Below are 288,358 nucleotides of genomic sequence, written 5' to 3' on the forward strand. Positions count from 1 at the left end.
TCTTGTTTGCTCACTCTGAGGGAAGCCAGCTGCCATGTTGTGAGCTGCTTTACAGAGAGGCACATATGGCAAGGAGATGATGTCTGTGGTCAACAAATAGAGAGGACCCAGGCCTGCCCACAACCACATGAGTGAACTTGGAGGCAGATCCTACCCCTGAGCCTTGGGATGACTGCAATCCCAGCCGGCAAACTGACTGCAGCCTTGTGAGAGATCCTGAACCAGAGATACCCAGCAAAGCGGTGCCCAGATTCCTGACGACAGAAACTGAGATAATAAATGCTGTTTTATCTTGCTAAGTTTTAGGGTAATCTGTTACACAGCAATCAATAACCAATAAACCTCCTAAACCCTTGTACCACCTTCGTGGGTAACTCAAACTGGGTGAACCCAATGTCCCACTTGGAAACCAGGTATCATTATGCAGGGAGATGAATGAGAGTTCAAAAGGAATGAATGGTGCTCAAGAGTAGGCAGAACCCTTTCCTTCTCATTAATTCAAGCCAGTTTGGGCGTCCCTTTGTCAGACTGGCTAATCTAGGCTGGCTAGTTGCCAGATAGTTGTATCTGATTCCTTCTAAGGCAGCTGAGTCAAGCTGTCCAAGTTCTCATGCAAATAATTTCCTAATCTTTCCAGCTGTGTGATAGAAGCTGACTGAGCAGTCTTCCTAATTTTAGACCCAAATGGGGAGACAGAGAGACAGTTAACAACCTTCCTCCCTTCCTCACTTCGACATGCGAGAGGATGATGCGGGGTTACTCACTGCAGAATGTAAGGTATCTGTGTCTCCAGTTCGTGTCAAGAGTATAGTCAGAGTGCAGTGGCATGTCCAGGAAGGTTGGGACAGGTGAGTTGTGGCTCTTGCTATGGGGTTTGCTCTGGAATAATGTTGTTCTTTCCACCCACTTTCAGGTGGTCAGCCTCTCTGGAATAAGACATCTAGGCAAACTGCTTAGCAGAACTGGTTCAGGGAAGGGCAAGAAGCCAAGGGGTGGTCTTAGTGGTAGAATAAAGATTGGACTGAGCTGCTCCTCATCTCTCGGGTCCAAGCACAGGCAGGGGAAGGCAGAAGATCCAGGTTCTCTAGAAGCACATAGACCCACACTCATGGTGGGGGTTCATCAGACCTTCAAGGTACCTGCCAGAGTCTCCTAGGAAGTTTGTAAAGCCTGAAAATAAGCTGGGATCTTGCCAAGATTACCACTGCCTAGCGTGTGTTCCAAGCTATACACATTTTCAAAACCACCTCCAAGGCCCAGCTACTTTGAATAGCCTGTCCTATTCCTTGGCAGCTACATCTGCCCTGCTGGGTTCCAGCACCTAACAAACTAAAGCTTGTAAGACTTCCCGAACAAGGGTGTGGTCAGGCATTTGGTTAAGTCATGGGAAATTTTCCCCTCTCTAGAAATGTCCAAACACAGGGCTGGCACCCAGGGGTCTTGTCTGTGTTTTTCCTCCCTGTTCCTGGCTGGGGCTGACTGATAGGAGATAACAGCTGGCCCAGCCTGGGACAGTCACATTCTCTTGCCTGTCGATCTGGAGCGTTCAATGAATCAATAACAACCAAGCCTGAGGGTCTTGGGAGCTGAATCCAGAGTATTGCCCTACAGAAAATGTCCATGAACCAGCTGCTGAGTTCCCTGCAGCTGTGCTAGTTCCTGTTTTTCCCGAGACTTCCTACTTAGCTCCTTTTTGTAAATTCTAGGAGTCCCCCAGAGAAGCTTCCTGCTAAGCTCTCAATAACGTTTTCTTGCAACTAAAAGAAACATAACTAACACAAACTTCAACGTGTATTTATTGGCAACATTTATGTATAGCTACTGTGCTAGGTTCTGGGGATTTAAGATGCAAAGGTGAAAATTTTTTTAAGATTTTATTTTTATGTAATCCCTACACCCAACATGGGGCTCGAACTCACAACCCCAAAATCAAGAGTCGCATGCTGTACCAACAGAGCCAGCCAGGTGCCCCCACAGAGATGAATTTTTAGGCAATCTTTATCCTAAAAGGATTCATCGTTCAATCTGTATTCCTTGAACTTGGCCTCAAATTTCTAAATGTGGGCTGACACAGGGTCTCTTCATACCTCCCCACTGCTGGAATCTGGACAAGGTGATGGCCCAGCTTCAGCCAAGGAGAGAAGACCATAGGAGACGAAGGAGCCATAAGAAGAATGAACCTAGGGCGCCTGGGTGGCTCAGTTGGTTAGGCGACTGCCTTCGGCTCAGGTCATAATCCTGGAGTCCTGGGATCGAGTCCCACATTGGGCTCCCTGCTCAGCAGGGAGTCTGCTTCTCCCTCTGACCCTCTTACTTCTCATGCTATCTCTCATTCTCTCTCACTCAAATAAATAAATAAATAAATAAATAAAAAAGAAGAATGAACCTAGCCCCTAAATAACCTCAAGAAGCAATGTTACCTATTGGCCTAGACACTCATCTCAGATGTTATGCAAGAGAGAAATCAGCTTCTTTGTTCTTTAAGTCACTGGATTTGGGGATTCTCTTTGGAACAGTAACTCAGAAACCACCTCTCCCCACAACGAATACAATCACCTCTCCAGAAGCAGGGACACTGTGTTATGGCCTGAGGTGGCCCTCCCAGAGTATCTCTTCAGCCAGGACGTGCTGACACTAATAAAGGTGACCATGGTCCTAGACTTGAAACTCTTCAAGCCATCAAAGACACAGAACAGTTCTTGGGGTTTGTGGGTCATTCCTGTAGTCTAATTCCGCTTTCCCTACAAGTCCCCTTTGGTTGGCCTCCTGAAAAAAAGCTTTATATTCACCTGAAATGGTTGCAGCCATTGTTGTGGAAAGTTTACAACCCTCTTCATCCCTGTAGCTGTCTTCACATACCCTGATCTAGATTTATGCTAGAGATGGATGTCTCCAATCTTTGGGTGGTGCTATCTTGTCTCAGAATCTGGAAGCACTAGGCCCTAAACACTTGTATTTTGTTGGGGAGGGGGGTGCCTGGGTGACTCAGTCAGTGAAGCCTCTGAATCTTGATTTTGGCTCAGGGTCATGAGATCAAGCCCCTCGTCAGGTTCCACGCTAAGCACAGAGTCTGCTTGTCCTTCACCCTCTCCTCTGCTCCCTCTTTCTCTTCCTCTCAAATAAATAAATAAAATCTTTAAAAAACAAAACAACTTGTATTTGGGCATTGGTGAAAGACAGAAATAAAATGTAAAATAAATTTTTTAAAGATTAAAAAAAAAAAAAGGCACCTGTGGTAAGGCCACCTTCCCGGCCTGAAGGCCAACTTGGGGAGAACCAATGCTGTATGACATCATACTGAGTTACCAAAGCCTGAAGCACCTGTGGGTCTCTTGAAGGTGAAGCATCATGGCTTCATCTAGTCCTGTTACTAATGCATTTCAATTTCAACCTCTCTTTTGCCACAGAGAAAGAACTGCCCTGTCACGGCTCTCCCAGGGAGCCAGGGTACTCAGGGACTCCAGTACCACCTAGGGTCCATAGCACCTCATCTAGACCTAGAAATCATTGCCCAGAACCAACACGAACACCAATCTGCTATCCAGGAGCTCTGTCACCCAGACACAGTCTCAGAGGAAAGCAGGTACAAGGGTGGCTATCTGCCTCTGAAGCTGGTTGTTTGCCCTCTCCTTGGATTTTTCTTTTTCTTTTTTTTTTTTTTTAAGATTTTATTTATTTATTTGAGAGAGAGAGAATGAGACAGAGAGCATGAGAGGGAGGAGGGTCAGAGGGAGAAGCAGACTCCCCACCGAGCAGGGAGCCCGATGCGGGACTCGATCCTGGGACTCCAGGATCATGACCTGAGCCGAAGGCAGTCGCTTAACCAACTGAGCCACCCAGGCGCCCCTCCTTGGATTTTTCAAATACTCCCTAAGACACTGTTCTTTTGAAGGTGAACCAACAGGCACATGGTTATGCTAATTGTGGGGCCTCGCTAAAACTGCACTGATTAAATAAATGATTGCAGGTGCCTGGATTAAAAAAAAAAAATCTTGGGGCTCCTGGCTGGCTCAGTTGGTAGAGCATGTGACTCTTGATCTCCTGGTCGAGAGTTCAAGCTCCACATTCAGTATAGACCTTATTCAGGTGTTTAGACTAAGCTATCTATCTTTTTTTTTTTAAGATATTTATTTATTTATTTGACAGAGAGAGACACAGCCAAAGAGGGAACACAAGCAGGGGGAGTGGGGGAGGGAGAAGCAGGCTTCCTGTGGAGCAGGGAGCCAGATGCGGGGCTCGATCCCAGGACCCTGTGATCATGACCTGAGCCGAAGGCAGACGCTTAACGACTGAGCCACCCAGGTGCTTACTTTAAAAAAAAAAATCTTGGGTGAGGCCACGATTCGTGGCTCTGCCTGTGTCCTGCACTTCCCTAGGCCTCCAGAGTCCTGCCAAGATGATTAATGCTTTCTTGGAACTTCTCTTGGCCCTGCCAACACTCAACTGTGCTCTGCCGTGTGAACCCAGACAAATGACAGGCACCCTGAGGGCAGCTGACTCACCCTCATCTCTGGACCCCTTGGAAGATGGTCTGTGTTTCTGAACAACCCCTAGGTCTGGACCATGATTTATTTTGTTATTCTTCCATTCAACATTTACTGAGAAATTCGTATGTGATAGGCATTGTTCTATTATCTGAGAGTATAGCAGTGAACAAAACTGAAGTCTCTGTGCTTTGGGAGCTTACATTTTAATGGGGAAATGGAAATGATACATAAAAAGTAAATATAGGGGTGCCTGGCTGGCTCAGTCGGTAGAGCATGCCACTCTTGATCTCAGGGTTGTGAGTTCAAGCCCCACATTGGGCAAGGAGCCTACTTAAAAAAAAAAAAGTAAATATAAACATTCTATACCTGACCAGTACTCCTCAAAACTGTGAAATAAAGTTTAATGATATATTTATATATTTTTTAAGTAGGTATATAATAAGGATGCCTAGTAAGCATCTGCCTTCTGCTCAGGTTATGATCCCAGGGTCCGGCAGGGAGTCCGCTTCTCCCTCTCCCTCTGCCCTCCCCCCCCATTCGTGCTCTCTGTCTCTCTGAGGTAAATAAATAAATAAGTAAATAAACGAGCAAACTTTAAGAAAAGTTAAAAAATGGGACACCTGGGTGGCTCAGTCTGTTGGACGTCTGCCTTCGCCTCAGGTCATGATCTCAGTGTCCTGGGATTGAGCCCAGTGTCACGGTCCCTGCTCAACGGGGTCCTGCTTCTCCCTCTGCCTGCCGCTCCTCCTGCTTGTGCTCTCTCTGACAAAATAAATAAATACTTTTAAAAGTTAAAAAAAAAAGTAGGTAAAATATATGTTGGGTGCCGAAGAATGCTATGAAGAGAAAGTAGGGTTGGAGTGCTCTTTTAGATAGGGTGGTCAAGGAAGCCCTCTGCATTCAACAGAGACCTCAGTGAAGGAAAGGGGTTAGGTGTGAGGATTTTGGAGACGAAGAAAAGAGGAGTGCAAAGGCCCTGAGGCAGCAACATGCTGAGTGTGTTGGAGGAACACTGAGGAGGCCTGAGTGTCTTTGTCACCTGTCAGACATTCCATTTCCTCCCTCCCTTCTTCTCTCTCTCCCTCCCTTTCTTCCTTCTCTTTTTTACTGAAAAAGTATGTTGAATGTTCAGTTTAGAAGAACAGCTGGAGGGTCGCCTGAGTGGCTCAGTCGTTAAGCATCTGCCTTCGGCTCAGGTCGTGATCCCAGGGTCCTGGGATCGAGCCCCGCGTCGGGCTCCCGGCTCTGTGAGAAGCCTGCTTCTTCCTCTCCCACTCCCTCTGCTTGTGTTCCTGCTCTCGCTATCTCTGTCTCTGTCAAATAAATAAATAAAATCTTTAAAAAAAAAAAAAAAAGAAGAACAGCTGGATGTGGTCCTGAGAATATGCTTATATGCAGCTATGAGCCCCCCCCCGTAAGGCGTAAGTCCTCTTGACCTCCATGGTGTTACAAATAGACAAAGATAATACACGCTTGAAGAGCCCAGGGAAGCCATGTTGACTCAAGCTTCAGTATTCTTACATATTTCAAACCTTTTTTTTTTTTTTTTAAGCGACAGAGAGCAGGAGGAGCAGGGGGAGGAGCAGAGGGAGAGAGAGAAAATCTTAAGCAGGCCCCACACCCAGCACAGAGCCCAACACAGGGCTTGATCTCACAACCCTGAGATCATAACCTGAGCTAAAGTCAAAAGAGTCAGACGCTTTTTTTTTTAAGATTTTTTATTTTTTTATTTGACAGAGACACAGAGGGAGAGGGAACACAAGCAGGGGGAGTGGGGGAGGGGGAAGCAGGCTTCCTGCGGAGCAGGGAGCCAGATGCGGGGCAGGGAGCCAGATGCGGGGCTCGATCCCAGGACCCTGGGATCATGACCTGAGCCGAAGGCAGACGCTTAACGACTGAGCCACCCAGGGGCCCCAAAAGAGTCAGACACTTAACCGACTGAGCCAGCCAGGGCCCTCCCCAATTTTTCTTTTCCATAAAAAAATATATATCTATATATTATTTCTTAATAAATAAACATGTCCGAATTCTGTAGAGTCCCAAGACTTCCTCTTCTTTGCTTGTTAGGGCACATTCTCAGCTGGAGTTCATTATGCCCTGGTCTCATCACTACATGTTAAAGATTCATTCTTCCTTGGCCTCATGATTTTCCAGGCAGCACATATCTTTGTACTAAGCCAAGGAAATTACCTATTTCTCTTGTAAAAGGAGCTTAGCTTTATGAGATAGACCTGGTCATTTGAATCTTGCTTTACCAGTGACTAACTGTGTGATCTTAGGAAAATCACCTACCCTCTCTGAGCATCAGTTTTTTTTATCATCTGTCATTTTCAGGTTTCTGGTTTTTTCTTTTTAAGTAGTGGAGCCATCTAAAAAATTAATTACTAGGCAAAATCTTAATGTAAGAATAGGTAAAAGAGGCCCTGCTCAGGTTGAGGGGGGCTTGAGGAGCATAGAGTTCTATCCACTAGGCATCCCGTCTACACCCCTTACATCCTAGTCCAGGCAGCCCCCTGATTATCTCCATAAACTAGGAGCTTCAGAGAGGGCTGTTTGAAAATCAGAGCTCTATCCACAGGAATTGGTACAACTGTACCAGCCCCGAGCCTCGATCCCTCCTGCTCCAGGTCCTTGTCTGTCCTTAGGTGCCAAGAGCCATATGATGACCTCATATACCCTTTGGGCAACTGAGAGCCAAGAGGGAAAGCTCTTCTGCACCTGATCTTACCCTGTGCTCCAGTTTTTATTTCCAAACTGAGGACTTGCCAGTTTCCCAAGTAATTAACATCAAGAGTAACCTCACTTATCAGGTGATTCTGCCTCCAACGCTTTCTGTTTCCTTTGCAAGATCTTAACTCTTGGCATCTGGGTAGTAGTGATGTGAGACTGCCAGTGTGAGGGATCAGCCATGTATCTGAGAAGCACTAGAGGAACTTCGTACATCTGAACCTCCCTTTCAGACTTCTGGGGGTTGTCAAGGCTAGGTACAGAAGAGAGATGGGGACGGACCATGATTATACGGACCAAGACGTAAAGATCTAAAAGATCCAAGAGCACTCCAAAAAAATGCATCAATCCAGGGGCGCCTGGGTGGCTCAGTCATTGGGCGTCTGCCTTCGGCTCAGGTCATGACCCCAGGTCCTGGGATCGAGCCCCACATCGGACTCCCTGCTCAGCGGGGAGTCTACTTCTCCCTCTCCCACTCCCCCTGCTTGTGTTCCCTCTCTTGCTGTGTCTCTCTCTGTCAAATAAACAAAATCTTAAAAAAAAAAAAAAAATGCATCAATCCAAAAGAGTCGGGCAGAGAGGCAAAAACCTCATGATGAGATTACAACCAGAGGCAGATTACAACCAGCAATTCCTGTCCAATTGCTCCATCCAATATGGTAGTCACTAGCCGTGTGGAACACTTAAATATAGCCAGCTCAAACTGAGATGCACTGTAAGTATAAAATATACACTGGATTTCAAAGACTTGGAACAAAAAAAGACTGTAAAATATCTTTTTAAAAATCTTTTTTTTTTTTAAGTAAACTCTTTGCCCGATGTGGGGCTCAAATTCATATGCCCAAGATCAAGAGTCACATGCTCTAATGACTGAGCCAGCCAGGTGCCCCAAGTATAAAGCATTTTATTAATAATTTTTATATTGATTACGTTTGATCAAATGCAATTTATAATGATTCTGTTTTTATTGGTTACATTGACTATGTTGAAAGTGATAATATTTTGTATATTTTGGGTTAAGTAAACTATATTATAAAAATTAACTTTACCAATCTCTTTTTACTTTATTTAATGTGGCTACTAGAAAATTTTAAATTGCATATGTGGGAGCGCCTGGGTGGCTCAGTCGTTAGGCATCTGCCTTCGGCTCAGGTCATGATCTCAGGGTCCTGGGATCGATCCCTGCATCAGGCTCCCTGCTCCACAGGGAGCCTGCTTCTCCCTCTCCCACTCCCCCTGCTTGTGTTCCCTCTCTCGCTGTGTCTCTGTCAAATAAATAAATAAAATCTTTAAAAATAAATAAATAAATAAATTGCATATGTGGCTCACATTATTGGATTGTGGTAGTCTAGACTCTAGGCCCTAGATGGGGCGCCTGGTGACTCAGTCATTAAGTGTCTGCCTTCGGCTCAGGTCATGATCCCAGGGTCCTGGGATTGAGCCCCGCATCAGGCTCCCCGCCCAGCGGGAAGCCTGCTTCTCCCTCTCCCACTCCCCCTGCTTGTGTTCCCTCTCTCGCTGTGTCTCTCTCTGTCAAATAAATAAATAAAATCTTTAAAAAAAAAAAAAAAAGACTCTAGGCCCTAGAGAGACCTCCTCAGGTGAGGAAACAAAGAAGCAGGGAACTTTCCATATGGAACCTGAAGTCTTGTCCTCAATGAAGAGGCAACAGTTAAGAGTAACACCCTCTCAGCCTCCCTCCTCTCAGAAGTAGCTCAGATAGAGTCACTCTACTAGTTTGCTTGGTGGAAGGCCCTAACAAGTTTGGGAAGATTCCGAAGGTGGGGAGCAGATTCCCATGAGAAAGTACCCTTTACTCACCATGGGCTGGAACTGGCCCCATCATTGACTCCTCCAATATACACCAGTGCCCACTCTATGTTAGTTGATAGATGATTAGGTTCAGTTGCATGTAAGACAAAAAACCCAAATAACAGTAGTATAAATAAGACAGAACTTTCTTTCTTTCTTAAGGAAAAAAAAAATTTTTTTTTAAGTTTATTTAAGTAATCTCTACACACAACCTGGGGATTGAACTCAAGACCCCAAGATCAAGAGTCCCATGCTCTCCTAACTGAGCCAACCAGGCACTGCAAAAACAAAAGTTTTTTGGGGAGACATAAACTTCTGGCTTGTTTTGCTACTTTTGGGGGGACTTAGTCTGTTATAGGTAACTGAACCTAATGAGAAGTGTTACATGGATTTCTAACAGCTCTCCTGGACCACAAGGCCATGAGCTAATGAAGATAGAGCAGCAAGATAAGAAGGAACCCAGGTCTTGAATGACAATGGAGTTATCTCTGGTTTATTGTCACGGGGTTCAAGAAGGCTCTTAGAATTCCAAGTTCCAGGCAGAAGAAAGGTGAAAAGGCGAGGGAATAAGATCTTTTCTTTCTTTTTAGGGAGATTCCTCAAAAGTACCATACAATACTTCTACCTGCATTTCATTAGTCAGACTGTCACATGGTACACCAACTTCAAAAGAGAATGGGAGGGGAGCCTGGGTGAGTCAGTCAGTTAAGCATCTGACTCTTGATCTCCATTCAGGTCTTGATCTCGGGGTCGTGGATTTGCCCCGCATTGGGCTCCACGCTGGGTGTGGAGCTTACTTAAAAAAGAGAGAGAATGGGAAATGCCCTTTGAGAAAGGTGACTTGCCTTGAATAAAATCAAGGTTCTGTCACTAAGAAGAGGAAAATGAATACTGGAGTAAGCAACACATTTGTACCCCTTGGGGACATGTTGATGAATTGCATCATCCTGAAGAGATCCACAGAATGGTCCTGCAGTTTCCAGCATGGGCACATAGATAAAAGGCCATATAGAGTCCCAACCCTCCAAAGATCTCCCCCTCTGCCTCCCCAGAATGGAGAGGGCATACCAGCAAATCAAGTCTATGCAGAGAGACAGGCCGAAGACCATCTATCTCAAAGGCAATCCTGCCTCACTGGCAATCGGATGATTCGTGTAGTGGTCCCTCGTGCCTCACATGTGAGCACAGCACAGGGATCCCACTCAGTGGCTTTATTGGCTCAGGTAACCAAACTGCAAGAAGGGCACGGGCAGCGGGCCTCAGGGACGGCCGGACTCAAGACACTCAAATGCCACCCTCTTTCTGCATCATCTGCATGCTGCCTGACTTGCTGCTCCGCTGCGGATTTGCCGGCCCAATCAGCCTCAGAGCTCACATCTACCGCTGGAAAAGAGCTACAACTTCCTCTCTCTGGCTGGCAATTTTAAAATGCCAGAGAAGGGGCGCCTGGGTGGCTCAGTCAGTTAAGTGTCTGCCTTCGGCTCAGCTCATGATCCCAGGGTCCTGGGATCAAGCCCACATCGGGCTCCCTGCTCCGCGGGAAGCCTGCTTCTCCCTCTCCTGCTCCCCCTGTTTGTGTTCCCTCTCACGCTCTGTCTCTCTCTGTCAAATAAATAAAATCTTTAAAAAAAAAAAAAGTGCCAGAGAAGGACTCAGGATGGTCCAGCGTGCATCACATGTCCTGTCCAGTCAGTCACAGGGATCGAGTGGGGTGAAGGAGGAGAAAGAGTTCAACTGGGGATGGACAAAAGAATGCCCATTACAGCCAATGGTGGGCATTACCATCGTAGAAGCTTTTGCCGAAATGAGAAGTGAAAATGATGTAAGCAGAACAAGTATTTTCCCTTCATTGTGAAATCTCCCCTGCCCAGTTTGGTGTGGGCATTTTAGTTTTAGCCATTTGATAAATACTACAAAGCACCCATTTTGTACTAAACTCCTGTACCCTTCAGTATCCTTTCTTCAGTCATTGTAACAGTTGGTAAATTTATAGTGTTCACTAAATCCATTTCAGTCCTCAGGATATACTTCAGCCTCTTGATAGGATTTAGGCATTCCCCAGTCTTCTCAGTAATACCTGTTCTAACCACTTCTCCCCTCCAGGCCCTTACCTGGATGGCTACTGTCGATCCCTCTGTGGTTGTAAATGACCCCAGCCTGCTCAGATTGGCTTAGGTAAAAAGGAAGACAGAAGCCAAAAAACAGACCTTGGGAGGGAAATCTGGAAACAGAGGGCTATGAGGAGCCAGGGCAGCCATTTTCTCCATTTTGGGGGGTATGTTTTCTCTCTATCTCTGTCTGTCTCTCTCTTTGGGGTTATGTTGATGTTCCCAGCTTTATTCCGCTTTCTCTGCAGATGAGCTTCCTCTCTGCTCGCAGGAGAGATAGCTGAACTCCCCCTGCCAAAATTCCAAAATGTGTGTGTGCTCCTAGATCAACTACAGACTCACAAGTACCTGTCATACTCCCACATTCTTGAGTAATTGAGTCAGGGGTCTTTCCCTTCTTCCCCTGTCAATGACAAACATGGCCCTGGTCCCAGCTCTCTCTGCAGGGCAGGGGGTGGGAGTGTGGGTGAATTCTTCGAAAATGTGGGTCATGGGCTTATGTTGTTAGAATTTTCTTGAGAACTTCTGTTACAGATTCTCAAATGTGAAGAGAGTGATACTGAACACCAAAGATCACCCTGTCTGTTTCTTGCCTGGCTACTTGGTAATAGCCCGTAGATGACAACCAACTGATATCTAACCTTGAGCAGCGCATCCTTTGATCAACATAATGGTTTGTTTAGGTCTCATGGACAGTAGAAGCCTCTAGCACCCCAGGTCGAGGTGATGATCACCGCAGAAAACAGCTTGGTCATGTGATCAAGAGTTTTAATTCCAAAGAGTTATCCTTAAGTGAATTCTCAAGTGGATTAACTAATGTCACTTGATTTATGGATTTGTGACATTGTAACAAGAAGAGACACATATGAAAAAATGCTAGATTCTTACCTCATTCTACAATATTCCCCTTAGTGATCCTCTCTACTTCTATAGTTTTAACTGTCACCTCTGTTGAAAAGACTCATAAATCTTTATTCAGCTCTCTCCGCTACACTCAGTTCTAGGTATCTATTTGCAGCCAAGCTAGATAGTGCCATAAATACTCCAAATTCATTAAGACCAAAAAAAACCATCTTCCCCTCCAAATTCATGTTTACCACACAACCAAACAAGCACTTAATGGCATTTTCCTCTAACTATTGCCCAGCTTCCGTGTATGCTCTCCTCTGGCCCGTATCTCTAACCCCACAAATGCCCCCTTTGGTTAAGCACTGTTATGTCTTGCCTGGACAATTGCAGTGGCCTCCTCACTAACTTCCTTCCTTGTTCTCTGTCCTCCAGTTCATTTTCCATGCTAGAATCAGACTACCTCATTAAAAACATAAACCCACTATTGCTCTCTGCATAAAAACTCCTACAGAGTAGGATCACCTACAGAGTAAAACCCAAAGTTTCTTGGCACTCAAGACTCTTGATTTTCTAGTTTTTGCTTGTCCAGCTTCATCTCCCATTAGGCACCAGGCATTACAACCTCATCTCCTTGCACGATATTAATGTCAATTTCTCACCATTCCCAGTACAAGTATTTGCCGACCTAGCTGCCAGAAGGTACATTCCAGAACCATGAACAGAAATGTAATGTGCAGTAATGAAGCTATGCGCACATGCCGAGGGAGCCCAGAGGAGTATCCATCAGCCTACGGCACTTGGGGAAGAGTCACTTCTAGCCCCAAGTAGGAATTGCCAGGTGGAGCCAAAGGGGTGAGGATCCGCAGATACAAAGGCTAGGAGATGGAAGGAACATGGGGGCAGCTTTGATGGTGTTTAGGATCGCACTGTGAGGTAGCAGAGCTTGCAGAGTTGAGGGAGGGAGACCAGGGACTGGGGGTTGTTCCAGCCCAGTTTACACTGTGGGGGTAGACAGCAGAGCATGTTAGGGGAGTGGCTCCCAAGAGATTTGCAGGACAAAGAGATCCATCCGGAAGGTAGAAAGAACCTAAGAAAATGCCAGGCTTTGTCACTAATTCAGGAGAGAAATACTCTGGGGGATAACCTGAGCAATGAAGGCCCTGCTCCTGGGATGGAGGGGAGGGCAGGGGATACCCAGACAGTCGACGTGTTGGGAGTTCATAAAGGGGAGGTGGGGACGTGTGCACACAGGGAGGGATGTCAAGGAGGATTCTTATGCGTAAAATTTCAGAGCATAATGCCTATTAGATAAAACACGTAAAGCTTTGTGTCTGGTGCCTGGCAGGTTTTTCAGAGGGTTTAAAGTTTACAAACCATTTTCAATAGACTGCATGTGATCCTCAGAAGTTTGGGACACAAGAGCAGATAGTTTACAGCTGTGAAGATGGAAGCCCTGGGGTTTCAGCTCCCCAAGTCAGCGAGGGGGGTGGAGTTGAGATTCCAGATCAGGCCTTGGGACCTGAGACCTTGCGTCTTCACTGTCTCACGGCAGTTGGGAGGACTTCCAACCAAAAATTCTGGTTATCAAAATTCTTTTTTTTTTTTTTTTAAGATTCTATTTATTTGACAGAGAAACACAGCGAGAAAGGGAACACAAGCAGGGGAAGTGAGAAAGGGAGAAGAAGGCTTCCCATGGAGCAGGGAGCCCGACGCGGGGCTCGATCCCAGGGCCCTGGGATCATGACCCGAGCTGAAGGCGGACGTTTAACGACTGAGCCACCCAGCCGTCCCTATCGAGATTCTTTTAAGCAGAGTGTCTAGACCTTGCCTCCCCAGAAAAATTCCAAGAAATGAGAGGAAGGGGTGAGTATCCTGCTAATCACAATGATTATCGTGCTACTTAAAAGAAGCTTCCCTGAGCCATTCCTGAGAAGGTGATTGGTGAATTCCGGAATTCATTCTGCAGAGAACCTGGTGGGGGGAGGGAAGCAGGGAGAGAAGGAAGGCCTTATAGTTTTCATAAAAAACCATTAAGTTCAGCTAATAGCAATGACAATTGAAGCGCCCGGTGATTGCGGGCACTTAAATTGTGAACGGAAATCAGGAGGACACCTTGGATGTCTCCATTGTTACATGCTAATGAAGGGGCTCCGCTCTCACAAAGGCAGCGGGGAGATTAGTGGAGGGTGTGGCCTGGTCCCACACTGGGGGAGAAGGCTGTGTGGGTTGCTGGCGGTGTAGGCCCTGCTTTAGAATGTCTTCCTCCCTCCTACTTGGCTTTGTGAAACCTGAAGCAAGACCCTGCACTTCCCTGGACCTCTGTGGGTTTTGTTTTGTTTTGTTTTGTTTTGTTTTGTTTTGTTTTGTTTTGTTTTTTAATAAAATGTATATAATCAAGTCTAGGGGTAGCAACCGCCTGCAGTCTAACCTGGCCACCAGACTTTGATTATCTGTTTTCCCAGTCAAACCAAAAAGAGACTCTGATTTTGTAGATCTAGGGTGGGGCCTGGAAGTCCAGTAAAAAAGAAAACCAACAAGAAAACAAATTGCCCCGTGGTTCTGATAATTAGCCAGGTTTGGAGACCTTTGGAACAGTGGAGGGACAGGCCAAAAAACCGTGGTAATACAATGGTGTGAGCTTCATGCCCTGCAGCGGAAGAGAGGGAAGGCCAAGTCCTGAGAACGTGGGCGTGGAGGTCAAGACTGAGTCAAAGCCCATGCCTTGCTCAAGGAGCTGGTGGGTTGGGTACATGAAGAAGTGTAGGCCATGAGATTGGGAAGGGGAAACTGGGTACAGATTTTATTTATTTATTTGTTTGTTTATTCTTAAAGATTTTTAATTTTTAAAAAGGATTTTTTTTTTTTTTAAGTAATCTCTATACCAATATGGGGCTGGAACTCAACAACCGCAAGATCAAGAGTCACATGCTCTACCAACTGAGCCAGCCAGGTGCCCCAGGGACTGATTTTAAAGGACTAGCGTTGAATATTGTGCTAAGGAATCTGGACCTCATTGCAGAGATACCGAAGAACTAATGAAGGTTTTTGGTTTTTAAGTAGGCTCCACGCCCAGTGTGGAGCCCAATGCAGGGCTTGAACTCACCACCCTGAGCTGAGATCAAGAGTCGGGCCCTTAACCAAATGAGCCACCCAAGCGCCCCTGGTGGTTATTTTTGATACCTTGATGGAATAGTGGATGAGAAGTTTGACTCACTCATTAAATCAATGAGTATTTCTAGATTATCTTGTGCCTGCCAGGTGCTATTTTGGGCCTTGAGGAGACATCAGTCGATTCAACAGACAGATGGACATACCTGTCCTCGAAGAGCTTACATTTTGGGGTGCCTGGGTGGCTCAGTCGTTAAGCATCTGCCTCCGACTCAGGTCATGATCCCAAGGTCCTGGGATCTAGCCTCACATCGGGCTCCCTACTCAGCGGGAAGCCTGCTTCTCCCTCTCCCACTCCCCCTGCTTGTGTTCCTGCTCTCGCTATCTCTCTCTGTCAAATGAACAAATAAACTCTTAAAAAAAAAAAGAGCTTACATTTTAAGGGAAGGAATGGATAATAAATAAGTGAAATATGTGGTATTTCAGATGACAACAAAGCAGGAGAAGGCAATATGGGGAGCTGGGGAGATGAGCAGAAGTTACAATTTTAATAGTATGGGCAGGGAAGGCTGAACCAAGAAGGTAGTATTTGAGCTAAGATGTTAGCAGGTGAGGGAGGAAGTTTGGGATGAGGCAGTGTTACAAAGGCCCTGAGGTTGGTGAGTGTCTGGAAAGGCCAGGGAATGACCAGGAGACCAGTGTGGCTGAGCTCCAGTGAGCTGGGAGAGAAGAAAAAAGAACATAGCAGAGAAAGAAGGCAGAGGTATAAATCAGAGGTATAGGATCCTGTACCATTGTAGGGATTCTGGGATTCGGTTATTCCTTCCTTCTCTCTCTTGGGTAAATTAATGAATAATTCAGAAAGCAAGTGAATCTAAGTCAATCAGCAAGTTTAGAGCAGAATAAGAAGAGGCTATCTTAAAACCATCTCTCACTTGGACTATTGAAAAAGCTTTCTGTGGGGCGCCTAGCTGGCTAAGTCAGCAGAGGATGAGACTCTTGATCTCAGGGTGGTGAGTTTGAACCCCACATTGGGTGTGGAGATCACTTAAAAATAAAATAAAATAAAATAAAAAAGCTTTCTGTAATAACTGGACTATTAAAAAAGCTTTCTGTAACTGGATGTAGGCAGGCCAGGTCCAAAGACCCATAGGAACCCCACAGGACCAGCCAAGAGAGTCCTTGGCTTTGCACAGGATAGAAATCAAACCTGAGCCAGGAGGAAGTGAAAGTTTATGGTAGAGTGTGAGTGATAAGAGTATAGCAGAGTGTCTCTGGGAGACTCAGAAAGGAGAAGAGAATGAATTTCTTCATCACTTGGGACTGGGGATTAATACTGGAAGGAGGTCCACTGTATGTGTTCCTTCAGGAATCCGGGGTAGGGTCTGATCAAGAGCAAGTGAACAGCAGGTGTTACTCTATAAATTACCAAAGGTGGGGGTTATTGATGCCAGCATCCACTGAGATTTGTTTGAGCCTATCGTCCTGGAACATGTCTGAGATTCAGTTCTTTTTTTTTTTTTTTTAATTTATTTATTTCTTTGACAGAGAGAGACATAGCGAGAGAGGGAACACAAGCACGGGGAGTGGGAGAGGGAGAAGCAGGCTTCCCGCAGAGCAGGGAGCCCGAGGTGGGGCTCGATCCCAGGGTCCTGGGATCCCAGGGTCCTGGGATCATGACCTGAGCTGAAGGCAGACGTTTAACGACTGAGCCACCCAGGCGCCCCAAGAGTCAGTTTTTGTTTGTGTTTTTTTTTTTAAAGATTTTATTTATTTGACAGAGAGAGACACAGCAAGAGAGGGAACACAAGCAGGGGGAGTGGGAGAGAGAGCAGCAGGCTTCCTGCTGAGCAGGGAGCCCGATGTGGGGCTCGATCCCAGGGTCCTGGGATCCCAGGGTCCTGGGATCATGACCTGAGCCGAAGGCAGATGTTTAACGACTGAGCCACTCAGGCGTCCCAAGTCAGTTTTTTTTTTTTTTAGATGTTGTCAGGTGTTTGGGGGCCTAGGTTGAAACTCAGAGAATGACTAACCTTCTTGCCTTCCCCTTGGAGTGGGAACATAGCTAATATGGTTTCTTCAGATGCAAGGTGAAATATAGAACATGAGTAAATGGGGCCTAGCAGAAAAACAATCGGGACGGAGCCTTTCTAAAAATGAAGTCCCAGGGCACCTGGACCACTCAGTCGGTTAAGCATCCGACCCTTGACTTCGGGTCAGGTCACGATCTCAGGGTCAGGTCAAGCCCCCCTCCATCCCCCCCACCCCCCCGCTTTGAGCTCCCTCTCAGCAGGTAGTCTGCTTGTCCTCCCTCCCCCCTGCTCTCTCTCTCTCTGAAATAAATAAATAAATAAATAAATAAATAAATAAATAAATAAAATCTTAAAAAATAAATAAATAAAAACAAAACCGGAGTCCCTTCAGCTTCCCTGTCTAGCTTGCATTAGTCTTTCTCAGATTTGTCCTCCTTGCTGCTCCTGAGAGGTATTTCTTTTTTTTTTTTTTTAACTTTTTTTTTTTTAAAGATTTTATTTATTTATTTGACAGAGAGAGACACAGCGAGAGAGGGAACACAAGCAGGGGGAGCAGGAGAGGGAGAAGCAGGCTTCCCACTGAGCAGGGAGCCCGATGCGGGGCTCGATCCCAGGACCCTGGGATCATGACCTGAGCCGAAGGCAGACGCTTAACCGACTGAGCCACCCAGGCACCCTCCTGAGAGGTATTTCTAACATGCTTGTCACACCCTTCCTTGCTTAAAACCCTTCAGAGACAGGGCGCCTGGCTGGCTCAGTCAGAAAAACATGAGACTCTTGATCTCAGGGTTTGAGTGTGAGTCCCACGCTAGGCGTAGAGATCACTTAAATAAATAAAACTTAAAGACAAAACAAAACAAAAAAACCTTCAGAGGCTCCCTGTGGTCTCCACAGAAAAAAGTTTTCATCTTAGGAGCACCTGGGTGGCTCAGTTGGTTAAGCATCTGCCTTCGGCTCAGGTCGTGATCCCAGGGTCCTGGGATCAGGTCCCGCATTGGGCTCTCTGATCAGTAGGCAGTCTGCTTCTCCCTCTCCCTCTGCCCCTCCACTCATGCTCTCTCTCAAATGAATAAAAAAATCTTTTAAAAAAGTTTCATCTTAGGGGCGCCTGGGTGGCTCAGTCGTTGAGCGTGTGCCTTCGGCTCAGGTCATGACCCCAGGGTTCTGGGATCGAGCCCCGCATTGGGCTCCCTGCTCTGTGGAAAGCCTGCTTCTTCCTCAGCCTGCTGCTCCCCCTGCTTGTGTTCCCTCTCTGTGTGTGTCTCTCTCTGTCAAATAAATAAATAAAATCTTAAAAAAAAATTTTCATCTTAGCCTGGTGTACACAGGCATTTGTGATCTGATATCTTCTTAGCTATATTACTTTTTTGTTTTGTTTGTTTATTTGATTTGGGTTTGCTTTGGTTTGGTTTGGTTTGGTTTCATTTTGGTTGTTTTTTTGTTTTTTGTTTTATGTAAGCTAATATAGTTACTTTAAGAGAAAAAAAAAAAAAGGAAATGTGTTATTAAGGAGAGGATTGTCTCACGAGCCCAGGGGTTGAATGAGGCTGTACCTCAGAAAGGCACAGGAATCTGGGGTGCCCTGGAAGGTTGGGGAGGTTTTCTGCCTTTCCCCTCTGGCTCAGTGTCTTCCCCCACCTCTCTGCCGAGCAGCCTGCTTGGCTCCTGGATGGACGCAAGGGAAAGGGGTGCAGTCCCCACACCCAAAAGAAGTGACAATTTCTGGACAGATAAACTTGACTTCAGAAGTTCTACTCTAACATTTTGTGTCTATGTTATTCATTTTTTTCTTTTCTCTTAATTAAAAAAAATTTTTTTATTATTTTTATTTATTTATCTTTTAAAGATTTTATTTATTCATTTGACAGAGAGAGACACAGCGAGAGAAGGAACACAAGCAGGGGGAGTGGGAGAGGGAGAAGCAGGCTTCCCGCTGGGCGGGGAGCCTGATGCGGGGCTCAATCCCAGGACCCTGGGATCATGACCTGAGCCGAAGGCAGATACCCAACGACTGAGCCACCCAGGCGCCCAAAAAAAATTTTTTTAAAGCTTTTATTTATTTATTTGACAGAGAGAGACAGCGAGAGAGGGAACACAAGCAGGGGGAGTGTGAGAGGGAGAAGCAGGGGGAGTGTGAGAGGGAGAAGCAGGCTTCCCGCTGAGCAAGGAGCCCGATGCGGGGGCTTGATCCCAGGACTCTGGGATCATGACTTGAGCTGAAGGCAGATACCCAACGACTGAGCCACCCAGGCACCCCTAAAAAATGTTTTTGATGAAAATGTATTACATTCCCATTGTAAAAAAAAAAACTTCGAGCAATATGGAAGTACACAGAAGAAAATTGAGTTATTTTTCACATGTCTCCCGCTCCCTGCCCCCAGAGCCAGAGGTAAGTACTGTTGGATGTCGATCTTCCCAGCCAATCTTGAATACATTTTTTTTGCATATATATTTACACTACATATATCTAATTTGGGGTTCTTTTTGTTTGTTTTTTAAGTAGGCTCCAACATGGGGCTTGAACTCGGGACCCTGATATCAAGACCTGAGCTAAGATCGAGCGTTGGACACCTAACTGACTGAGCCACCTAGGCACCCCCAATTTTGTTGTTCTTGGGGTTTTTTTTAATGCAGTTGTACCATATGCGTTTTAATCAGCTTGTTTTTTTCACTCATATTTTGTAGCTTTCTAGGGGGGAAGTCAGTATTTTCCTTAATTTCTTAGACACGTAAGGCCAGAGATAGATGGCAGAAGGAACAGAGGACCATATCTTTGGGAGTCTATAAATTTTGGTCAATTCTTAGCCAGCATTTCTTCTCAAGTTGCTTCTTTACGTTTTTAAATTTTACTTATTTATTTATTTAGTGATCTCTATACATAAGGCTTGAACTCATGACCCTGAGATCAAGAGTCACATGCTCTACCGACTAAGCCAGCCAGGTGCCCCTGTTTACCTTTTTAAAAAAATTGTTGTAGTTTGCCATTTGTAACTCTTCAGTTAATTTTTCAAAGGCCTGGGCAACCTCAGTCATCAGATCCTCAGATTTCTCAAGTTTGGATCATTCTAGGTCCTTAAAAATCTGCAAGTTCCCATCATCTGGAAGTCTCAGGCCTGAATAACCACCTCTTTCAAGTTCTTAAACTTATATAACCAGTTCTCCTAGGAGCCCCAAAATCTTTATTTGCTCTTCCCTGAAACGAGTTTTCTGAGGGGTCATGGGAGGAGCAGAGGGAGAAGCAGACTGCCCACAGAGCAGGGAGCCCAAGGCAGGGCTAGACCCCAGGGTCCTGGGATCATGACCTGAAGGCAGACATTTAAACAACTGAGCCACCCAGGCACCCCCTGAAAAGAATTTTCTAGGGCTGGGTGACCTCATCCTCCAAAACACATGAGGCCTTAGACAGCTGGGATTTCCTTCCTTCTTTCTTTTTCTTTCCTTCCTTCCTTCCTTCCTTCCTTCCTTCCTTCCTTCCTTCCTTCCTTCCTTCCTTCCTTTCTTTCTTTCTCTTTCCCTTCCTTCCTTCCTTCCTTCCTTCCTTCCTTCCTTCCTTCCTTCCTTCCTTCCTTCCTTCCTTCCTTCCTTCCTTCCGAGATTTATTTATTTTTACACAGAGAAAGAGAGAGAGAGCACAGGTACACAAGCAGGGGGAGGGCAGAGGGAGAGAATCTCAAGCAGACTCCTGCTGAACATGGGGCCTGGGGCTCAATCCCCCAGACCCATGAGAGCAGACTCCCCTGATGAGCCAGGAGCCCCATGCAGGGCTCCATCTCATGACCCTGAGATCACGACCTGAGCCAAAATCAAGAGTTGGATACTAGGGCACCTGAGTGGCTCAGTTGGTTAAACGTCTGCCTTCAGCTCAGGTCATGATCCCAGGGTCCTGGGATCGAAACCTGTGTTGGGCTCCCTGCTCAGGGGGGAGCCTGCTTCTCCCTCTCCCACTCCCCCTGCTTATGTTCTTTCTCTCTCTCTCTCAAATAATAAATAAAATCTTTAAGAAAAAAAAAAAGAGTCGACGCTAAACCCACTGGGCCACTCAGGTGCCCCAACAGCTGGGATTTTTGGAGGGTCCTCAGGCAGTAACACGGTCTTTCCTCATAATTGGGTCATTCTTGCCCTTCCCAAGTTCTGTTAGACCACTTGGGCTTCTGTGACACAATGCCACACACTGGAAGTTTATAACCAACTGGAATCTATTCCTCACAGTTCTGGACTCGCAGTTCTGTAGGCTGCAAGTCCAAGATCAAGGTGCCAGCATTGTCAGGTTGTGGTGAAGGCCCTCTTCCAGGCTAAGACTTCCTATTGTATCCTCACTTGGGGGAAGAGGCTAGAGTGCTCTCTTGGGTCTCTTTTATAAAAGCATGAATCCCTTTCCTGAAGGCTTCACCTTCCTGACCCAATTACCTCCCAAAGGCCCCACCTCCAAATACCATCACGCTGTGGGTGTTGGGATTTCAACATACATATTTTGTGAGACGCGAACATTCAGTCCCTAACAACAAGATAAAAGTTCTAATGCAACTTAAGCAATAAGCTCTGATTTATCCCTTGTCTTCTTAAATATTTCTGTCTGTTGAATTTAAAAATAAGTCTTACAGGGAGCCTGGCTACTTCATAGGGTGGCAATATTTTAGCCCACGCTCTATTGTCAGTACTGCAGGTCTAAAAACTTGATGTATTTATGCCAACCTAACTCACAGGAGACTGTTACATAACTCAAAATGCCAATTTATTAAATTTTAGCCACTACTATACTTCTTACTTAAACACAAACATAATCATGTTACCTCCCCCATTGCCTATAGGCACCATACGATTAGGTCAAACTCCCCAGCACCCTGGCCTTGAACCAACTTTGCAGCTGGTTCCCAAATGCCATGTGTATACTTTCTTTCTTTTTTTTTTAAGATTTTATTTACTTGAGAGAGAGAGAGTGGGGGAGAGAGCGCAAACAGGGGGAGTAGCAGAGGGAGAGGAAGAAGCAGACTCCTCCCCTCCCCCTTCCCCCTCACCCCATCCTACCCCTCCCCAAGCAGGGAGCTCAAGTCGGGGCTGCATTCCAGGACCTTGGGATCATGACCTGAGCCGAAGGCAGATGCTCAACCAACTGAGCCACCCAGGCATCCCCCATGTGTGTATTTTCTATATGTTGCTCCCTTTGTCTGGTATGTCTTTCCTCTTTACCAAGCAAAATCCTTATTTTAATTGAAGGTTGAGATCAAATATTAGCTTCTTTTAAAGCCTTCTCTGGCCAGCCCTGCCCCTACAGCAGGCCATCTTAATTGCTCCCAATTCTGGGCTAATATAGCCCTTATCTTATTAGATTATATCTCATCATATATTCACGACTGCCTCTTCCATTGGGTAGTGAACACCCTGAGGACCAGAATGCTATTTTATCCATCAAGGTAACCCATAATATAGAATGCTGGCTAAGCACAAGACTTTCAATAAATGTTGAACTGAACTTACTCATTTGTATTTTCTGCAATTATTTCTCTCTCTTTCCTAAATTCTTATAAAAGTTAATTTTGAAAGGGGCACCTGGGTGGCTCAGTCATTAAGCATCTGCCTTCAGCTCAGGTCATGATCCCAGGGTCCTGGGATCGAGCCCTGCGTTGGGCTCCCTGCTCTGTGGGAGGCCTGCTTCTCCCTCTCCCACTCCCCCTGCTTGTGTTCCCTCTCTCATTGTGTCTCTCTCTGTCAAATAAATAAAATCTTAAAAAAAAAAAAAGTTAATTTTGAAAATGTCAGCTTGTCTCAGCTGTAATGGGAGGATGGGAGGAAAAGGGGGCATGTTCATGCTGGGACTGAGAAAATCACATCCCTGGGGGCCACGGATGGTGACTGGTATGGAAATACAAGTGAGGGACCCCAGAGGGAGGAAACAACAGTAGGAAGAGCCAGACCAAATGACAAGTGTTTCTTTCCGCCGGGAAATTTCCTTTTCAGATCTCATCTTTGCTCAAATCTGGAGATTTCTGTGTGTTTGGGGTTTTTTTTAAGAAATATTTTATTTATTTGAGAGAGGGTGAGAGCTAGAGAGAGAGCACACACAGGGAGAGAGAGAAGCAGACTCCCCATTGAGCAGGGAGCTTGACGTGGGGCTCAATCCCAGGATACTGAGATCATGACCTGAGCGGAAGGTAGACACTTAACTGACTGAGCTACCCAGGTGCCCTGATTTCTGTATGTTGTAAATGGAGGGCCCAGCTCCCCTGCAGGCTCTCTGCGTAGGGTCTCCTCTGTGTTAGTGTGCAAGAGGGTAGAGGTTGGCTTCCTGACCCGGGACCTGTCTCTGGTGGGATAAGAAGAATCAAGATAAGAGCATTGGTTCATGATTGCCTGACACCCCACCGCTAATCAAAAGGTGAGTGCGATAATGTGGGAAAATGCAATAGAACAGATCTTGATGGACCAGGAAAGGAGGTGTCTGAGAAGGAAAAAGCACCCAGAGGCATGAAGCCAGCCTGACTTTGTCCTGGTGTCTCCTAATTTCATTCCCACAAGTGGCTCAAACCGTTCCCCGGCTTCTCCATCTCCCCTCCCCCTACTCGGACTCCCAAGGCCCTCCCCCTCACACACATGGTGTTTACGAAGTCCTCAGCCTTGAAGTCATTTGTGGTGCTCTCTGCCTCACTGAAAAAAAATGAATTTTGCTTCAATTCCTGATTCCTGTTTAAATATTTAGTTTAATCAGCCCAGGCCCAAGTGCCTTTTCCATTTCCCCTGGTGCCTGGGAGCCATGCTGAAACCAGCATCATAAATAATGCATCTGATCCCAGGAACATGCCACCCGCTGGGAATCATGCCATCCCTCAAGGCTCAGGGCCTGCCCTCTGTTGCAGCTGCTTTGGGAGAAGCTGGACTAGAACAGAGAAATGAGCCTTGAGCCTGAGGACTTCTTCTCAAAGCTACTCCTGGACGGAGTCATCGTGTTGTCCCCACTGCAGCCCCGATCTGAGGGACTATGTGGGGGTGCAAGGGTGTGTGTGTTGGTGGGGAGAGTGGGAGGAGCAGGAAGAGGCAGGAACACTTAGGGCCCAGAGTCTTCCGACTCCACCTTCGAGGTTGCTCCGACCTGGTGGAGAGACTTCAGGGCCACTTAGAACAGGTCTGACCTAGATTCCGTGTGAATGCCGAGCAGAGGATCGGGACACCAAGTACAAGGAGGCAGCTGGGTTCCAGGACAGAGGAATATGGAGACTCCATGAAATGCTGGAACCTTCTATTCCCCCTCCAGAATTCTGGCTCGTAACATGGGCTCCACCTTCTCTTCCAAGAACACAGTCCAAATTTCACCCCATTATACCAGAAGCCTGGGGGCTGAAAGTCAGGGCTTCCAAGGGATGCACACTTTGTCTCCTCTCAAAGAAAGGAACCCATGATGGGATTTGGCTGGACAAGTCCTGGGTATCCTTTGCCAAAACCTCAAAAAGATTAAACTGCCCCATGTGCCCTCTTTTTGGAGTTAGCCCCTCAGCGCTCTGATCTGTGCAATTAGATGGGAAGCATTGGGTTAGTCGCCATTAATGACAGGGTCCTGGCCCGGCTTCGGCTTCGTAGAAGAAGGTCCTCGAGGCAGCTCTGTAACACTTATGCTTTTTTCCTCCAAAACTCTGCAGAGATAAAAGGAAACATAAACAACGATTTATTTATCCAGAAGTTCAAAGTATAGCTTTGAGCCCTTCAACATCTTCTGTGCTTTTTGAAATCAAGAGTGCAAATAAACTTCCCTCGGTCTCTTTTAGAAAGGGCAGTGGCTATAAACCTGCAGATAAAGATAAAAGGAGCTGATGAAAAGAACAAACTCTAGGGCGCCTGGGTGGCTCAGATGGTTAAGCGACTGCCTTCGGCTCAGATCATGATCCCAGCGTCCTGGGATCGAGTCCCGCATCGGGCTCCCTGCTCCGCGGGGAGCCTGCTTCTCCCTCTGCCTCTCTCTCAATCTCTCTGTCTCTCATGAATAAATAAATAAAATCTTTAAAAAAAAAAAAAGAACAAACTCTAGTCTCCATCTCGCAGTCTGAGGGGTTCGTAAGCCCCGCTCTCCGCCCTTGGAGTCATCCCCTCAGTAGAATATCTAGGGCCAGAATTCTGCTAATTCATTTGGAGCTGCCCAAGTGTTTGCAGAGTCAGGAGCCGTCAAAGGAAGGATGGCCAGGGAGGTGGTCCCTGCTGACAGGCACCTTGTCAAATCCAGTGGTCATCTCTGGCTGTGGCTTGTCACAGTGGAACTCCTCCCTTATTCACTTGGTTTCCAGGACCCGTGGACTCTGGTTTTTCTCCTACCTCCCTCACTGCTCCCGCAGGGCCCCTCTGTGCCTCTCCTCTTCCTGGTTTACTACATGAGGAAGTTCTCAATCTTGACTATATAGTAAAATAACCAAAGTTTTTTTTTTTTAACTGAAAATCAGGATCCACTCTGCACTAATTAAATCTCGATTTCTAAGGGTGGGGCTTGGTATTGTAGCAGTTCTTCTGGTGCAGCCTGGGTATAGAACCTGCCAGCAATGCTGGCTTGCCCCAGGGCTCAGGCTTCTGCCGGCTTCTCCATCTACACGCTCTCTCAGCTGATCTGACCAGTCCCCAGCTTCATGGACTGCCTACACAGATTTGCATTTTTGGCCTGGGTCTCGGTGCTGAGTTCCAGAGCCCATATCCACTTGTCTATTTAACACCTCCGAGCAGATAACTACAAGCATTCGGATGTACTAATGTCCATTGGTTTTGTCCTCTTATCCCCTACATCCAATCCTTCAGCAAGAACTGTTGTCTCTGCCTTAAAAATGCATCTCCGGGGCGCCTGGGTGGCTCAGTCGTTGGGCGTCTGCCTTCGGCTCAGGTCGTGGTCCCGGGGTCCTGGGATCGAGCCCCACATCAGGCTCCCTGCTCTGCGGGAAGCCTGCTTCTCCCTCTCCCACTCCCCCTGCTTGTGTTCCCTCTCTCGCTGTGTCTCTCTCTGTCAAATAAATAAATTTAAAAAAATCTTTAAATCAATTAATCAATTTAATTAAATTAAATCATCCAAAGTCTTTCCATTATATTTAGAATAAAATCCCAACTCTTTACCATAGCCTACCATGCCTTACGTGTTCGGGACCCCGCTCACCTCCCTGATCTCATCTATTCACGGTGTCTTTCCTGGGTCATGATCAGGTCAAGCTGAGTCTTGATTTGGGGAATTTGTGCTTGCTATTTCCTTTACCTGGAATGTTGCTCCACAGATGGCCCATTTGTTCATTCCATTCCATTATTTAGGTCTCTTTTCAGTTCTTACTACATCTGAGAGGTCCTCCCTGATTACCACCATCATTTTTTCTTCCCTTATCCCGATTTACTTTCTCTAGAACACTTATCATTCTATATTAGCATATCTATTGATTTCTTTACTTGCTCATTGTCTGTCTTGTCTGCAGAATATAAGCTCCAGGGGGACAAGTGTTTTGTCTATCTTAGTCACTGGTATATCCTCAATGTCTTCAACAGTGCTTAATACATATTTGTTGAATGAAAAGTGCACTTCTGTAGGTAAGCCTTCTATTTTTGGTAGGCTCCACCATACTACCCACCATAGAAGTATGGATTGAGATCTCAGGGGCCAGAGTGCTTTCTGACAAAGGAACCCAATTAAGAGGTTAATTGGTACACCACCATGTCGGTAATCCACTGCTGCTACTGGGAATGTGTGACATCCTTCAGGTGTGCTAGTGAATAAAAAATGTTGGGATACCTCCACTGGTTCTTAGCTGGGGGTCATAGCATCGGGATGTTCTTTTCTCTTAGTACTAAGCCAACCATGACAGCTAGGAGGAGAGACAGACAAAGATGGGATAAGCCAAGCTTTGTCTCAAGGGCTTGGACAGGACTTAGATTAAGTGGTATTGGATCTCCTTCTTTCTCTGTGTGTCTCTGTTTTCTTCTCTTATTCTATGTCCTTTAGTCTCTGCATATAGTGTTCAGTGTTTTCTGGCCGAATCTATGTTTACTTAAAACTGAGTTGTGGATACCCTCTGTATTAGTTGCCTAGGGCTGCCATAAAATAATTACCACAAATTGGCTGGCTTCAAACAATATTTCCACACAGTTCTGGAGGCCAGAACCCGGAAATTAAGGTGTCAGCAGGGTTGATTCCTTCCGAGGGCTCTAAGGGAGAATCCATTCCATACCTCCTCCCCAGTATCTGGTGGTTGCTGGCAACCTGGCATTCCTTGGCTGATGACCGAGTAACTCCAGTCTCTGCCTCCACTGTCCCATGGGCTTTTTCTCTTCACTCTGTGTCTTCTGTCTCTCATAAGAACATTTGTCATTGGACTTAGAGCCCATTCTAATCCAGGATGATCTCATCTCTAGATCCTTAACTTAATTTCATCTGAAAATACGCTTTATCTAAATAAGATCCATTCACAAGTTCTAGGACATCACATCTTTTGGGAGACCACCATTCAACCCACTACACCATCTTAGAGGCAAGAAGGTAAGGTAGGAAATAGTCAGGTTTGCTTTTTCAGACTGCATCCCTTCCCTTTTGCTGTTCCTTCTGGCTTTCCTCTTTCCTTCTTCCCAACCCTGGCTGCTTTTCCAGAGCTGAGAGCAGAACTCTATCTCTGAGAATTTTGCTCACTGACCCTTGTAAGATGGGCATTCTTCTTTGTCTTCACGGTCTGTCTTGGTCAGTGACTTGTGTGGCTCTCTGCCCATGCTCTGCCTATTTGCACATTTGGACCTGGACTCTGATCTCCTGAATCTTGACCTGTTAAACCTGTTTTTACCCAAGCTGAAGGACTCAGGGAACCTGCTTCTTCCCCTGGGGCCAGGGTTGGGTTTATTTCTTAGACAAGACAGGCTGGGCTCTGTGCAGATGGTAACACAGAAGAGGGTATTTCCAGCCTGGATCTCTCTCCTAAGCTCTAGGCCTACTCATCCATCTCTGTCTAAAGAGGAAACATCTATCTGGATGTTTCCAAAAGCACCTTGAACATAATCCATTTAACACTGAAACTGCCAACTATCCTTCCTCCCCCAAAGTGCTTCCCCTACAGTATTTTATTTTATTTGAAGATTTTATTTTCTTTTTTAAAGTAATTGCTATACCCAATGTGGGGCTTGAGCTCACAACCGCGAGATCAAGCACTCCTTCAACTGAGCCAGCTGGGTGCCCCAGTATTTTTTTTAATTAATTAATTTATATTTTAAAGTTTATTTATTTTTTAGTAATCTCTACACCCAATGGGGTTTGAACTCACGACCCTCAGATCAAGAGTCTCATGCTCTTCCTACTGAGCCAGCCAGGCACTCCCTCCTCTGTAGTATTTTAAACTCACTGCATCATACTTCTTCCCACCCAGTTACTCATAACATGGTGCTACCTTTTCATTCCCTGCCTCCCCAAAGTCACCAGATCCCATAGCCCCTACCTCCAAAGTCTTTCTCAAATCCCTCTACTTTTCTCACATCCCACTGCCTCTACCCTAGGTCAGGCCATCATCCCTTCTTACCAACCTGCCAACTGATCTCCTGTCTAGACTCTCTGCCTTGTCTAATCCTCTTTCCTACAGCCTGAGTCATTCCTATAAACACTCCCTGTTATATCCCTTAGACCTTCCCATGGTCCCTTAGAATTCTTTTTCCTGGCTCCACACCCTATACTGTCTAGCCATCAAATTCATAGCACTAGGCAGGCTCAAAAAGGGAAGCTCTGAGATCAATTAGTTCAACCTTCCAGGGGTTCATGCTTGTCCCCACTGTGACATCTGGTCCTTTTTCTGCTACCTGGAAGCAGTGTTGTCACCAGAGTAGATGCCACCCAATGGCTGAGCCAGTTCCCCCTTGTGGGCATGAGAGAACCATGGAATCCTAAAATGCACACTTCCAAAGCCAAGACCTTCTGGGATTGGCCCTGAGTTTCCTGTTTTCAGCACAAGGATGGATGGAAGAAACTCCCTGATTAGAGAAAAACTCCTGACTCTGGTTTCCTTTCCCTTGGGGGCTCCCTTGCTTTGATTCTTGCTGTTATACGCTTACCTTTCTCCTAGGATATGCTCATCCACCTTTAAAACCCAGGACCTCCTTAGAATATCTGAGACAGGGGCGCCTGGGTGGCTCAGTCGTTAAGCGTCTGCCTTCGGCTCAGGTCGTGATCCCAGGGTCCTGGGATCGAGCCCCGCATCGGGCTCCCTGCTCAGCGGGAAGCCTGCTTCTCCCTCTCCTGCTCCCCCTGCTTGTGTTCCCTCTCTCACTGTGTCTCTCTCTGTCAAATAAATAAATAAAATCTTAAAAAAAAAAAAAAAAGAATATCTGAGACATGCTGGCCTTTTTCCAAAAGAATTTTACTACATAAGTTAATGAAAGAAAAGGAACGAGAGAGAGAGAAAGACTCATGGAAAAGACGAACAATAGGGACGCCTGGGTGGCTCAGTTGGTTGGGTGTCTGCCTTCAGCTCAGGTCAGGATCCCAGAGTCCTGGGATTGAGCCCCGTGTTGGGCTCCCTGCTCAGCGGGAAGCCTGCTTCTCCCTCTCCCTCTGCCACTCCCCCTGCTTATATTCACTCTCTCTCTCTCAAATAAATAAAATCTTAAAAAAGGAAAAAGAAAGAAAGAAGAAAGAAAGGAAGGAAGAAAGAAAGAAAAAAAGAAAGAACAAACAAGCACAAGCAATAAGATACAGACCTTTATCCAAAGCCTGGGGTCTACTTTCAGATTAATTACATTCTACACCCCACCCAAGTTCCTTTCCTGAGTTCAATTATCACGAAGCTTCCAGACTCTGGCTAGTTCCATAGAGCCTGTATGAAAACTCCATCCTTAGGTTGTGACAAAAACCAACTCTGTCTCATCTACTGCTGTCTTGAACATCCATTTCTCTTCAGCTAAGTGGTGGGATGCTAGAAACTGACACAGGAATGACCTGGGTTTTAGGTAATCCCTTATCATGATTCTTTAATCACAACAGCCATGCCAGGAAATTTTACCCACAGGAGGCTGGATTTGCCCTGGGATTTCTGGCAAGGTCTGAGAGACACCTCTTCCTTAGTAGCAAGTATGGCTGGAATAGAGAGAGGGACCTAATATGCAAGAAGTTCTTGACATGTGCCAAACACTTTATATATTTAAATTTTTAGCATAAGCCTTGGCTATAGGTGTTAATCCCTAATCATAGCTTGAAGAATTTGAGGCTCAGAGGGGTTAAGTGTCTTGTTCAAGGTCTTAAAGCTAAACAGTCAAACTAGGAGTGAAGTTTGGGCTGGTTGATGACACGGTTATGATCCGAACCGTGCAGCCTATGGAAGGAGAGGTAACTTTGCTGTCTTTGAAGGTTAAGACTTTTCCACCCTTTGTCTTGTTCTAGGGTTTCTTTTAATGTCCAAACATTTGCCAAACTCCCACATGGCAGTATCTCTTTGATATTAGGAGGTACATAAGTTTCACAGACAAAGTACCTTGCATTCAACTCAGTACCTTGTTCTCTAACTATATCGAGCCCGTCATTCGTTGGTATTTACACTTGCAGATACTGAGCATGTACTATGTAGAAGTCACTGGCCCAGGAGCTAGAGGTAGGAGAGGTTGAATATACAGAATCTGGTGGAAGGAAAGGCCCTGGGTTCTGGTGCCATGATTACTTCCTGTTCTCACCCCAAGCGTCTGAGGCCTTTCATGGGGGGCTTCTGGATTAAGGCGGCTCCCAAGGGGAGGAGGTGGGTATGGATGGAGGGAGTTTTCTTGGCACGTTATGCCCATTTATTATGGTTAGTACAGTCACCACAAACACCTGCTAAGGTGCACAAAGCTGGGGAAATGAGACAGAAATACAAAACTAATAGAAATACAGAAATATTTTGAAGGGGAGAAATTGCTCATTTACTTAAAAATAATGGACAAACCCTTTAAAGCTTGTGATGCATTCCTTTGTACTTTATGGTTATCAGGAGGCCTTTTCACTTGGAGAAAGTCTTCCTGGTTTAGAGAATTCTATGCCAGAGGAAAGCGCAGGATTATAATCCTAATACTGCTACCAGTTTGCTGGATGATTCCAGGTGAATTATTCAACCTATTTATGTGTCACAATATGTTTTCTGGGGATCGCCAGCAAATGGATTGTGATAAACAACAGCTATTCAGTGTGCATAACAGAACACTTCTGCTTTTTTTCTCTGGGTCAGAAGAGCTGACACAGGCTCACATTGTACACATGGCATAAAACCCTTGGGAATCTGGGGACGCCTGGGTGGCTCAGTTGGTTAAGCGACTCCCTTCAGCTCAGGTCATGATCCTGGAGTTCCTGGAGTCCCTCGATCGAGTCCCGCATCGGGCTCCCTGCTCAGCGAGGAGCATGCTTCTCCCTCGAACCCTCCCCCCTCTCATGTACTTTCTCTCTCTCTCTCATTCTCGCTCTCTCAAATAAATAAATAAATCTTTGGAAAAAAAACCCCAAAAAACCCCTTGGGAATCTGAAACTTTATGGAGTTAATAAAAAGCAACAGACACCTGTTATTTGCATAGTGCTCTATGCTGAATGGTTTATAAAGCAGTTTCATATATCATCACAACTGATCCTCACCCACCTGTGAAATGGAATTAATGTTCCCATTTCATACCTGAAGAAACTTGGGTCACGCAGATCGTCAAGGTAATTCAGGCAAAGATGATTTATTTTCATTTTATTTTTACTTTGCCTCAGCTATGTAGAAAATTACTTTTGTCACCTTAATAATTTGTGATAATGGACCATCACAAATGCCATCACCATACAAACAAAACATAGTCTTCTTTTCTAGGGACACTGCCCATCCCTGCCCAGACCCCACACCCAGAGTCACCAACATGTAGCTGTAAATCACCAGAAACTCCAAACAACCCACAACAGTGAGGGATCATCTTCACGTTGATGATGCAACAATGCCTGGGAGTGTTTTGGAACGGATTGGCTTTTTATTTTTTTATTAAAACAAAAAAAAATTTAAAGATTTTATTTATTTATTTGAGAGAGAGAGAGAGCAGGCACATAAGAGCATGCAGGGGGTGTGGGGGGGCAGGGGTAGGGGGAGAGAGAATCCCAGACTCTCCACTGAGCATGGAGCCCACCAGCCCCCTGAGATCATGACCTGAGCCAAAATCAAGAGTCAGATGCTCAACTGACTGAGCCACCCAGGCGCCCTGGGTTGGCTTTTTAAAAAAGTTGTTTGCGTTCATTTGGGGGATTGCCAGCTAAGATTCAACTCAATTTGGTTTTTTGTTTGTTTGCTTCTGTGAGGGAATCGAGGCTGAGAACACAGGGATTGCCTAGAGAATTAGCATGGGAAAATGATGTAAAAGCTTTAGGCACATTAACTACTTAGCAGTCCATCAACAGCAAGGTGACTGAAACTATCTCCCCCTTTGTGTGTGCTTTGGGGTGTGGTAATGGTGAACAGGTAGGGTCCTGTTCCCCTACAGGCAAAGAGGGTCTCTTGGCAGGGCAGCACTGTATATAGGGCCTGTCCGGAGGCAAGTCCACGTGTGGGGGAATGTGTTGTGTTCAGCCCAGTTTTGGGGTGAACGCTGATAGACCTGGCAATGCAGTTGGGGTGAACTTGGGAGGGGGTCAGTTTTTCTAGACTTGTCCCCCAGCTGGGACTCTCCCTGGTGAAGCTGGCAGCACTTGGGGTCCTCCTGGCCCCAGGGTATGCAGGTTCCAGGCCTTCTGCATTAACATCACGAGGAAGGTGCTCTGCTGCGAGCACTTATTTGTCTCCAAGTGTTTGCCCCAAGGCAGTCACCCACGTGCTGAAGGTCTCGCATACAAGGGCTCCCCAGGGACAGGGCAGGGAGGAAGACCTGTCTGGGGGTGGCCAGGTGACAAGGTTCGCTGGCTGGGGTGGTATGGGCTCGGGAGAGACTGAGCCCCTGCCCCCACCCCAATTCTCCAACAGCTCCTGGTCCGCATTTGCCAGTACAGGCCTCCGCTTCGGCCACGACCCTTGCCCTAGGGTCCTCCACTTCCAGCAAGGGCCCCCAAGCCGCCGCCCTCCCCAGGTCCCTGCTGGCCCCGCAGCGACCTCCCCCGGCCCGGCCCGGCCCACTCGGCCTCGCAGGCCCGTCGCTGGGGGCGGGAACCTGCCCCCACCCCGCGGCGTCCCCTCCCCTTCACTTCCCCCTCCCCTCGGTCCCTCCCTCCCCTCCCCCCCGTGGCGAGGCGGCGGCGGCGGCGGCGGCGGCGGCCGAGGCTGAGGCGGCGGCGGCGGCGGCGGCGGCGGGCGGGGCTCGGCTCGGGCTCCGCGGGCGGGCGGGCGGACATGGCGGCCAACATGTACCGGGTCGGAGGTAGGAAGGCTCGGCCCGACCCGGCCCGTCTGGGAGCGGGCTCCGGGAGTGGGGGATCGGGGCGAGTTCACCCTAACCGCCGGGAGCTGTGGGCGCCCGGGCGGAGGGCGCAGGGGGCGGGGGGGGCCGGGGCCCGCAGAGGGGGCCGGGGCTCCCCACCCCCGCCACCCGCCCCTCCCCCGACCGTGGCCCACTGGGGGCCGGCGCCCACCCTCCCCCTCCGCTCCCACCCCCGCTCAGTTTTCTAGGGCCAGGCCTGTACTTGGGGGTGTGAATTCTCAGACGCCCCCCTCCAGGACGCCCCCATTGAGTATCGGCCGTCGAGCCCCCTAATAGGGGGGTTTCTCCCCGCGTGGCTTCCAGGCAGTGGGGGTTGGAGAGGATGGGGGGACATCCCCCCCGGCTCTACTCCTCCCCTTCAGTGGGAGTGTGGGGTGAGGGGCGTGGGGGCGATGGGGGCAAAGCCAGGGGCACAGCTGGACAGGCCTGTTTGCGGGGACAGGGCCCTGCACCTCGCCTTCCTCAGTCCCCCCTCCCGTTTCTTGCCCAGCCCCCCAAGATGGGGCATAGGGGAGCCGGGGCACCGCAGCCAGAGGTGGGGAGTTGAGCTCTGCCTGGACGTTTGCTCTGGTGACTGCCTCCTTCCCAGCCTTCTGCAGAAGAGAGAAATAAGGTCAAACAAACTTTCTCCCTACTCACGACGCCCTCCTCCCTCTTTCTTGGTAAAATAATAATTCAGATAAGTGGCGTGTTTGTGTGTGAGACTTGCTCTTCTCTGCTCATTAGCTGAGCTCCTGATGGATGGTGTTGGGAATGGCGTGGCCAAATGAGGCCACTTTGCAGAAGAGAGACGGGAAAGAGCCCCTAAGATAGACAATAACAATGCAGCCCAGCCTTTCAAATAAACACACAGTGGGAAGTTTCCAGTGAGCCTATTACAGGAGAGGAAAAGTCACTTGAAAATTTTTATCTTTTTTATTGAAAGCCTGCAGGGATTTCTTTATAACAAGACCCGAAATGAATCTGGATTAAATATGGCAAAGAGCATATCAAAATCCTGATAACTCCAGAGAGCTCTGTCTTTCGGAAAGGGAACCCCTTTTCATGCCCCTCCCCCATCATCCCAGCTAGAGCTGTGGAAAAGTTTGTCAGTGTGTTTCCTCTTACCTACTCTGCTCACCTGATTTTTTTTTTTTTTTTTTAAGTTGGTGATTGAAATGTACTTTGGGCTGCTAAGCTTTTCAAGATGCTCTGAATTTGTCTTAGGTCAATAGTTTTATGTGAGGAGCATACTCCAGGGTAAATTGGATTGGAGGGAAAAGATGTGGAAGCAGTTATAGCTTGAAAGACACATGTTTAGTCAGCCCTGACTACTCGGTGATGAGAAGAGTCTTTTTGTTTATTAGTAAAGAAGTGATGTGTGGCCCGAAAGACTAGGAGAACTTGATAAAACATTAATGGAAATGAAAATGCCAGGAAAATAAGGGTCTGTGAATAGTAGGCATATGAGAAAATGTATTAAGGTTGTATTGCTTTTACCCAGGAATGAATTATGTGCTTCATTTTGAATGTGCATTGCCTAATACAGAAGTCATAGATTGACAAACGTGAATGCTGTTGAAAAGATTAAGCTCTTTACTTCCTTTAATTACAGATTATGTCTACTTTGAGAACTCCTCCAGTAACCCGTACCTAATCAGAAGGATAGAAGAACTCAACAAGGTATAAATACACTGAGTATTCTTGATTTTAATATTAAAAAATAATTGTTTTCCATTGAAGGGTAATTAGGTAAAAGGCATAAGAGGTGATTTTACTTTTATTCCTAGACTCTTTGAAAGTAGAGATTGCAGGGGCGCCTGGGTGGCTCAGTTGGTTAAGCGACTGCCTTCGGCTCAGGTCATGATCCTGGAGTCCTGGGATCGAGTCCCACATTGGGCTCCCTGCTCAGCAGGGAGTCTGCTTCTCCCTCTGACCCTCCCCCCTCTCATGCTCTCTCTATCTCATTCTCTCTCTCAAATAAATAAATAAAATCTTAAAAAAAAAAAAAGTAGAGATTAGAGAGTTATGCAGGATTCTGAATATTCTTTTGCTTTGTATAATTACCTGTGATATTAAATGTTACTGAAGTATTTAACATCTGCAGATTTCTTCAGATTGCTCAGAGCTTCTCAGAGCAGGGCACTCCTGTAACTCAGTCCTTTTTTATATTTAGAGTCATAATTGTATTTCTCCCTTTTCGGTGAATTATTTTTTTCCTCTTCCAGCTTTAGAAGGAGGAAGCTAGGAAATAAAGTATTGAAGGGAATTTGTAAAATTTTGGACTAGACTGACTAATAAGAATACAGTTTTGGTATAATGTAGATTAACTTACTACTTTAGGCCTTAAGTAAATAAAATTTTTATATTAAGGTTTGTCTCTGATCGCTTGTGTCCAGGACATCAGAAGCATTGTGACTGCAGTAGGTGAGCTTTTATAATGGTGACATATGAAAAGTCATGAACTATATGAGCCATGGATTACTAATGGTGCTCTGGTTTCCTCCAAACCAACTTTGAAGGTTATTTATATAGCTTATGAGAATTCATAGCGTTAAAATGTTGGGGGCTCTCTAGCTAATGCCTTTCCCCCAAAGTACCATCTAGAGACTGGGCCAGTTCTGGGTCCCAGGAAGCAAAGTGTGGTTTATGAACCCTGAGATCTTGATTTGCTTCTGGAGATATCCCCATGGACCTTGCATTTATAAAAATTCTGTTGTATTTGAGACCACCACCACCAAATGAAGAGAATGGCCTCAGGATTAGATCAGTCTGTGGGTGGGAACTATCAGGGCGTCATTCTGATCTCTTTTGTGTTATTGATGTATAAGAGTGTAGGCAACGTGAAACTGTTTATCAGTTTATTTAGAAAATTAATTAGGAAACAAAGAAAAATGTTGGCCTATATGAGACATATTCTCTGGCTGCTCCCTGTCCCTCTGACCTCCACTCTTAACTGCTCTCTGCCTTGCTCATTTGGCTCCAAGCACAGTAGACTCTTGGCTGTTTCCACATGCATGTACCTTAGGACTACCAGGTGTTTTAATTCCCTATACCTTCCTCGGCCTTGCTCTTTTCTCTGTATCATTTATCACCTTCCAATATACTTAATTATTGTGTTTATTTTCATTGCCTGTTTTCCCAGACTAGAATGTAAGCTCTGTGTGTATCTTTTCTGTTCACTAATTCATCCCAACTGCCTTAGAATAAGTGACTGGCACATACTTAAGGCATTCAGTAAATATTTATTGAATTAATGAATTTCTCAAATGTCTGACTTTAATGCTTGCACATAGCTTTACTGTTTACAAAGTATTTTGATTCATTCATTTTACAGGTATTTCTGAGGACCTGCTACCTGCCAGGCATTTTTAGATATGTGCTTTTAGGGATTCAGGGGTGAACAAAAATAGGTCCAGTAGTGGAGACAAGCATCAGCCAAATAATCCCACAAGTAGAAGGAAAATCGCAGCTGTGCTAAATTTGCAAACATCAGAGCATGGTGTTCTGGAAGCATATGATCTGGGGATTCACATTTTTACTTTTTTTGAGCCTCAAAATAACCTTAAACCTTAAAGGCAGATGCATCATGGAGTTGTTGTGCGGGACACAGTGGTTATGTGACTGGGTTGCACATCTAGCTTGAACCTGGCTCATTTCATACTCCTTTATCATTATATTACTGTTCACTCTAAAAGTATCCCTTGCTCTTCATCCTCACCTTCCTGGCCCTCTGCTTTCAGCAGAGAGTCCTTAATATAATAATGGTTTTTTTCATTCTGGGGATGACTGAATTGTGAGAGATGAGTCTGTAATTTCAGACAGTGGCAGTTTGAATGGATGGATTATTTTTAAATAAGTCAGATTGGCTAAATACGAAATATTTATATAGGGCCTTTTTTCTTTTTTGAAAATATTTTATTTATTTGAGAGCAAGAGAGTGAGAGAACATGAGGGGGAGGGGAGGGGCAGAGGGAGAAGCAGACTCCCCGCTGAGAAGGGAGCCTGATGCAGGGCTGGATCCCAGGACCCTGGGATCATGACCTGAGCTGGAGGCAGATGTTCAATTGACTGAGCCACCCAGGTGTCCAATAGGGCCTTTATTTCTGAAAGGATGTGGAAAAGATACCTCATTTTATATTTATTTATTTAAAGATTTTATTTATTTGACAGAGAGAGACACAGCAAGAAAGGGAACACAAGCAGGGGGAGTGGGAGAGGGAGAAGCAGGCTTCCCGCCGAGCAGGGAGCCTGATGCGGGGCTTGATCCCAGGACCCTGGGATCATGAGCTGAGCCGAAGGCAGACGCTTAACTGACTGAGCCACCCAGGTGTCCCAAGATACCTCATTTTAAATAATTCATTAAACAAATGTTTTTTTTAGTACCTGTTATGTACCAGGCACTAGGCTAGGCTCAGATATACAACAGTGAACAATATGGATGTGTTTTCTGCCCACACAGGGTCTACATTCTCTTGAGGGGGGCACATGAAAAGGCAAGTTAGTAGGCATAAAGAAAATAGCAAAAATGGTAACTTTTTTTTTTAAGATTTATTTACTTATTTGAGAGAGAAAAAAAGTACGAGTGGGGGAGGGGCAAAAGGAGAGGGAGAGAGAATCTCAAGGAGATGCTGCGCTGAGCAGGGAGCCTGAATTGGGCTTGATCTCCCAACCTGAACCAAAACCGAGAGTCAGAGGCTTAACAGGCGTCCTGATGATACCTGTTAAGAAGGAAATAAACAAGAGCCTTGACCTAGGGGATAACAGAGGTTACTTCTTTTGGATAGAAAGGGAAAGGATTTTAAGGACATTGAAGTTGAGGCCTAAAGGTTGAGGAAGAAGTAGCCAGGGAAGAGAGGCCACATGAGTTTTCCAGATAAAAGGCCCTGAGAAGATCAGAGGTCACTTTGGCAAAGTGGGGAAAGTTAACATGATGGAAAATCCAAATAATGAATTTAAGAGCACTTGATATATTCTAATTGATAAGCCAGGATAGGAAAGGACATTAACCTAAGAGGCTCCTGGCTGGGTCAGTCGGTAGAGTATGTGACTCTTGATCTTGAGGTCCTGAGTTTGAGCCCTACGTTGGGTGTAGAGATTACTTAAATAAAAAAAATTTGGGGGCGCCTGGGTGGCTCAGTCGTTAAGCGTCTGCCTTCGGCTCAGGTCATGATCCCAGGGTCCTGGGATCGAGCCCCGCATCGGGCTCCCTGTTCCACGGGAGGCCTGCTTCTCCCTCTCCCAGTCCCCCTGCTTGTGTTCCCTCTCTCACTGTCAAATAAATTTAAAAAAAAAAAAAAATTTTTTTTAAAAAGAAAGGACATTAACCTATTTTTTTTTAAGATTTTATTTATTTATTTGACAGAGAGAGACAGCAAGAGAAGGAACACAAGCAGGAGGAGTGGGAGAGGGAGAAGCACGCCTCCCGTGGAACAGGGAGCCCGATGCGGGGCTCGATCCCAGGACCCTGGTATCAAAGGCAGACGCTTAACGACTGAGCCACCCAGGCGCCCTGATATTAACCTATTTTATTAACTATCTTCTTGAAGTTTGTTTATTTATTTATTTTTAGAAATTTCTACACCCAAAGCGGGGCTCCAGCTCACTACCGTGAGATCAAAAGTCAAATGCTCTGCTCACTGAGCCAGCCAGGAGCCAGGTGGCCCCTATTAATTATCTTCTGAATAGAATGTGTTTTTGGAACAAAATTCCTAGGATAAGCTGTCAATCACCATTGTTATAGACAATTCACTTTTTTTTTTTTTTTTAAGATTTTATTTATTCATTTGACAGAGAGAGAGCACAAGCAGGGGGAAAGGTAGGCAGAGGGAAAGGGAGAAGCAGGCTCCCCGCTGATCAGGGAACCTGATGACACACGGGGTTCCGGGGCTTGGGGGCTCCAGGGCTCGATCCCAGGACCCTGGGAACATGACTTACGCTGAAGGCAGACAGTCAACTGACTGAGCCACCCAGGTACCCCAAAAATTCACTCTTATAGAATGGATTCTGGTTTTTTAAAAAATCCTATTTGAAATGTTACTTGTTCAGTTTGAAAGCTGGGCTACAGTATTTCATTTTTTTTTAATTACAGTAGTAGATTTTTTTTAAGATACTATTTTTAAGTAATCTCTACACCCATTATGGGGCTCAGACTCACAACCCCGAGGTCAAGAGTCGCATACTCCACCAACTGAGTCAGCTAGATGTCCTTGGTAATAGAATTTTGTCTCAATTTTTTTCCCTAAAAGTTTTGGAAAAACCAGTAATTATCAGTTGATAAACACAGTTCAACATTGATTATCTTATATTCCCTTTTTCCCTCTCTCCTAACTTGTACTCAGATATCACGAAGATGATCTTTTGGAGGACGAATATAAGATTAAAATTATGAAAACAACTTTTGGTAAATTTTATTTAGTCACTATCTAGGTTGGGTGGTGTTCTTCTAAAGACTGTGTCTGCATGCATGTCAAGAGAAAGCTATATGGGCGCCTGGGTGGCTCAGTTGGTTAAGCGACTGCCTTCGGCTCAGGTCATGATCCTGGAGTCCTGGGATCGAGTCCCACATTGGGCTCCCTGCTCAGCAGGGAGTCTGCTTCTCCCTCTGACCCTCCCCCTTCTCATGCTCTCTCTCTCTCTCATTCTCTCTCTCAAATAAATAAATAAAATCTTAAAAAAAAAAAAGAGAAAGCTATGTACACATAGTAACAGTATAGTCTCAGGAAGTTTTGGAAGTTAAACTTGTGGAAAGATTAGCATGTTACTTGCTATTTTTGTTTTGTTTTTGGTGTATATGTTGTATAATTTGTGTGTACCTTCATATTCTATATAATTTATTAGCCATCTGACTTGTTCTGAGATTCATTTTACTGTTTCGTGTCTTCCATCTTTTTGGTGGGGAGAGGGGAGTCACTAATTTCTTTGAGTGTCTGATGATTCCCTCTGCCTCCATCTACATTTGCACATATAGGAATTTGCACATAGTTTCAGGAGATTCCCTCATGAAACCTAAGGTAAGACCCCCCTCCAGTTTGGGATCTCTTGGGAATAAGGACAGAAATTGGGAAAGGAAAGTGGATTTTCACTTGTTCTTTACTGTAGGCAAACCACAGACTTTCTGAAATGGAAAGTGTGTGTGTGGTGGGTTTTTTTGTTTTGTTTTTGTTTTAATAATGTACTTCCTGGGGCGCCTGGGTGGCTCAGTCGTTGGGCGTCTGCCTTCGGCTTGGGTCATGATCCCAGAGTTCTGGGATCGAGCCCCACATCGGGCTCCCTGCTCCGCGGGAAGCCTGCTTCTCCCTCTCCCACTCCCCCTGCTTGTGTTCCCTCTTTCGCTGTCTCTCTCTCTGTCAAATAAATAAAAATTAAATAATGTACTTCCTAAGTCTGAGATAGAAACAGACATGAGTATGAGGTTGACTAAAATGATTTTAGAGCTTATGAAAAGCCCCTTATCATTAGAGGATATTTTAGTAAATGTGCTTGATAGAATAGGGACTTAAGAGGCTGCAACCTAAATGGAGAAAAGAACATAGCAAAGAAATTGATGTGATGAAACACAAGGCTTTTTTATTTTTTTTAAGGATTTATTTATTTATTTGAGAGAGAAAGCTCGCGCCCTCTGTCAGTGGTGGGGAGGGACAAAGGGAGAGGAAAAGAGAATCTCTAGCGGACTCCCTGCTAAGTATGGAGCTTGACACTGGGGCTCGATCTCCCCACCAGCCAGCCAGCCGATCTCCCCACCAACGGACCAACCAGTTAGCCAACTGCCCCGCGCAAGCACTGCTTTAAAAATTTTTAAGTAATCTTTCCATCCAATGTAGGGCTCAAACTCACAACCTTGAGATCAAGAGTCACATGCTGTACCGACTGAGCCAGCCAGGAAGGAGCTCCTTTTTTTTTTTTTTTTTTTAAGATTTTATTTATTTATTTGACGGAGAGACAGCGAGAGAGGGAACACAAGCAGGGGGAGCAGGAGAGGGAGAAGCAGGCTTCCCACTGAGCAAGGAGCCTGATGCTGGGCTCGATCCCAGGATGTTGGGATCATGACCTGAGCTGAAGGCAGAAGCTTAACGACTGAGCCACCCAGGCGCCCCCAGGAAGGAACTCCTAACCTAGGTCTTTAGAGCAGTGCTTGGCAAACTATTTGTGGTGTAAGATTTTTAAGAAGGTTCACTATCTCAGACTGCTTTTATTTTTATTTATTTTTTATTTATTTTTTTATAGATTATATTTATTCATTTGACAGAGATACAGCGAGAGAGAGAGCACAAGCAGGGGGAGTGGGAGAGGGAGAAGTAGACTCCCCGCTGAGCAGGGAGCCCGATGCGGAGCTCGATCCCAGGACCCTGGGATGATGACCTGAGCCGAAGGCAGACGCTTAACGACTAAGCCACCCAGGCGCCCTCAGACTGCTTTTATAAAATTAAAGGAAAATAGTAGAAAAATGAAGTTTAAAATAGGCTTATAAAAACACAAGCCTTCATTTTTCTTTTTTTTAAATTTTATTTTATTATGATAGTCACCATACAATACATCATTAGTTTTTGATGTAGTGGTCCACGATTCATTGTTTTCATATAACACCCAGTGCTCCATGCAGTACATGCCCTCCTTAATACCCATCACTGGGCTAACTCATCCCCCCACCCTTCATTTTTCATTATTAGGTTCAATAGATTAAAATTAACTACCAAATGCTCTAACACACACTCTCAGTCTCTGTTCTCATTTCAGTACACCGCAGGAGTTGTAGACCGGGCCTTGGACCACAGTTTGAGTAGCTTAACTCAGAGGCATGCTTGAAAGTGTGTGTGTGTGTGTGTATTTGTAGAGGGGAAGAGGAATACTGTAGTTATAAAATACCTAATAGCCAAGTGTGTGCATCATTCAGAAGAGACTGCTTATTTTGAACTATGTCCCTCTACCTCAAGCAGGTTTAAATAAGAATTTAATTAGTTTTGTAGAGTATTCCTGGTTGAGGAACTCACTAGAGAGGCAGAAAAAAATATGCCTTTAAATGGTTGCTTTGGGTTTTGAAAATGCTTTTGTCTTAAAACTGATAAAGAGCTTGTAATTGTAGTCCTTGATAGATTTTATTTACAAGAAATATCAGCCTGTTCATTTATTAGATTGCTGGATCATTACTTCTGGAGGATGTATTTGATCACAATATTGTGAAATATAGAAGCACTTTGGTTAGGATTTAATATGATTTCAATTCAAAGGGGCAATATTTTTTCACGACTATTTCTCACTCTAAAATACTGCTGCTGAACTTCCTAAAATGGACAGTTTACTGCAGCATATATATATATTCTTATTTCTTTATGTCTGAATATATTTGTAAGCCCAGAGAAATTCTGAAAAGTTGTTCTCAATTTTTTTTTGAAATTGGAAATCACAGTAGGATTTTATTGTAATCTGTGTGTTTTTACAAGGAACTTTGTAATGAATGATTGACCTTGAAAGTTCTCAGAATTCATAAGGAATGGGAGAGTAGGAGCCTGGGCCCCAGCTGCAGTAAATTACAACCTAACTGAATATTGGTTATATTCTAGACTGTAGTCAAAAATAAATGAGAGCTTCAGTGTTCATAACTCATTTTTAATACTTTCATATGTGAAGGTAAACTAAGTGCTACTGAGAATATTGACTACTACGGATTCGTAGATTTACCTGGGCTAGAGAATGCTTTTCCAGGTCATCTGCTTCATTCTAAGTGATGGCTTCCCACACTCACAGAGCTTCACCATCAGTCAAACATGGTTGTTTAGGAGAGGGCTGCATGATTTTACTCTTAGTCTATACTTCTGGGAGTGGGTTTGGAGGAGATAAGTTTAACTGTCTTAAATAAGTTACAGTTGTGGGGCGCCTGGGTGGCTCAGTTGGTTAAGCAACTGCCTTCGGCTCAGGTCATGATCCTGGAGTCCCGGGATGGAGTCCCGCATCGGGCTCCCTGCTCAGCGGGGGGTCTGCTTCTCCCTCTACCCTCTTCCCTCTTGTGCTCTCTGTCTCTCATTCTCTCTCTCAAATAAATAAAATCTTTAAAAAAAAAAGTTACAGTTGTGGCTTTTAAAATTTGGGGGATTAGTTTCTCAAGGCTAATCAGATTTCACTCTCTGGCTCATTAAAGCGATCTGATCACTTTAGTTTAATTGATGCCAGTAAGTTATTGTATGTTTGACATTTCAGTTTCACTTGGAACTTTTACAAGTGCTGCTCATCCTCATTTGAGTTTTTTAGCTCTCTGATTATCCCCCAGTTGAGGTTGGCACAGTATAAATGAGAGTGTTCTTATAATTATATTGTATCTAGTTTTGTTTTATAAACTATTTGAGTCTACTATTCAGTACAGATAACTTTTATTTTTCTTATTTCTTAGACTGCAACTGGCAACGTGGAAGCAAAAGTAGTGTGCTTTTATAGACGACGAGATATTTCCAACACGCTTATAATGCTTGCAGACAAGCATGCTAGTAAGTTGTCTTTTTTTTTTTAATTAAAAAATGTTTTAAGGTTTTTGTTTTCCATGATAGGAGGAAAAACACTTTTTTTGTTACCTGTAGCCTTTTGCTTTCCCATTTGTGTTCCTCTTAGAGTTTAGATGGGAGTAATTTTTTGGATGGTGCTTGGTTTTAGTATATATTTTCTTAGGTTGCATCACATGTATATTAGTCAATACATTGAAATAGAATTCTGTGCTTCCGCAGACAATCAGGGTAGTGTTTTACCATCTGCAGTTTTCAGTGGTGGTTTTGAAAGGCTTAAATATGAGCACATTTATACTTTATTGGTATTTTGGAAGGATATTTTTTTCCCTTCTAAGGCAACTGGGTAATATTTACATTTTAAAAAATTCTGATTATTTATTATATGCATATAGAATTAGGTATGTATGAAAAAAAGGTTTGCCAGAAAAAGAAGTGCAAAGTGATATTTTTATATGGTGAACTCCTGTAGATAGCAACTTTGAGCCCTACTTTGTAGATTAACCTTTATTGTGTGTTTTCCCCCCCAATCAACAGCTTTTTTTTTTTTAAAAGATTTTATTTATTTATTTGACAGAGACAGTGATAGTGAGAGCGGGAACACAAGCAGCGGGAGTGGGAGAGGGAGAAGCAGGCTTCCTGCTGAGCAGGGAGCCCCATGTGGGACTCGATCCCAGGACTCTGGGATCATGACCCGAGCCGAAGGCAGACACTTAACGACTGAGCCACCCAGGCGCCCCCAATCAACAGCTTTGACATATTTTAGCTCCTTTTATAATTTTTTATTTTAAAATTTTTAAAATTTATTTTTCATTTTATCTTTTAAAACATTTTATTTTATTTTTTTATTTTTTAAAGATTTTATTTATGTATTTGACAGAAAGAGTCACAGCGAGAGAGGGAACACAAGCAGGGAGGGTGGGAGAGGGAGAAGCAGGCTTCCTGCTGAGCAGGGAGCCCGATGCAGGGCTCCATCCCAGGACCCTGAGATCATGACCTGAGCCAAAGGCAGATACCCAACGACTGAGCCACCCAGGCACCCCTAAAAGATTTTATTTTTAAGAAATCTCTACACCCAACATGGGGCCTGAACTCACAACCCTGAGATCAAAAGTCAAGTGCTCTACCAACTGAGCCAGCAGGTGCCCTACCCCTATTTTTTTTTTTTTTTTTTAAAGATTTTAATCATTTATTTGACATTGAGAGAGCGAGAAAGGGAACACAAACGGGGAGTGGGAGAGGGGAGAGGCAGGCCTCCTGCTGAGCAGGGAGCCCAACGTGGGACTCGATCCTAGGACCCTGGGACCATGACCTGAGCCGAAGGCAGATGCTTAACAACTGAGCCACCCAGGCGCCCCTACCCCTTTGATTTTTAAAACAACAAACACAATCATAAAAAAAAGTGATTTAAACTTTAAGAAAGATGGGGCGCCTGGGTGGCTCCGTTGGTTAAGTGACTGCCTTCGGCTCAGGTCATGATCCTGGAGTCCCTGGATCGAGTCCCGCATCGGGCTCCCTGCTCGGCGGGGAGTCTGCTTCTCCCCCTGACCCTTCCTCCTCTCATGTGCTCTCTCATTCTCTCTCTCTCAAATAAATAAATAAAAATCTTTAAAAAAAAAAAAAACTTAAAGAAGAAATATGTGGAATATAAATATTTTATTTTGAAGCCATTTTCATCCTACAAAATATATGAGACTAGGACATATGTATGTGTGTTTTTCAGTTTAACACTGATCTGTGATGCTCTGGTCTTGGGGATCCTGAAGCTTTTGAAGTGTTTTGGTAAGGGAGGCTATTGTGTGCACAGGTTTGTTCTGTGTCTGTTTGATAATCATTTCCCCACTGGGTCACTGGTTTGATCAGGCAGATTGGTGGTTGTATAAGTTAAATTCCTACTTTATTTTCTGCTGTAGTTCATAATGGTTTTGTATTTTTTTTTTAAGATTTTATTTATTTAGAGATAGATATTTATTTAGAGAGTGCGGGGGCGGGGCAGGGGCAGAGGGAGAGGGAGAGAGAATCCCAAGCCCACTCCGAGCTGAGTGCGGAGCTTGATCCCAGAACCCTGAGACCATGACCTGAGCTGAAATCACGAGTCGGACGCTTAACCAACAGCCACACAGGCGCCCCTGTAGTTAATAGTGTTTTTAAATTTTTCCATTTTTTTCTTTAGAAAGAATGGCATGAGTTCTATAATATTTATAAATTATGTATTGACAGATTTAGGGAATTCATATTTGTCCTTCCTGTATGAGACCAAAATACTACTTTTTACTTTTTATTTTTTAAAAGATTTTATTTACATATTTGACAGAGAGAGACACAGTGGGAGAGGGAACCCAAGAAGGGGGAGTGGGAGAGGGAGAAGAAGGCTGCCCGTGGAGCAGGGAGCCCGATGTGGGGCTCGATCCCAGGACTCCAGGATCATGACTTGAGCTGAAGGCAGACGCTTAACGACTGAGCCACACAGGCACCCCCAAAATACTACCTTTTAAAATGACATACTAACCAGTTATTTTAGCTGTAGCTAAAATCTATGAATTCAGTGTGTTACTAGAGTGGCTCTGCAAAATTATTTGGATTTCATTTACCATTTACAACATAAGCTTAAGAAAGGTGAAATGTCTTATTAATATTCATATACTTCTGGATTTAATTTAGCTTCTAATGTAGCTTCTAAAGTTGCTGCGGCAAAGGTAGTCTGGTATAAAGATTGTTAGGGGGTCTGCTGACTGCTCATGGAGAGTCTCAGCATGGCCGCATTTTGGTGCTGTTGTAGGCTTGTAGATGTAGAAAATCAGAATTGAGTAGGCTCTTGGTATTAACTCTTTGAGACCAAATTTAAGTGATTTAAAAGTCAATCAAATTATGTAATGGCAATCATGTAGTTTAGAGAAAGACCGGGGTTCAGATTCTGCTTTGCTAGTTGCTGCTTGTCTTGGGAAAATTTCTCAATTTCTTATTTCCATTTTCCTCATGTGTAAGATGAGATTGAAAAAAAAAAAAATCACCTCATTTTGTATTATATATATTTTACCACAATTAGAAAAGATTAAGGGAAAAAATTATACCAGTATTGATGTGAAGATTAAAGGACCTAAGGTCGGGCGCCTGGGTGGCTCAGTTGGTTAAGCGACTGACTGCCTTCGGCTCAGGTCATGATCCCGGAGTACCGGGATCGAGTCCCGCATCGGGCTCCCTGCTCAGCGAGGAGCCTGCTTCTCCCTCTGACCCTCCCCCACTCATGTACACTCTCTCTCTCTCTCTCATTCTCGCTCTCTCAAATAAATAAACAAATCTTAAAAAAAAAAAAAGGACCTAAGATCATAAATAAGTGCTTAATAAATGTCAGTTGGTTTTTCTACCTCCTCAGCAATTTTTTAGATCACCTCTTTGTGTGGATTACTTCTTCTTTTTTTTTTTTAAGATTTTATTTATTTACCTGAGAGAGAGACCGAGATAGTGAGAGAGAGCACAAGTGGGAAGGAGAGGGAGAAGCGGGCTCCCTGCAGAGCAAGGAGCCCGATGCGGGACTCGATCCCAGGACTCCGGGATCATGATCCAAGCCGAAGGCAGTCGCTCAACTGACTGAGCCACCCACGCGCCCTGGGTGGATTACTTCTATCTACATTTGCCAGTTTCTTCCATCATTTATTGAGTTTACTCTCAAAGGTGGCCTCAGAAGTATCTTACTGTATTTCTGTTTGGTATTGACCAAAATTTCAGGTGGGGAGAATAAAATTGCCTGGATAGTTCTTGCTATATAAAAAGGTTTTAAAGGAGGATTATTGGAGAGAGAATCATACATTGGAAAGGTTTCAAAACTGGATTCCTGGGTGTGGTTGCCACTTAATTTTCCTGAGCCTCAGTTTCTCCACTTTTTTGTTTTTAAAGATTTTATTTGTTGATTTGACACAGAGAGAGAGACAGCGAGAGAGGGAACAGAAGCAGGGGGAGTGGGAGAGGGAGAAGAGGCTCCCCACCAAGCAGGGAGCCCGATGCAGGGCTCGATCCCAGGACCCCAGGATCATGACCTGAGCTGAAGTAAGACGCTTAACGACTGAGCCACCCAGGCACCCCATCAGTTTCTCCACTTAAAAACCTTTCCATTATGGACTCCTTTAAACTTTTTTATTATAGAAAATTTCAAACATTCAGAAGTACAGAGAATAGTATAATCCACCTGATGTTTCGACTACTTTGCATTAATAGTTATCAATAAATGACCAATCAATTCATCTGTACCCCTCCTCATCCCCTTATATGGAAGCTCATCAGAGAATCTTACCATTTCATCTGTAAATATTGCAGTGTGTATTTCTAAAAGATACGGCCTCATTCAAACGTAAAGAAAGTGCCAAGAATATACAGGGAACTCCCGTATAAGCTTTACCCAGATTCAGCAATTAACATTTTGTTCTCTTGACTTTATCATTCTTTTTATATGTATAAATTGAGTCATTTGAGAGTAAGTTGGAGACATCGGTGTGTTTTTCTAAATGCAAGGAAATTGTTTTCAGTAATCACAGTAGAGTAAACAAGTCAGGAAACCTAATATTCACACAAAACCATTATTCATAGTCCTTAATCAAATTTCATGGACCAGTGGTGTTCGTTATAGCTATATATAATTTTTCTTAGTTTAGAATAAAATTCAGATTCATTGTATTTTATTGTTCCTTTTCCTTGTTTTGGAACCAGTTCCTCAGTCTTTGTGTTTTCTGACCTTAACATTTTTTGAAGAAAACAGGCCATTTATTTTGTAGAATATGGCTCAATTTGTGTCCGTCTGATGTTTCCTCATGATTAGAGTCAGGATATGTTATGGGTTTTTTTGCAGATTATGTTTTTTTTTTTTTTTGTAGGGTTGCCATGGAAGTCCTATTGTGTCCCTCTCAGTGCATTGTATTAAGAGGCAAATAATTGGTTTTGTCCTAATATTGGTTATGTTAGGTTTGGTGACTTGGTCAAGGTGGTGTCCCTTTGTATTTAGTAAGTTATTTTGGAGGAGATACCTGGCAACTATGTGAATAGTTTGTTCTTGGTCAATCTTTAAGCTACTCATTTTAGCATTCTTTGATCATTTAGGAATCTGTAAACAGTATTATCAAATATCTACTTAGTTTTCATGTTTTTTCTCTTATGAATTTTTTCTTTTTTATAGTTTGTTTAAATCAAGATCCAAATAAGGTTAATAGATTATGATTGGTTGATAGTACTCTTAAGTCTCTCTTTTTTTCCTTGTCTATCCATTTTTTTTAATTGATATATCATCCACATAGCATAAAACCCATTCTTTTGAAGTGCACAATTGAGTGGTTTTTAGTATACCTACAGAGTTGTATAAGTATTACCACTATCTAATTTCAAAATGTTTTCACCACCCAAAAGGCAACCACTTCTTTTTTTTTTTTTTTTTAAAGATTTTATTTATTTATTTGACAGAGAGAGAGATAGCGAGAGCAGGAACACAAGCAGGGGGAGTGGGAGAGGGAGAAGCAGGCTTCCCGCCGAGCAGGGAGCCCGATGTGGGGCTCGATCCCAGGACCCCAAGATCATGACCTGAGCCGAAGGCAGACGCTTAACGACTGAGCCACCCAGGCACCCTCAACCACTAACTTCTTATTCCCCCTTCCTCTCAGCCTCTGGAAGCCACCATACACTTTCTGTCTCTATGGATTGGCCTCTTCTGGACATTTCACATCAAGGAATCATATAATATGTGTGCGGGGTTTTTTCTTGTTGTTTTTTTAAGTAAGTTCTATGCCCTACTGGGGCTTGAACTCAGGAGATCAAGAGTTGCATGCTCTACCAACTGAACCAGCCAGGTGCTGCTAATAATAATAATTTGTGTCTGGATTTTCAAATTTAGCATAATGTTTTCAAGTTTTTTCCTTGTTATTGCCTGAATTCCTTCATTAGTTTTTATAGCTGAATGATGTTCCATTGGATGGATAAATGTTTATTCTTCAATTGATGGACAATTTGGGTTGTTTCAGTTTTTAGTTATTTTGAAAAACTAGCTACTGTGAACATTCATGTCCAAATTTTTGTGTGGATATTGATTCATATTTTCTCTATATATCCCTTAGTATTTTGTTGAAGATAACTGGTTGTTCATCCTATAATTTCCTTTGGTCTGAGGTTGTTTATTGCATCTCTTGTGTCCTTTACCATGTTTTTTCTGTAGATGGATAGTTAGGTTCAGATTCTAGAGGATCGAAAGCCACATGGTTTTTTGGGGGGAGAGGTGAGGTAGTGGGTGCAAGATTAGTTCCTGAGGTAGTATTGTGCACTTCTCCCATGAGGTCCATAATGTATTGTTTTGTTTTTTTTCCTTAACATTTTACTTAGAAATAATTATTTTATTTTTATTTATTTATTTATTTATTTTTTAAAGATTTTATTTATTTGAGAGAGAGAGCGCATGAGAAGGGGGGAGGTTCAGAGGGAGAAGCAGACTCCCCGCTGAGCAGGGAGCCCGATGCGGGGTTTGATGCCAGGACTCCAGGATCATGACCTGAGCTTAAGGCAGATGCTTAACGACTGAGCCACCCAGGCGCCCAATAATTCTTAGATATACAGAAAAATTATTAAAAACATTACCAAGAAATCCCATATGCTCTTCATCCAAAACATTCACATTTTACTCTACTTTACTCACATTTTACTCTATTTGCTCTATTATATTTACTGTTTGCTCTATTATGTATTTATTACTGTTTTGAGCCATTTGAGAGTAAGTTCAAGACAGTTCCCCTAATTCCTAAAGATACTTCAGTGTATATCTTTTTTAAAAAAGCAGAGTTTCTGGGGTGCCTGGGTGGCTCAGTCTTTAAGCAGACGCTTAAAGGGTCTGGGATCAGGGTCCTGGGATCAAGCCCCACATCAGGCTCCCTGCTTGGCAGGAGGCCTGCTTCTCCCTCTCCTACTCCCCCTGCTTGTGTTCCTTCTCTGGCTGTGTCTCTGTCAAATAAATAAAATCTAAAAAAAAAAAAACAACCGAATTTCTTATCTAACCAAGGATGATGGTACACTAATCTATAGATTTATTCAGATTTTGCAAAATTTCCTATGAATGCCTTTAATAGGAAAGAATAAAAACAGATTTTTTTTTATTTTTTTTTTATTTATTTTTATTTATTTTTTATTTTTTTTAAAGATTTTATTTATTTATTCATGAGAGACAGAGAGAGAGAGAGGCAGAGGGAGAAGCAGGCTCCCAAGGAGCAGAGAGCCCGATGCGGGACTCGATCCCAGGACCCTGGGATCATGACCTGAGCCGAAGGCAGACGCTTAACCATCTGAGCCACCCAGGCGCCCAAAACAGATTTTTTTTTAAAAGATTTTATTTTTTAGTAATCTCTACACCCAATGTGGGGCTTGAACTTAGAACCCTGAGATCAAGAGTCACATGCTCTACTGACTGTGCCAGGCAGGTGCTCCTAAAAACAGAATTTTTAAGCTATCTTTTTGTAATGTTCTCATTGTTGAATGATGATTGCCTTGATTAATTCATTAAAGTTGTGAAAATTATGCTTTTAGTTCTACCATCCCCTCACTGGGTAGACTATCTCTGTGAAGGGAATATTCCCTATGTCAGCTATCAGGTTAATCTTCAGGTTCAGGCAGGTTAAATTAAAGGCTTGGACGTGGGGCACCTGGGTGGCTCAGTCCTTAAGGGTCTGCCTTCAGATCCAGGTCATGATCCTGGAGTCCTGGGATCGAGTCCCGCGTCAGGATCTCTGCTCAGCGGGAAGCCTGCTTCTCCGTCTCCCACTCCCCCTGCTTATGTTTCCTGTTCCGCTGTGTCTCTCTCTGTCAAAAAAAAAAAAAAAAAAAAGGCTTGGACATGATTTTTTCTTTTTTTAGTCATTACCATTTTTATTTTTATTTATTTTTTATTTTTTTAAAGATTTTATTTATTTGACAGAGAGAGACACAGCGAGAGAGGAAACACAAGCAGGGGGAGTGGGAGAGGGAGAAGCAGGCTTCCCATGGAGCAGGGAGCCCGATGTGTGGGGCTCGATCCCAGGACCACGGGATCATGACCTGAGCTGAAGGCAGATGCGCAACAACTGAGCCACCCAGGCACCCCTCTTATCCTTTTTTTAAAGATTTTATTTATTAGAGAGAGAGAGTGTGCGTGTGAGAGAGAGACTGCAAGCAGGGTGACGGGCTCCCCACTGAGCAGGGAGCCTCTCCTCAGGATCATGATCTGCGCTGAAGGTAGACCCTTAATGGACTGAGCCACCCAGGCGCCCTTCAATTATAATCCTTACTGATACTCAAAAGTTGTCCTACCTTCAGCCAGAGGGCTTATTTATGTTGGTTCTTCAGTTATTTAGACATGATCTTAGTAGTCTTTATTATCTTACTTGCTTTTTTGATATGACAAGATGTTCCAGGCTCATCTTTTACACTTCTTGCCTCAAACCTAATCTCTGTGGAGTCCTGGCTCCTTTTACTGGGAAATGGTCTTGGAGACCACAGTCTAACCACAGGGGAGAGACTTTCTTTTGAGACAGACTGGTGCAATACCTAGTTGCCATGTACTTTTAACATATTGGATATTTCATGGTGTTATATATACACATATATTTAAAGATTTTATTTATTGCTTTGAGAGAGTGAGAGAGCAGAGTGGGGGCGGTGGGGTGGGGGGAGGGGTAGAGGGAGAAGCAGACTCCCCACTAAGCAGGACCCTGGGATCATGACTTGAGCAGAAGGCAGACACTTAACTGACTGAGCCACCCAGGAGCCTCTCATGGTATATTTTTATAAAAGAAATCTGATTTTAGTAAGGTAATTTCACGGAATGCCAGAGTATGTACTTTGTTTTTATTTATTTATTTATTTATTTATTTTTAAAGATTTTATTTATTTTTTGACAGAGAGGGAACCAAGCAGGGGGAGTGGGAGAGGGAGAAGCAGGCTTCCCATGGAGCAGAGAGCCCCATGCGGGGCTCGACCCCAGGACCCTGGGATCATGACCTGAGCCAAAGGCAGACGCTTAACGACTGAGCCACCCAGGCGCCCCTGTACTTTGTTTTTAAAAGCATCTTGATTCTCTTAATCTATTAGAAACAGAATTTTGGTTTAAAGAAAAGATGGCAGTTTCAAATGGACATGGTTCTCAGAATGGAGTTTGAAAAATGAATTTCATCAGTATTCTTTATGGCCTGCTTCACATGTTTTAGATGTTTTTTGACATATTGTATACTTTTATATTGTGATTCCTAAAATGTAAAGCTTTATTTTTTATTTATTAATTTTTTTTAAAGATTTTATTTATTTGAGAGAGAATGAGATAGAGAGAGAGCATGAGAGGGGGAGGGTCAGAGGGAGAAGCAGACTCCCCACCGAGCAGGGAGCCCGATGCGGGACTCGATCCTGGGACTCCAGGATCATGACCTGAGCCGAAGGCAGTTGCTTAACCAACTGAGCCACCCAGGTGTCCCTTATTTATTAATTTTTATTTTTAATTGTTAATTTTTTAAAAAAGATTTTATTTATTTATTTGACAGAGCGAGACATAGCGAGAGAGGGAACACAAGCAGGGGGAGTGGGAGAGGGAGAAGCAGGCTTCCCGCTGAACAGGGAGCCTGATGTGGGGCTCGATCCCAGGACCCTGGGATCATGACCTGAGCTGAAGGCAGACGCTTAACGACTGAGCCACCCAGGTGCCCCTTGTTTATTAATTTTTAAAAAGATTTTTTTTTTAAAAGATTTTGTATTTATTTATTTGACAGAGAGAGACACAGCAAGAGAGGGAACACAAGCAGGGGGAGTGAGATAGGGAGAAGCAGGCTTCCTGCTGAACAGGGAGCCCGATGTGGGGCTCTATCCCAGGACCCTGAGATCATGACCTGAGCCGAAGGCAGACGCTTAACGACTGAGCCACCCAGGTGCCCCCTAAAAAGATTTTTTAAAAAAGATTTATTGAGGGCACCTGGGTGGCTCAGTCGGTTAAGTGTCTGCCTTCAGCTTGGGTCATCGTCCCAGGGTCCTGGGATCGAGTCCCGAATCGGGCTCCCTGCTCTGCGTGGAGTCAGCTTCTCCCTCTCCCTCTGTCTGCTGCTCCCCCTGCTTGTGCTCTCTCTCTGTAAAATAAATAAATAAAATCTTTTTAAAAAGATAGATTTATTGATTTATATGAGAGAGAGAGAGAACGAGAGAGCCCGCGCGCACAGAGGAAGAGGGAGAAGCAGACTCCCCACTGACCAGGGAGCTGGTTGCAGGGCTCCATCCCAGGACCCCCGGATCATGACCTGAGCTGAAGGCAGACGCTCAACTGACTGAGCCACCCAGGCCCCCCCTAAGTTCTTATTTTTAAGGGGCACCTGGGTGGCTCAGTCATTTAAGCACCCAACTCTTGATTTCAGCTCAGGTCATGATCTCAGGGTCTTGTGATCGAGCCCTGATCAAGCTCAGCATGGAGCCTGCTTAAGATTCTCTCTTTCCCTCTCTCTCTGCCCCTCCTTCCCCACTAGCATGGGCACGCTCTCTTTTTCTCTCTCTCTCACACACACAAAAAAAAGATTTTATTTTTAAGTAGTCTCTATATCCAATGTGGGGCTTGAGATCACAACCCCGAGATCAAGAGTTGAATGCTTTTCGGACTGAGCCAGCCAGGCTTCCCCCCTTTTTTCTTTTTTAAGATTTTATTTTATTTATTATTATATATTTTTTAAAGATTATTTATTTATTTATTTGACAGAGACAAAGCGAGAGAGGGAACACAAGCAAGGGGAGTGGGAGAGGGAGAAGCAGGCTTCCCACGGAGCAGGGATCCCGATGCGGGGCTCAATCCCACTGGGATCATGACCTGAGCCGAAGGCAGATGCTTAACGACTGAGCCACCCAGGTGCCCCTAAGATTTTATTTTTAAGTAAAAAATGTAAAGCTTTAGTAAATTAAATTTTGTGTCATCTTCTGCTGTATTTAACCAGTCAGGCAAAAAGTGAAGTTATATCACTTACTGGGGGCTGAAGTTGGGATGTAGGGAAAATGAGATGAGTAAGAATAGTTATTTTCTGATGAATGTTCATTCTGTTTGCCCCTGTGTTTCCACTACAACACGCACACACTTGGAGCTTTGTTGAAGAAGAAAAGGAAGGAAGATGGGAAGATTTATTTATTCCTACTAAGAATTATAAAACCAGAATTAGCTCTTGGAGAGAATTGGGGAGAGACTGATCTTTCCTACCTTAAATCCTGTTCATATTGTTTACCAAGTTATTGATGATTCTGGCATTTTTTAAAAAAATATTTATTTATTTGACAGAGGGAGACACAGCGAGAGAGGGAACACAAGCAGGGGGAGTGGGAGAGGGAGAAGCAGGCTTCCCGCCGAGCAGGGAGCCCGATGTGGGGCTCGATCCCAGGACCCCGGGATCATGACCTGAGCCGAAGGCAGACGCTTAATGACTGAGCCACCCAGGCGCCCCTGATTCTGGCATTTTTGTGTTATTATTTTGAGTAGAATCAGAAAGTACTGTTGACATCTTTTTTAAAAAATAAATAATTAATTAATTAATTATGGTTTTTAGTAATCTCTACACCCAGTGTGGGGCTTGAACTCACAGCCCTGACACCAAGAGTCACATGCTCTTCTGACAGAGCCAGCCAGATGTCCTTGATCTTAAAATTTTAAATAAGACATTTCAGGATGTGGTAATATTATGAATCAGTAAGGTTATGATTTGTTACAGGTAAAAGGTGAAGTGACTTCTATACCCAGTTCTTATCACATCCCGGTCTGAGTCATTATGTTCTTACAAAATTTCTTGGTGTCAAAGGGCATATTGGGAACTTTATTTTTTTAATATTTAGGTAGTAAGTAATTTATGATTATTAAAAAGATACAGAAAGTTTATTGTATTTTGTAGGAATTTTGGACTTAAATGGGATTTTAGAAAATAATTCATACCTTTATTTATTTATTTATTTTAAAGATTTTATTTATTTGAGGGAGACAGCAGGGGGTGGGGAGGGGCAGAGGGAGAAGAAGAGGGAGAAGCAGGCTCTACACTGGGCAGGGAGCCCAGCTTGGAGCTCAATCCCAGGACCCTGAGATTATGACCTGAACCGAAGGCAGAGGCTTAAGCAACTGAGCCATCCAGGTGCCCCTTTTATTTATTTATTTTTAAAGATTGATTTATTTAATTTGGCGCGAGAGCGTGGCAGGGATGCGCAGAGGGAGAGGCAGAGAGGGGATCTGGAGCACATTCCCCACTGAGCATGGAGCCCGATTCTGGGCTCGATCCCACGGCTCAAATATCGTGACCTGAGCTGAAATCAAGAGTAGAAGGCTCAACTGACTGAGCCACCCAGATGCCCCTTGGCACCTCTTTTTAAAAAATTTGTAACCAGTAATCGTAATTGTTACTTTGAAGTACTGAAATTGATTGTTTTGAATACATCTGTTCTGTTCTCTCCAGCTTTCTTTCTTGGCCTTAGCACACAGTTTGTATATTCTGAGTGCTCACTCTGAGGTTCTTTAATGTTGGGGACCTGGTCGTCTGCGTGTGTTTTGTTCATTATATTTGCTTATACAAATGTTTGCAGCTTTACATTTAGCAGGGGAACAAATCTGAAGAACAGCCAGGCTACCAGTTATTTGTCTTAGCATCTTGGTTGGCTGAAAAACTGCGGTGGTTTTAAAATACGGTCCCCAAATTCTTTGCCATTCCTTCCATTGTTAGATGGGGTCCATATTGTTGTGAACAGTACAATATAGTGGAAGGAATGCAGTGTGACTCCCAAGGCTGGGTCATAAAAGGCCATGCAGCTTCTGCCTGTTCTCTTGGAATGTTTGCTGTCAGGATGTTCCTGCTGGGAATTTAGCCACCATACTGTGAGAAGGCCAAGCCATATGGAGAGGCCATATATAGGTGCCATGGTTGACTGCCCTAGCTGAGAGCCCAGGTGCCAGACACGTGGCTGAAGGAACCACCAGCTGATCCAGTCTCAGCCATTTGAGTTCCAGTTCAAGCACTGTTCATTGGGAAGCAAAGGCAGGATTGCTGTGCTGTGTCTGAATTCCTTACCCACTGAACCTGTGAACAAAGTATAATAGTTGTTGTTTGTGCCATTAAGTTTTGGGGTGATTCCTAACTCAGCAATAGTTAACTGGAACAGGATCATAATAGATTTTCTGGTTTTGTGTAATTTCAATGATATTTTAAGATCAATATCAAAGCTTATCGCTGCCTACTAAAAGTATTTAATGAACTCTTCTTTATTTTTTATATTTTTTAAAGATTTTATTTATTTATTTGACAGAGAGAGACACAGCGAGAGAGGGAACACAAGCAAGGGATGTGGGAGAGGGAGAAGCAGGCTTCCTGCAGAGCAGGGAGTCCGATGCGGGACTTGATCCCAGGACCCTGGGATCATGACCTGAGCCAAAGGCAGATGCTTGATGACTGGGCCACCCAGGTGCCCCTTGAACTCTTCTTTAAATAAGCCTCATTTTCTTTTCTTTTTTCTTAAAGCTTTTAATTTTTTTTAAGATTTTATTTATTTATTTGAGAAAGAGCGTGAGAGAGAGTACTAGACGGGGGAGGGTCAGAGGGAGAAGCAGATTCCCCGCCAAGCAGGGATCCCAACGTGGGGCTCAGATCCCGGGATTCCAGGATCACGACCTGAGCTGAAGGCAGAAGCTTAAGCCACCCAGGTGCCCCTAAACTTCATTTTCTTTCTTTTTTTTTTTTTTTAAAGATTTTATTTATTTATTTGAGAGAGAGAATGAGAGACAGAGAGCATGAGAGGGAGGAGGGTCAGAGGGAGAAGCAGACCCCCCGCCGAGCAGGGAGCCCGATGCGGGACTCGATCCCGGGACTCCAGGATCATGACCTGAGCCGAAGGCAGTCGCTTAACCAACTGAGCCACCCAGGCGCCCCTAAACTTCATTTTCTTTTGATAGATTGACTAAATGATATTGCACTGATGCCTTATGCTGAATATTTTCCTCATACTTAATTTTTGGCCACAGTGAGAATAAGTCAGGAAAAATGCCTTCTTTATTATTCTGTAGTGAAATTCATCGATAGTGTAACTTATGTAAAAAACAAAACTAAAACTCGATATTTCATGTTCTAACTGAAATATAATATAAAACCATTCATAATAGACTATATAATACAGTGCATAATATAATCATATGTACTGTATTTCAATATGTGTAAATTTGGGGGCATGACTATAGTGGAAGACATAATGAAGTTGTGAAATATCAGCGTCGTTCTGCCTGGGTGGCTCAGTCGGTTAAGCATCTGCCTGTGTCTGAGGTCATGATTTCAGGGTCCTGGGATCGAGCCCCATGTCGGGTTCCCTGATTAGCGGGCAGTCTGCTTCTCCCTCTGCCCCTCCCCTACTCGTACTTGCTTGCTCCCTGTCAAATAAATAAATAAAATCTTAAAAAAAAAAAGAAATGTCTGTGTGTATGCATGGAATTGCTAGCAATGCAGCAGTTACAGATTAGACTGAAATGTTATATTAGGAACACTAATATTTGTCATGACTTTTTGGAATGGTGCTCTTGGTAAGCTCTGAACAAAACAAAATAGGCTTTTCTCTTTTTATATGATGGCTGCATTCCTGGAAAAGTCAGTTATATTAAAACCACATCCAAAGTATTTCTGCTCCTACATAGAATGGAATTAATTTTAGTTTCCAGTAACAGAGTCATGTTTTTCACCTATATAAATGTTCAGAGGGACATTGAAAAATCATGTGAATCAAATTTCTCTGGTACCGGACTGCCTTCTGCTATGTATAGTATTTCTATACGTTGTCTAGAGGTTTTTTTTCTTTTTTTTAGTTTCATATGTACAACATAGTGATTTGATTATTCTATATATTATGTAATGCTACCAGGATAAGTGTAGTTATCATCGCTCACCATACAGTGTTATTACAGTATTATTGACTATGCTGTACTTTTCAGCCCTGTGACTTATTTATTTTATTTATTTTTAAAGATTTTATTAATTTATTTGAGAGAGAGAGCATGAGAGGGGGGAGGGTCAGAGGGAGAAACAGACTCCCCGCTGAGCAGGGAGCCCGATGCGGGACTCGATCCCAGGACCCTGGGATCATGACCTGAGCCGAAGGCAGACGTTTAACCATCTGAGCCACCCAGGTGCCCGGATTATTTGTTTTTTTGGTGTTGAATTTGATGTCTAACATTCTTTTATATATGAAATAGTGGTACTACTCCCATTGTGGTACCTCCCCCTTACCCCCACAGACCCACCGTTTCAAAGGACTCCTTAGGTTGTAGACTAGAATCCATTGAAAAACCACTGCACTAAACTCAGTATCATAGAACAACAAAAGCTAGGTTTTTCTTGTTGACTTAATGTATGTGCTAACATTAACCATAATGCTGGGAACATGGAAGTTACTTGGTATGTACAAATAAAAATATTCTTGGAGCCTTGCTGGCTTAGTGGGTAGAGCATGTGATTCTTGATATCAGAGTTGTGAGTTCAGGCCTCATGTTGGGCATAGAGCTTACTTAAAAAAAATTTTTTTTTTAAAATATTTTTATTTATTTGCGAGAAAGAGAGCAAGCATGAACGAGGGGGAGACAGAGGGAGAAGGAGAAGCATATTCCCCACTGAGCAGGTACCCCGATGTGGGGCTTGATCCCAGGACCCTGAGATCATGACCTGAGCTGAAGGCAGATGCTTAACCAACTGAGTCACCCAGGTGCCCCTCCTCTAAAAAAAAATATATATATATATATATATATTTTTTTAAAGATTTTATTTATTTATTTGACAGAGAGAGACATAGTGAGAGAGCAAACACAAGCAGCGGAAGTGGGAGAGGGAGAAGCAGGCTGCCCGTGGAGCAGGAAGCCCGATGCAGGACTTGATCCCAGGACCTGGGATCATGACCTGAGCCGAAGGCATCTGCTTAATGACTGAGCCACCCAGGCGCCCCTAAAAAAAAATTCTTAATATTTCCTTAGTTCCCCCAAAATTAGAGATTAAAGTTTTAAGTAATAAAAAAGTTAAAATTATTTATATTCAGCTAAGATTGATACGTCTTGACCTGGAATTTAAAGGAGAATTTTTGAATACCTAGAAAAACTGAGGATGCTTTAAAGTTTTTAGAAAGTTACCAATAAAAGAATGAGGATCATATTTCTTAGATAGTAGAAGAGCAAATTATTTTGAGAGTTCAGTAACAGTCTGAGCGGTCAAATAAAGGTATTTTTCAATATACAAAGGTCTGATACAAATAATTTAGGAATAAAAGTTCATATTATCGGGGCGCCTGGGTGGCTCAGTCAGCTGAGTGTCTGACTCTTGGTTTTGGCTCAGGTCATGATCTCATGGGTCATGGGATCGAGCCCTGCGTAGGGCTCTGCGCTCAGCAGGTCATCTGCTTGAAGATTCTTTCCATCTGCCCCTTCCCCCACTCGCTCACACTCTCTAAAATAAATAAATAAATCTTAAAAAAAAAATTCATATTATTAGAGCATTAGAAATAGGGCAGGTAATGGGTGCCTGGGTGGCTCAATTGGTTAAGTGACTGCCTTTGGCTCAGGTCATGATCCTGGAGTCCCGGGATCAAGTTCCGCATTGGGCTCCCTGCTCAGCAGGGAGTCTGCTTCTCCCTCTGACCTTCGCCCCTCTCATGCTCTCTCTCTATCTCATTCTCTCTCTCAAATAAATAAATAAAATCTTAAAAAAAAAAAAAGAAATAGGGCAGGTAAGTGTAAGTCTTTTAAAAGTCTGATATTTGAGGGAAGGGAAAGCTTATAGGTTTTGTTCAATTATGTTTGATAGTTCACCATATTAACTATTTCTCAATTTAAGGATAACCAATGGAAGGATACAGATAAATTAACTTGATTTTACTTCACTTGTGTTATTACATTAATAGATAAATTAAAAATGGTCCCAAATAGACCCCAACTCAAGGGAAGAGGGAAAAAGAACAATAAGGTAAATATAAGATGGCCAGAATGAGGCCAAACATATCAAATGATAAAAAATGTGAGTGGGATAAACTCTCCTTTTAAAGGACAGACTGTTATTCATAACATTCATTTTTAAATGAGACACAAAGAAAACCTTTAACAAGTACCAAAAGCAGGAATGCACAAGTAACATTCTGTCTACAAGGCAACAAAGTAATTAACAATAAAAGAGTAACAAGCCATGTTAGTATCCAATTTAGAAATTTAAAAAATGCTTATAAGCAACTTTTGTGCTAAAAGAGAACTGAAGTCTTCAATTGCAGGGTGCCTGGATGGCTCGGTCGGTTAAGTGTCTGTTTGATTTTAGCTCAAATCATGATCTTAGGGTCCTGGGATCAAGTCCCATGTCTGGCTCTGCTCTCAGCAGGGAGTCATCTTGAGATTTTCTCTCTCCCTCTTCCTCTGCCCCTCCCCCCACTTGCATACTCGTTCACTCTCTCTCTAAAATAAAGAAATCTTAAAATATAATCTTCAATGGGCGCCTGGGTGGCTCAGATGGTTAAGCGTCTGCCTTCGGCTCAGGTCATGATCTCAGGGTCCTGGGATCGAGTCCCGCATCGGGCTTCCTGCTCCTTGGGAGTCTGCTTCTCCCTCTGCCTCTCTCTCTGTCTCTCTCTCTGTCTCTCATGAATAAATAAATAAAATCTTTAAAAAATATATATATAATCTTCAATTGCAAATGATTGAAAAAATGAATGACGGTGAAAGTTCTACATCTGAAAAACCTGTAGGTTGAGGCTACAGTGACACTCAAAAGAAAATTTAAAGACTTCAAAGCAAACCTTAAAAAAATGACTTCAAGTAATTATTAAAGCTGGGCATTCAAGATAGAAGAGAATCCAAAAGAAGGAAGGAATTAAAAATAAAAGCAACAGGTACTGAAATAGGGGAAAATGTAAATGAAAGGTAAATGAAATCCCAGTCTAAATCGTAATAGGAGTTTTATTTGGACCTTGGCAAAGTGATTCTGACATATATTCATGTCATAGGAAGAAAATGAATGAGAAGAAAAAAAGTTGGGTTCATTTGTTTTCTAGTTTCTAGTAAATCCTTTTTTGTTTAAATTGAGATATATATATATATTTTAAGATTTTATTTATTTGACAGAGAGAGACACAGCGAGAGAGGGAACACAAGCAGGGGGAGTGGGAGAGGGAGAAGCAGGCTTCCCGCGGAGCAGGGAGCCTGATGCGGGGCTCGACCCCAGGACCCTGAGATCATGACCTGAGTCGAAGGCAGACGCCTAATGACTGAGCCACCCAGTGGCCCCAATCTTTAGTCTTTTAGGTTGTTTTCTAGAGTGTCCTGTCTCTTTAAACCACACACGTATAGCTGGAAAATTTTTTTGTTTCCGTTGTTTGGTCTTTTTAAACCCATTTTGAGGATCTTTAACTTCAATAAGGATATTTAATTCTTTTATATTTAATCCTATTTTATTTTAAATCCTGGGTGTGTATTTTCTTCCTTCCTTTATTTTTTTTGGTTTTATCAGATTTTCTATTTTTCAGTAAGGCGTTCATCCTATTTGTAGTCTTATAATAGTTATCTTCACATTTTTTGTATATTTTAGTTAATTCTTAAAAATTTTTGGTTTTGGAAAGGTAATTATTTGGGGCACCTGGGTGGCTCAGTCCTTAAGCGTCTGCCTTCGGCTCAGGTCATGATCTCAGGGTCCTGGGATCGAGCCCCGTGTTGGGCTCCCTGTTCCTTGGGAAGCCTGCTTCTCCCTCTCCCACTCCCCCTGCTTGTGTTCCCTCTCTCGCTGTGTCTCTCTGTCAAATAAATAAATAAAATCTTTAAAAAAAAAGTAATTATTTGAATATGGGTCAACATTTAAAAGGTACAAAAGTATACTCATTGTATAAGCTCCCCACATCAGGTCTCTAAAAACCGACTTCTCCCCCACAGATCACCATTGTTAACTAGTATCTGCTGTCTTTTCTAGAGAAAAGCAGTGTATATAGATCAAATCATACATATGTGTTTATGTGCATTTCCCCAGCTTTTTTTTTTTTAAGAAAAATGATATCATAGTATAGTGATTTTTATATTTTGTGCTCTTGAAATTCCCTTAATAATTTAAAAAACATTTACTCTCTTATACATGTAAAGTTGACATCTAACCATGGTACACTGTTGGTGGGAATATAAATTGGTGCAGCCACTGTGGAAAACGTTATGGAGGTTCCTCAAAAATTAAAAATAGAAATACCATATTATCTGATGATTCTACTATTGCCTATTTACCCAAATAAGACAAAAACACTAATTGAAAAAGATATAGGCACCCCTATGTTTCTTGCAACATTATTTATAATAGCCAAGATTTGGAAGCAACCCACTGTCCATCAATAAATGAATGGGTAGGGGTGCCTGGGTGGCTCAACCGGTTAAGCGGCTGCCTTCGGCTCAGGTCATGATCCCAGGGTCCTGGGATCCAGCCCCGTATCGGGCTCCCTGCTCCGCGGGGAGCCTGCTTCTCCCTCTCCCTCTGCCTGCCTCTCTGCCTACTTGTTCTCTCTCTCTCTCTGTCAAATAAATAAATAAAATCTTAAAAAAAAAATAAATGAATGGATAAGGAAGATGTAGTGTACACACATGCACTGGAATGTTATGCAGCCATTAAAAAGGATGAGGCCATGCCATTTGTGATGACATGGATGGAGCTAGAGAGAATTATGCTAAGTGAAATATCAGAGAAGGACAAATACCATATATGACTTCACTCATATGGAATCTAAAGAACAAATGAATAAACAAACAAAAGCAGAATCAGACCTCTAAGTACAGAGAACAGACTGATGGGTGCCAGAAAGGGTTTGGGTGGAGGAATGTGTAAAATGGATGGAGGGGAGTGGGAGATACAGGTGTCTAGTTATGGAATGAATATGTCATAGGAATGCATAAGGAATATAGTCAGTGATACTATAATAGATTGTATGGGGATGGATGATAACTACACTTGTGTTGAGCACATCATAATGTATAAACTTCTTGAATCACTCAATTGTCAACCTGAAACTAATGTATCGTGTGTCAACTATACTCAAAAAAGTTAAAAAAAAAAAAGATAAAGTTGACATCTAAAGTTTTTCATCAAAAATTAAAATAGTTGTGGGAGCACCTGGCTGGCTCAGTCAGTAGAGCATGCAACTCTTGATCTCGACTCTTGATCTCCTGGTTTTGAGTTCAAGCCCCACATTGGGCGTACTGCTTACTTAACAAAAATTAAAATAGTTGCAAAGATGTAGTATTTGGTATGTTGTAAATAGTGACATTTAAAAATAAATTGTTATATCACACTTTAAAGTATTCTGGTAGAAACGAAATATTGTAACAATTTGCCCACCATCACAGGTTAAAAAAAGGAAGAACAAGTTCTACTCTACAATTTGAAATTTTATGGGATTTTTTTTTCTCCTTGAGCTTCATTCCATTTTGTTTTCTCCACAGAATTTCAGCCTAATGTATTTTATGCCTGAAAGTTTTGTTTTGTTTTGTTTTCTAGAGAGAGTGTGAATGGGGGTGGGGGGGGCAGGGAAAGGGAGAGAGAGTCTTAAGCTGGCTCCACGCCCAGCATGGAGCCCAACCCAGGGGTCAGTCTTACAACGCTGAGATCATGACCTGAGCTGAAATCAAGAGTCGGGCACTTAACTGACTGAGCCACCCAGGTGCCCCATGTCTGCAAGTTTTATTCATCATTGTATCATTCCCTGCAACAAAAATGTATAAATACATTAAAATTAAAAACATTTTGTATTTCCTGAGTCCAAAAAGCTCAGAGTCTTTTTTTGTTTTTAAAGATTTTATTTATTTATTTGAGAGAGAGAGAGCACAAGTGGGGGAAAGGAACAGAGGGAGAATCAGACTCCCTGCTGAGCAGGGAGCCCAACTCTGGGCTTGATCCCAGGACCCTGGGATCATGACCTGAGCCGAAGGCAGATGCTTAACCAATTGAGCCACCCAGGTGCCTCTGAAAGGCTCAGAGTCTTATTTATTAAAGTTCAAGTATAAAAAAATGGGATAATTATTGGGGCGCCTGGGTGGCTCAGTCGGTTAAGCATCAGACTCTTGATTTTGGCTCGGGTCATGATCTCAGGGTTGTGGGATCCAGCCCCACATTGGGCTCTGCTCAGCAGGTAGTCTGCTTGGGATGCTCTCTTTCCTTCTCCCTCTGCCCCTTCCCACCATGCTTTCTCTCAAATAAATAAATGAATCTTTAAAAATATGATAATTAGTAAACATAAAAATACATTTTTACTGGAAATCATCTCTTAGAGATAGATGAGGCTTCCTCTTACTCCTGATTAGTTAATGAATCCTTGTATTAGTGTAACTCATTGTAGAATGAGGCAGGGTTTGGCATTTTCTCTTTCTTTTTTTTTTTAAGATTTTTAAAATTTATTTATTTGACAGAGAGAGAGAGACAGCGAGAGGGAACACAAGCAGGGGGAGAGGGAGAGTGAGAAGCAGGCTTCCCGCCAAGCAGGGAGCCCGATGCGGGGCTCGATCCCAGAACCCTGGGATCATGACCTGAGCTGAAGGCAAAAATGCTCAACGACTGAGCCACCCAGGGGCCCCGGCATTTTCTCTTTCTGATACTTGGGTTTATAGATGAAACTTCTGACAAAATGTTTTCATCTAAGTAAGTAGATGAGAATGGTGGAGGTTTGCTCATTCATTTATCAAATGTATTTTGATCTCCTGCTATGTTCCAGGCAGTCTTCTAATCTCTGGTGATAAGCAGTGAACAAAGCAACAGAAATCTCTGCCCTCAGAGCTTACAAGTGTCTCTTTGTTCTTCGGAGTTGTATGTGGAAAATCGTATAGCCGTTTTTCATCAAAAGTGCTTTTTAATGATTTAGCGGGTGACAATTCAATTAGGCCTCCTTCAGTTTTGTTGAAAACAGAATCTGAAACCACCACACTTGGAAGAGGTTTGTTAACCAGTCATTAAAGTCCTTCATGGTCTCATTTTCTGAGATGCACAGTTAAAAAGCTTTACTGACACCTAACAAGGGACTGTTAATTATGCATCTTACTCTTTCACCTATGGGGATTGTATCATTTAGTGTTCTACCAGAGAAACAGAAGCAGTTGGGGATTTTAAATATATACATTCATATATATACATATATATATATGCATACATATAGTCTCCTATGTACATGCTCACACATATATAATCCAACTGGTTTAAAGAAAAATATGAAGAGATGTATTGCAAGTAATTGGTTTATATGATTGTGGCGGCTGGTCAGGCAAGCCTGAAATCCTCACTGGTAGGCTGGTTGGTGGAATCTCTTCTTCAGAGCAATACAATTATGCTCATGAAGGCTTTCAACTGATTAAATGAGGCCCACCCAGATATTGAGGATAATCTCCTTTACTTAGAGTCAGCTGATGTTAATCACATCTACAAAATACTTTCATAGCAACACCTAGATTAGATTTTGAGTAAGAGGAACTGTAGTCTTGCCAATTTGAGACACAAAACTAACCATCAGAGGGACCTTATTTAACCTGATATCCTCAGAAATGTTTGGGGAAGTTGAGATAATGTTCATTTAAATACACCTTTGCATTTTAAATTTATGTTTGAGAAAATGTTTGAATTTTATACTGCGTATGTACTTAAAATGTATTTAAATATAAGTTATGTAAATATGAACTGTATTTAAGTATATTTTCATCAGATTGTTGGAACAACAGATTTCATTTATTCAGTCATGGAAAATGATCACCAGTAAACATTAATGGTGAAACCAGTCCTTATTGACAAACCAGGTAGCTAAATCACAGTGACTTTGTTGGAAAGTCTCTTTTTTTCAGTTTTAGTTAGTAAGTGAGGGACGCCTGGGTGGCTCAGTCTGTTAAGCATCTGCCTTCCAGTCAGGTCATGATCCCAGGGTCCTGGGATCGAGCCCCTCATCGGGCTCCCTGCTTGGCGGGAAGCCTGCTTCTCCCTCTCCCTCTGCCTGTCTGCCTACTTGTGATCTCTCTCTCTCTCTCTCTCTCTGAAATAAACAAAATCTTAAAAAAAATTTTTTTTTTAGTAAGTGAGTACTATGCATCCCCAAGGCAACTATCTCCTTCTGAATTTTTTTTTTTTAAGATTTTATTTATTTATTTTCAAGAGAGAGAGATAGCACAAATGGGGGGAAGGGTAGAGGGGGAGGAAGAAAGATAATCCCCAGCAGACTCCGGACTGAGCAAGGGGGCTGAGCAAGGAGCCAGACGCAGGGCTTGATCTCACAACCCTGAGACCATGACCTGAGCTGCAACCAAGAGTGGGAGACTTAACTGACTGAGCCACCTAGGCGCCCCTCCTTCTGAGTTCTAAGATGGACTCCTGGATAATGCTTGGAGCCTTGCTGTAATGGACTGAGGCCTTCAGTATTTTTTACAGACTCTGCTTCTTTTTCTTTTCTTTCTCTCTTTCTGTGTGTCTGTCTGTCTTTGTAGTTTTTTTGTTTTGTTTTCTTGGAACTGTTTTCTCAGGAGTGATTTTTTTTTTTTTAAATCTTTAAATTTTTTATTTTTTATTTTTATTAGCGAGGGAGAGAGAATCTTCAGCAGGCTCCAGGCTCCAAGCATGGCTTGATCTCACATTGCTCAGATCATGATCTGAGCTGAAATCAAGAGTTGGATGATTAATCGACTGAGCCACCCAGGCGCACCTAAAAAAAAATGTTTTTAAGTATAGTGAACATATAATGTTATAAGGAGTGATGGTATTTTTTTGGTCACCATTCACGGGTTGGAAAAAGTGAAATCTTCAAATGAAAATTGTTCATTATCTGTCAGTTTGATAGGTAGACAGACATCTGATGCCATAGTCTCAAATCTTTTTGAATTTATAACATCCTAATACCAAACACCCCAATTTTAATACCACGCTTCTTTGTAACTGAAGTATATATAAGACAGAAAACCCTACTGTGTGTGTTTCTAATATTTTGGTTAAAGAGTCTTCTTAGAGATTATATTGTGTTTCTGTTTTGTCACCAATGGTCTCTTTGTTTTGTGCCCTGGAGGTTTTTACTCCCCTGGGTTGTGCTTCACTATAAGACTTAGGGGGGTGGAGGGATAAGAAAAGAAGGGTTAGCCAGATACCTCTACCCTGTGCTAGTTCTCAGATGGGTCAGAAACTAGTGTCTGAGGAAGTTGATCTAGACATTGATCTCTTTTGGGGCCCCTGGTTGGCTCAATCAGTAGAGCATGTGACTCTTGATCTTGGGGTTTTGGGTTCAAGCCCTATGTTGGATGTAGAGCTTACTAGGTAGACAGACAGATAGATCAGTCTGTCTCCTTAAACCTGTGTTTCTGTATTCCCTTTGGGTGTCTTCATGTACTCACAAAGGGGTTCAGGTTCACCTTTTGAAGACTTCTGATAACTAGATCACTTTTTCTGGCCCTTGCTTTTTTCTTTTTGTCTTGGAGATCCTTCCATGTTAGTGCTTTCTTTTACTGACTGCATTGTATTCCACAGTTTGATATATTATTATTTAACCACTCTGTACTGGTGGAGGACTGGGTTTTTCTTTTTTCTTTTTTTTTTAAGATTTATTTATTCATTTGAGAGAGCGAGAATGAGAGAGAGTACATGAGAGGGGGGAGGGTCAGAGGGAGAAGCAGGCTCCTCGCTGAGCAGGGAGCCCGATGCGGGACTCGATCCCGGGACTCCAGGATCATGACCTGAGCCGAAGGCAGTCGCCTAACCAACTGAGCCACCCAGGCGCCCAGGACTGGGTTTTTCATCCTTTCCTGTCACACAGTTCTACAGAGTTTATATCATTTTTTAAGAAGATTTTATTTATTTATTTGAGAGAGAGCAAGAATGAGAGAGATCACAGAGGGAGAGGGACAAGCAGACTCCCTGCTGGGCAGAGCCTGATACGGGGCTCCATCCCAGGACCCTGAGATCATGACCTCGCCGAAGGGAGATGCTTAACTGACTGAGCCACCCAGGCGCCCCTGCCTGTTTTATTTTGAGTTTAACTTTTGCTAAAATAATTTGTAGGGGGAAAATCTTTAGTTAACTCAGTCAAGGGGAAAAAAAGCAGATACCCTTCCATTTAAACAGACATGTTTAACCTTATGTTTTCCCACTGTTCTCCCCTTATAATAAGGAAATACATTTAGCTCACATTTTCTTCCTTCCTTGTCCTCTACCTTCCAATGTTGAAAGTATACAGCATTTAGTTCTAGAATTTACTAAATAGTAGTAATGGTTTAATAAAATCAAAAGCACATCACAGCAGATGCTGTTCTCTGCATGGAAGTATTCTCTGCATGGAAGTCCATCTTACATTACATAGGTGCTTCTTAAAGTTCATATCTCAGGTTTACTCATTCGATTTGTTCCCTCGCTACTGTTTTTTTTAAGATTTTATTTATTTATTTGACAGAGAGAGACACAGCAAGAGAGGGAACACAAGCAGGGGGAGTGAGAGAGGGAGAAGCAGGCTTCCCGCTGAGCAGGGAGCCCAATGCGGGGCTCGATCCCAGGACCCTGGGATCCTGACCTGAGCCGAAGGCAGACGCTTAACGACTGAGCCACCCAGGCGCCCCCCCTCGCTACTGTTTCTTGTATCTAAGTCATCTTTATTTTTGAATTACATTTGTGTTTTGCTTTGCTGAAATATGTCGCTATCAAAGTTTTTTTCAGAAAGCATCTGTGGGTGGTGAACTTTCTAAATCTTTGCCTGCCTTAAAATATCTCTATTTTACCATCACACTTGAGTGCTAGTTTGGCTTTTTATAGACTTCTAGGTTCAAAATAGTTTTCTCTCATAACTTTGGAGCAACTGCCTCATTGTCTTCTGGAATCCAGTGTTGTTGATAAGAAGTCTGATGTCAGTCTGATTCTTACTCTTTTGTAGGTAACATGTTTTGTCCTCTGGAAGCTTTTCTCTTTTAGAATTGGTGTTCTGAAATTTTACCGGAATATGTCTACATGTTGGACTTATTTCAGTAACCAGTTTTTAATAAAGTTTTATTTATTTATTTGAATGAGAGAGTGAGCGAGAGAGAGAGGATGAGCGGGGGAGGAAGAGGGAGAAGCAGACTTCTCAACAATCAGGGAGCCCGACATGGGGCTCAATCCCAGGACCCCCGGGATCAGGACCTGAGCCGAAGACAGACACTTAACCGACTGAGCCACCCAGGTGCTCCTTAAGATTTTATTTTTAAGCAATCTCTACATATAACCTAGGGCTCGAACTCACAACCCTCAGATCAGGAGTTGCTTGCTCTTCCGACTGAGCCAGCCATGTGCCCCCTGCCCCTCCCCCGCACCCTCAGTATAACTTTTGACTCTCCAAAAACTTAACTACTAATAGCCTGCTCTTGGCTGGAAACCTTACTGAGAACATAGACAGCCTATTAACACATATTTTGTATGCTATGTGTATCATATATTATATTCTTACCATAAAGTAACCTAGAGAAAAGAAAATGTTATTAAGAATATCATAAGAGAAAATACACTTCCGTGCTGTTCTTATTGAAAGAAATGCACATATAAGTGGACCCCTGCAAGTCAAGCCATGATGTTCAAGAGCCAGCTGTGCTTTGTACCTGCGAGAGGAATACTAAAGACAGAAGGGGAAATACAATAGAAGGTTGGCCTGGCATTTGAAGAACTCTTTCTTCATTCCAGTTTTTGTAGTTTGACCACAAATTTTATCAGCAGGGACAAGGCTAAACATACTCGATTTCTAGATGTGTGTTGTAATTTCTTAGGAAGTTTGACATTATGAGAGTGTATAGCCCATATGTCTGTTGTTTCTTAGTGTAGTCTGTTAAGAGATGTCAGCCTGACACTCTCCTTTTCTGGATCCAGGGCCAAATCTCGCTAAGCTGAGACTAACTCTGTCCCTAGAGACCCTTCTCAGTCCTTTCCAGGCATCTGCTACCAGTTGATTGGAGGTGGCACAACAATCTTATTTTTTGTTGCAGCATTAAAAGTAGTAAATGTTCATTTATAAGGATATTTTTCTCTTGCTGCTTTATAATGTTTTTATTTTTGGGGAATGGCATTTTATAATTAGCAGCTATGGTAAGTTTGTGTCTCATTAACCAGATTATTATCAACTGTAAATATTACAGAGGCTTATTATTTGACAAGTTAATTATGTTTTATGATACACATTTTCTTATTGATCTGTTACTTTGAATGTTAATGGTTGTTACTATCTTTTAAACAAAGCTAGTACTATATTAATACTTTAAAACTGATGTCACATTGCTTATTGGTTATTAAATGAGGCATTCCAATAATTAGATATTCTTAAGTTTCTTTAAAGGTTTTTGTGTTAGCTTTAACTTAATTTGTGGACTCATGTTTTGTATTTTCATATTACTAGTTGAATGAAAATCATTTTTTATAGTCAGAGTAGCTAATCTAAAATTTTCCACAGATAATCTTTTTTTTTTTTTTTAAAGATTTTATTTATTTATTTGAGAGAGAGAATGAGAGAGAGAGAGCACAAGAGGGGGGAGTGGGAGAGGGAGAAGCAGACTCCCCGCTGAGCAGGGAGCCCGACGCGGGACTCGATCCCGGGACTCCAGGATCATGACCTGAGCCGAAGGCAGTCGCTTAACCAACTGAACCACCCAGGCGCCCCCCACAGATAATCTTTTAAAAAATGTGTTTCATTGAAGTATAGTACTGTACACACTGAATTCTATAGCTTCCTGCTTGTAAGGACCTTATACATAATCTGTTTAAACCCTCTGTATTTAATTTAATTTAATTTAATTTATTTTTTTAAAACTTTTTTTAAAATTTTTTATTTATTTATTTGACAGAGAGAGACACAGTGAGAGAGGGAACACAAGCAGGAGAGGGAGAGGGAGAAGCAGGATTCCCGCCGAGCAGGGAGCCCGATGTGGGGCTCGGTCCCAGGACCCTGGGATCATGACCCGAGCTGAAGGCAGACGCTTAACGACGGAGTCACCCAGGCGCCCTTAAATTATTTTTTTAAAGAGGGAGAGAGGGAGCGGGCAGAGGGAGAGGGAGAGAGAGAATCTTAAGCAGGCTGTACGCCCAACATGGAGCCCTGCGTGGGACTAGATCCCACGACCTGAGATCATGACCTGAGCTGAAATCAAGAGTTGGGTGCTTAACCAGCTGAGCCACCCAGGCGCCCCTAAACCCTCTGTATTTTATAGCTGAGTCCTTGACCCAAGGTTATGTAGCTGGATGAATATTTTATCCTGATTGCTGCTTTTCTGTTTTATTTATCTCTTTAAAATTTATTTTGGAGAAGGTAAATATGGCTATATCCTATTTTATGTTTGTCCAATTTGGCATTGTAGAAAAACAGGTTTTGGAGTCAGACACCATCCTGGTGTTAATGTTGACTCCATCCTGTGCCTTGGTTAAAGTAATTTACCCTTTTGAGCCGTAGGGTCTTCATCTTAATAGGGGCTTGTTAATACTTTCTACCTTGTTACCCTCCCTGTCTTGAGAGTTGGTGTAGGAATTAAATGAATAAACTGCCTGGCAAATCATGAGGTATGCAGCAAACGGTAGCTTTTCATATCAGTCAGAGTCAGTGAGAGAAACAGAAACCAGCCTGGATATGATCTATTACTGGGAATTAGGTGCTTACGAAATGATGGAACAATTGAAGGTCAGATCCTAGGCTGGCCCCCAGGAGGACTCCCACCACAGCACAGAGAAGTGAGCCACATGGGAAGCTGCTCCCTCTGAAGCCTTGTCCAGAGCACGCTTTTCCAGTTGTCCCGCAGAGGCAGGAACTGGAAGGTTGGCAGTGCTCACCTGAAGCCTCAGGCAAAGGTTTTAGAAGTCATATCCAGAAGCTGTTGACGCCCAGTCCTTTCGTGACACCTTGGGAAGTTGGAGAATGGACACTGCTGCATAAAAGCCTCACCTTTTCATCCTTGCTGGCTAATGGCTAAAACCCTCATCAGGCTCATAGCCTCTCAATACCTTTTATGCCACTTCCCATGCAGAACTTGGGGTACATGGGAAGCTAAGAACTCTTTTTAAGCTTTTAGATCTCTCCAAAGGGAAGGAAGGAGATTAAGAAATCCAAATATTTACTGTAGTGGTATTATGATGGATGGTAGTGATGCTGGTAGATAAGGATTATTATTGCTGCGTTTAATATACCTTCTTCAGAACTATACATCACGTGGGTGACATTCTAGAACCAGAACTGGAAATCTCAAATCCATTTCTTTTCAGTGGGTCATGTTCCTTCCAATATCTTAATTTTATTCATTCAATAAATAATTCATTGAGCATCTCAGTATGAGCAGGTGTCTGTTTTCGGTGCTAGGTATGTTAACCGTGACCAGACACTGTCCCTGCTCTCAGAAAGCCTTTAGTCCTGAGCTCATAGGCACAGGTTGCTTCACTATGGTATAGTAAGTGCTGTGGGAGAGGTGAAACACCCAGGCAGGACACCTGACCCCTGTTAGGGGGACTTCTAAAGTGACACCAAATGCATTTAGGAAATGATCATTCACAGGTTTGAATATCCTAGTCGTCTATACATTTTACAAAAGAGTAAAGAGAATTGTATCGTGACAATTTTTGTTAAAAACAGGATGATACAGATGGGAGAGTCTTATTGCAAAGAGATGGAGAGAATACTTAAGAGGAGATCATTCTTTCAGATCTGGCCAGTTCTGTTGCTGAGCTGAGGTGGGAGGCATTTTGGCCGGCAGCTTCTGCTTTCACCCATTTTATCATTTTCACCTGTAAGGCTTCCAGGGGCCATATTCCTTCCCTAAAGAGCAAAGCAAGCATCTTGGCATAACAAATTCTAGACCTAGGGTCCAGATACTCTCTATCCTTTTCCTCTGCTACCTTGTTTTTTTCATCCAAGGTATAAGAAGGGGCTCTTTGTTTTTATTCCATGTGTGTAATAAACAACATTTTAAGGTATTGTAGAGAGCTGGTGGGCTTAAAACATTTTCCCTTTTCATACTTAAGTTCCCCCTTTCAGGGCCGTAGTATGTAGGTCCTGTTATGTCAGAAAAAGTTAAGACAAATAGAAGTCTGTGGGAGGGGGTACTGTGAGGGCAGCAGTGTGCTCCTTTAGCCAACTAGTTGTCGGCACTGACTGGGGCTTCTCCCTTCTATGGGGCAGTGAGTCCTCACCATGTGTCTTTCCCGGAGCATGTTGCTATTTTACCCCCCCCCCACCACCATCACCATCCACCATCCACAGATAGGCAAGGGCAAGGGTAAAGAGCTATGGGTTGGTTGGAAGAGGTACTTTACTTAATATGTACAGCAGGTATTGGCAGAGATTAGTATGTAGCAATATGTGTTAACATTTTTCCTATTGAGGATGCTTATATTTAAGGGAAAGTGGTGGTCATTCAGAAGCCCTCCTAGTGTCCTCTTTCGCTCAGAGAGCTTCCCCTCTACACAAAAAACCTTCTAAACTGATGCCAGGGCTCTCTGCTGCACCCTTTAAAAGGCCCTTTGTAAATTCCTTTGGCATAACTTTATTAGTATTTTTTTTAAGTTTATTTAAGTTATCTCTATAGTCAGCACAGGCCTCAAGCTCACAACCCCAAGATCAAGAGCCACATGCTTCCAACTGAGCCAGCTAGGCACCCCTATTAGTATTTATTAACTTTTAACATTTCTTAGATGTAAACTTTGTTTTGTAGTTTGAGTCTTTTTTGGAGGAGGGAAAGACAGAAGTACCTAAATTCTAAGAATGTATATTTTCAAGTTGTTTTTAGTGAAAAGACTTTATCCTGCCCTACTTTTGTCCTTTAATTGGTAAAAAGAATGGGGAATAAAATCATTCCTGCTCTCACACTACTTTGGTAGAATAGGAATGTTGTATTATCAGCTCTCATTGTAAAATAGAAATAGAATGATGAAAGATCATTACAAGTTCACTCTAATCAGCCATTGTTTTGAATCCACATTGGAATTTGCATTAGTTTTTGAAACTTCCAAAGGATGTATCATATTTTCACTGGTCAAAGACCTTGAACTGTTAAGGGCTAGGTTGGTATATGATGTTGAAGGGAGGCTTACTGTTTATGTTATGTTTTCTGTGTCCTGCGTTTGATGCTGCATGTCACGTTGGCTCTTGAATTTTTTTTTTTTTAAATTCCCTTTAGTGAAAGATAGAGTGGAAACTGCATCTTACCCATATAGGGTAAATAAGAATAGTTTGGGGTTCTTGCCTTGATTAAAGTCTTTTCCAGCCATAACCACTATGAGCCTGATAATCCTCCCCTTTCTGCCCATAATAGTTTAGTGGAATAATTCATTTTCTTCACAGCCAAATTAAACCTTCCTGTTGGCCAGTATTTATAGATCTTGGAATAAAGTATAGCTTTAGACACCATCTGATACAATATCTTTGTTCTATCTAGCTTCGTTGCATAAGTAAAGATTTTTATAAATTCATTCTTCTTAGCACAATTTTTTTCCCATGATCTCTTGCTTTTGTTTTGTGTTTTTTCCCCCTCCTGACCCAGTATATAAAACTTCCATTAGTCTTTAAAGCTGCATGATTATTTTCATATTGTGGGGACTTGTGAGTCTTTGTGGCAAGGTTATAAAAATAGCTGGTTAGCCAAACTTGCTTTACATTTAAGAGTCGGTAATTCATATGGGTGAAACTATGAGTCCTGGCAGGATTAATTTCAGCCTGGTAGAAAACTTATTAAAGGCTAGGGATTGGAAAGATACCCCTAGAGATAACAAAAATAAAATATTTTATTTCCTGTATTTTATAATTCTTTTTGCCTTTAAGATGTAATATGGTTGACTCCTTTGTTGTGTTTTTGTAGTTTAAGCAGCAAATCCATTTCTTTTGTTGAGGTGGGTTTCAGATTACTCAGTACTCCATACATTTGGGGAAACGTTTTTTATATTTTCACTTGAAAAGACTTCTTAAGAACTTATGATTGTGTATCTTTTCATATAAATAACTATAAATAGGACAGGAAAGGATGACAGGATTAGAAGAAATTTTTAGAAATTATGAAGCTCATTAGTGAAAGGCTCCCAGAAGGAAATATACTGCAGAAAATGTAAAAATGTTGTAATCCTTTACCCTATGATTGATTCTTGTTTCCATTTTGTCCCTGGTAAACTATAAATTTTCTGAGCTTTGGTTTCCATATTGCTTAAATCTTTGAAAAAGGTTATATTCTATAGTATGAGATGGCTCATATTTCTTATATTAATAATTCCTACATCATGTAATTCACAACTTTAGAGTGTAGCATTGTAGAATTATTTTTGATTATTTAGTAGTTTACAGAGAAAAAGGAATAGAAAAATGTTTCAGTGACTGTCCTAATAAATGCTTTTTCGTGAACTTACCTTATTTTGGTCTTTTTTGATTGTCCCCCCCCCCCTTTTTTTTTGAATGATTTGATCAGAGAAATGTATATACAGTTTTTTGTTTTTTTTTTTAAGATTTATTTATTCTAGAGAGAGAGTACAAGCGGGAGGGAGAGAGAATCTCAAGCAGACTCCTGGCTGGGCTGAGCGCGGAGTCCGACGTGGGGCTCGATCCCAGTACCGAGATCATGGCCTGAGCTGAAAAACCAAGAAGCGCTTAATTGGCTGCACCACCCAGGCGCCCCTGTATATACAGTTTATAAGGTTTTTTGTTTTTGTTTTTTTTTAAAGATTTTACTTACTTATTTGACAGAGAGACACAGCCAGAGAGGGAACACAAGCAGGGGAAGTGGGAGAGGGAGAAGCAGGCTTCCCGCCGAGCAGGGAGCCTGATGGTGGGGCTTGATCCCAGGACCCTGGGATTATGACCTGCGCCGAAGGCAGACGCTTAACGACTGAGCCACCCAGGCGCCCCCAGTTTATAAGGTTTTTAATACATGTTCCTAAAGAGGCTTCCAGAAAGTATGAATCAATTTTACTTTCATGCTTTGCTGTCATACAGTCTTCTCCTGTATTGTAGAAGTTTTACAGTTTTAGATTTAACATTTAAGTTATGACCCATTTTTAGTTAATTTTTATATCTAGGGCAAGGTATGGATCCTAAGTTCCTTTCTTTGTGGGGCGTATGCATATCTAATTGCTCCAGCACCGTTAGTTGAAAGGCTGTCCTTTCTCCATTGCACTGCTTTTGTGCCTTTGTCGAAGTGGTTGGTCATATATGCTCTATTTCTGGCCTTTCTCTTCTGTTCCATTGATCCGTTTATTGCTTTTTGCCTATAACCAGCTTTTGATTATTGTAGCTTTCTAATACTTCTTGAAATCTAGTAATGTTAGCCCTCCAACTTTGATTTCTTTTTTTTTGGAGTTTTTTTTTTGACTCTTGTATATTCTAGATCCTTTGCATTTCCATCTGAATTTTAGTACCAGCTTGACAACTTGTACAAAAAAAGCCTGCTGGGATTTAGATTGGGATTGTGTTAAAGCCATTGATCATTTTGAGGAGAATTGACATTTTAACAGTATAGAATCTTCTAATCCATGAACATAGTATGTCTCTCAGCATTGATGATTTGTTTCTTTTTATTGTTGAGTAGCTTTCCATTGTATGGATGTTCCACCATTTGTTTATTCACTCATCTGTTGGTGGACATTTCACTTGTTTTCAGTTTTTGGCAATTACAGATAAAGTTGCTGTGAATATTCGTCAGAAGGTTTTTGGTTTTTTGTTTTTTAAGATTTTATTTATTTATTTGACAGACAACGAGAGAGGGAACACAAGCAGAGGGGGTGGGAGAGGGAGAAGCAGGCTTCCTGCTCAGCAGGGATCCCAATGTGGGGCTCGATCCCTGGACTCCAGGATCATGACCTGAGCTGAAGGCAGATGCTTAACAACTGAGCCACCCAGGCGCTCCTCGTTACAATTTTTTGTACAGATATACATTTTCTTTGGTTGGAGTAGAATGGCTTTACCCATATGGTAGGGGTATTTTAGCTTTTTAAGAAACCATGAACTGTTTGCCATTGTGATTGTACCATTTTACATTCCCTTAAGTAGTGTAAGAGCATTTGGGTTTCTTCACTCTGCCTACAGTTGGTATGGTCAGTCTTTAATTTAGGCCTACTAGGTATGTAGCAGGCATGGTAAATTTTATTTTTTTGCATCCTGGATATTTTCATATTCCTATAAATCTTCTTGAGTTGATTTCTGGGATGCACTCAGGTTACTTGGAAACAGTTTGATCCTTTTGGTTGTTACATTTATGACCTTACATATGTTTGTTAAGTGGATATGGAGCTCTGTCTAGGGCCTAATTGTTCCCCATTACTTAGGCAAGACATTTCTGTGTATTCTACCCAATAAACCATGAATTATGAGTTTTTCCAGGGTAGCTATTTGGGAACAAATCTGTTCATGGCCCCGTGTAAGCACTGGGTACCGTTCCCTCTGATTCTTTTCCAATGATCCTTTTCCTTGGCTTCTGGTAGTTTCCTCATGTGCTTTCACTGGTGGGTACTGTGCTCGAAGATCACCCCCTGCAGTCTCCAGTCTCTGTTCTCTGGTACTCTGTCTTCTGTACTCTTGTTGCTTTGTTCTTCCTGGTCTTTCAGCTCTGCCTCCCTAACTCTGGGACCATGCCAGGCTTTGCCTCAGTTTCTCCTCCTTGCACCATTGCCTGGAAATTCTCTCCGCAGTATGTAGGTAATGTTAGGGCTCATCTCGTTTGCGTCCTGTCTCTCAAGAATCACTGTTCGTCGTCATCTGATATCCAGTGGTCCAGTGTTAAGAAAACTGGTGTTTCATGTATATTGTCTACTGTCCACTTTTTAAATTATTAGTTTTTAATTGTTTTGGTTGTTTCAGGTGGGAGGATAGATCTGGTCCCTGTTAATTCATTTGTTTGGAAGCAGAAATCTTAGTTCTTTAAAAAAAATTTTAAGTCAAGGTATAAAATACAATGGGCTGGGTAAAATGTGCAGGTCAGTAAATTTTCTACAGGTGTATGCATTTCTATTACTACCACTCCGATCAAGGTAGAGAAACTTTCTGATACCCTAGTATAAGTTCTTTATGCCCATTCCTGGTCATTACTGTTCTCTTCCTCCCTACGTAATCACTATTTGTATGTCTGTCTACTATCTGTTAGTTTTGCCAAGTTTTTAACTTCATCTAAATGGAGTACCTACAGTATTTGCCCTCTCTGCGTGACTTTTTCCCTCAGCATCCTGTCTGTAGGATCCATTGGTGTTACTGCTTGTTCCTACTTATTTTTTCCTCCGGCCCGGTAGTATTCCTTCTCCTACTGATGGACATCTGGGTGGTTTCCAGTTTTTGGCTCCTGTGACAAAGCTCCTAGGAACATCTTGTACAAGTCTTCTGGTGTACTTACACTCTAATTCCTCTTGTGGATAAATACCCAGGAGTGGAATTGTTGGTTTATTGGGTGGGTATCAGTTTACTTCAGTAGATATCGCCAAAAAAATTTCCCATAGTGGTCAAACCAACTTTTACTTTGTTTGTGAATGTATGAGAATTCCATTGGGTGTATGTTCTTATGAGTTTTGCTATTTTCTGTCTTTTAAATTTTCACCATTGTGGGACCATAAATTTTCTTTCAGTAGGCCAGAGCATCATAGTGGGTTTAGTAATATGAAGGCTGGGGTCACCAACTGTCTTGAGGGGTTCTCTGAGCAGAAGACTTTCAGTTTTAAAACCAGGACAGTTCAGTCACTGGAATGAGGCTCTCTGCTGATATAGTCAGCCCGATGTGAAGGTAGGAGCAGGAAATTCCCATGGTCTAGCGAGGCTCAAGTAGAGGTAAGGCCTGGGCCAGCCTGTGTTTCCTAGTTTAAAAAGACAGGGACCCACCCACCCCAACCTCCTTTCTCCTTCAGGTTTCAGGTAAGCTATGTTTCCTCACAGAAGCCTTTGCTGGCCCTTCAGGCTATGTTAGTTAACTCTGTCATATTTCTGGCGCACCCTACAGAATTTTAGAATGCTTACCACACTTGAAGTAATGCATTCTTATCTGTAATCCTGGATCATCTGTAATCTATCAGGGCAGGACTTCTATGTCTTCCTTTTTTTTTAATTTTATTTTTAAAGATTTTATTTATTTATTTGACAGAGAGAGACATAGCGAGAGGAGGGAACACAAGCAGGGGGAGTGGGAGAGGGAGAAGCAGGCTTCCTGCTGAGCAGGGAGCCCAATGCGGGGCTCGATCCCAGGACCCTGGGATCATGACCTGAGCCAGCAGCCGCTTAACGACTGACCTACCCAGGTGCCCCTATGTCTTCCTAACAGATATCCCTAGAACACATTGGTAGGCATATCAATAAATTTCCTTTCTTTCTTTCTTTCTTTCTCTTTCTTTCTTTCTTTCTTTCTTTCTTTCTTTTTCTTTCTTTCTTTCTTTCTTTCTTTCTTTCTTTCTTTCTTCCTTCCTTCCTTCCTTCCTTCCTTCCTTCCTTCCTTCCTTCCTTCCTTCCTTTCTTTCTCTTTCTCTTTCTCTTTCTCTTTCTCTTTCTCTTTCTCTCTCTCTTTCTTCCCTCCCTCCCTCCCTTCCTTTCTTCCATCTGTCCTGTGGAGTTGGGAGGGGAATAGGTGAAACATAGGGCAGGGCTGATCATTACGAGATTTTTCAGCCGTGAAAGTTTAGATTTGATTCCAGTGGTGGTTGCATGCTATTGAGGGTTTTGTTTTTTGTTTTTTTAATCAAAGCACAGGAGAAATGTGAGTTGTGTTGTAGTACTGCTATGTCCGTCATGATTTGCAGAGAATGGTGGTCTGGTGGTGCTGGAAAATTTCGTTACTTCTAATCCTTTTATTTTGTTTCTTAATTTTAAAAATTGATAGCAAGTGGAAAAATGCATGGTGGCATGTTAAGGCTGTATAAAATTCCAGATGGACTTTGAATATATTATAAGATTGGGCAGCCTTTGCCAGATGCAGTGTTCTTTGAATAAATAAATGTAAAGCAGAAATAGCTTAAATTTCTGATGGGATCCTAACTTGCTGTAGAACAACTTATGAGTCATTATATCATACAGTGAGGATAAAATTTGTGACAGGTTTCTTAAACCCAATAAAGTAAAAAAACTCTTGGGCAGTTTTTATTTTTCTTTTCAGGTTAGACTTCAGTTAATATTTCTTTTGCAAAGGTCAGTCATTCCTGAATACCTTTCAGGGAGGTCTGGAAGACAGCACAATTTTCATAATAATTCTAAGCTATCATTTAATTGTTCTGCTGATTCCCTCATGAGTATATAGCAGAGTTTTTCCAGAGATTGTATGACACGTGATGGCACCGTCACTCTTATGATAATGGATTGTGTGCTTGTTAATTTGTGTTTTAAAGATTTCTTCATTTTTGGGGCGCCTGGGTGGCTCAGTTGGTTAAGCGACTGCCTTCGGCTCAGGTCATGATCCTGGAGTCCCTGGATCGAGTCCCGCATCGGGCTCCCTGCTCAGCAAGGAGCCTGCTTCTCCCTCTAACCCTCCCCCCTCTCATATACTCTTTCTCTCTCATTCTCGCTCTCTCAAATAAATCTTTAAAAAAAAAAAAAGATTTCTTCATTTTAATTTTTAATACAGTATTGGTAGGTACAACCCATATAAACAAAAGCTCTTTGTGGTCTTTGATAGGATTTAAGAGTATAAGGGATCCTGAGACTAAAAAGCTGTCATAGATGTTCTTTCAGAATAACATTTTCAAATTAGTATTGTATAATAATGATTTTTTTTAAGAATTTTATTTATTTATTTGACAGAGAGAGGCACAGAGAGGGAACACAAGCAGGGGGGTGGGAGAGGGAGAAGCAGGCTTCCCGCTAAGCAGGGAGCCCGATGCGGGGCTCCATTCCAGGACCCTGAGATCATGACCTGAGCCGAAGGCAGATGCTTAACGACTGAGCCACCCAGGCACCCTTATAATAATGATTCTTGGGCGCCTGGGTGGCTCAGATGGTTAAGCGTCTGCCTTCGGCTCAGGTCATGATCCCAGGGTCCTGGGATCAAGTCCCACATCAGTCTCCCTGCTCCTTGGGAGCCTGCTTCTCCCTCTGCCTCTCTCTCTCTGTCTCTGTCTCTCATGAATAAATAAATAAAATCTTAAAAAAAAAAAAAATAATGATTCTTAACTGAGGCTCAACTGGCACGACTCACGCCCAGTTTCTCAATCAGGGTCTCCAAGGAGTCTAGATATGTTTTTGTTTGTTTATAAAATAAAAATCGATGCCCGGCTGGCTCAGTTGGTGGAGCATATGACTTGATTTTGGGGTTATGAGTTTGAGCCCCATGTTGAGTGTAGAGATGACAAAAAATCCTAAAAAAGAAAAAAATTTTTTTTTTTTAAAGATTTTTATTTATTTATTTATTTGACAGAGAGAGAGAGAGACACAGCGAGAGAGGGAACACAAGCAGAGGGAGTGGGAGAGGGAGAAGCAGGCTCCCCGCAGAGCAGGGAGCCCGATGCGGGACTCGATCCCAGGACCCTGGGATCATGACCTGAGCCGAAGGCAGTTGCTTAACCAACTGAGCCACCCAGGCGCCCCCCAAAAAATTTTTTTAATTTGTTTTAATTTTGATATGATTTGCCTTCTTTTTTTTTTAAAGATTTTATTTTTTAGAGAGCGAGCGAGAGAGAAACAGCATGAGAGGGGAGAGGGTCAGAGGGAGAAGCAGGCTCCCCACTGAGCTGGGAGCCCCAATGTGGGACTCGATCCCAGGATCCCGGGCTCATGACCTGAGCCGAAGGCAGACGCTTAACCATCTGAGCCACCCAGGCACCCTGATTTGCCTTCTTAAGTAGGAACCTTTGTTTTAGGAGATAGGAATTGTTTTCCAAATATCAAAGATCATATTAAAATTCATTTAAAAATAATAATGGCAGTTTTTTATCTAATGCTGTGTTAGGCACTGTGCTAAGCAATTTATGTGCATTATTTTAATCCTCACAGTAAACTTAAGAGGGAAGAATTGTGTACACATTTTACAGATGAAGAAATTGAGAATTACAAAGAGTAAATAATTTGCCCAAGGTCACATAACTCAGAACACGTGTTACTAGAATTTGAATTCAGGTGTGACTCTGAAGCCTGGGTGGGCCACCCTGTTAGATCTTGAAAGAATTGTGAAAAGTGGAGCCCCTTGAACAGTAACTTTTTGATAGCTACTCTATGCAGTCATAACTTTGTGCGTCTATCCTTGTAGCCACTAACTTGAGTGTTACCCAATAATTCTTACGTGGTCTATTACGAACATTTCTTAAGTCCCATCTTTTTTACCCTACAAGTAAGACAGTGTGGATACAAAGATAAATGACCCATCTTTGTTCTCAAGGGACTCTGAATCAGATGACTGTGGTGTAAGGCATTCTGTGACAAGTATCTTAAGCTTATATGGGTGTTGCTTTTTGGCAGTGAGTAGGGGACTCTGCCATGTGGAGGTTGGTGAAAGTCTAAATGGATCAGGTACCAACATCTCAGAGGCTTCTTCAACTTTTTTTTTTTTTTTAAAGATTTTATTTATTTATTTGAGACAGAGAGAGAGAATGAGAGACAGAGAGCATGAGAGGGAGGAGGGTCAGAGGGAGAAGCAGACTCCCTGCCGAGCAGGGAGCCCGATGCGGGACTCGATCCAGGGACTCCAGGATCATGACCTGAGCCGAAGGCAGTCGCTTAACCAACTGAGCCACCCAGGCGCCCGCGGCTTCTTCAACTTTACATTTGATCTTCTTCTGCTAACTTTTCATTCACTCCAACATTTTCTCTTATTTATCTCATGCATTTCTTTTTTTAAGATTTATTTATTTACTTTAGAGAGAGAGCAGCACCACAAGCAGGGGAAGGGCAAAGGAAGAGGGGGAGAATCTCAAGCAGACTCCCTGCTGAACAGGCGCCTGACATGGGACTCGATCTCAAGACCCTGAGATCATGACCTGAGCCAAAATCAAGAGTTGGCCGCTTAACTGACTGAGCCACCTAGGCTCCCCTCATGCATTTCTCTATAGAAGCGTTGGACACTTAGTTCTTCCTTGATTTTGATCTCCCAAGCTGGCCCACTTTTCTGTTTTGCTCTCCTCCTTTTTTAATCTTCAAAACCAAAATTTATTTGTATATTTATACTATGTATATTTATTCTCATATATTTAAGCATTTGATTAATGCTAGAATGCCAGTAGAAATTTATATTTTTGCAAGATGATAGAGATGAAGACAACGAAGATACAAGTTAAAGAAATGATTATCAACTGTAATGATTGTTGCCATGAGGGAAAAAAACAGTTTAACATGGATTAGAGTTTAGGTACAGGCGAAAGAAAGAAGTGTTTCCCTTCTGTTGGGTCCTATTCATTTTTATTTGAAGTATTTTTAGGAGGCAGAAAAGAGGCAATAATGTAGTGTAATTATGAACCTACCAGCCAGCTTTGTCTTCTCTTTATATTTTCACATATTTGCTTCAGATTTTTAAAGTGCCATGTAGATCCCCATTCCCTTCCTACTTTCTCCATGGGTGAATTGATGTCTTAACTCTGGTGTGTTTTTTCCATTCATGTTTTTATATTTTGTTATACATGTGTGTATTTTTATAGAACACTTTTTGCGTTTTAAAAAATGTTATTGTACATATGTATCTTTCTACAGATTGCTTTTTTGCTTAACGTCAAGTTTTTGAGATCTGTCCATCTTGGTACTTGGATTTACTTATGCATTTTTAGCTACTGAATAGAATTTCATTACATGACCATACTGAAATTTATCTATTTTTCTTTTGCATTGTGTTTGTTTCTTTTTCTCTTTTCTTTCTTTCTTTCTTTCTTTCTTTCTTTCTTTCTTTCTTTCTTTCTTTCTTTCTTTCTTTCTTTCTTTCTTTTCTTTTCTTTCTTTCTTTTTTTTTTTTTTTTACAGCCCAGAGCAAGGTCTTTTATTTGTTGTTGTAACTATCATGCCATGACTTCTTAGGGAATGGGTTCCAGCAGCTCAGCCTCCTTTCCACTGGTTCTCACAAAGTGTGCTTGTCTGGGTGCTGCAGGCTGGTGCTTCAGTTGAACCCAAGTACGTTTCTCTTTGGCTTCCTTCTTTTCCTGATCATTTTCCTTCATGTGGCTCTTACTATGCTCAAAATGTACCTTAATTCACTTGATAAGAATCTTGCCCTGACCTTGGCTGGTTTCAGTAATGCCGACAGCATGCTGGGCCACACTGTCGACTCTTCAGTTTTGCTGTGGTAGCATTTGTGGGGCACTGCTTTTGAACAGTGCCCATTCCCTTGATGTCCACAATATCACCTTTCCTGTAGGTGGGCATATGTGTGGCAGAAGGAGCAATACCCTGTGTTCTAAAAGGCCTGGAGAACTTACAGCAGGCACCTCTCTTCTCCCTTTGTGTTGGGCATTTTGGCGCATTACCAGGAGATGGCGAGTCCGCTGACCTTTTGCATTTTGACATTTTTTTTCAGGTTTAGCTTTTTTTCTTTCTGATATAGTTCACATACCATATAATTCTGTTTTTTTTTTTTTCCAAAAAAATGTATATAACTTAGTACTTTTTAGTATGTTCACAAATTTGTTTAACCATAACCATTATTTAATTCCAGGACATTTTTATCACTCTGCAAAGAAACCCATACCCATTAGCAGTCACTCCCCTGCGCCCCACTCCACCCATCCTCTAGCAACTACTTATCCATTTCCTGTCTCTATGGGTTTGCTTATTCTGGGTGTTTCATATAAACGGAATCATACAATATATGGCCCTTTTTGTCTTTCACTTTCAGAATGTTTCATTTGGTGTAATGCCTCAAGGTTTATCTATATTGTAGAATGAATCATCAGCACTTCATTCCTTTTTAGGGCTGAATAATGCTAGTCTTTGGTAACTATGTTTAGCCATCTGAGGAGCTGCCAAACTGTAACAATGCGGCGGCACCATTTTACACCAGCAGTGTACAAAGATTCCGACTTTTCCACATTTTTGCCAATGCTTGTTATGTCTTTTTGACTGCAGTCATCCTAGTTGGTATGAAATATCTCACTGTAATTTTGATTTGCATTTCTCTAGTGACTAATGATGTAGAACATCTTTTCATATACCTATGGGCCATTTGTATTTCTTCTTTGAGAAATGTCTACTGAAATCCTCTGCCCATTATTTAATTGGGTTTTTTTTATTGTTGAATTGTACAAGTTCTTTATATATTCTGGATACTAGACCCTTATCAGATACACGATTTGCAAATATTTTCTCCCATTCTGTGGATTGTCTCTACTTTCTTTTTTTTCTTTTTTTTTTCTGTTTAAGTAAGCTCTGTGCCCAACGGGGGGCTTGAACTCACAACCCCAGCATCAAGAGTCACATGCTGTACCGACTGAGCTGGCCAGGTGCCCCATCTCTACTTTCTTTCTTTTTTTTTTTTTTAAGATTTTATTTATTTATTTGACAGAGACACACTGAGAGAGGGAACATAAGGAGGGGGAGTGGGGGAGGAAGAAACAGGCTTCCCACTGAGCAGGGACCCCGATGCGGGTCTCGATCCCAGGGACCCAGGACCATGACGTGAGGTGAAGGCAGATGCTCAACGACTGAGCCACCCAGGCACCCCCATCTCTACTTTGTTAGTGTCCTTTTAAGTACAATTTTTTTTTTTTAAGATTTTATTTATTTATTTGAGAGAGAGAATGAGAGAGAGCACATGAGAGGGGGGAGGGTCAGAGGGAGAAGCAGACTCCCTGCTGAGCAGGGAGCCCGATGCGGGACTCGATCCAGGGACTCCAGGATCATGACCTGAGCCGAAGGCAGTCGCTCAACCAACTGAGCCACCCAGGCGCCCAAGTACAAATATTTTAATATTCAAATTTTTTTTTTTAAAGATTTTTTTTTTTTAATTTATTTGACAGAGAGAGATACAGCGAGAGAGGGAACACAAGCAGCGGGAGTGGGAGAGGGAGAAGCAGGCTTCCCGCCAAGCAGGGAGCCCGATGTGGGGCTCGATCCCAGGATCCTGGGACCATGACCTGAGCCAAAGGCAGATGCTTAACGACTGAGCCACCCAGGCGCCCCTTAATATTCAAATTTATATACATATACATACATATATGATGTATATATATGTATATATCTATATGTATATATTTATTTTATGTTTTGGTTGCTTAGGCTTTAGGGTGCCATAGTGAAGAAACCATTACCTAGTCTAAGGTCATGAAAAGCTACACCTGTGTTTTATCTAAGAGTTTTGTAGTTTTAGCTCTCTATCTTTTTTTTTGAGAGAGAGAGTGCATGAGCACAGGATGCAGGGCAGAGAGAGAGGGAGAGAGAATCTTAAGCAGACTCCACGCCTAGTGCAGAGCGTGATGCGGGACTTGATCTCACAACCCTGGGATCATGACCTGAACTGAAACCAAGAGTCGGTCGCTTAACTGACTGAGCCACCCAGGCACCCCTAGTTTTAGCTCTTAAATTTAGGACTGATTCAGTTTGCGTTAATTTTTATATATGGTGTGAGGGTGAAACTTTATTCTTTGCATGTGGATATCCAGCTGTTCTCAGCATCATTTGTAGAAAAAATTTCATTCCGGGCGCCTGGGTGGCTCAGTTGGTTAAGCGACTGCCTTCGGCTCAGGTCATGATCCTGGAGTCCCTGGATCGAGTCCCGCATCGGGCTCCCTGCTCAGCGGGGAGTCTGCTGATCCCTCTGGCCCTCCCCCTCTCGTGTGCTCTCTCTCTCTCTCAAATAAATAAATAAAATCTTTAAAAAAAAAAAAAAGAAAATTTCATTCCTCCAGTGAATTGTCTTGATACCCTTGTCCAAAATCAATTAACCATAAATGTATGGGCTTATTTCTGGACTCATTTATATGTCTATCCTTATGCCAATACCACGTAGTTTTGGTTATTTTAGCTTTAAAATCTGAAGTAGAAAAGTCCTCTTAAATGTGTTCTTTTTCAAAACGATTTTGGCTATTCTGGGTCACTTATATGCCCATATGAGTTTTAGGGTTAGTTGATTAATATTTGTGAAAAGGCAGTTGGAATTTTGATAGAGGTTACATTGAATCTGTAGATAAATTTAGGGAGAATTGCCACATTAACCATAGTAAGTCATTCAATCCGTGAACATAGTTTTTCCATTTATTTAGGTCTTTAATTTCCTTTAACAGTGTTCATAGTTTTTAGTTTACAAGATTTGTCCTTTGTTAAATATTTTTCTAAGTATTTTTTTCCCTATTGGTGCCATTGTAAATGAAATTGTTCTCTTAATTTCCATTTTGGATTATTCATTGCTAATGATGGAAATATAACTGATTTTTCTTTTATTATTTGCCTCTAAACTGCCAAACTGTTTCTCTTCATTCAGATAGTTCCCTGAAATCTCCATTGTCATAAAAATCCTTCTAATTTTATTCAACTTCCTTATTCCTTTTTTTGAGGATTTTTTTTCTTACTAGACAAACTTGAGTTCCATCAATACTGAGCTATTTTCAATCCAATAATATGCCTTCTAACATTTGGGTACTTGTTAAATGCATCTACAGACAAATGTTTAACTGCCTGCTTTTCTGTCTGGTCTGTACCAGCTAACATCATCACGGGCTGATGCTCCATTAAAATACAGACCAAAGGAACCTTGAGAATAACCTGTGGAGGACTCTCCTCCTGTCTGCTTTCCCCTCCATCCCTCCCAACTAATATGGAAGAATGAGAATTCTGAACTATTCAGAAAAACACCCAGTTTTGAGTCAAGGAACTAGAATCAGGAATGGTTGCTCCTTCCCTTCATTCTGTCCCTTATTGTTCAGGTACCTAAATTCATCAGCCGACGGCTCTGGTCTTGTACATGTCACATGCCCATTCTCTAAAGCTTTGCCTGAGTCCCTGATTGTAACCTACCGCTGAACACTAATCTCCCATATCCCATGGCTGGATGCTCTGGTGCTCTAGACAGTTCGGCTAGTTTGATTTGTTCTCTGCTGCCCGCTTCTTGGATACTGTTTGTGCTGGCCTTACCTCATCCCCTGTCAGCCTGCATGTGCAATTAGCCTTGCTGAGATTTTTAGCTATGGCTTCTTTCTCATACTGCAGTCGAAAACCTTGAAATTTGCAGGAGCCTTGGTGGGCCATGCGTTGTACAGCACATACTACTAAAACAGAAGATACCAGTATTTTTTAAATTAAAGATTTTTATTTATTTGTGTGTGAGAGAGAGAGCATGAGAAGGGGGAGGGTCAGAGGGAGAAGGAGGCTCCTCACTGAGCAGGGAGCCTGATGTGGGGCTTGATCCCAGCATCCTGGGATCATGACCTGAGCCAAAGGCAGATGCTTAACTAACTGAGCCACCCAGGCTCCCCAGAAGATATCAGTATAAAGTATAGTGACATTTATATTGCTCCTTAAAACTTCATACAATCCTCTTGTACAGTTTCCTTCTGCAGTCTTTTTCCCCCTCCATATCTCCAGTACCTTCTTGCTAATAAACTGGTGAAACTTTGCTAGCTATAAAGAAAGTACAATAAATAATTTAGTATCTATCTTTCCTATCACTGTATAGGATATGGGAATTTAATAACTTTTGGAAGGTAGCAAATTTGATGTTCCATCAAGCTTGGTAAAATGGTTTTTAAAAGTTATAAATATATTACCATGTACCCAATTTCTGATGATGATAATCATCTGAAGTCTTTTAAATTTTTCATTGTCTAAATGCCAGCTTTGCCACTGTGGTCATTTAATGTTTTTAGGATGTTAATGGCATGGGAATCATTCCTATTCGGAAGCCACTGTAAATTTATGAAAATATGTAAATGAAATTTAACACTGGTAAATTTTGGAAGGTGAGTTTTAGGTGCTGTTTGGTGATTTCTGTGTTTGGCTCCATTGCACGTCAGAGATTCTAGTCCTTTTCACGCTGTACCAAGAGGTTGTATAAGACAGTAAGTTTTGCTGCTATTATTTGTAGAGCTTGTTGCAGTTTTAGCTCTGTAGGGTACACATTAGAATTCAGTTAGTTGTGTTTTACAGGACAGCAATTTATCAAATCCTCATTAAGTAAAGAGTATGATTTTGTATGTGATATTTGCTGGTGCTAATAGAGCTAATGCACCAATAACTTCATTGATTTCCACTGGTGAAATGTCTCTGGAAGTAACTGTTTTAGTGTTGGATTTCTCTTTGGGTATGTCATTAAGAGAGAGTTCAAAGAACTTTAAGTTGCTTTAGTTTGTTTGTTTTTTTAACCTACGTCAGTCTTTCTAAATCAGTTTTTCAGGTTCATTTTCAATCAAGAGTTTTAAGAATTTGAAAGTATTATAGAAAAGATCTGATGACTTAGCCCCATTCATTGCCCTTGTGCAGTTCAAAAACACTGTTATAATTAGAAAATTATGTATGTGAGGGCGCCTGGGTGGCTCAGTTGGTTAAGCGACTGCCTTCGGCTCAGGTCATGATCCCGGAGTCCCGGGATCGAGTCCCTCATCGGGCTCCCTGCTCAGTGGGGAGTCTGCTTCTCCCTCTAACCCTTCCCCCTCTTGCGCTCTCTCACTCTCTCTCTCTAATAAATAAATTTTTAAAAAAAATATCTTTTAAAAAAAAAAGAAAAGAAAATTATGTATGTGATAAAATCTCATTTGTGGTTCTGGGCCCATAACTGAGAACTTATAAGAATAGCGAGGAGCAGAAATACACACACATGTATATCTGTGTGTGTGTTGCCTATCAGTATCCCAAAATTAAGTCCTCTGAGTCCTAAATTTAAGCTCTTCCTACATGGGGAGCACTGCCCCTTCCAGTAGTCTCACCATCTGAGTCCTCAGTGCCCCTGCTGTTCCCACACAGTCTGGCCCAGGTAAGGCTGCAGAGGATCTGTGAACCCTTAGAGGTATTAAGAAATTTTCGTATATAAAATTATTTGGAATTGTATTTGTAAATGACACTATTTTTTTTTTCTGGAAAAAGATTATTAAATGCAGTGGGGTTTTTTGTTTTTTTTTTTTTACTTTCATGCAACGTTGCTGTCTCCTCTCCCTTGTTTCCAACCCTGTTTCTCAAAGGCAAATACTTTGAATTGTTTCTTCCTAATAACTTTTGCTCACTGCTTATCTCCAACACCTCGAATAGTGCCTGTTTGGGCACCTAATAAATCTTGGTTGAATGAATAAAATCTTATTCTTACTGTGTTTCCAGACTTGATAAATAGTTTACAAGTACAATTCTAGGTTGACTATCATTTTTCCTCTTGGATAACATTGCTCCACCATCTTAGGATAGAATAGTTGCTATTCATATAGAATTCCACTCTGACTCTAGTTTCTTTGCATGTGACCTAATTTTTCTTTCTGTAAACTTTTGTGATCTCATGTTAGCACTTAAAAAAAAAATTAAGTATGCCAGAAATTCAGTCTGGACGTCCCTCTCCCTCAATAAGGGGAAATGTTCTTGAATCATTCTTTGATAGGTCTTTCCTCACCCCCTCTCCCCACCAAAAGAGATGAAGAAATGTGTTTTCTCTGTTGTTTCTTTCTGGAACTTTTATTCTTGGGATGTTGGACTTCATGAATTATTTATTTTATTTATTTTAGCTTTTGGTTTTCGCTTATTTATCTCTTTGTCTTAGTATTGAAATTTCTGGGAGATTTCCTTAGCAGTAACTTCTAATCCTTCTATCAGCTTTTTGTTTGTGTTATCAAATTTAAAAAGTGTTATCCTATTTCTTGTTTTCAAATTATTCTCTTTAATTTTTAATTTTTTTCCTGATTTTTCTCTTTTTTAAATAGAGTATTCTGGGATTTAGTTACAGTGTTGTAGATAGACTTTCACCCTTTCCTGCTGTCTTTTTCTCTCGCCCACTCCTCTTTCTCACAGTACTTGGTATCTTTGAGGGCTAAGTCACTTCAAGCTTTGTGCTTGCCTTCTCCTTGCGTCTGTCTGTACATATATAGATTGTCACTTCCTTCTCTTGGCTAAGTTTGTCTTTTTTTTTTTTTTGCATCTGCTTTCCATCTTCTAAAACCTTTTTTTTGGCTGAGAGTTTTTCTTCTGTCGTTGTTTCCACTTTCATTGTCATTGAAATGTGTGTGCATTTTAATTGCTATTTGGTGTAGTTTTATGGGGGAAGAGGAGATAAATGCATATGTTCCATCTGCCATTTTAAAATTGGAGTTCTTCCTCTTTGTTTGTGGCCCCAATTCATGTCATTTTATGGTTGTAACACAAATGACAAGTTAAATAAATGTAAATTTGAAATAAAATAGTAAAAGTTGGTTTGAAGAAGATTTTGAATGACAGGTTGATCTGTCTTAATGTCCAGATAGATAATGTGCCCTGTAATAATGCATTTTTTAAATTTTATTTGTGTAGAAGAAATTGAGGAAGAATCGGAAACAACAATTGAGGCAGACTTGACTGATAAACAGAAGCATCAGCTGAAACATAGGGAGCTCTTTTTGTCGCGCCAGTATGAATCTCTACCTGCAACTCATATCAGGTAAGAGCATCTTAGAAGCTGATACGAAGTATTCAGTAATATTGTGGCAATTAGAAAAAACACAAAACAGCCTTCTTTGAAGGATTTCCAAACTTGCCTCATGATCTTGCTCAACTTAGTTTACTAAAGGCTTCATAATGGGATTTTATCTTGGAGATTTATACTGTGATTACCATATTAAAGCTTTGCACATGTACTGCAGTCAAGTAACCATTAATCCAGATTTTCCCAATGGATGTGCATACCTGTTAGCATCCTGCAGAACAGTGTCCTGCAAACACTGTTTTAGGAAATGCTGGTCTTCTCCAGATTCCTAGAATGTTACAGAGTCAGACATTAGAACCCTAGAACTAAAACACAAGATCATTTTCCCAGGCAGGTGATTCTAGACCTTGTAGAATATACGGCCTTTTAGTTTCTTTTGAGGAACTCTGGGATGAAAACTTTATATTTTGTATTAATTAACTCGTATGTGCTCTGCACATTGATGGGAAGCCAAAGTGAAAAAATTCTGTCCCTGATTTGTAGTTTTGGGGTTTGTGGAGGAATGGTGGTGGTCTTTTATGATATGCTCGTGGTAACATTTAAGCATATATATTTTGGAGGTCTAACAAAATGTTTGAACTCAAAAGGTAGCATTTACTGACCGTCAAGGTCAGATAAACTTCAGAAAGTAGTTGGCATTTACTTAACCTCAGAGAGACGGCGGGGCATGTTTCACATAGCGGCAGCGAGTGAGCGTGGCCGTGTGCAGGCGGCTGCATAGGGGCGGGGTGTGCAAGGGAGGGCCGTGTGGGTGTTCGCCTCATGTTACAGCAAGTTTTTCAGCTTTTGTTCACAATCGTTACGTAATTCACCTCTCTACTAGTCATGATTGCCTTAAAAACTGTTTTTCTAAGGGAAATACAATCTATTAATTTTATTTCAAAAATTGGCCCCTCTTCTTTAGCCCCCAGTGTGGGTATTGAATCTGTCTTTTTTGGCCTGAGACAGGTTTGGAGACTTACTTAAGCTGTGATTTGGTCCTTGTATTACACACACACACACACACCCACCCACCCACCTAGCTCCCAGGACTTTGTACATATTTTTATTTTCAGAAATGGATCCAGAGTTTCTAAAGCAGAAATTGTGTGACAAAGATACTGGAATTCCTCGTGCTCCAGATCTTTTCAGAAATAATTTGATCTCAGTAGTAACATGACAGCATTGCTATAAAGTTTTTAATTTTTTTTAAATTTAAAAACATTTTTAAATTTTTATTTATTTTTTATTTAAATTAAATTTAGTTAACATATAGTATATTATTAGTTTCAGGGGTAGAATTTAGTGATTCATCAGTTGCACATAACACCCAGTGCTCATTACATCAAGTGTCCTCCTAAATGCCCATCACCCAGTTACCCCATCCTCCCACCAGCCTCCCCTCCAGCAACCCTCAGTTTGTTTCCTATAGTTAAGAGTCTCTTATGGCTTCTCTCCCTCTCTGTTTTTATCTTATTTTATTTTTCCTTCCCTTCTCCTATGTTCACCTGTTTTGTTTCTTAAATTCCACGTATGAGTGAAGTCATATGGTATTGTCTTACTCTGGCTGACTTATTTCACTTAGCTGATACCCTCTAGTTCTAAAAAGATTTCATTCTTTTTGATGGCTGAGTAATATTTCATTATATATGTATATACCACATCTTTATCCATTCATCTGTTGATGGACACCTGGGCTCTTTCCATACTTTGGCTATTGTGGACATTGCTGCTATAAACACTGGGGTGCATGTGCCCCCTTCGAATCACTATGTTTGTATCCTTTGGATAAATACCTAGTACTGCAGTTGCTGGGTTTTACGGTAGTTCTATTTTTAACTTTTTGAGCAACCTCTGTACTGTTTTCCAAAGTGGCTGCACCAGTTTGCATTCCCACCAACAATGCAAAAGTGTTCCCCTTTCTCTGCATCCTCGCCAATATCTGTCTTTTCCTGAGTTGTTCATTTTAGCCATTCTGACTGGTGTGAGGTGGTATCTCACTGTGATTTCGATTCGTATTACTCTGATGCTGAGTGATGTTGAACATTTTCTCATGTGTCTGTTAGCCATTTGGCTTTATTAGGTTTTTTAGGGGACACTATGTTTAGATTGGCTAGAGTTAGTATATTCTGTGTGATTTGGGTCCTTTGATGGAAAAAATAATCACACAGGTAATGTAGAAACAGTCATTTTATCTAATGTAGAAACAGTCATTTTATCTACCCCCATTTTAACAGAAATGGGGGTATTTCAAGAAGTAGGAAAGTAAGCTAATTTTTGTTCAAATAAATGGAACATGAAAACATATTTCATAGTTTTCTTAAAGATGTATATAACTAATAAATGCTGAAGAGCCATACACATTTTATTACTTAATTGGATGAAGCTAGAATATAAAGATTCATTTTAAGCTCAAGAAGTAATGTGGCTAGTCGTAAGAATCTTGCCAGAACGAGAATCTGACAAATGGTTTTAAAAATGTATCCAAAACATGCAAGTACATTTTTAATTTACCATCCTGATAGCTTAGAATCTGTTCATAAGTAATGTTTCCTTTAACAAATTGCTTGGAATGGAAAAATTAGTAATGTGTTTTTCATCATCCATAAGAAGTAAGGTAGCATATTGATATATAATTATCAAGACACCCCTGTGTTGAACATAGAAATTACATAGAATAAATGATCATTCATTCAGTCACTGTTGAACATATTTTCTGAGTATATTCTAGATTAAGGCGTATACTAAGTGCTTGATAAATTAAGATGAGGTCCCCATCTTATAAATTTAAGGAGTTTACCTGGTGAATTTACTGACAATTCTTTTGAATTATGATGAAGCGTTATAAACATTTGAGGCTTTTAATTTTTGTTGTTTTGTTCTCCAAGTCGAGAGGGAGTAATACAGAGCCACATTTTCTCATCTGTGGCTCTCATTTTCCCAACAGCTGAATGGGGCTAGGGGCAGTCTCTGGCCAAAGCACAGAGCCATGCTAGCCAGCCCTCATGCTGATGTAAACAACTGCACACTGGAGTGATCTTCACATTTTGCTAATGTTGAAGTCATGCCCTATCTATTTCTGCTGTAACAGGAGAAAATTACTGAAGCCCCATTGTTCTTTGGCAGCAAAGAGGGGTAATTTGGTGAATACTGGCTTTTTATTCTCCAGGGACATTATCAAGTGCCCAGAATTTCCTCAGTGCCGTATGGCATGCAGGAGAAAACCTGACTGGGGCATTCCTGAGGTCCTTTGTAGTTTGTGAGCCACAATACTCATTGGATATTATAAGCTTTTCAAAGTGGCATGGAGGCAACTCTGTTCCTTCTGATTCCACTGGCAGAGAGAGAGAATCAACCAGGACCAGGACAGTTCTGGATAGTTAGTGGTTTACTTCGTGTTCGTGAGCTAGGTAGGACTTGAGCAATGAAAATATCTTTGGAACACTTTTTGGGGGGGCAAGGAGAGAGGCGGCTTGCTTCCTGCACAGTGCCTGAAGTCATTAGTAATAGATTATATGCTGCATACACTCTGAAGCACTATAAAATTGTTATGTCAGATGCTAGACCTGTTATGGATATACCGTACTGTATTCAGTCTCATAGACAGACTGTGTTTATCAAACTTGGCTTTTAAAAATTCTAACATTCATTGAACCTTTGTGACAGATGTTATTCCAGTTGCTTTATATGTATTTTATTTGATCCTCACAATGACTTTATAAAGTAGGTCCTGTTATTATCCCCATTTTACAGAAGAGACTGAAGCACAAAAAGGTTAAGTAACTTTTCAGTTTCACGACTTTTACATGGCAGATTGGGAAATTGAACCCAGACCACTTGGCTGCAGATAGACAGAATTATGATGTGTACACGACTGGAGGTCTTTAAAAAGTGTCAGAGATAAAAGGAAAGCTATTGAGTTACTTGTTGGATGGGTAGGTTCTTTGATATTTTTATTTTTTCACTTAATTTTTCCATTTAGATGTTCAAGTCAAATGGACAGAACTAAATTAAAAATTAAGTTAAACATATAAACTGTACTATTATACTAGAAGGTGATGTTAGTGTGCTAGATACATAGTAGCAGCTGGGAACTACCTACTTGATTGGGTGCGTAAGTTTATGGGTGTGTCTTGTATATGGTCCGATGTCAGTTTTTCTACATCTTGAACACAAAAAGCTTGGCTTTTTAAAAGCTGCTAATTACAGCATTCTGCATGTAATGATTAATGCCTCTTCCCAGCCTCTGGTGCAGGTAGTCATTTAAAAAGAGCCATTCCTTTCCTGTTTGCCAACCTTGGGATCTGGATCACAGCCTTTGAAGTTATGCTTCATTGTGTCTTTTTTTTTTAAGATTTTATTCATTTATTTGACAGAGAGATGCAGCGAGAGAGGGAACACAAGCAGAGGGAGTGGGAGAGGGAGAAGCAGGCTTCCCGCGGAGCAGGGAGCCCAACGCGGGGCTCGATCCCAGGACCCCTGGATCATGACCTGAGCCGAAGGCAGCCGCTTAACGACTGAGCCACCCAGGCGCCCTTTTTTTTTTTTTTTTTTTTGCTTCATTGTGTCTTAAAAGCATTTTCTTAGGTACCTGTTGATTATTAGCCTCAGCTATTTCCTGCAGTAAGGGCTTTTGGACCTGATGATTCGTCCTCTTAGTCTGCCTTATTATGAAGAGAGAGTGGTGGTAGAGAAATCATTATATCCATGTTGTTAGACCCGACCCTCATTCAGAGCATCACTGGTAAGGATCCTGTCTACCTCATTGCTTAATCTTGTCTGTGTGTTTTAAGAAGTCCAGAGAAGCTGTTCCAGAACCTGAATGTGATGTCAGCAGTCGGGTAAGTCTCAAAGACATAAGTGCACCTTAGTGTTCAAGTAGTCCCTTCATGGCAGGGTGCCTCAGAGAAATCCTTACATTCTTATCCCTTTAAACAAAGTTTAGGGGCGCCTGGGTGGCTCAGATGGTTGAGCATCTGCCTTCGGCTCGGGTCATGATCCCAGGGTCCTGGGATCGAGTCCCTCATCGGGCTCCCTGCTCAGCAGGGGGCCTGCTTCTCCCTCTGCCTCTCTCTCTCGCTCTGTCTCTCATGAATTAAAAAAAAAAAAAAAATCTTTAAAAGACAAAAACAAAGTTTAGGCTAGGATTCCAGAATATGAACATCACCATCTCATCATAATCACTGTTCTTGCTCTGTGGAAGACGGGCTGCAACCGCAGTCAGGGAGCTTTCCTTGGTTTCAGCTGTGTCGTGCTGCCTCTGCATGGTCTCCTCACCTCCGAAATGAGGAGCTTTCTTAATTCAATTGAAAAAGTATCGTGAGCAGCTGATAAAACTCGTGGGGTTTATGTATAATTTGTCGAGATGGTTCTAGTCAGACATCATCTTAGAGTGTAAGGTTCTTGAAGGTTGGTGTCTTTATTTTTCTTTTTCCTGCCTACTGGGGAACACGGCACAAAATAGCCAGTCAGAATTGGAAGCTTGCACCGTTTTCAGTTAACTTTCTGTTCTTGAAGGAAATAAAAGTCATCAACGGATAATAGAATTATCTCTTCTCAATTATTACTGACCATAAATGAAATTTTAGATTGTGTGCCTCTCTCCTTTCATGACAATTAAAGATTGGATGTCTGGAATCACAGGTTACTCAGGACTCTCAGGGAGAGTGAGTTATCAGAGTCAACGTCAGGCTTTTACCTGGAGGCCTAGGCAGAAGATAGGAAATCGTTTCCGTGCACCTACTCTCTGTCACTGAATAAGGTGAGTTTATAGCAACCATGAGAAAGGGAGAAATGGAAGTTTCTAGCAAGCAAGCAGGAGTTACTTGAGGGATGGAGGACCATAGATCTTTTCTTAATCCCCAAGATTAAGGGGATTACGGGTAAGGAAATAAATAACTCTTCTACATTCAAGTGTTAGTGTAATTAGAAACATCAGATTGTAATATGTGCATATCCTTTGATCTAACAGTTCCATTTTTTGGATTTTATTTAACCGAAGTTCTTGATGCAAGTTTGTAGAGAGATATATACTGATTTGTGTATTGAAGAATTGTTTTATTTTAGTCAGTAATTTTTACTTTGTGAATAAATGAGATCATTTTCATTAGTAAGCATGTGTCTGCACATGAATATAAATAGGAATTTGGTATTTGATAGGTTTCAGATTTGTTTTAATATCAGAAGATGTAAGCATCTTTTTTTTTTTTTTTAAGATTTTATTTATTCACTTGAGAGAGAGAGAGCACAGAGTGAGAGTGAGAGGGAGATGCCAAATTCCCGCTGAGCAGAGAGCCTGATGTGGGGCTCATCCCAGGACCCTGAGATCATGACTATCCGCTTAACCTACTGAGCCACCCAGGTGCCCTGCAAGCAACTTTCATCTTTATGGTTTTCTATATTTCAGGTTTTTTTCCTGAAATGAAGACACATTAGACATAGAATGGGAAGAAGTTTAAGATTTGTAGATTTGGACCTAAGACATAGAGGGAAAATACCATTTTGATTTCACTTTTAACCCTTTCCTTGCTGACAACATGGCTGGTTCTGACGAAGACAGAATAGATGGAAATCCATTGAGAACTCCTCTTTATCCTCCTTTCCCCAGTAGCAGTAAACTAGTATCATTAACTGTTGTTACCATGTAATAGCAGACCTGTTTCTAATTTAAGGGTACATTTTTCTCGCAAAATGCTGTTTCTTTCAAGAATCATTGTCGGGGCGCCTGGGTGGCTCAGTTGGTTAAGCGACTGCCTTCGGCTCAGGTCATGATCCTGGAGTCCCAGGATCGAGTCCCGCATCAGGCTCCCTGCTCGGCAGGGAGTCTGCTTCTCCCTCTGACCCTCCCCCCTCTCATGTGCTCTCTCTCATTCTCTCTCTCTCAAATAAATAAATAAAATCTTTAAAAAGAATCATTGTCAGTTCAGAGGTGCTTGGGTGGCACAGTCAGTCAAGTGTCTGACTCTTGGTTTCGGCACGGGTAGTGATCTCAGGGCATGAGATTGAGCCCCACGTCTGGCTCTGTGCTCAGCGTGGAGTCTGCTTCAGACTCCCCCGCTCCCCCTCCCAGAAGGTTCTCTCTCACTCTCCCTCTGCTCCTCCCCCCTGCAGGCACACGCTCCCTCTCTTTCAAATAAATCTTTTAAAAAAGAATTATTGTCAGTTTATATTCCCACCACAGTATATTAAAACTATGTCCATTTTGTTGTTCCCTCAATTATTATTGCATATTAAAATTTTAAAGATTTTATTTGAGAGAGAGTGTGCAAGAGAGCACAAGCAGGGGGAGGGGCAGAAGGAGAGGGAGAAGCAGGCTTCCCGCTGAGCAGGGAGCCCAATGCGGAACTCGATCCCAGGACCCTGGGATCATGACCTGAGCCGAAGGTAGACGCTTAATTGACTGAGCCACCCAGGCGCCCCTACATATTAAAATTTTAAAATAAACTCGTTTATTTTCTGATAATGAAAGAATTATAATTTATTGTTGAAATGTTGAAAATACAGAAACAGGCACACATACAAGCATACACTCTTGTCGTTCCTGCATTCAGCGCCACTGACATTTGGGTGTATCGTTCATGCATTTCTCTTTCCTAATCTTACGTGTGTTGTTGGATTTGGGCTGCGTGTTGCTGGTATGCAGAGGCTCTGCATTACCTGTGTGTGCCTTCCTCTCTCAATAAGTAGTGCTTGTTCTTCTGCACCACTCGTGTCATCTTTGCTCTTTCTAGTTTGGTTGGTTTGTTTTTAAATATTTGAGAAATGTGGTTGGAAAAGGAACAATGGAACAGCAGGAGGAGGGGAGGACAATTAAATAAAGGCTGGAAAAATTCCATTCTTGAGAAGCTGACAGACATGCCTGATAAGTTTGATATATGTGAGGGAGCAGAATAAAACTAGAGTGAGAATACTTTGTCACTCAGAAAGAGTGCTCATTCAGAAACAAATCCAAGTGTCACCCCCCTGGAATAGGCAAGGATTTCCTGTGATCATGAAGTTACTGCTCTCCTATGTTTTCTTGAAGTTTTACTGACCTTTTGTATTTTTTAACCCTCCTCCCCTTTTTTTTAAAGTAAGTTCTGTACCCAATGTGGGGCTCAAACTCACGACCTGGAGATCAAGAGTCTCATGCTCCACAGACTGAGCCAGCCAGGTGCCCCACCTTTTGTGTTTAAGTCTGTTTTATGTATATGGTGTGAAGAGGGGTCAGTCAGAAAACTAAGGTTAAAAAGATACCTTTGGGGCTTCTGGGTGACTCAGTCGGTTAAGCCTCCAACTCTTGATTTCAGCTCAGGTCATGATCTCAGGGTCGTGAGATCGAGCCCTGCAGGGTTCCTTACTGGGCGTGGAGCCTGCTTAAGATTCTCTCTCTCCCTCTCCCCCCTCCCAGAAAAGATATATCATTTACAATGTCATCAAAAAGTATCAGACACCTAGAATAAATCTAAAGAAAGATGTATGAGAAGAAGGGAAAGATATGTAAAAACTACATAGAAACTAAAAAGGATTGCTGAAGGAATTAGACTTAAATAAATATAGGATAAGTAAATGCATGACAGTATGTCAGTTTTCCCCAAATTGATTCAAAGATTCAGTGCTGTCCCAAGGAAAAGCTCAGCAGGTTTGTGTGTGTTTAAGTGTGTGTAAATTGACAAGCTGATTCCAAAATTTATGAGAATGGAAAAGACCAAGAACATTGAAAGCAAAGTGTTTTCAGAGCATAGTTTGTGGACTCCTGAGTGTCACTTAGACCTTTTCAGGGGCTTTGTGAGATGAGAACTATTTCATAACAACAGTAAGATGCTACTCGCCTTTTCCCTGTGTTGATTTTGCAAAAGCAGTTGTGGGTAAACTCAACATGAACCAAGTCAGTGGCACTAAATTGTGCTAGAGTTGTCACTGTATTCACCTCTGTGCATTTGCAGGAAAACAGACAAAAAACTAAAATGACAAGTTCCACTTGAGAATGTTCTTGACAAAATAGTACAGTTTATTATTTTAATAAAGCTCAATCCCTCCTTTCTGTTTTATTTTTATTTTTATTTTTTGGGGGTGGGGCAGAGGGAGAGGGAGAGAGAAACTCAAGCAGACTCTGCCCTGAGTGTGGAGCTGGACGCAGGGCTCGATCTCACCACCCTGAGATCGTGACCTGAGCTGAAACCAAGAGTTGGAGGCTTAATCGACTGAGCCACCCCGGCACCAGTGATTTCTTAATTTTAGTTTTATGGGTTTTTTGTTTGTTTGTTTGTTTGTTTAAAGATTTTATTTATTTATTTGACAGAGAGAGAGACAGTGAGAGAGGGAACACAAGCAGGGGGAGTGGGAGAGGGAGAAGCAGGCTTCCCGCGTAGTAGGGAGCCCAATGCGGGGCTCGATCCCAGGACACTGGGATCATGACCTGAGCTGAAGGCAGCCGCTTAATGACTGAGCCACTCAAGCGCCCCTAGTTTTATGTTTTAATGTGTAATACCTTACAGCAGAAGTTCTCAGCTCTATCAGACTCAACCTCTCTTTTACATATTTTGTAATGCTTCCTATATTATTCTAGAATGAAATTTCTAGATAACTTATTACTATATACATGATACATAATTAGTTTGGTATTGAATTTCAGTTTGAAAATGATTTTCCATCAAAACTCTGAAGGAATTACCCTATTGGACTCAAATGTCTATTGTCATTGAATAGTTGTTTTATATCACATAGATTTTCCATACTTTGCATTATTACCAATTTTTCCCCCTCTCTTAAATCTTGTTAGAATTCTCTTACCAATAAGTAAGAGATACATTCTCTTAATGTATCCTGAAATTTCAGTGATGCCTCAATGGTGAGGATATTTGGTAGGCCATTTTAATTAGAAGAACCAGTCTTCTTTTATAGCTAGGAGTTCTTTTTCTAATATTTCTTTGAATTTTTTTTTCTCTTTCCAGTACTTATATTACTTGTTTGTTAGCTCTCCTGGGTTGTCTTTGTTTCCTGTCTTTTATCATATTTTCTGGTTTGGGTTCTGAGCTTCTGAGCTAACTCTTTGACTTTTATCTCCTAGCACGTTGGATATTTTAATTTCGCCAACTATATTTTAGAATTTCAGAAGCTCTTTCTTTTGGTCTTCTGAATAATCTTTTTCAGTGGATCCCTTTTTTTAAGTGTTTGATTCATGAATTATTTAAGTTTATTGGTTAATATCCAGACCTGTGGAGGATTTTCCAGTTCTTTCTGTTATTGATTTCTGGTTTAATTTTACTACTATGACTAGTGAGTCCACTCTGTGTAATTTCAGTTTTTAAAGATTTGTTGAGCCATGTTTTCTGGCCCAGCATGTGGCCAGTTGTTTTAAATATTCTATTTACTCCTGAAAACGTTGCATATTGTACAGTTCTTGTGTATAGTGTTCAAGAGTGTTGATGGTAGGGGCACCCGGGTGACTTAATTGGTTAAGTGTCTGCCTTCGGCTCAGGTCATGATCCCAGGGTCCTGGGATCGAGCCCCACATCGGGCTCCCTGCTCGGCGGGAGGCCTGCTTCTCCCTCTCCCGCTCCCCTGCTTGTGCTTTGTCAAATAGATAAATAAAATCTTCATTAAAAAAAGGGGGGGGGCACCTTGGTGGCTCAGTCGTTAAGCGTCTGCTTCCGGCTCAGGTCATGATCCCAGGGTGCTGGGATGGAGCCCCTCGCCCCCTCCTCCTGCTCAGTGGGGAGTCTGCTTCTCCTTCAGCTTCTTCTCCTCCCCCTGCTCATGCTCTCTCTCTCTTGCTCACTCTCTCAAAGAAATCTTTAAAAAAGAAGTGTTGATAGTATTGTTTAATAAAAAAAATGTGTCATCTACACTTATTGTGGTGAGCATGGCACAGCATATAGAATGTTGAATCACTACGCTGTACTTTTTTTTTTAAGATTTTATTTGTTTGAGAGAGAGAGCACGAGCAGGATGAGGGGCAGAGGGAGAATTAGACTCCCTGCTGAGCAAGGAGCCAAATGCAGGGCTTCATCCTGGGACTCCAGGATTATGACCTGAGCCAAAGGCAGACACCCAACCGACTAAGCCACCCAGGTGCCTCTATGCTACTTTTCGAAACCAACACATTATATGGCAACTGCTCAATGCAGCCTATTTTTGTTATGAATGCAGTATTGCACAAATCTTTTTTAAAAATTCTAATTTGTGTCTTCAAAGTTCTCTTTTGTTGCTTAAACCACCTCTTTCCTCCAGATTCAGTTTTTGACTTTTTGTATTCATCTTTTGTGCTGTAGTCTTTCCTCAAGTATTAGGTGATTCATACCTGTCTGTTTTTTAAAACTAAGGGAATAACGGCAAAGCCAATCAGGAGTTCTGTTCATGTAGTCCAACTTTATTAGTAAGTTTCCTGTTAGGATGTGTAGTTGGTTTTACTAGGACCTTTACTTAAAGAAGACTAGAATTTTTTTATGGCTCTGCCAGGTAGATCAGTTCCATCTTTCCTAGCATCAGCTATTTTTAAGCATATTTTGGGCTTTGTCTGGTTGTATTAGGTCAAACCACCAATGGCATGTTTAATAGTAATGTGTAGGGTGGGCATTTGTGCCTTGTTCCTAATTTTAGTGTTTCCCTGTTAAATGAAATGCTCATCCTGAACTTTGGTTTACACTGCTCAGTCTCTTTTATCTGTCATTGTCTTCCAGAATTTTCATGAAATCTTTGAAACCATCATGGGTGATGGCGTTTTTTTGAGTGATTTTAGGTTCTTTTATTTCTAACTCTCTTACTTTCATTTTAAAGGCATCTCAGAAAAGAGGAGATAAACATTTGAGCTTTGCCTGTCATTTAATTCATTATTCTGTTGAGACCCTAAAAATACTACTCTCCCCCCTCATTAGAATGCTGTTAAACTTCTCTCAATTAGGTCACTAAAAAATACAGTTTACAGTATTAGGACTCGTCTCTTTGTGTCTTTGTCAAGTAGAGTTATCAAACTGTTTGGGAAATGCATTGTGACTCTGGTAAGTTTATTCACCATTGAAAAAACATTTCTATCCATTTTCAAAAGTTGGAATTTGAAAAAACTTTTGATTGATGTTTTACCTAGAGCAAATAATATTTGAAGGTAAAATTTTTCTTTAGGTGGTCATACATATCAGAAACTAATTAATGAACAGAAAATGTATATCTATAAGCAGTTGTTTTTTTTTTAAGATTTTATTTATTCATTTGAGACACAGATATATATAGAGAGCACGAGCAGTGGGAGAAGCAGAGGGAGAGGGAGAAACGGACTCCCCGCTGAGCCAGGAGCCCGACGTGGGGCTCGATCCCAGGACCCTGGGATCCTGACCTGAGCTGAAGGCAGACTCCCAACCATCTAAGCCACCCAGGCACCCTAAGCAGTTGTTTTTTTAAGTAAAAAATGCCCTAGAGACTGCAAAGCTATAGTTAATAGATGAGAGTTGGTGGGAATAGATTGCCATAGTGAGTTTATGAATTGGCATGGTTGGGGATAGTATATCCATATATGGCTTGAAGTAAACTGGTATCCAAAGGCAGTGGATAATATAGCAAATTTTTTTTTGTTGTCTATATCACAGAAAACTGATCTGCCCCCCTTCTTTAAAAATATAAAACATTTGGTTGGAAGGACAAACATTGTTAAAATGTCTATACTGCCCAAAATAATCTACAGATTTAATGCAGTCCCTATCAAAATACCAACAGTATTTTTCACAGAACTAGAACAAACATCCTAAAATTTGTATGGAACCACCAAAAGACCTCAAATAGGCAAAGCAATCTTGAAAAAGAAAACTGGAAGTATCACAATTCCAGACTTCAAGTTATATTACAAAGCAGTAGTACTTAAAACAGTATGGTACTGGCATAAAAGTAGACACATAGATCAGTGGAATAGACTAGAAAACCCAGAAATAACCCCCTAATTACATGGTCAGTTAATCTTCGACAAAGGAAGAATATATATGCAATGGGAAAAAGTCTCTTCAACAAATGGTATTGGGAAAACTGGACCGCTAGCTATGTGCAAAAGAACAAAACTGGACCATGTTCTCTTGCCAGATACAAAAAAATAAAATCAAAATGGATTAAAGACCTAAATGTGAGACCAGAAACCATAAAAATCCTGAAGAGAGCACAGGCAGTAATTTCTCTGACATCAGTCATAGCACAATTTTCCTAGATGTGTCTCCTGAGGCAAGGGTAATAAAAGCAAAAATAAACTAATTAGGACTAAATCAAAATAAAAGATTTTTGCACAGTGAAGGAAAAAATCAACAAAACTAAAAGGCAGCCTGCTGAATGGGAGAAGATATTTACACATGACATATCCAATAAAGGATTAATATCTAAAATATATGAAGAACTTGTATAGCTCAACACCCCAAAAATAGATAATCTGATTAAAAATGAGTAGAAGATATAAACAGACATTTCTCCAAAGAAGACATGTAGGTGACCAACAGACACATGAAAAGATGTTCAGGGATGCCTGGGTGGCTCAGTCGGCTGGGTGTCTGCCTTCGGCTCAGGTCATGATCTCGGAGTCCTGGGATGAGTCCTGCACTGGGCTCCTTGCTCAGCAGGGAGCCCACTTCTCCCTCTGCCTGCTGCTCCCCCTGCTTCTGTGCTCTCTCTCTCTCTCACAAATAAATAAAATCTTAAAAAAAAAAAAAAAAGAAAGAAAAGATGTTCAACATCAGTTATCAGCAGAGAAACGCAAATTGAAACTGTACCTGTCAGAATGGCTAAAATTAAAAACTGAAGAAACAAGTGTTGGTGAGGATGTGAATAAAAAAGGAACCCTCTTGGGATGCCTGGGCGGCTCAGTTGGTTAGGTGTCTGCCTTCGGCTCAGGTCGTGATCCCAGGATCCTGGGATGGAGTTCCACGTTGGTCTCCTTGCTTGGCGGGCACCCTGTTTCTTCCTCTGTCTGCCTCCCCCCTTGCTTGTGTGCTCTCTCTCTCTCTGATAAATAAATAAAATCTTAAAAAATAAAAAACAACAACAAAAAACACTTCTCTCAAAAAAAAGGGAAAAAAAGGAACCCTCTTGCACTGCTGGTGGGAATGTGACTGGTGCAGCCACTTTGGAAAACAGTATGGAGGTTCCTCAAACAATTAAAAAGAGAATTACCCTATGGTCCAGTAATCTCACTACTGGGTATTTACCTAAAAAATAGAAAAACACTAATTCAAAGGGATACATGTACCCCTATGTTTATTGCAGCATTATTCACAATAGCCAAACTATGGAAGCAACCCAAGATAGATGAATGGATAAAGAAGATGTGATGTGTGTTAACCACACGCACACACACACACACACACAGGAATATTACTCAACCATAAAAAAGAATGAAATCTTGTCGTTTGCAACAACATGGAGCTGGAGAATATTATGCTAACTGAAATAAGCCAGAGAAAGACAAATACCATATGATCTCACTCATATGTGGAATTTAAGAAACAAAACAAAAGAGCAAAGGAAAAAAAGACAAACCAAGAAAGAGACTCTTTATATGGAGAACAAACTGATAGTTACCAGAGTGGGGTGGGTGGGGGGATGGGTGAAATAGGTGAGGGGATTATAGCACATACTTGATCATGATGAAAAAAATAAAATTAAAAAATATAAACATTTGGGGAGGATGTGTAATATATTGACATGGCTCCAAATCAAAATACGGGGTTCAAAATCAAAATATGTGGTACACAGTAAAATTTCTCACTCTTTATACAGTCTCCCAGCCCATCACTGTTTCGAGAATCTTACGTATACTTCCGGAAACATTTCATGCACAAAGAAGCAATGAGGTGTGTATATTTGTGTTTGTAGTAAGTCATGGAGTAAATTACAACACTATTAGGTTGTATGTTGTGAACACACTATAAAGGCACTTACATGAGTTGTGTCTTTCCACAGTAAGCTTTATTCAGTCAGAGTAAGGTTAACACACTTGGAAAGCATGTTTGGGATTCCAGACTCAGTGACATTTCACTACGCGTTCAACTTGCCTTCGTACAGGGCACATAAAGCAAAGCATAATACAAAGTCACACAGCAGACAAGATACAGTAAGGGGTAAGAAGTTAACGAACCAGACGCCAAGTCAGTCTGTGAGCGCACAGTTGAGATGAGGCCTTGGTCCCATCCAGATCAGCTCTTGGTGCTTACTGCTTATTATGTTCAACCAGTGGAGGATCTCTGTTGTGGTCAGAGATCAACTGGGCAGAGCTTTCAGGGTCAGTGGCCTTTTTAATGCTGTCAGACGTGGAAGCGTCAACATCTGGAGAGCCTGTTTGCTGCAAAAGGCCTTCCTTTTTAAAGGAGTGTAGTCAGTCTTGGGCCTTTGCAGGCCCCTTCTAGTTGTACTGATTATCAGCTCTCAGTTCTTCCAGGCTCTCTTGGCTTTGCTGGTTATCAGTTTTGGATGCCATCAACCCATACTGGTTTTGGTGATACCTGGTCTTAGCTGGAATGCCCTTGGCTGCTTACATCATTACTTGACATGAGTCACTGCCTGACATGAGTGACTCCACCTTACTCTCTACATTGTGCTTTTTAAATGAAATTATTTTGGTCATAATTCCATATCTGATAGTAAAGATCTGCTTCATTCTTTTCTGTAGCTCTTTTATATGTCTAATTTACTTAATCCTAACTGATAAATACTTGGTTCATTTTAGTCTTTTGCTGTTAAAACTAATCCTGCAAAGAATAAACTTGTTCATGTGTCACGTCACACGTGTGATTGTGAGAGATGTACAAAATAAATTATACCAAGTAAAATAGATGAAAATGTCCTAATTATGTTTTCTGGATTTTGTATTTATTCATATTTCTGTGTTGGTCAAAGCAGGGAGATTCAAGTGAAAAAGGATTTGTGATTTGTTTTTTTGTTTTTTGGGTTGTTTTACTTTTTAGGGATTTGTAATTTGTAAATTTAGGTCTGTTGAGGCCTTTTTTGCCATCTTCAGGGAAAACAACAACAAAAGATGTTAAGTAAGTTAAGTTTGAACTCACAACCCCGCATGCTTTACTGACTCAGCCAGCCAGGCGACCTGAGAAAACAGTTTTTAAAAGACTTAATGTTTATTGAAAAATAGGTAGTGTTGCTAACATAGCACTCCACTTAAATTGGCAGACTCTTCAGTTTAGCTATTAATGTTAAAGGAACTTATTTGGAATCTAAAAAAAGATTCTAATAAAGGCGGTTTTCTTCCTGTACAAATTTTTATTATGCCAATGTTTTTATTTTAAGGTGTTAGATTTTTGCAATTTTATTGCTATTTGTAAACAAAATTTGAATTAGCCAAAAGGGTACTGTTGATGACTACAAGTAGTGCTGCTTAAGAAACTAACATAAGAGGGGTGCCTGGTAGCTCAGTTGGTTAAGTATCTAGCTCTCGGTTTCAACTCAGGGCATGATCTCATGGGTCATGGGATTGAACCCCACATTGGGTTCCGCTCTCAGTGGGGAGTCTGCTTGAAGATTCTCTCCCTCTGCCCATCCCCCTGCTCACACTCTCGTCCTCGCTTTCTCTCTAAAATAAAATAAATCTAGGGCGCCTGGGTGGCTCAGTTGGTTGAGCGACTGCCTTCGGCTCAGGTCATGATCCTGGAGTCCCTGGATCGAGTCCCGCATCGGGCTCCCTGCTCGGTGAGGAGCCTGCTTCTCCCTCTAACCCTCCCCCCGCTCATGTACTCTCTCTCTCTCTCATTCTCGCTCTCTCAAATAAATAAATAAATCTTTAAAAAAAAATAAATCTAATAAAAAGAGGAAACTAACATAAGGAAATTACTTAGTGTGCTTAAGCTCATAGAATTGCTTAGTAGAAGAATGTGAGGAAAAATACAGTGAAGAGAAAAATCGTATCACAATTTAGCATTTTAAAGTCTACATGTTTAGCACACTTTTTCTTGAATGTTGTCTTTGTATGGTATAATCTTTACTTTGAAATGATTTATCCTCTATGGGTTGAAGTGTTTCCTTCTCTGACCAGAGTCGCAATGCAGAGAAGCACTGAGCTGGATGAAAGTATATTCTATTCTACATGTTGTCCTAAGCTCTTGTGTTCCACAGAGTTGTGGAAATGCCTGTGAGATTTTTCTGGTAATCAGAACGATTTGTCATACTGTGCTAGGAAAGAGGATCTTCCTAATACCTACTGCCTTCTTTTGGACATCCCACTTTCTCCTAGCTATAAAAGGGAAAAGTGGCGGGCGCCTGGGTGGCTCAGTTGGTTAAGCGACTGCCTTCGGCTCGGGTCATGATCCTGGAGTCCCAGGATCGAGTCCCGCATCGGGCTCCCTGCTCAGCAGGGAGTCTGCTTCTCCCTCTCTCACTCCCCGTTTGTGTTCCCTCTCTCGCTGTGTCTCTCTCTGTCAAATAAATAAATAAAATCTTAAAAAAAAAAAAAGGGAAAAGTGGCACCAAGAGAAGGATTTCTCTCCCCCCTTGAATTCCTCTTTTACAGTTTGATTCATATTTGTTATCAAATCTCCAGAATCGGATTAAAGTTTTGTTGCTTTGGTTTTCTCCACATGCCACAGACAGAATGAGCTTTCCAGAACACGACTTGTCATTTTTCTTTGCAGAATCCACTGATCTATTACATTAAACCCAGACTTCTATTCTTGGCTTTTTATTCCTTTACCTTACCTACTCAAACAGCTGTTCCAGGTTTTGTTTTGTTTGTTTTTGTCTTCTTTAATTTTTATTTCTTAACATCTGTTAAAGCAGTATTAACAGAAAATATATCTTTGAATAGAAATGTTTAACGTCCAGATTTCTTTCTCTTTTTTGGTTCCTTTTTATGAAGATCTATAAGATCGTATTCTTTAACTTATGTAGAGAGTCCTCCAGTGTTTGTTTCTTTTTTTTTTTTTTTTAAGATTTTATTTCTTTATTTGAGAGAGAGAGAGAATGAGAGAGAGCACATGAGACGGGGGAGGGTCAGAGGGAGAAGCAGACTCCCCGCCGAGCAGGGAGCCGGATGCGGGACTCGATCCCGGGACTCCAGGATCATGACCTGAGCCGAAGGCAGCCGCTTAACCAACTGAGCCACCCAGGCGCCCCAAATAGGTAACATCTTTAAATAAAAGAAATATATAACCCGTGTGCACATTTTTACATGTGGTGTTTGAGTCTGTAGGATGATACTGAACATCCTATTAAGCAGATAGCAAGCCGATCAGCACCTGGCGTTAAACATGGGAGTGTGTTGTGTCATAATTATTTATTCACATGTCTCTCTGTCCTAGCACCCGGCGCAATCTCTGAAGCAGACAGAGTATGATCTTTTTCAGTGATCTGTGGGGAAGTATGTTGTCTCTATGGAAATTCTGTGTTGCTGTATAGTTCCTTGTAGAAAAGCAGTATGAATAATTATATAGGCCTGCAGTGATCTTTCTTTGTGTTAAGGTCTTTAATGTATTTTATATTTATATCCTCATGTTTGGATATCTTTCTTCCTTAAGGATTCAAGTGTGGTGGAAGAGAACATTTAGGATCATTGCTTGAGATTCAGCATCAACCAATTGGGTTGTCTATATTACAGTTTGATAATAGTTCCTTTGGTTTGGGGTTAGCTTAAAATTTATCATATTTTTTTTCTGTGAGCCAGGATTTGTTCAGCATAAAGGAAACCAGCACTTTAAGTATCTTTTTAAGCTACTTTTATCAACAATTCTTGGCGTGGTAGTACATGTGTTAATTATATATTCATATTTACTTCATAAAATAATTCTGACTCAACCTCCTGCTTTATTAGCTGTTAGTATATGTACTTGAATATTTTAAGTGTCAGTTTTCATTTTTAATTTGGGAGCAAATTCATAGCTACAGTAAAGGAAATTTAAAAATGAAATCACCTATTATTTTTTTCATCTTTGCATAAAAGCTACATTCCCCCAAATAATTTATATTTTAGATTGGCTGGGTATCCTCTTGATTTTGTAATCATGTTGTATCTCTAAAACAGTATATAATCAGCATTTTGTTATCTCCTAATGTAATTATGAAAATAATGGTTTGATGATTCCGTTTAAATCCTCTTGTCATTTCAGGCAGTATGGAGGAGACTAATGCTGTATTGTTTGTATGAATTTTCAATGTCTATTAACCCTTAGCATCCAAATGGCTCTTAAAGAAAGTGGTGTCTATTAAAATAACATTCAGCTTTTGCTCCTTTTCATTAAAAAAAAAAAAAAAAAACCCAACTTTAGAGAACTTTAAAAACCAAGACTTTATTTCTTCTAGGTGATTAAGTATTAAATGTTAGAAATACTGCTCTGTCAGCTGTTAGGCAAAAAAAGTAACTGAAGCCTATTTTTGGGAAGCCCATTTGGTCCGTAAGCGCGCTGCACGTGTGAGGAGCACACAGGTCACAGAAGCTTTTCCGTGGCAGCTGTAGATGTGCAAACCTCAGCAGAGCAGTTTCCCCACCCGTAATTCTGTCCTTCCTAAGAGCCTGTCAGGTAATTGTTGACTGTGAGTGGTGTTATATGCTCTGAAGTAATCATGTTAATTTTTCTGCTTCAGTAATATGCACGACTAAAATTAGTAAAACCAAAAACCCTTATAACTCTCCCTAAGCAAGTTAGAGACTTGACAGGATAATATGGAAAGAACACATGCTCTCAGAAGTCTTTTGAAGTGATATTAACTAGAGCTGATTCCCAGAAAAAGATATTTTTATGAGGGGAAATTTTTTTTCAAATATAAGGAATGTACATTTGCAAAATGTTGAGTAAAGTGTAATTTTTGACCTATGTGTTAGCATTTTACATTTTATTTTGCTTTTGGTAATTTTTTCCTTTGAATTGTTTTCCACTCTGCTATTCCAACAGCCTGCTCTTTTAGCTTCCCATTCAATGTATATGTGATGTTTTTGTTTTTTGCTTGTCATTTTTGTGGGGAGCAAGCAGTGACTTTTGTTTACAAAATCAAATGACATTATGACATTTAAAAAATATTTTGTGAGTCCTGACCAATTATCTATAACTTGAAACATCTGTCAAAACTCTCCTGTCAAATTTGTGGCTCTACAGAATTTTTCAAGCTAGTGAGAATAAATTATAAATGTGTTTGTAATAAATGCCTCTACCTGGATAACCTTAATTTTTCTCAAGTCTAGACAAGCCTTTTTTTTTTTTTTTTTTTTTTTAATAGACCTTCATTTTCAAACTCACACCCAGGGCTATGATCAAAGGTAAATGCCATCAGACTTCAGGGTCTGTAAATCTGTAGATCTTTATTTTGCCCTTTACTTTATAGCAGTGCATTTAAATTTTAACTAGGCTTTAGAGCAGTGTCAATAAAGGTAAGTCAGTTAATCTTGATATGAATGTGTATTATTTTTAGGTTCTTATATGCATTGGCTACTTAAAAAAATCCAAAGATTATTTTAGGTACTGGTTTGTACAGTGAAGTCTATCTAAAGTCTCTTTTTATAAAATCGCCTCATATTAACTCTTTATAGATTCAGAAACTCACTTCTGATCTGAAGGTTTCATTGTAATCCTTTTTTTTTTTTCTGTAATAGTTAGGAAATACCTATCAAGTGTTTATGTTTTAAAGATTTACTGCCTAACACAGTTCCTTCCACAGGTTAGCCTCGCAGTAAATATCTACAGACAGTCCTATGTTTTTAGGTTATGCAACACCAGGATTGTAAAGCAAGTATAAGTATATACGTTTATGTATATTCCTAATTGCCATCTGGTTTCTTAATATCAACTTTACATTCTGCATATTCCTAACTTTGTATATGTCATCACTGTGAAGGTGAGGTGGCCTTTCTTACATTTATTCACTTTTTCCCTCTTTCAACAGGGGAAAATGCAGTGTTGCCCTTCTGAATGAGACAGAGTCAGTATTGTCATATCTTGATAAAGAGGTAATTCACAATTACACTTGTTTTGTGTCCCTCCCCCTCCGAGCCCCCCGATTTCACATGAAGCCCATACCTTTGAGTTTATTTCTTCTTGCACCAAATTATTGCACTGGGAGAGCAGCATTATATAAAAGCATAATGACTAGAATACATTTAGATAATTTTATTTTTCTGGTTAACTGAGAACATTTGGCAAAAACTTCTGTCTGTTTTTTTTTTTCAGTTGGTAATGAAAGGCTTTATACAGTATGATGATTTAGCTGGTAGTAGAAGAACTATTTTTGGCTTTATGAAACAAGTGACTTTCGTATACTCGGTACTCCTCCCTGTTTTTTCGTTTTTGTTGTTTTTCAAATAAACAGTTTTTCTTTTAGACTTTTTCCAGATGAGATCTTAAATGGTGGTCTGCTTTCTTTCCTAAAATCCCAATAAACTTTGTCAACTAAAAATGTTTCTTTCTGTAAACTTCAACAAGAAACATTTTAAACATTTTTTAACAAGTTGAATGAGAGCATATGCTTCATTGGAGGGAGGAAATTCCTCTAAAGAGAATATTCCACAACGGGAAAATTTCTACTGTTGATGTTTTAGTATTTAACCTTTATAGTTTCATGGTATTTTTGTTTTCCCAAATCTTTATTTTTTGTATGTATGTATGTGTATATGTACTTTATATATGTGTGTGTATGTTTTTAAGGAATTAAAGGGATATATTTTTTTTGAAAAAAACTTTATTATACTTAAAAGTGTCCCCTCATCTCAAATGAAGAAAGTATAACTACAAAAGATTGATGCAGACAAGTGAAACGATTGTACATTAGAAAATATAATAGAGAAAATTAAGAGGAAGTAAATATTCAAGGCAGAAAAAATGTTGATAGTCTTTATAACTTACACGTATGAAATTTAGAAAAGAACATAGTGTTTGTCAGGCAGCATATGGATAATAATATGCATAAAGATAATGCTCAGAAATTAGCATTAGTTCACAGAAGCAGAAATAAAAGGAGGAAACATTGAGTATGTTTCAGTGTATTTTACTGGTGTATTTGTTAAGACAGTGTAAGTTTTTAATTTTTAATTTTTTTTTTAAGATTTTATTTATTTATTTGACAGAGAGACAGAGAGCATAAGCAGGGGGAGTTGGCAGGCAGAGGGAGAGGGAGAAGCAGGCTCCCTGCTGAGCAGGGAGCCCGATGCAGGGCTCCATCCCAGGACCCCGGGATCCTGACCTGAGCTGAAGGCAGACGCTTAACAGACCGAGCCACCCAGGTGCCTCTTAATTTTTAATTTTAAAAAAGATTTTATTTTTAAGTAATCTCTGCACCCAATGTGGGGCTTGAACCTACAACCCTAGGATCAAGAGTCACATGTTCCACCGACTGAGCCAACGAGGTCCCCCAACAGTGTGATTTTTTAAAAAGTAGTATTTTTGCCTTCTAATTTGTTATTAGCAATTTCTATATGCTAAGGATGGTAGGAGATGAAAATTTGCAAAGGTCTTTAGGATTTTTTTCCTGTCCACTGATTTTTAAGCACTTGGTCCTGCATCAGTCTTTGGGAGAGGAACTGACGTCTCTGGCAGTGTATTTGAGGAAACTTTTTTTTATTCAGAGGGAGTTTAGTAAAAATAAAACTGCTTATGTTATATTCTTTTTTCAATTTAAAAAACACTTTTTTTTTTTTTTAACTTTTTACTGCTTTATCTGTTATAAGACCATCCTTGAGAAAGTCTGGTTTTTAAAATACTGAGATTGGCATATTTGAAGATGGTAACTCAAAGGACAACTTTCTAATCACGATTTTTTACTTCTTGAAAAATTATATTTACATTTTAAACAATTTCCCATATCAGGCAGCACATACAAATTTAGAGAGAGCGCATGTGAGCGAGTGCAAGCAGGGGGAGGGGCAGAGGAAGAGAGAGGGGGAGAGAATCTTAAACAGACTCCACACTCAGCACAGAGCTTGATGTGAGACTCAATCTCATGACCCTGAAATTGTGATCTGAGCTGAAATTAGGAGTCAGTTGCTTAACTGATGGAGCCACCCAGGCACCCCAAATTTAAGGAGTCTTAAGCAACCTATGTGACCCTAAATAATAATTTCATCTCATTTTACTGTCAAGTATGGCAAAATCCTATTTTTATAGAACACTCTGCTAACATATTTTTCAGAATAAAAGTGACCAGAAGTGTGCCTTCTTTTAAAGCCGATGCCGTGGCAGTGGCTCTAATTACCTACTAACATTCTTTGTTGCTCCTCTCTTCAGAAACACATAATTCTGATTACATATTGATCACCCCCATCAACCTGTTAAGCAGGTTGATTTATATATTCTGCAGATTTTTCTTTTCCCTGGGTAGCATTTTTTATATGCATGAATTGCAACATTGTTGTGTCTTCTTAGCAGTTTTATTGTTTAAGCTTTTCTTCTGACAGTGACCCATGATTAAAACACAGCTCAGTTTCTGGTGGGATGGTATTACCTTGTCCAGTTCTCTCCTTTCCCTTTGTCACAGTGGGTAACATCCTGAAAGGAGAAAGCTTTACCATCAGGCAGGTTATCTCTTAATTTGCAGTTGCTTACCAGGGTCTTGGTAAAGTGCTGATGGCAGAAACAGGCCCCTCCAAGATAAAATGCAGAGAGTTGGGCAGTAGAGGACCCTCAGAGTCATAGCAGGAAGCAGGGACAAGACTTTATAAGACATCCAGTGGTTTTGGGGCGCCTGGGTGGCTCAGTTGGTTGAGCGACTGCCTTCGGCTCAGGTCATGATCCTGGAGTCCCTGGATTGAGTCCCGCATCGGGCTCCCTGCTCTGCAGGGAGTCTGCTTCTCCCTCCGACCCTCCCCCCTCTCATGTGTTCTCTCTCTCTCAAATAAATAAATAAAAAATCTTAAAAAAAAAAAAAAAAAAAAAGACATCCAGTGGTTTTGCAGAATTCAGCAAAGCCCTGGTGGCCTGGCCATTTTATCCTTAAGGCTCAGTAACTAGGGCCTTTTTGCATTTTAAAGGACCTTGAAAAGTTAGTGGGTGTACTGGTAGTGGTAAGTATAGTTATGTATATATACCTATTTATATATAAATATGAGTGCTTCAGGATTTAAAAGAGAACTGCAGACTTAGAATTAATAAATGTTTAAATAATACAATGTGACATTTTAATTTAAGTAAACTGCGTGTAAGCTCAACTCTTCTAAACTTTATTTAATGTGAGATGTGTATGCATTCTATCATTTTGATAAAATGTGGATGGACACTTTAAAAGTAACAGTGCCTGGTGTCCTCATTATTTGTTTGGTGTGGGCTTTAGAGATTGAAATGATTGCTCGATTTCAGGTGTCTTACTTTGACTTACAACTTAGCTTTGCTAGCTTTTCAGAATCTTGTTTTAGAGCAGTTAAATGGTTTTCTTTTAGACTAAAATGAACAGCAAAACTTTATAGTCTACCTTTATTGTAAGCTATTTATTTTTGCTTGATTTAATTTTATGCTGTTCTACATGATGACAGTAACAGTTTTTCTTCAAGATCTATGAATTTATTCACCAAAATAAAATCTTACATACTTTCTGAAGTTTATGGTTTCATTATCATGATACTGGCCTTATTGCTTTATAAAAAGTAGAAGGAATTAAGTTTACCTAAATATTTTCTGTCATTTTTTTTTTCAGGACACCTTTTTCTACTCATTGGTCTATGACCCTTCAGTGAAAACACTGTTAGCTGACAAAGGTGAAATCAGAGTGGGGCCTAGATATCAAGCAGACATTCCAGAGATGCTCTTAGAAGGTATGTTTTCCTTTGGGTTTCAAGTGCTGTGAAAACAGATGTGTCTTGAAACTCAAATATTCTTTTTTTTTTTTTTAAGATTTTATTTATTTATTTGAGAGAGAGAATGAGAGAGAGCAGGGTCAGAGGGAGAAGCAGACTCCCTGCAGAGCAGGGAGCCTGATGCAGGACTCGATCCAGGGACTCCAGGATCATGACCTGAGCTGAAGGCAGTCACCCAGCCAACTGAGCCACCCAGGCGCCCGAAACTCAAATATTCTTTTCCTCATCTGGGAAAGGAAACTTTTAGGCTGAAGTTTAAAAGTTATAAGTTCTTCCACTTACAGAAATACAACAAATAGCAACAGAAAATAATTTGAGCAGTTGTTTATTTATTTTACATTTTAAGGAGTTCTCTGGCTGTGTTTTCCTTTAATTTAATTTAATTTAATTATATTATTATTTTTTTAAGTAGGCTCCAGGCCCAGCACGGAGCCCAACGTGGGTCTTGAACTCACAACCCTGAGATCAAGAGTCTGATACTTAACCAACTGAGCTACCCGGGTGCCCCCGTCCTTTGAAATGCAACTTTAAGAATGTTCATATTGTTGAACTTACCTCTTAATGTGACATGTACATGCCTTGAGGTCCTGAATGTGCCCCTAAGTCATCTTTTTGAGGTGGCCTGGAATCTAGTGAACACTTACATTTTGGTGGGGATTTGGGCTAATCTGGGTAGTGTATGTACTGGAGAGATTCAGAGCTTTACATTTTAAAAACATCTTCTTAGGACATAACTTTCCTTTCTCCTATTATAACTGTACACTCAAAACCTTTATTTTCTGATTTTAAAAGTAAAACATTCTTTTTTTTTTTTTTTTTTAAGATTTTTATTTATTTATTTAACAGAGATAGAGAGCACAAGTAGGTAGAGCGGCAGACAGAGGTAGAGGGAGAAGCAGGCTCTCCGCCAAGCAGGGAGCCCGATGCGGGGCTCGATCCCAGGACCCCAGGATCATGACCTGAGCCGAAGGCAGCCGCTTAACTGACTGAGCCACCCAGGCGCCCCAAAGTAAAACATTGCTAACAATAAAAAATAAAACGTAGCAATGTATAATGTAGGAAACGAACACCATTCCCTTTCCTTCATTGCAAACCCCTATTTCATGCCTGTGGTGTTTTGGGTATGTTCACACTGGCCTGCCCCCCCCCCCCCCCAGGACTGGTCCACATGCAGCGCCCGCCATGTTGCACATGATCTTCTGCAACTGCTCTTCTCAGTTAACAGTGTATCTTTCTTTAGCACCTTTGCACAGGAGTAGAGTGACTTTTACTCTTTTCGGTGACCCTGCAGGTCTTAGGGATGTACTGTCATTCCCTCTTCCAGTTCCCTATTGATAGATTGTTAGGTGTTTACATTTTTTGATGCTACAAATTGATGCTGCTAGAAAACTTGTATTTGTGCTGCATAAATATCTTTTCAAGTATGACTTCTTGGAAGTGAAATGGTATATACATTTTACATACTAAAAATGCTCCTTTGCTCTTCAAAAAGGCTGTGTCACTCGGCGTACAAAAGAACCAGGTGCTTTCACCAACGCTGATTGTGAGGGATTTTTTTCACCTTCCATTTTTTCCCCACATTTTGATGTGTCATTGTCTTAGGGGTTTTATTTTGAAGTTGAGATTATTGCTTGCCTTAGTTATCTTTAGCCCTCCTTCTTTAAAGTCCTTGTGCTTTTTCTACATGGCTATTTATCTTTTTATGTATTGGCAAGAATTCTTTGACTATTAAAGGTAAACAAACACAGAAGTATTTACCCTTTGTCTATAAATATTACAAACATCCCCCCACATACACTTAATTATTTCATTAAAAAATTTTAATAGTGATTTTATTTATTTTTTATTATTTTTTAAAAAGATTTTATTTATTTATTTGACAGAGAGAGAGAGACAGTAAGAGGGAACACAAGCGGGGGAGTGGGAGAGGGAGAAGCAGGCTTCCCGCTGAGCAGGGAGCCCGATGCGGGACTTGATCCCAGGACCCTTGGATCATGACCTGAGCCGAAGGCAGACGCTTAATGACTGAGCCACCCAGGCGCTCCCCACCAAAATGTAATAATAGTGATTTTAAGTTTAAATGTTTTATCTTTTTGTCATACAGAAATTTCGAATTTATTAGTCTTTTCCTTTAAGGCCTTTCATGATTTGCATTATTTATAGAAAGGCCTCCACTTTTACTTTTGCCCTCTGATTATTAAAACATATGAGTTCTTCCAGGAGCACCTGGCTGGCTCAGTCAGAGGAGTGTGTGACTCTTGATCTCAGGGTCGTGAGTTTGAGCCCCATGTTGGATGTAGAGAGTTCTTCCATTGGTTCTTCTCTCTCTACCTTGCCCACTTCTAAGAAAATGTGTGCAGAAGAGTCAAATCAACAGATACTCAAGAAGGAGTCTGTGAACTGTAGTACACATGGGTGTCAGTGGTGGTTGTCGGTAATGCCAGGCTACAGACATCTTTGTTTTCATGAACTTAAATACCAGGAAAGGTCAGTCAGTAAAGATTAAGCTTGAAGAAAAGAACGCTGTGTCTTTGCTCACCTGTGTTTGGAAATGATTTTGAACAGACTGGGAGTAATGAACCAGTTTTTTATAGGCTGAGAAATTACATTTACTGGTATTCTTCTCTGTACAAATCAACTTATCTTCCAGAAGTAATTTTTATGTTTTTAGTCCTTAATGTGATGTTAGACTTACATCACTGTACCTAAGTACTTGTTCACTAAATATTATTTTATTTTTAAAAAACTTGATTTTTAAATTTTACAAACAATGCTGTAATGTGAATAATGGATAATTTGGTGCTCCGGATATAACTGGCAAATAAAGTAGAATTGCTGAGTCATAGGGTATGTGTGTTTGAAATTTTATATAAAATGCCGAATTAATTGTCTTCCAGGTAGTCATTTACAGGTGGGTTTTTTTCCTTGTTTTAATTAAGGTATAATTTATATAAAGTACATCCCACCCTTTTTAGTGTGCAGTTCTGTGAGTTTTGAACAGAGGTATATGTTCCTAGTGAGATAGTTCAGCAAGTCCATCTGTGCACAAGCCAAAGCCAGGAAGGTCCGTTGTGTCCATGTGTGCATAAGGCACCTAGCCCAAGTCCTGCATCCCCTAAGCAGTCTTTGTCACTCCTCCCTGAATTCTCATCCCCCCCATCTTAGAACTGTGCAGATAGGTCGTTCATGTTATCTTTTATACTATTTTTATTATTTGACCTCAGAAATTTAAAAATCAACATCTGAGCTTTTGATTGTGTGGTTCTCCCTTAAGCACTGAGCATAAGCCTTGGTGTATAGAAAGCCTGGAAATTTTTGTGTATTGCTCATGGATAAATGTTGAACCCAGGTAATGAAGTGGGATGTTTCAAGTAACAGTGGGCAGAAGAATCAGATCATAGAATCTCACAAGATCCTGTTTATCTGAAAGACTCTTTAAATATGGTATTTACCCCTGAAAGGCATAAAAGCTGGTTAAAGTTACATAATTTAGAAAGCATATCTACCTAGATTAGTATTTTAAAAAATGATTTTAGGAAACAAAATGATACAGAAAATGCAATAATTTATTCTACAGTTCTTCTCAAAATGGACTTGAAGTTCTTCTGGGTGAGAGGAATGTTTCTTTTTTTTTTTTTTTTTTTGAAGAGAGGAGTGATTTTTTAAATAAAGATTTTATTTATTTATTTGACAGAGAGAGACGCAGCGAGAGAGAGGGAACACAAGCGGGGGAGTGGGAGAGGGAGAAGCGGGCTTCCCGCCGAGCAGGGAGCCTGATGTGGGACTCAGTCCCAGGACCCTGAGATCATGACCTGAGCCAAAGGCAGACGCTTAACGACTGAGCCACCCAAGTGCCCCGAGAGGAATGATTCTTAACAGCTTGTGACATTTGGGGAGTTATCTGAGAAAGGCATACTTTGTATTTAGAAAATGTGATTAAATGTTCATTAATGTAATAGATCTTTTATAGTTCTTTAACAAGTATTAATTACCTTTAACATAGTGTTTCTACTGGCAGTCTTCTGGGTGGGTGGTTTATAAACTTTACTTAGGTAATAGAACGGTTTCCCCTAATGAAACACTACACAGTATGACCTTAAATAAAATACGAAAAGCCAGGTTGTTGTCGGTGAGGTAGGAGAGAAGGCCTCTTGGATCTCTCGAGATACCCCAGTGAACCTTCGGATTGAGAGAAGGACACGCTGAAGGCCGCTGTTCGGTACTCCCCTTCTAGAGTCCTGTCTCTTTACCCAGAATCGCCAGAGAAGCCACACAGTTAGAAGTGCATAGGACAAAGTCCCTTTGCTACATAGCCTAACAATGGGGCTCGAGTATATTCTTTTTGCTTCTTCCCATTTTTTAGATTTTAAAATTACTTTATTGAAAATAATAGGAATTGTGGTAGAAAGTGCAATTATGCTGAAGCCAAAAAGTAGTAGTCCCTCAGATCATCCCTCCTTGCTCACTGTCAAACACTGTTACTAATTTAATACATTCTCCCTGTTTGTTACATAACTGTATTATATTGAGATCCATGAAATTATGTTCAGTGTTTTATTGTGTGATAGATCCAAGTTTATCTATCTCTTATTATATGTTTTATGGTAGGGTAAGTTTCCCCTCATTGTTCTTTAAAATTTCCTGTGTGTTGGTGGGGGCAGGGTGCGGAGGTATCTCATCTCAGAGATTTTTTTCTGACTGTTGAATTTTTTTTAACAGTCAGATTCTTCTTCCCCGATTTCATTAGAATTCTGATTGTAATTTTTTTAATATTTTCTATTACTTTGGGAGGTGACTGGTCATTTCATAATATTGAGTCTATTCCTATGGGTCTACATGGGTCTGTCTTGAGGTTTTTATTCTGTCTCACTGGTTTGTTAATATTCTAGTAACTCACTGTTTTAATTATAGCGACTTTGTAGTGTGTGGTAATAATCTGGTGAGGCTAATTCCCCTCTTATTTTTCCAAATAAACTTTATTATCAGCTTGGATCTTCCTTACTATGTTTATTGGAGTTTCAGTTCATTTTTAAGTTAATTTAGGGAGAACAGACTTTTGATGGTTTTGAAAAATCTTAATTAGAAATAAGGGATGTGTTTTTCTCTGTTCAAGTCTACTTTTTTGGGTCTTGTGGTTTTGTTTTATTTTTCTTGATATAGTCATATAGATTTTATACATTTCTTGTTAAGTTTATTTTTAAGTTTATAATTTGTTAGCTGTAAGTATTCATCTTTAACAAAGAAAAACACCATATTTTTCATCATAAATGAAGAAGTGACTTTGGATTCTTATTTCAGCTTAAAGCATTTGGCATATCCAGCATGTTTCATTTCACTTGTAATCAGGCAACTCACTAGATGCAAGATTAAAAGGACCCCCTTCTTTTTTGTAATTAATATATTTTCAGGGGAGAAGGGTGTAGGGTGGCAAATAGGTCATCAGCAGTTAAACCAGTCTTGGAAAACATGGACATTACCATCATAGAAACTCCTATCGTAGCTAGTACCTGTTTGCAGGGAAATTAAATAGCAGAAATATCATACTCAGGAACAGATATTTAGGACTTGCTGCAGTCTGGGTTTACTAACCCTTTTGATACTCTTGAGTGGGTACGTTTTGACCAGTGGCCAGATTCTGATTTGCACTGGCATGGGATATAGAACTTGAATTAATATCCTGAGTAGGTGGCAGCACCAGCACCATGCCGGAATATATTCCAGGCTTGCTTTGTTTGTGAATGTGTCTTGATGGATTCTAAGACATTGTTGTGGCATTTGTCTTGCTAGTGAATAAATCTTTTTGTAGCTTCAGAATTTTTAAATTCACTTATGGCTACCCACCACCTAATAAATTCTTGAGATCTAGAAAGATCGGTATGTAGTTTGCAAAGGAAGGTAAAAGTTTCTTTGAGATTTTAAATCTTTTATTGACTTTGAATAAATCACCTAGCGAAACTTGCATTGAAAAAAGATGTGCTGGTGGGGAGTTTTGATTGATTTCTTCACTGTATTATTTCACTGTAATACCGAAATTTTAAGAAAAATCTGTTTACGTATTAAAATTTGTAACTGCTAAAAAGTATTATAACATTAAATTAATAAACTCGAATGACTGGATTTACAGATTTGGGTAAAACCTGGCAGTAATCAGTTTAGCTGAGTAACCTGGGGAAAACTAACCCCTTGAAGTTCCCATTTTCTCCTCTTTAATAATAGTGTATGTGCACACATCCTGGTACTGTGATGATCCGATGAAGTAATTCCTGTAAAGCATTTCTCAAAGCACCTGACTCTCCTTGTTCGCTGCTGCAGTTGCTTCTCGCCTGGCCCCCACTGCCTACTGCTACTAATTAAATAACTCTTGTGGATACTTGGGGATTTCGGGCGGTATCTATCTTTGAGAATTAAAGAATTAAATTAGTATAGTCTCTTCTGCTACAATACATGCTTTTGAAATTTGAATTAGTTCATATGCAGTTGATAAATAGGGAAATATGAATGTAGTGTGGAAGTTGGGTCAATTTATAGGAGACTTTCCCCAGCAATCAGGGAAGCAAGTGTTCTTTTTTTTTTTTTTTTTTTTAAAGATTTTATTTATTTGACAGAGAGAGACACAGCGAGAGAAGGAACACAAGCAGGGGGAGAGGGAGAGGGAGAAGCAGGCTTCCTGCTGAGCAGGGAGCCCCATGTGGGGCTCGATCCCAGGACCCTGGGATCATGACCTGAGCCAAAGGTAGACGCTTAACGACTGAGCCACCCAGGAGCCCTGGGGAAGCAAGTATTCTTACAGATAAAGAGAGTTGAAGAGAAAAAAGATGGAAATTCTACAAGAAGGGCTTTCCTCTAGTACAAGTAGTGGCTGGTTTAGTGGCCTCAAAATCTGTGGCACTTTTCACTATGGTAAAACTACATGGGGAAGCGTAAGAGTCCCAGATGAAGGGGGGCTTGCAGATTTTTCACCCAGTGTTTAAGAAGAAACCCTGTTTTTTTTAATTTTGTAGAAACTGTATACACTGACCTACGTCGTGGTGGAAGAAGTGTGAGTCCGGGGTTTAAGGAGATAAAGGGTCAACCAACCTTTAGTTTTGTTGCAAATGGTGGTAGAGACTTAACTGTGCTAGTATTTTTATTAATGACTATTACTTTTTTTTTTAAATACCCTGGTTACCAAGTATAATAGGTTTTCAGAGTTTTGTTTTAAAACAGTTTTATTTGTTTTTTTTTTCCCCCCATAAACCCTAGTTTTCTAGTGTGTAATTTTGCAGGATGTGCTTTTCAACAATGTGGTGGCTGTTAACTAAAGAACACCAGCCTGTTGACTGCAACCATGTAGAACAGTAATTCTCCACCCAGGGGCAGGAGACATTAGACAGTGTCTATGGACATTTTTGGCTGTCAGAGCTGGTGGAGGGAGTGGGGCATGGGGCACAGATGCTAGTGGCATCTAGCGAGTAGAGAGGCCAGGGATGCTGCTGATCATCCTGTAATACGCAGGACAGACCCCCACAAAGAGAGTTACTCATCCCTAAGCATCGGTAGTGCTGAGGCTGAGAAACCCTGCGGTAAGGGCTCTTGGCAAATAGTCAACAGCAAATGCTATTTTTGTGTTAATATTTATGTCATTATAATAATACTTAATTCTGAAATACAAGTGATTGTGTGATCTAGTCCATTTCTATGCTTTTGATTATTTTTGTGCCAGGACAACATTGTTTAATTACCGTTGCTATATATTATAATCCCATCCAGTGTAGTCAATTCTTTTATTATTCTTTTCATAATAATATTGTTTGATTTGCAGATATTAATATTCAAATAGTTTTATTGGCTTCCAGAATTAAATTTTGTGAAATTTAACCTATTGGGGTACTTGTACAAAAAAGATAGCCTTAGGATTTTAAATCTTTAGTCTTTTTGTCCTCAAGTTATCTTTGAAAGTTTTGTAATTTCTTTATATAAACATAACTCCCAATTTTATTTCTTAGTGTTTTATATTTTTGTTGCTGTAATAAAAAAATATATTTTTACATTATATTTTCTTTGGAATGGCACTTGAGTTTTTTATATTCTACTTTTATTGTGCCTTTCTGGTTACTTATTCTTTCATAATTTATTGAGATATAATTGACATATGACATTGTGTAAGTTTGTGTACAATTTATATATATATTGAATTTATATAATTTTTATATTACTGCCATAGCTTAGCTAACACTGCTATCATATCACATAATTATTTCTTTTTTGTTGTGGGAAGAATTAAGTCTCTTACCAACTTTGAAGTTTATAGTATTGTTGACTTATAATCACCATGCTATGTATTGAATCTCCAGGACTTACTTAACTACTAGTTGGAAGTTTCTACCCCTAAACAACATCTTCCCAATATCCCCATCCTCTAGCCTCTGGTAACCACCGTTGCACTCTCTGCTTTTTGTTTTTTTAGATCCCACGTATTTGTCTTTTTAACTCATTATTCCTTTGATTCATAACTTAAAACATTGGCCAGAACTTTCAGAACAATATTAAATAAAAATGGTGACAAATGGCGTCCTTGTGAGGTTCTGAATTAAATATAACATAAAAAGTATAGTACTCTGATGATTGGTACAAAGGAAGTGAAAATGAATTGTGTTTAGAACAAAGAATATTTCCAGTTTTCTAGGAAAGGTCCTATAGGATGAATTCCATACAGCTTTAGTTCTTCAGGGTCTTTGAACAACATCATGTGCTCTTAGATGGTAATACTGAAGAAGTATTTTGTCCATATTTCCTTCCTTCCTTCCTTCCTTGTCCATATTTTCTAGAAATCTTAAAATATAGCTGGAGGGTTAGGGCTATCACAGTTAAAATCATTGCTGAATCTTTTTTTTTTTTTTTTAAAGATTTTATTTATTTATTTGACAGAGAGACAGAGACTGCAAGAGAGGGAACACAGCAGGGGGAGTGGGAGAGGGAGAAGCAGGCATCCCGCCAAGCAGGGTGCCCGGTGCAGGGCTCGATCCCAGGACCCTGGGATCATGACCTGAGCCGAAGGCAGACGCTTAACGACTGAGCCACCCAGGTGCCTCTGAATCTCCTTTTTTTTTTAAATTATGAAGAATTTATGAAGCAAAAACAAGGTGCTGTATACACTCATGCAATTAGTTGGTAAATACATTTTTTTTAAGAACTCAGAGATTAGGGAGATCGTCATGGGCTGGTGTGGGACTAGATTGGAATTGTGCAGATTATCATAAATGGAGATGGGAAGTGAGATTATTACATTGACTACAATGAACATGACCAGATCATGAAATTAATCTTGGTCCTGTCTCTGGCTCATACCACAGTTAACTAAGAGCATTCCAAAGATTATTGCTAGCTTGGCTGAGAATTTAGTTTTATAGATTCTAAATAGGTTTATAAAAGAGGTTCTTAAGTTTTTCCCCTGTGAAGAAGTGATCACACTGTGATATGAATGTAATTAATTATATGGTGAACCCAAAATGGGAAATTCTCATTAGCTGAGAGTGACTGTTTGATATGGAACATTTCTGCATTTATTCTTTTGTTGTTGTTGCTGCTGCTGTTCTCATCCCATGGCATTGTCTGCATTTTAAGTATTAGTATGAATGCATCCAGGAGTGTTTTATTCTTGTTTGCAGCAATTTTATTTAGAATTCTTATACTGAATTATCTTTCTTTTTTTTAAAAAAAGATTTTTATTTATTTATTTGAGAAAGAGAGCGTGAAAGAGAGAGAGCCTGAGAAGGGGGAGGGGCAGAGGGAGAAGCAGACCCCCTGCTGAGCAGGGAGCCCGACAGCAGAGGACTCGATCCTCAGACTCCAGGATCATGACCTGAGCCGAAGGCAGTCGCTTAACCAACTGAGCCACGCAGGTGCCCCCTGAATTATCTTTCTGCTGTATGCTGCAGAATATATGCATGAGACTGAAATGTATCAACTTAACTAACCTGAATTTGAAAGTAAAGTTCAGTTTTACCATGACATTCTGGAGTATATAGTGTAACTTATACTTAATACTGAATAGTATCGTCATTTAATCATCTTGATTTCATTTTATCATTATTATCTTTTTTTTTTTTTTTACCATTTTACTATTAGGATTTATCTTGTTTTATTATTCAGAGATTACAGGGAAGTGTAAGTGTGTCATTCTACTTTCTCAGGTTTCATGCAGGTTGCAAATTTTTTGGGTTTTAACTGAGCTAATGTTGAATGTCTTGGCTTAGATTGCTGAGAATTGTAATCAAAAACAATAAAAAATGAAATCCTTTCAAACACTTTAGATCTCCTTGGCCTCGTACTCGCTCTGTTCTGCTTGTGCTTCTTTATGTTGGGGGTGGAGATTGGCTCTGTGGTTGAACAAGGGGCAAACTGGGCAAGCCCCACCCTGACAGTGGTGGCTGACTTCGGAGACTGCAGGTGGAAAGGCTGGGTCTGCCGCCCTCCCCTGCCCCCTTTCTCCTGCTGAGCCACTGATACCTGCTTGCTCCTTTACTAGGACTGAGCACAGTAGAGCCTCATAACCAGGCTTTGTCAGTCACCAGGGATGTTTAGCTTTAGAGTGTATCATCAGTGCCAAGCGCTCTGCCTCATGTTATAGATGCAGTGATCAAAAGTAAAACAAAGGCAGCCCCAGCCCCCAGCCTAATGAGAAATCCATGGCTATAAATCAAACTCCCAGTTGCCTCCCAAGTCTCTTTTCCTTTATTATCCTTTCTCTGGACATTAGATCCTGCCTGACGGTTACATTTCCTTGAGAGAGATTCCTAAAACAAAGCATCCTGCATTATTGTCAGTCTTTTCCTCAGCCCTCACTGCGTTAGCATTCCTGCTTTCTCTTCATGCCTGCACTACCAGTTCTCAAGACTTGAAATCTACCCGCCAGATAGATCTCTTCTTTGCTCTCCTTCGGCACTGTGACGTATTTTGTCTTTGTCAGGTAGCTCTGTAGAGCAGATCACATACCATTGCTAACTGTGAGATATGAAGTTTGGTTCTGGTCTTGTCACTCTCCTACTGAAAAGGCTAGTGCTTCTCATTACCTCGCCATAAAATCTGTCTAGAATCTTCAGTAGTATGTTCATAACCCTCTTCGTTATCTCCTCCCATTCCTCTTAATGTGCTCTGGACAAAAAGAGCTGCTTTTCTCGATATCACATTTTATTTTATTTTATTTTTTTAAAGATTTCATTTATCTTTTGACAGAGAGAGTGACAGCGAGAGAGGGAACACAAGCGGGGGGAGTCGGAGAGGGAGAAGCAGGCTTCCCGCCAAGCAGGGAGCCGGATATGTGGCTTGATCCCAGGACCCTGAGATCATGACCTGAGCCGAAGGCAGACACTTAACGACTGAGCCACACAGGCGCCCCTTTCTATCACATTTTAAAGCCACATGATTTTGCTCACGTTCTCATTTCTTTAAGTCCTTCTCCTTGCCAGTGCACTCAGATCCTTCAGTTCTTTTTTTTATTTCCCCAAGATTTATTTGTTTATTTGAGAGAGAGAGAAAGTGCGAGCAGGGGGAGGAACAGAGGGAGAGAATATCCAAACAGACTTGTGCTGAGTGTGGAGCCCAATGCAGGCTCGGTCTCATGACCCTGAGATCATGACCTGAGCCGAACCAAGAGTCAGATGCTTAACCAACTGAGCCACCTAGGTGCCCCTCAGATTCTTCACTTCTTAGCAGATATGCCACCCCCTTTATGACATAATTCCCTAACTAGTCTGAAGTGGTTTCTCTAATCCTCAGAATCTTACAGCCGTTTCTTTCTTTTTTCTTTCTCCTTTCCTTTCCTTTCATTTCCTGCCCTCCGTCCCTCCCTCCGTCCCTCCCTCTCTTCCTTCCTTCCTCTCTTTCTCTCTCTCCCTCTCCCTCTCTCTCAGAGAGAGGGAAGGAGAGGAGGGGCAGAGGGGGAGAGAGGGTCTCAAGCAGACTCCCCGCTAGTACGGAGCCTGACATGGGGCTTCATCTCACAATCCTGAGATCAAGACCTGAGCCAAAACCAAGAGTCAGACGCTTAACTGAGCCACCCAGGCACCCCACTTAACAGCCATTCCTGTATGTCCCTTATGACATCTCTTTCTTTTTGTTTGTTTCATAGTTACTTATGCGTTAGTTTTACCGTAGTGAAAGTGTCTCATGGGAGGAGTGTTTCCTTTTTTGTCTTTATATCCCTCTGCATGAGGCTTTGTGCCTCACACATGCAGCAGGTACTCAGGAAATAAAGGTTACTGATTAAATGAAGATCTCATGTGGTTGGTTTGGTTGCATTATTATCAGTTCACTTACAAAGTGTTGTCCATCTGCTGTCTGAAAGAATGTACCAGAACCACAAACATTAACCTTCCATTGTGAATGCTCTGGTGACCACAACACCGTATGTGACAGTTGCTTTGTTAAGTAACAAGACTCCATTTCCTTTTTTCTCGGACAGGAGAATCAGATGAGAGGGAACAGTCCAAATTGGAAGTTAAAGTTTGGGATCCAAATAGCCCACTTACAGATCGACAGATTGACCAGTTTTTAGTTGTAGCACGGTAAGTATGGCACTGTTGACTCAAAAGATATCTTTTCTTTTAGAAAAGAATTTATAGGTGTATGTATATTCCTTTCCTTGTATTCTACCTTTTCCACTGGTTGTGTTCTTTTTCTAGTTATGTAAGAAGACCTAATTATGTATCACACCACTTCCTAAATATGATGAACCATTAGTTTTTGTTTGAGAATAGATTTATTAATTTACTGATTAAGAAAAATAATGAATGCTTCTTGTAAAAATTTGAGCACTAAGGAAGAGTTATAAATGAAAATGAACAGTATAAATTTCTTCCTGTGTAAAGAAAAGTATTACCCAAGATGAGCCCTAGCCCTGAAATCCCTTCTCTTTAATTAGAGCAGTTATCTCTTTTATTCTAGACCAGGATTATCAGGTGTCAGTAATAATGTGCACCTCGAATTCCACTTATGGCACTTGCATATGAGTAGGGCCTATTGCTAAGCATATGGCTTTCCTTTGAGAGCTTTAAGCCTGGCTGCCTGACTGGCTTGCCACCACCCCCACCCTTCCACCCCCTTTAAGAAAATGAGTGGGACAAAAATTTATTTTTATTTTTCAATTATAAAAGTTAAAGATGCTCATGGGAGAATTACTGTAAAGCAGAAGGTAAATGAGTTTATCATAGCATTGTAAATAGTGGAAAAATTGATAAATAAATTGAGTCATATTCCGTGGTGGAATATTACTTTACAACAGTGAAAATGAATGAATTAGAGGGATATATAGCGAATAGGTGAATCTCAAAAATAATGTTGAATGAGGATACACACGGTATGATCACTTATAAAAAGTTTTACAATGTAAAAACAACGTCTGATTTCATGAACGGGCATATAGATACACATGCTTATTATATGTATGTATGAGTTCTGGCGATGTGTATAGGAGGCTTTAAAATTTCTAATATTTATTTCCTTAAAAAATGAACGAAACGTGGCAAAATTTTAGAATCAGGTAGATATAGACATGATAGAAGGGTCTTCATTATGTTCTCTAATATTCTGGTGAGCTTTTATCATAACACAAAGGAAAAAAGGGCCTGAGTCCACCTTAGCACTGTCCATAGTGCCTGTCTCCGTGGAAGTCACACATCATGTTGGCGGCTGGGCATTCAGACTCCAGCGCCCACACTCGTAGCCACTGGTGATCGGATGGGGGCCTGAAGTACACTGTTGGGGAAGCCAGTCCAGTGGATAGATGGGATTGAAGATTTGGGAGTGGCAATGAATCATTGGTGGAACCACTGGCCTGGAGACTCCAGACAGGTTACCCAGATCTGGGGTTATTTAGTAGACCTTGCAGTTTCAGATTTGATTTTCATTGTTTTTTCCCTTTCCTGATTGCCATGGACCATAACATTCCCTTTTTCCTTGAAGCCAGCATGAGAGGCACCAAAGAGATGCATCTGGTGCCTTTTTCAATTTTTGTCTTAAAAAAGATCTTCTAAATACAAATTACGGCCATAGCCAGATACCATTACACGTCCCACCAGAATGGTTAAAATTTAAAAGGCAGTGCATGAGCTGTCGTGCGGGTGGGCGTGTAAGTTGGTATAGCTGCTTTGCTGTCAGAGACATACACATCCTTTACGTTTCACTCCTGAGTGTATACTCCGCACTGTGCACCAAAGGATACATACGCAGATGGCATCAATGGCGCTACCCAGGTAGCCCCACCTGGACACAGATGTCCATCAGCAGCAGAGTGGGGGTGGGGATGGGGCATCGTACAAAGAAACGCTCCATGGCACGGAAGATGAAGGAACGCAGCTATAACCAGGAGCACGCACGAGTCCACAAACGTATTTTGAACAGAAGAAGCTAGATGTGAAAAGAGTACGTAGTCTGCACTTTTATGAAGTTCTCAGATGAGCAAAACTAACCCATGTGATTAGAATCCATTATGATCGTTCTCCTTTGGGAAGAGGAAGGGAGTACAGATCGGGAAGGAGCACGAGGAGTCTTCCGGGTGCTGTTGCATTCTGTTCTTTCCCTGGGTGTTAGTGACATGAATGGGTTCACTTTGCAATTACTGCATAGCTGTGCAGTGTGTGCTTTTGTGCACCTGTGTTATATGTTAATTAGAACATTTGAAAAATTTCTCCCTCAGCTGACATGCCTAAAATACAGACAACAAGGGAAGGGGAATAAAACGAAACAAGCAGCAACAGCGAGTCTTATGTTTATTTCATGCTTTATCTGTGGGAAGGCCTTCTGAACATTAAGTGAAAAGAAGTGTTGTAATTGTGTTTTGTTTTGTTTTAATGGAAATCTGTTCTATCTTGAGCCCTCATAGGAAGAGGTTGCTACAATTGATGATACTTCATTTCAAGGAAAGAATGTTATTGGGATTTCACAATTTGGGCTAAAAAAAGTGGTCAGAGCTTGTTTTGCAGTAATTGTCAAACTCTGCAGCTTATTTACTTCTCATTTTTTTTGAGCACAGTTCAGCACCAAATTGTTTACTCCGTGGCATTTCATAATGGGTCTTTCCCTTCTTTATGGCACATAAATCTCTTCTTTTCCATTTCCTTATAATGACCCATATATAGTAAATTGGCTTGTCAATGGTTAAATCTTATAGGAAATCCTTTTTATTTGATATTTGATTCTCAAACATCCAATAACTGGTTTGACTTTTTTTTCTTCTCCCTTTCCTTTATTTTTCTCCATAGGATGTATCCACCTGACAGCCATGTTTGTTATTTACCTGTGTAAATTTACCTGTCTTCCTGTTTAAAGAAAAATATTGCCCAAGATGAGCCCTAGCCCTAAAGACCATGGGAAATAATCCTCTGCAGCCTGTTTAGAGGATTACCTCTTGGAGGCTGGTATACTTAGGGATGACAAATTTCTGAGATTGCTAGATGCAGGCAGAGGTTGATTTCATCAGTGTGCCGTCCCCTGTCTCTGAAGTGGCCAAGGCAAATTGCCTCGTGCGGTCCACTCGAGATCATCCCTGAATGACCGCACCAAGAGCAAGAAGGAAACGAGTCCGCTGCCCCAGAAGGGAGGTGTAGTGGAGACAAATATAGAGCTCTTCTTGGCCAACACTGTTCTTTGCACAGGAGGAAACTGTGCTGTCTCCCAGCATGCATTGGAGACAAGGCTGAGACTCACACTCAGACCTCAGCTTCTGGCCCCTGGATCCTCACCGCCAACGTTTCTTTTACAGTTTGCATGCACTACCCAAATGCGTGTTTTCTGTGTTGTTGTTTTTTTTTTTAAACATAAAAAAAATAACAGAGCCTTAATTTTTCCTCTTTGTTTTTGTGGATTATTCAGTGCTGTGGGGACATTCGCTCGAGCCCTTGATTGCAGCAGTTCGGTGAGGCAGCCGAGTCTGCATATGAGCGCAGCTGCAGCGTCTCGGGATATCACCCTGGTAAGATGCTTTTTGAAAGTTAGGGGTTATTATTTCCTCTGCTACTTCAATTTTAAAGTCAGTATTGCATGTTGTAGATGGGAGAGCTTTCTGGTGAAAGAGCTTTCTGGCTCTTAGCCCTGCTAACTGCTAGGTTGATTTGGCTCGCCTGATTGGTTAACTGGGGTTAGGGGGTCCCATTCCTAAGTCCCTTCTTGTGTTTGTGAGCTGAGACAAATAAGAATGACTGTTGATGGAGTAGCTATGAGATGGTAGAAGAATATTCGGGGGAAAACAGTTTAACATTCTGACCCATCTCTTTTCACTTGTATGCTGCTTTTCTTGTAGTCTCTCTATGGACTTAAATCGTTGTACATCGTATATAATGCTTTACAGGTTTTTTTTTTTACCTGAACGTGACCACCTCTTGTTGCTATAGGAGTTATTCAGTTATCATGTCATTATTCATTATCAATATTTAAGTTTTCGTGCCTGTTCATTAGAAAGAGGTTCTGTTTTTGTGCATTTTTCATTACATTATGGTTGCTTCTAAGACTGTTTCCTTTTTTCCTTTCATGATCAAGTGAAACTTCTCCTGTTCAGTTAATAGCACAATGCCTGCTGTGGCCAGGCATTGAGCGTGGCTCTTGGCTTCTTTCTCTGCACCCTCCAGCAAAGTGGACCTGCAGGTTTTTGCCAATTGAAGTTACTCTGTATTTGAGACAATAACAGATGAGAAAACTGAGGTTTGGCGAGGTTAAATTATTTGACCAATATCCATTACTGTAATAAAGGTTTCCATTTTTTTTTTTTTTTCACAATACCATGGCTCTTTACAACTAGCTTATTAATGTAGGTCTTCTTGCCTCTGCAGTTCCCTGAGACCATTTATTAATGCTGGTTACACCATCACTCATGACACTACATTATCCATCCTGCCTCTTCTGAATACTAGTTTCTGGTGACTCTCTTTAAAGTCATCACTGTGCTCTGTTGATGATGACCACAAATGCAAGTCTTGCCCAGGATATGCAGAAACATGTGAGCAATAATTTGTTTTCTGGTTCTGTTAAATTTATCATTCAGAATTTTATAGTATAAACTTAAATACATCTTCCAATCCTGTCTTCCTTTCAATTCTTCAGGCCATAATCACTACCAAATAAAATGCACCAAGAGTCCTAAAAATGTCTCCCCTCAAAATATATCCAAAACCTGACCACTCCTCTCTGTCTCAAGTTCTTCAGTGTTAACCCAAACCGTCTCACTTAGGGTACTGATATTCAGTACCCCATAACAGGTTTTCCCAAGTCTACTCCTACAAGTTTCAATTTTGTTTTCTGATGGAATGGAATACAGTGATAGGTTTTACTACTTTCTGGTTCTATTCCAATTTGAAATGCTACAATAATATAAAAACAACAGTAATATAAAAACTCATACTGGAATGCACATCAAATTCATTTCTTACAAGGCTTTCTTATACTATAGATGATGGTGAAAGCATGAATACTCTGTAGCCATTATGGAGCTCCTTTCTTTATGCTTTCTCAGAGACTAGACTGTTGTTTATAGAAGCACGTTTTGTTCTCTCCACTGGTACATTAATATTTTATGTAAAAGTTTAGGGGTTTCGAATTAGGTTTATATTTTGTTTTTTAGAACTTGTAGAGTACTTTACTAAAGGAGAGAGAGTACAAGTGTCACGTTGGTAAAAACCTTCAAAATCCTGTCACTAGATATTTCTGTGAACCAGAACTATATGGAATCTAATCACCACTTGTATTTTTTTTTCCTGTTCAAGGAGATTTTTTCCCCAATTCTAAAATCAATGTATGCTTTTTTGAAAAATTGACAAAGTTAAGTACAGCAGCAGCCAAAAAGAAAAGTCTTATTCTCATTACCCAGAGTAGAATATTCTTACCATTTTGTAATATTTCCTTTCAGCATTATAAACAGTAATACCAGCAAATTACGGAATAGTACAGAGGATAACATAATAAAACTCCACATAATGCCACCTAAAACAAATGTTAGTATTTTAGTTCTTTGGATTAAAGAAAATTTCAACCATTATACTGTTGTCTCTAATGTTCTCTCCCCAGTTCTGTGCCGCACCCTCCCTCCATACCTCTGACGCCCATCACCCCTGCCTCCTGTCAAGAGGTCTGCTATGTATCTAGTGTGTGTTTTCCTAGTTTCACTATGTATTTGTGTGTCTGAAAACAACATAAAGATTGTTTTGTGTGTGTTTCGGTTTACTCTATGACATTTTGCTATTTGCCTGTTAACTGACATCTAGCTATGTTAATAAACATACCCAGTTCACTCATTTTAACCACTGGGTAGTATTTGTAGTACTCCTTCCTGGAATACTGCACTACATTATTTATGTATTCTCTTAACGATGAACATCTGGAGTGCTTTAAAAACATTTTTCATTTGCTACTACCCATAATGCTGCATTGAAAATTCTAACATATCCTTTGTGAGCATGTATGCGAGCTTTCTGCCATAACAAGAATTGGAATAGTTATTCATAGTGATTCATAGGGCTGTGCTCACTTTGAATTTGACCAAATGCAACCAAGTTATTCTGCATACCAAGGTAGAAATTTCTAATCCCACAAGCAATCAGTGAATATTTTCCTTTCCTCATCCATTTTCTTATTTTGTCTTCAACCTTGTGTATTTTCAGACTAAAATTTTTACTAACCTGATGCTTATCTCATTTTAATGTGTTTCTTACTTAATGAGGTTAAGCAGGTTTTCATATATTTATTGGCTCTTCAGGGTTTTTCTTCTTTGTATTTTAGATTCATATCCTTTGTCCATTCTTCACTTGTATTATTTTTTTCTAATAGTTTTAAAATGTTATTCATACTCAAGACTATAAATATACCTGGAGTTTATTTTTTAACACTGGAATGAGGTGTAGGAGTGTCATTGTGTTTTTTTCCCATATGGAAAATAAACATTCCAACACCTTTTATTGAATTGGTTGTTTCCGTATGATTTTGTATTGCTTCCTCTCTCTTATTTCAAGGCTTTAGATATGGTCAGGTCTGCTTCCGGATAGGTAACCTATTCTCTTCTGTTTTGTTGATCTGTCTGTCCCTGCGCAAGCACCACATTATAAAAAAGCTGCTAAGTCCCGCATGAACTTTCTTGTTAACACATAGTGGAAGTCATTTAAATGGGAGCATTGTACTTTGCCTCCTCCCACCATGTTTTCCCTAACAATATAAAATGAACACTTTTTCATATCATTGTAAGAATCGGAAAGTTGTTTTTTTTTTTTTTTAATAATGTTGCATGACCATGCTTGTATAGATAAACTTGTTACTTACATAGCCAGTCTCTTGTTTAACACTGTTCTTCTGAGAAGGCTTCCCAGATCATGGCTGCAGATGCTCACCCTGTCGCCCTGTCACCCTGTCGTAATGCTGCAGATTCCCTCCACCCCGTCGGAGGAGTAAGGGGGGAAAGCCTGTTCTTGAGAAGCTACAGAGCCCTGGGACCTTAGGGACTGTTGCTGATTTGCCTGGAGATAGGTGTGACCAGGTGAAGAGCAGGTGTGTGGGCTTTTAGTCCCCGCTTCAACAACTCTCTGCTGCCCACTCGTGGTGCCTGGTGGGACAGCGGGCGAATTTTTTTTTTTTTTTGAGGGCAGTTTTTTAGATTCAGTATTTGTTTTCTGTCCGTGAAGGCTGTTTGTAAAAGAAGCATTTTAAAGAGAACACAACCGATGTACGTTAATTAGTCTACACATCATTTTGTGTGTATCTTTTGCAGTCCTGGCCTGTGTACTCCTAGGCAGGGGCTTTCACATGCTCCAGTGTTGGCATTTCTTCTGTTTTGTTTCCTTTCGTATTTAGCAGTTGGGAAGCCACTTTTGTATTACATCTATTATCTTAAATTATTTATTACTCTGTTACTTTTTAAAACGGAAATGTACTCAGAGGCCCAGGAAATTGTGTTTTGTCATGTTTGTACAGCTAGTTTCAGAGACAGGATTTGATCTGTTCTTGACTCTGACTGAGGAATTCTGTCTCCCGGATTACCTCTTCTCTCTCACTCTCGTTAAAATGGTTTGGGCTTAAAAATCTGTACTGTTGTCTGACTTGGATTAGGCAACACCGAAGATCTGCTCTTTTGTCTGCAACATTGAAATGCTTTGGTTTCCTGCTCTAACTACTCTAGGTTCAGCTTTACCTGGACTTTTTCTATATGTTGTTCTTGGGTTGAGATTATTATTATTATTATTTTAAGATTTTATTTATTTGAGAGAGAGAGAGACAGTGATGAGATAGTGAGAGAGAATGCACAGGTGGGGAGGAGAGGGAGAAGCAAGCTCCCCACTGAGCAGGGAGCCCATTGTGGGGCTCGATCCCAGGACCCTGAGATCATGATCCCAGCCGAAGGCAGACGCTTAATTGACTGAGCCACCCAGGTGCCCCTTGGGTTCAGATTATTTTCAGTGCCATAAAATTGACATCTTTCAGAAGTCACAAAAGCAGGAAGAAATAGATGCCCTTTGTTATTTCAGATGCCATGACCTGCACCTTTAATCCTGTTTGGCCAGTGGTATCATACCTTCTACTTTGATGTTAACATATAAGATCCTGGGGCATTACTATAGAAGTGAGAGGGAGTGGCTAAATATTGATTAATTGTATGTTGATAACATGAATTTCACAAATTGTTTTCCCAAAAGGTCATATGAAAAGCTGCTAAGTTGTTTTGTGCCATTAAATGAACATTAGATTCATCATTCAGTTGAATTTGGAGAGTCAAGTTCTTATTTTTTCTGTCAGTGTTTTCAGTTCTGTATAGATCAGGTTAGTACCTATCTCTGTCAGGTGACCAGACTGTATCTAAAGACCTCCCACTGCAGGGAGGGCAGAGTTCTAGAACTGCAGGACCTCAGGGGGCCTGTTCTAGGTGATTTTCTTTGTGGTTTTTCCTGTAAGGACTGCATCTGGCTTTCAGCATTCCTAATCCGAAGCATCTGTTTGTCCTAAACTCTATGCTACTTGTCGAATCACCAGTAATGTTTTGGGAGCAGGTGATTAACCTAGGTCCGACGTCCTTGTTTTGAGATCTGTTAAAATCATAGCTAGACTGAATTTCAAACACTGCTTTAAGATACATGATAAGATTTATAATTGTTAAAAAATTGAAGTTGTCGTGGAGGCTTTATAGATTTCACCCTCATTTCATTAAAATCTAAAGTGTACTTTGTACAATATGCAAAGAAATGAAATCAGTTTACAACCTACATTGACCTCTCTTCTCCCCTTTGTGGAAACAGAATTCCTTAGAACAAAGTAAACCCAGAGGTGGTCAGTAAGTGGTAGTTGGTGGAAGGCCTAGCCTGATACTTCCTGTTTGTTGTCTGCACCCTGTGGGTGGAGGGGCAGAATGCCATGTGCATTGGTAGGGAGCCTCAGTCTCGAAGAACAGGGAATTATATAGGTACTAGATTTCTCTTTTCCTTGGACCCTAAGGACTAAAGCAAGTTGGAGGACAGGATCTTAGAAAAAGAGTTTTTTGAGTTGTTCAGGGCCTTAGAAATCTTCAAGGATAGATTATATTAGAGATAATAGTGAAGTAACTTGTATAAAGATTCATATTTAATTAGTGACAGAATGAGTACTAGAGACAGGTTTTGTGGTGCTGAGTCTGGTAATGAGAAAGGTCAGACTGTGTTGATTTTATAGGGAGGAGACTGCATCCTGGAACATCTCTAATTCTCCTATCTGATCTTTTTAAAATGCAGTTCTGATTCTGCTCTCTCCTATCTTACATCCTTTTAGTGGCTTTTAATTGCTTTCAGGGTAAAAACCCAGATCCTTAAAACAGTCAAAAAAAAACCTGTTTTGCCTGGTCCCTCTCTCCAGTCTCTTGCCCTGACACTTTCCTCTGTGTCCTCTGGGACTAGCCAGGCTGTAGCATTCCTTTGGTCCGTGGTCTGCCTCCTGCCACAGGACCACTGCAATTTCACTTCCCGTTGCCTGGATGCTCTCACAGCCCCACCTTAACTCTTCATCTATCTTCCTGTCTTGCCTAATCTGTCCATCTAAGGCCGGTTACTTTGTGATGTGCTCATGTAGAGAACCAACTACAGTCCTCCATGTTAGTTGTTTGTAATTAAACCCTTGTTTTTGTGATTATCTCATTAATGTGTGTCTATCGCTCTCTTCTTCCCATTCCTTACATACCAGCTTGTAGCATTCATTAGTATAGTGACTGTATCCTCATTATCCTCACTGTTGAATTCCCAGCACCAAGAATAGTTCTTGGTATATATCCTAGTGTTCAGTAACTATCTGAGAATGAATAAATTAGTTTTTATCTCTGGGACATAAGACAATAGGTTTTATTAAAATAGGTCATTGGAGTATGTTATTTCTATTAAAATGTTACTTAGTATTTTAATGAATCTTTTACTGAATGCATCTCATCACTAAGAGTGATTATATATTTGAATTCTAGCTTCATTGTGTCACCGGAGCTGAACATACACAGTCTAAAGACCAGGAATTATAGAAAGTTTTAGGCATTGGATATACTGGTTTAAAACCTGTGGTCAAGTAGGCAGGACATAAAATTTGCCATTTTAACCATGGTGTTTTTTGTTTTTTGTTTTTAAGATTTTTATTTATTTATTGAGAGAGATAGTGATAGAGAGAGAGCATGAGAGGGGGAGAGTCAGAGGGAGAGGCAGACTCCCAGCTGAGCAGGGAGCCCGATGCGGGACTCGATCCCGGGACTCCAGGATCATGACCTGAGCCGAAGGCAGTCGCTTAAACAACTGAGCCACCCGGGCGCCCCGTTTTTAACCATGTTTAAATGTACTGTTCTCTGGCCTTAAAGCAGTCACATTGTCGCACGGTCATCACTGGCATCCATCTCCAGAATGTTTTCATCTTCCCCAACCGAAATTCTGTACTCATTAAAGAATAGCTCCCTATTCCCCAGCCCTTGGCAACCACCATTCTACTTTCTGTTGCTGTGATTTTGAGTATTCTAGGTACTTCATTAAGGTGGAACTGTACGGGGCACCTGGGTGGCTCAGTTGGTTAAGTGGCTGCCTTCAGCTCAGGTCATGATCCCAGAGTCCTGGGATCGAGCCCCACGTCAGCTCCCTGCTCAGTGGAGAGCCTGCTTCTCCCTCTCCCTCTGCCTGCCTCTCTGCCTACTTGTGCTCTCTCTCTCTGTCAAATAAATAAATAAAATTAAAAAAAAAAAAAAAGTGGAACTGTACAGTATTTGCCCTTAGGTAACTTGCTTATTTCACTTAGCATAATGTCTTCAGGTTCTTCCGAATTGTAATGTCTGTCATCATTTCCTTCCCTTTTTTTTTTTTTTTTAAAGATTTATTTATTTGACAGAGGCACAGCGAGAGAGGGAACACAAGCAGGGGGAGTGGGAGAGGGAGAAGCAGGCTTCCCGCCGAGCAGGGAGCCCGATGCGGGGCTCGATCCCAGGACTCTGGGATCATGACCTGAGCCGAAGGCAGACGCGTAACGACTGAGCCACCCAGGCGCCCCATTTCCTTCCAAGACTGCAAAATATTTTATCATATTCATTCATCTGTCAGTAGAAACTTGGGTTGCTTCTACCTTTTGGCTATTGTGAATAATACTGCTATGAACATGGGGGTACAAATAGATACACTTTTATGATTCTATGGGCTTTTCCCCTGGATCTATAGCTTATGATCCGTTTAGCCTTATGCAAGTTACTTAACCTACCCATGCCTCTGCAATGGGAATAATAGTAATGTAAAACCTACCTGTCCTGCTTTAGGGGGCTATCTATTGACAAGAAGAGGGTATACAGACACACCTCTATAAATTGCAGACGTATGTGTCCGAGCATAGAGAACTTGATGGATCTGCAGTGGCTCCCCAGAGCATGCCTCGGAGCAGTTTCTCCTGGGCCCCTGGATTCTCTGAGGGGCATAGAATTCTGAAATTGGCTGCCCAGATTGGGTGAAGGATAAGTGATTTATTGCTGTGGTACAAGTCTTTCTGAGCTTCCATCAACATTGCAGAAGAAATTACATTGAACAGTTTATGCACCTTTGTTTAAGGTAATATTCACAAATACTGGGCTCTTCTGGCTCTTGAGGCTGTGTCCTCCTGGGAGAGAGTATATGATGTTTCGGTGTCCTGAACAAGATCTCTGGCACCCTCTTTCTAGCCTCTGGAAAAGTCTATCTCTGAGTTGCCATATGGCATCAATTTGGGAATTAAATGAGGTAATACTTGTAAATCATTTAGAACAGTGTCTGGCACAGTGAGGGCTCAGTAATACTAGTTGTTTGTTGAGATGATGATAACAATGATACATTCCCACCCCCCCACCCCCAGTTTTGTTGAGTCTCATTTACTTTCTTCTGATTATGGCATTATTGATTGTCTAAAAGGGCTTTTGTCATATATTTACTGTCATTGTAGTAGTATCAAGTTTGAATATGGTCATTAGGTTATGATTGATCATACATTTTAATATAATTTTTTTTCTTTTTTCTCGAGAGAGAACGCGCGCGCGTGTGTGTGTGTGTGTGCACGAGGGCGGGGGTGGAAGGGGCAGAAGGAGAGGTATAAGCAGATTCCTCGCTGAGCAGGAAGCCCAATGCGGGGCTCAGTCCCAGGACCCTAGGATCATGACCTGAGCCGAAGGCAGCCACAAAACCGACCGAGCCACCCAGGCGCCCCATTTTAATGTAATTGTTACAAGGAAATTAGACGATTTTAAAGATCTTTCCCCTAAAACAAGCTATAATTTTTTACAGTAAAAATTTTTCCATCAAGAAAAACATGGAAAAAGTGATTAACTTACTTTTCTGAAAAGAGAACGTTGACTTTAACCAATAGTAATTTTATTCTTCAGATATTAACTCTAAAAAAATGCTAGCCATTAATCATGTACTTTGTTTTCTTCATTTTTGAGTCCTGTTGTGAAGTCACATATTCACTTAGGGCCTTTGAGGGTACTGGGAATTTGGGGATGGTTTGCAAATCACAGTCATTACAACATTTAAAGGAACTGGACTCAGCAGAATATATAAATCTTTATTTTAATTTTTAAAAGTTATTTATTTTAGAGAGAGAGAGCATGGGGGAGGGTTAGAGCTAGAGGGGGAGAGAGTCCCAAGCGGACTCCATCTCACGACGCTGAGATCACAACCTAAACTGAAACCAGGAGTCAGTTGCTTAACTAACTGAGCCACCCAGGTGCCCCTAGAATATATAAATCTTAGATTAACATTTTAGGTATTAGTTTACATCAGAAATGTAGTCTTCAAATGAATATAAAATTCGTATAATTTTTTTTTAGACTCAGTTTCCTAAAACTTAAGAGTACTGTCCATGTTTCTAAGGCTGTAAATTAGAATTAAAACTAATAAGACTACCACTGCAGTAAAAAATATGAAATATGAAATTATTCTTCCTTTTAAATATATCATTAAGGCAGGAAATGAACTTTATTATAGTACTGTTATCTAATCTAGAGGCTTTAGTGAGATTTTCTGGTTGTTCCAGTTATGGTCTTTATAACAAAAGAAAAAAATTTTCCTGGTCCAAAATCTACTTGAGAATCATTTATTGCTTTTAGTTGTCACATCGCTTTAATTTCCTTCAGTCCTGAACAGTTCCTCATTCTTTGTCTTTTAGGACCATGGCATTTTGAAAGTACAGGCCATTTATTTTGCAGAATGTCCCTTAGTTTGGGTTGTGGTTATAATTAGATATAATTAGAATAAGTTTTTATTCTACTTAAGTCCATTTTGATCAGTTAAGTCAGGAGATTTTTAATTTTACCCTAAATTTTCAAATTTATCATGTAATTTTTCATAGTATTCTTTAATTAGGATAATTTGGTAAGTCTCCAGTTATAACTAGTTTTTCATCCTGTTGTTTATATGTGTCATTTCCCATTTTTTTCCTTGATAGTTGTACCAGATTTTTCTTTTTTATTGTCTAAAAGAATGAGATTTTAGTTTAGTTGATTTTTTTTTTGTATGTTTTCTATTTAGGTTTTTTTTTTTCCTGTTTATTATTTTCTTCCTTCTACTTTTCTTTGGGTTTACTCTGATATTCCTATTCCAGCTTTTTAAGACTGACTTTAGCCCATCAACTTTGTCTACTTTTTCATCATCAGTATTTAAGAATGTAAATGTACCTCTATATCCCCTGTACTTTGATATGTAGTATTTTTATTATCATCTGGTTCTAAGTATTTCTTAAGTTTACTTTATAATTTTGCATTTAATTGTGAGTTAATTTCCGAGGAAATGAGGTTCATAAATTTAATTGCCTTGGGGGTTGTGGTTGGAGAACACATATGATACCAATTCTTTTAATATGTTGTGATTTCTTTTAGGGCCTGGAACATAATCCTCTGTAGGATTTTGCTCCCCAGGTCTTACCCAATTTTACCTCAGCCTAGTAAAAAGGAAGCTTTCTGTTTTTGTCCATTCTGCCATGTAGCAGTCTAGAAAATGCCTTCAAGGTAAAAGCTCAAGTCAGTGTGGGAGCTTACCTGTCATACTTCTTCCTGAATTATTTTAGCCTCCCCTTGCCTGCATTGGTTGTTCTTCAGTGTCCTCACACAGTTGTTAGATATCTGTCTGGTTTGTGTCTAAAATCACAGCCGGGGAGGGGAGCGGGAGAATTCCTAGTTCTGCTCATGCAAATGACACTTAGGGCCATGGGGTTGCTGTGGCCTGCCACCCTGTAGCTTTCTTGGGATAATATCAAAAGGTACGACTGCACATAAGGACATGACTCAGGGTGTCTTGTAGATTGATTGGAGTGAATGACAACTAAGTCTTAACACCTTTGATGATGAATGAGGGATTTTGATTTGAGTACTACGCACTGAAGCAAAAATTGAGAATGGATGGCATACTTCTCTTTTATATATAAAATGTTTTGCCTTGATCATAGTTTACAGTTTACTCATAAGAGTTTATATTCACCTTCTGCTAGGAAAAACCATATGCTCATTAATTTTTAAATAGGTTTAGTGTTCTGAATGCTATAATTTGTGCTGGAGGTATACATGTAAAGTTTTTGTAAAATGCTAACTGAGCAAATCAATAGTTAGGATTGAATATATATGTGTATCAGTTACCTATTGCCAAAATAATGCTGCATGTTACAGGCTGGGTTTCTGAGAAACAGACTCGAAGATGGAGATTTGTATGTAGGAAATTTATTAGGAGTCAACACCTGTGGAAGAGAAGGGAAGGAGGCAAGATTGAACAGAGGAATAAGGTGGGCTATGGTACAGTATGAATGAAGGCCTCAGCCAACTCCCTGGGACACTTGCAAGGGTTGTCCCAAATCAGGGTAACAGGTGGGACCTTTATATTCCTATATCATTGGGTGAAGGCTTCCACAGGAAGAGGGCATGACCGTGAGTGATGAATCTTTCTTAAATTGAGATCATTCCAAGGGGGACAGCTGAGGGCTGTCTGCTCACCGCACATCTAGCACGGAGTGAATAAGTTCTTTATTCTCAAAAGGGAAAACACAGGATTTATTACACTGCCCAGTATTTCAGTGGCTTATAAAAACAAGCATTAATTCTTATATACTCCTGTGCAGATTGTCTAGGATTCTGCTGAACTAGACTGGGCCACTTTAGGTGCCCAGCTGCAGGATGAGTCGAGATCTGCTCCATGTAGATCTCATCCTCTGGTGAAAAAAGCCAGTAGCTCAAGAGGGCAAGTCCAGGCATGGAAACACATGCCAAGGCTCTATTATGTCACATATCCTGAGCATCTTACTTGCCAGTCAAGTCACATGGCCAGACACAGTATCCGTAGAGTAGAAGTATACTCTCCTATGGAGGTCCAGGGGAGGGAGTGAATATTTGCTGAATAATAATCTAGTCTACCATAGTGTGAGTCTACCTAATGAACAAAAGATGAGAATTTCACTGCCAAGATTTCATTGTCAGTCTTTCTCCTAAAATACTTGTTTGTCATCTCCATCTGTTATGAATGAGATGAAATGTGACAACACCTTCACCACTATTTGGCAGAGAGAACAGCTTGTGCTGAGTTCTTAGGATTTGTTAAATTTAGATTTGAATGGATCTTGTCGTGTGTATCTGTATCTCTATTGAAAACATGGTGTCTTTGCAAAGTATTTATCTAAGAGGGAAGACTTCCAGTTTTTTTACATTTAGTCTTTAAATTCTTTGTCTTTAAATTGAGGTATACATAAAGTGTATTAAGTATACTTAGGTGCATAGCTTATAAACTTTTATATACATATACATTCATGTAATCACCACCCAGATCTAGATAAAGAACACTACCAGAATCCCAAAAGGTTCCCTCATGCCTCTCTTCAGTCAGTGATCACCCCCTTACCCCCTGCTTCTGAGGTAATCATTATTTTGACTTCTCTTACCAATGAGTGTTACTTTTCTCAAAATTCATCTAAATGGAATCAGCCAGGGGCTCCTGGGTGGCTCATTCAGTTAAGCGACCCGACTCTTGATTTCTGCTCAGGTCGTGATCTCAGGGTCCGGGAATCAAGTCCCGTGTAGGGCTCCATGTTCAGTGAGGAGTCAACATGAGATTCTCTCCCTCTGCCTCTGCCCCTCCTCCTGCTCACACGCATGTATTCACTCTCTCTAGAATAAATAAATCTTAAAAAAAAAAAAAATGGAATCAGCCAGTGTGTTCTTTTACATGTGTAGCTCTTGGGAGTTTTATTATCTTACTGATAAACCACATGTCATATGTAAAACTCCCGTGTCTTAGCCTAATTTTGAGAGTCTTCACTTGATGTCTCAGTCTGTGTTTTACTTACAGCTCTTTAGGGTAAGATCAAACTGTATAAAAGTCCATTCAGAAGGATCCACCTATGTGTGTCAGAAAGATGGAATTAATATGGACTCCTAGCACATACTGTGATCCTCTGGTTGCCTTTGTGAAGTTGGTCATCACTGTCAATAAAATTATTCCCTAGGAATTCCACAGTGCATACGTCTGATGGGATGTTTATTTTCTACACATACTGATCACGACGACACTCTCCTCTGAGCTATGTTTCAAAAGTGGGCTTTGGGGGTTTCATAGCCTCCAGTCAGCTGTAAGTTGGACCCATTCTTTCCGTTTGATTTGTGACAGAGCAGGACTTAGCCTTCTGAATGCAAATGCTCATTACTTCAGTGTTCAGTAACACTCTGTAAAGAAAGAAACCTTTAAGGGCGCCTGGGTGGCTCGGTTGGTTGAGCAACTGCCTTCGGCTCAGGTCATGATCCTGGAGTCCTAGGATCGAGTCCCGCATCGGGCTCCCTGCTCAGTGGGGAGTCTGCTTCTCCCTCTGACCCTCCCCCCTCATGTGCTCGCTCGCTCTCTCTCTCAAATAAATAAATAAAATCTTTAAAAAAAAAAAAAAAAAGAAAGAAACCTTTAAAACAATCCAATCAACAATCTTATCACTTCACATTTTGGTCATAATCACTTATAAAGGGTATGATATTACTTTGGTTCTTTGAAACCTTATTAGATAATAGCCTATCGTTTTTAAAAGTGCCTGTAAGTAAAGCCTTTTCATTCATCTCACATGAACAAAAGACTGAAAATCCTTTCATGCTTTGAGTGGCTGGAATAATATCAGCTGAGAAAAACTCATTTAATTTTGTGACTTGGTTTCAGAGCACCTGTTAATTATAAAAATTACTTCTCCCTCCTGAGGAATCTCAGCAGCACAGTTAATTTGTGTAATTATTGATTTGGAATACCATTGAATCTTTTTCAGTTTTATTACCCATCGTAAATGTAGTTTCAAAAAGAATTGTTTATAGTTAATATATTATTAATTGAAGGGATCCCTAAATGCTGTTGGACTTTATTTTCACTTTCATAGATCAGTTATCTAGAAACAGTAATTTCAGGGACGATGTAAACGTGTTTAGCATTGTACAGTAAGTACAGTTAAACGAATCTGTCAAGTGAGAATGTTAGCTAGAAAAGTGGAGTTCAGTTGATTCTGAAGTTTGCAGAGCACAGGCAAAGAACAAAGATCAATTCTAACATTTTTGTAACCCTTGCTGCAGAAGGGTGGTAAGAAATTCTCTTGAAAATTGAAGTTATTATTCCATGATTGTGACACATACAGCAAAAGACTATACACGGTCAGTGGTCTTAGCTGTGATTGTAACTAGGGAATAGGTAATGAAATTCCTACTTGCTTTTGTTTTGTGGAATCCAGCGATTTATTTAAGAGAGATGTTAATCCTTGTTAAAGCAGTTAGTTACTATACCTTAAACATGTCTGTATGTCCTAAATCCCATCTTTAGCTCTGTCAGCAAATTCCTATTCTAGACCCTTTTCAGTGTCTTAATGTATCACAGTGTAAATGTGTCTTTTTAAAAAAAAGATTTTATTTATTTATTTGAGAGAGAGAGAGCCAGCATGAGTCTGGGGGAAGGACAGAGGGAGATGCAGAGGGAGAAAAGGACTCCCCACTGAGCAGGGAACCTGACGTTCGGCTCCATCCCAGGACCCTGGGATCATCACCTGAGCCGAAGGCAGACCTCCAACCGACTGAGCCACACAGGAGCCCTAAATATGTCTTTTTAATGCATACTGTACAATAACTCTTTCTTCTTAGTAGATGTTAGTTGATATTTGAGCTATTTTTATATTCTTGTATGAATAGGGAACTCGCAAGCTAAATTGTGAAAGCCGTGTTGTAGTGTAGATGTGACGCTCTCCCCATTTTGTGAAAATTTCATAAGATACTTTGTGTACAAGGTGCAGTCTTGGCTTTCATGCGTTAGAAAGTTTAAATAGAACTAGTTCTCACTTGGAAAGAATTTGGTCACCTTGCCAAACAAACCTGGGCCACACCTGTATGCTTATGCAGATACAGCAGAGCCAGTCATCCCGTTTTGCAGTTTTCCTGCTGCGCATACAAATGTGCATACATGTTATGAATGAATCTCTTTCTCTCTGGTAGAAAAACCATCTCAAGTTTTTCAAAGCTTAAAGTTTTGGAACCTAGGGGCGCCTGGGTGGCTCAGTTGGTTAAGTGACTGCCTTCGGCTCAGGTCATGATCCTGGAGTCCAGGGATCAAGTCCCGCATCGGGCTCCCTGCTCGGTGGGGAGTCTGCTTCTCCCTCTGACCCTCCCCCCCTCATGTGCTCTCTCTCTCTCATTCTCTCTCTCAAATAAATAAAATCTTTAAAAAAAAAAAAAAAGTTTTGGAACCTGAGTTTATTCACTGCTTCTAGGAAGCAGTGGGAAGAAGAATGTTTTTTAAGTAAGCTAGACTCAAGGTACTTTTGCAGAAAGCCAGATATATTATCCTCATCTGCCTTTCTTCCTTTCAAATTACTCTTCCTGTCACTGTCTCTTGAAATATATAGGAAACCCATGCCAGCCTAGCTGATTCAAGCAAGGCTGGTCATCTCTTCTTGGTCTTACAAAATCCTAACCAAGTTACTGTTTTTACATGGATATGTACTTTTGTTTTGCTTAAGATGGATGTGTAGTTTTCTTTTGTGTCACCTTCGTTCTCAGTTCTGTTTTCTGTGTCTCTCGTTCTTAGGACATCATTCTCTTAATCCAGCCTGAGAATATTTTTTCTCTGTCTGGTACATAATCTGTTTTTTCCTTGTCAAAGAAGTCTGTGTCAACCCTGTACAATAGCTGAAGTGATTTTGGCACTTTTAACCAAGAGGATGGTGAAACTTACTGGCTTCCCAGTGTAACACCGAGAGGCCCTGGCTCTTCACAGTTAGGTTACTATAACGAATGCATTTTAAAAAATACACATCTTATAAGGTACGAATCAGCATTTTTTATTTGACAGCAATAAATGATACTTTATTTTTATTTTATTTTTTTTAAAAGATTTTATTCATTTATTTGACAGAGAGGGAGAGAGCACAAGCAGGGGGAGCAGCAGACAGAGGGAGAAGCAGACTCCCCGCTGAGCAGGGAGCCCAATGCGGGGCTCGATCCCAAGACCCTGGGATCATTACCTGAACTGAAGGCAGAACCAGCTGAGCCACCCAGGTGTCCCAAAGCAATAAATGATATTTTAAATAAGTAATCTGATGTTTAAATTTTTCTTAATTTTGTTACTTAAAAAATAAACACCTAAGGGGGCGCCTGGGTGGCTCAGTCATTCAGCGGGTGCCTTGGGCTCAGGTCATGATCCCAGGATCCTGGGATCGAGCTCCCTGCCCAGCAGGGAGTCTGCTTCTCCCTCCCCCACTCCTCCTGCTTGTGTTCCCTCTCTCGCTGTCAAATAAATAAATAAAATCTTTAATAAAAAATAAACACCTAAGTATATTAGTGTTAATTTTAAGTGCGTCATTTTATTTATTTATTTTTTTAAAGATTTTATTTGTGAGAGAGAGAGAGAGAACACAATCAGGGGGAGCAGCAGGCAGAGGGAGAAACAGGCTCCCTGCTGAGCAAGGAGCCCGATAGGGGACTCCATCCCAGGACTCTGGGATCATGACCTGGGCGGAAGGCAGATACTTAACCGACTGAGCCACCCAGGCGTCCCGCATCATTCACTTTAGTATGTCTGTTCTTAAATAACCTAGTAAGTTTGCATTTCTAGCTGATCTTTTTTCTCCATTTTGTTTTCTTTAGTTTCATGCTATGGATACGTTGTATCGGCACAGCTATGATTTGAGCAGCGCGATTAGTGTCTTAGTACCGCTTGGAGGACCTGTTTTATGCAGAGATGAAATGGAAGAGTGGTCAGCCTCCGAAGCTAGTTTATTTGAAGAGGCACTGGAAAAATACGGCAAAGACTTCAATGACATACGTCAAGACTTCGTAAGTAGAAAATTGCAAATAAAATGTTGGGATGGGAATATTTTTGTCTTTATTAAGAATCTGATAAACCGTTTAGCAAGCGCATGACTTAGGAATTTGTATCTGCTCCACATGGAATGAAGGCTCTTAGAGCCTAGAGGGAGAAATTGACATTTGTTTTGGGAAGTAATTATAAGACCCAAGGTCAGGAAGCTCTAAGTTCCAAGGTTAAAATATGGATAGCTTTTCTGACCTTTTGCACTAAATATTTCTGAGCTCTGCTTTTTAGGTTTGTTGCTCTCCCTTAGACCTTTTACATTTTTCTAGTTATTTTATTAATTGTTGAGCCTGAATTTGATGTGGACCTTTAATACGGAAACAACCTGTACCAAGCAGAGTAGGAAAGTACGCTTTATAGGTTTTCAATCCTTGACTCCTCTTAATGATATGTGGTATCTTACTTGGATTTTAAATACTAGATAATCTTATCTACTATTATGTGCTTCTTTTGTCTTTGTATTTATGGAATCGCTCTTTAATTAAGCTTATAATCTCTTTGAAATGGGGGAAATTTCTATTTGAGTAGTCCACAGATAGCTTTCTGTGGCAGTCATGCTTTCTAGATTATGCAATTTGTTGGTATATAATTGTTCATAGTAGTCTCTTGTGATCTTTTGTATTCTTGCAGTATGAGTTGTAATGTCTACTCTAGTTTTCATTCCTGATTTTATTTATTTCAGTCTTCTCACTTTTTTTCTTAGCCTAGTTAAAGTTTGTCAATTTTGTTTATCTTTCCAGAAGAGCAACTCTTAGTTTCATTGATCTTTTCTATTGTTTTTCTAGTTTATACTTCATTTATCTCTCCTCTGACCTTTGTTGCTTCCTTCCGTCTGCTAACTGGATACACTCTCTTTCATTGATTCTTCCTTTTTTTTCACTCTAACCAGATAATTTCTAATGACGTGTCTTTGAGTTCACAGATTCTTTTCTCATCTTGGTCATGTCTGTTATTGATGTTCTGTATTGCATTTTGCATTTAATTCATTGTATTCTTTAGCTTTAGAATTTTTGTTTTTATGATGTCTTTCTCTATTGAGCTTATTTTGTTTATTGTTTTCCTGATTTTGGAGTCTTATCTCCTGATTTCAGTTCTATCTGTATTTTCTTTTTTTAAAGATTTTATTTATTTATTTATTTGACAGAGAAAGAGAACACAAGTAGGCAGAGGGAGAGGGAGAAGCAGGCTCCCCACTGAGCAAGGAGCCCAATGCGGGGCTCCATCCCAGGACCACGGGAACATGACCTGAGCTGGAGGCAGATGCTTAACCGACTGAGCCATCCAGGCGCCCCTCTATCTGTATTTTCTTTTTTTTTTTTTTTAAAGATTTTATTTTATTTATTTATTTGAGACAGAGAGAATGAGAGAGACAGAGAGCACATGAGAGGGGGGAAGGTCAGAGGGAGGAGCAGACTCCCTGCAGAGCAGGGAGCCCGATGTGGGACTCGATCCCGGGACTCCAGGATCATGACCTGAGCCGAAGGCAGTCGCTTAACCAACTGAGCCACCCAGGCGCCCTATCTGTATTTTCTTGTAGCTCACTGAGCTTCCTTAAAACCTTTATTTTGAAATCATTATCAGGAAATCATAGATTTCTATTTCTTTGGGGTCAGTTACTGGAAAATCACTGTATTTCTTTGGTGATGTCATGTTTCCTTAATTTTTCATATTTCTTATAGCCTTGTGTTAATGTTTGTGCATTTGATTGAGTAGGCACCTCTACCAGACTTTACCAACTGGTTTTAGTGGGGAGAGACCTGTCACCTGCAGTAGGTACAAGGGTGTTGGAAGGGTGGGTATGATGGTTCCAGCTCTTGGGAAGGCCCATCAGCTTCATCAGCTGAGGTCAGTGTCAGTTAAATTGCAGGGGTCTTCAACAGCCAGCACTCCGGGTATCTGCAGCGGCAGTGAAGGCCTTGGGGTCTCTGGTGGCAAAGGCTGCTGGGGACCTCCTGATCTCTTTCTCTCCCATGGGATATATCATTGCCAGAGGGATCCCTGTTGGCATTGGACCTGGCTTTGGAGGACCCTTGCCGTGGCAGTGAGCATGAGGCATGAGCGTGCGTGGATCAGCTACAGAGGCAGGTGTGGAGCATGGAGGCTTGCAGAATGACAGCAGTCTGGGGTCTGGTGTGCCGGCCAGCAGTGTCAGTGCTGGAGATGTGAGCACATGGGGAGCAGCCGTGGAATCCAAGTCTGAAGTGTGGGTGCGTGTGGAGCAGCTGGGGTCCTGGGGTCCTGGGTGTGCACAGGGTTGGAGGTTGGGGCTGGCAGCCCTGTTCCTGGGGTGGGGACGCAGCAGTGTCTTCTGGGAGGGGTGCAGCAGTGTGCCCCTCTCTAGGAGGTCAGTATCAGCAATGGCTGCTGGTTACCTCGGTGGCAGAAGCTGTCCGTTTCCTCTACAGAGCAGGCTGTTGGAGTCCACGCCAACAAACGCTGCAGAGTCCTCTGCTGTGAACATGGCAGGGACTCTGAAGCTGTCCTGAGGGCTGTTGGGTTCCTCTGCACAGCAGGCTACTGGGGACCACAGTGGCACCCACTACGTGGTTTATACCGATAGCCTTTCCCCTTCTTTTTTCGTGCTTAGCCATTTCCAGATGTCTCAGCTAAGCCTGCCTCTGCAGTGATCCTTTCTATGTGCTTGTTCTTCGTTTTTTGCTCCACTGTGTTGCCATAGCTTCTTACTTGACTCTTATTACATCCATCCTCCCAGAGCTATTTTCATTTGTCCATAGCTGTCAGATACAAAGACAGGTATCTCCTACTCCTGTGTCTTGCTGACCACTTTCTCCTTGTTCATTTTATCTTGAGTTGTCTAGTTTATTGTCATAAAGTGGATCATAATCTCCTATTATCCTTTGAAGGTCTTTGGGATGGAGCTGTAGTGATGCCCCCTCTCACATTCCTGATACTGGTAATTTAGCTCTTCTTTCTCTTTTCCTCATCAGTCCAGCTAGGAATTTGTCAGTTGTATTATCTTTGCAAAGAACCAGTTTTTTTTGTTTGATTGATTTTTTGTTTGTTTGTTTCATCAATTTCTGCCTTTATTGTGTCATTTCCTTTCTTCAGCTTGCTTTAGGCTTAAGTACTTTGTCTTTTCCTAGTATCTTTTTAAGGTAGAAGCTTAAGGTTGAAACTTCCTTGTAATGTCATTTGTTGGTAGTATATGTTTGGCTGACGGTGATTTTAGCTTTTTCTCAAAATCATCTTACTGTCTTCTTTAACAAAAATGTTATTCTTGGGGCACCTGGGTGGCTCAGTCATTAAGCGTCTGCCTTTGGCTCAGGTCATGATCCCAGGGTCCTGGGATCCTGCCCCACATCGGGCTCCCTGCTCCGTGGGGAAGCCTGCTTCTCCCTCTCCCACTCCCCCTGCTTGTGTTCCCTCTCTCGCTGTGTCTCTCTCTGTCAAATAAATAAAGTCTCTAAAAAAAAAAAATGTAATTCTTTATGGAACTCATTTTTTTCTTTTTCAGTACTCTAAAGATGTCTCTCTGGCTTACATAGTTTCTGACGAGAAGTTCCTGTGTATGTAAATGTTTCTGTGTGCTCAAGATTTTCTCTTTATTATTACTATTTTTATTTTGTTGTTTTTTTGGCAGTTTTACTACTACAGTGCTTCTGGGTATGTTTTTCTTTGTAATTATTCTACTTAGTTTCCAAGAGCCAGGATCTGCTGTTTGTGTGTTAGTTTGTATGATTTATATATTGATCTGTCTTCCAGTACACTAATTCTTTTCTTTGCCATGTCCAGTATACCGATAAACTTGTTAAAGGAAGTATTCAAATATGATAGTATATTTTGCTAACATTTATATTTTATTTTTTATATTTTTAATCTGTTTAAATTCCCCATCTATTCACGTGTGCTGTCTTACCTTTTAAGATCCTTTAATATAGGCGCGCCTGGGTGGCTCAGTCGTTACGCGTCTGCCTTCGGCTCAGGTCATGATCCCAGGGTCCTGGGATCGAGCCCCGTATCGGGCTCCCTGCTCCGCGGGAAGCCTGCTTCTCCCTCTCCCATTCCCCCTGCTTGTGTTCCCTCTCTCGCTGTGTCTCTCTCTGTCAAATATATAAATAAAATCTTTAAAAAAAAAAAAAAGATCCTTTAATATATTAATCTAATCTGTAGGTGGGCCAGGTTTGGATTTGGTTGTTGTTCTGTTTACCTTCAGGGTACCCACTGTATTGGAAGGCCTGACATTTCATGTACTGCCTTGACATCTTTGAGCCTCACTGGGCCCCAAAAACTTAACTGTGAGTTCCACTGCTCTTGCCAGATATGTCCCCCACCCCCCGCCCCCCGCCAGCGGGAAAGGCTCCCCATCTGCCTAGTTCTGGCATCTCCCTCCTTCAGCCTTTTGGGTTTCACTTCCCTGCTAGCCCACAGAATTACTCAGAGAAGCCAGTCACATCCTCCCATGGGAACCCTCTTCAGAACAAGGGCATACCTCACCCTCTTGTTACACAAAACCTCACTTTCACAGCCTAGTGACTCACTGTGGCCCTACAGGGTGTCGTCTTCCCCTGGGCTGTGAGTAGCTGTGACCAATAAACCACTGTCAGTCTCTTCTCTTTTGTCTTCAGTGTTGTGTGTTGTCCATCTGGCCACCTGATACTGTTTTGAGGGGCGGGTCCCTCCCTCCATGAAGGGGTGAATAGGAGGTGATCTGAACATCCACAGACTTCAGATTCTTACCTGTGCTTGTTGTGAGGCCTGGGATGTGGGAGGGCTTCTTCAGTATTCCTGTCTCAACCTCAGCAGGCCCTGTGATCCAGGGCCTCTCTCCACATTTTGATAAGTTGTGTTTTCATTTTTGTTCCTTCAAAGTATTTTCATTTTTTGTTCTGATTTTCTTTTTGACTCATGGATGATTGAGAGGTAAGTTCCACATATTTGTGATTTTTTTCCCCATATATTTTTGTTACTGAAGTCTAGTTTAATTCTGTTGTGATCAGAAAACATACTTTGTAAAAAAAATCAAAATTGTACATTTTTGACATGTGATTGATTCTGATCATAGTATATGTTCCATTATGGTGAATGGTCCATGTGCTCTTGAAAAGAAGAGATATTTTGCTATTTGGTGGAATGTACTATAAATGCTATTGGGTCAAATTTATTGATGGTGTTATTCAAGTCTTCTGGAGCCTTACTGATTTTCTTTCTACCTGTTCTATTGTTGAGAGAGCAGTATTAAAAGTTTCTAGCTATGATTGTGAATTTTTCTGTTTTTCTTTTTCAGTTATAATAGGTTTTTGCTTTAATTATGTTGAATCTGTCTTACTGGGTACATACATTTAGCATTGTTATCTTCTACTAATGAATTGACCCTTTTATCTTTACATCATGCCTCTTTATGGTAATATTTCTTGTGGTGAAGTCTACTTTTTCTCCTATTAATATAACCACTCCAGTTTTATTTTATTGATTACATGATATATCTTGTTTCCATCCCTTCATTTGTATCTTATTTATATCCAGAGTAGGCTTTTGTAGACTGAATATAGTTGGATCTTTTGTTAAAAACCAGTCCAACAATCTCTACCTTTTATTGAATTGTTAGACCATTTACCTTTTTTTTTTTTTAAGATTTTTTTTAATTTATTTATTTGACAGAGAGAGACACAGCGAGAGAGGGAACACAAGCAGGGGGAGTGGGAGAGGGAGAAGCAGGCTTCCCGCGGAGCAGGGAGCCCGATGCGGGGCTCGATCCCAGGACGCTGGGATCATGACCTGAGCCGAAGGCAGACGCTTAACGACTGAGCCACCCAGGCGCCCCGACCATTTACCTTTAATATCATTATCAGTAATGTAATTTTTGGTTTAAAACCAATCATGTTACCATTAATTTTCCATTTGTCCTATTCTGTTCTTTCCCCCTTTTCAAAATTATTTAATTAGCTAAAAAGATTTTATTTTACTTTAGAGAGAGAGTAAGGGGAGGGGCAGAGGAAGAGAGAGAGAGGCAGAGAATCCCAAGAAGACTCCATGCTGGGCGCCTGGGTGGCTCAGTCATTAAGTGTCTGCCTTTGGCTCAGGTCATGATCCCAGGATCCTGGGATCGGGCCCCGCATCGGGCTCCTTGCTCCGCGGGAAGCCTGCTTCTCCCTCTCCCAGTCCCCCTGCTTGTGTTCCCTCTCTCACTGTGTCTCTCTCTGTCAAATACATAAGTAAAATCTTTAAAAAAAAAGAAGACTCCATGCTGAGTGCGGAGCCAGATGGGGTGCTCGATCTCACGACCCTGAGATCACAACCTGAGCCGAAACCAAGAGTTGGACGCTTAACCAACTGAGCCACCGAGGTGCGTGCCCCTTTAATTATTTTTTTATTCCAGTTTTATCTCTACTAGTGGCTTACTAATTAAACTTTTATTTGTTCGGTGGTTTACAATATGCATCTTTTTTTTTTTTTTTAAAGATTTTATTTATTTGAGAGAGAGAGAACGAGAGACAGAGAGCTTGAGAGGGAGGAGGGTTAGAGGGAGAAGCAGACTCCCTGCCGAGCAGGGAGTCCGATGCGGGACCGATCCAGGGACTCCAGGATCATGGCCTGAGCCGAAGGCAGTCGCTTAATCAACTGAACCACCCAGGCGCCCTACAATATGCATCTTTAATGTTGTACAATCTACCTTCAGTCAGATCCACTTAGATCACATAGATTATAAGAACCATGTGACCGGGGCACCTGGCTGACTCAGTTGGCAGAGCATGTGACTCTTGATCTCTGGGTCATGAGTTCAAACTCCATGTTGGGCGTAGCGCTTACTTAAAGAATGAGAGAGAGAGAAAGAACGAACCATGTGATAATACACTTCTAGTTCCTCCTTCCCCTTCTTGCACTTTTTTTGTCATACATTTTACTTCTGCCTATGTTCTAAATCTCACAGTGAATTATTACTGTTTTTTCCTTTAGACAATCAGTGATCTTTTTAAAGAGATTTTTAAAAATATCTTTTTTCCCCATATTTACTTATGTATTGTTATTTATTTTTAAAAATGTTACCATTTCAGGGCGCCTGGGTGGCTCAGTTGGTTAGGCGACTGCCTTCGGCTCAGGTCATGATCCTGGAGTCCCGGGATCGAGTCCCGCATTGGGCTCCCTGCTCGGCAGGGAGTCTGCTTCTCCCTCTGACCCTCCTCCCTCTCATGCTCTCTGTCTCTCATTCTCTCTCTCTCAAATAAATAAAAATAAAATCTTTAAAAAAAAAAAATGTTACCATTTCTGCCCCTCTTCATTTCTTTTTTTTTTTTTTTTTAAGATTTTATTTATTTGAGACAGAGAGAATGAGAGAGAGAGAGAGTGCACATGAGAGGGGGGAGGGTCAGAGGGAGAAGCAGGCTCCCTGAGCCCGATGCGGGACTCGATCCAAGGACTCCAGGATCATGACCTGAGCCGAAGGCAGTCGCTTAACCAACTGAGCCACCCAGGAGCCCTGCCCCTCTTCATTTCTTAGTGTAGATTCGAATTCCATCACCACCAGCAAGGGCTTTCTTAGGTTTCCTGCTCTGGGCCAGTTCTTTCTGATGAACACCTGTTGGAGATCTATGGCAAACATGGATGGATTGCCCTGGTGTCTAGAGCTCCCATAGATGCTAAACAGTTGCCCTAGCTCACTGTTGACCTTTAATAATTTGGTAAATTTTTGACTGTTTTCTTCTTTGTTTTAATTTGTTATCTCTCTCTCTCTTTTTGTTTTTGTTTTGTTTTGTTTTGTGCTTTTCCAAAGTAAAAATAGTTTGAGTCTAGTCTTTACTCAGTGACTTTGGAGTTCAGTTCAGTTGATTGTCTTGTAACTTTAGCTCTGTGATGGGCTCAAGAATTGGTGTGGTTTTGTAGATTATCTGTTTTTTTTTTTTTTTCTTCTCATTTTTAGGGTGGGAATGACATTCTTTTATGGATTTTATATCCTAAGGAGAAGCAGGACCTGAAATATGCAAAGGAACCTGATAAATTCAAAGTGCAGAATAGTAAAGTCTGTGTTCCTTATGCATTTAGGTCTCTTGCTATAGAAACTCCTTTCAGCAGAGGATATTTCCTAGCTGTTTTATCACTTAAGCTTCAATTGCAGATAACAAAATTATATAAGCTATTTTAAACAGAATTGGATTTCATTTTGGATAATTACTTTTTATAGTTATAAATATTATATATTTATTATGTAATTTTGGATAATTGATAGGGTTGGAGACGTAGGCTCCAGGATGGACCTCAGAATGTTCCACAGGAATGGTCCAGCAGGGGAGTTCCTACCTCTGCCCCACCCGGGAAGAGGGAAGCTGCTGGGTTAACCTCTGTTCCAAGACTAAACTACTTTAAACATGGTCTTGGGATCCTCTGGTGGAGCTGATAGCTCTAGAACAATTTTGTGCCTCTTAGCTCTGCTGCAGCTGAACAGATAACCTGTGCACCATTCCCTCTGTCCTGCTTAATGCGCTTCTGAATGTAGGTCTTCTACATCTGTTTGGAAGAAATAAATCACAAGGGAGCCTCAGAAATACAGTATTTCCATTCTAGCCTTCCAGGATAGGAAAGTGAACTTGAAGGAAGTTGGAAAGCCATAATTGGAAACAACAGAACCCATTTGAGTGAGCTAGTTTAAGGAGAGAGAGATTGATTACAGGGTGTGTTACGGGCTAACAGAACCTCCAGGCAGGCCAGGTTCCAAGTTTACATGCCTCACAGCCAAGACTTTTGAAGCCAAGAACTAACTAACCAACCCTGCAATGGCAGCATCCTAGCAGAAACTCTACTACATATATTGCCTCTACCACCAGTCTTGCTTGATTTCTGCTCCAACTTGATTCTGTCAATAAATGCCACACATTGGGGCGCCTGGCTGGCTCAATCAGAAGAGCGTGCAACTCCTGATCTCAGGGTCATGAGTTCGAGCCCCACGTTGGATGTGGAGATTACTTAAATAAATAAAACAAAAGAAAAATAAATGCCATATGTCTAGGGCTATTCTTTGAACATTTCCTACCTTTGTACAAGCTAGAGTGCTTTTGATTATGGATAAGAGAAACTCAGCCTCACCCAGTTTAGTATAAAGAGTAAATGTATTGGTTATATTAGTCAGGGTTCTTAGTTGCTAAGTACGAAATTCACTATATCTAATTTAATCAGAAATGAATATAGGATAGTAAGTTCTCACAGAATCTCTGGGAAGACTAGAGAACCAAGGTGGGACACTACACTTCCAGGAACAGTGGAAATACCCATGCCCTCTGCTGCTTGGCATCCGTGATGTTAAGCGTGGATGGCAGAAAGGTCAACACGGATGCCCCAGAAGAACATGATATTTCAACCATCATTCCTTTTTTTTTTTTTTTAAGATTTATTTATTTATTTTAAGAGAGAGAGAGAAAGAGAGCAGGGGGCAGGGCAGAGGGAGAGGGAGAGAATACTCAAGCAGACTCCCCACTGAGTACGGAACCCGATGCAGGGCTTGATCCCAGGACCCTGAGATCAAGAGTCGGACTTCAACTGACTGAGCCACCCAGGTGCCCCTCAACCATCAGTCTTGCCAAACAGTTCATTCTCCCTGCATGCAGCCTCATCCTTACGTTGCTCACTTCTCTATCTGGATGTCATCTTGTCAGCTTGCCTAAACGTGGCCCATATGTCTGCATCCTTGGTCCAGGGTATCTGGGGAAAATGTAGTTTAGAGCTTTTAGGAAGGTAAGCTAGAAGTGGATTGGAAGTGGGTATATAGGATCTGTCATCACCCACCTCTTTGGTAACTCAGCATCATCCTTGCCTTCCATACATGCTTCCTTTCCATATATCAACTTTTAAACAATTGTAATTATCCCTGAATCATTAGAAAATGTGGTATCTTTTCCTCAAATTTAATGTCACAGCATCCTTCTCTGGTTTATTCCTACTCTGGTTTTAGTCACAACCCTGTCTTTATTGCTTGTAACTTCTGCATTCAATTATAAAGGTAAAAATACCTGACAGACCTTATATAAAAATAGAAAGGGAATTGGGCTGCTGAAGGAAAACCATTATACCAAGCAAGGAAGGAAATATAGCTTCTTTAGTCTTCTTTTCCCTGTTTCTGAAACTCATCCTGAGGTCTTCACTGGTATTCAAAATCAAATTCCTCCACTGTTCTCCCCTTAGTCCCTTAGATGACCAATGTTCTTAACCTGGTCGGGTGACCCAAACCTTTATTCCTAAGGGTTCTGAGCCCTGGGTTAGAAGCAGTGTTCTGTGAGGACAAGTCATTCATAAGTCTGTGGTTGGTATTGCTGGTCAATGCATTATAGGCAGAAAAGGCTAGTCATATTTAGAATAATTGTCTATTCAACAAGAACAAGATGTCTGTTCATTCCAGGATGCTGAGAGTCTAATGTAACTGACATGTTACCAGGAATGGTGCCATGTTGGAAGCCCAGTGTACTCTGTTCCTTGCAGATTGGACACCTGGAGTAATCAGATCAGATTTGGTGAGAGGACATCCATGTGGTGGTACCCATGTGTAATCTCTGTCTGCTTGCCTCTGTGTCCATTTTGTTTATGTGTCCTTTGAGCAGTCATTGTTCTGCCTAGGGAAGGAGGCTGGCTGAAAGCCCTAGAGGAGATCATCTTGTCCTCCTGATATTAATGAGAACCTCCTCTCCAGAGGGAGCCTTTGATAAGCATGGAGACACAAATATCCTCACACTTGGTCCCATCCAGAGGTATCCGTCCCACAAACCTCTTTCCTAAGCCTCATTGTTACCAGCCTTCTAATCTGACTCCTTTCAAGTCCCCGATCACTGTGACAGGTAAATAACCACTCTCAGCGAGTGGGTATGGATGAGTACCTCTGGCCAGCTTTCCTTCAGCTCAAAGTAGAAAACCCGATGGTGCCTAATGTCCTGCGCTTCCAAAGGATCTCCCTTCTTCACTGTACTTCAGAGCCACTCCTGCTTGGGGCTGAGATGCTGCCGCAGTAGAATTCTGGTCAGTGCCAGTATATCATGCAAAGCCATCAGCCACATTCAGATTTTTTCCTCCTCACTTGCCATGTCCTAGGGAACTCCTATGAAGCCGTGAGGGTTGAGGGAGAAATGATACTGCAACAGTAGACACACTGGGATGTGTTACTTGTACTTTCAAGACGTGTACTTCTTGAGAGCGCGGTGTTCTGAGCACAGCTGAGTAGGACTTTATGGCTTAGATAAAATCTGGCTGATGATGAAGCTCAGGTTCCATAGTCACCTGGTTTCCTTTTCTCAGCCTTCCAGGTAATTGCACGCCAGGGGCTGTTTCTCCGAAGAAGACTAGTGGGGGGACGAAGAGGTCTTAGCTTGCTTGAAGCCCTGGGGGACTGTGCCCATGACTATCCTCTGAGGTCTTCCCCTGTGAGGTCTTGCGGGGGGCTCCTTACACCATCCCTCAGGCACTTTCAACTCCGTTAGATTGCCCGTTGGGTCGTGGAAAACGGTATTTGCCTTAGCTGCAATGCAGACACCAGGGGCTGTGCAATTTGGTCCTTTAAGGAGGCCACATTTGTAACTGCTGTTGCAGTTGCCACCCTGTTAAGCTGAAAATAATGTCCTTTCTCAAAACTCCATCTGTTTTCTCTTCAGAGCAAACAGGTGAGTGAAACGTGGAAGTGATAAGAATGGTGTGGATATTGTACCCGTGGGTTTCAAGCAGACCCCTTGCTGCAGGGCGGTGTGGGAAGTACTGTTGTGACTCCCCAATCCCCATGGTGCATTAGGGCAAGCTAGCTAGGAGTCGGAGAGAGCACTGAGTCACCTATCCGTAACATCTGGCACGACAGCTAAAGATTGTGACTATCACATCATTTGTTTGAAGGTTTGATCTGTTCCGATTTACATTTCGGACGACTGACAGATTTCCCTTTACAGAGGGTCTCGTTAGTAGGAGCTCATTTGGCCAGTTTTGAGTCATTACAGGAAAATAGCAAAGGTAAGCTTCCTATTTCTCAAATACAAGCCACACTCAGCTACATAGTCTCCCAGAGATTTAGGGGTTTTTTTTGTTTGTTTGTTTGTTTTAAAGATTTTATTTATTTATTTGAGAGAGAGAGAATGAGAGAGAGCACATGAGAGGGGGGAGGGTCAGAGGGAGAAGCAGACTCCCTGCCGAGCAGGGAGCCCGATGTGGGACTCGATCCCAGGACTCCAGGATCATGACCTGAGCCAAAGGCAGTCGCTTAACCAACTGAGCCACCCAGGCGCCCGAGATTTAGGTTTTTATTTTATTTACAAAATAGGTCAAAATAAAGCAGTTTTTATAGAGATGAGAACCTTTATGCCAGAGACCAAATGACAACCAGGTGTAGCTGCATCTTTGGAAGTGTGAAGTAACTTAGGCTAAATCTATTTAAATATCATTTCTAAAAATTGTACTTCAATCCCACCTGCAGCCCAGGAATAACTTTCCTGAATAGGTCATGAAATATTATCAGTCATAATGTTTATAATCTTTAATAAAATGGGAGGTGAGAAATGGAATGTGTTGTATTAGAGTCTCTGACTGAATATAACTTGTTTGGGGTATCCTTTGCTAAGAATTAATTTTAGTTTTCTCAAACACTTCTCCTGGAATGAATCTTCCATGTGGATATTTGCCTCATTATTTTTAAAAAGTGATTTTAAAAAGAAAGCAGTTTCTACAGTAGCTTGTTTTCCATTATCATATTAAATATTTTTTCAGCTCCCTTGGAAATCATTGACTAGCATCATTGAATATTATTACATGTGGAAAACTACTGACAGATACGTGCAACAGGTAATTTTCTTCATATTGCAACCAATACAATTGCATTAAAGTGAGCTTTCTGTTCATATCTTAATATTTCTTAGCAATATACTTAATTCTAAATTTGCTTTATCTTTTCTGTACTATTTTAAACTATATGATTTCATGTCCTTAAGATATTAAGATTTTAGTCCTAATATTTTCTTTACTTCAGAAGTCATTATGATAAATATTTTGGAAAGACGACAGGGAAAGATACTACTAGAGAGGTATTATTTTCCTTGCAGGTGCTCGGTGCTTCATCTCTTTGTGAGTGTAGTTGAGTGGAATGACCTAAGATGTGAACAGGTTATTTTTATGGATTATTAGAAATTTAGACCAATGCCATCAACCATACAGTTTGAGATATTTTGAAAGATCTTCTGAAACCTCCTTAGATGACATTTGTGTCATATATATATCCTCTAAGTCTTTGACCTTAACTGTAGTAGTTAGTATTACTAATTCGATGTTTTGGTACTGTACATAAATTTTTCTCCAGAGATATTTCTAAAAGCAGGGAATCCTTTAATTTTGAGTCCTTCCTAAATGTTCCAGCTTGAGATAATTCTCTCACTTACTTAATTTGAGTACTATTACTTTTGGGGAAAGGTACTTCTTCCTTAGTGACTTCAGTCAATACTTGTTTTTATATTCTTCTAGTCACAGTTTAGAGCTGGTAAAGAAAGGAGCAAATATATTTAACACAGACATGAGTTTCCCTAAGTTATGTGATCATACAGTGGCAAGTGTTGGGTGCCATAAAAATACATTTTAAGGGTCACTTCTATTTTTTTAATTTTTTTTAAAGATTTATTTATTTATTTGAGAGAGAAAGTTGCGGGGGGGGTTGGGCGGCAGAGGGAGAGAGAGTATCCCAAGCAGGCTCCACGCCCCGCACAGAGCCCGACTTGGGGCTCGATCTCACGACCCTGAGATCACAACGTCAGCCGAAACCAAGAGTCGGGCACTCAACCAACTGAGACACCCAGGCGCTCCAAGGATCAGTTTTAAAATGACCATAGTGAGTTGTCGAGATCATGAATAGTGAACACATACCCATGGCTTATTGAAAAGTTTCTGGTGTCAACATCATGTAGAATTCAAAAGTGCTTATTTCAAACAACATAGAAGTGAAGACCATGTACTCTGGAAACTTGTGTTTTTCAAGGCCAAAAAAGTCCCTAAAGATGGTGGAAATAATGGCATTATGGGTGGTCGAAAAGTAGTTTTTGGATAAAATTATTTCCAAATATTTCAACTCTGTCTCTAAAAGTTTTTTTTTTCTTTAAAGATTTTCTTTATTTGAGTGAGAGAGTGAGCAAGTGAGAGCAAGAGCCACATGCACGAGCAGAGGGAGAGGGAGCAGTAGGCTCCCACTGAGCAAGGAGCCCAATGTGGGACTCGATCCCAGGACCCCGGGATCATGACCCGAGCCAAACGCAGACGCTTAACCGACTGAGCCACCTAGGCACCCCTCTAAAAGTTTTAAGTTGTCCTCTTAAATGTTTTGTTTTCTCCTCATTGAGAATGTGGATGACTGCCTTATATTCTGGTTTGTCTTCTTTTCAGATATCTACCATATATTGTTTTACTTCCTTGTTTGTATTCATTTACTGTGTTGGTCAGTTTCTGGATATGATTAGGTAATCTTTTCCCCATTCCTTTTCCTACATTTGGCTCCTAATTGGCTCCTGAAATCTGATGTGAGTTAAGCTAGGCTTTAAAGTTTATTGCATATCTCTTAACACTTGAGGGTAAATACTTACTTAATTGTACTTAGGGGAGTTATCTCTTTCTTTCTCATGGACCTTGGAAACTCATCATTTCTGATAAAAATATTTTTTAAAGCAAGGAGTGTGTGTGTGTGTGTGTGTGTATGTTCCAGAAGGGCAAAAAAGAAAGTAGAAACTAAATTTGCAAAATAAAAATGGTTATTTCTAAGTCCTGTTTATTCACTGGTGGAGCAGTAGAAAATGGACTTATTCACTGCTTTCTTTTTAAAATCTAGGTCTAAAATGGTATTAATACTTGCAGTTCTGTACCTCAGAATCTAGTGAATTGTCTTACAAATGAACAGAGTTTGAGAATATGTACATGAAAGAAAGGCCTTTGTTAAAAATGGCAATTTTTGAATGATGTTTTAATATTTCATTTTCTTATGAGTTTTTTAAGACAGTGAAGTGGTAATAATTATTAGGCAATGTATGTAAAATATTTTATCTATCTTTTGAATTAGAAACGTCTAAAAGCAGCAGAAGCCGAGAGTAAACTGAAACAAGTGTATATCCCAACTTAGTAAGTAACAGAAATCTTTTAAAATACTTGTCATAGTATGAATTCTATGAAAACAAAATATGTCATTTTGGTCAGTTTCAGCCAGATTTGAATTTTGTTGTGTATCTTATTTTCTGACACTACAAAGCACGAGACTTGCTTCCATTATACCACTACAGTGATTTTTTTTTAGAAAGAAAAATGGCTGGTGGGAGAAACCCCAAGTAGACAAAAGGATGAGAGGAAAAATGCCACGTGGTATCCTTTTATCAAAGCTGCAGGGAAAGCATCAGAAAACTAACCTCTGAGACTCTATTATTTGAAGCAAATGTGTTTCAGAAAGCTAGCAGCTTTTGAAACTTCTGTGTTATGGAATGGATTTGGGAGGTGTGGTGCACGTTGCCCTTTTGAGGTTGTTTATTTGGTTGCAGATTTGACATTGTTTGCTTGGCAGAATGGTTAAAGAGAGTAAGAAGAACCATACTTTGTAAACGTTGGATAAATAATGAATAGGTATCAGTTGTTTCACATGTCTGGTATTCTGTCATCATTATTAGGGGGAGCTTAGAAATCGTCATATCGAAATGGATGCCAGTTTGCTTTTCATTTGCTACATTTTAAATGAATTATAATCTTTTTTGAGGCCTTTTGAGATCGTTCATTTGTTCAAGAAAACTTAGTTTATTGAGTACCGTGTGTATAGTGCAATACTAGGTTCTGTGGGGATTAACGTGAAATTGCTACAAAGTTCTGTGTGCTTCTCCAGGATTTTTGTCACTCAGTACAGTTGTTTTATACCCAGGCTTTTGTTCACTGAACTTTGATAAAGTAATACATTTATATATAGGAGGCCTTGTAGATAATCAATTGCGATATTTTTAAATAATTTTTTTATCTCAAGGTAGATAACATGTAATTTACAGGATTCATAATTTTTATTCAGAGCTGTAATGTCCCTCCTGCAGTGGTTTCCAGTATTTTAGAACATTTTATATTTTATTTGAGTAATTTATAGAAGAGCAACTCCCCAAAGAAAACAGTGTGGCGATTCGTAAGTCAGGTTTTTATTTATTTATTTACTTTTATTTATTTTTTATTTTTTTAAAGATTTTATTTATTTATTTGAGAGAGAGAGAATGAGAGACAGAGAGCACGAGAGGGAAGAGGGCAGAGGGGGAAGCAGACCCCCCGCTGAGCAGGGAGCCCGACATGGGACTCGATCCCGGGACTCCAGGATCATGACCCGAGCCGAAGGCAGTCGCTTAACCAACTGAGCCACCCAGGCGCCCCATAAGTCAGGTTTTTAGAAGCAAGCACAGCAGCTTTCTTGGGCATTGTAGTGCTGTCACATCCAAGGGAAAGTACATCTAACCAGTTTTCACCTAGTAACCCAGAGAATTGTTTCTGTTATGTTTTGCATTGACTTCATTGGAGTCTTGATCTAAGTCAAAGACCAGCAAACTAGTCTGCAGGCCAAATCTGACCTGCTGCCTATTTTTGTAAATAAAGTGTCATTGGAACACAGCCATTCTCATTCATTTATGTATTATTTATGTGTGCTTTCATGCTTCGATGGCAGCATTCAGAGGTTGTGACAGAAATTGTAATATCCACAGAGCTGAAAATATTTACGATGCCAGCCTGATCTAAGTGAAAGATGTAAAAGTTACATAAATCTTCTACATAAATGGAAGGTATGAAGTTACCTTGAGTTGGATAAGAATCTGAGTCCTTTGAAGAATTTCACAATTAACTCTGAAATCAAGTATTTTGAAACAAATAATAGGTTAAGAATTATTTTATGCTGTCATTTGTTGGAGCCCAGCAGTCTCCTATATGCAGAGCACTCTGTTCAGTACTAGAGGTAGTAAGGTTAAGAAGACAGACTACATTCTAGCGTGGGGGAGACAGATGCGAAACAGTCACCCAGTGTGACAAGTACTATGATGGGGAAGAACAGAATAGTTTTTATGAGAATCTGTACAGAAAACCAGACTCAGTTGATGCTGTCAGGAAAGATTCCTTGTGGAAGTGAGTCTGAGTGAACTCTGGAGGAGGAAGAGGAATTAACCAGGTGATGGAGGCTTTCCAGGCCAAGGGGATCCTGAGATCGGAAGGGGCAGAACAGTAGTTAAGGAGCTGAGACAAAGGCAGTGTAGCTGGTGTCAAGAGAGCGGTGAGCTGCGGGAGGCTGGTATGGTAGGCAAGGGCCAGGAGTGTACCCATCTGATGAACAGTGGAAATGGATTTTAAACAAGGAAGTGTCATGATCAAATTGGTGCTTTAAGATCACTGGCTCTATTTTAGAAAATGGTTTGGGGAAGAGGAGTAATAGTGGATGTAAGGAGACCCAGTTATGAAGTTCTTGGAGAAGAAAGGTGATGGTAGCTTGACGTGGAGTTGTGGCCCTGGAAATGGGACACCACGTGGAGGTGATTAACATGTATGGAGGGGAGAGGGGAGATGTCAAGCTAGAGTCCCAGATTTCTGGCCAGCACAGCTAGGTGGATTGTTGTGCCCTTCACCAAGCTAAGAAACTGGCAGAGAAGCAGGCTAGGTCATTTTGAATTTGCTCTATCCAAAAAGAGGTGTTGAATCTGATGTCGGATGTATTGATCTTAAGTTCAGGGGAAAGTTTTGCTCTAGAGATACAAATTGGAGCTTCATCAGCATATAATACTGTGTTTGAAACCGTGGATGAGCTTTCTTAGGAGGAGCAGTAAGAAGAAAAGGGTCTTGGGCCAATGTTGAGGAAATCCAGGATTTATGTATCAGAAAACGTAGGATAGCAAGGTGAGTGCGTTATCACAAAAGCTGAGAGAGGAGTGTGTTTGAAGGAGCGGAAGAGATTAATTAATCATGTCAGATGTTGATGAAAAATAGCCTGAGAATTTAGCAACATGGCAGTAGGTCATTCCTTGGTCATCTTTAATGTAGTGGTCGAGGACTGCATGCAAGCCAAGGAACTGCAGAGAGTCAAAATGGGCAACTCTCAACAGAAGTGGCTGGAAAGGTCAGTCGAAGGAGTTCTTCACTTTGAGGGGTAGGTTGGAAAAGAATAGTAGAGTTTTTTAAGTAGGAGAAATATGTTTGCATGATAATGAAGAGGGTCCAGGAAAGAGAATCAAATGTACAAAATTCTCGAGAAGAGGGCAGTAGGGGTAGAATCTGGAATACAGATGAGGGGGAAGAGGTTTGGGCATTAGCTAAAAGGACAGTTTCATACAATGCAGCTTTAAAAAAATTTTTTTTTTTAAAGATTTTATTTATTTATTTGAGACAGAGAGAATGAGAGAGAGAGAGCACATGAGAGGGGGGAGGGTCAGAGGGAGAAGCAGGCTCCCTGCCGAGCAGGGAGCCCGATGCGGGACTCGATCCCGGGACTCCAGGATCATGACCTGAGCTGAAGGCAGTCGCTGAACAGCCGACTGAGCCACCCAGGCGCCCCTTGAGTGTGTTTTTCTTAACTTGTATGATGTCTTGGGTAACAAACATATCAATTTCCTAACCACCCTATAAAACTAATCTTTGGTTTTATTCAGCTCTTTATTTTATTTTATTTATTTTATTATTTTTTTAATCATTTTTTTTAAGATTTTATTTATTTATTTGAGAGAGAGAGAATGAGAGAGAGCATGAGAGGGAGGAGGGTCAGAGGGAGAAGCAGACTCTCTGCCGAGCAGGGAGCCCGATGCGGGACTCGATCCCGGGACTCCAGGATCATGACCTGAGCCGAAGGCAGTTGCTTAACCGACTGAGCCACCCAGGCGCCCCCAGCTTTAAAAATTTTTTTTGTATGTTTGTCTTAGAGTAAGAGTTTATTCAAATGGTCACATTGAAATCATTTGTCACCTGAGAATTAATCTGTAGGTACTTAGATTTGCAAAATGGATTTTAAGTGATTCACATGTCTGCATTCATTGAGTCTTTGCACACTTGTTTTCCTTTTATGATTATTATAATTACGATCAGTGGTTTATTCAGTCAAATAACATGCAAAATTCAATTGAACAACTGAGGTTGTGTTTGCTCTCTTTCTTTTTTCAGGCAGCTCACCTGTAAATTTGTATTAGCTCTTTTTCAACACATATATTTAGCCCTGGGTAAAATGTCAGAAATTTTCATATTTTGAGGGAAGCCGTCTGAGATTCAGTCAGTCACTTGATTTAAGGGGGCCATCCTTCCTATCTATATCTAGTAGATTCTTAAAAATCAGAAATATTTATTACATACCTTTGGAAATCTTAGTCATTATAAGTCACCACTTTTTTTTTTTTTTAAGATTTTATTTATTTATTTGACAGAGACAGAGATAGCGAGAGCAGGAACACAAGCAGGGGGAGTGGGAGAGGGAGAAGCAGGCTTCCCGCTGAGCAGGGAGCCCGATGTGGGGCTCGGTCCCAGGACCCCTGGGATCGTGACCCGAGCCGAAGGCAGACGCTTAACGACTGAGCCACCCAGGCGCCCTATAAGTCACCACTTTTAATCACGTACATTTTCATCTGCAAACTATAAGAAAATAAACACATTCTGTCTTGTGTAAAATGTGTTTTAAAAAATGATTTGTCGGGGCGCCTGGGTGGCTCAGTCGGTTGAGCGGCTGCCTTTGGCTCAGGTCATGATCCAGGGGTCCTGGGATCGAGCCCCACGTCCGGCTCCCTGCTCAGCGGGAAGCCTGCTTCTCCCTCTCTCTCTTCCTGCCACTCTGCCTACTTGTGCTCTCTCTCTGTCAAATAAATAAATAAAATCTTTAAAAAAAAAAAAAAAAGATTTGTCTTCAAGATACATTGCTGGCACAGGTTAGAAGGGTAAATAATAGTCCTCTTACAAAGTGGGGACCTCACTGCACACAGAGGTTAAATGATTTCTCCTGGGGGTGGTGGTGAGGTGTCACCTAAGAGTTGCAGTAACAATGCCAGAAAGAAATCTTAATTTGCCGTCAGGCCAAGTTTACACATTAGGCTTTCACTGGTAAATGGAATTGAAGAAACAGGAAACGGCAAAGAGGAAGCTCCTGAGCCAACTCTGTGCTGAGACTCCAAGTGTCTTGATAGTTGTGAACTCTCATTACCTCAGTAGCTGTGGGGAGTTAGAGTATAGTCTGCATTCAGTCATTCAGCATTCATTGCTAACAAATGGTTGACTAGTTTATTTTGCTTGTTTTCTGTCTAGCAAATAGACGTGAAAGCTCCTCTAGAATGAAAGCTCCTTGAGGTCAGGCACTGAATAAATATATGTTTAATAAATTCTGAGTTTATTTGAGAACATGTCATGTGCACCTGTGTAGTATTCTAGGGCATGGCTTTATAAGCAAGGGAGTTAGCTTACCCCATGTGGGGAAAAGTGAGCCATGTTTGCACCAAGTAAGTACCAAGGTACTCTAGGCTACCTGTTTCTAAGGAATTATGGCCTCTGGGAAATTTGCATATAAACACTTGATAGATATCTCCTTCTCATCCTCCTAAAAATGTTTTCTTAAAAACCTCAAAATACATTGGTTGGCTTTTCTTTTCTTTTTTTTTTTTTTTAAAGATTTTATTTATTTATTTGAGAGAGAATGAGACAGAGAGAGAGAGCATGAGATGGAGGATCAGAGGGAGAAGCAGACTCCCTGCCGAGCAGGGAGCCCGATGCGGGACTCGATCCAGGGACTCCAGGATCGTGACCTGAGCCAAAGGCAGTCGCTTAACCAACTGAGCCACCCAGGCGCCCTTGGTTGGCTTTTCTAATGTCAAGTGCCGTGTAATCTTTCTCATAAAAATTCAGACGTCGTGGAAATCATTATCATAAACGGTTAAATCCCCTGAAATGCCAACTTAGATTCTAGAGATACGCTCTGTTGACATCCACAGTGTCTTTGTTGAGCACGTGGCTTTTGTGCAGTTCCCTCAGGAGCCCGCGCCCTGTCAGCAGCTCCCACACCAGTGGCAGGAATGGCGCGGTGGCTCTCCTAAACACAGCACGCCGCTTTAACTTAATTGTTTGATCCCCCCAAAGTATTTTTTATTCTCAGGAGAATTCATGGTAAGTAATAGAGCTTAGGAGCTTGTGTCTTTCAAAAAGCCACAGAGGGTGTTCTAAGGAAATTGGGTTCGGGTGGAGGAGAGCTAATAATGGCTGTCTTTACTTTGTGCGTATCAGGCATAAGAGATTGGTTTTTACATACCCTTGTTTTGTACAGATGAATGGTTTGAGTTCATTTTAATCCCTTACGTTTACCAGCTTATTTCTTCTTTACCAAACATTCAGATGTTTATATGTAGTTAAGATAAAGCAACAGAGAGATAGACTTTTGCCTTGTTATACGGGTCGTTTTTATCACCTCACTTTATATTTCATTGAAAGCAGCAAACCAAATCCCAACCAAATATCTGCCAGCAATGGCAAACCTGGTGCTGTGAATGGAGCCGTGGGGACCACATTCCAGCCACAGAATCCCCTTGTAGGGCGAGCCTGTGAGAGCTGTTATGGTAAGTTGTATGGTAAGGCGGCTTTCTCCTCTCCTTCGGGGCCTGGGATGCAGTGCGTGGCCCTGTGCGTGGCCCTGTGCTCCCACTGCGGGGTGGGAGGTGTTGAGCAGCCCTCTCGAGGTACCTGAGGCGCACCTCTCAGAGAGCAGGACGGTGTGAGTGGATGCCCACCCTTCCCTTCGGCCTGGACACTGAATTTTGGTCCTGGGTTTCCTCTGCTTTGCTTCTGCAGGGTCCTCTGTTGAGTATCCCACTGCAGTGTTTGCTAAGCTGCTTTCAGAGTTGTTGCTAGCTTTGTGCAAACCATGGTTCCACGGAATATACCAAATCCTATTTTGGAGTTTCTCAGTTATACTTTGACAGAGGCTCCAAAAAGTTCTGCCAGGAAGACCTGTGTACGGATGAAGGGCTACTTATAATCCTCAGACCTGGTTCTGTCAGAGCGCACTGGTTTGGGAGATGCTGTTCTATGTTTGCCTTTGCTTTCAGGCCCCCGGTATATTTATCAGTATCTGTTCATGTCAAAATCCTAGCAGACATGGGCAGTATTACAGCTTATTTGACCTGGATGTTAGATTGGTTTGGTGAGATGAAGTAATTGATAGACTTTTAAAAAATATGTATTTTATTTATTTATTTGAGAGAGAGAAAGCAAGCACATATGCGCACGGGGTCGGGGGGGAACAGCAGAGGGGGAGGGAGGGGGAGAATCTTTTTTTTTAAGATTTTATTTATTTATTAGAGAGAGTGAGAGACAGAGAGCACAAGAGGGAAGAGGGCAGAGGGAGAAGCAGACCCTCTGCTGAGCAGGGAGCCCGATGTGGGACTCGATCCCGGGACTCCAGGATCATGACCTGAGCCGAAGGCAGTCGCTTAACCAACTGAGCCACCCAGGCGCCCAGGAGGGGGAGAATCTTAAGCAGACTCCACGCCCAGCACAGAGCCCGATGTGGGACTCAATTTCACCACCCTGTGATCATGACCTGAACCAAAATTAAGAGTCGGATATTTAACCAGCTGAGCCACCCAGGTGCCCCAATACACTTTTTAAAAAAAAATTCTTGCTATTTTATTGTCTCTCTTAGCTTCCCCCCCCCACACTTTTTCTATTTTTTTTTAAGTAATCTCTACACCAGTGTGGGGTTCTAACTCAGACAACCCTGAGATGAAGAGTCGCATGCTCTACTGACTGAGCCAGCCAGGCGCCCCACACTTTTGGTATTTTTATACTTATTTAAAATCTCAAACAACATAATCTGTTCATGGATATCAATGACATTATAATCTATGTTTCCTTACAATCAAAGTGGCTTGGGGTGAGAGAGGGAAGGAAACTAGTATTTATTGAAAGTTTACTTGGTGCCCAGTTTTTTCTCTCATCAGCCCTTTGGAGGGATAGCTGTAGCTTACTGCCCTAAGGGCACGGAAACGAGGGGCAATGTGGCCTCTGCTCTACTTCACACCAAGCTACAGTGTTAGAAAAGCCCTTTTTTTTTTTTAATTTAATTTTTATTTTTTTTAAGTAATCTGTGTACCCATTGTGGGGCTTAAACTCACAACCCCAAGATCAAGAGCTGCATGCTCTACCAACTGAAGCCAGGCACCCCTAGAAAAGACTTTTAAAACTAGGTAACATAGGGACGCCTGGGTGACTCAGTCGGTTAAGCATCTGACTTGATTTCGGCTCGGGTCATGATCTCAGGGTCATGAGATCAAGCCCCATGTTGGGTGTGGAGTCAGCTTAAGACGCTCTCTTACCCTCTACCCCTCCCCCGCTCACTCTCTCTAAAAGTAAATAAATAAAAATAAAAAACGGTCATATAATTTTCTTACCTGAAACCAAGGAAAGTATGATCCAGGCAAATTGCTGACTTCATAGAAATGGTACATTTCTAACCATTTTTCTGCACCATGGAAGCACAAAGGGAAATATATGTACATATACATAATTGTATGTGTATTGCATGAGTGTCTTTGAATTGGAAACTCTTAGATATTGAAGTTTATTTGTATTTAAATGAAAATAAAAAGAATCCTACAGACAAGTGGTGGCTTAATCTGTCTTATTTTTGACTTACCCCTTTTACACTCATATGTAGTCTCACATATCCTTTTAAATAATTATTCTGTCATTTTTATGTGTGCATGACAAATGAGTGATTTTTATTTTATATTTATTTTAGACTCATTAAATAATATCATAAGATGTATCTCATAACATGCATGTAAGATTTATCTTTATAGAATTTGGTGTTTTCTTTTTGTCACTTTTTTAAAGATTTTCTTTATTTAAAAAAAAGATTTTATATATTTTAGAGAGAGAGCACACAGAGGGGCTAGGCATAGGGAGATGGAGAGAGAGAATCTCAAGCAGACTCCATAGCCTGATGCAGGGCTCAGTCTCATGACTCTGAATCATGACCTGAGCCAAAATCAAGAGTCAGACGCTCAACTGACTCTGCCACCCAGGCGCCCTGTCACTTTTTAATTGCATTTGAGTTAATTATGTAAGGGGAAAGATGTTGCTTGACAAATATTAAAATGCCATGTCATGGTTAACTTGGGTAAAGATGTACATTTAAATATGAGTGAAATTTTATATTCAGAATCAAAAATAGGAGCCTAATATTTAGGATTCTTAAAATTTGTGTTTAAAAAAATCAACTTATTTGACTTATTGTTTCTAAATTATGAGGAAAGGTTTTGGGCTGCTGTTTGCAAGGAGTCCACTAGAAATAACACATGATGGGTGCACAATATTATTCTCAATAAACTAAGACACAGTTTGATTATAATGGTCAGTATATTTTCTCTTTCTGACATTGGCTTGTGAAGTGTTAGTTGACACCTTAATGTACTGTTTGAACATTTTGACCTGACGAAGGTAACTTACAAATCAGGGGGAAGAGTATTCCAAGGCAAATGTAGAGAATTATAATTTTTATGTACCTCGTTAACTTAATGTTTCAGTGCCAGTGTTTCCTTTCTTAAACTTCAGATCCATTGTGGGAATACTTTAAATGTTATATGGCAGTAATTCAAACTGCAGAACAAATCTGGCAGTGGCTTGCACTGTTTAGCTAAGTGATATATCAGCCAGGTTATTAGGTCCTAAGCATTCTGTGATCTTGGCTGCATATGATCACTGGATCTAGATTTAAATAGTCTTTTTTTTTTTTTTAAGATTTTATTTATTTGACAGAGAGAGACACAGCGAGAGAGCAAGCACAAGCAGGGGGAGTGCGTGAGGGAGACGCAGGCTTCCCTCCGAGCAGGGAGCGCGATGCAGGGCTCGATCCCAGGACCCCGGGATCATGACCTGAGCTGAAGGCAGACGCTTAATGACTGAGCCACCCAGGCGTCCCTGGACTTAAATAGTCTTGAAAGGGATTGTGTTTTTAAAGGGAGACATATTAAAATGATTGTTTTGTTCATTTGTTAAAATAAGGAAATGGAAAACAGTTATCTATTTCTGACAGATTCCTGCCTTAATCAGTGGGGCCTCTCTGAGCACCTTAAACTCTGAGGTAGTTTCTGAACGATCGATTTGGTGACCTAGACTTAGACCTTAAACACTAATCTAACAATAATAATACCTTTCTGATAACTTATTTCCAGAAATGTACACAATAGAGGGTATTTTTAATTAACGAAACTCCCTCAGTAATAGCACAGTTTATTATATAGGATACTTCCATCTATTAGCTTCTTTTAACAGGAGCCACAAGTACTCGATATGTATATAGAAATAAATGGTTTAATGAATTCTGAATCTTGAAAAATACGTGCATGTATTAGACTTTTATGTTTGGTGAACTGGGGAAAGAAAAGTAACATTGTAAACTAAAGATGACTTTGGAATATTTTAAAAATATTTAATGGTATGTGTATTGATGTTACAAATTACATAGCATTCTTTGTTTTTCCATATTTTTCCTCTATCTTTAGCTACACAATCTCATCAGTGGTATTCTTGGGGCCCACCTAATATGCAGTGTAGATTGTGTGCAACCTGTTGGCTCTATTGGAAAAAATATGGAGGCCTGAAAATGCCCACCCAATCGGAGGAAGAGAAGTTATCTCCCAGCCCAACTACAGAGGTATATGAGCAATAATCTTTTATGTTGATGAATGTCATTTCAATGGCTAGATACTCCTTGGAAACAGAAGTATAGTATAGGATAACTTAAAAGCAAGCAAAACTGTTGTTGTTGTTTTTTTTAAGATTTTATTTATTTATTTGACAGAGAGAGAGACAGCAAGAGAGGGAACACAAGCAGGGGGAGTGGGAGAGGGAGAAGCAGGCTTCCCGCTGAGCAGGGAGCCTGATGCAGGGCTCGATCCCAGGACCCTGGGACCATGACCTGAGCCGAAGGCAGACGCTTAATGACTGAGCCACCCAGGTGCCCCGCAAAACTGTTTTTTTATAACTAAATGTAACACCATAATATTTAAGGTGGGCGTGGAGAGAGGGTAGGGACAAATCAAAGTTTTTCAGGTATTCAAAATATTGTTCTCAGACAAAAGAACAATGTGTGTGGGAAGTGTTAGCATAAGTAGAGAGCTTACAAATTAAATGTTTTAATTGCTCTTTGGAAAACAGTTTGCAACCTTTAAATACTGTCAAAAATATGTCTTACTACATAAAGTAATAAATACGAATTGGACATTTTTCTGCCCCTGGGCTGTCATAGAAGGGACAAAGAAGGTGGTATGGACTCAATCTTGAGGTACAACAATTGAAATACAATTTTGGTAAAATTCTCATAGATTGCAGATATAAGCACCTATGTCGACCAGAGGGAGACTTTTTAAGGCCTAACAGGATCTCAGGACTCCTTCACTATTAAAAAAAATAAAATAATTTAATTAACCCCCTTGGCAGTTTTTTACTATTGTGAACTTGATTTTGGATTCTTAAGGTCAATTTATTTATTTATTTATTTATTTATAAAAGATTTTATTTATTTATTAGAGAGAGAGAGAGCACAAGCAGGGGGAGTGGCAGGCAGAGGCAGAGGGAGAAGCAGGCTCCCCACAGAGAAGGGGGAGCCCGATGTGGGACTCAATCCCAGGACTCCGGGATCATGACCTGAGCCGAAGGCAGTCGCTTAACCAACTGAGCCACCCAGCCCAAGGTCAATGTCAATTTAAAAACCAAAATAGAGGAAGGAGTGCACTTGTGATGAGTACAGGAGGATGTATGGAAATATTGAGTTACTATATTGTACACCTAAAATGAATATAACATTGTGTTTTAATGAATTGGAAATAAAAGAAACACTTAAAAAACAGAAACAGGATCACACACCCTCCCACCCCTACCCAGTTTCCTTCTCTACACCCCTACCCTCTTCCCAAAAATGCATACTTCTAAATTTCCTCCTTTAGGGGTAGGGTATTAAGTTATAGATGCTTCAGTGAAAAACTTAAAAATTGCCTTTTCTCTGAGCCTGATGCCAATAGCATTCTATCCTTTATGTGTCTGTCGGTGTCTGATTTTGCAGGACCCCCGTGTTAGGAGTCACATGTCTCGCCAGGCCATGCAGGGGATGCCAGTCCGAAACACGGGGAGCCCAAAGTCTGCAGTGAAGACCCGCCAAGCTTTCTTCCTTCACACTACATATTTCACAAAATTTGCTCGTCAGGTCTGCAAAAACACCCTCCGGCTGCGGCAGGCAGCAAGACGGCCGTTTGTTCCTATTAATTATGCTGCCATTAGGGCAGAATGTAAGATGCTTTTAAATTCTTAACCTTATGTGTTGTGCTTCTGACCATTTTCTCTCCTTCCCTGTCTCTCTTTTTTGTTTGTTTTTTTTGTTTTTGTTGGCAATAAACATAAGTTCTTGTGTACAGCCTTTTATTTGGTTTATTTTTTTAACATTGTTTTTGTCTGCTGCCATTTGTATCATGCCAACCTAAAAAGGAAACACTGGAAGTCTCTCCGCAGAGAGGATAGTGCTCAGCAGAGATTCGGTGGGCGGCACCCTTGTCCAGGGAGGTCTTGTGTTGGGATTGCCCGAGAACTCTTACGGGAAGGCACTTTTCACCTGCAAGGTCGTGCCGTGATGTAACCCCTAAGGACGGTGTCCCAGTGAGGCCCCTTAGACGAGACATGCAGCCTGCTCTTCCATGGCTTCATTAGGTTCGAATAAAATTTGCCCATTTACATTAATTAGAAATTGCATGTCTTTGTAAACCTCTCATTTTCCTTTTACAGTCGTACAATATTAATGGAAATTCACAGTGCTTCATAACAAACACTATTTTGGAAGTTATTGGAAGATGGAGCAAATTATAAATGGATTTTAGTGTCTTTGGGTGAATTTTCTGAAAATACATATTTAGTTTTTACAGGCTAGTGACCAAATTTATGGGTTGAGCATTCTTTATATTTGTCCAATTTGGTTTCCATTTCATAGTCATACATATATTACTGCCTACCATGTACATGACTATTACTCTCATTTTCAACATGCTCAGTCTTGCTTATGTTTCATTTTTTTTGTTGTTGTTAGAACAAAGGTCATATGTATCAGTGAATTGTGGGTTGTTCTGTTATTACCATGTACCCCTCAAATGTGTCCATACTTTGTGTGCTAGCTCTGATTCTAGCCTTGCTATGTTTAGTCACAGGCCTGGCTCCACATTAGAGCCATGCAGCTTTCTCCCTTAAAGGATGAGCAGATTTGCTGTCTGACTTAACAGAAAGGAAATTGTGTAGACATTTAGTAGATGCTTTTTCTGTGTGAGAAAAGAAATTTCTTGTTATGAGATGTTCCATTTTGATTTAAGGAGGGTATCAATATAAGGAGGGATAATTGAAAATCATTTTTTGTTCCTAAAGGTAATTTTCAGCAGAATGGTTGAAAGGCTTTACAACTTACAGGTAAAAGCTTTATAAGGAGAAGAAAAGTGCTTTGTAAAGAGAGTGGAAAATGGCAGTACTCTCTGAATCCCATGGAGGGGAATTTAGCTCCATTAGACTCATGTGTATTTGGAACTTTGGCTGATACGGATATTTCATGCTAGCATTTCTGAGTTCATGGATTTATGCTCTTATCCTATTCTTTTCTTTTTTTTTTTTAAAGGTTTTATTTATTTATTTGACAGAGAGACACAGCGAGAGACGAAACACAAGCAGGGGGAATGGGAGAGGGAGAAGCAGGCTTCCCGCGGAGCAGGGAGCCCAGTGTGGGGCTCGATCCCAGGACTCTAGGTCATGACCTGAGCCGAAGACAGACGCTCAACGACTGAGCCACCCAGGCACCCCTCTTATCCTTTTCTTAACCATTTTAAGGAACTGGAAAATACTTGCATTCATCCAAACTGCTTAGCTGATTTAAAACACATTTATAGTTTCTTAACTAAACAGGAGAATAAAACATGAGAAAAAGAATTGAATGAAATTCTTCCATTAAAATTGGCCAGGATCCAGTATCATCTTTGTTCCTATGAATGGAAAAGAAATCACCAACTAAATTGGCAGCTGAGGAAGCTTCTGTTTCCCATGGCTCTTCTGTTAGTTTCTCAGTTAATACGCAAATTGCCTTTATTTTTATTATTCTTCAATGAAGTGTTTTTTCCCTCTTACCTCATTTTATATATTATTCCTCAATTGAAAGGCCATGCTACTAAATAAAGGGGGGGTCAGTTAAATTACATGTGTTTTATTTCTATAAACATATAGCTATAGTAATAATAGTAATAAAAGAACAGGGTTATTTGGTGTGATGAGATTCAAGGAGCATATTTTGCATTTCACTTCTTTGGTCAAGTTACATATAGAATAGATTCTCAAAATGATTTTACCTTGAAATTTAAAATTACAAAGTTTCAGCAGCCATCTACTGTTACTTTTTTTCAGACAAGCAACTAATGAACTCTTCTAGCATCTAATTGATTCTTACATCGTCTTCTCCTGTCTTACATGTACCTTGTTACCACCTCTTCAGCAGATCCCTTGATCTTGGATTGTTATGGAGAAGATAAACTGTTAATAACTTGATGTCTGTAGGCAACCGTGTCTGTGGTCCAGGGGGAATGCATAGGTGTATTGTTTTTTAGTAAGCTTTCCTTGGTTTCTCAAGGGCAATGGTGACCCCCCATCCCTCCTCAAAAAAGTTAATCCCTGTGATGCAGTATGAATGTACGTTCAGATGAGATGAAAGTCTGTAATTCCAAAGATACTGATGGATCAAGAGCTCTAACTGATGCATTTTAGAATAATTCATACTATTCAGGAAGGTAAGTAGTTTTCCCTGTGAACTTGAGAGTTCTAAGCACTATAGAAGCTGACCCTTTCCATGGCTTCTGGCCTTGGCAGCACCATCAAAATCATGTCCTAGCCAGAGTTCACAGGGTGACAGACTGTGTGAGAGTGAAGGGAAAAGCTAAGGAGACAAAAATCTCATATTGTGCAGAGCATAATGGTAACTATGAGTGCTTGACTTACAAGTTGATCCTTTTAGAGGAAATTTTTTTTTTGTTTATTACAACAGTACTCTGGCCTTTTTGTTTTATTTTTGTTAAGAAAATGGTATTAAAACAGTAGACTGAAAAGGGGAAATCTTTATATATCCATAAAGTATCACAGAGAAAACATAAGAACAAATAATGTCCCCAGGAAGGGAAGCTGGGAGGCTGAGACAAAGGGGTGGGAAGGAGACTCCCCTCTGTTTATCCTTTTAAACTTTTTCAATTTTGAGCCATGGGAATACGTTTCTTATTTTTAAAAAATAATTTTAAAAACTTAGGTATATAGTATGACCAACGTGTTGAAAAATATATACATATAAGAAATACATATATATACATATATATGTGGTTTTTTAAAACCAAATTTCCCAAATTTCTGTTTGAATACTATGCCTTTATATGTAAATATGTAAGTCCATTACAAAAATGACTAACATCAGTACAATGCCTGAGCCTGTTCTACCAGAGATAGTGCTTATTAAACATGGATTGGTAAATCAAAAACCAGAACATCGCAGAAAGAAAGGTATTGTGTCCTTGACACAATTTGCAGACTGATAGCATGGGTTGTCAAGGTTCAGACAGCCTGTCTCTTCTCCCCCTGCCTTCAGTAAAAAAAGCCACGATGTGATAATGGTGTTCTTCCTTTGTTCTCACCATCAGAAATGACCACTGAGCTTCCCGATGACTTTATCAAACATCTGTAAAATCACCCAACACCTAATGAGCACAGGGTTACTATTTGAGATTCAGGATCCTCAGAAACTGAGGTTAAGTAGAAGTGGGTATGTTCGCAGCACTCCGTAGATGAAGCTAAAGTGTCTGGAGAAGTGGGTCCAAGTGAATGACCTGCCACCTTTGTAGCTTGCATGGGTGACTCCGTGGTTTCTAAGTTGATCACACCAGACTTGAATGACCACCATTCCCTAGTACGCAGTTCCTTGAGAGGCACCTGGAGCCACATTTTTCTGTTTGAAGATGCTGATTCAGCTTTGGAAGTATCCCAAGGACCTGCATTCAGAAGCTTTAAAATACGAGTTTTTCTAGAGATTTCTCAGCAAAAGTTAACTATTAATAATTGTATAAAGTGTGAAATTTTAAGCTCTAATATTAGGTGAGAACAGTTTTGGTTTGGGTTTTTTGGGTAGTTTGTTTTGAATAAAAATTCATTTTTGAATGGATACTTCAAATTTTTCTAAAGATACAAAAGTGGCTAGAAATCCTATTGCCATTCCCATTTATACCATCTTCAGAGGTAACCATTGTCATCCTGTCTAAGGTATCCAGAGATACTCTGTGTATCTATACTAGTCTAAGTAGGTATGTTCTTTTTTTGTTTCAATACAGATGTTAATGTCCACATTGTTCTGCACCTTGCTTTCTTTACTTCAGATCCTGGAAGCCATTCCCTACCAGTACATTGAGAGCTACCTCCTTTTCTTACCAGCTGCATAATAATGTTTTGTACTTTAATTCCTTATTAAACAGATTTTTAGGTTATTTCCAGTCTTCTCTATCATAAGTAATGTTGCAACAAATATCCTTACACAGATAGCATTTCATACCGATGTGTGAAATGTGCGGGTAGGTCACAGGACAGACCCCTAAAAGTAAAATATCTGGATCAAGGAACATGCATTTGGAATTTTAATAGTCACTACCCAGTTCTCCTTAGAAAAACCACGATTTGCGTTCCCACCCACAATGTCTAGAGAATGCCTATTTCTCTAGAACCTTGCCAGCAGTGTTATCCATCTTTGAAACCCTTGGCGAGTTGACAGGTGACATGTAAGTTATATTAGTTTGCATTTCTCATTTTGAATGAGATAGAAATCTTTTCATACATTTGAAAACCATTTGTTTTTCCCTTTCTGTCAGCCGTTTTTGCCCCTGGCCTGTTTTCTATTAGAAGTCTTACTGACTTGTGAGGACTTTTTTATATTTTAAGGATGTTCGCTCTTGATTTGTGATACATGGTGCAAATATATCCCCCATTTTGCCTTTGACTTTGTTTATGATGTATTTGTCAAGCAGATTTTTTAAAAACATAGTTGAATTTATCATTTTTTAAAAAGATTTATTTATTTTAGGGAAGGGGAGAGGGAGAGAGAGAGAATCTCAGACTCTCCACTGAGCGTGGAGCCCAACACGGGGCTGGATCCCACCACCCTGAGGTCATGACCTGAGCAGAAACCAAGAGTCGGATGCTTAACTGACTAAGCCACCTAGGCGCCCCTGTGATTTTTTTTTTTTTTTTTTTTTTTTTTTATAATGGCACCTGGGTTTTGTGTCATCTTTAGAAATGCCTTTGCAATTCCTATAAGAAAATTCTACGGATGGTTCTATTTTGACAGCAATCTTGGAAGCCCATGTGAATGTTTTTGTGAATTTTAATTCAGTGTGTACTTTTTGCAGTTTTTCTATTTTATTCCCACACACACATATTTCCAAAACATTGTAGAAAAATGGCTGTGAGTTGCAATGAAAGCAACAGTGTTTTTCCAGGTTTACCTCAAGGAGATGTACTCTAGGAAGCTAAAGAAATGTGCCTGTGTGCAGTCAAGTGACTTGGGGTGAGATGCTCATGTTCTCCCTCTTTCTGGGCAGATTTTGATTCCTTCTGGGTTCTTTGGGCATCTCTCAGGTTGCTTGCCTTATCTGTGCACTTTTAATGCATACTAATGAATTATCTTTTAATAGAGTTAGGTGAATAATTTGATAAGTGGCACCACTGGTCTGCTCTTGAGTGCAGACCAAGATTCTGTTTAACCAACTCAAGTGTGGACCTGATAATCCCATGTGTATGATCATTCCCCCAGGGCAGAAGGTATTTTTCCCATGCGTATTCAGTGTATATCATTGAATAGATGCAATTTTTATATTAAACAGTGACTAGGTAGCCTTAGCACTTATTTCCTCATAGCAGAGACTGATCATTCTTGCCACGAACTACTTTAAAATGTAATGGGGATTAGTGATGCTTCTAAAGAGCTTTGATCTCCCACTCAGGTGCTCTGTAAATTGTCACTTGGAACATCACATAAGTAATGCTACTGATTTGATGAGAAATTAAAAGCAGATTAGTGTGGTTTAAAATGAAATATCTTTAGGTATTGTGTTGGTGACCTCTTTGATAGTCTTCCTTTTGTTGATTCTTGTCAAGGTGATAGTCCTAGGAGAGTCTATCAATTGTAACCACATTGACAGTTTTCCTTTGGGCCTTATTAATTGGAATAAAGTGCAAAGTTAATCTTATTACTAGTAATACAATGGTTGCCTTTGTCCAGAACATGGAGGAAATACAAGCTGATTCATTCAAGCTTTCTTTCATTAATAGAAAGGACAAAATTTTCTCTTGTCCTCATCCCAAGTAGAACTTGAATTTTAGATGAATTAGTAATAGGAAGGAATTATTTAGTATCCACTCACAGCGTTTTGACAGGGATTAGATTTGTGTTGCTTTTTAATGTTTATTTAGATTACTCCCCCAAAATATGCTTGGTATATTTCTTCCTTTATTCTTCATTGTTATTCAACAACAGGTGAAAAACTTCGTATCTCAGTAATTTTTTTTTCCCCAAAGGAAATCAGCTGAGTAAGGAAGAAAAGAAATCAGATCATTTATAGTTGTCCATGGTTGTATAATAATTAGCCAGCGCTTAGGATACATATTCTGATTCCTATTATCTGAGGCTCTCTGCAGTATGTGCTTTGTTTATTTTAGACGTTTTCTTTTTAAATGCTATTTTCCCACCTCTTTCTGTTTAATAGTTAAAATAGTTTCCTTGGTGAAAGAGAAAGCTAGAGCTTATGAAAAAGTTAATTTTTAATTTTAAATGATTTGTGGTTCCAGAGTGAATTGTATATTTTAACACTAATAGTGCAGAGAGAATTCTTGTGGTTGTCAAAGGAAATTTCCTGTATGTATGCCTAGAAATGTGGTCTCAGCCTCAGAAAACCAGTAGGGCATTTTTGTCAAGTATTGGAAGGTGGGGAAAAGGCATACACGTAGCAAAATATCTGCTAAAAGTACTCTTAAGTTTTATGGCAATATCTGCAGATTTAAAAAACATTTCAATACACTTTTTTTTTCTCCCTTCAAACTCTATTTTTGTAACTTAGCTCCTTGGTCTGAGAGCAGTCCTGTTTCACATCTACTCTTCCATCCTAATGACAACTAATTAAAACACAGAGAGTGTGTGTGTTATATGCCTTATTTTTCTCTGTCAGAAGTGTCTTATGGTAGGGTATGAGGAGTGTGAGGGGAACTTTATGAACACTAACAGCCATTCCCACAGTATTTTACTGTTCTGACTAATGGATGAGACACTCTACATACAGGCAACCTTTTAAAGCTCAGCACCACTGACATCATAGTAGGATATGAAGGATAGAAAACGAGCAATAAAACCGATGACCCATGTTTACCCTTGTGAGGCTCTCATCTAATGGAACTGAGTTTAATCAAGATAGATGAAGACTTCTCAGTGGAGACTCACTCCCACTAGGTCAGGGATGGCCAAATGCATTGCCTTTGTCCGCTTTGTCATTTTTGTCTTCTCCGCCACATGAATCTTACATTAGGACTGATTCACCTCATTCTGTGTGGAAGCTTTTCTACTATGAGAAAGCAATGCCATGGCAAGGAAGGAAGCATATTTCCACTGCTTTTCAGATGGGCACACACAGAAAGAAAGCACGTGTGTGCAAGATATGTGTTAGCTGCTCTCATGAGTCTTTAAAGTGAGTGTTCTCCAGGTACCTCCTTCATTCAGTAATTTGGAACCAGAACTAGAAACTGTTTTCTCAAACCCCACAGGAAATTGTGCAGGAGTCTGGTGGATATTTTGCATTGTCTTCCACTGGCACCTTTTGTCTCTGCAGTGTGTGTAGAATAGGTAGAGAAATCAGCCTTATTGGTTGTCTCCATGTTTCCTTCTCTCCTCAGATGCAGACAGACATGCCGAGCTATCTGGAAGTCCACTGAAAAGCAAAAGCACTAGGAAACCTTTGGCATGTATCATTGGGTATTTAGGTGGGTATTTTCTAATAGGAAAATTTCAAAGAACAATCTTTGTATCTTACAAGGATTTGGCTACTCTAAATTGTCATACTTAAACCAAATCTAAGCCTTTCAAGTAGCTGAAATTGGATACTTTCACATGTATAGTCAATTTATTTTGTTTTAGAAGCTTTATACACAAGATATACACAAGGTTATGGGTATGTTTGCTTTTTCAAAAAATCAATAAAAATGTAATGTATATTTATGGATATAAATACAGATTGAGCAAAAAGAAGAAAGTAAGAATCACTAGATTATTAGAGGATGAATATTCTTAATGTTTTGATTTAGATCCTTCCACTTGGCTTATTTTTTTTTAATGAGATAAGACTCGTTCTAACCTATCTTTAAAAGAATATTTATAGTTTTGATGTACCAATTAAGGTTACTTTGAAAGGGGAGCATTTGTATTGCTTTCTGGTTTTTACCATCTTATTTAACTTGGACTTCGCCAAAGATAATGGCTCCATATACGTGTTGAAATATCACAATTAAGAAGAGTATTTTAAAAAATCACTAGGCAATAACACTTTTTTTGGTTTTTGCAAAGTTTTAAGATAATTTACAAAATAATCATTCCTAAAATGGTTCCTACTATACCTGGAAGCTATACTGGCATGTTTTTAATGCTTCTGATATTCTTGCTTTTTCATTTTCTCAGTAAAAGTGAATGATGTACTCAAAGTTGCATTGAACCTTATTGCTCTGTCAGAAAGATATACAGTTATGAAGTGTTCAGACTCTAGACACACTTAAACATCAAAGTGTAGCTTTGAACTTGGTATATTATCTGGTCCTCATCAGAGCATCCAAGAGTCAGAAGCTCACAGCTCCTTCTTTGATTTTACTTGGTCACCTGATTTCTTGTTTTATTTCTCAGGGCCTAAAGAATTGCTTTGATAGCCCCCAGAATATTACCTCATTATCACAGGCAGGACCTGGGTAGGTCATCGTGATCAAGTCCTTGAAGTGTGCTATCTGTATGCCCTTGCAGGACCTAATCTTCCAAGCCCCTTCCCACCATGCAAGGACAAGTCTCTGATCATAAGAAATAGAATATAACATTGCATATTAGTCAGTCTTACCATGGGTAATTGTGTGTTCCTCCTGCGGATAAATTGGTGTCTGTGCCTCCCAGATAAGCCCAAAGATGTGCTGTGCTTACTAGCTGAACCACATCCCTACCTAACATATTTCTGAGTGTTTACTACATACAAGACACTATGATGTGTACCACCAAGTGATTTGGAGGAATGCCAAGATGAATAAGACTTTGCCCTCAAAAGTTTTAGTCTAGTGGGGAAAGTACACAGGTAAGGACAATTAAGCAAAGGATTAAATCCTATAAAAGAATTGCAGGTAATATTCACTGGACAGTTGGAGGAAAGAATAGTTATTTCTGATGAGATTTAGGGCAGCCTACATGGAGAAAGCAGTATTTGACCTCAACCTTGAATGATAAGTAGTAAATAGAAAAATAGGAAAACAGTATTTTTCCCATTATGAGGCCAAGAGAACTTGATGAACAAAGGCTTTCATGAGTCCAAAGGCAGGTGCTATGGTTTGGATGGAGCGTAGTGTGGAGGCTGTAATGAAAAATGGGGTTGGCGAAGTTTCAGTGCCATGTTGGAAAAAGAAAATCAGCACCATATACTGGTTAGCACTTGATCTGTTCCTAAATTTTGGCAAGTGTAGAATTTTGACCAGACTAAGATATAGTAATTCTAACAATCCTAACAGCCTTTCCTAAATTTTGGACAATGAAGCTGATATCCTGGCCCTTCCCTGAGAAGACAGGGTGGCTCATGCACAGATGGTGACTCAGAATCAGGGGGCAGGTTTAGCTTTGGACAAGACATTGCCCAATAATAGTAACAGACTGAAATCCTTAAATCCAGTTGCTACAGACTGCAATTTCTGTCCATCTGCTTTATCCAAAAAGTGCAAGTAATTCTAGGCTATGTGGCTGACAACAACATACTTCACATAAACACACATATCCCACGTGCACGTCACCGTTTTGTGATATATCCTCCATCAAAGCTTTTCTTCTACTACATCTTGAGTCTAGAATTTGGCATTTGGTGTCAGGTTTCATCTACATCAAAATGTTCTGTAGCTGGGAGAGATTAACCCCGGTCCTATACCCTCCTTGCAAAGCCAGAGGAAGAATCCTGTTTTCCAGAAATCTCTCACACCCGAGACATGCTGCATGCTACGTCTTCTCCAGATAACCTTTAAATTTCTTAAGACCTTGAAGAGTTAGTTGCCTTATTCCCTTAGTAAATCTGTGCTCAAGTGACCTTCTGAAGTGCAAGTGGCGTTTTGTTGTTGTTTTTGTTGCTTGTCCTCCCAACATGAAGCTCAGAGCTCCAGCTAGCAGAGGAGCAGCAGCTCACTTTTGATAAGTAAAGCCATGGTAACAGCACTTGAAGTTGATTCATTATGCAAGTCCTTGGGAAAACAGGCTGGCTCTTAAGGAACTGACTCTCAGCTCATTAAGAAGTAAGATGTGTGCCTATGAGGCAACGTAAGTGCACACAGAGATTTTTAATACCATGTTCTGAGTTGACAAACCTTTTCTCCCCCTGCCAGAGATCCATCCTTCAAAGAAACCTAATGTAATTCGATCTACACCAAGCCTGCAAACCCCCACTACCAAGCGGATGCTAACCACGCCGAATCACACGTCTCTGAGCATTTTGGGGAAAAGAAACTACAGTCATCACAATGGCCTGGATGGTATGTAAGCCCAGGAATTCTGGGGGCCTGATCCCACAGTCCAGGGCCTCTCTGCCCTTGTCCCCTCTGAGCATGTCCCCTGCCAAATCCAAGACGTGTAGCAAACAGGTTCTTCCACCCTCTAATTGAACTGCATGTGTGGTAAGGGGATAAGAGGGAAGGTTGCTGTGTACCACAGTGAAGACGTTTTGCCAAGTGATACTTCACCATCTCCTCAGAAGGGACCTTTTTGCCCACATTCCCTGTGAGGAGGCTTGTTTGGAGAGGAAGTCTGTATTTATCAGGTTGTCTCTGCTGGGTGATAATGTGCTTGCTGGATGCATGCTTACCACTCATTTATGTTTTCCTGAGCAGAAGGGATGATTTCACCTTATGTCTGAGGCAACTGTGCTCTCTGGGGGTTCTTTGGTGTTCTGTGGATCATTTTGGATTTGGCATTTGTCCCCGACTTCTTTCACCTTATACAATGTTTTTAATTGCTCAAGAGTGCTACAAGTCATGAAGGGAATTGCCTGGGTGATGTCGTAAATACAGAAATAATAATTTGTTTGAAATGGAAAAGCTGAGAAATATCACCTCTTATCCAAAGTACTTCCCTTGGGGTTTGGGCACATAGTGACTCTTCAGGTGGAATTGAATTATCTTCCCTTTTTTTTTTTTTTTTAAAGATTTTATTTATTTATTTGACAGAGAGAAACACAGTGAGAGAGGGAACAACAGCAGGGGGAGTGGGAAAGGGAGAAGCAGGCTTCCTGCTGAGCAGGGAGCCCGATGCGGGACTCGATCCCAGGACCCTGGTATCATGACCTGAGCTGAAGGCAGACGCTTAATGACTGAGCCACCCAGGCACCCCTGAATTATCTTCCCATTTGGACTATAAACACAAGGATAATAAATCATCCAGGCAGTATATATTGTCCATTTCAGTAGTCCTAGAATTTGAAGCTGTCTTGATGGTTTAAATGTTGGCATTTATTTACGAGTAAAACTCTCTCCAGGCTTTTCATGTCTTTGAGGCCTCTAAATTCCTTAAGTGACAGTAAATCAGTTATAATGAGGCCCTAGAGCAGGGATGTGAAATAGACCTTCTAGTAATAGTTTCCCATGGTTGTTTTCCTTCAGTATGACTTTTCATGGTCATAGTGATGTCAAAATGAATAAAAAACTGAGGGTGAAAAGTTTAATTTGCATTTATAGGTTATCAGTGTGTTATAGATATGGCTTTCAAGAATTTAGCTACATAGTAGTCTTGCAGAAATACTTATTTGCTAACAAGGACATGGCCATCCTTGCCATAATCCGCCCAATATCTAGACAGCAGAAGACTAAGGACAGATTGTGTCAAAATGTGGAGACTGGATTTCTTCCCAGCTTTTCCTTGCCCACAGCCTGGGGCTTTTGGATTCAGACTTAAATGGAATCAGGAATCTTCCTTTTATGTCATCACCTCCCTGGCCTCTGGAGGTGTGTGCTGTCCTACCACAGGAAGCAGAAATTAAGTTCTGGTTCATACATATACACGTACAATATACACTTTAGGGTAAGAAGACCCTTGTGGTGACTGCGGTTGGAAGAGCAGCTCTCTACTATCTTTTTCCACCTGTGCCCTATGGTCACAGTCACTCAGGCCCCAGTCCTAGCCCCGCATGACAGCTCACATTTTATCACAGGTACCTGTCTCCTTAGAATTTCTAAAAAATGCCACCTCATAGTGTTCCCTCTCTAGGGCTGTTTGTCTCATTTCCTTCTCAAGATTGTTACCGTAAAGGTCGTTGCTTCTCTGCTCCGAACGGGACGAGTGGACAGGGCACACAGTGAATCCGTGGGGTTACGTTAACCGAGACCTTCCACCTCGTTGAGGAGAAGACCCCTGTCTCATTTTCTGAAGAGATTTAGCTGTTGAAACAACTTTTTTCTTCAAACCCTTTTGTCTTTGCCGGCTTGGTATGGAGAGGAAGGCTGATGACATGTACCTTACCTGTGTTACCTCATTTGATTCACATGACAGCAGGTTCTAGGCAGTCAGGGAATGTAACTGTTTTGCATAACATTGTATTTCTACTGCCTAGCACGGTGCCTGTAACTTAGTTGGTTCTTGATAAATGTTAATTGAATAAAGGAGTGATTGAGGAAAATGAGACCTAGAGAGGTCAATTAAATTTTCCAAAGTTCCCAGGTATAAATGGATGGGGATTTCCATTCAGGTGTGGCTGATTTTCGAGTTTGCTCTTTTAACCACGGTTATGAAAGAAGTTGTGGCTCTCACATACGCCGTAGGAGTCGGCGAAGGAGAAAGCACAGAAGTTATCTTAGCTCATTTAACGTAAGAAGTCAATAGGACAGGTACTGGAGGGCAGAGGAGGTGAACAGGAACACGGTGGGGGGCACGGGAAGCCGCCGCCATCTCCAAGGTTGGGAGAGCCAAATGAAGACCACGTTGGGGCTCCCCCTCTTGCTGGAGGCTCAAGGAGGCCCGAGCAGCGAGAACTGAGGCCCCTGAGGGAAGGCGCTGCTCCGCCGGTGCTCGCTCCTCTCAGGTGTGACGAGGCTGGTTCCGGGAGCTGGGAACCGAACAAACACCGGCCGCCGTGAGGCTGACGGGAGCAGGACGTGGCAGGTGCCTTCTCCGACCTCCTGCCTCGCCGGCTCCCTCTAGCACCCCCTGCTGGCGCATCCGGGAGCCGGACGGCAGAGGAACAGTGTTTGCAGGGTCCCAGCCCCCCGCACCGCCCCAGCGGAGTTTCGATGGGTGACTGTGGGGCTGAGAGACAAGTGTGATGGAAACACACATTGCAGAACATGTCCCCACTTCTGTATTCCCAGTGGAGCTTTTCCTTGGGATAAAGGGTCTGTTTCTTATTTCCTCAGGATATTAAACCTGAGTTCCCAAGGTGAACTCAAAGTACTAGGAAAAAAGTATTAGGCTGATAGTGAGTTTTCATGGGATAGTCAATACCGTCATTTACTGGAACTGATGAATACAAATTCATGGAAAAGCCTCACCCTGTGTGATCCAATCATAAAATCAATTGGCATTGCGACTTAATTATCAGCGGGTCAGACAGACGAGCACACCAAACAGGATGTCGACAGACAGAACTAATTTAACTGGAAACAAAACCTGATTGTACAGAAATATCCAGGTCTCTCAGCTTTAGGGCTTCCTGTCCCCTTCTCAGTGGCTCGCACCCTTCCCTCAGCCTCCACCTTCAGTTGGAAGTTCATGATGAAGAGAAAAAGGGTCCGGATTCCTGTTGGTAGAAAGGATTTTTACCTGACATTAAAAAAAAAAAATGATGGACAGCTTCTTATCATCTTCCTGAAAGTCACTGGCTTTTGTCTGGCCCTGGCCACTTAAAGGCCCTGGTGGTTGGGAGTCAGCCCTCTGTGTCTTCTGTTAAGTATAACCCACATACCCCTCTGTGACGCCCCTATTGGGACTTAAGCTCCAAGGGTGAAAACAGAATCTGCATACATAAGAGGCCTCATTATTTGGGGTCAGTAATGACAGGAAAAATGAAATTTCAAAACAGAGATCTACCTGGTCCCTTACCAGTCAGTCCCCTACACCTCATTCTCGTCCGTCAGGCTGTTGGTCCAGTGGTGTGCTACATGCTGTCATGTGCTTTCCAAATCCTGTCTCCTTTTCTGACTCACAGATGCTTTGATGACATTCTTATTGCCAGCAAACCAAGTACCTACCACATTTGGCCCATGTGGTTAACTCCATGTGGCTGTGAGTAATGAAGGCCCTGAGATCGGTGGGGATAGAAGAGCAATTACTGGAAAGCCTTTCCATGTCTGAGAGCCCAGAAGAGAGGGTAGCAAGGGAAATGGAATTTATCTGCGCCATGGGGAAAAAAAGTACCTCCGAATGTTTGGAATCAGGTGGGATTAACTGCTGCCTTCTCTGATTACGTCCTGTGTGGCCTTGGGTAAATCACTTAGTTTCTTTAAACTTGTTTTCTCCTCTGTAAAGTACAAATTTCATTTGCCTTAATGGAGTTGTGATAATGGTTAAAAATATTGCACCGACTTTATAGCACTTGATCTCCCAGACTCTCTGTGAGGTAGGTGTTACAGCCTGCATTTTAATAATGAACAAACCGAAGCTCAAAGAGGTTAAGGGATTTGCCTAAAGCCCCCCTGCTAACAAACAGCAGAGATGGGATTTAAGCTCCTCTCCAGGGTTGTTTCCAATGGGTGAATAAGGACCCAGATTTGGGTGCTGAGTGCAGCAAGTACCTGGGAGGTGTTTATGTTTTCTGTGTATTGGAGATGGGTGTGTGTTTGGAAATATAGAGAGGAACATAGTAGGCATTTTTCTGTGCTTAGCCTGTGAGTTGTAAGCCACCATTGATTAAAGCTGTCCTTCCATTTCCTGCCTCTGTGAAGCTCTTCGGCCCATATCACAGCCCCTACTGTTTCTGGAAAGGAGAGCATAAGAACTACATTAGTGTCCGAGAGAGGGGAGAAAAAAGAAATAAGAGAAGATTCACAGAATCCCCTAAAGGTGAAATGTGTTTAAATTAAATTATGTGGTATACCCAGCATTGACTCTGACTCATGGTAGGGATTCATTAAGTGCTAAGATTCTATTGCCCCCCACCCTTTAAAGAAGAGCTATTACTAAAGTTGTATTTTGAAAATTGTTAAGATTATCAACCAACGCTTTTGTAGTCATATGTGGACTGTATGTAAATAAAATGTCAACACTTTTCTTAAAACTACATTTATTTCTTACCTAAAAATATGATTTTCAAAAAATGACTCATGGGTTTGCTTGAAAGTAAATGGGTATGTTCCAAAGCATATTTGCACATTAGAAGGGCCCAGTATCTATAAAGAGAAATTGCCTTTGATTAAGTTATTTAAAGGAGTATTGAAGACAGGAAATTAGTTCGATAAAGAGGGCTCATTTTGTTCCCTGGAGGCTCTTGCAATTAGAGACCCTACCGCAGAGGGGATGGAACCTCATCATCCTGAGACAGTGGCATTTTTTTCAGAGGGAAGGCTGAGTCAGAAAAAATCCAGAGAGGAGAGGGGCAGATGGGCTGTTCAGGCATCTCTCATCGTCTCCTTACCCCTAAGAAAATGCCCTCCCCGCCCCAGTCAGCAGGTCTTCCTCTGTGCGGCCCAGGTGACCAGGGACAGGGTGATCGCCTGCTATGTCTCTGTCTTTATCAAATGGGGACCCCGGAGAGCAACTTCTTTCTGTTTTGTAGTCATACGACAAAGGGACATCAATTGGAGTGTGCTCTTTTCCTCTTTTTCTGAGATGATACGGCTTTTGTCCCAGGGGTACCACTGAAGCAGGACTCAGTGTCAGGAAAACCAAAGCAGCAGGCTCAGGAGAGAGGTGAGTTTTCGGTGGGACAGAATCAGGACACCTGAGCCAAGGAAATTGATGAATTGTACAATAAGCTCCTTTTAATCTGCTTTCTTCTGGCTTATTTCCTCTGGGGTGTGTGAATACACTGTAGATCTAAATTTTTTTCTTTATTTGTTTTCCACATTGAGTAATATCATTTTTCTGAGTCCCCTATGAAGAGGGTATCCAGTGTGGATGCCTCTAAGTACAATATTATGATCTGGGGTGTGAAGACTGTCCTTTGGATGACTTGTTTCTGAATCAGTGATTCAACAGCTCCAACTGTTTGCATCCCAACTCCGAGAAATGGGTGGTGATGAGGCCCATTGTACCAGTGAGAGAGCTCTGGGAATGCATCTGCTGTGTTCACAAATCCCAATAAAAATAGACTGCCAGCAACAGCTGATGGCATTCCTAGGCATGCTTGGGCCCAGGCTGCCTTCTGTCAACATTTTTATAGCCTTTCAAAAGAATACAGTTTTTTTTTTAATCTTCCAAAATATTGTTTGTGGAAGAACATCAAGTGTCCCTGGATTCGCCTCTGATCTCCTTGTCTCAAGATGTAATGTTACAACCTAGTTTCATAGATAAAAGTGCCTTTGAATTTCCTTTTTTCCCCAGTATTTTCTAATGGATCATTATGGCCCCGGGGTTTATTGAATGTGAAGTAATTATAGCGGAGTACCTAGTATATCTAGAGAGTTTCAGGACTATTGAAGCATTATGTGAGGGCAGTGGATGTTCGTTCATACTGTGAATCCATAGGGGTGGCATTGTAGAGAAAAACAGACCCAAATGCATTAGGCATGAGTAATTAACAACTTGGTGTTTTGGAATATTCTGGAAGGGTGCCAAATCGGCCACACCTGGGACCATTCCTGGGTTTACTAATATCAGTTGCTCCCAGAGAATACTTTTATCCTATTCCTGAGGGATATACTAGTGTGCGAGCCTGTAAGAGGTCTAGACTTCACACCCTCTGAGCAATAGAAGAGTGACAAAAGTCCATGGTAGTTGCTCAAGGGTCCTCCTCAATAAAGTGTCTCTGTTTACCTGCAAGGGACATTAGAGGAAACCTTTTTAACCAACCTCTCCCAATGTATTCCCATTCTCGGTGATATGTGGAAGGTGAATCTCTGAGAAAGATAGTGAACCTCTAACTTGAGAGCTATCCTGTGTTTTTTTCGGGAAAGTGTAGATGCTTGGGAAAGGAGATTGAGGAAGACAGCAGAGGAAGAGGATTAAGTCCCTAAGGAACAACTCTTCCATAGAAGAAGCGCGACCCATCCATCCAAAGAGCTGGCACATATGTCTGAGAAGGCCCTTGAGACATCAGTATTAGATCTTGATGCCCCGGGGAGGTAAAGACCAACTCCAGAAACCAACTGATTTAAGTATCTTCCTGAGCAGTCTCTTTGGATCCCACTATGGAAGTGAGAAGTGTTCTGAATCTGGAGGCCCCCAGGGCAATGGAAATGGAAAGATTTGTCACAGTCTAGTTGATTCGGGGACCCCCCACTGGGTTCATTTTAAGCTTCCCAACCTAGCTCATTATTATTTTCTTTTCCTGTTTCCTGTTTTTCCTTCCAGATGACTGAGTACTCTTTAAGCTCAGAAAACATCTGAGTTATAATCTATGCATTTTCCTGCCTCAACCAAATATTTATTTTTATCAACAATTATTTACATATAAATGAATGTGAAAAGTAATTAATGTAAAAATGAGGAGCAAGGTTGAAGGCAACTTTGTTAAATGGAGGTGCCAGAAGAGGATAACCTGAGAGTTTCCATGACAGTCTGATTGCAGCTTTGCTGAGTGCCTACAGGAGCCCCTCCCCAGGGCAGCCAGGGAGCACAGCCCAGAGTCCTGGGGAAACAGGGCTGACCACATTTTAGGCATCTGGAATCAGACAGCAGAGGAAAGGGTCAAGGGGCACCTGGGTGGCTCAGTTGTTAAGCATCTGCCTTTGGCTGGGGTCGTGATCCCTGGGTCCTGGGATCGAGCCCCGCGTCGGGCCCCCCGTTGAGCCCCGCGTCGAGCCCCCCGTCGATCCCCCCGTCGAGCCCCCTGTCGAGCCCCCCGTCGAGCCCCGCGTCGGGCTCCCTGCTCGGCGGGAAGCCTGCTTCGCCCTCTCCCACTCCCTCTGATTGTGTTCCTGCTCTCGCTCTCTCTGTCAAATAAATAAATAAAATCTTTTTAAAAAAGAAGAAGAAGAGAGGGTCAAGATATTGGACATTGGACCTCCTACACTGGTCCTCCAATTTTCTTTTTTCTCTCCAGTTTTCTGGGAGACTCTCAACTTTATATTCCAACCAGATTTGTCTATTTCTCCCTTTATTCTGTCAATTTTTGCCTCAGTATTTTAAAGTTCTGTTATTGGTGATATATATATATATAATTATAATTTTTATGTCTTTTTTACCTTTTTATCACTGTGAAATGATTCTTTTTACTCTGTTAATACTCCTTGTCTTGAAGTCTATTTTGTATGATATTAACATGATCACACCAGTTTTCTTTTTTCTCCTATCCTTCTTAGGGTTATTTTTAAATGATTTTTTTCTAGTTTTATTAAACTCAGAATGATTCTTATGCAGTATCTCTAAAGCCAGCACCTGTTATTCCACCAGATTTTTAAAAAACCCATAAAGCTATTTTCCATTATCATTTCTTTTTTAAACCGCTTTATTGAGGCTTAATTGACATTCAACTACATATATTTCTTATTTTAAAGATTTTAATTAATTAATTAATTTATTTATTTATTTTAGAGAGAGAGAGCATGTGTGCACGCGAGTAGGGGGAGGAGCAGAGGGAGAGGGAAAGAGAGAATCCCAAGCAGACTCCCCGCTGAGTGTGCGGAGCCTGACCTGGGGCTGGATCTCATGACCTGAGTTGAAATCATGAATTGAACACTTAACCAACTGAGCCACCTAGGCACCCCTCAACTGCACATATTTAAAATATACAACTTGAGGGCTCCTGGGTGGCTCAGTCGTTAAGCGTCTGCCTTTGGCTCAGGTCATGATCCCAGGGTCCTGGGATCGAGCCCCGCATCGGCCTCCCTGCTCCGTGGGAAGCCTGCTTCTCCCTCTCCCACTCCCCCTGCTTGTGTTCCCTCTCTCGCTATGTCTCTCTCTGTCAAATAAATAAATAAAATCTTAAAAAAAAAAAAAGATTCTCTCAAAAAAATAAAATAAAATAAAATATACAACTTGATAAGTATAATGTATGTATGTACCAGGAAACCACCAGTCACTTAGCCATCCATTATCCACTTAATAAACTTATCCATCACCCTCAAAAATTTCCTTATAACCCTTTATAATCGACCCTCCCACCCACCGCATCTTCCCTACCTCATCTCAGGTGACCAGTGGTCTGCTTTTTGTCACCACAGATTAGTTTACATTTTTTAGAATTTTATATAAATGGACTCATATTACTATATGCTTTATTTGTCAGTCTGAATAACTTTTAGAGATCTTCAAGTTCATTGATTCTTCTGCAGTATTTTTTTTTTAAGATTTTATTTATTTATTTGAGAGAGAGAATGAGATAGAGAGAGCATGAGAGGGGGGAGGGTCAGAAGGAGAAGCAGACTCCCTGCTGAGCAGGGAGCCCAATGCGGGGACTTGATCCGGGACTCCAGGATCATGACCTGAGCTGAAGGCAGTCACTTAACCAACTGAGCCACCCAGGTGCCCCTGCAGTATTTTTTTTTTTAAGTAAACTCTTTGCCCAACACGCTGGAACTTACGACCCCAAGATCAAGAGTTGCATACTCTACTGACTGAGCCAGCCAGGGGCCCCTCTTTTGCAGTATTGAATTTGCTATTAATCCCATCTAACAAATTATTCATTTTAGATTTTGTATTTTTCAGTTTTAGAATTTCCATTTAGTTCTTTTGTATTTCTCCTAAAATATACCATTTTGTTACCCATTATATTCATCTTTTTTTTATAGATTCTGTTATTTTCCTTTGCAGAGTGTTGCATTTTGTCCTAGCAAGCAATTAATTTGGTAGGTCACCTTGATTCTCTGGAGGCTTGTTTTAAAACTTTAAAAGGTCTGGTTTATTTCAGTTTTGCTCTTAGTCCCATGAGATTTCAATGGAAAGACCAAATTATTTGCCCAATCCCTCCTACTTGGCAGAACTTAAACTCCAAAATCTGTCTTCCCAGCAGTAGACAGCTGCTGAGGTTGCTGCTCAGCCTTTTTTAGCCTTTCAGCTGATGTTTCCCACTGGACTCCTTGGAGTCCCACCTCATAAATGCATAGTTCCAGAACCAGCCCGTGATTTGAGGGGAGTATATATATATAGATTTGGCGGCTTCCCTTTCCCTGTCCTCTTCCTTTCCGGGATCTCCTCCTGTATTTCCAGCTATATTAGCAGCCTCAAACTGGACTCTCCCTGATTCCTTAGCCCAGTTAGACTCCAGTTTTCTGCTTGAGCCATATTCCTTTTGTACTGCATGGAAGTGTCCCTAAAGGAAAAGCCAGTTAGGGGTGGATCTCATCGAATCTCACCTTTTTTTCAAGGATCATATCCCCTTCATTTTTTGCCTGCTTTTTGGTTGCTCTCCAGAACCTTCAGTTGTTTTTTTTTAAATATTTTATCCAGAGTTTATTATTGTTATTGGCTGGAGGGTTAGCCCAAAATAAATTAGCCCACGATTATAGAATGTAGAACTCTTCAATCTTCCTATAGGCTCTCTGCCAACTCCCCTTGGTTCTATCAATTTAAGAAAAAAAATTTTAAGTTTGTTTTTATTTATTTACGTAATTTCTACATCCAACATGGGCTTGTACTCATGACCCTGCAATCAAGAGTCATATGCTCCTCCGACTGAGCCAGCCAGGTGCCCCTCAATTTTTTTTTCCATTTCCAAGTGAAACCAAACGATTTATTTGTGCTAAATGAGTGGAAATAACGTATTCAGAGTATACTTGTGTGTACACCGCACTTGCTTATATTGGGCGACAAAAGCGCTCATCCAGCTAATGTGCTACTTTCTTCTCACCTCTTGTCTCTTCTGCCAAGCAATAAAGTATTCTGTGGCTGTTATGCCAAGAGATTCCTATAATGTTCATTTCAAATAGTACTTTTTTTTTTTTTTAAAGATTTTATTTATTTATTTGAGAGAGAGAATGAGAGACAGCACGAGAGGGAAGCGGGTCAGAGGGAGAAGCAGACCCCCCGCTGAGCAGGGAGCCCGATGCGGGACTCGATCCTGGGACTCCAGGATCATGACCTGAGCCGAAGGCAGTCGCTTAACCAACTGAGCCACCCAGGCACCCCTCAAATAGTACTTTCTAATAGTATTTTGCACCTTTAAAATATTTGTTCAAACTCTATTTTAGGGGAACACGAAGAATGGAAAGGGGAAAATAGCTGTTTCTGTTACAATCATGTTGCCTTCTGCAGCAGAAATCAGCCATCAAAACCACCGGTGGGCAGGACAACATTTATCGACTCGTGTTAGAGGGGCCGGTCTGGGTAGGTTAACACTAAAGATAAGGAAAGAATCACACCTTAATATACAATAATTATCCATCCTACGTGTATGTGGAAAAGGTACAGCCATGTGATCCATTACTTTAGCCTATCGTTTCACAAAAGACATGGATGTTGACATATACTGAAAATAACCTATAAAAAGTGTATCTGTAGAAAGCTTTATCAAAGAGTATATTGTCTCGGGCACTGAGGCATCTAACTTTCCATTCTACACCAAAAGCTAGATTTTCAAAGGTCTGAATTGTAGTGAATTATTGGTATGTTTGGTAAACACCATTATAATGGGGGGCAGGGGGAGGGGAGTAACAGCTCAGTAATTCTCTGCAAATTCATGAAAAAAAAATGTAACAGATGACTTTTTCCATCAGTGTTTTACTTGAATCTACGTGTACGTCCATTCCCTGGCTGGAACATTTGCTATTCGATATTTGGTAATTCAGCAGCAGTGTGCAATTTTTGCTTGGCCCCAGAGCTTCATTTTCCTGGCTTTTAGGTTTGTAAAATAAAAAGGGATATCTTTTTTACATTTTTTTTCATGATTTTTTTTTTTAAATAACATACGGTCTGTGTTTCATGGATACTGTATCTTTTCTTACTCCTCTGAAGATATTAATGATAGTGTTTCCTGTTTTTTAAGTTTTCTTGTCTATGAATAGTCTGTTTCCTCCAATTTTAATTCTTCTCTTTGTTCTTTGTTTTGGTCTCTGACATTTATGTTGGAGGTTTTCCCCTGGTGACCTGTGGTTGTTTACTAATGTTTAAGAGTAGGAGACTAAAATCAAACTGAAAGCTCTGTGTTCTGCTTGTGGGTGGAGCCTCTGGTGTGCTTCATGGTATGGTGATCAGGCTGGGCTGTTTGTTGGGTGGCCCAAATGCCACTGTTTCCAGGTCTGCTCTCATAGACTGGTCCCGTTTCCCAGAGGAAGAGTCTTCCCATCTATCGTAGTCCATTCAGGCTGCTATAAGAAAATGCTGCAGATGGATCACTGTAAACAACAGAGATTTATTTCTCACAGTTCTAGAGGCTAGGAAGTCCAAGATCAGGGTGGTGGCATGGTTGGGTTCTGGTGAAAGCCCTCTTCCAGGTTTCAGACTGCTGACTTCTCTCTGTGTCCTCACATGGCGGAAGGGGCTAGGGAGCTCTGTGGGGTCTCTTTATACTCTCATGACCTACTCACTTCCCAAAGGTCTCCCCTCCCAATACCATCACATTGGGCATTAGGATTTCAAGATAGGAATTTTGTGGGGACACAAACACCAGACCATAGAACAGTCTCTTCCCCCAGAGTTTAAGGTTTAGCAGGATGCTTTCTGGGAACTAAATGGGAAGAACACTGGAGGTCTCATCATCCATTAGGCGTATGTTCACTTGATTCCTCAATTTTGGAGTGGCCAGCCCTGCCCTCAAATGGTGTCCCCTGAGACTGAGACCCTCTTTTGGGTCCTCTTCAGAGGACACACATTCAGACTTGTGGCAGGCAGGCAATTGCCTAAGAGTATGGAGCCAGGAGGGCTTCTAGGGGTCTACCTGCTTCTCAACAGCCTTCAACTAATCTCCAGGCTTCAGTCTCCCTTCCCCACTGCCAGAGGTCTCTGGTGTTAATTCCTGAGCCATTTGAAGACCCTTTGGACAAATTGTGTTCTTGGCTTTCTTCACTGCCAGCCTCAGGTTTGGCTTTCTTGAGTGCATAGTCTGTTATCACTCATGTATCTGCTTTCCAGCCTCCAAAATTCTGATGGTGGTTTTGCCTCTGGGTTTCAGAAGGGAGGGAAATGAACTCAGAATCCAGCAGCTGGATTCAAGAAGGTGGTTTTCGTTGCATTGATTAGCTGGGGTGCAGAATCTCCAAGTCCATGGACATGAAGTACTTCTAAAGAGTGAAACCAAGAGGGAAATTTTTGTAGAAAAACAGGTGCTTCTGAATCAGGGTTAGTATAGACAAAAGTAGCAAGTGTAGATTAATGCTTTTGAGAATTTATTTATAAGCAAAAAAGGGCTACATCGTCTAGTAAGGAGACCTAAGAAAGGGTGTACATCTCCTCCTAGGGTTCTCTGCTGTGCTGGGGCCTCTGCATCTGGACCCTGCATGTGGCACTTGTTCCTTCAAGGAAATGCAGTGGGGTTGAGGAAGCTCCTAGCAGGGGGCAGTGAAGTGATAGCCTTACAAGGGCAGATGGGATTCTACAGCAGGGAATGGGTGGTGACATGTCTCAACTTAAAACCACAGCCAGTGTGAAGTAGGCTGGTGTCAACCTGAATGCTAGAAGGTTGCTTTTGAAACAGAAGCAGGTAAGTTTGGCACAAATAAAAGGAAGCACAATTTACCGAAACAGAACAGAAACTTGGGAAACTATTATAAGTGGCTCTTCTTGCAGATGGCTTAATTCCCCAGGGGTTGGACAAAAACAGAGCATTCCTCCCCCGCCATCCCCCATAAAAAAAAAAAAAAAGAGAGAGAGAGAGAGCTTTCTAAGAAATCCTGGAGGTTCTGACACATACATAACCCTTCACATAGACACTGACAAGGACAGTATGCTCTTATTGGGATGGATGGAGAATGGGGCAGCTTGGTGTAGCAGGGAAATCTTGACCTGAATTAAGAAGATCTGAGTTCAAATCCTCAACTTACTTGCTGTGTGACCTTGAGCAAGTTCCTAACCTTTCTGATGCTCACAGGTTCTGGTAAAGTTGTTAAATAATGCAGTTACATAACCCACAGTAGGTTCAATGAAGCAAAGGTTAGCCTGAGTCCGAAACTGAATTATCTTGGTTTTTATTTAACACGTATTTGCTGAGCCCTATCAAATACCAGGCTGTGTACATATATCTCCCCTATTCTAGAAAGGCTCATGAAGTGAAGGCCCAGCTCTGTTCCATCCTGCAGACCTTCCTCAGGATGGCGGGAGGCTGTGAAGGTGAGCATCCCTATGTCCTCTCCCTTGGCTGGGGCTCCTGGTCCCATCTCAGCAGACAACCCCCACTTCCCTCTTAGCCACCTTCCTAATAACCAAGTGAAAGGTTTCACAACCTAGTGAGTAATACCAGATGGTAGTGATGCGCAGGCCACTTCTGCTTTTTATTATTTATTTCTCTTGAGAGTCTCTAGAGGACCAACTCTGGGAAGGAGAGTTGAAGGTTTCAGGGGGAGAGGGAGGGGGTGGGAATGAGAGCCACTATGACATGGTGGGTGTTTGAGATTCATTCCCCTCCTACAGGAAAAAGTGTTCCTAGCCTCTGAGTGCCCACATCACTGTGATTATTTATGGTTACCTCAGATCACACTGTGTCTCCTCCAGTCCAATTGTGCTCCCCATTCCTTAGTGTCTGGTCAGAGACTGCCCGTGATGTAGGTTTGATAAGCATATCGGCACCTGCCTGGTATGCTGTACACCTTGGCAGTAACCACCACACCTGCCCATCCAAAACCCAGCTTTTAGGATACTTCAGTGTCATTCACATATTTTCTTGGCCTCAATTAGATTTCCCTTTGGTCCAACCTGAAACTACCCTGCGTGAGCTTTTATTTGAATTAATGCCTGACTGCCTTTCCTTGACGTTGGCGACGTTGTGGGTGGGAGGGCTGACTCTGTCCTTGATCTCACTTTGCCTCCTCTGTCAGAACTGCTTTAACATTGACCCCATTTCTCTCCTTCCCCAGAACTCACATGCTGCGTGTCAGACTGAGCTATCCCTATTTCATACTATAAGCCAAGACTCGCTACACTGTCCTACTGATGTTCACAGTCATGCCCGGGAAGGAGGCAGCCCCATTTCCAGCACATTTCAGTGGGAGACCTTCACATGTGCCCCCTGGAGACTCGGTGGGGCAGGGGAAGAAACTGTTAGGAGTGCACGGCGCCAAAGTCGCGTTTCCATGTGTGAATCAATGTCACCTCGCTTTCCTCTCAGAGACCTCACTGTCCCACAGCGGGACCTGCCTGAAAATTGAGGGGACGAGGGAGCCCCTCAGCCTCCTCCTCCTCCAGCACTCCGCTCCCAGGCACCGCGGCTCCTCCAGCAGCATAGCTGCTGGGAGCTCAGAGCTGCTGCTGCCCTGCATGTGTCCGCTCAGCCCTGTTGTCGGCGCCATGATGGTCTGCAGGAGGGACATGGCAGCTTTCTGAATGGATTTTTCTCAAGGAAAGTGCCAGTGTATGCAGTTCATGACATTCCCCTATCTTTGCCGTTACTGTCACTTGGCTTTTTCTCAATAGGCTTCATCTTTATTTTTTTCTAATGGGGAAGTTTTGCTCTCACCCCTGCATCCTATATTTGGCTCTCCCTCCTCTACCCCTCCTAGATACAGAATTATGAGATTCTGACAAAAAATAAGAAAATCTTCTTCAGTAAGCCTGTGAACTCTTCATATCATCTGTATTTTATTGTTGGAGAGAAGCTGGTGTCCTACTTGGTTCTGCCTGGCCCCAAACAGCTCCAGCAAAAGCAGGTGTTGAAACAGCTGAGCGTGTGTATCACCGCGTGTATCACCGTGACAAGCCATTCGCGGACTGCCCTATTCCCTGACAGCCAAGCCAGCCGCCGAGCAACTGCGGCCAGGTTAGTCCTTCAACGAGTCACAAACCCCCCAGGTTTATTTTAAGCAGACGGAATCTGTTTGGCCTAGGAGGGTGAAATGAGAGAAGTGTGTTTGCAGGTGAGTGTGCATATACGACACCACAAGCCCCCCCACCCTTCCAGCCCAGACATTTCTGTGAACACACGTGCCTAGGCCCCGGGAGATGTGCCTGTGACCCAGTTTTCGCTGGCTTGGGCTCTTCCTGTCTGCCCTCAGCACCAGCGCTTGCTGGCCCCACAGGCTGGCCATTCTGCAGCTCTGTGCACACAGCTGCAGGGGTAGGAATAGCTTAGTTCCCCACAACTCCCCAAGCAGATATGAGTCTGGCCACTCCCCTGTCCTCCATTTGCAGGGACAGGCTCACAGCACCGTGAAAGAAAACTGGAGTCTCTGGCCTTTGAGCTGTCCCTGGGGACTGCAGCTGGATGGCCAAACAGCCAAGTGGTTGCAAGACAGAATGACTACAATTGAGCTGACACTCCCCCGCCCCCCAAGCAGAGTGAGGTATCATTAAAATGACAATGACACTGTAGATGCCCAGATGCTCAGAGTCTGGGTTCAGCTCAGCAAAGAGAACCTGATGGATGATGGCTGACGGCGATGCCCAGAGCTCAAGCTGCCTTTTCCTTCTCCAGTTTGCAGCCAGAGTGGCTTCTCTTCTAAGGCGTTGCTTCTCATCTTTGGCTTTTGCAAGCGTGACCTGGGGATGTGTCACCACCAATGCCAACTCTTGGAGCTGTTCTGGGTCTTGGCTTGTGTTAGAGGTGCCCAGTGAGTGGGGCAGAGGTGACAGGGATTGTCCTCAGGGTTCCCCAGAGAAAAGTCCCCTCTGAAAAGACCTAGGGAGACGAGGCAGTTGGCTCTCTGCATCACACGCCACATGGTGTGTTCTCTCTAAAGAAAAACACGAGAAAGCTGTCTCAGTGCCCTGCCCTGGACTTATTGTCACTCATGGACACAGGAGGTGCGATGGCTACCTGGCCCTTTCATGCTCCTCTCCTGACCCATGTGAAATGTGACTGTTGATTGGAGAGCAGTCCACTTCTGTGACTCTGCTGCCAAGCTTCACTCTCTCTGCCTCTTGGGAGAGGCCCTCCTCATCCGGGCCCCAGAGATTTGGAGGCTGAGGCCAAGCCCAGTCTGCAGAGAGAACAAGGAGTCCCCCACCCTAGTTGTAGTTCACATTTAGCTTTGGTAAAAGCGCAGCTCATTTTGAGCCACGTGTACCAAGAAAGCCGTTCCTTCACCTTGTAGTAAGAACTCCTGTTCTACAGCCTCATCCTCCTACAAAGAGGATGTTGACTAAGATCTTTATGTTCCCACTTCATCTCTGGAAAGTTCCCCAGCATTCTGACTGAACACTCAAGGGAATAGAGAAATGACACCAAGGAGCCTCTAACATTGGCCTTGGCCGTTCTGAGCAGTTGGTCCTGAGAGGGTTTCCCGGCCACCCCTTCCTGGGGCCACAGTGTCTCCATTGTGTGTGTTGGGGGCAGGTCACCATGGTGCAGCGAGCTCGTGGGGTAGACATGCAGGTCTGTCTGCACGGCCCACGGCAGATGTGCCCGGTGGCACTGTGCTGAGCCTGGTCTGTGCTCCCTTGGATGAGGACACAAAAAGCTCACAAGCCATCTTCCCATTCTGCGTCACCACCTGCCCACCCCCAGAGATGGTGCAAAAGAGGAGGACAGACTGGTTTTTAGCCCACCGCTCACAATTCTACTTTGCCCACAGCCCGGTTTCTATCAGTTAGCATCCAACCAGGGACACAGAAGCCACTCCAAATATTTAAAACAGGGGTTTTAATCCAGAGAATTATTGAACACAGAAACAAGAAGAGGCCAAACTCAGAGGTGGGGAGCAATAGCAGGAAATAGCCACCCCCAGAGGCTGGTGGAGGCCACGTTACCAGAGCACGGGGACTAGGTCCAGTGGGAGGAACTGGGGACCACAGAAGGCCTATATGGTGGGACCTGGGGCCTCGAGGAGGCATGGTCACTGCTGGAAACAACCCCCCCCAGGCATGTGTGGGGAGAAATAGCCTGGCTTCTCCTTTTCTCGTGCCCTGCAGATTCTTCAGGTGCCTCTTGTTAGTTAAACCCAGCTGGAAGCCAGCTGACCTGGGGTCCTGGGATAAGCACACTGCAGCGGTCAGCCCCCGCCGCTCAGAGCAGGGTGGGGGGGGAAGAGGAGCAGGTCTGAGGCAAGCAGGCTGCGATGTACGTGGCCTCGGTTTGTCCTGTGTCATGTCCAGCCTGCTGTTTATGCCCCATGCTATTCTTAGACCCCGGTGAGAGTAGACGCAGGAGCTGACCCCGTGGGGGTTTTGTAGACTCACTCACCTAGAGAGGAAAATGTTTTTGGAAGGGAGGGGTAAAGCCTTTATTCTCCACGGTTGTCCTTGTTTTCCCTTGGGGGAATTTACCCGTTTAGCAACCCCACCTCACCATTCCCCTCAGGAAAGCCATGTCCCAGTTTTCTGTGCATCCTTCCCCTCCGTTCCTCTGCTCCGAACTTCTGATTTGCCTTGCCAGAGAACACTAGCCCAGACCATGCATCAGTGGTCATGAGTGTTTCCCCAGGATGATTCATTCAGAGCGTGATATTAGTGTGGACTGTCTGTCTGTAAGTAGATACCATCTACTAATCAATTTGTATTGTGTTTCCAATAAATTTCTGGAGATCATGTCTGGTTTGATGCTGTCGTTTGCTGGGATGGTGGCTCCGCGATAAGGCTCAGTGCGTGCTCGCCCCAGCCCCCAGCATCAGGTGCTCCTCGTCTTGGGTTCACTCTCCCCCTGCGTAGCTCACAGACCAGGCTGGAGAGGCTGACCTTCCCCAGCCACACTGAGACTCTCAGAGACCTATGCCCAAGGTCTGCATTTTCTTCTGCGGGGTCCCATCAGCCACATCCTGAAGCTAGGTCACTCCAGGAGGGAGGTGGCCTTGGACCCTCGAGTCCCCTCGGCCCAGAGGTAGGAGGAAGCCTTCCCCATCAACCACTCTTGCGCTGCTGTGCCCAGTGCTGGCCCCCGTGTGAGAGCGAGGCTCCCTAGCAGGTGAAGTAGACTCAGGAGCTGCATGTCCCGCAGATGGAAGTCCGGCACATTCTTCTCGGGCCTGTAAGTAGAAAAGAAATGTCGGAGCTTTCTTGAAGGGAGAGGGATTCTGATCCGAATGCCTGGCATTCTCCACTCTTTCCTGAGTGCCCTGAGTGTTGAAACCTGCTTGGTAGAAATGACTGTTGTGTATTTTACTGCTTTCCACCTGTTTGACTGCAGTGTAGATTCTGCCTCGCGTGCTGTGCTAGTCATCGTAGCTTCACTGGGGAGCCTTCAGCCCCTGTCTGTGAAGTACGCCTGTTTGTGACCCTTGTTTGCTGGGATTTGTGAGAGAGGTTTTTCAGAGAGAGAGGGGGGGCGCCTGTGTGGCTCACCTGGTTGAGCGTCTGATTCTTGATTTCAGCCCTGATCGTGATCTCACGGTCCTGGGATTGAGCCCCACGTCCGGTTCTGCGCTGGGTGTGGAGGCTGCTTGAGATTCTCTCTCCCTCTCCCTCTGCTTCTCCCCCTTCCTGCTTGTGTGTGCTCTTTCTCTTTCTAAAAAAATAAATAAAATAAAATAAAATAAAATAGGAAGAGAGACACTGAGTTTCCCTCCAGAATTTCACTAGAGAAGCAAGACACACACACACAAGGTTACCTACCAGAGACCAGGAGTGTTGTAATTAAGGTGGTGTCTGTTCTTGCAGGAATTCTGGGATAGAGGGCTCAGCAACACAGGACTCGTGGTCAGAGAAGGTTTTGTGGAAGTAGGGGGACCCCTCAAGATGCAACACAGCGGCCCTCGCTGAGAATTTTTTTTCCATTTGTCTTAAGTGTGTTCACAATTGCTCACTGAAGCATTTTTATGATGATTGCCTTAAATTCCTTGTTAGACAATTCTAATCTGTGGGACATCGCAATGTTGACAATCTGTTGTGTTTTCTCATTCAAGCCGAGAATTCGCTGGTTCTTGGTATGTTCGTTGAATGCTTTTGATTGAAACCTAGACATCTTGAGTATTATCTACTAAACTCTAGATCTTATTTAAATACTGTGTTTTAGCAGGCCCTGTGGGGGAGCTGCTTTGTTACTGCTAGATGAGATGCAGGGCTGGGATCCCCACTGCGCTTGCAGGGACACTGGGGAGCTAGAGAGGCTCCTTCTTACAGCTAGGTGTTTTGTTTTCTTTGCTAAGTTTTCTTTGTTTTTTTTTCTTCTTTTTTATTGAGACATAATTGATATATAATATGTTAATTTTAGGTGTACAACATAATCATAGATATATGTACGTATCACAAAATGATTACCACAATAAGTTTAGTTAATAGCCAACACCACACATGGTTACAAGCTTTTTGTTTTTCTCCATGGGAACTTTTAAGACTTACTTTCTTAGTAACTTTCGAATATACAGGGCGCCTGGGTGGCTCAGTCGGTTAAGCGACTGCCTTCGGCTCAGGTCATGATCCTGGAGTCCCGGGATCGAGTCCCGCATCGGGCTCCCTGCTCGGCAGGGAGTCTGCTTCTCCCTCTGACCCTCCCCCCCCCATGTACTCTCTCGCTCTCATTCTCGCTCTCTCAAATAAATAAATAAATCTTAAAAATATATATATATATACAATATAGTATTTAAGTATAGTCACCAAGCTATAAATAACATCCCCGGGACTTGTTTCTCCTGTGACTGGAAGTTTGTACCTTTTGACCAACTTCACCCATCCTCTCCCTACCTCTCACCTTTGGCAACAACTAATCTGTTCTCTGTATCTATGAGTTTGGTTGGTTTGGGTTTTTTTGTTTTTTGTTTATTTTGTTTTGTTTTTAGATTCCATATGTAAGTGAGATTGTACAGTATTTGTCTTTGTCTGATTGATTTCAGTTAGCATAATGCCCTCAAGGTCCATCCATGTTCTCACAACTGAGAGAGTTTCCTTCTCTTTTATGGCTGAATAATATTCCTGTGTGCGTGCGTGTGTACACACCCCATGTTTTCTTTATCCATTTATCTCTCAGTGGACACTTAGGTTGTTTCCATGTCTTGGATATTGTAAATAATGTTGCAGCAAATGTGGGGGTGCAGATATTTTTTTTTGAGAGTGATTTTGTTTCCTTTGGATAAATATCCAGAAGTGGAATTGCTGGATCATATGGTAGTTCTATTTTTATTTTTAATTGTTTTCATTTTCATTCATCTCTATTTTCTTATTTATCTTATGATTTCTTCTTTGATCCATTGGTTGTTTAAAACTGTATTGTTTCGTTTACACAGTTTTATGAATTTTCCTGTTTTGCTTTTGTTATTGATTCTTTTTTTTTTTTAAAGATGTTATTTATTTATTTGAGAGAGAGAAAGAGAGAGTAAGCCTGTGTGAGAGGAGGAGCAGAGGGAGAGAGAGAAGCAGACTCTGTGCTGAGCGTGGAGCCCAACACAGGGCTCAATCCCAGGACCCTGAGATCATGACCTGAGCCCAAATCAAGAGTGGTCACTTAACCCGACTGAGTCACCCAGGCACTTTCGTTATTGATTTCTAACTTCATCCTGTTGTGGGTGAAGATACTCTGTACAATATCTATCTTTTTGAATCTATTGAGACTTAATTTATGGCCTTAACCTATGATCTATCCTGGAAAATGTTCCATGTACACCTGAGAAGAATGTGTGTTCTGTCGTTGTTGGGTAGAGTGTTCGTACATGTAGGCTAGATCTAGTTGGTTTATTGTGTTGTTTAAGTCCTCTGTTTCCTAACTTGTCTCTGTGTGGTTGTTCTAGCTATTATTGAGAGTGGAGTATTGAAGTCTTTGCTACTGTAGAACTACCTATTCCTCCCTTCAATTCTGTCAGGTTTTGCTTTATGTATTGTGACGGTCTGTCATTAAGTGCGTGAATGATTATAATTGTTACACCATCTTGTGGTACAGAACCTTTTATCAATATTTAATATCCTTCTTTGTAAACCTTTTTGATTTAAAGGCTATTCGGTCTGATACTAGTAGAGCTACCCCTGCTCTCTTTTGGTCACTATTTGCATGGAATAGCTTTTTCACTTTAAACCTGTTTGTGTCTTTGGATCTCAAGTGAGTCTCTTGTAGATAGCATAGAGTTGGATCATGTTTTTATCCATTCTGCCAATCTCGATCTTTTCATTGGTGAGTTTAATCTATTTACATTTAAAGTAATTACTGATAAGGGTGGGGTCTTACTTCTGTCATTGTGCTATTTGTTTTCTATATGCACTATAGCTTTTCATGTTTCTCACTCCTATATTACTGTCTTCTCTTGTGTTTAGTTGATTTTTTGGTAGTGAAGAGTTTAATTTCTGTTTGTGTATATTCTATAGCTATTTTCTTTGTGGTTACCATGGGGATTATACTGAACATGCTAAAGTTATAACTGTAATTTGAATTTATACCAGCTTAACTTCAATAACATACAAAAAGTCTGCTCCTTTATAGCTCTGTCCCTACCCCTTTTAGTTATTGAAGTCACAAAATTACATTTTTATATATTATGTGTCCCGAAACATAAACTAATGATTCTTTTAAGTGCATTAGTCTCCTAAATTATGTAGAAAAAAAGATTTGGAGTTAGAAACCAAAGTTACAGTAATATTAGCTTTTATACTAGTAATTGTTTTTCTTTCAATGTGTTAGTCTCTTCAGTCATGTAGAAAGCAAACAGAAGTACAGTTACAAGTGATTGTTACAATAATACTACCTTTAATAAGTACCTATGTATTTACCTTTATTGAGATCATTACTTCTACATGTGGCTTCGAGTTACTGTCCTTTGTTTTGTTTTGTTTTTTTCTTTAAGATTTTATTTATTTATTTATTTTAGAGAGAGAAAGAGTGCACACACAAGCAAGGGAGGAGCAGAGGGAGAGGGAGAAGCAGACTACGCTAAGCACGGAGCTGAGTTACTGTCCTTTGATTTCAACTTGTAGAACTCCCTTCATCATGTCTTGCCAGGCAGGTCTTACGGTAACAAACTCTCTCTCAATTTTTGTTTAACTGGGAATATCTTAATTTCCCCCTCACTTTTGAAGGACTGTTGCCATATACAAAGTTCTCGATTGACAGGGTTTTCTTTTAGCACTTTGAATATCCTGGTCCACTGCCTTCTGGCTTCCAAAGTTTTTGATGAGAAATCTGCTTATTTTCTTATTGAGGATCCCCTGTATGTGACGATTTGCTTCTCTGTTGCGGCTTTTAAGATGCTGTCTTTGTCCTTTGTCTTTTGAAAATTTGCTTCTAATATGTCTCAGTGTAGGTCTCATTGAGTTTATCTTTTTTGGAGTTCATTGAGCTTTGCCTCATAAAGGACTAGCTGAATTGTTTTGTCCCCACTGATCAATGGCAATAAAATGCTTTTTAACCAAATTTTGGTTAAGATTCTGTCCTTCCCATAGGCCCCTGGACTTTGGCCCCCCCCTCAGCCTGAGCCAGCACACAAACCCTCCTGAGAATAGGCTGGCCTCAGGGTAAAACTCTGATTTACTATCCTATCATGCCACTCTTTCATCCCACTTCCTCACACCCATTATTTTCTATAAAAGAAAACTCTTTTTGCCCAACCCATGTGACGCATGCCGATCTTAGGGGTTCTTACAGTCGTCTCATATGCTGCCCCCCCACCTTACAATCATCCCTCCTCCACTGTCACCCTGGTAGTAATCCTTCAAAGAAAATCACTCCTTACTAAATCTGGATTTGATCTTTTATTTGACACCAAGAATATGTCAGTATCAAGGAAAGAGAGTCTGTAAATTTGGATTAGGTCATAAATGCCTGTGTATTAATAAAATCCCATGAATAAGTGCTGTGAATCTCTAATCAAAAACCATTGGCCTCGGGCACCTGGGTGGCTCAGTCGTTAAGCGTCTGCCTTCGGCTCAGGTCATGATCCCAGGGTCCTGGGATGGAGTCCCACATCGGGATCCCTCCTTGAGGGGAAGCCTGCTTCTCCCTCTCCCACTCCCCCTGCTTGTGTTCCTGCTCTCGCTATCTCTGTCTCTGTGAAATAAATAAATAAAATCTTTAAAAAAAAAAACCATTGGCCTCCAAGGTGCTAGATTCAAAGAAGTAAAGTTGCAATCAAGTTAACATTTTTAAAACAACAAATTATGATTGATAACACTTTCCTGTTTTTGTCTAATATTACATAAAGCAGCACCAGGACTCTGATAAATAGAAACATATCATGGACAGCTAGGGCACTGACAATTCTCTAGAACTTCCTATGCAGCATACAATTTCTTAAAATTTTATGTTAATAACATTTTTTTTTTTAAGATTTTATTTATTTGTGAGAGAGAGAATGAGAGACAGAGAGCATGAGAGGCAGGAGGGTCAGAGGGAGAAGCAGACTCCCCGCGAGCAGGGAGCCTGATGCGGGACTCGGTCCCAGGACTCCAGGATCATGACCCGAGCCGAAGGCAGTCACCCAACCAACTGAGCCACCCAGGCGCCCTGTTAATAACATTTTACCCAAACAAAAGCATCTCTTGATTTAACCAACTTCCTGTGTTGCTCATTAATAGTAACATATCAGATAAACCTAATTATTTGTAATACCTCTCTTTTTACAAAGTTAAACGAAAAAATCCTAAGTGATTTTCTTGGGACCCTCTGGGAAATCTCAAAGATGGTTTTAGGTGTGAAAGATACTCTTTAGGATTTTATTTTTTTATTAAGATTTTATTTATAAAAGAAATGACATGTATCCATTATTATGGTATCACACAGAGTATTTTCACTGACCTAAAAATCTTCCGTGCTCTGCCTATTTGTTCCCCCACTCTCCACCTCCTGGCACCCCTCCCTCGCCACCCATCTCTCCAGGCAACCACTGATCTTTTTACTGTATCCATAGTTTGGCCTTTTCTAGAGTGTCATTTAGTTGGAATCTTACAGTATGTAGCATTTTCAGATTGGTGATTCTTTCACTTAGCAATATGCATTTAAGAGAGGATCTGATTTGGGGAAGACAAAATATCAAAAGCTTCTGTCACTTTTGAGCACTTAAGGTAGGATCACGATTATTGAAAAACAATACTTGGCTACCACATTTCTTTTTAAGTTTATTTATGTTTTTAGTAATCTCTACACCCAATGTGGGGCTCAAACTCATGACCCTGACACATGCTTCTCTGACTGAGCCAGCCCCTTGGCTACCACATTTAACTAAAATGATGGTAAAAAGATTGTTAAAGTTAACATAAAAGGAAACATGACTATAAAGAATCTTAGCTCTTTCAAAAGTGAGAGGACTTTATTCACTTAAATAATCAAGGACATGATAAAGTCAACCTAAAGCATAAGAAATTATTCTGATAAGACACAGAATCTTTGCCCTCTAAACAGATAACTCTGAAGGTAAAGAAAAACCTTTAACCGGGTGCCTGGGTGGCTCAGTCGTTAAGCGTCTGCCTTCGGCTCAGGTCATGATCCCAGGGTCCTGGGATCGAGCCCCGCATCGGGCTCCCTGCTCAGCGGGAAGCCTGCTTCTCCCTCTCCCACTCCCCCTGCTTGTGTTCCCTCTCTTGCTGTGTCTCTCTCTGTCAAATAAATAAATAAAATCTTAAAAAAAAAAAAAAAAGGAAAAACCTTTAACCAAGCCCTTATTAAGAGAAGACTGATAATCCAGGAAAATTTTGTCTTTTTTTTTTTTTTTTAAGATTTTATTTATTTATTTGACAGAGAGATAGCGAGAGCAGGAACACAAGCAGGGGGAGTGGGAGAAGCAGGCTTCCCGCCGAGCAGGGAGCCCGATGCGGGACTCGATCCCAGGACCCTGGGATCACGACCTGAGCCGAAGGCAGACGCTTAATGACTGAGCCACCCAGGCGCCCGAAAATTTTGTCATTTTACAGAGAAAGCCAGATTCTAGTTTGGCATCAGTATAATATTTAACACTAAAACTTTTTTTGAAAATCATATAAATAAACCCATCAATCCTTAGCTAACTTTGGCCACTCAAATAAAATTCCTTTCTGCAAAGGTACAACTTTCTATATCCATACACATCCATTATAACTTTTCAAGGTGGCAAAAATGGACATGTTTATCAATAGACCCTTAAATATATATATATATTATATATAGCCTTCAGTACCATATAAAGAGCTAAAAATTATGCTTGAAATAATGTTTCAGCATTTTATTTTACTAAAAAGGGATTTAGGAATTAAATGAATATCAGTTATTGAACCCAATTTAGAATCAGTCCAAGATTTTAGGTTACCTAAAGGTATTGGACACTATCTTCTAGTTGACACACTACAAAATATAATTACTCTTGAAATTTAAGTTTATCAGAATAACGATTCAATTTGACTAAACACAAATTTTTCATATTCTTAAACATTAAATAGAAGTGGTGCTAGCTAATTTGATCAGTAAATCTGTAGTAGTTTAGGAAGAACATACCCAAATAGAATAAAATGTAAATTTATACTTAACGCTGATAACTCATAGAAGACATAGCTATTTTTGTTAAAACAGTATTAAATTAGTCTCATACAAAAAATTTATATAAATTATGTGGTATTGAATTCTTAAAACATTTGAGTTAGTGTGTAACTAACTAACTTTCTATACATTGAAAGTATTAGAGGCTCAATTTCCTTAATGTGGGGGAATTTTAGGAATGTTCAATTTATATAAGCTCCCATCTCTAAGATAAATAAATCTCAATCAGAATAGAGGTCCTGGAAGAGATTTATAATCTAACAAATTTGATAATCTGAAGGTAAGAAAATACTACATACCCAGACACAAACATATAAACAGGGCTTATAGCTTCAATTCTAAAATTTCATCTATAGGTCAAGAATACACAGAGAAAAAACTCAGTTTTTGAACATTTCCTATCAATGAGCTATTGTCTTCTCATTTATGGGAAGTATGAATTCTTAACTGACCTGAGTTCAAAATACATAAACAGAAGAGTAGCAAACTAGATGCTTCCTTGTCTTTCACCAACAAGGACAAGACCTCTATAAACCATTATATCATTTTTCATCACCTTCCCTCATCCCTCCTGCAGGTCAATGGAAGCCTGCTCTCCTAGGGAGGACCCATCTCCTATCTATCTCCTTCCCTCCCTTCATCCTTCCCTCTTTCCCTCAGTAGCCCCCATCCCCTTCCCCCACCTCTCTCTCCCCTTCCCTCCCTCTCTCTTATTCTCTCTCTTAGAATCCAAATTCCACTGTGTCTGGTTTGGCTTTCCTTTGCTTTCTATACAAGCACAGATTTGTTTATTTATTTGTTTTTAAAGGTTTATTTATTTTAGAGAGAGAGTGCAGGGGGGTGGGGCAGAGAGTCCTAAGCAGACTCCACACTGAATGCGGAGTCTGATGTGGGGCTGATCCCAGGACCCTGAGATCACAACCTGAGCTGAAACTAAGAGTGAGATGTTTAACCAACTGCACCACCCAGGCACCCCCAAGCACAGGTTTGACAAGGCCCAAGAGTGGGGCAAAGAAGCTTGCAAAGAGGGGCACCTGGGTGGCTCAGTCGTTAAGCGTCTGCCTTCAGCTCAGGCCGTGATCCCGGGGTCCTGGGATCAAGCCCCGCATCAGGCTCCCTGCTCAGCGGGAAGCCTGCTTCTCCCTCTCCCCTTCCCCCTGCTTGTGTTTCCTTTCTCACTGTCTCTCTCTCAAATAAATAAATAAATAAAACATTTTCTTTAAAAAGTAATAGTAATGATATGACATAAATATACATACTTTTTTTCTTATTCTGCTACAAAGTCTTCCTATTCATAATTTCCATGCCACAGAGGCAGGCAGTCTTCTTGCCAGAGGCATGACTGTCATTTATGAGCACTTTCTTCTATTGCCAAATATTCCCCAATCATCTTCTGTAATAAATTCCTAGAAACAGGACCACTGGTCAAATGGTACAAATATTTTTATGACTCTTGATATATCCAGGAAGCCTGTGATAGTTTTACTGTCACCAGCAATATATAACACCCGTTGGTCTTTTAAAATCACATCTCACTATATATATATATTTTTTTTTTTTTAAATAAATGTTGGTTGTTATTACCTTTTTTTTTTTAAAGATTCTTATTTATTTGAGAGAGAGCACGAGCATGAGCAGGGGGAGGAGCAGAGGGAGAGGGAGAAGCAGACTCCCTGCTGAGTCCTGGGACTCCAGGATCACGACCTGCACTGAAGGCAGATGCTTAACCAACTGAGCCACCCAGGTGCCCCCTCACTATATATTTTTAATTTAAAAAGATGAAAAAGTGTTTCCTCATTTCATTTTTTTCCACATACCTCAATTCCCAAATTCGAAAATTCCTATCAAATCACATGTCCCAAGTTCTGGTTTGGGAAATATGGGGATGGGGGGAGAAGGGACACGGGGAAATAGGTCATATATTCTCTGCTATCATAGCTACACGCGCACACGTGCACCTTACACACGTGTGTGCACATTCATGCACTCGGCAACAGTTTCCTCCTAGGTTCTGTCTGAGTCTGTTCGGGCTACTTGAACAAAACACCACAAACTAGGTGCCTTGTAAACAACAAAAATAAATTTCTCACAGTCTTGGAGGCTGAGGAATCCAAGATCAGGGTGCCAACAATTCAGTGTTTGGTGAGAGTCCGCCTTCTAGGCGGGCTTTCTGCTGTTTCCTCACATGGCGGAAGGGGCGAGGGAGCTTTCTAGGCCTCTTGTATAAGGGCATTGATGCCTTTTGCAAGGGTCTGCACACATGACCTCCTCACCTCCCGAAAATCCCATCTCTTAACACCATCGCTCGGGACATTAGGTTTTCAACAGATGAATTTTTTCAACATTCAGACCATAGCAGTTCCCTCGTGGAGCCCCTCGAGAGGTGATAAGGGAACTGAAGGCAGACAGATGGGGGCAAATCCTGCCAACAAATGGAAACTGGAGGAACAGAGAAGGCTTCGGTGTGGCCAGGTCAGCCTCAAAGTCTCTCTCTGGCTACTGCTTTTATTCCATTATCCTTGACTCAAAGTCCCCGCTTCCCCCCAGTTTCAAAAGCTTTAACCTTTGGTCCAGGAACAGAGGTTGATTCTGGAAATTCCTTCTATTCCAAACATTCCCCAATCATCTTCTGTAATAAATTCCTAGAAACAGGACCACTGGTCAAATGGTACAAATATTTTTATGACTCTTGATATATCCAGGAAGCCTGTGATAGTTTTACTGTCACCAGCAATATATAACATCCGTTGGTCTTTTAAAATCACATCTCACTATATATATATATTTTTTTTTAAATAAATGTTGGTTGTTATTACCTTTTTTTTTTTAAAGATTCTTATTTATTTGAGAGAGAGCACGAGCATGAGCAGGGGGAGGAGCAGAGGGAGAGGGAGAAGCAGACTCCCTGCTGAGTCCTGGGACTCCAGGATCACGACCTGCGCTGAAGGCAGATGCTTAACCAACTGAGCCACCATGGAAAAACCAGCGGTGGGTGAAGCCCAACAAAACTTCCTCTTTTCTCCAAGGCAGGGAGTGAGTCTGGCTAAATTCCAAGGTGTGGCGCTGCCTGGGGCTGCTGGAGGTCTGGCCTCGGACACACAGACCCAGGTCAGGAACTTCCAAGGAGCAGAAAGGAGCTGGAATTTTCAAGGAGGGAGATGTTGAGACTCACTGTTATTGTAGATCCCCAGTGGAGGGGGTGGAGGGGAGGAAGTCCCTTTTTGTTGCTGCTAAGTGTGCCTCTAGTGGTTGGAGTGTGTATTACAAGCCTAGAGGTCAATGCGGTGGTTAGAGCAGGCAAAAGGCTGTGGTAATTGATGATTTTTATGGGTGAATCCCTTATGAGATGAAATGTTAAGAGTGATGGATAGATATCCTTATAAGGTTCCTATTAAGGGTGACCTTGGAACTGGGTGTGGCACCATGTGGGTTAGGTTGAGTAGCAACTTCAAAAAGCAGTTATGGGTTGGCCTTCCTTCGTTTTTCCAGAAACTTTAATAAAATCTTGCTACTGCTCCTGCCTAGTCTCGTGTGTGTGTGTGTATGTGTGTGTGTGTGCAGCAGGGATGAGAAGGGGTTTGGCCCATATTTCTGAAGCAATAGTCAAGAATGGTTTCTATCCCTTCTCCAAAGCCAGGTAAGGAATTGGCTGAGGTCACTTCGGAAGAGCTGCTCCTCTCCAGGGCCACCAGCATTTTGGGCTGATGAGGTGAGGAACAGTTCTCTAGAAATCACCTGAGGATGGTTCCTGAGCAAGTCCTTTGGGAACCACTCAGAGGCTGCTGAGGAACACTCTGAGGGAGGGGTGTTTCTGATAATAACTCGGGTAAAAAATAGGGTGAGTCTGGGACACTTGTCCTATGGCCTAGGTAGAAGCAGGGATTGGTGGTGAGGAGGAAACACTGACTGGCCTCAGGGAGCCTACAGGGTGGGGGGAGGGTGCAGACTCTAACAGGTCCAGCACCAGCAAGATGGCAGAAGTACTGGGTGCTGTGGGGGCACACGGGATGAGCACCAGAGCCAGTAAGGCTCTGGAAGGAAAACTCCTGGGTGAGGCTCCAGTGGGAGTAGTAGAGAGAATTTTTTTCAGGTTGATGTTTTCTGTTCTTCCAGAGCTAAGGGAGGGTCATGCATGCTGGGAGCTGAGGTGGTACCTCATGGCTTAGCCCGGACAGAGGCTGGGAGGAGCAGGGAGCCAGGAGACTGGGCAAAGGGCCTTCCAAACAAAGATATTTGGGGTTTATCTTGAGGGCAGAGGAGGGCCATGGGCCAAGTTTACGCAAGGGGTGAGCTGACCAGAGTTGGAATTTGGAATGATTCTTTTCATGGATCATCTACTGATTTCCTCCATACCCAAGGCCACATAGGCCCCACCTCCAAAGCACTGCAGTTACCCCACAAATGACACTAGAATTGTTCTACTCTACTCTTGGAGTTCATCATCAATGATCTCTCACCTCACAGCCCGTGGGGGAAGACCTCTTTTTTTGGAAGGGTGAGGTGGGGTGGGGTAGAGCAGCCTACCTGGATTTTTCCCAAGAAGCTGCCTCCCTGTTACTACTCAGGCATTCAACTCAGTAGCTCCTGGGAAGTGATGTCCAACCCAGGCTTCTAGGATTAGGCTCCCTGGCCCAAGCCCTTCTGCTCCACAACCCTTGCTCATGTGCAGAGGACCTGTGGCTGAGATGTGGCACTAATGAGCCCATAATCATGCCTATATATGTAGAGGGAGAGACAAGAATGGCAACTCTGTGGCAGGTGAGCGTCTTCTTTCTAGGTTCTTGGCAGACATTACTAATCAGTCGCATCACTTTCACACTGAGTCAACCCAAAGCTGCAGGCAACCAGGAACAATGCGAGTTGGTGCCTGAGGTGAAGCTGATTGACCGTTCGTGACCCAGACCCAGACAGGACCCAAAGGTCAGGGTGGCTCTGCATCAGAAGCCAGGTAGGAGAGTGGCAGTCACACACAAGCCGGAAGTTCAAAAGCCCTGAGGTAGAGGGCAGGGCGGGGGTGGGGGGCGGGTGGTCAGCCTAGCCAAGCAGAACTGCAGAGAAGGAGGTGATGATTCATGTACATCCAGAACTTTACAGAGCACTTTCACTAAATGCCCACAACTCTTGAGGTAGAAATTACTCACTTCCATATTACAGATGAGGCAATGGAGGCCCAGGGACGTGTACTCACGGGACGTTGCTGGTGCTGTTGCTCTCTGGTCTACCTGGAGGACACACTTCCTCTGAACTAATAGTTCAGAACCCAGGTAAGCACAGGACACAAGATCAGCTTCTCCTCAAAATGTATCCTTGAGCTGAGGCCTACCAGGAGGACTAGCAGCTGAGGCTGAGCCAGGTGGTGCTGGGGAGCCCCCGCGTGACGAGGAAGGGGGCCGGGAGCATTTGCTGGTTCCGGGGGGACGTGAACACTCTCACTCTGGCCTAGTTCAAGCTACCAGAGAGACATCACTGAATTTGGCGTTGGGAAGAGAGGAGCCAGGAGGAAGCCGCTCCAGCCCCCGGATGGCAGTGCCCCAGAGAGGGGGCTGCGTGGCTGTCCTCATGTGTGGTTGTTCAGCTCTCCCCGGGGTCTGTGAGCCCCACAGGCTCTTTCCAGCCTGGGTGGGAGTTTCTTGCTGTTGCTTGCAAGTATAAAGGGCCTAAGAACCCTCATTGAACCTGTGGGGGCGTCAGTCTCAGGGCTTGTGTTCTGGCTTCCAGCTCCTCGATCTTTCCTCCCCACCCTGCTGCTCCCTCAAGGGGTGGGAGGGATGACAAAGCCAAGCAGGAACCCTGGAGAGGGCTGGAAGCGTGCTGCAGGGAGGGGTGGGAGTGGGGCTGGTGGTGCAGCCACCCTTCTAAGACCCCTGCCTCTGCGGAGCCCCTTCTCCCTGTTCCCTTCAGCGGCCCCTTCCCTCCCTGGGGGTTTGGGGCGGGGGGAGCTCATAACCAGGCTGGGCAGCAGCTGACACTTGCTGTGCGCTTTCAAGGAGTAGCCAGGGGCCCCGAGGAGCTGGGAAGGTCCTCTCAGGACCAGGAGTGTGTTCAAGGTGCAGCGGTCACCGGCCTTTCATCAGTCCATAGACCCTATCTGCATCTCATTCTGGGTCACAGAGCAGAACCTGCAAGTGACCGTACTCATTTCACAAATGCACAGATGTGGCCCAGGGAGAGGCAGAGGCTTTGGATAGCTCAGGAGGTGGGCAGGATGGGGTCCCACGCCCTGTCCAGCCCGCCACGGCCTGCCCCTGCTGGCCTGTGCACCAGGGGATGTGCCCAGCAGACGTGGCAACAACCTGACTCTGCCCTGCCGGCTCATCTGGAAGCCCGCCTGAGTTTCCCAGCGGTGACCTTCTTGGAGTCACTGGCTTAGGAAACTCCTGTTGGGATAACAAAGAACGAGAGCTGCCGCCTAGTGGCTGTGCAGTAGCAGGACTTTGGCTTGAACGGTGGGAACGGGGAGCCTGGGGTGGATGGGTGGCCTGGCTGGGGCTGGGTCCCTTGGGGTTGAGGACAAGCGGGCCTGCGGGGACTGTAGTGAATGAGCAGGTATACCCTGTCCACCAGGCAGCGGCCACTACCGAGCTCTAGGAAATGGTCACATGCAGCCAGAAATTCTAATTTTTAAAGAGAAGCCTGATATCCAAAATTTGATGTGAAATCTCTTGATTTTTAAACGCTGGCAACTAGTTACAAAAACATTTATTTAAATTACAGAGGTCAAACAAACTAAACACATCTTCAGGCCACTATCTGCAGGCAGCCCCTGGTCTTGAGCTGAAATGGAAATCTCTTCCCTGGGGGGCTTCCCCTGCCAGCCGGGGCCGTGCCCACCCTGAGATGCTCCCCTGCCACTGCCTCCAGGGTGGGACACTTCACTCTGCCCTGAGGGTGCTGAGCGAACCCCTGCTTCCAGACCCCGTGGCTCCCCACTGTGAAGGTCATGCCAGGAGACCCTGATCAGGTCCTTGCTGCAGTCCCTCCTCCCCATCCTCAGTTCTCCATCTCGAAGACACAGAGGCGGGCCTTGCCCCAAACCACTGCTGTGCTCTTGTGCTGATTTCAAAGCTTCCCACACCCTGGCCTCCTCGCAAACCCCCCACCCCACACAACTAACCCTCCCCCGCTCCGTGCATGTTCCCACCAGCTCACCTGGCAACACAATAGTTTTAGCCACCCCCTCATCCTCCCTCTGAAGCCATTAGGATCTATGGTCCATTGGTCCCACCCGTCCCGGGTCCCTCACTCATCCCCTCAACTTCCACTCTGGAGGCCCCCCATTGTGGTTGTCCTTGCTCAGCAGACTCTCTGGGTGCAGCTCCCACTCCCACGGCACCTCCCACTCCAACCCCCAGCTCCGCAGCCAGTGGCCCCAGGTGGCAGGGAGCCCACCCACTGCTGCTAGTCCCACAGACACTCCTGCCACTAGCCTCTTTGCGTGGGAATTGGAACTTTCCAGAAGCTCCATGGCCCTGCCCTGTGCAGCCTTGCTCTCCTGGAGATCTGGAGTTGCCCTTCTCCCTCCTCAGACCTCCCACCCCCAGTGCCCCAGTGCCCAGAGCTCCCTGGGAGAACGAAAGCACTCACTAGAATTGTCCATGCTCCCCCTCCCCCACTCCAGACCTGCGCTCAGGCATGCTGCCTGTGTCTCTGTGGATGGGCTCCCCGCCACCCCCACCCCCCAGCACCGAGTCCCACCCAGACCACAGGCCTCTTGTGAGCACCAGAGACCAGGACCCTCCTCTGCTACAGCTCACTCTGGGACCCAGAAGGCTCCACACATCCAGCCTCAGCACCTGTCGAACCCCATCTCTCCCCCAGCTCCCCCTGCTCCAACCCCGTAGGTCTAGTTCCTCAGACACACGTGCCCACTCCCACCCAAGGCCTTTGTCGTCCTGGTCCCTCTGCTCTCCCCCCAGGAGCTGCACGGCTCTCTCTGTCACCTCCTCCAGCCATTGCTCAGATGCCACCTTCTACTGAGACCTCCTGGCCACTCTGTTTAAACTCTGCACCCCAGACATGGATGGTGGTGACGGCAGCCCAACACCGTGAATGCTGTCAATGCCGCTGAATTGTACCCTTAAAACTGTTACCAGGCAAAGGGGCGGGGATTGTAGGGATGTCCCTTCCAGAGTCGCCCCACTCACCGCCGCCCTCATTCCGATCTTGGTACACGTGCTGCCAAAGCCTGCCCTTGCCGCCACCCTCAACAGCTTGAATGCCACGGCCCCGCAACCTGGTTTATGCCCCAAACGTAGGTTCTGGCCGGTCCCCAGGGCAGAGTCGGGGACCGTCGGGACCCAGCAGGAAGGCAAAGGGGTGAGTGTGAAAAGCAAGAGGACCTGGAGCGCACCTGTCCATTTAGATGGAAGCAGGTGCACGACGCCCTTGCAAGGAGTCAGGCACTCCCCCCGCAGCTGAAGCTAACTGAGCTCTCAGAGCTGTTTCCTCATTTGTAAATCAGGATGGTACCTTCGCCGGGAATTGTGAGCGGCGAGTGAGGAAAATCACGTAAAGCGTCACACGGGAAACGCAGGGCACAGGAGTGTTCCAAGAAGCATGCCCACATTAAGCTCTGGGGATTTGCTGACGCCCCAGCAAGGGTGGCGGCCTCCTGCCCAAGGACCAGGCTTGGCCGGGGCCGCCTCTCAAAGAAAGGTGTAGTCCCCGGAGCAGCCTCCAGAGGGCACCACCAGCACAGCTCTGAACCTTCTGTGCCCAAGTTCTGCCGCCAGGCGCGCACCTCCCACCTCTGTGCCAGAGTGAGGCCGCTGTGGCTTTGCGGATGGAAGGGACCCCAGCGACCCTGCCCCATCTCAGGCGGGACCCTGCACAGAACAAGTAGCCCTCGCCCCCCCCTTCCCCAGGGGGATCTGACCCCATAGCCTTTGGCCCGGCACCCAGGGCGCTTGCAGTGAGGGTGGCAGGAGAATTCAGCCCTCCCACCCCAACTGTCCGCCACTCCAGAAGCCTGCAGAGATGGGCAGCATGCCGGTGTGTGTGGGAACCGGGGGTTCGGGACTGGAGGTCAGGTAGCTACTCGGGCTGGAACCTGGCATTGCCCAGGAGGGAGGTGGGGAATTGGGGGACCCCCTGCAGAGCCAAGAATGGTGACCGCCACCCTCTGGCTACCCCATTGCTGGCCCCGGCCTGTGCCCCATCTGAGCTCCCCCTCCACAGGCAGCTTCCAGAATCGGAGGCTGGAGGCAAGAGGCGGCTGGATGGGATGCCTTTAGCCTGGGTAGCCCACCCCCTGGTGCTAGATATGTTGTGTGTGCCCTGGTCCGGGTTCTGTCCTACTCAGTGGTGGCATTGGGCAAACAGAGCCCATCCCTGGCCTCAGCCTACTCATCTGTTAACTGTGTAGGGCGGGGCGGGGGGGGGGCTGTCATCACATAGATTGCCCCTCCCATGGCCTGAGCTCCTGAGTGTCCCAGGAGGCAGGGCAACTTCCAGCGGAGGAGGTCAAAAGCCACCGCTGACCAATCTGAGGCTGGCGGTTGGGGGCCTGGCCCCACACCTACTACCCCTGCATCCATCAGACTGCCTCAGGCTGTGGTGCCTGGCAGGGAGAACAGGCAGCCTGGGGAGGGGAGGGAAGCCTCGGAAAGGGGTCCTACCTCCCTCCTACTGAGACAGATGCCCCCCCCCGCTCCCCAAACAGAGCCTTTAAGAAGGAGGGTGTTAGGCTGCAGGGTTTGAGCCCCCAGAGCAACCATGGCTGAGAACGCAGATGCCCAGGCCAAGATCCTGGCTGCTTCACTCCCCTTTGCCTCTTGGCGCCTCCCCCGCCAAGAACATCCTGGTCCAACTCTGTGCAGCACGCGAGGGGGAGCGGGATGGGGGCTTTGGGAGGAATCAGCAGCAAGCCCTGTGAGCCCATCACCAAGACAGACCAAGTCAGGTTCCCTGTTCACCCCCTCTGCCCCCAGGGGGGCTGCTACCAGCTGCAGGGCTCATCCTACTGTTCACCGGGGTCCTGTGGCTTTGCTCTGGATACTGGAGTCACACCCAAGAGCCTAACTCTGCTGTCGCTTCCTTGCTGGGGGAACAAGGGCAAGTCGCCAGCCCTCTCTGAACGTCAGACCCCCACCTGTATGATGAGGAAGGTAACAGGCAGCTGTGCTGAGACTCTCCTATGAAAAGTGGGTAGAAGGCACAGGATAAAGGTCACCACCTGCTGAAGTATGAACAGGAGGCTGAGTCCTGCTTTGGGTCCCGCTCTTCGGTGGGGGCGGGGGCATTTCAGATCTGAGTGGATGCTCGTAGGTCTCTCGCTTTGGCTCCCCCAGCCATGAGCACACCCCAGCCTCCCCTGCCCCGGGGAAGGTCCACACCATGCACACCTCAGGGCCAGGTGGATTCACGTTGGTCTTTTATTGGATTTTCCACGGGCAGCCTGGATACCTCAAGCTGCTACCCAGTGCCTCAGCCCTTCAGCACGTTCCTGGCTTCCACTCTGGGGACCTAGCTGGGGGCTGCCAGCCGGGCACTGTCTTCTCCCGATGCCCCGCGACTGGGGCCCCGGGCTTAGGCTGCTTCCTTGAGACAAACCCGGTTTTCCCACGGCCTCCCTCTTTGTGCCAGGCCGCCCAGACAGGGGCGCGTTCCTGCTCTGCGCACAGCCAAGCTCTCCTGGGCACTAGGCTACAGCCCAGACCCCGGGCAGTGCCCCCCAGCACAGGCCATTTCAGACCCTGCACAGCACAGCACTGGGGCTCGGACCTAAAGCTTGGTGTTGAGGTGGAAGAAGTGGGGTGCTGCGTAGGTGGTGGCAGGTGGCACGTGCCATGCAGATGAGGCTGGGCAAAGTCTGTGGCGAAGGGTGCTGTCGAAGGACGCCGGGGGGAAGTGCATCAGACCCGTGGCCACGGGGGAGGGCGCTGTCGTGGCCAGGAAGTGGGCCGGCAAGGCAGGGATGACCAGGGGGCTGAAGGGGAGCGTGGCCTGGCCCTTTAAGTGGTCCGGGGTGCCGGCAAAGTTCAGCGGGCAACGCAGCATGGTGCCCCTATAGGCCTCGGGGAGGGCAGGCCCCAGCGCTGGGCCCAGCAGGCAGGACACGGCCAAGCCAGACCCCATGGATTTGGCCCCACACTCCTTGGCGTCCACCTCCTTAAGAAAGGGAGACACGGCCCGCAGTTTTTTGCCGCCATGGGCCAAGCCCTCTTCTTCCAGGCTGCGCTTCTTGCTCAGGCCTGGGCTGCTACGGAAGGTAGCGAGGGGAGCAGGGCTCTCGGCAGGGACCTTGGCCATGGGGGACACCCAGCAGGCTTTGGGCTTGGGGTAGGGGCTGCCCCTTCTAGAGCTGCCTTTATGGAATGCAGACGGGCGGTTGGCGTCCCCGCCCCACACCAGCTGGGGCTCCTTCACCGCCAGGCCCTCCTCTTTGCCAGGAGGCCCCAAGAGCACCCCATCTTTAAAACTGGGCAAGAAGTCCCGGGGGTGCTGGCTGACAGGCTTCAGCACCTCAGTGGGGTACGCATGGAAACAGCCAGTGAAGATGGGGGCTGGCAGGCGGGGACCTGCTTGGGCCTCCTCCCTGAGGCTGCCACCAGGGGCCTGTAATCCCTCCTGAGGGGTCAGCCGGTGCCTGGAGTTCTCAGCTGGCCTTCCCGGGCTCCGCGGACTTCCCGGCATGAGAACAGCTGGGGATGCCTGGGGGTCCCCGTGGGGACTGCCTGCCCCGTGGCGACAGCCCTCCTCCTGGCACTGCAAGGCTTCTGCCTTGCTCACCTGGGCCAGGAGCTTCTTCTTGGCCAGTGGAGACATGATGCCGTGGGCTCCTTTGCAGTAGAAGGTGGCCAGGAGCCGCTTGTAGGCCTCAGGACAGCCTCCGGCACCCACGAAGGGCAGAGAGGGCCCCAGGGCCGGGCCTGGCTGTTCCGGGCCCTCCCGGTGGGGCTCCTGGCTGGGAAGCCGCACCAGGTCAGGGGCGGTGTCGGTTTTCGTCTTTCCAGGTACCATCTAGAAGGAGAAAAGGCCATGCCTCAGTGCTGGCTGTGAGCCGTGTGCCCTGATGGGGGGTGGGGCGGTGGTGGGGAGGACCCCATGGCAGCAGGGGCACAGAGGCGTACCCAGAAGCCTCTGTGAGAAGTTCCCCAAAGGCATCCTGGCCTCTGAACAGACATAGCCTGGCATCAGGACACAGGGCCTGGTGACCAAGGTGCAGACTGGAGTTCAGACCCGACGTGGCCCCTCATTTGAACTTGCGCAACCATTGCCCCTGAGCAACCCCCCCGCCGCCGATCTGCCCCCAGAGCAGGTTCTGGGTATCCCCGGGCAGGGAGTTCTGCATCCATGGTGCGGGCGGGGAGAGGGGAGAGGGAGGCCCAGCGTCTGCTGGTGGCCCCAGGGAGGCTCAGGCCTTACCTGGTCCAACCACTTCTCCTCCTTGGCCTTCTTCGGCTTCTCAGGGGCCCCGTCATCCCCCCGGGGCTCCTTGGCCATCTTGTACTGCTTCCTGGGCTTAGATGGGGGCAGTGGCTTGTCGTCCTCCCCCTTCAGATGCCGCACGTATGGGAGCACCAGCCTGAGGAGGAGGCCCGCGTGTCCATCAGGAGGCCGGCCTGGAGGCATGCGCCACGCCTCCCGGCTGTCTGGGCCCACCCGGCCTCCCCGCACCGGGGACACCCCTGCCGGCCCCCGGGGCCCATGCTCCTCCTCGTCTTGTCCAGGGGCCCGCAGCCCGGCCGCCCCGCAGAGCTCCGGGCTGGGATGAGCACAGCGCACACCGCTCAGGCAGCTCGTGGTGTGTGCCCACCGCACCCCACTCCCGGCCCCACTCGGGGCTGAAGGGTCCTGGAGCCGGGGTCTCCGCCCAGCCGTACCTCTCGTAGTGGCGGCGTGTGCACGTGGCCGCACTCGTGCTGCCCGGGCTGCCCCCCAGCTCGTCGTACACGTTCTTCCAGAGGCGGCGGCCCGTCACCTGCAAGGGCACCGTGTGAGGGCACGAGTGGCGTGCGCTCCCCTGGCGGGGGGGGGCATCCTGGCAGCTCCAGGCCCCTACTTGGCAGGGATGGGGGCAAGGACTGCAGTTTTGCAGCTGCTTCTCCAGCAGCAGAGGGTGGGGGTGAGGTTGGGAGGAAGGGGGGCTCCCCTGGCCGCCAGCCAGGTCTCCCTCCCAGGGGCCGCCGCCTGACTGCCAGCCCCGCAGCTTTCCCAGCACGGGGGGCACGGGGCAGACAGAACAGATGGGAAGACAGGAAAACTTGCTTTGAGCAGCAAAGTACCAGTGGGCAAGGCAGGCCTCCTCCCACACAGTATGCAGGAGAGCTGCGCGAGTGGCAGGACCTGGGACCCCGTCTCTTCCTCCTGTCTGGCCGTGAGGACTGCTCTGTCCCCAGACAAGGCTCTTCCTCCCCGGGTCCCCACATGGCACAGTGCGGATGGGCTGCGAGATGCCACATGCTGAAGACTCAGAGGTCCCCTCCTTACCATCTCATAGGCCCCCAGCTTCTCCACTGCTTTGTAGATTTTCCACAGGTTAACTGGAGAAGAGAGAGGGCAGGGCCCCTGTCAGTCTCTGTGGGAGGAAGGGGCAGCCAGCAGCCCATTCCCATGGACCTGTCCGGCAGGCACGGAACCAGCAAGCGCCCGGACAGTGCCATCGCAAGGGATGGCTGGGCCAGACCCCGAGCACTGGGGGCCCGGTGGCCGGTGAGGACAGAAATCCGGCCCCACCCACTGCAGCCCTGCGCCTGGGGTGGGGGGTCCTTTCTGTGTGCAACCCCTGTCGGCTGGCATCACCCAGGGCTGCCCAGAGTGGAGGTGCCTGCCCGACACCCTGCCTGGATGGGACCCCCTGCCGGGCTCCCCCTCCCTGCCTGCACCCCAGGGACGCACTCTGCTTGAAGCCGAGATGGGGCACCCTCTCGATGGGCGTGTGTCGCTCCTTCATGAACTTGTAGAGGCTGACCAGGAAGGCCTGCTCCTCCTCCCGCTCCCCGCCTGCCTCGGGGGAGTCCTGGGGAAAGAACAGGAGGCATTGGGGTGAGCCCCCAGTTGGTGGGTGGCTGGGGACAGGCAGAACGGCTGGCTGCTGGGGCGGGAGGGGGGTGTGGCCCCCAGCCCCAGGCTCCCATAGGAAGCAGCAGGCCCCCGGCGCCCAGCTTACAGCTCCGGGCTGGAGTGCCTGTGTCTGGCATCAGAAAGGTGCAGCCGTCAGCTGTTAGCGCCCAGGACCCACGGTCAGGGTCCACTGGGGCCCGGCTCCAGCGACGGCCACCGGAGCAGCCCCGCAGCTTCTAGGGCTCTCTGCAGGTACAGACCGCCTCTCTACCTTGCTCTAGATTTGCTGTGTCTGCATCTCAGCTCCTCTACCAGACTGTGAGCTCCTGGTGGCGGCCTCAGACTGTGGTCAAAGCCGAAGGAACAAAGTGCCCGGTGTTTTCTGGCACTGCGGGGCTGCGTGTCCCCCAAGCCTTTGCCGTGGTGGGCTGCCTCTCTGAGCCGCCAGTCGGCGTGCTGCATCCAGGCCGGCGAAGCCCCATCCCGGGTTCCTGACACCCCGCTGTCAGATACGCAGGACTTTCGGTTTCTGCTTCCAGAGGGGCAATTTCTGCCAAGGCTATTCATTTGGTTGGTGGCTCAGGGCAGAGGGGTATGGTTGGGCTGGGACCCAGGGCTTGGAGAACAGACAGCTCCCAGGTCCTGGATGGGGAGGCCCCAAACACCGGAAGGACGTAAGTCATTGGGGCCGGGAACAATACAGAGAGTCGTGTGTTCCCCAAATATTCGAGTACCACTGCAGTGTTTCTGACCCCTGATAACAAATGGCACACGAACTCACGAGTCACCTAAGAAACCGTAACCTATGGGGGGACCCCGGCAGCTGGTCTGGTGCAGGCCTCAGAAGGAAGGCACTCTCACGGCCGCTCTTCCCGTGAATTCGCTCTTCCACGCAAGCTGTTAAGAACTGTTAGCATCTGCAACTACTCTTCTACGTGAATCAAGATTCTTACTCCAGACTGTGCCACCAAAGCAAACGGCCAAAAGGAGTGGATGTTGAGGCCAAGGCTCCACGTCACCCATGGCTCCCTCTCAGACTACACTCACCAAAATGGCCTCAGTGGTCTCGCTGAGTGACTTTGATATCCACGCTGTGAACTTGGAGGGGTGCATGGATGTACGTGTGGCTTATCCTAAAAGAGTGCTTTTATCTGTTTTATTCATCAGGGTTCCAGGCAAATCATTTGCTAAAAGGGTTCTGCTAGGAAAACTAAGTCTGAAACCCCTCCCAGGGGTGACTGGCGGGTCCTCCTGTCCTGGGCTCCCAGCTCCCACACCTCCTGACGCAGGCCCGAAACCGCAGGGCTGGGTCCCTCTCCTGGCTCTGCAGGCTGGAAGGTAGGGAACACGCCCTCCTGAGAGCTTGGGGAGTCCCCAAGTTCACCTGGGAGGCTGTGCACAGGGGAGGGGGGAGGGCAGGGAGGAGGCTCCCCAGGGGTCACCCAACTCACCTCCAGATGGACGGGGCTCTGGCTTCTGCTCTGCTCAGCATCGGGTTGGGGGGACACAGATGGGTCTAGGGGATCACCCTCCTCTGACTGTTTCCTTTTTGCTTTGACAGGAGGTGCTGCAAGGAGAGGAGCAAAGGGGAGGGGGATAGGGGAGGGAGGGAGAGAGAGAGAGAGAGCACTTGAGATGCAGGCCTGAAGAACAGGCAGTGAGGAGAGGTCCTCCAGGAGAGGTGGTGGGTCCTCCCGTCCTCCATCAGAACCTGCCAGGTGGGAAGCGACTTCTTCCTTCTGCCCCCTGGTCCCTGACTGCACGCAGGCTGGCCCTCCACACGCAAATATGGGCTCACCCTGGTGGCCCACTCTGCCCTCCCTCCTCTCTGCGGGGCTCACCCCCAACCGGGCCCCGCGCCTGCTGCTGTTCCTTCCTCTGTTCCAGCCAGCTACCCACGTTGAGGGAGGGAGGGAAACCCTAAACCACCCTGGGGTCAAGTCAGAGGAGGGTGAAGGGTGGGGCTGTGGTGCTCAGGGAAATCCTGTCTCCAAAACCTGCCCCACATTCAGGCAGAACATTTTCACAGCACCTCAGCCGAACTGGGAAAGCGGCTGAGGCTCCTGTGTTTGTGAGTCCGAAGGCACCAGGGCAGTGCTTGGATCCTCCAGGAATCATCGAGAAGACTGGAAGCTCCTGGTTATGAAACATCGGATCTTTCCAGGGGCGCCCGCCGAACTCTAACTGCCCCTAATGAGGCCATTTACTCCTCCCACCCGCAAGGGTCTGGTAACCCTTCAGGTCTCACCTGACAAGCCACTTCCTCTGGGCGGCCCTTCTCAGCCCCCAGCCGAGCACAGCACTCCTGCCCACCACCCCGGTTCAGTGAGGTCTGCCAGCACCCCGCACAGTGGGTGCCAGGTGTCAGGGAGAGGGAGCGAGTCTCCCAACAACCTGCATGGGGCAGGGCTGGATTTTACTGAGGGCAGCCATGAGCTGATGGCTGCAGAAACCCGCAAAAACCCCTGGAACGGGGAACCGGCCTCAGGCGCGCTGACAGGCAGGCAGGGCACCTGAGCTCCGGAGCCCACGTCTCAGATCACCCTCTTTCCTTCTAACTGGCCTTTCCTTTTTGTTAGCCTAGTGTGAACGGTCCCATTCTCCTGATTTGCTCCAGCTCAGGAAATCCTTCCTGTTGGCACCTGTGAGAGTCCCCTCCTGTCCTAGAGAGAAAAAGCATCTCCATAACAACCATAAACCCAGACCAGCGTGACCCCCGAGGCCAGAGCCTCTGGCCACATGTCCCCTTCAGTAGCTGCTCACCCAAGGGCTTGCGCCCTGGTTCCTGCAAGGTGGGGCCCTGGCTCTTCCCCGTATGCGCTCTTATTTAGTCCCAGGAGGGAGCTCATGTTAAAGAGGCAGAAACTGAAGCCAGAGAGGCTTCCTAGGAGACCCAGGCTCAAAACGAGGTCTGTCTGACCACCAGGCCAAGTGGCCAGGTCTGGCCACCACTGTGGCTGCTATTGTTACCACCAGGATTTGCAGAGCCTTGATGGAGAGTCCAAATAAGCCTGGAGGAGAAACCCATGCGAAAGCTTGTCAAAAAGAAAGACACTCGGGCCTTCCTCTCAGGCTGGCTTCTGACCAATCAAGACATGGTCAATATCCAGAAATAACTAAGTGTTAACAACTGAACCCCCCCCCCACCCCGCCCAGCAGGCTGATGCCTTTCTTCCTGAGTTCTCGGGTGACTCTGTGCCTCAGTCTTCACTTCTGCAAAACGGGAGAGAAAGACCCTTGAGTCCTTTGCTCACTGCCCCCGAATTGGTGAAGTCTCCCGGGTCACTGGCGCACCTGCTTCCACCAGCTCTTCTCCTTGCCGCCCACCTCCCCTGTTTTCACACCCTCTCTGCCTTCTTTCCCCCTGGTCCAGCTTCAAAGGACTCTCTCCATCCTGAGTCCTCCATGGGGTGTTACGGCGGCTTCTCACTGGAGCCTGCCTGCAAGCTTGCTACGTGCCCCTGCAAGCTGCACCCTTGGCCTCCAAGAATAAGGTGGTAGGACCAGGGCCCATTAGAATCACCAGGGAGCATTTTAAGGACACTGATAACTGTGTCCCCCACCCCCCGCCCCAGTTTGATTTAAGATTCTGCAAGGGGCATCAGAGTTTAAAGCTCCCTAGCGGATCTCAAAGGGCAGCCAGGACCTCTGTCCCTTCTGCCTGGTTCCAGAGTCAGTGAGCTCTGCCTGGGCCACACTGAGGGAAACCTCCTGGAGTCGGGTACTCAGATTACCTGGAAAGGAGGTCACCAATCTGAGCTGTTTAACCCCAGACAGGAAAAGGATTCGGGCTCTTGCCTAGAGCCACAAAGGGAAACGCTCTCTTTATCTCTGTGTCCAGCTGAGTCCCCAAATGAACTCAGCCTCCCTCCTCTCCCAACCAGGCTAGCTAGCATGCTCTCTGCCCTGGCAGGGCCTCCTGGGCCCCCTGCTTCCACAGCCTTAGCTGAGGGAGAGCCCCCCTTTCTCCAGGAAGCCCTCTGTCCTGTCCCTGGCTCCCCTAAACCCTCCCTTCCCCAGTCATTTGTAGACCAGGGTTCCAGATAATCTTCATTTGGAAAAGGGTTCTGCTAGGAAAACTAAGTCTGAAACCCCTGCCTGCCAGCCTCCCAGCTCTCCCACCTTCCAATACAGCCGACACAGGGCTGGGCTGCTCTCCTGGCTCTGCAGGGGAGGGAAGCGGATTAGGAGACCAGCGATCCCAGGCTCCCAGCCACATCCAGCCTGCAAGAGGCAGGAGAGTCCCACTTGCTCGGGAGTGAATGCTGCTGCCAGGAGCCACTGAGTTCCTGTCCTGCTCTCGCCCACAAAGCCTCCCATGCCCTACTGTAATGCGGAGGTGGATCCATTTTGCTTTTTCCATCCAGGAAGCAATAATGACAATAATGGTAATGATTATTTCATTGTTTACTTTGAACACATCTGGAATCTATAAGGTGTGAGATAGGGATTTAATCATATTTCCCCCCAGTGGTGAGGTGGTCCCAATAGAGACTGAGTGATTCCCTTCCCCCAGTGATTTGAAATGCTACTCTCCCCATAATCTAAAGGCTGATAAGGAATATACTTGAAACTGTTTCTGGACTTTTCTGTTCTGTTTCATTCACTGTGGCAGGCCAGCACTGGTGCGCACTGTGTTAATTGTAGAACAGCTTACTATCTGGAGGACAAGTCCCCCATCATTAGTCTTTTTAAATCATTTTTTTCTGAACTTCAGGATAATCTTATCACATTCCCTTAAAAAAAGAAAACAAACCACTGGGGGTTTGGTTGAATTGCATTTAAATTTAGCAATCACTTTGAAGAAAAGTAACACCTTTCTGATACAGCATCTTCCTTTTTCAGGACTGCACATCTCCACAGATTCAGGTCTCCCCTTGCTGTCCTCAGATGTTCCTTCTTAAAGGCCCTGTGTGTTTCCTGTTGAGCTTATTCCTCAGGTTTTGTGCAGCTAGATAATAGTGTGAGAAAGCTTTGGTAACCTACAGTAGGACTTGGTCCACAGCCGCTGAGGTTTCCTCCTGCTGCTGTTAGGGAGAGGGCAGGGGGCTGCTGGTTGGGCCAGGATATGAGCCCCTGGCCCCTGGTGACCCAGTGCCTCACCGGGCAGTGAGGAGGGGCGGCAGAGTGCTGGGCAGGGGGAATGCCCAAGGCCCTTCTGGCATTGGGAACCTGATTTCTGTTTAACTCCATGGCTTGTGTTGAAGTCAAGCTTAACGCCCAGGTCCGAAAACCACAGCAGTGAAGAGGTTGGTTTAAGTCACTAACTCCAAAAGAGGCTGCTCCCCGAAGGCTGCTTGTTCTCAAGCCATTCCCTACTTCCCTCTCGGTACCATACACTCCACCACCTCCAATCAGTGCTCCTTCCTGGTGGGCCCTGGACTAGGCATTTTTGGACACTGCTTCACAGAATCTAGCCACCCAATGGATACTATGTCCCCCTTTTTACAGATACAACACATAAGGATCCCAGAGGTTCAATAACTCGCCTGAGGTCACGCAGCTTCCTAGTGGCAAAGCTGGGATTCAGAACCAGTGCAATCTGACTGTCCCAAGGCTCTGAACCCTGAGATCTAGGGTTTTTAATGGAAGCAGGGAGTCCCCAAGCTCCTTATCTGCTCAAAGGGTGTGGGCTTGCTTCTTGCCCCGGAGTGGGTTTGCCTCTGCTGAGAAGCTGAAATCAGATAGGCGCGGGGTAGGAGAGACGGGAAGGGGCTCTGTCTCCAAAGAGGTGCATCTTTCACCAAATCAGCCACTGCTTCATTACTGCTTGTTTCCCCATCCACAGGTGGGTGTGCTGGACCCCCATGCGCCCGATGTTCTAAGAACAAAGTGAGAAACAAGGCTTCCCACACAAACCACAGCCAAGTGGTGCGTGTGCACACCCCCCCCACAGGGAGATCTGAGGTCTGCCTGTCCTGCTCGCTCCCCTCTGTGTCTCACCGTCCAGAGCACTGTGGGGGCAGGGGACAGGTGCTCCATAAACAGCCACAGGGGTGCAGTATAAGCTACTTGCTCTCAGATGCTCCCGGTACAGAGAGGGGCTTGGGCTGTGACTAGTTCAAGGCCACAGAGCCTGTCAGAGACCTAGTGCCAGACTGCACCGCCTATAGGTATCTCCTCGCTCTCTCTCTCCCTCCCTCCCTTTCCCGCTCCCTCCCTCCCCCTCTTCTCTCCGCCGACCCGCCCCATTCACCCCTGGTGTGATGGGAAGGAAGTAACACTTCCTTTCATGAAAAGTCACCCCCTGGGAGCACTGCGTCAATTACGACAATAATGGTAAGGGCAGTCCCAATAACAACCAGCAGAAACGGCCCCACCTCGCCCGAGGTTGTTGGCTTAAGTTTCTCTTAGTTTGAGCCCCGAGCTGAAACAAAGGCAGCCTTTGAGGCGGCCCGTCCTCTCGGTGGCCCAGGAGCCGGCTGCCTGGCAGAGGAGGCTCGGCGTGGAGCTCTCTCCAGGGGGCAGTTTGGGGAGGGAGGAACTGCAAGGGGCTGTGCTCCAGCCAGCACTGAGGACAGCCGAGCGGGACATGGGACCCCTGAAGGCACAGGGTCCAGCTTCTGCCCCAGCCCTGCCTCAGTGTCCCAGCCAGGGCATGGGGGACGCAGGGTTTGAGGCAGTGGGGGCCAAGATGACAGTCTTGAGAGGAATATAGAAAGGTAGGGGTCATGGGGGCTCCACATGTAAGACTACCATCTCATAACTCCACTGGGATGCCTGTCCCCCTTTTGCCAGCTCTGGGAGGTCCTAAAAGACCCTATTCCGGACTAGGCTGACTCCCCACTGTCCCGTCTCTCCAAGTCTGGGAGGTCTTGGTAACAGTAACAGTTCCATCTATGGATGGTTTCCTATGTCCCCATGAACTATATTCCAGGTTCCCATTCCACCGTGGCTTGTCCCAAGACATGGCCCAAGAGAGAAACAAAGCCAGGATGGGAGGAAGGCTGCTTAACTGCTGCCTGGGGCACGCCATGGCCTACTGCTTTTCCACCGCCCACCCCCACACCCAGAGACCCCGAGGGCCTACCAGGGAGTGTGGGCACTACCTGGCCAGTTTACCCCCAGGTAACAGGAAAGCAAGAGGGAGGGGAGAGGTGTTGGAGGCCTGCCTCTCCTTCACTGCCAGACCTCACTCTGAGCCTCAGTTTCTCTGACTGGATATCAAAGAAAGAGGGCCTGATCCTCTGAGGTCCTTCCTGCCTCTGCCACTCCGAGTTCTAGCCCCGGGCGGGTGCCCAGGATTCTGGTGGAGTCTGGAACTCCACTCTCTGGGGCCAGACTCTCTAGACACCATCTCCCACCCCTCCTTTGCCGCGGCGGGCATGTAGGCGCAGAGACGCTGACACCCCCAACAGTGGTCCTCCGGAGGGGGCGGGAAGCACCTGTTAGCCTCCCCTTGGCCCCTCAGACTCCTCCCGGCCGGCAAACCACCCCGCAAACAAAGGGCCGCTGGGCCCGGCCAGCGCAGTGCCGCCGGACATGCACCCTGAGCCCTCGCGGTCCGGCGCTTGGAAAGCCCCGCCACCCTCCCACCCACGTCGGCGGGCCTGGGGGACCTGAATCCCGCCTGAGGGCGCCCCCCACCCCGGGACACTCTGCGGAGGGACAGAGATGCGGCCACTCCGCAGCTCCGGCCGGCCGAGCGCGAAGCCAAACATCTCTCCTCGCACACTCGCTGCCTGAGCTTCAACTCTCACCCCCATCACTCCCGGGGCCGCCACCCTGTCCCTTCTGGAGACCCGAGGAAAGAGAAGAAAAACATAAGAAAGAAGACGACAGCAAAGAGGGAAGCTACCTCTTTCCTGCCAGGGGGCAGAAGAGGATGGACAGGAGACAAGAATAAGAGAGAACGGAGAAGAAAAGAGAAAAGGGAAGAGAAAAGAGAAAGAGAAAGGGTAGGGGATGGGAAGCCGGTAACCGCCGAAGGATCAGAACACCCCTCTGCTGAAAGAGGAACAGTTGATTCTTCAAAGTGCGTTGAGCAAGTTCTTCAAAACCCGCGCAGAGTCACTTTCAGGAAACGGCGGCCGCAGTGGAAAGCGCCCCGCGCGCGCCCAGGGACCCCGGTGCCTCTTCTCGGCGGCGCCGGCGAGTTCTGAGAACCCCGGGGATGGGGCGGGGCGGGGGGGCAAATGGGGGCGGGGAGGCAGAGAAACTGCTGCGGACAGCCTGTCACAACAAATTAGCTGAGACCAGCTCGAGATTGAAACCACAGCAGGAAGTGGGATGACAGAACCGTATAGGACTTGGTAAATTTCAGCCAAAAGACGACGAAAAGAGTTTCGAGATAAACGTCCGGGAAGCCCCTGGCCGCCAAAACTTTTTGTCTCTCCTTTTTTTCGAAGAGTGTGCGCCGACACCCAGCCTCACCCCTCCCGCACAGGGCGAAGGGCGCTGGCGCCCCAGGCCGGGCTAGGTCGCCGGCGCCTTCGCCCCGGAGTCCACGCCCGGCCCCGCTCCGCCCCTCCTAGCGGCCCCGACAGCCACGAGGGCCCGGAGGGGATCTGGCAGGGCAACCTCGCCCCCTCTGCGGGGCCCCCAGCCCCGTCCCGGGACAGGTCACGGAGCCGCTTACCCATGGCCCGGCGAGGTCCCTCGGCGCCCGCCCGAGGCCCTCCGCACGCCCGGCTCACCGACCCCGCGCTCTCCGCGCAACTGGCCCGAGGCGCCGCAACCCTGCCGCCTCCCCGCCGCCCCGCCCCGCCCCGCCCGGGCACCGCCCCCACCCCGCTCTGGGCTCCGGTTGGTGGGCCCAATTCTTCCGCGCGGGGGCGGAGCCCGCCCCCTGAGCCCGGGGGCCTCTGGGAGTTGTAGTGAGCTTTCCGTCTCCCCCGGCTCTGAGACCCAGGTACCTGAAGTAGGCTCTTCGCCTAGAGGGGCTGAGGCAGGACACCCAGGAATCACTGCTGCCTGTGCCTCAAGACTAGTTCCAAAACTAGTCTTGGAAAATTCCTCCTTGCTCGTCAGTAGGGCACTGAGGCAGAGTGGGGTGAGCAAAGTGCTTCTGACTTTGACTTGAACTGGGTCATGGGTATTCTCCAACTCCCACCCAGACCAACACAGAAGTAGAGGTGGTTGGTGTTAGCGAAACAAGGCCCCCAGCCCAAACTAGCAAGTAAGTCCTTTGGTCAAAGTTCCGTGGGGTCCTAAAAACCCTTGGTGCAGGAAGCCTGCCCACTGTGGCCAATGTCCATAAATGTCGCAAGGACAGAGACTGGCAGCTACAAAGCATTCCAACGAGGGGGCATGACCCCTGCTTGGGGAGCTGAGGGTGAGGTTAGGGTGGGATGGGCACCAGAGGAGCTGCTGAGCCGGCTGCGTCAGCTTCCACCGAAGGGAGGAGTTAGATGGCTGCGCAGCACAGAAGAGGAAACTGAGGCTCACCTTTGAGAGCCCAAGGTCTCACAGCATCATTCACAACAGCCAAAGGTGGGAACAACCATGGAAATGGACAGATGAATGGGTAAACTGTGGTATGTCCATATAATGGGAGTATGACTCAGCCTCGAAAAGGAAGGAAATTCTGACATGTGCTACATGGATGAACCTCGAAGACACTATGCTCAGTGAAATAAGCCAGAAACAAAAGGACAAATGCTGTTATATTCCACTTATATGAGGTACTTAGAGTCCAATTCATAGAGACAAATAGTAGAATGATGGTTGCCCAGGGCTCGGGGGAGGGAGGAATGGGGAGTTCTTTAATAAGTACAGTTTCAGTTTTGCAAGATGAAAAAGTAACAGTGGATGGTGGCCTGAATGTACTTAATGCCACTGAAATGTACACTTAAAAATGGTTACAATGGTAAATTTTATGTTACGTATATTTTACCACAATTTGAAAAAAAAGAGGCTAAGATCTCAACATTTGACTAGCTAGGACTTGAACCCCGTTCGTAACGCGTAGTAGGCCCTCACAATATTTTTTGTTGATTAGTTCTATTATAACAACTCTAGGTATTTCCCGTCATCATTGTCCCCATTTTATAGGGTCAAACTGAGGCTCTAGGAGGTTAATTGGCTGAAGTGATACAAGTGGTAAGTGGCAGAGCCTGAGCTAAATCCAGGCACTGGAGCTCCAGAAAGGCCTCCTTAACCACCCCCCTCAGCCATTCCTTGGCAGCACCATTAACAGAATCAGGGACCACAGCCTGAGGAGGAGCGAGTGTAAGGGGAAGACATTAGCGCTTGTGAGGAAGTGATGGGCCAACAAAACGTCCACCAGTAGCTTGAACTGAGTCCTGGAATCCAGGAGTGAGGTGCAGACTTGAAATTCAGATGACTGAGGAGCCCTCATAACCCAGCACCCACCAAACTTTTTCGGACCCACTACTGTCCACCTGTCACCCTAAACAAATGGACGAGGGCTGCAGGTTGGTGACCCTGGAAGGGAAGCTCTCTACAGGCTCAGTTGAGCTCCCTTGTCTCCCTCATAATGGAGTGGTCTGTAAGAGCCAGTGCCTGTAGATTTAGTAACAAACACATCCTTGACAATATTTAGTGACTGCCCGGAACAATTGTTATCATGATGATTGTAATACTGTGCCCCACGTCCCCGTTTACAAACTCTCCAGGACAGCTGAGGCTGTGGTGGGGTGGCAGATACTACAATAGAATGCCATCAGGAAGCTGAATGGACTTTCTGGTCCCACTTTTGCCCATTCCATAAGGATTGATTGCCTAAGGTTCGGGATAGAGACCTACCTGCTCCCCTCAGGGACACAGTCTGGGCAGATCCTCCCTCCCAGATTGGATACCCCCTCTTACAAGGAACTCACTACTTTACAAAGCAGCAGCTCATCCCACCAAGGAATAGGGTTATTCTGCCATCCAGGCAGCCAACCACACTCTTACAGACAGTGGCTGTTGTGCAAAACCTCAGCAAGTCAACGCCTGCCTCTGCCAACCTGAGAACAATATGATCTAAATTTAATTGCCTCCTGAGGCAACTGTTTGCAATAGAATGTAATTTACAATGGCCAATAAATCTTGCAGAGGAACAACATCTCCATTTGCCTCCCTAAAAGTATAAATGCTTCCATTGCTCCAGCCTCTATGTCACACACCTCCAGCTCCCGCGTACAGCCCCCCTCCCGCTGCACCCTCTGCCCAGAGGATCCCAGCCCAGGACAGCCTGAGAGGAGTCACCTAGCCCGTCAATGTCTTGGTGTCACTCCGTGTGTCAGTAAAAACAAACAAGCAAACAAATAAACCCCGCTAATAAGTGCATTCTTCCTGTAAAACATTACAAACAAATCACTCCTCTCTGACACCACTCTAAAATAATTTCTCTCCTTGCCCCAGAGATAAGGACTATTATCCAGATTGGGTAAAATCTTCCAGAACCTTCCCTATGTATTTTCATAAATATATGCATCCATGGTGTAGAAAAATATTTAGCTTTGTTTTATGTGTGTTTTTAAACAAATGATACAATTCTAATTGTTCCAGTCTTGCCTTTTTTCCAACAACAGGTTTTGGAGATCTCTCCATGTCAGAACACAGATCTGCCTGTCTCAAAACTCCTGCGCTGCATGCCTTGGTGTGGATCTACCATGGTGCCTTTATTTAACTCCCTCTTTGATGGCGTTTAATCTTTTTTTTCCAATTACATGAACCCTCTGAGAACATTCAGGACCACCTTAGGACACTTTCAGGGCCCAAAGCTCACAAAGTGTTCCCAGAGACTGAGCTAAAGCTAAAAGCTGCCTTCTCCTAACTCCTAACTCACAGCACCCCTTACTGGCCCAGTTCTAGGAAGAAAACCTGGCCCTGGAGGTGCTTCTCATCCTGGAGCTCTCGGAGCTGGAGGGCCCATTCAAGATCTGTCCACCTGGCCTCATTTTAGCGAGGAGGCCACTAGGCCCAGAGATGTTAAGTGTGTTGCACAAGGTCACACAGCACGTCAATGTTGCTTCTGGGACCCACATGAACCCATCCAGCTCACTCAGGAAACAACGCACAGCCAGTTTTTGCCCTGGGAAGCTCTGTTCCCAGGCTCAGCAGTTGCAAAAGGCCCCCAGGGCTTTGTTTTCAAAGGAGAAATGAAGCGGGAAGTATTTTTAACTGCTGGCCCTGGCCCCGCCTTGCTCCTGCCTCGCTCCCTCGTGCTAGCTGTCCAGGAAAGGCCGGCTTCACAGTGGCATTGCAACTCATGGAAAACAACAAACGCCCGAAATAGATGATACCCAAGCTCAGGAATGGAAAAAATTGGCTCATGCCTTCAAATGCCTCTTTTAGAAAAAGCCAAGAATAGCTTTCAGCCTTTGGGGACCTGCTGGGGGTGAAGGAGTGAGGAGGTGTGGTGCTGGCACAGGGATCCAGCCAAGACTGAGATCGCCAAGGGCCCAACTTCCAGCCGGAAGAGAGTTGGCCACTTTCCCCCAGGGCACGTGAAAACTAGCTTCCCCAGCTCTGCCTACATAGGGAGCCATGTCTACAGTCAGCTGCTCGTTTCCTCTGACCCCCCACCATACCCCTACCTCTTAACCCTGCCCTTCAGCTGAATGGGGAGAAACTTCCTGTGTTGGGCCAGGCCTGGGCTGGGAGCTCCTCCACCCCACAAGGGCCTAACAGGGTGGAAACCTGAGATTCTGCCCTTCCTGGGCCTGCAGGGTGAAAGCTGATTCCCCTGTGTTGGGAAGGAGGGGGACAACAAAGAGAAAAAATGGGGGTTTGCATCCCTACACAGACAGCCCGGCTATGTGGCCTTGGGCAAGTCACTTGACCTGTTGGAGCCTCAGCTCCCTCCTCTGGAAAGCAGGGGTAATCTTTGATTTACTCATTCATCCAACACTTGGTCTGACTGTGTACCAGCACTGGGCTAGACACTGAGGACATAAGCACAACCAGAACAAAGTCCTGATCTTTTGGATCCGAAGATGTAGCCTTGTCAATCTCACAGGCTGCAGGGAATTAGCCGTCCCTTCTTCACGGCTTCTGAGCGCCAGGAGAGTGCAATGCTTTGGACCAGTGTTTATGAGACTTTACGCCAAACGTCTTACCTCGATGATTTCATTTGCCCTGTGATGTGGACACTATATTTATCCCCATATTACAGCCGAGGGCGTCGAGGAGCAGAGAGTTGGTGCTGGACAAGTTCGGAGGCTCATCCGCAAACAGTAAGGGGTAAGGAAAAGCTGACTGCGTGGGAGGACCCTATTAAGCCCCAGGGACGGGAATAACTAAAGCCTGGTTCTCTGCGTCACTCTGTAATACAAAGTGGTAAGTAGACTGGAGGTCAGTGCATAGGCACAGGACAAAGACTTCTTAAAACGTGGGGTGTGTGCGGCCTCTTTACTTAAAGCAAGATCCCACTTGTCCCTTCAACCCTGTGGTGTATACTGTCTCCCATTTGACAGAGGAGTAAACCAAGGCATGTACAGGTTAAGTGACTTTCCCAATCACCGCACAGCAGGGGTTTCTGCTGTAGCGTCCCTTATCACAGGCAGGTTCCCAAGCTGGACCCCGCCGCTCGCCGGCACCCGGCGGAGATGCGGGAAGCCAGGGGTGCGGCGCGGCAGGCCGGCTAGGATAGAACTACGTCTCCCAGGATGCCGTGCGAGGGGCATGTAGGGGCGGGGCCGCCGCGGGCACAAGGCTGTAATTTCTTGGTATTAAAAAAAAAAAAAGGTAGCAAAAGAAAAGAGAGAAAGAATCAAAGCCTCAAGCGTCATGTCTAGGAATAGCCTCGGAGCCAGGCCAAGTCATTATAGACGATGAGTAATCCGGTTAAGTCATTTCTCTAAACACCATTCCTTGTAAGAGAATTAAAATATCAGTTTACATCAGAGGGGGAGAGGCAGGCTCCAGAGGCCCAGCCGGGAGCGCAGCCAGGAGGGGGCGCGGCTAGCGCTCCTCCGCCGCTCGGCCCTGCCCCGGGGCGGGGGCTGGATGCCAGGGCCCTGACAGCTGGACCCTGGGCTCGGGCGGGCAGCCAGCGGGTGGGGGTGGGGTGGGGTGGGGGTGGGGGCTCGGCCGGCCGCATCCCAGGCCTCAGTTGCCCAGTTGGTAAGTGCTTCGGGGAAAGTTTGGGGCTGCCCCCTGTCGGAAGAATCGGTGTTCCTCGTGGGGGCAGCCGGGCAAGGTGAATGGTGGGGGGGACTAGGCCAGAGGGGGCTAGGGTACTCTTTTCTTCAGTGTCCACTTCCTCCCGGATTTTAGAGTTCATATCTCGGCAGCTGCAGGTCTACCGACGGAGTCAAGGGTTGGGGACTGGCCTGCGGACATGGACAGAGGAAAAGGCGGGGGGAGGGGGGTCTCCGATCTCATGGGAGCTGCCGAGTTCCCTGAAACTTGCAGGAAAGTCTTTGGGGCGGGGGTGACCACCAGCGCAGGTTCTGGCGTCCTGAGGGCAGGATTATGATGAATTGGGAGAGCGAGCCCATCACGAAGCTGCCTCTTCATCTCTGGAGCCTGTTGTCCGAGCCCCCTCCAGGGCCAATCACAGGAGTTGAGTCCCAGCTGTGAGCCAGACACAGGTATCCTCCCACTCTGGATCCTTACCAGGTAAGGCCTCTGGGGCCCAGAGACTTCCCCCTGGCTTCCGGCCCTGGTCCCCCAAGGCAGCATAAAGTAATTGAAGCTTAGAGCCACTGAAGTTTGAGGCAGGCCAGGCCCAGCTCTAAGGTCCTTACGCACATTCACTCTTGCAATTGAGTTAGGCACTTTTTAAATTAATTAGTTAATTTATTTACTAAACAAAAAGACAAGGGGAAGCACAGACAGGTTCCCAAGTTCCCAGGAGGCTGCACTCACAGCCCGGCTACTGGAACAGGAAACACCCAGGCTCCTGAAGCCAGGCCGACTGCTTTCCAATCCTGGTGAGCCTCGCTTGCAGGTGAGCTCGCAGGAGTTAGTCACCGTCTCTAATCTTCAATTTCCCCACGTGTAACACGGGATTTAGCAATACCTACCTTGCAAAGTTAATGTGAGGTTAGAAATAACATAGACCTTCAACAAATGATCATTCTGTTGTGTTGGTGGTATTACTTGCAGACAGCCTCTGACCGGGCAAATGCGGTGTGCTTCTGAGTCTGTGGAAGAAAGTAAAGACAGAAATGTTTAAATAACCACACCCTCCCCACCACCATCCCAACTATCTCTTAGCACAACAGGCATCTTCACCGCCGGCCCCTCTGCACAGCCCTGCCCTGTGTGTCCCCCAGGGGAGACCCAGGCTGAATTGCCCCCCAGGCTCTGGTCTTGGTGATCTGGGCTGGGCCCTGAGACTCCCCACCTGATCAGGTTTTCTAAGTTTTCACGCAGTAGCTTCAAAGTCTTGAAGTCTCTGGTGGGGTCTTAGGGGGGTTAGACGCCAGGATGCCAGGATGCCAGGAGGAATTATGGGCAAGGTAAGTGATTCATCTCCAACCTGAGCAGGCTCCATCAACCCCTTCAATTTTTTAAGCGTGGGCTTTGGGGTGGGGGAGGCTGCCTTAATTCCTGCTACCCCAAATGAATGCATGGGACCTTGCTAACATCAAAACTAAAGCTTCCAGGCTTGGAGTTGTCTGGCTCCAAGAACTCAAAATCCCTTAAAAGCTTCCTGCTCTCCCTGCACCTCTCCCCACACCCCATCCCATACCCGAAGGCCAGGTCTCTGCGGTCATCCTCTTGGTATTACCCACCCCACGACTGCCCACAGGCACGGCCTGCCCTCCCTTCTTGACATCCCGACAACGTTTGAACCAGTGCCTGGCAGGGAGAACCCGAGGAGCATCCAGGTCCAAATGGTCCTGCTTGCACCTCAGCCCTCCTTTCTTCCAAATCTGCCAACCCAAAGCTCAAACTCTCCCCACATGCACTTCCCCATCCTTTCTGCTTCTGTGTGCCCAGGAGCATGTGTGCAAACCTGTGTATACACCCCTGTGCATTTGCACACGCATCCTGCATGCAGAGAGCCCAGAGCTCACAGGGGAACACATACGCATGTGTACCCACTCAGCTGCAGCTCACTAGAAAGATCGCAGCCCCCGGGGCTTCCTTCTCCACATGTGAGGCACCACGCTGGCCTATCTTGGACACCCGAAAGGGGACAGATGGTTGTCCAGCCCTCCTGCCTCTCCCTAGCCGCCCGTCTGTGTCTCGGTTTCTTCAGCCATGGGGCTGGCCTGTGGGATTTCGCCGTTGCAACCGACTTCCCTCCCTGCCTCGGCCTCAGCAGGCTCTTCCAGATCTGACTATTGGTCCTAGCCACAGCTGAAGACAGAAAGACTGCACGTAGGTGGCTTCTCCGGGTGTTGGGCCTGGGGTAAAGCCAACTCTTGGGCATGGTGGCGGCTTGGTGTCCACCCCTCCCCGACAGGCCTCGCAATACGGCCACACTGCGAGGATTGTCTTCCCAGTGCTCTATGCTCTGTTCCTGACACCGAGTGTTTGCGTGTGTTGCTCCCTCTGTGCCCGAGTGCCTTCCCGGGCTCAGCAGCTCCCGCCATGTCTACCCAGTGAACCTCTGCTTCCAGGCTCCACCTGAAGCCGTCATCCACATCCCCTCTGGGTCCCAGTGCTCCCAACATACACCTCTGCTGTGACATTTACTATCCTGGTGCTCTTGTGGTCAGCCCCATGTCATTATGTGACTGTCCAGCATCCACAGAGCCTCCGTCCTGCAGTTAGGAACGGTCCTTCGCATGGGCCCACACCATGCTGCTGGCGAAGCTGCAGCGTCCGGGCCACCGCTCTTCCGGAGACACTGGTGTTCAGAGATGGAAGGGACTTGTCTGAGGTCCCACAAGGGTTCAGGAGATCTTGGTGAAATAAGGAATGGGGAAGGAAGAGGAGCAAGTGAGAGGCCACAGAGGGCGGGCGCATAGCAGGAGTGCAATGAAGATCCATAGAAGGGGGATGAAGGAAGGGAAGGGAGGGAGAGAAAGGGCAGGATATCCATTTCCACCTCCTCCCACTGCCTTCCCCCGCCACAGCATCACATACTATCTAGGCCTTCCCCAGGGCAGCACTTCCTAATTTTTTTTTTAAGATTTTTTTTTTTTCTTTTTAAGTAATCTACACTGAACATGGGGCTCGAACTCACAGCCCCGAGATCAAGAGTCACATGCTCTACCGACTGAGCCAGCCAGGCACCTCAGCACTTACTAGTTTTTAAGGGCAGGATATTCTCTATTTTAGCCTTGAGGTCATACACATTCCCTTCTTCTTGGAGTTCCAGGGCTGGGTAACTGTGCGGGTCTGGTAATCACTCCATCCCTCTGGTCCCAGGGTGGCAGCTTGGATCAAAGCCCTTACTCTGGGTCTTCCTACCCAGTGGACCCTCGGTGGTGGTGGTGAGCAGGATCTGGGGCCCTGGATGCCACTCAAGGCAGCACATCCTCAATTCTTCAGGATCTCAGTGTCCCCAAGCTCCTGACCCACTGGTCTCTGCAACAGGGAGGTTCTGGCACCCAGTAGCCTCACTCTGGTGAGTCTGAGGCCTGCTGTGGCTGAGCAGGATCTGCCTCAGCGGAGTGGGGAAGTGATGAGCATCTTTCTCCCTAAGACATGTGCCTCAAGTCAGTGAAGTTCTTCATGCTCAGTTTCCACATCTGTAAAATGGGAATGGCATACTAATAGCTCTCACACCTCCTAGTGCAATTATGTGCATCAGATGAGCTATTTCTTAAAAAGCGCTTAGAACTGTGCGTGGCAGGAGGAAGCTCTCCATATATGCCAGCTCTCCTCCGCAGCCCAGAGCAAAGCAGAAGACCCGGCGTGAGCAAGGGCTCCGGGAAGGGAGACAGGAAACCTGGATCCCAGGTCCAGCTGTAAGGAGCGGATAGGCCATTCGGCCCTGGAAGGCCCCTGCCCACCCCACCTTCCCTCCTGCTCCTGTGTGTCATATTTTGTTGGCTTTGGGGGCTTTTTAAAAAAATAAACAAGGGCTGCATGAAACCCCTAATATTCTGGTTAGGTTTTGAAACAGCTCAGAAATCCCCTCCTCCCTTTGTGAGTCAGTGGCAGGACGATAAGCAGAACTGCTAGCGGGCAGCCAGGAGAGAGAAATTCTGCAAAATAACAGCTGGGCGGCTCTGTGGCCCCAGGGATTTGACATGGGGCCTCGAACAGACTTGACACGGGGTGCCGCTGGAGGGGCCCGAGGCCGGAGGGCCCTGGGGATGGGGGCGGGGGTGGAGGCTAAACCCTGAAAAAGATCACGGTGCCCACCCCCTGGCGTATTTTGAAATAAAAACTGTGAACGGTTAAATGAATGTAAAGAAATCCCACAAGACTGACTTTTCCCGTAAGGCGATTTCGATGCTCGTTTGGAAATATCAAATTCTTTCCAAGCAATTTCTTTTTCTATTTTGGTGCCTTAAGCACGTGCTCGGCGAACCAGGCTCGCGCCGGGTCGGGCGCCCAGCGGAGGAGGAGCCGCCGTAGGGGGCGCGGCCGGCGGCGGGGGGAGCGGGGGGTGGGGCGCCGCCGAGGGGACCCCAGGCCCACGACTGCGGCTGGAGCCTCCCTCGGGGCGGCCGCCGTGCACCCCCACCCCTTCGCCCTGGGCTCACAAGACTGGGCGGGGGTTTCGGAAAGCGCTTTCCTTGCCCAGCCGGATCTGACTCAAAAGGGGGAGCTGGTTCAAACCGAAAGAATAATTCGGTTAGCCAAGGCCGCCAATATTTATTCGGGACCTAAATTACTGCCAGGCAGGGAGTTCCTGGGCCCAAGCGTCGCTGGCCCCTCGGGCCTCGCTGAAAGCCCCTTGTTCCCACATAGTTCTTTTTTTCCCCAGAAAAGGGGCCAGGAAGGGCTCGGGGAGAAAGGGCTGACTGAGGGGAGGGTCCTTCCCCCTGCCCCACAGGCTCTGCTGGGTGTCCAGGGCCAGTCAGGGATCCTCCTGGAGGCCCAGATGCTTGGGGCGTTCTGGCAGAAGTGAAGGAGAACTCGGTCTACCTGCCCCAGTAGGCCCTGCCCTGGGCCCACCCTTCTCGGGTCATTCAACAAGTCCCTCATGCCTCCATGTGTTCGCACCCTCCCTTCCCTCTGCAGTTCCCTCTCTACCAGCTTGCAAAGTTCTGTAGACCCTCCTGGGGATAGAGGTGTGAAGCTCTTCAGAATTTTTCCTGGAAGTTTCATATTGACACACTCCTCGGGGCCTCTACCCCCTCTTCCAACAGGTCTGGCTTCCCAAGGTAGAGACCAGTTTCAACCCAACTTAAAGAGAACCACTCAGGTAGCTTCAGCCTCCCTGACACTGGCCCCCTACCCTCAATGTCACTTCCAGGCCCTTTAGCTCAGCGGAGCTTGCCCTCTGACCAGCATCCTAGTGCACACAGTGAGGCCCAAATTAACAAGGTTTCTTTGAACTATCATTAACCAGGAGAGAAACATTGATCTATATGTAGTAGTTAATCATTTTTTTCAGGTTGGACTGCCAGGGTGCAGTGGAACAGGTGGGGCCTAGGGGGCTCTCCTCATCCAGCTCGTGGATTCTGACATCTCCAGACCCCCGCTCAACTACCCAGCCTCTGCAGGCACAGGAACTCTCTGGCTCAGGGACCCTTCTGGACTCAGGTTCATTCCGACCTTAGGACAGGTGTGGAAAGGAGATGCTGGGGCGCCTGGGTGGCTCAGTTGGTTAAGCGACTGCCTTCGGCTCAGGTCATGATCCTGGAGTCCCGGGATCGAGTCCCACATCAGGCTCCCTGCTCAGCAGGGAGTCTGCTTCTCCCTCTAACCCTCCTCCCTCTCATGCTCTCTGTCTCTCATCCTCTCTCTCGCAAATAAAAAAAAAAAAAAAAAATCTTAAAAAATAAAAAAATAAAATTAAATTAAAATTAAAAAAAAAAAAAAAGAAAGGAGATGCTGATGGTTCATCTTCCTGGGCGCCCAGAACACCTGGCCTGAGCCTGTTGCACTGCCTCCCCCCTCAGCCCAGCTCACCGCCTCAGCACAAAATTCGCCCTGTAAGCAGGACCATCGTGAGCTCCCAGGCAGGGCCAGGAACACAGCTGCTCTCATGAAGACGGTCCTGTAGACACAAGACGGCTGTGGCATAGAGGGCCTGGCTGATGCACACCACACACAAGGACAAGCACAGGACATGGCCAAGGTCAGGGACACGCGGGGTCGGCTGAGCATGTGAGGAGGACACAGAGGCATAGACACACACCCCTTGCAGGGCCGTGCTAGTGGGTGGGGCAGCATGGCCACTGACCTGTCAGGACACCGGCAGCCGCCCTCTGTGGTTGCTAAATTGCAGGGAGGTCTGGAGAGAGGGGGAAGGCAGCAAGGTGGCCCTGTAGTGGGGGCCACTCTGGGGGCTTGGAGCAGTAGCTAATATTGACATTGAAGTATGTCCGTATTCTAAATGGTTTAGAGCAGGGGGTGACTATTAACCCTGAGGGCTGAAGGGAGACCCTGGCTCCTGGGAGAACGGTGGGAGCATCTTCATTTTAAGGAGCTGAATGAGAACTTAAGGGTAGGAAGGGGAGCAGAGGCGGTTCTGCCCTATTGTGGTACATTCTTGGAAGCCTCTCCGGCGTGGTTCCATTTTTATAGGGTTTCACATTGTTAAAGGGTTGTTTAAAAAAAAAAAAGAATATACGGGGTGCCTGGCTGGCTCAGTCGGAGGAGTGTGAGACTCTTGATCTTGGGGTCATGAGTTCGAGTCCCACATTGCGTGGAGAGATTACTTAAATTTTTTTAAAAACTAAAAAAAATATATATATATATGTGTGACAGACCTTAAACCTATAATATTCACTATCTGGCCCTTTCCATAAAAAGTTTGCAGACTCCTGATTTTATGGCTGGGAAAACAAAGCTCCAGAGAAGGAAAGCTACCGCCCAACGCCACACAGCGGCAGATCGGTGACTGAGCACTCTCCTATGCGGGCAGGCTCCTGCTTTGTCCAGCATCTCAGTGAGTCCCGGCAGGTGGCCTGTCAACCCAGGGTCAGCTGCTTGTGAGAGCCGGGGGTGGGGGAGTGGGGGGGGTGGACAGGGGACCCGAATGGATGCTTGTGCCTCAAATGGCGGTGGATGCTTCATCCTACTTCCCTGCCATTGCTCTGAAAGGAACATATTTTACTACCTCTTATCTGGGGGTCCGGTCCAAGCAAACCACTGAATTCAGAGAATACAGTTGCTGATTTCTGTACATTTCCCCACTGTGTTCGCTGTTTACCAAGAGCTCTGTTAAAATACCCAAGTGCGTGCAGGCACAACATAGAGGGACGTTCTGGGGAATTGATTTTTCTGGGTAACTGAGGGTTAACTGGAAACCTGTGTCCTTATGCCTTATCGAAAATTTCTCTACAAATGGTGAGCATTTCCCCAACCTAGTATTTTGAAAAGTTCCACCACTTTCTAAATATGTGACCTTGGTCGAATTACCTAACCTCAGTAACCTCAGTTTCCTTATCTGTAAAATGTGCCGAGCAATACCTCTCTGGGTTGTGACAAGCACTAGAAAGAGGAGCCATCTGTGCTCTAGACATGGGGCCAATCTCCCCACCGCTGTCTCTGCCTGTCAGAGGGCCTGCAGGGATTTAGGATTCTGGATTGGATGCCACTGTACATTCTATACGTGTTGACAGGGAGATGGGCCAGAATTGGCATCAGTCTGCAGTTTCTGTCCCAGTGAAGTCCTCCTAAGGAGATGGTTTTCTTATGATTTGCTGCTTCCTCATAAAAGCCTGTACAGTCAGGGGTTGCCTGCAAGGACCCGAGGACTCTTGGTCTGGAGCCTAAACGTTGTCTTGATTCGAATTTGTCATGCCTCCTCCGGGAAAGGGTCAGTCGATGAAGGGTAGGGCTTGGGCTCAGGCTTCCAGGCATTCCATAACCATCCTCCCTGCACACAACTAGGACCTACCTCCATGCCAGAGGGCCAGCAGGGAAAGAGACAGGGAAGGGGGAGCTTCTGGGGCCACTGAGAAGGCAGGAAGGGCATGAAGGTCACCCTGGTCTGGGGAGAAAGCTGGGCAGGCTCTGGATTCCCAGCAAGCGTAGGGGGCTGGCAGGGGGCGGGGGGCGCTTCTGGTCTCAGTCTTGGCCTGGTGCATTCTGGGGAGCTTTTTCTGATGGCCCCCAGATGGAGGAGTTGAGGGGGCTGCCCTGAAGTGGGGAGCCCATGGGAGAATTGCTCTTGCTGGCTGTGGGCGGGGAGGAGGCAGCCATAGATGGGAGGGCAGCGGGCAACCAGACGCCTCCCCTTCCCTCTGGTCTGAACCCTGCTGCTTCAGCCACTTGCCCCCTCAGGGATGAGGCCAAAGGGCGGCTGGTGCTGTAAGCTAGAGGCCCAGCACCCACCTTCAGTGGAAGAGAACAGACTCCGAGTCAGATCAACTCCCAGTCCAGCCACTTTCTGTGTGTGGCCCCCCCTATGCTACTTAGCCTCTGGGCCTCACTCTCCTTATCTGTAAAATGGAAAGACTTACCTTAGTGTTGATGTGAAGACAGTGGGATTAATGTGTGAAAAATCAGCCTCGCGCGGGTCACCAGCCTTACGACCTGTATCCTGCCCTCTCCTCAGAGCGGGGCACCGTTGCTTCGGGCCCAGGGGTGGGCAGGGCCTTGCGGAACCAGGGCAGAGCATGGTAGGCTTTGGTTTCTGGAGGACAAAGGCTTTCTCTGGTCCTCCTCTGTGCTTGGTCCCGCCTCAGTTCCCCTCCCGCTTAGTCTGTCCTAGACTCCCCACTTGCCACAGCCCACCTGGCATCCCAGGTCCTCATTCAGAGGCCTGCCAGGCTGGGACAGGGCCTGCGGTAGACATCGGGAAGGGCTTGCTGAGGGGCAGGGCAGTCTCACTCCCTCTGGGCTGCTTTTCTCCACCTGGAGAGGGCATCCCTGGGTACCTAGAGGCTTGCCATGGTGCCTGAGCTCTCGCACACCCAGCGGATCCAGCAGAAACTGGAGGGGTGGAGGAGGAGGGAGGGGAATTGAGCAATGCTGAACACATACGTGTGCAAAGACAGAGTCACTGTGGGGAGGGAGAGGGAGATTGTGCAAAACGTATTGATATTAATATTGATAATAAAAAACCCACTTTGTATATGTATGGCACAGAAGAGTTCACAAGTGCTTTCCTACACGAGCTCGTTTTCATCCTTGCCATAGTCCCTGATTTCAAAAAGCTGACAATTTCGTTTCCAGGGAAAGTTGTGAATAGCTACAATACGATGCTGTGAGGGCAATGTGAGCAGACCAAATTCCTAATCTGGGGGCACATAAAGGTGAGGACTTGAGCCAGGGTCCTACAAGCAGTAGGCAGTTCATGAATGTAGGCTAATTGGTTGTTAGTCGGGTACATGGCAGAGCCCTGATTTTTTTTTTTTTTTAAAGATTTTATTTATTTATTTGACGGAGAGAGACACAGCGAGAGAGGGAACACAAGCAGGGGGACTGGGAGAGGGAGAAGCAGGCCTCCTGTGGAGCAGGGAGCCCGATGTGGGGCTCGATCCCAGGACCCTGAGATCATGACCTGAGCCGAAGGCAGACGCTTAACGACTGAGCCACCCAGGTGCCCCCCGTTTTTTTGTTTTTCTTAAAGATTTTATTTATTTATTTGACAGAGAGAGAGCCCAAGCAGGGGGAGCGGCAGGCAGAGGGAGAGGGAGAAGCAGGCTCCCCGCTGAGCAGAGAGCCTGATGCAGGGCTCTATCTCAGGATGCTGGGATCATGACCTGACCCGAAGGCAGTCGCTTAACCAACTGAGCCACCCAGGTGTCCCCTGCCCCCAAAATGACTATTTTAATAAGAACATCTGGCTCTGCACCTTTCTGCTGCCTAACAAGCGTACTCATTCCTTCAGTTTACAGGTGCTGGTGGTTAAAGGAATTACGTCTAGCATTAGATTATGTTGAAGGAAAGATTGTAATCTTAAGGCTTCTGGGACTCTGGCAGGGGAGGCCTGGAGTTGATCGCCCTTTGTTTAAAATCTGCCACTGTGATTGTGGTTTGCCAGTTTTTCCTTACAATTCTGTAAATATTTTGCTATGTATATTTTGAAGATATTAGGTAAATCAGGTTCAGGATTGTTTTAGTCTACTGGTGAATTATTCTTTTTATCATTACATAGTGACTCCTTTTTCCCTAGCAGTGACTTTAAGTGGTCTTAAAGTCTATTTTGCCTAGTATTAATACTGCTATACTATCTTTCTTTTGATTAGTATCTGCTTAGTACAAAAATGCTTCCAATATTTCTGTGTCAGTATGTTTTAGGCATAACTGTGTAAAGAGCATATAGCTAGAGTTGTGAAAATGTAGTCCAAGAATCTTTGCTATATAACTTGACCAATGAAGTCTGTTCACATCTATTGTCATTATTGATATATTTCAATTTAATTTGCTCTTTTATTTATCTTATATTTACCGTGCTCTTGCTTTGCTTCTTGTCTCCTTTTGCTACCTTCTGTTAGATTGGTCACATTTTCTTTATGCTCATCCCTTTTTTCCTATATTGGTTTGGATATTGCATATTGTATTTTTATTCTTTTAGGGGCTAATTTACATCTCTATCATGCCTATCTGACTTAACAAGGGATGAAATTAATCAGTATCTTTATACTCTTCCCAAATAATGCCAAGGATCTTAAAAACTTCAACTCCAATTACCCACCTCTCATTTTCCATGCATTGTTATCTAATTTTATTTCATCTTATTTTTGACATCTCAAATTATTTATTATTGGTTGCGGTGGTATACATTTGTGACCTTTTTGTTCTATTTTTAATTTTTAAAAATTTAATTACAGTATAGTCAACATATAGTGTTATATTAGTTTCAGGTACAATACAGTGATACAACAATTCTATACATTAGTCAGCGCTCATCACGATAAGTGATCCCCTCGTCATCCCCTTCACCTGGTTCCCCCGTCCCCCCACCACCCTCCCCTCTGGTAACCATCCGTTTGTTCTCTATAGGTAAGAGTGTTTTTTGGGAACGGAAGTGTCTGTTTGTTGGTTTGTCTCTTTTTTCCCTTTGTTCGTTTGTTTTGTTTCTTAAATTCCACATATGAGTGAAATCATATGGTATTTGTCTTTCTCTGAGTGACATTTCACTTAGCATTATACCCTCTAGATCCATCCATGTTGTTGCAAATGGCAAATTTTAATTCTTTTTATGGCCAAGTAATATTCCATTGTATATATATCCCACATCTTCTTTATCCGTTCATCTATCAAGGGACACTTGGACTGCATCCATCATTTGGCTATTGTAAATAATGCTACAATAAACACAGGGATGCCAAAATCAATGACTGTTGAGATTTATACATTTATACATAAGATTATCTTAGGGTCTCTATTATTGTGGGTAAGCTATCTTCAATCAATGTAATTATTGCTCTTTTTTAAGTAAGCCATGTTTTTGCTCTGATTGCTTTTAATATATCTTTGGGGTGCTGCAGTGTCTGTATGTGGATTTATTTTTATTTATCCTACCCAGGACTCAGTGTGCCTTTTCAATCTGAAGATTCATATCTTTTTTCCATTCTAGCAAAAATTGCATCCATTCAATCTGTTCTTCTTCAAAGCATCCTAATCTTTTACTATCATTTTTATTCCTTCCTTTGTATTTTCAATGATTCTAACATCCTGATTTGATATCTTTTTCAGCTTGTTCTGTCATCCCAAATTCTTGGAGATAATGATTTTTTTATTTGTTATACTTGTCAGCTCTCCTTCACAGTAGATGGTTTCTTCATGTGATTTGTACCTGTTGTTTGTGAGCTCATCTTCAGTGAGACTGTTTTATTCTGTGGGAGCCCTGTGTGTCCCGGGTTGTGAAAATGGCCTCAGAGATCTGTTCTGTATTTTTTTGTTTTTTGTTTTTAAGATTTTATTTATTTGTTTATTTGAGAGAGAGAATGAGAAAGAGCATGAGGCGGGGGAGGGTCAGAGGGAGAAGCAGACTCCCTGCCGAGCAGGGAGCCTGATGTAGGACTCGATCCCAGAACTCTAGGGTCATGACCTGAGCTGAAGGCAGTCGCTTAACCAACTGAGCCACCCAGGCGCCCCTGTTCTGTATTTGTTTGTACTTACTGCTCCAAGGACTCATCAAGGGAATATTTTTGTGTTAATTTTTCAGCTTGGGAATTCTTTGCCCCACAGATAGCATAAATTTATTTATAAAAATCAAGACTTAAAACCTGAAGTATTCATGGAAGTAGCATCTAAATTTATGCTGTCTGGGCACCTGGGTGGCTCAGTCGGTTAAGCGTCTGCCTTCGACTCAGGTCATGATCTCAGAGTCCTGGGATCGAGCGCCGCATCTGGTTCCCTGCTTAGTGGGGAGTCTGCTTCTCCCTCTGCCCCTCCTCCCTGCTCATCTCTCTCTCTCTTTCTCTCTGTCTCTCTCTCTCAAATAAATAAATAAAATCATTAAAATAAATAAAGAAGGCTGAGCTCAGGCTTTGTACATCAGCTCTAAGCACAGCACCCCCCACTCTGCAAAAGGACCAGAAGCTCACACATGGGCTCTGTACTCAGAGGGGCCCCCACAAACACATGCTCCCTTGCACAGCTTCACCCAAAGAGGCAATTGTTCACTGATCCAGAAGCCCCAGGATTAGCCACCTCCTCTATCTGGAACACGCCTGAGAACAAGGACATGGGGTTTTAAAAAACATACCCTGCCAACCACATGTCACATACTTTCACACATCTTTCAAATGCCTTTAGGGCTTTTGCCCAGGAGCCAATGATCTTTGTTTTAGAATTAGTAATGTTATGGAATCTGGACTGGATCTCCCGATGGAAGAGACAAGCGGCACCCTGAGATCTTGAAGGAGGTTTATTTAACACAGGCGGGCTCAGAGGAGAGTGGTCTCCAAAGGTCTGAGCCTTGAGCACAAAGGGGGCAATTTATACACATCTACTTCCGCATAGTTGGCACTTTTGGCGCGTGCGCGAAGCGGGGCAGGGAGAAGAACCCGGATTGGTGCACGTGGGAAGAAGAGCAGGGAGAAGAAGCCGGAAGAGCCCCGGGGCAAGGACTGGGACTCTCTCGCTGGCTCGGTTGGCCATCGTAGGACACAGATTTTCCTTATCATTAAAAAAATGAACTTTGGAATCAATCCTGGTTTAACCCATGCTAGCTATTCAACTTTGAGCCTTAGTTTCCCCATCTGTAACATACCCAAGTCCCACCGCCTGTGGGTGGCAGAGGCCTGACTCGAGACTGCCCACTGCACTAAACTATTCCGTGGTACTTAGCTCACATGGGCCCCAGGAAATGTTTGCCAACTGTCTGACTGAAAGAATCAACGAGTCGAAGAAGCCCCCAGTGAAGGCCCACACAGTGAGACGTGTCCACTCACAAGTGGAGACAAGGAAGCACACAAGGGCGAACTATTTGTAAGTACACACATGGTGCCCAAAGCACATGCCTGCGTTTGGTTGCCAAAAGACCCACGGAGAAATCAACCCTCAGGACAACTTAGTCCCATTGAGACAGAATTCAAGGACCCTGTCTTCCTTCCACACACAACAAGGAGCGGAGAGAGGCAACAGTAACCAACAGGTGCACAGCCCAGTGAGGACAGAGACACCCTCATTGTTAACCCCTTCTTCTCTGGCGGCTGGGTCTGTTCCTATCCTGCTTGCTAAAGCTTGAGTGGAGAGAAGAGAGGCCCCTAGAGGGACAGAACAGTCTGGAGCCCGCTCTGGCCATATCTAGAGTCCCAGCTCTACCACGGCGGAGGGGCTGGGGGGCGGTCACTCCTTGCCCAAGGACTGTGCCCATGGCCCAGGCACTGGACCCAGTGACAATGGCCAAAATGAGCACTGACAATGGCCAAAAGCCCAAAGGCGAGGAAGGAAGATATCTTCTTTCTCTCTGTGCTGTTTTGGTTTTGGTGTGGGGCCAGAAGGATCTCCAGGGAATCTTGAAAAATTCTGCTGGAAAGGTTGGTGATTTGTCTTCCTGGCTAGTGGAATTTGTTCTCTGCACCAACAGCTCCCCTCCCCACGCACCTGCAATGCCTCCACAATGGAGTATAGGTGGCTTGGCACTCAGGCCATGTACCCATGTGGTACACACACATGTCCCTGCATCCGTGTGCTGGGTCTCTCATGCTCAAAGTCTTCCTTCTTTCACCTGGTGCCTTCTGGCTCCCACCCTCTCTCTCTTTCCCTGCACCCTGTGACTGCTTGCTTTTCCTCCAATAATCATTCTCTCCTTCTCTCTCATAGCAGTGGCATGCCCCAATTTCTAGCTGGGCACAGGACTGTCCAGAATAAAGGCTACATTTTCTAGTCCTTCTTGCTGTGTGTAGCCATGTGATTAAGCTTTGGCCAATGGGATGCAAGGTGAAGTGAGGGGCCATGGGAACCTTCCTGGCTGTGCCCTTCGAAGGGAAGTGTTATGCTGTGCCCTGCCTTGAGCCGCCCCCCCCCCCACTTCCTGCTGGCTACCATGATGCTGTAGGGAAGCACTCGGGGCCACGTGGAGGGGGGCAGTACCCTAGTGAGGGGAAGCAGAAGTCAGAGTGCCCTGGCCCAGGCTGGTTTTGCAGAGTGCAGCCCCCACTCCCAGGCTTGTACATGGAAGGAAACGAACCTCTGTCTTGAGCCATTTTGAGCCTCTGTCACTTGCAGCTATATTCACAGCCTGTAGGATCCAGTCACTCACACACATTCACGTCTCCAGGAGCTGCACCCTGGCTTTTGCCTCCCCCCTCCTCTGGCACTGTCTCTCCAACGGTGGACCTCCTCCTGGCTGCTTCCCAGCTGTCATCCTCCCCTACACCTGGCTGCCTCCCACTCCTCCCTCTTGGCCCATTCTTAGCTTCTGGGAGGCCATGCTCCTAGCACCTCCCATGTCTCTGATGCTCCTCTCCAATGTCCTCGAGAGCCCTTATTCCCATGCTTGTCCCTGCCATGTTGGTTTTCCCCAAATTCTGTCTGGGATCATTCTGAGGATAAGGGCTAGACTGTCCTTCTGGATGCGAAGTGGATGAGCTGGGTTTCTGGGCTCAGATGGGGGTGCCTTCCCAGACTCCAAGCTGGGTCTTTTCTCCTGGCTAGATGTTGCTTGCGCACGCTGCATGGCCGGGCTCAGGCAGACGAAGTGTCTCTGCTCTGCTCATGATGGCTGGCTGGACTCTCTCCCTCTGCACCAGCAATTGTCTTTCTTAGTTTCCAAAACTGGGCTGAGTCCATCTAGAATCATCTCTGTGGAGTCTGTAGCTGGCCCTCACCTCCTGGTAGACCGCCTTCTCGCAAATACATAACTCCTCACCCAATCCACCAGCTTGGGCTGCTGATGTCCCTGCCCAGACATTTGGTTGAGCCAGGGGCTGCCCTGACCAGACTGGGTCAGAGGTCCTCATGGCTCTGGAGATGCACAGTGCTTGTGATTCACTCCCCAGTGAGCCCACAAAGGGCTCGAGGGGACCCATCCTCCAGCAGGAAAACTGTAGGGCACTCCCGTGGCCCCAAGAAAGGCACTGATGTCCCCTCCAGTAAGGGGAGGGCTGCCCCTTCAATGGTAAGGGCTGGTGCTTTCTAATGAGTGCAGTCCCCTGTGCTAAACATGTACCCATTCAATCCCATCAGCCCTCAAGGTAGGCCCCTTTGTTCCCATTTTGCAGAGGAGAAAGCTAAGGCTTAGAAAGGGCAATCAGCTGGCCTCGGGGGTTATGGCTGTTAAGTGTGAAGTCAAGACTCGAACCCAGCTCTGTCTGGCTCCAGAGTTTATGCACTTGCCCACTCCATTGTCTTCCCTGCCTAGTAACTCTGGAGGGTCCATCACATTCCTCCAGCTCAGCAGCTGGGCACTCCTGCACCACTGATCTCATCCACCACTGTACGACCTGCATGCCCAGCCCTGTCCTCTCGCCTAAGCTTCTGCTTGGATTCTCAGGTGCCCTTGAGCCCTCTGACTTGATGGCTTCCAGGCGCCTTAGACTCAGGTCTCTTCCCACACTTGTATTCCTCCCGGACTCGCTCTCAGCAGGTGTGAGTCCTTCCCCTGGTACTTGGCATCTCCCCCCCCCCCACCCCGTCACCAGGGCTTGACTTCAGCTCTCCTATTGTGCCCTCTTCAGCCCTGCATTGCTGCCTCCTTGCCGCCCCAACCCATCACTCCTGATGCTCTGCACCTGCGCTCAACCCTCTGTTGCTCTGCCTGATGGATCTTTCCCCAAAGCAGATTGTTCTAGGCCCCTGACCCAAGGCTCCTACTCAGAATCCTGCAGCGATTCCCTATTTTCTACAGAATCAAACCCAACCCTCCTGAGCATAGCCATTGTGATCGAGCCCCTCGCCGCCAGCTCTGTCCACACTCCAGAGGACCAGTGTTCCACTCTACCGCTGGGCTAGAGAGGGCTTGCTGCCTACCTAATATGCATTTTCCCCTTCTTCCTTCAAAAGAGAACCCTGATTTTTAGCGGCTCCCCCAATAAAGACTACATTTCTCAGCTTCCCTTGCAGCTAGTTGTGGCCACATGACAAAATTCAGGCCAATGAGATATCAATGAAAATGTTACATAAGCCTTCCAGTGAATTGGCTTATAGGGAGTTGACTTAGCTGAGAGGAATGCCCTTTTGGGTCTCTCACCTTCCAGCTGCCTGGAATGCTGATGTGCTGGCTGGAGCTCCAGCAGCCCTTTTGATCCATAAAGTAATCTTGAGTATGGAGGCCAGTGCTAGAATGGTAGAGCAGTAAAGTAGAGAGAATCCTGGGCTCCTTATGGCCATAGAGCTGTCATGGTTACCCTGGACTGCCTACTTTCAACTTATTTTATGTGAAAAAGAAATGAACAGGTCTCCTTTAAGCCATCGTTCTTTTGGATGTTCTGTTATAAGCAGGCAATCCTGCTCTTAACTGATACAACCAGATAACATTGGGCACTATTACATTTCAACGTACACATATGCGGTTCCTCCTTCCTGGAATGCCTTTCTTTCCTTTCTTGTTGTTGAAGGCCTAATTATGTTGCACGTATCAATTTTAATATTGTTACTCCACAAAACCTTCACCCATTCCCTGGGCATAACAACTCCCTATAGCACCCAGGCCCTGGGTTTTCCGAGGCCTTGGTTTGGTCTCCTTGTAGCACTTACCTAAGTACTGGGCTGTACTTGAATTGACTGACGGATAAGAAGTGGGTTTTCTTCAATCTCTGGTTACCCAGAAATTAGTATAGTGCTTGCCACATAGGAGGTATTCAATAAGTTTTTGTTGAACACACACACACACACACACGACACCCCCACAGCAGCTGCCACAAACTTCCAGGACAGACTCCCTGACAGATGTGTGTGGGAAAAGGGGGACACAGAGAGAAGAAAAACAGGAAACCAAACCCAAAACTCTTCCCTTCCCCTTTCTCTTACCTCTGGGCAGCCAACTGACCCCCTAGGGTGCCTCCCTCCTCTGGCTGCCCTCTCTGAAAGGCTCCACACTCACACCATGGCCAGTACCCTGGTACTGGTAGGGCAGAAACCAGGGGGCCCAGGGCAGTAGAGGCCCACAGCAGAATCAGCACCCAGGAATATCTGGACAGGACAGCAGGATGGAGGGAACAGCACAGACCTAACTAGGGGCTAGCTACTTGGCTGGCACACCCTAGCCTCCCTCTCTTGACTTCCGGACCCTAAGGCCCAGGGTGGGGTCTAGCTATTGACCCAGAGGATGCGGTAGCCTCCCAGAGTTGTTGGGTGGCTCATCAGCAGGAATCGAGTGGGCGGGAAGGAAGACAAGTGCCCAAGGATGCAGGTGGGAGCCTGTGTGGTTCCCAACCATTTCCCTCCAGGGTATCAGACCCATAGTCAGTTCTGTTTGTCCCCACCAGGTGGCAGTGCTAGCTAAGCCCTCTGGCTTCTAGGGCAGTTTTTTTCCAAGGAAGTGTGCATACTCCATCATTCATCACCTTACTCAGAATCAGTGTTTTAGGGCTGGAAGGGAATTTAGCCAATATGTAATTAAGGTACAACTAACATGCGATTTGAGGGTCCACCTGGATGAATTTTCCCATATGTCTACATATCACCCAATCAAGATAGAGGACAGTTGGGGCGCCTGGCTGGCTCAGTCGTTTAGCGTCTGCCTTCGGCTCAGGTCATGATCCCAGGGTCCTGGGGTTGAGCCCCGCATCGGGCTCCCTGCTCAGCGGGAAGCCTGCTTCTCCCTCTCCCACTCCCCCTGCTTGTGTTCCCTCTCTCGCTATGTCTCTCTCTATCAAATAAATAAATATAATCTTTAAAAAAAAAAAAAAAAAGATAGAGGACAGTTCCAGCGCCCCAGAGTCTCCTTCGTGCCCCTTCCCAGGCATAATTCCCAACAGTGAGCACTATCCTGATTTCCAACACCACAGATTAATTTAGCCTGTTTTTGAACTTCACGTAAGTGGAGTCATGCCCTGGGTGCTTTTTGGATCTTCTCTCTCTCTATTTGTTTGTTTGTTTGTTTGACAGAGAGAGACACAGCGAGAGGAACCATGGAGGAACACAAGCAGGGGGAGTGGGAGAGGGAGAAGCAGGCTTCCTGCAGAGCAGGGAGCCCGATGTGGGGCTCGATCCCAGGACCCTGGGATCATGACCTGAGTGGAAGGCAGACAGTTAACAACTGAGCCACCCAGGTGCCCCTGGATCTTTTTTTAAGTCCATCACATCAGTGAGGTTTAACCATGTTGTGGATAACAGTACTTTGCTCGTTTTTATTGTCACGATTCTTCCATGGTGTGACTACATGGCAATATTTTTCCATTCTCCTGTTGATGGGTGTGGGAGGCTGGGTTCCCCAGGGAGCAGCCCCTGAGACAGAGATTACTGACGGGGCTCATTAGTGAGTATTCTTGGGGTCAACACCTGTGGAAATAGTACTGGACGGGGGGAGAGCCGGACTATGGTACTTACACAAGAACCGCAGTTGACCACATGAGGGTAGCGCTCCAGCCGCCGGAAGTTCTTCGTTCCTGAAGCGGGATCTGAGCAGCACATCAGAGCCTCCAGCACAATGGACATTTGGGTTGTTTCTGGTCCGGGGCTATTATGAATAACGCGGCTCTGAGCATTCACGACTGGTCTTTGTGGACATATGCACCCGAGTCTCTTGGGCATTCACCTAGGAGTGGCATCTCTGTGTCATTAGGTAGGTGGACCCACAATTTTAAAAGAAACTGACAAATCCTTGCTGACCACCTACTGTGCACATGGCCTTGAGTGTTCTAGGGGCTGGTTCCTAGGCATGGCAGCCCCTTGCCCTCCAAGCCCCTTGCCCTCCCAGTGGGGAACAGCTGAACATGGCAAGTATAATAAGGTAGGGTCCCAGGACCCTGGTGGCAGGAGAGACAAGGGGCTTGGCTGCCTAGCAGTCCCCAGATTGGGCTGGGCTCCCACTGGCTTCCCATTTCTGCTCCACCACAGTTGGCATGAGCCCTGGGCGAGCGCTCAGCTTCCTCAGCTGTACGGTGGGGACCGAAACAGCTCTCCAGCAGCTAGCTTCTCAGAGCGCTTGAGGCTACTTAGGAAATGCTTCTGTGGAAGGCCTTTGAAATGATGGGGCCCTGGGCAAATGATGAAGGCTGACTGCCAGTGAGGGAATCCTGGGCAGGGATGGAGGGACTATGAGGGGCCTCGGGGTCAGGAGAGGAGGTGTGGAGGCCTCAGAAGCCTCAGCCCTCTGACCTCCTTGCCTGGGGGTGCCTCTCCTAGCTTTGAGGGCCTCAGCACATCCTGCAGTACGGACTATAGCCACCAGGGGACGAGTCAAGAACTGTCTTGGAGCAAACAGGCACAACAGCTGCGTAGGTGGCTTGGAGGGGAGGGAAGGTCTCCATTCAGGTAGCAACAATCCATAAAGCTCCTACTGTGGGGTCGGCAAGGAGGACCACTAAATGCTTAGAAGGCTGCAAAGTGGCCTAAGTGAAGAGACATGGAGGGGGCATAGTGCCACAAGGGATGCAAACCCTCACAGACCCCAAGATCAGACATCTGACTCCTAGCTGCCTCTGACCAGGGTCCTGTAACCCTTAGTTACTGTTTTATTATTTTTTTTAAGATTTTATTTATTTATTTGAGAGCGAGCGAGAGAGAGAGAGCAGGAGCGGGGTGAGGGGCAGAGGGAGAAGCAGGCTCCCCACTGAGCAAGGAACCCGATGCGGGGCTCGATCCCAGGACCCTGGGATCATGACCTGAGCCAAAGGCAGACGCTCAACCGACTGAGCCACCCAGGCGCCCCATAGTTACTGTTTTAAAAACCTGTAAAAATGCCTCAGGAAATAGGTTAAGTTGCATCCTGAAAAGTCCGTGGGATGTTCTTCTGCCTGAGAGAACAAACGTAATGTGCTATGTTTGCAAGAAAAAAAATAATAGTAGCGCGCAGCTTAGCGGTAGTTCCAGGATGGCAAACTTCTGCCCTTGTACCCTAGAGATAACAGCACTAATACAATTTGTTGCGAATTATCCCTAATTCCAGGCCCCTAAAGCGGGACCACCAGGTCCCTGAAGCAGAAGCACCAGCTCACCACAATCAGTCAGGGAGCTGCCAGGTGATCAAGAAAGGAAATATTAGAGCCGACATAATCCCTAATCAATCAGCATGATCCAAGACCCTAGACCCTTACCCTGGATTCTCATCCTTTAAAACCCCTGCTTGTAAGTCATCGGGGAGCTCGGGACTGGGAGCATTAGCCCCCCATTCTCTTGGGTGGTGCCACACCAACAAATAGCCTCTTTCTTTACTGCAAAAGCTCTGTCAGCTTTTACGGGCTTGGTCTGGTTTCAGTAGCACAGCGGTCAACATGCTGGCTCTCGAGCCCGACGGCCGATGCCAAGTCCTGATTTGTAGTTTACTGCCTTGTGATTGTGTGAACAATGTGCTTCACCTCCTTGTGCCTCCGTTTCCAAGTTTGTAAAACGGGAATGATTACAATAAATAGGTAGTTGTAAGAAATGGCCACGAGGATTAGCAAGTTACTACGGTCCTGGACCTAGAACAGTTAAGTGTGGGACGCTGGTGCAGCCTGGGCAGCCCTGCGCCCCAGATGTCAGGCCGGAGGCAGGATGGCCGCTCCTCAGAACGCCTACTCCCACTGAGGTCCTGAAGATGGAGCTAGACCGCATCAGCCTGTTGGCATCATGTAGTCTGATGTCTACAGCTTGCCGGGTAATTTTCCATCAGGGCTGAGGGGACCTGATTTCCCTGATAAGCTTCCATAATCACTTCTTTTACAAGATCGTGGTTTATCAACAAGGTGCTCTTGGCTCGAGCGCTCTGGTCACCACCCAAGGCAGCCAGTGATCCTGGTGGAGCTAGGGTGGGGGAGGAGGGGGAGGGATCTCTGGGCCCCAGCTCCACCTAGAGATAAGGCGATGCCCTAAGCCTGTATCCCTCAGGTTGGGCCAGTAGGACCATAAAGCGTGGGGCCCTCGCCTCAGACTGGATCAACTGGAACCACCAACCTTGGACTTGCCGTGATTGCTATTGACTTTTCTCACCAGTTTGCCTTTGGCCTTGGAAGACTGCTTCTAGAGGGGGAAACAGAGGGAGGCTGGCCAGGAGTGTGGTGTGGAAGAGAAGGTCCAGGGTCCAGGCAACATCTTCTGAGGGCAACTGAGGCCAGACTGCTGTTACCTCTCCATTGCCAAGACGAAAATCACAGCATGTTGGGGCTAGAAGGGCCCAGAAACTGGCTCACCTTGCCTTCCTGCTTTACACATGGGAACACCAGGGCCCAGGGAGGACAGAGGAGGGCAAGAAAGCACAGGAGGCAGAACCTGGGTCTACAGACCCTCCATCCTTTCCCACCTCAACAACCTCCCCAAATCGGTCACTAGCACCACTGTCCCCAGCTTCTCCGGGGACATGCACGGGGATATCCCTCCTCTTAGCAGAGTTCAGAGTAGTCACTGACCATGGCCTTGATCTGGGGTCTTGGGAAGGGCTTAGCCTGGAGATGGGGGGCCAGGGTACCCATAAGCCTCCAAACTAACCCAGGGCCTTGCCACCTAAAGTGTGTTCTACAGAACCACCTCCTTAGAAAAGTAAAATCCCAGCTATAGCCCCAGGCCTTCTGAATCAATCAGCATTTTAGTAAGATCCCTCAGGAGATTCTCGGGCCTGCTGCAGTGGGGAAGCACCAGGTTAGAATAAGCCATTTTCCCTCCACCAGCCTCAGTTCTCCTATAGAAATGGAGGGGGCGGAAGATCTCTGAGTTTCTTTTTGTTTTTTTTTTTTTAAAGATTTTATTTATTTGACAGAGAGAGCACAAGCAGAGGGAGAGAGAGAGAGAGAAGCAGGCTCCCCGCTGAGCAAGGAGCCCGATGTGGGACTCGATCCCAGGACCCTGGGATCATGACCCAGGCCAAAGGCAGCCGCTTAACCGACTGAGCCACCCAGGCATCCCTGTTTTTGTTTTTAAATAGACTCCACACCCTACATGGGGCTGGAACTCACAAACCTAAGATCAGAGTCGCTTGCCTATGGACTGAGCCAGCCAGACGCCCCAGGTCTTTGGCTTCTTCGCACAGCTAACACGCCCGGAGGCAGGCGTTCAGCATGACCTCCTGTGGGACGATGTGTGTTCTGTATCGGATTTGTGGAAAGTGGAATTCCAACTCCAGCAGGGCGGGGGGGGTGCGGTAATCAGCACTTCTCCCGTTCTGCCTGATTTACCCCTCTCCTCTCTGCCTGAGATCCAGCGCCAGGGCAACCTCACAGGTCCTGGGATGCAGCTAATTCAGTTCAGTCCACTCAAGCAACACTGATTAAGCACCTCCTGTGTGCCCTGGGGTCTGGAGCAGTGAATCTCCACCCTGGCTGTGCATTAGAATCATCCAGCGTGCTTTTAAAAACTACTGATGCTGGACCCCACCCCAGGCCACTGGAATCAGAGTCTCTGGGGGCAGGTCTAGGCGTGAGTACTTACTAAAGTGCCACAGGCAATTACAATGCACAGCCGGGCTGAGAACGACTGGTCAGAAGTAAGGGACAAGTCTATCCTAAATCCTACCCAGGCTAACTCCGGAGTCCCTGCTTCCTTTAGGTCAGCCAGCTGCGGCAGGGTTGCTGCGAGCCAGGGGCAATCATCAGGAAATTCCCCAGATATCATACATAACCCGTGACAGCAACCTTTAATTAATCATCAACCTTGTAACGTGATCCTGGCCCATAACGAGGAGACCCACTGAATCTTTGGAAACCTGTCCACGGGCCTTCTCCAGACAATTCCTTCCAGACCCAGGGACCCGTGCCCGAGGACCTCAGGCTGATGGGGGCCCAGCTCTGCTCCCAGGCTGGTAAGTGGGAGCCCTAAGCTTGGTCCCTAGACCAGGGATGCAGAAGGAGAGGGGAAGCTGTGGAACCTTGGGTGAGTCACTTTTCTCTAGGGCCTCAATTTCTTCATCTGCAGGCCAGCGCCAATGCAAGCCCTGCCAGCTTATGGGGCTACCAGAGGCACAAACCAAAAGGTTACCAGGCATGACAGTTCTCTGAGAGCGTCACCTGAAACCACAGTGTGCCCTTAGTGTGCAGGCAGGAGATGGAGAACCTGGTCTTTTACCACCAGAGGTCTGGACTGCATCTCAGAACTCTGCTCCCTCCCAGGCGGAGAGCCTGGAGCCTCAGCCCTTGGCTCCCGAGGGGCACCGGAGGCTCACACCCCGGCAGCAGGTAGCATCCAGAGCTGGGGAGGGGAGAGGGACGTGATAAGGAGGGTGGGGACCAAGCCACGGTTGGTGCTGCCGCTGTGGCAACTGTGGATTCCAGGTCATGTGGTGCCATAAAGGAGGCAGCGGGGGGGCGGGGGGCAGGGGGCAGGGGCAGGAGCCGGCCCCGGGCTCCTCAGCTGCTGGCTGTGGAGATGTGCAGAACCACCCCGACTCAGCTCCCTCTGCGTGCCTCCCTGCAGGTTGTGGGAGCAATGAAAGATGCTGAAGGGTTCATACCTGGCCCCTAAGAGGCTTGATGGCTGGAGGGGTGGTGATGGAGATGATGAAGATCCAGGGAGGTCCTCGCTGAGCAGAGGGCTGACCCTCAGTCACTTAGACTCCGAGAGACTTACTGCAAAGATTCTCTTTGAATCTGCCTGGGGGTGTGGCTAGGGGGAGACATCCAAAAGTCATGGTGCCTGCCCAAGTGGGCTGTTAACTCCTCACATTCAGGATCTCCAGGCAGGTACCTGGAGACTCCAGGCCATGGCTGGCCATTGATATCGATCCCATTGGTGGGTAAGGAGATCTATACCCAGAGGAGCAGTGACCTGCGTAGGTGAGCGGCAGAGCCGGGACGAGAATCTGGCTATCAGACATGGCTGCCCTCCCCAGAGCCTCCCGGGTGCCTCAGTGACTCTGCGGTGGGCCCAGAGACAATCCATCTGATGTCAGGGCCCTCGACTCCGGCTCTTGGGCACCGTCTGTGCCTACTCGGGGACTCCCCCTTGCTTGTGCATAGCCTCCAGGAAAAGGCATCTGGGCAGACTATCAGGAAGGAAGGGAGAGACGAGGGTATTCCAGAAGGGGGTGACAGTCGTGCAGGGGGCTTGGGTGAGGGAGGGGTGAACTTGGATAGCAGGGTTCAGAGGTCCCCAAGGCCAGAGTGAGTGCTTGTCCCTAAAGCCTCAGGTGAGAGAACCATGGTAGGCTTGCCTTTGGACTGAATCCATCAGGGACAGATTCACTATGACCTCAAGGGTAGCCCTTGTACCTGACCAGATTTAGCCTCCCCTCCTTGTGCCCTGCTGGAATCTTGCGGGCTTGTGAGTGGTCAGAGAAGTGTGGCTGGGGAAACTGGTGAGATCTGGGAGGGGGAGGGCCTTGCTTTTTGGGGGTGGGGTCTGGCTCAAGTTCTGGTTGAATTCCCTTCTATTTTCAGCATCCATCTTCCAACCCAGAAAGAGCAGGACAGAAGGGGAGAGGTGGAGGGGAGAGAGATGAGGCCTGGGAGCTGGCTAAGTGCAGTTGTGGGGCAGGAAGCTCACTTCCTGCTCAGGCTCAGGCCTGGGGCTGGAGGGGAAGGGCTGCTCAGTAGGGAACTTCCTCTCTTGACTGCCAAGTGGAGTCGGGTTGGGAAGTCCCCCCATTTTAAAGCCCAGCCCTGGGCCTTAGCTGGCCCAGGCCAGGATTCTGAGGGGCAGACCAGGGACTCCTTCTCCAGCCTGTGCCCCCTCCTCCCACCTCACCCTGTGGGGGCACTGATGGACCCCTTTCTGTTCCCAGAAAAGGAAGTCACCCTCACTGGGGGCCATGGCCTTCATAAATGGTGCAGGTTCTCTGTGGGACAATGATAAAGTCAGACAAACAGAGAGGGAAAGAGCGCGAACACCAGGACCCATCTACCAGAGCTCACCACAATTAGCAAACCCATCCCTTTCAGGCTGTTTCTAGATACAGACAGAATATATCTACGTATATTAAACATATAAACATGTGTCGAAGAAAACCTGGATCATATTATATCTACTGTTCTAAAACCTGCTCTTTCTGTTTCGTGCAAATAACCATTACCAGGTATTGAGAGCCGGTACAGGCATGAGTTCGTTTAATTTTTACAACATTCCTCCGGGAGGGGCACTGAGGCTTGGGGAAGTTCCCGGCGGAACTCAGATCCCGGGCACGCTAAGCAGGTTCCTCACCAGGCTTTGATCAGGTCTCGGGAGGGCGGGGGTGTCCCCTGGATGAGAGCACGGGCAGTGGCCCCGGGGGGATGGGGGGTGTGGAGATAACTCTGGGGAGCGGGTGAGTCGGGTCCAGACCGCACTGACGCCCCCACCCCCACCCGACCCCTACAGACGCCAAGGCGCCGCGAGAGACACTCCGCTTCCACGCCGAGGCCAAGGGCGCGCAGGTGCGTCTGGACGCCGAGCGGTGCACTGCGCACAGGCGCGCCACGTTCCACGACGGCATCGTGTTCAGCCAGCGGCCGGTGGCGCCGGGCGAGCGGGTGGCGCTGCGCGTGCTGTGGCACGAGACCGGCTGGTGCGGCGGGCTCCGCGTGGGCTTCACGCGCCTGGACCCCGCGCGCTTGTCCGCGCCCAGCCTGCCGCCCTTCGTGTGCCCAGACCTGGAGCAGCAGAGCCCGACATGGGCGGCCATGCTGCCCGAGGGCGGCGCGCTGCTCGGGGACGTGGTCCGCTTCTGGGTGAACCGCGGCGGCCGGCTCTACGCCAGGGTCAACGCGGGCCCCCGGCTCCTGCTGCGCAAGGGCGTGCTCCTGGGCGCCCCGCTCTGGGCCGTGATGGACGTGTACGGGACCACCAAGGCCATCGAGCTGCTGGGTGAGGCACCCCCGGGGACCCAGGCACCGCCCCTGGGTGGGAGGTGGAGGCTCGGGTGGTACTGCGCCCCACTCACAGCCGTGGGGAGATCCGTTCAGTTTTTCATATACAGTTTTTACATCAGCTCCTACCCAGGGTCAGGTAGGAAGATGGGTGCTGGGGACGCCAGATGGACAGGACCCAGTCAAAGGGAGGGCAACCTTGCCCCTAGAGAATACTAAGAAGATATGACTAGCACTTCAAACATTCTGTTAAAGGGCTGTTTCCCAAAGGGAGAGATTGGAGACTGGGTTTTGCTGTCTAAGTAGGAGTTCACAAGAGTCAAGGGTGGCGAGCAAAGGGAACATAAGTATGAGCGTTAGATGTGCACCGGAAGACTGCTTGTGGGGGTACAGTCCGCCGTTCTGTCAATGGATGGGCAAACCAGAACCATCCCTCTAGCCACCTGAAAGGAGGAGTGTGGATTTCAGGGAGAGTGGATAAAGGAAACAGCCTTAAAAAGAAATATTGGCGTTCCTGTGCTGGTCGTCCAGGGCCTACACAAGCAGTCCATTCTCCCCCCATTTTTAAAATCACTTGTCACAGATGCTGAAGCCTCACCCCTGGAACACCTGTTTTGGTAGGTCTGGTGTGGGCCCACCCATTTTCCTGGCCCCCTGGGGTCTCCAGTCAGGCAGCAACAGTAGGGCAAAGAGGAGATGTCCAAAGGATGGGTGGGGTGGTTTAAGAAAAAGAATCTACAGCCTCAGGAATTCTCTGCTGGGTTAAACCAGGGAAGGGACGGCTCGGGCGGTAAGATCAGCTGGGAGTTCCAGCACTGCAACCCAGGAAAGAAAGCCCATGGAACTACCTCCGGGGCTGGTGGGGGTGGGGTGGGAACACCCTGGCTTTGCTTTCCCTGGGCCCTGAGTCTCCCTCTCTACCTCAGATCCCAGGGCCAGCGTCTTCCCCTCAACCATGCCATGGCCCTTCAGTGATGAGACTCTGCAGCCTGAAGGTGAGTGGCTCCCCCCAGCCCTAGGGCCTCCCTGGGACTCCAGCACCAGAGGCACCAGGGGAGGCCCCAGCTCTGGGGGCTCAACTAAAGTCTTTCCAAGTCCCACCAAGTCTCCCACAGGCTTTAGGCCAAAAGATTTGGTGCTGCCTACGAGAAACCTAAACGCAATTTAATAGCTCTGCCTTCTAGAACTTTGGCTATCTTTACAAGATACAAGAGCACATTCATGCACAAATAATGTTATTTTGTCCCTGCTTTAAGAAGCAGTCCATGTTCATAGGGGCGCCTGGGTGGCTCAGTTGGTTAAGCGACTGCCTTCGGCTCAGGTCATGATCCTGGAGTCCCGGGATCGAGTCCCGCATCGGGCTCCCTGCTCGGTGGGGAGTCTGCTTCTCCCTCTGACCCTCCTCCCTCTCATGCTCTCTGTCTCTCATTCTCTCTGTCTCAAATAAATAAATAAAATCTTAAAAAAAAAAAAAAAAAAGAAGCAGTCCATGTTCATAATAAAAGATTTGCCAAACAGAAATAAAATAAATAGTAAAGAATAAATATGGAAGTAAAAAAAAAATCACCCATTACCTCTTTTTTTTTTTTTCCACCCATTACCTCTTGGGTGGATTTTTCTCCGGCTATTTTGTAGTCATATATCTGTAAGGAATTGTGCTCTGTTTTCCTTTTTTCTAAGTTGGAATTTTATGACATATATGTATGTACATTATGGTTTTCTTCCTAGTTTTTTGTTTTCATTTGCTTATGTTGTGAACATTTTCTCATGAGGTCATATTCTTCACAGCAGGACTGCGTGGTTCCCTGCCCTGTAGTTATAGCGTGAGTAGGCTGCCCAGCCTTTGCCCCCATGTGCCCCAACCTGTGTTGTCCCCTTTCCCAGTTGCAGCAGGGGATGAGTGCACCATCTGTTTCCACCGTGCTGCCAACGCCTGCCTTGTCCCCTGCGGCCACACACACTTCTGCAGCTACTGCGCCGAGCGGGTCTTCATGGACTCGGCCAAGTGTCCTGTATGTCGCTGGAAGATTGAGGCCGTGGCCCCCGCGTGGGGCCCCCCTACTCTGAGGACTGGACAGGGCCTCCGGGTGCGGGGGGCAGACTGAGTCTAGTTCTGAGCCTGGTGGAGGGTGGAGAGGGGCAGCCCCCCCCCCCCCGCGTTCTGGAGGAATCAGAAAAGCTGGTCAGCAGCAGGCCTAGCAGGGCGAGGGGGGTGGGGAGGCAATGGCTCCTCCCCCCTCCCCAACAGATTGGGGCCAGTGGAGAAAAGAGGAGCCCCTCTATCTCCCTGATGGTTCAGCAGGGAGCCCTCTGCTTAGTCAGGTTCATTTGCGCCCGGGGCTTGCCGAGGCTTTCGGCTGACCACCTGGTGCGGCCACCGTAGATTTAGCAATCCTGGTACTCATAGGTCATGTCAGGGAGAAGGGCCTTTATTCAGAGACGGGGCAGCCTGTTCCCTGGTTTTATAGCGGAGGAACAACAGATACCGGCATGTATCTGGTAGAAGCCCGGCCCATCCTGGGGTATCGAGGAGCCTGGAGCAGACGCAGGGAGGCATCTGGGTGGAATGTTTACACTCCGATGTGAAAGCTGGGTCATCCCTGATAAGCCCTCCATAAAGCGGATGAGCAGTCACCCGCCCTGCCCGCCCTGCAGGGTGATCGTGAGGTCCCAGTGAGAGAGCATAGCTGAAGATGTTTCTGCACATGAGACTGCGCTGTTGTGACTGTGCTTATTTCCTTGCCAATTTCGGAGGCGTCAAAATAAAGTTTGTCTCTTGTGAATGATTATGTAATGAGTATGTCCCCTTTGCTGCAGTCAGGGCGGGGGTGTGGATGGAGCTGTGGGCTGTCGGGATGCTAGGGCATTTGGGAACATAAGCCCTGTCCTCTCTGCAGACACACCCTAGGCTTGCGGTGGACTGGGTGGGGCTCGGCCGCTCAGGCCTGTGGACTTTATTCTGTTGAGCACACGAAGGGGACAGTTCTGTGCTCCCAGCCCTGAGGTCACAGCCAGGCTTTGCCCTTGCCATTCTCGATCTGAGGGGACTGCCAGGAGGCTCTGGCTCCTGAAGGAAGGGAGAAGTTGACCCGGGAGCCCCCCTCAGCAGGTGCTTGGGTTGGGGCAAGCCATACCTATTACTTTGCTGTTGTTCCTTGCTCTGGGCCTAGTGGGGCGGTATCTCCTGGGAGAGAGGACTAAGAGGGTGGTTCCAACCTATTGTGCTCAAAATTGTAATGATGGGCACCTTCATAAACTGCCTCCCTACCCACACCATTGCCAACCAGTGGGTTGGGACATTGGGTTTCGGGGACACTGGAATAGCTTACACTCTGGAGTGGGATCGCCTCTCCAACACTCATGAATGGTCTAACCTTGGTCTTGTGGCTTGACTCCTGTGAGCCTCAGTTTCTTCATCTGTAAAGTGGAAATAAGATCATCTTCTTTGCTGGTAAGTGTGAGAATCGTTGAGTATGAAACTTGTAGCTTAGATGAAGTACTCAAAATATGGCATCTCCCTTCCCGTGAAAAAGGCATCTCCTAGGGGAAGCCGCCAAGAGATCAATGGACCAGGTGTCAGGGATCTGGATGTGAGTCCTGGCAGCCCACTGACTTTTACCAAGGGCCCGCATGTCATCCCCAGTCTCTTGGAATGATTTCTATGGATCCCTTTTTCATCCTTTAGGTGTCTTTTTGTTTTTAAATCCAGATGCCTCTAGAACAAGTGCAGTACTTTCATCCTATTTCCGGTGAACACCTTCTTATTAGTTAATGCGTGAGCAAGCCTGATCTTAGAAATGATCTCTGACCAGAGCAGGGGGACTTCTGGAATAGTGGAGTAAGGAGTCTTGTAAATCCATTCTTCCATAAAAGCAACAAAAATATTGGCAAGATTACAAAAATCAACTTTTCCAGAACTCTAGATATTAACCGAAGGCTAACAACAATCTGAAGAGGGGTTTATCCAAGAGAAACTGCTCAATTTTGGTAAGAACAATGGGGTTTACGGGGTTTTAATGGCCAACTGCCACCCCTCTAGCCCCAGCTCCACAGTAGTCTTTAAAACCAGCAGCCTTGCAGCTGGTAGAGGGGACAGATTGGGTTAGGAGCACCTCAGAAAGTTCTGTCACCCAACCATCATCATTGTTTGACCTCTATGGCAGTTCATTGGAAAAACTTGATTTACAGGGTGTTATTACTTAATCCAAGTTGGAGCTCTCTACTCGGGAAAACCCCAAATCCCAGGGCATTTGTCAAATATAATCAGCTTCAATTGCTTAACCTCACAGCTGCCAAAGACTGCGATACCAGTTGGGGGGCAAACGTGAGCCCAGCCAAAAATTTAAAAGGGAGGTCTGAGAAATTGGATGTATCTAGGAGAATTTGAGAAGCTCTGGTGTATTTCAGGGGATCTAAAAGATTATGTGCATGGTCTGGAAAGGCCTGAAGGGCCTCAGTCTCTCGCTTCTGGCTGACCTTGAGGTCCTGTACACGCAGGAAATAAAGACTAAGACAAAGCTGTAAATTGCTTGAGCATTGAAGGCATGCCTCAACCCCCAGAGCTCCTTGGCAAAAAGTGGAAGATTTTCTAGCTCAAGGCATTTAAGGAAATCTCTAATCATGAGCTGACCCAGTGGAATCATCAGTGGCTGCACACTACAGGAAATATAGACCTCACAGAACTAGTCCAGGAAAGTCACTGAACAAACAAAAATACAAACAGTGGTGGCAAACCCCAGCAGGGATGGTGCTGGGTGGTGCTGGTGGATGTGTCTAGTATTCAGAGTTGCCATATTATGTTATCTAGAGGACCCGGTTTTCAAAGGGAAAAAAAAAAAAAAAAAAAAAAAAAAAAAAATATATATATATATATATATATATAGCCTGAAAAGAAACAGGAAAGTATGGCCCATTTCAGTCTCTAGAAACTGCCCTTGAGGAAGGCTAGATGTTGAACTTACTAGATAGAGATTTTCTTTTTCTTTTTTTAATTTTAATTAATTTCTTTTTTTTTAGTTTTTTACTTTATTTTTTAAGGTTTTTAAAAAAATTTGTTTTTGAGAGAGAGAGGGAGAGAGCACGCATGTGCGTATGAACAGCAGGGAGGGGCAGAGGCAGAGGCAGAGGGAGAAGCAGACTTCCCGCTGAGCAGAGAGCCCCACACAGGGCTCAATCCCAGGACCCTGGAATCATGACCTGAACTGAAGGCAGACACTTAACTGACTGAACCACCCAGGCGCCCCAGTTTTTTATTTTAATTCCAGTATAGTTCACATACAGTGTTATATTTAGTTTCAGGTGTACAATATAGTGATTCAACAATTCTATACATTATTCAGTGCTCATCACGATAAGTATACTCTTCATCCCATTCACCTATTTCACCCATCTCTCCACCCCCACCATCCCAACCCCCTGCTCTGGTAACCAGTTTGTTCTCTACAGTTAAGAGTCTGTTTCTTGCTTTGTCTCTCTCTCTTTTCTTCCTTTGTTTTGTTTATCAAATTCCACATGAGTGAAATCACATGATATTTGCTTTCTCTGACTTATTTCACTTAGCATTATACTCTCCAGCTCTACGTGTGTTGTTGCAAATGGCAAGATTTCATTCTTTTTTATGGCTGAATAATATTCCATTGTGTATATGTACCACATCTTTATCCATTCATCTATGGATGGACACTTGGGCTGCTTCCATAATTTGTCTATTGTAAATAATGCTGCAATAAACATAGGGATGCATATATCCTTTTGAATTAAGTGTTTTTGTATTCCTTAGGTAAATATCCAGTGGTGTGATTACTGGATCATAGCATAGTTCTATTTTTAGTTTTTTGAGGAAACCTCACACTGTTCTTCCAGAGTGGCTGCACCAGAAATGCACTGCATTCCCCCCAACAGTGCACAAGGGTTCCTTTTTCTCCACATCCTCACCAACACTTGTTTTTTTGTGTTTTTGATTTTAGCCATTCTGACAGGTGTGAGGAGATATCTCATTGTAGTTTTGATCTGCATTCCCCTGATGATGAGTGATGTTGAGCAATTTGTTATGTGTCTGATGGCCATCTGTATTAGACAGAGACTTTATTTTTTTAAGATTTATTTATTTGAGGGCGCCTGGGTGGCTCAGTTGTTAAGTGTCTGCCTTCAGCTCGGGTCATGATCCCAGGGTCCTGGGATCGAGCTCCGCATCAGGCTCCCTGCTCCGCAGGAAGCCTGCTTCTCCCTCTCCCACTCCTGCTTGTGTTCCTGCTCTCGCTAGCTGTCTCTCTGTCAAATAAATAAATAAACTCTTAAAAAAAACAGATTTATTTATTTGAGAGAGAGAGCACGCACATGGGGGAGAGGAGAAGAGGGAGAGAGAAACTCAAGGAGACTCTGCACTGAGCATGGAGCCTGAGGCAGGGCTTGATCCCATGACCCTGAGATCACTACAAGATCTGAAACCAAGAGTTGGACACTCAACTGATCATGCCACCCAGGCACCCCTAGACAGAGACTTTAAATCAGCTATTATAAATATGTGCAAAGTATTAAAGGAAACCATGTCTAAAGAATTAAAGGACAGTATGTTATCAGTCTCACCAAATAGAGAATATCAATAGACAGACAGAAATTATAAAAACAACCAAATAGAAATTCTGGAGTTGAAAAGCATGATATCTGGAAAAAAAAAATTCACTAGAGGGGCTTGACAGCAGATTTGAGCTGCATGAGAAAGGATCAATGAATTTGAAGATAAATTAATGCAGATCAGGGGCGCCTGGGTGGCTCAGTCGTTAAGCGTCTGCCTTCGGCTCAGGTCATGATCCCAGGGTCCTGGGATCGAGCCCCGCATCGGGCTCCCTGCTCCGCGGGAAGCCTGCTTCTCCCTCTCCCACTCCCCCTGCTTGTGTTCCCTCTCTCGCTGTGTCTCTCTCTGTCAAATAAATAAATAAAATCTTAAAAAAAAAAATTAATGCAGATCATCTAGTCTGATGAAAAGGAAAAAGACGGCAAAAAATGAATAAAGCCTTAGAGACCTGTGAGGCATCACCAAGTCTCCATCATACACATAACAGAAATACCAGAAGGAGAACAGAGAAAAGGAAAGGAAAAAAAAAATACCAAAAAGTTTATAAATTTGAGGGCTTGCCCCGCCCCCAGGGGGAGGGGATGCTGAGGCTCCACCCACACACCTTGCATGAAGCCGGTCTGCTCAGAACCATAGCTGCCCCCACTGGTTAAGAGAGGTGTAGGGGCAGCCTGGGGAACTGGCCAGGAACTCCCCTGCTGTGAGTTCCCTGGCGGTGAGGCACAGAGAACATCCTCGTGGAGCAGATGGCCCTAAGCTGGGCCCAAGTGTGTGAGATCCTGAGGGAAGAGCTGTACCACATATCTTCATCATCATGGGTGCATCAGGCAACTTAACCAAGAAGATCTACCCTACCATCTGGTGGCCGTTCCAGGATGGCCTTCTGCCCAAAGACACCTTCATCGTGGGCTACACCCACTCCCACCTCATAGTGGCAGACATATGAAAACAGAATGAACCTTTCTTCAAAGCCACCCCAGAGGAGAAGTCCAAGCTGGAGGAGTTCTTTGCTTACAACTCCTATATGCCTGGCCAGTATGATGACACCGCCTCCTAGGAGTGCCTCAACAGCCACATGAATGCCCTCCACCAGGGGCAGCAGGCCAACCACCTCTTCTACCTGGCCTTGCCCCCCACTGTCTATGAGGCAGTCACCAAGAACATCCATGACACCTGCATGAGCCAGACAGGCTGGAACCATGTCATTGTGGAGAAGCCCTTCCAGAGAGACTGGCAAAGCTCCAGCTGGCTCTCCAACAACATCTCCTCTTTCTTCTGGGAGGACCAGATCTACCGCATCGACCATTACCTGGACAAGGAGATGGTCCAGAACCTCATGGTGCTGAGGTTTGCCAACAGGATCTTCAGCCCTATCTGGAACCAGGACAACATTGGAGCCCTTTGGCACTGAGGGCCGCAGGAGCTACTTTGAAGAATTTGGGATCATCCAGGATGTAATACAGAACCACCTCCTGCAGATACTGTGTCTGGTGGCAATGGAGAAGCCGGTCTCCACTGATTCCAATGATGTCTGTGATGAGAAGGTGTTAAAACGTATCTCAGAGATGCAGGCAAACAATATACTACACTTATTTATTCTCCAGTGTGGCACCCAAGAATGCAGATAAGGCTGTGCTTATAGTAGGATAGATTCTAGTATCTGGTGCTTTTTTCGAGTTAATTTGATAAATGAATGAAGAAATGATTGAGTCAGTGTCATTAAAATGAGGATTCTAATTCTCATCCTGCCATTTATAAGGGCAATCCTCTTCCCTGGGCCAGAGTTTTCCTATCTATAGGAGAAAAGGTTTAAGATCAATCCTTTCATTTTATAATTTTGTTAAAGATTTATTCATTTATTTGAGAGAAAGAGAGAGAGAGAGAGAGCATGAGAGGGGGAGGGGCAGAGGGAAAGGGAGAGATAGAATCCTCAAGCAGACTCCCCGCTGAGTGTGGAGCCTGAGGTGGGGCTTGATCCCAGGACCCCGAGATCATAGCCCGAGCTGAAATCAAGAGTCAGCCACCCAACCAACTAAGCCACCCAGGCCCCATCAATGATGAGAGAATAATTTTGAAATCTAAAAATTTATAGTCTATTCTCCCACTCAAACATGAGGGCAAAATGAGATTCTCCCATATAAAAAGAATTCCTTTTTCATTTACAGATACTTTATGAAAAAATTATTAGAGGAGTTTTTCAGAAAGAGGAAAAAACAAGAAAAAGTAATGCAATAGTGATTAGTGAAAGAAAAAAGTTTAGTCTAAATAAATGTTAATTTTATGAAAAAATTCAAAAATAATCTGGAATGAAAACCACAGATGATATCATCATGGATGGAATGGAGAGCAGCAAAAGCATGCTAAGTTTCCTTTCTCACTAGAAATAGGTAATTATTAACAATAAAAGTGAGAAAAAGATAAATTTAGTTGATATGTCAAAGAACATACAAACAAAACGTAGAAGACTACAAACAGAATATATAAATTCCAAACCATTAAAAGAAAAGTAATAGAATTTCAATTCCAGTAATCCAACAAAAGGCAGAAAAGTAAATAAAAGAACAAAAAGTAGGTAGGAATAAGTCGTAACCAAGTAGTACTCATAATAAATGTGATGGGTTAAATTTACTTATTGATTGATAGGGATTTTCAGTTTGAACAAATAAAAAAAATAAAAATAACTCCAGGAAATATAATCCAGTTACATCTTGTCTCTAAAAGATGCACTTAAAATCTGAAAAGACTGCAAATAAAGGAAAAGAAAATGATATCAAGCAAATTCAAACAGCAAGAAAACAGATTGTGGCAGGCCATGATCAGACTTGCCTTGGAGATCCCTCAAGATAATGTAAATGGAGAATGCCTAGGCCTTGTAGGACAGGCGCAGATAGGAGGAGATTGCCCAGTGCTGACTTAGAAAGAACTCAGGTATCAGGTCAGGGGCCACGCTCTCTGAATTTATGCTGTGTATGTAGAATTGGTCATTTTTGGTGCTAGAGTGAGACCACAATTCTACACTTCTCAAACACCTGCATCTTACTCCATGAAGACCACCAAACTTTGAGCATAATCCTATGAGAAATAAGAGGACAATAGGGAGCACCCAGTTGCCTCAATCAATAGAGGATGTGACTCTGGATCTTGGGGTTGTGAGTTTTGAGCCCCATGTTGGGTGTAGAGATTACTTTAAAAATAAATAAATATTTTATTTTATTTTTTAAAGATTTTATTCATTTGACACAGAGAGAGAGACAGCAAGAGAGGGAACACAAGCAGGGGGAGTGGGAGAGGGAGAAGCAGGCTTCCCGCTGAGCAGGGATTCTGAGATCATGACCTGAGCCGAAGGCAGGCTCAGCCTAATGACTGAGCCACCCAGGCGCCCCTAAAAATAAATAAATATATATATTTAAAGATTTTATTTATTTATTTGAGAGAGAATGAGATAGAGAGCATGAGAGGGGGGAGGGTCAGAGGGAGAAGCAGACTCCCCGCTGAGCAGGGAGCCTGATGCGGGACTTGATCCTGGGACTCCAGGATCATGACCTGAGCTGAAGGCAGTCGCTTAACCAACTGAGCCACCCAGGTGCCCCTAAATAAATATTTTAAAAATAATAAAATAAAAGGTGTTTTGTTTTAAGCAGCAAAGCAAGGTTTATTGAGCGATAGCAAAGTGAAAATACAAAGCTCCAGAGGAGGGAGGGGACCTGAGAGGGTTGCCACTGGAATTTCTAAGTCTAGGAATTTTTATGAGCTTGTAGCGGGCAGTTTTAATCAGATTAACCCTCCCTGAGCCTGGCATCCAATCAGGTTTTTGTCACACAGTAAAGGGTGGAGGACTCCTTCCAGGGTGGTGTAAAATCCTTTTAAGGGTGGTTTCCTTGGAGAGTCCAAGATGGCAGAGGAGTAGGAGACCTAAATCTCCTCTGGTTCCAGGAATTCAGCCAGATGGTTATCACACCATTCAGAACACCTACGAACTCAACAGGAGATCGAAGAAAAGAATAGCAACAACTCTCTGAACAGAAAAACGACCACTTTCTGGAAGGTAGGATGTGCGGAGAAGTGAATCCGAGGCGATAATCAGGAGGATAGACAGCAGGGGAGGGGCCTCCATCGGCTACTTCTGGCACGTGATAGAGCAGCAGAGCACAAATCGGAACTTTTAGAAGTCTGCTCCCCTAAGGGACGTTGCTCCAGTGGCTAAGCAGGGGGTGGAACCCTCGCTGGGACAGTGTGGTCTCAGGACCTTCGGGGTTACAGAAAGACTGGGGGTGCCTGAGTGCGGCAGAGCTCCCAGGTATTGGAGTGGGGAAGCCGGCTGCAGAGACGGAGCCGAGGTGCGGGCTCTCAGCTCGGGGTTGCCGTAAACTGTGATCATGGCATAGTCGGGCCACTGCTCCTCCAGCAGGGACCCAACAAGAGGCAGATCCGGGGAGACTCCCCTTCCTCCCCCAGGAGGAGCGGCAGGGGAGCCCACCGCAGGGATCTGCTGGGTTTGGAGACTCCACACGGGGTCATGTGCCAGAGATAGAAACGCTCGGTCACAGGCCGGGTGAGCACAGAGTCCGGCCATAGACCGGGGAGATGGGAGTGATTGACAGCTTTTCTCTGGGGGCTCACTGAGGAGTGGGGCCCTGAGTTCTCGGCTCCTCTGGGACCAGAGATTGGGAGGCCACCATTTTCACTCTTGTTCTCCAAGCTGTATGGAAAGCTTCCAGGGAACAAAAGCTCCCGAGAGCAAACCTGAGCAGATTACATAGCCTGGTCCCTGGCAAGGGCGGGGCAACTCCCCCTGGGACAAAGACACCTGAGAGTCACTGTGACAGACCCCTCCGCCAGAAGATCAGCAAGAACATCCCACCAAAACCAAGTTTACCGATCAATGAGAACTGAAAATCTCCAGTGCTAGGGGAATACAGCACATAGAATTCATGGCTTTTTTCTGATGATTCTTTAGTCTTTCAAAGTTAATTTTTAAAATTTTCTTTATTTTTTCTTTTTCTTTTTTTTTTTTAATTTTTCTTCTTTTTTTTTTCAACCAACTTCTTACCTTATCAATTCCTTTTTAAAAAATCTTTTTTAGGGGTGCCTGGGTGGCTCAGTTGGTTAAGTGGCTGCCTTTGGCTCAGGTCATGATCCCAGGGTCCTGGGATTGAGCCCCACATCGGGCTCCCTGCTCAGTGGAGAGTCTACTTCTCCCTCTCCCTCTGCCTGCCTCTCTGCCTACTTGTGCTGTCTATCTCTCTGTCAAATAAATAAATAAAATCTTTAAAAGAACTATTTTTTAGTGTTCATTTTTACAGTCATATTCTATCCCTTCATTGTATTTAACCTTATTTTTGTGTATATATAAGTTTTTATTTCTTTAAAATTTTGGGATGCAGTTTCTTCTAACAGACCAAAATACACCCAAAATCTAGCATATGGCTCTGTTCTATTCACCAGCCTAATCATATTCTCTTTTATCCCCCTCCCCCACCCCCTGGTTTCAGGTCTCTTCTGATTTGTTTAGTGTATTTTTCTCTGGGGTCATTGTTGTCCTTTTAGTATTTTGTTCTCTCGTTCATCTATTCTTCTCTGGACAGAATGACAAAACGGAAAAACTCACCTCAAAAAAAAAGAACAAGAGGCAGTACCCACTGACAGGGACCGAATCAATATGGACATTAGTAAGATGTTAGTACTAGAGTTCAGAATAATGATTATAAAGATATTAGCTGGGCTTGAAAAAAGCATAGAAGACACTAGAAAATCCCTTTCTGGAGAAATAAAAGAACTAAAATCTAACCAAGTCAAAATCAAAAAGGCTATTAATGAGGTGCAATCAAAAATGGAGGCTCTAACTGCTAGGATAGATGAGGCAGAAGAGAGAATTAGTGATCTAGAAGACCAAATGATGGAGAATAAAGAAGCTGAGAAAAAGAGATAAACAGCTACTGGATCATGAGGGGAGAATTCTAGAGATAAGTGATACCGTAAAGTGAAACAATATTAGAATAATTGGGATCCCAGAAGAAGAAGAAAGAGAGAGAGGGGCAGAAGGTATTTTGGAACAAATTATAGCAGAGAACTTCCCTAATATGGGGAAGGAAACAGGCATCAAAATCCAGGAGGCACAGAGAACCCCCCTCAAAATCAATATAAATAGGTCAAAACCCTGACATCTAATACTAAGACTTACAAATATCAGAGACAAAGAGAAAATCCTGAAAGCAGTTCAGGACAAGAGGTCTGTAAACTACAACAGTAGAAACATTAGATTGGCAGCAGACCTATCCACAGAGACCTGGCAGGCCCGAAAGGACTGGCATGATATATTCAGGGTACTAAATGAGAAAAATATGCAGCCAAGAATACTATATCCAGCTGGGCTGTCATTGAAAATAGAAGGAGTGATAAAAAGCCTCCAGGACAAACAAAAACTAAAAGAATTTGCAATCACCAAGCCAGTCCTACAAGAAATATTGAAAGGAGTCCTCTAAGCAAAGAGAGCCCAAAAGTAACAGAGACCAGAAAGGGACACAGACAATATACAGTAACAGTTACCTTACAGGCAATACAATGGCACTAAATTCATATCTTTCAATAATTACCCTGAATGTAAATGGGCTAAATGCCCCAATCAAAAGACACAGGGTATCAGTTGGATAAAAAAGCAAGATCCGTCAATATGCTGTCTGCAAGAGACTCATTTTAGATGCAAAAACACCTCCAGATTTAAAGTGAGGGGGTGGAAAGCCATTTATCATGCTAATGGACATCAAAAGAAAGCTGGGGTGGCAATCCTTATATCAGACAAATTAGATTTTATTTATTTATTTAAAAAAATTTGGGGGGACGCCTGGGTGGCTCAGCCATTTAGTGTCTGCCTTCAGCTCAGGTCATGATCCCAGGGTCCTGGGATCGAGTCCCGCATCGGGTTCCTTGCTCGGCAGGGAAGCCTGCTTCTCCCTCTCCCACTCCCCCTGCTTGTGTTCCCTCTCTCGCTGTCTCTCTCTCTCTGTCAAATAAATAAATAAAAATCTTAAAAAAAAAAAATTTTTTTTTTTTAAAGGGGGGAGTGGGAGAGGGAGAAGCAGGCTTCCTGCTGAGCAGGGAGCCCAATGTGGGGCAGCTCAATCCCAGGACCCTGGGATCATGGCCTAAGCTGAAGGCAGATGCTTAATGACTGAGCCACTCAGGAGCCCCAGACAAATTAGATTTCAAACCAAAGACTGTAATAATAGATGAGGAAGGACACCATATCATACTTAAAGGGTCTGTCCAACAAGAAGTTCTAACAGTTGTAAATATTTATGTCCCAAACATGGGAGTAGCCAATTATATAAGCCAATTAATAACAAAATCAAAGAAACACATCAACAATAATACAATAATAGTAGGGGACTTTAACACTCCCCTCACTGAAAATGGACAGATCATCTAGGCAAAAAATCAACAAGGAAATAAGGTGGTTTTTTAAAAATATTTTATTTATTTATTTGAGAGAGAGAGAGAATGAGAGAGAGAGAGCATGAGAAGGGGGAGGGTTAGAGGGAGAAGAAGACTCCTTGCTGAGCAGGGAGCCCGATATGGGACTCGATCCCAGGACTCCAGGATCATGACCTGAGCCGAAGGCAGTGGCTTAACCAACTGAGCCACCCAGGCACCCCAGGAAATAAGGGTTTTAAATGACACACTGGACCAGATGGATTTCACAGATATATTCAGAACATTCCATCCTAAAGCAACAGAATACACATTCTTCTCTAGTGCACATGGAACATTCTCCAGAATAGCTCACATCCTGGGTCACAAATCAGGTCTCAACTGGTACCAAAAGATTGGGATCATGCCCTGCAAATTTTCGGACCACAGTGCTTTGAAACTTGAACTCAATTACAAAAGAAAAGTTGGATAGAACTCAAATACATGGAGGCTAAAGAGCATCCTACTAAAGAATGAATGGGTCAACCAGGAAATTAAAGAAGAATTTAAAAAATCCATGGAAACAAATGAAAATGAAAACATAACTGTTCAAATTCTTTGGGATGCAGCAAAGCCTGTCCTAAGAGGGAAGTATATAGAAATACAAGCCTTTCTCAAGAAACAAGAAAGGTCTCAAATACACAACATAGCTCTACACCTAAAGGAGCTGGAAAAGAACAGCAAATAAAGCCTAAACCCAGCAGGAGAAGAGAAATAATAAAGATTAGAGCAGAAATCAATGAAATCGAAACCAGAAGAACAGTAGAACAGATCAACAAAACTAGGAGCTCGTTCTTTGGAAGAATTAATAAGCCTGATAAACCCCTGGCCAGACTTAACAAAAAGAAAAGAGAAAGGACCCAAATAAATAAAATCATGAATGAAAGAGGAGAGATCACAACCAACACCGAAGAAATACAAAGAATTATAAGAACATATTATGAGCAACTATATGCCAACAATTTAGGCAATCTGGAAGAAATGGATGCATTCCTAGAGATGTATAAACTACTAAAACTGAACCAGGGAAGAAATTGAAAACCTGAACAGACCCATAACTAAAGGAAATTGAAGCAGTAATCAAAAATCTCCCAACAAACAAGAGTCCAGGGCCAGATGGCTTCCCAGGGTAATTCTACCAAACATTTAAAGAGGAATTAATACCTATTCTTCTGAAACTGTTCCAAAAAATAGAAATGGAAGGAAAACTTCCAAAGTCATTTTATGAGGCCAGCATTACCTTGATCCCAAAACCAGACAAAGACCCCACCACAAAGGAGAATTACAGACCAATATCTCTGATGAACATGGATGCAAAAATTCTCACCAAAATACTAGCCAGTAGGATCCAACAGTACATTAAAAGGATTATTCACCATGACCAAGTGGGATTTATTCCTGGGCTGCAAGTTTGGTTCAACATCCGCAAATCAATCAATGTGATACATACATTAATAGAAGAAAGGACAAGAACCATATGATCCTCTCAACAGATGCAGAAAAAGCATTTGACAAAGTACAGCATCCTTTCTGGGTTAAAACTCTTCACAGTGTAGGGATAAAGGATACATACCTCAATATCATAAAGGCCATCTATGAAAAACCCACAGCGAATATCGTTCTCAGTGGGGAAAAACTGAGAGCTTTCCCTCTAAGGTCAGGAACACGGCAGGGATGTCCACTATCACCAAGGCTGTACAACATAGTACTAGAAGTCCTAGCCTTGGCAATCAGACAATAAAAAGAAATAAAAGGCATCCAAATCTGCAAAGAAGAAGTCAAACCCTCTTTGCAGATGATATGATACTTTACGTGGAAAGGCCAAAAACTCCACCCCAAAACTGCTAGAACTCATAGGAATTCAGTAACGTGGCAGGATATAAAATCAATGCACAGAAATCAGTTGCATTTCTATACAACAACGAGACAGAAGAAAGAGAAATTAAGGAGTCGATCCCATTTACAATTGCACCCAAAACCATAAGATACCTAGGAATAAATCTAACCAAAGAGGCAAAGAATCTTTACTCAGAAAACTCTAGAATACTCATGAAAGAAATTGAGGAAGACACAAAGAAATGGAAAAATGTTCCATGCTCATGGATTGGAAGAACAAATATTGTTAAAATGTCTATGCTACCTAGAGCAATCTACACATTCAATCCCTATCAAAATACCGTCCACCTTTTTTCACAGAGCTGGAACGAATAATCCAAAATTATGATTTTGATGAGATTTAAGGAAAATAACATTTCAGAAGACTTATCTCTGTCTTGTGGCTTCAAGACTAGTTTGAGGTCCTCTCTGGGTTCACAGAGGGATTTCAGTTCCTTGTTGTTAGGCCCCATTGGGGACCAGGGTTTGACCTGGGAATGGTGGATCCAGACTTCAAACTTAGAGGGGGGATATCCTGGTATCCACAAGCAACAGGGTCCTGTTATGCCCAAAAAACCTTTCCGACAAGGGAAAGTTGTGGGGTCCTTAAGGTGGACCCCACTTAGTGGTCCTGCTGTTAAGGGGCACTGCTGTTAAGGCCCAAACCACTTCAGCCTGAGTTTCCCAGACCTGGGAATTAATATCAGCCTCTATTAAAGGGAGGCAATTGCTAGTTTGCCCAGGGGCTCTCAATATGAGAGTTAATATCTCTACCTAAGAGAAGTGTGGGACTCTCAGGCATTAAGAATGAGTGAGAGGGGCACCTGGGTGGCTCAGCCGTTAAGCATCTGCCTTCGGCTCAGGTCATGGTTCCAGGATCCTGGGATCAAGCCCCGCATCGGGCTCTCTGCTCGGCGGGAAGCCTGCTTCTCCCTCTCCCACTCCCCCTGCTTGTGTTCCCTCTCTCGCTGTGTCTCTCTCTGTCAAATAAATAAATAAAAATTAAAAAAAAAAAAAAAGAATGAGTGAGAGAAAATTAGATCTCCCCAGGTGCATCCCAGAAGGTGAGAAAAAAATCTGGCTTATGGGTCACCCAGTGACGCTCTTAATGACAACATTGCGGTTGGACAGTTGGCCCGGGGCAGAGAGTAGAACGGAAAAGGTGGCTCCAGTATCAAGAAGGAAATCGACTGGCGCCCCAAAATACGTAGCTTTAAATGCTGATGCACCTAACAAATGCTGATGCTGATGCTGATGCTGATGCACCTAACAAAATATCTTCCTTAAAAAAAGCAAAAAGTGATATGATTTGGAGGCAAAATTTCAAAAAAGCCCAATGATAGTGGGACACGTTAACACATCTCAGAAACTGAGATATCAAGAAGACAAAAAAATTAGTAAGGTTAGAAATGATTTGAAGAGTGCAGTTAGTTTTTATCTAATAGATGTATACGATATTTTAATCCCCCAAACTGAAGAACATATATTCTTCTCAAATATATCAAACATAAAATTGTTCTGTGTTAGACCACAGATTTCAAAAAGAAAAATAAAATCACAGAAGTTATATTCACAGAACACAACGCAATATAAAATTAGAATTAACGTACAAACAGGGGTCCCTGGGTGGTTCAGTTGGTTAAGCATCTACCTTCGGCTCAGGTCATGATCTCAGGGTCCTGGGATCAAGCCCCACATCAGGCTCCCTGCTCAGCAGAGTCTGCTTCTCCCTCTCCCTCTGCTTGCTGCTCCCCCTCTTGTACTCTCTCTTTCTGTGTCAAATAAATAAAATCTTAAAAAAAAAAAAAAAAGAATTAACATACCAGCAAAAAGGGAATATGCCTAACAATATAGACCTTTAACAAGAGAATATAAGGTGCACCAATAAATTTACACCACTATGAAAACCTTAGATGAGATGGATGATTTGCTTAGAAAATGTAAATTATCCAAATTGGCTCAACAAGTAGAAAACCATAATATTTCAATAGCTCAAGAAGATATTGCAAAGGTATAGTCAATTCCCTACAATGTTTACTAGATTAACATCCAAAAATTAATACATTGGTTAATAATAGCAACAACAAATAAACAGATAAATAAAAATAGTCAAAAAGACTAAATTAGCAATGACAGCAAACCTTGTAAAATACCCGGGAATAAATATAATAAGTTATTCAAGTCACTATTGAATAACACAAAAGACTGAAAATAAAATAGCTATGTCATGTTGATGGGCAAAAGTCTCAATATGGTAAAGATATCACTTCTTTCCAAAATACCATAAATCCATGAATTCAGTGCAATTTCAATCTAAAGCTCAGTGGGATTTTCATGGACCTTGGGAGGCTGTTTCTAAAATTAAAATAGAGGGCGCCTGGGTGGCTCAGTTGGTTAAGCGACTGCCTTCGGCTCAGGTTATGATCCTGGAGTCCCTGGATCGAGTCCTGCATCGGGCTCCCTGCTCGGCAGGGAGTCTGCTTCTCCCTCTGACCCTAACCCCTCTCATGTGCTCTCTCTCATTCTCTCTCTCAAATAAATAAATAAAATCTTTAAAAAAATAAATAAATAAAATTAAAATAGATGTTTAAATGTACACAAAAGATAATTTCAAAATGAGAATAAGATACTATAAAGCAATAGTAATTTAAACAACATTTTGATTTATGTGGGGTTTTTTTTCAGAAAAAAATCAAATTCAGATTATAATACAAATCCCGATGCAGCTCTAAGTGTAAAAGAAAATTTTGCTTTGTATATGATAAAGCATTTCAAATCAATGAGAAAACGAACAGAATATTGAATGAATCCTTTTGGAAAAATTGACTACCCATGGAGAAAACAAATTGAAGTCATATCATTCACAAAAATGTATAGAAGATGGATTAAAGATCTTAAAATTTTTTTATCTTCCAGATAAAGATGATAGATTGAACACACTCATTTACTTTTCGTCCTTGCTGAACACCAACTGACAAGACAACAAGGGGATTTTTTTTTTTTTAAGATTTTATTTTTTTATTTGAGAGAGAGAGACAGCGAGAGAGCATGAGCAGGGGGGAGGGGCAGAAGGAGAGGGAGACACAGACTCCCCACTGAGCAGGGAGCTTGATCCCTGCTTGATCCCAAGGGCTTGATCCCAGGACCCTGAGATCATGACCTGAGCAGAAGGCAGACGCTTAACCAACTAAGCCACCCAGGCACCCTGGGGATTTCTTTTTTTAAGACAAAACACCACAAAGGCAAAGAAAACGAAAGAGGAGGCAACACAACAGAATTTGCGAAGCTGGAAAGGAGCTGGACTAACTTAGCCCCAGACACATTGATTTTAACACCAGCAGTGGGGAAAGCTATGAAACAACCTAGTTTCCACCCAGAGCCTCCAGGAATTGGGACACCAAGTATCTCTGAAGTAAGTATGGAGGAAGGGCTGGAAACAGGAATTTGTTGGAAGTACAGTTAAGAAACAGCAAGACCCTCAGATCTCCTCCTGGAATCCCTGGGAAGCAGTGCCTTTACCTGATATGTCAGAAGATTAGAGGTTGATTCTTAGGGAGACAAAATAAAAATAAGACAGGGATGCCTGGGATTGAGTCCCACATTGGGCTCCCTGCTCAGTGGGGAGCCTGCTTCTCCCTCTGCCTGCCGCTCCCCCTGCTTGTGCTCTCTCTCTCTCTCTCTCTGACAAATAGATGAATGAAGATCTTAAAAAAAGAAAAAGAGAAAATAAGACAATTATTAATTTTTTTTAAGTAGGCTCCACACCCAGAGTGAAGCCCAACGTGGGGCTTTAACTCACGACCCTGAGATCAAGATCTGAGCTGAGAGCAAGAGTCGGATACTTAACCAACTGAACCACCCGGGTGCCCCAAGACAATTATTAATTTTAAAGAAAATTAAAAGATAATGGATTATAGTATACATATGTCTCAGCTTAGTTGTAACAATTATTTATATAGTATTAACCTCAGCCAGAGAGACAGGACCTTACGTTTAGGGAAAAAGCAATTGGAATGACAGCAGATTTCTCTTAAGAAACCATGAAAGCCAGAAGAAAGTGTCACATTTTTCAAGGGCAGGGAAAAAAAACAAAAAACTATCGGTTCAGAATTCTATGTTCAGAGAACTGATCCTTCAGGAATGAAGAGGAAATCAAACTCTTCTCAGATGAAGGAAAACTAAAAGAATTTGTCACCAGCAGACCTAATGGAATGATGAAAGGAGGTTCCTCAGACAGAAAAATCAGTGATTATAGAAGAAGGAATCTTGAACAAGGGAAGAATACAAATGTGGTGAGGTCTAAGAGAACAATGGAGCATGCAGTGAGCATAGGAGATATGCATAATAATATGCCAGGTGGCCATTCCCAGCTGCTCATTTATATGTAGCTTCCCTGATGCCCATGAGCACAGAGCTTCCTTGGACCCACCATACATGGGTTTTCAGAAAGACTCAAAGCGAGTACAAGTATAGGGTTGTTGCTGGGAAGCAGCTGCCCAGCCTGGGACTGCATTCTGAACCTTCACCAAAGGAATGTGAGAGAAAGCAATATGTGCTATATCTGGTCTGAGGCTCCTCTC

At 44.0% G+C, this 288,358-nt stretch overlaps 3 protein-coding genes, 1 long non-coding RNA gene and 1 pseudogene across 13 annotated transcripts; 3 read left to right on the forward strand and 2 right to left on the reverse strand.

Moving 5' to 3' along the window:
• The first annotated feature begins 33,312 nt into the window (after window positions 1-33,312).
• On the forward strand, window positions 33,313-205,959 carry MTA3 (metastasis associated 1 family member 3). Of its 6 annotated transcripts, XM_054509698.2 has the most exons (18): window positions 33,980-34,102; window positions 35,084-35,151; window positions 39,810-39,871; window positions 43,853-43,946; window positions 92,235-92,361; window positions 113,206-113,269; window positions 116,941-117,058; window positions 129,543-129,645; window positions 132,950-133,049; window positions 149,682-149,870; window positions 162,586-162,660; window positions 164,909-164,967; window positions 171,292-171,416; window positions 175,365-175,516; window positions 176,924-177,146; window positions 184,843-184,929; window positions 187,555-187,701; window positions 191,361-192,462. In XM_054509698.2, exons 4-18 carry the CDS (start codon window positions 43,925-43,927, stop codon window positions 191,423-191,425), a joined length of 1,656 nt encoding a protein of 551 aa, XP_054365673.1. In that variant the 5' UTR covers window positions 33,980-34,102; window positions 35,084-35,151; window positions 39,810-39,871; window positions 43,853-43,924; the 3' UTR covers window positions 191,426-192,462. The 6 variants fall into 6 exon arrangements, with proteins under 6 accessions (XP_064428233.1, XP_045740444.1, XP_045740443.1 ...); XM_064572163.1 differs by lacking the exons at window positions 33,980-34,102; window positions 39,810-39,871; window positions 191,361-192,462 and adding exons at window positions 33,313-33,429; window positions 202,255-205,959; XM_045884488.3 differs by lacking the exons at window positions 33,980-34,102; window positions 39,810-39,871; window positions 191,361-192,462 and adding exons at window positions 33,313-33,429; window positions 201,438-201,530.
• Window positions 205,960-205,972: 13 nt separating this feature from the next.
• Window positions 205,973-216,105, reverse strand: LOC135361736 (uncharacterized). 2 transcript variants are annotated; one of them, XR_010405546.1, is made up of 3 exons: window positions 214,946-216,105; window positions 206,609-206,771; window positions 205,973-206,292 (listed from the first exon to the last, which is right to left on the reverse strand). It is a non-coding gene; the product is annotated as an uncharacterized LOC135361736 (long non-coding RNA). The 2 variants fall into 2 exon arrangements; XR_010405545.1 differs by lacking the exon at window positions 214,946-216,105 and adding an exon at window positions 206,879-207,015 and having other exon boundaries at window positions 205,976-206,292.
• Window positions 216,106-224,041: 7,936 nt separating this feature from the next.
• Window positions 224,042-236,412, reverse strand: ARID5A (AT-rich interaction domain 5A). 3 transcript variants are annotated; one of them, XM_045884490.2, is made up of 7 exons: window positions 236,269-236,412; window positions 229,142-229,257; window positions 227,526-227,646; window positions 227,118-227,170; window positions 226,511-226,608; window positions 226,053-226,212; window positions 224,042-225,647 (listed from the first exon to the last, which is right to left on the reverse strand). In XM_045884490.2, exons 1-7 carry the CDS (start codon window positions 236,270-236,272, stop codon window positions 224,409-224,411), a joined length of 1,791 nt encoding a protein of 596 aa, XP_045740446.1. In that variant the 5' UTR covers window positions 236,273-236,412; the 3' UTR covers window positions 224,042-224,408. The 3 variants fall into 3 exon arrangements, with proteins under 3 accessions (XP_045740446.1, XP_064428235.1, XP_064428234.1); XM_064572165.1 differs by lacking the exon at window positions 227,526-227,646 and having other exon boundaries at window positions 236,269-236,366; XM_064572164.1 differs by lacking the exons at window positions 227,118-227,170; window positions 227,526-227,646 and having other exon boundaries at window positions 236,269-236,387.
• Window positions 236,413-264,571: 28,159 nt separating this feature from the next.
• Window positions 264,572-279,663, forward strand: NEURL3 (neuralized E3 ubiquitin protein ligase 3). Of its 2 annotated transcripts, none has more exons than XM_064572167.1 (4): window positions 264,572-264,885; window positions 267,375-267,860; window positions 268,789-268,857; window positions 278,370-279,663. In XM_064572167.1, exons 1-4 carry the CDS (start codon window positions 264,858-264,860, stop codon window positions 278,453-278,455), a joined length of 669 nt encoding a protein of 222 aa, XP_064428237.1. In that variant the 5' UTR covers window positions 264,572-264,857; the 3' UTR covers window positions 278,456-279,663. The 2 variants fall into 2 exon arrangements, with proteins under 2 accessions (XP_064428237.1, XP_045739691.1); XM_045883735.3 differs by lacking the exon at window positions 278,370-279,663 and adding an exon at window positions 269,747-270,738 and having other exon boundaries at window positions 264,581-264,885.
• On the forward strand, window positions 274,408-276,064 carry LOC123850739 (glucose-6-phosphate 1-dehydrogenase-like; annotated as a pseudogene).
• Window positions 279,664-288,358: the final 8,695 nt, after the last annotated feature.

The sequence above is a fragment of the Mirounga angustirostris genome, unplaced genomic scaffold, assembly GCF_029215605.1.
Source record: "Mirounga angustirostris isolate CCGP_5_RB_7025 unplaced genomic scaffold, mMirAng1.0.hap1 SCAF_10, whole genome shotgun sequence".
NCBI classification, from domain to species: domain Eukaryota; kingdom Metazoa; phylum Chordata; class Mammalia; order Carnivora; family Phocidae; genus Mirounga; species Mirounga angustirostris.

Bases quoted from the DNA above. Each gene is read 5' to 3' on its own strand.
- MTA3 (XM_045884487.3), top strand. From the start codon at position 33,402: ATGGCGGCCAACATGTACCGGGTCGGAG. The intron at 164,968-171,291 runs GTAAGTAACAGA...TTTCATTGAAAG, and splicing joins CAAGTGTATATCCCAACTTA to CAGCAAACCAAATCCCAACC. The intron at 171,417-175,364 runs GTAAGTTGTATG...CTCTATCTTTAG, and splicing joins AGCCTGTGAGAGCTGTTATG to CTACACAATCTCATCAGTGG.
- ARID5A (XM_045884490.2), bottom strand. The intron at 227,647-229,141 runs GTGAGTTGGGTG...TTCTTTCCCCAG, and splicing joins AGAGCCCCGTCCATCTGGAG to GACTCCCCCGAGGCAGGCGG. The intron at 226,609-227,117 runs GTAAGGAGGGGA...GTGCCCTTGCAG, and splicing joins AGCTGGGGGCCTATGAGATG to GTGACGGGCCGCCGCCTCTG.
- NEURL3 (XM_045883735.3), top strand. From the start codon at position 264,858: ATGGGGGCCCAGCTCTGCTCCCAGGCTG. The intron at 264,886-267,374 runs GTAAGTGGGAGC...CGACCCCTACAG, and splicing joins CCAGCTCTGCTCCCAGGCTG to ACGCCAAGGCGCCGCGAGAG. The intron at 267,861-268,788 runs GTGAGGCACCCC...TCTCTACCTCAG, and splicing joins CAAGGCCATCGAGCTGCTGG to ATCCCAGGGCCAGCGTCTTC.